Source organism: Eublepharis macularius, chromosome 1 (assembly GCF_028583425.1).
Source record: "Eublepharis macularius isolate TG4126 chromosome 1, MPM_Emac_v1.0, whole genome shotgun sequence".
In the NCBI taxonomy this organism is placed as follows: Eukaryota; Metazoa; Chordata; class Lepidosauria; order Squamata; family Eublepharidae; genus Eublepharis; species Eublepharis macularius.
The window spans coordinates 46763264-47051621 of NC_072790.1; the positions used below are offsets into that span (position 1 = coordinate 46763264).

Below are 288358 nucleotides of genomic sequence, written 5' to 3' on the forward strand. Positions count from 1 at the left end.
CACCAGTAGCCAGCGACAGGTGGGAAAGCAATCAAGTAGACAGTAGTGAGGGAAAGCAGAGGGGGCTGCCACCAGCTGTCTTGGTCTGCCTTCTCCATCTGTGCAGCCCTACGGATTGGGCCCATTGTTTCCTATCTACTCAAGCAGATGAGAATGCAAGTGTGTGGTAGCAGTGTGTCCAACAACAGGCTCCCCAGAAGCACAATGGGCACTTCCAGGGTCTTGTGGCCTCAGCATCTGCCCAAGGATGCTGTCCTTCTGAACCAGCCCTGGATGTACACGTTGAAGAAGCATGGGAAGTGAGTTGCATATCCTCTTTTACATAACTGACGTATTCCTTTGCACATTAACCCAAGTGTGATGAACACCAACTTTTGTGTTGCACTTCAGCTGCATGGTTCTGTGATTCCCTTATTTCGTAGTTAATTCCTGCCTGTCACTTTCATCCTTCCAACTTGGTTGCTCCAAAGCCTCTTTCTCCCTTAAACTGTTCTGCCCTTTCCCCTGAACTTGACTCCTTCATGCTTCCCCTGCATAACGTTTCCCTTTTCCTCAAAACTCATAGAAGCCTTTGCTTATCTTCTCTTGCTAAGTAAACCCAAGCCTAATTAATAACATTTGCATTCCCTGCTACTTTTTGACCCTCTTCTCTTGCCTTATCTCCTTCACTACCAAATTTTTAGAATGTGAGCACCTTGGGGCTGGAGCCTGTCTGCCTTTCTGCTGACGTTGCTCTATTATGTTATCATAGATACTGTCAGCAGTGAATGAACAAATGAATCATAATGTGAACTCTGGCCCTTCTTCTCCCTGTATAACTCTAGGTAAGCTTAAGTGGAATAATAAGGTCATTTATTTCAGAGCGTGTGCATTTGAAAACTGATAGAGAATAATTCAAAAATATGGAATAGAGTCACTGTTTTTAAAAATGACAATTTCGGATTGATTCATGCAGTCCCTTTCTCTGGGCTAAAGCAGGTTGAATCCGATAACAATATGCATAATCTGTTCCTTATGTGTGCGCGCACACAGATACACACATATGGCTCAAAAGAAATCAAAATATAGATAATCCCAACCTCGCTCTGTAATACATGAAGATGATGCCTCCTTTCTTCTGACAGTTTCATCATTTATAGTGCCTTGTCTGCTCGGTTCATAAAGTTCTAAACTTTCAAGCACCCTTTAGGAAATCTTGGCTAACACCCCCGTAGCTGACCCAAGCAGTATGCATCGAAGGGATAACAATAATAATACATTAATCTTCTGCAATGAATTGCTGAAACTTAATAGCTTGTGGTAAGGGATAGCTCATAAATGAGAGCCTTGTGTATGTGAATCCCCCCCCCCTCAAATTGCTGGAAAGTCTATTTGAGAACGCAGTTGGCAGAGCTGTGATCTGTAAAACTGGTGTTATGGATCGAGAGAGAAAAGGCACTTTTGAAATTCTATTTATAGCCAGTATTGAGAATTAACACTACATTTTCACATTTATCTTATTCTGCATTAGCCATAGCAGATCGGAATGTGTTTCTGCTGCATTTTAAAAAGAATATTACATATTAAGGCACACAGTTCTCTTTAATCTAATCCCTGCAGTTATAAAATACTAAGTGTTGTCTATTTTGGTCTTCTGGAATTTGCAGCCATTTTGCAATGCAAATTGCGAGAAGCAATCATAAATTGTGAAGTTTTTTGTTGGACTGTTAATGTCTTTAAATATATCTATAATCATTTGCATGTTTTAAGCAAGTTATGGCACTATTGTATTTTTAGACAACTAGTAAAAAAATGGATGTACTGTTTTAAGCTTAAAGTACAAAATGCTGTTTTATAATATTTGATATTGTTCTCTAAAATCCTCGCTAACAATTGTAGCTTTTGGTACTAGGCTACTAGCACATGTTTTAATACTAAGACAATTCACTCATAAAGACTGGCTGCACATGGCTTTTTAAAAATTTGCTTTGGAAGCTGGGAGTGGGACATACATTTATTCCAATTGTCCCTGTTTGATAGGGACAGCCCTTACTGTCTAGTTACACATCCCTAGTAAATCACTGTTGCTTTTTTTATCCTGATTTTCTTGATTTCAGGGGAATGTTTTGTTAAACTTAAGTGAGTTGCTAGATGTTTGCTCTTGGGGACAACTCTTGACGGAATAACCGCCTGTAATTAGTGCTGCCAAGTGACCCGCTTTGCCCAACAACAAAAACACTGGAGCCAAGACGTTGTGATGAAGTGCAGATGGTGTATTATACAAGTCCATATATTACAGGTGCAAAAGTGCTCAGCATACATACATACAGAGAGAGCAAAACCAGAGTCCAGTCCTTAGGTCAGTTACCAGAGTTATCCAAGATTGTTCTGAGCGACAAAGGTTTGCACCAGGCACCAAGCTGAGCAGATCAGCGATGCACAAACCTTTGGCTGGACTTTTAAGTGTCCACTAGCCTATAGGGTGAGTTGGAGTCAGCCAACCAGCACACGGCTGATGCAATCTTGCCGCAATCCCAGCTTAATTGATCAGGTGTGAACTGTCAGAGAAATTGCTGACTCACCCTATGCTCTATGTTAAAGGGCACAACAGCCTTTACACATGTGCAAGTGAGTTTATATTCTGACACTCCTGCTAAACTCCTTGCCACATGTCACATATTATTTATATATATTATACACAGCTGACCTTACATATTTACACCATCAAACAACCGTTCAGTGAATATGTTATGTTTTATCACATCCAACCCTTTGGTAAACATGTCAGCTATGTTTTGTTCAGTGTTGCTGTATTGCAGGTCCACCAACCCTTTTTCAACAGCTGCTTTTACGTTTTGATACCTGATCCCTATGTGCTTGGAGCGACTTTTAAAGTTCTGCTCCCTAGCTAACTGAATAGCAGCCGTGTTGTCACAGTGTATAATAACCTTGTTTTGGGCTATACCAAAATCATGGCATAGCGAAGTAAACCACTCCACTTCTGTGACACAGGAACTTAAAGCACCAAATTCTGCTTCCGCAGAACTTAGGGATATAAACGTTTGTTTTACTGCCTTCCACTGAACCAGGGCACCACCCAAATAAATAGCTATACCAGTGGTGGATTTCCTTTGCTCCCTGTCCCCCCAACTGGAGTCTGAAAAAGCGAACAGGTTTGTATGGCTGGCTGCCAGAGTTAGTTTCCTGTTGCTAGTGCCCTTGAGAAACCTCAAGACTCGTTTGGCTGCCACCCAGTCAGATTGCCTAGGACTGGCATTCTTCTGACAAAGACGGTGTACAGCGTACGCGATATCAGGCCGAACCCAGGAGGACAGATACAGGAGAGATCCCACCAGTGATTGATATAATGTTGTGTGAGGAAAAAGCTCACCTTCTTCATCACAGCTATTTGTAATTATGGGAGTGTTAACTGGCTTGGCTTCTGCCATGCCAAATTTGTCCAGGAGCTGCAGGATTTTTCCCTCTTGGGACAAAACATAGGTTCCATTTGAGTGCCTGGTCACTTCCACCCCTAGGTAGTGTCTTAAGGGGCCCAGGTACTTTAGTTGGAACCTTTCCTGCAGCTTGCACTGGAACCATGTTAGGTGCTTCTCATGCTCTGTTATGAGACATAGATCATCTACATAAACCAGTAAATGCACCCATTTACCTGCCCTTTGTAAGGTATACAGACATGAGTCAGCGTTGCTCTGCTTGAAACCCAGAGCTTTTAGTGCCTGATCCAGGCATTGGTTCCATTGCCGGGCACTCTGTTTCAGCCCATACAAAGCCTTGTGCAGTTTTAAATGCATACCTTTTTCTCCCATGGGAAAACCTGGAATTTGATCCAGGTATAGACTTTCTTCAAGATCTGCATTGAGGTAGGCAGTTTTTACATCAAAGTGGAAAGCTTTCCACCCTTTGAAACCTGCTACAGCCAATGCAGTTCTGAAAGTCTCGGTTTTTACTGTTGGGGAAAAGACTTGGTCATAGTGTATCTGATTTACTTGTGAGAATCCCCTAGCGACCAGTCTTGCTTTGTATTTGACAGAACCATCCTCCAGTGGTTTCTTTTTGAAAATCCACCGGCACCCAATTACCTTTTCACCCTTGGGTAGCCACATTGGTGACACAACCTTATGGGTAATGAGGGACTGGTATTCTTCTTGCATAGCAGCCTTCCAGCCCTCTTGCTCTTTTTGTGGCAGTTGTTGAACCTGCCAAAAATCCTCTGGCTCAGAGGTGTAAACATAATTTATGGCCTGTGAATAGCCCAGCCGGTCTGGCGGCACACCTTTGTTTTCCCTCTGTGACCTCCTCGGCACAGCCTGCATTTGAGCAGGGCTGGAGGAGGGAGAGGAACTGTTTGTTTCTGCAGGAGGGGGAGATCGGCTGACAGCCGACTCACCCTCCTCTTGCTTCACAGAAGCATGCCGTTTCTTCGGGCTGAGAGTTTTTGGAGTGATAACTTCCTCCTCCTGCTGTGGAGGGGCCAGAGGCAATAGCAATTGTGAGTGGTTGCTATCACCTAGCCTCTCCCAGCGAGAATTTTCCTTAAACCCCGCGGACCGGCTGAAGATCACCTCATTTCTATCACCCAGGAACCTGTAGGCTTTTGAACCTGACTGATAGCCAAGAAAAACCAGCTCCCTGGCTTTCTTGGACAGGGTCCGTCTCTTACCCAAAGGGACGTTTACAAAGGCTTTACTCCCAAAGACCCTGAGGTGATTTATGTTAGGGTACTTCTTATACAGGGCATGATATGGAATGTCCTGTATTGAAGAAGTCCAAGTCCTGTTGGCCAAATAGCAGGCAACCTTCATAGCTTCAGCCCAGAAGTGTTTCTTCAGACCACTATCAGCCAAAAGGGCTTGCATTTTAGTTTTGAGAGTCTGTATCCACCTCTCAGCCACACCATTCTCCTGAGGAGACATAGTGTTGGCAAGCCTCTGTTCAACCCCTTGCTTTTGCAACCATGCCTTTAATTGGTTTGAACAGAACTCGCCCCCCCTATCTGACTGGATAGATACCACAGCAGTGTCCAGCTGTCTCTGAACTCTGCTCATCCAGTACTTGAGTGTACTAAAAACCTCGGATTTATGTTTCATGGGATACACCCAACAAAACCTTGTACAGTCATCTACTATTACAAGCACATATTGGTTCTTAGACACACTTTGAGGAAAGGGGCCAGCCACATCCATATGAACCAGCTGAAGAGGCTTGGCTGACTGCCTCTGGCTGTGTTTGGCTACTGGGGCTGCCTTGCTTTTTACTTCCTTGCAGATATTGCAGTCTAGGAAAGCATTGCAAGGCTTCACCTTTACCCCTAGCAGTCCCAAAGTTTTCTCCAAAGCCCCAAAAGAAGCATGCCCAAACCTGCGATGGAGAAAGTGTATACACCCATCGTGGTAAGGGCGGTTACTCACATGGCTAATGGTAGGAGAGTTCTTAACCATGTAAACATTGTTAGTTCGTGGTCCAGACAGCAGCTCCACTCCGTCCCTGGAAATTGTACACTCTCCGTTAGCAAAGCAAACAGCAAAGCCTGCTTTGTCAAGGTCAGCTACAGAGAGTAAGTTATTTTGCAGGGATGGGACACAAAGCACCCCCTCCAGGGAGTGCTTCAATGCAGGAAAACAAATCTCCCCCTGACAGACCGTTGAAGCAGCTTTGCCGTCTGCAAGGGAGACATGGCTGAGCCTGGGCTCTGTTTCAGTGACCAACAAGTCACGCTCACAACAAAAAGATTGTGTAGCGCCCGAATCGACTAGCCAGATACTCCCACCAGACACAGAGGGTCCAGCAGACACGAGTGCTGTTTGAGTACGCTGGGTCACACCACTGCTTGCGACTCCTGCTGACTTCTGCTGCTTTTTCTTCCTCCGGCTGGATGGGCAGGCATTCCTTAGATGCTGTGTAGAACCGCAGGCAAAGCAATGACGGACACGCAGTGCAGTTTCCTCGCTGGAAGTTTTCTCCGGCAGGTGCTGGGACACTCCTCCGCATTGTTTGTTGATTGCAGAGCTCTTGAAGGTCGTAGCAGTCTTCGCTTCTTGCTGCCTTGATTCCTCCTCAAGCAGCAACCCAGAGACGAGGCCCATCGTTAAACTGTCCACGTCTCTTGCCTCCAAGGCTGTAATGAGGCTATCAAACCTGGCATCCAGAGAGCTGAGCAGGGCGAAGACTTTGTCCTGTTCAGGCAGGATTTTTCCTCTCTGAGCCAGCTGTTGGAAAAAGCCCTCCATCCGAGTCAAGTGAAAAGACATCGACTCCCCCGGCTGTAGATAGCACCGGTAAAGCCTTCTTGTCAGAGTAATGAGTGAGCCCGCTCCTTGCCTCACATGTAGCCTTCTCAAAGCGTCCCATGCAGCTTTGGCAGAAGCAGCACCCATCACATGGACAAGCTGAGTCTTATCCACACTCAAAACGATGGTGGCCAGGGCTTTTTCAATGTTAGTCTGATCTGCAGGTGTGGGAGCAGCGGGAGGGTTGCTTACAGCAGTCCACAGCCCTTCCCTTTTTAGATAATGTTCCATCCATACTGCCCACGTAAAATAGTTATCGGCTCCCAGCCTTTCAGCCGGCATGAGAGCCATTTGTGCCATGGTTGTTATCTTGCACTCTGCAGGACTCCCACGCACTCACCGCACTCACAGCTGCCTTAACGGGTCCAGGCACCGGCTTGTAACCAGTCAGCGTCTGTTCCAACTCTTGAGCTGCCACACAACGATCCAGACGACGCTCCAGCAAACCAACAGGTTCAGTTGCAGGCGGCAGGTACACTGGCGCAGCGGAAGCGTGCTGGGCCCATAACCCTGACGGAATAACCACCTGTAATTAGTGCTGCCAAGTGACCCGCTTTGCCCAACAACAAAAACACTGGAGCCAAGACGTTGTGATGAAGTGCAGATGGTGTATTATACAAGTCCATATATTACAGGTGCAAAAGTGCTCAGCATACATACATACAGAGAGAGCAAAACCAGAGTCCAGTCCTTAGGTCAGTTACCAGAGTTATCCAAGATTGTTCTGAGCGACAAAGGTTTGCACCAGGCACCAAGCTGAGCAGATCAGCGATGCACAAACCTTTGGCTGGACTTTTAAGTGTCCACTAGCCTATAGGGTGAGTTGGAGTCAGCCAACCAGCACACGGCTGATGCAATCTTGCCGCAATCCCAGCTTAATTGATCAGGTGTGAACTGTCAGAGAAATTGCTGACTCACCCTATGCTCTATGTTAAAGGGCACAACAGCCTTTACACATGTGCAAGTGAGTTTATATTCTGACAACTCTCTCCTTCAGTCTGCTAGAATTTAAATCTGGAGTGGTCCAAGTGGGGAATGTTCACTATGGAGGTATGTGAATATAAATGCACTGTGTGTACTGCCCGTGATCTGCCCCTTCACATACTGCAGCTGCTGAGGTATATCCTGAAACATTGGTAATGTACGGTAGGACAATTAATGTGTGCTAATACAATGGTCTTCAGCCCATGACGTGGGGTTGCTGAGCCCCTCTGGTTGTGTTATAACCCCCTCTAGAATCATTTTTGCTGCTTTTTAGAAGGACCTGTTGCTAGTTCAGAAGTATATGAGCAAGGGTATTACTCTTCCTGCTTTTCTTTTGCACATACACAGAGGAGCAGCAGGAAGATGAGACCAGCAGTGCCATCTTAAGCAGAGTTGTACCTTCTAAATCCACTGGTGTTACAGAGTTCAAAGGGAGGGGAGGCTGCAATTTCAGCATGAGTCTTCTTAATTCTCTTAATTCTCTAGCATGAGTCGTCTTAATTTCTCCATATATGGTGTCAAATTTGAATCAGGAGCACAGTGTGTCTGGAGAAGGCACTTCAGCCTCCTCCCCATGCTATTTTCATGACTTGATACAGTCCAGGGGACACTATTTGGCCCATTGGGGAAACTGATATGTTCTTTGGGATACAGGTGGGTTTCTGCAGTGGACTGTATAGAGCCCCTTGGGGCTGTTTCAGATCAGGGAAATGGCATGCATGGTTCTGATCTTCACCACTGAGGTCATAACAATGTCCCACCATGTTTTAATCATGTGACCATACTTGAGGTCATAACCATGCCTCATCCCCTTTCTGTCATGTGGCCATAATGTCACATGTTTCCAGATTGGTGGGTTTCATTTTTTTTAAAGATTTTTTATTTTTTTTATTACCTACATTGACTAACAATACAGAGGGAAAGAAGGGGGGCAGGGGAAGGAAAGAAGAAAAAAACAGCAACATATAACAACACTACACTACACATAATGCTTTCCCTTCATACTGCCATTATTAAAAAATTAAAACTTTGGATGATATTGATGGAGTGGTTGACCTTGCAAAATCCAAATTACAATTCAAATTAAGTCTTCCTCCCCCATCCTGGGCCTCGGACGCAATTCTCTCTGAGCAACTGCAGCCGCAGTGCTCGTTCCCTCCCCCACCCCTTCAGACTTCGCCTTTTCTTCTTGCTTGGTGTCTTGCTGAAATTCTTGATTTTTTTCCTCAAAATCCCTTAGTTGATCTTCTGATGTTATCTTGTAAGCTTGATCTTTGTAACTGAACCAGATACCTTCCGGAAATAGCCATTTGTACTTTATTCCACGTTCCCTCAGAAGAGCTGCGAGCTTTTTATACTTAAATCTTCTTTTCCGAACTAAAAATGGGACGTCCTTCAGTATCTTGACTTTATTACCCAGAAAGTCCAGATCCGCATTGTACGAGTTGTATAGGATAGTGTCTCGGATCCTTTTAGATGAAAAATCGATGATGATCTCGCGAGGCAGCTGACGCTTCGTTGCATATTTTGAAGAAGCCCGACGGACTTCCAAAATGGCGCTTTTTACCTCTTCTTTAGTTGCCCTCGTGGGTGTCGCCAATAGTTCTGAGGCCAGACCCCATAAATCCTCACTTTCCTCCTCTTTCACGTTCTGGAGGCGCAAAATTGTCTGTGTTCATTCCACTTGTAGCCCGATCAGCTGGTTCTCCACCAGCTTTAACTCTTTATTCGTTGCCCTCATGAGTGACGCATTTTCCCGAGCAGACTTCTCTGCCCCCCCGCTGCTTCCTTAATGGTTTTCACTTCGCTCTCAATTAAGCCCACCCTTTGATCTGTTTCATTCAGCTTGTCAACAAAGGGCTTTATGGCTTCGATAACCAACCTCTTCACCAAGTCCTCGAGCGACTCTCCTTTCCCCTGCAGGGCAGCCGAAATTGACTTGCCCAAAGCAGGACTCTGCTTTTTCGCTGCCATTTTAGGGGGGGGGGACTGCCAACCACCACTCCTTCGCGTGCGCTTGTAATAACAGAAGGGATTCGCTTACTTACAGGCTTCCGCCTAGTTCTGCTCTTTGCCGTTTTCCATGGCCCGGCAGCACTCAAGGTGCCGCGCACGTCTGCCGGCCTCCATAGGGACAAACGGGCAATTTACCCCCCGCATCGATTTCAGGGGGCTCTTCCCGCCGCGTCCCGGACACTGCCTCCCTCACTGGGAGTCCTGGGGGCTAATCTTCGCAGATCAGCCGCCCGGTCAGGCTGCTTGGGCGCTTCCTCCCGGACCTGCGGAGAGGAGCGTCCGACATGGCCGAGAAAACGAAACCGAATCCAGATTGGTGGGTTTCATGATGCAACTTGGGGGTTCAAGCTGTTTCTCGGGTCTGGAAAGGTTGAAGACCACCATTCTCGTATCCTCAACGCAAAGAACAAACACCGCCTTGGCTTTTGAAGCAGGCCATGCAGAGTTGAGCTGCTATTGATGCGTAATGATGGTGGATGTAGATCTTAAGGTGGATGGACTTTAGGCCTCTGTTGCTTTCTTCACCACTAGTGGTGCTGGCTGGGACTTAGGAGGAACAATGAAGCTCCCTTTGGATCCAGGTGGTGGGACAGCTTTGGGATGTGATGATGAGCACAAGCCACTCCTGTTGCCTCCTCCCGACTGCCACCCCCCTCAAATTGCATTGCCTCAAGTGACCACTTGGGTTATGTGAGTGGCAAGCTGCCCTGTGTCTGTCAGCATCTATCACAGGCCAATCACTTGATTGCTTGGGTTCCTACAGATTTTTACTCTCCTTATAGGAATTCCTGGTGGGAACTGAGACTAGTGTTTTTCTTTCCTGCAGTTTCATTCTCACAATTGCTGCAAGCAGTTGACATTGAGCAGGGACTTGCTGGCAAGGTAAATGAATGGAGGTGGGGCATGAACCGCAAAGGTAGAGTCCTTAAGAGTTTTTATACTGCATGCTCAAACTGCTTCCAGCTATACGGTGGTTTTGATGGCAAATTGAGTTGCTTCTTAGCAGAGCTGTCACTGCTGGTAGGCAGAGAATTACATAAATGCAAATACTAACCAAAGGTGTTTAGTACCCTATATAATATAAAGTAGAGCTAAGACAAATTTGTGCCCATAAATTAACTTTAAATTATGTATTGAATATTCAGTTCTAGAAATCAGTACTTAACACTTTATCTTTGAATGTAATAGTTGATATGTCTTTGATGTTTGACTTCAATATTTGGTTTTTGACAGTGTTCGAGAGATGATACTTTATGATACGGTATTTGATGCTTGATGAAACCTGAACAGACAAGGCTAAAAATCTGCCTTTTGAACATATAGAGCTGCCTTCTGCTATCAAGCCACACCTTGGCTCTCTTGGTTCTACAGCATGGAAAGATCTTTTGCCTTGCCTGCTACCTGTGATTCTTTAACTGAAGAAGCCAAGAACTGAACCTTGGAGCTTCTTGTTTTGTGCACAAGGTACATGCTCTCTTTCTGAGATATAGGCAGCAAACATGGTAATGGTTGGTGCGGCGGAAGGTCTCCCATTGTAGCAGGAGACCTCTTGGCATTGATACCCTATTCTTATGAGGATGATGCCCTATTCTGTGTCTTCACAGGCCAGTGGGAGAAAATGGGAGAGACTTACCAGTGTTGTGTCAACATGTGATGCCACTTCCAGCACAAAACTGAAAGTGACATCATCACTTCATTTTTTTTATTTGTGCCTATGTCTACTCACAAGTGCAGCCCTAATAGATCATCAAGTTCCTAGCTGTCTACCATCTCACATTTGATGTTGTAGCTTGATTTTAAGAAAGCAGGGAAAATGCAGGGTTTCTCAGAAAGCCAGACAAATTCTATTTTTGACCTGAAAAGGATCATATATTTGTTTCTCTTTATGTACTTAACATGTCTGTGGTGGGAGAATGGCCAGAGTGACCCCAACCAGGTGAAGGGGGCACTGGAGCCTGTCCAAAAGCATCCCTGGGGAGGATCCAGCAGCCCCACAGGAAAAGCCTAGGACTACAGTAGGAGCAGAGGTACAGAGTGCTAAAGCCAGATGGTGGGGGAATGAGGAGGCAGGGGGCTGGCTGGCTTTGGGAACAATGGGAAGAGGTGGACAGCCTGCCCTGTGAAGGGTGTGCAGTTGCTTGGTGGGGTGAGCTTTAAAAGCAGGAGTGAAAAGGAGCTTGGTGTTGGAACTGGACAGGACAGAAGGCCCAGAGAGCAGAGTGTGTATGCAGAGTGATAAAACTACCCTGGTGAGTGTAGTTACTCTGTAATGAGAGAAGTGTGGGGAAGTAAACATTTCCCCCTCAAACCAGTCACTTTGACATGGTTCCTGCAGTTGCAGTCTCTCCCTCATGGACAATCAGCCTCCCATGAGCTTGTTTTATTTTTGTTGTATTTAGTGTGGCATTGTTCAAGGTCTGTTGGCCAAATAAGCAGTATCGCAGTTAAAGTTCTGGCCCTCCCCACTCACAGTGTATCTTCCTTACTGTAATTTCATTTCTTTTTATAAATACAGTATTTAATGTACTACGATATTTGTGTATTAACAATAAAAACATGCAGTGTGTAAGAGAGCATAAAGAAATGTCCAAACTGCTGTTTACTATGAAAATAAAAGATTCCATTTTTATGATGGGATGTGAAGCATATGTTTACTGTGGGCCAAGCTACACATGGCGAATGACACTTGAATGGCAAGTGGATTGAGTGGAGGGCAAGTGAACAGGGAGAAATACACTTGCCGTTCAAGTGTCATTCGTCATGTGTAGCTTGGCCCTGAGAAGCAATTAAATGTTTAATAATTCACTGGATTTCTTTCTCAGCTGAAAAGGGAGCTACTTCTTTCAGTTTCATAATATGTGGCATTTGCCTAGCAAAGAAATGAAAGTCCTGCCACATCGTCTCAGGAAACCCCAGAGAGATGTGTATGGGAGTTTGCTTTATATCTTATTCATAAGCCAGTAGGTGGCACTCACTGGTCACCAAAAGTAATGTATAGTCTCACAGTCCCCTAAAATCCCTTATTTAGGATGGGAAGATGATAGTCATGTGATTCCCCCCACCCCTTTAGGGCAGGAAAGTTTTCCTGGAAAAGAGGAGACTGTAATTCAGGATGCTGCTCAACAGAAGTAAAAAGCAGGAGTTCACAAAGATTTGCAAGTATAGACAATGTGATGGAGGCAAGCTATTATGTGCTCGTAGGATCTATTAATTAAGAGAATTCAGAAACACAAGGAGTGCAATAAGAAGACTATTATAGAATGGTCACGGGACAAAAAGTATCAGTAGGTGCTGTAGCACAGTGGTTAAGTGGTTCAGCTGTGAATCAGCACTCACTGGTTCGAATCCCACTACTGCCATGAGCTCAGTAGGTGACTTTGGGTAAGCCCTTCCTCTCAGCCCCAGCTCCCCAGCTGTATTGTGGGGCTAATAATAGCACTAAGTTCTTCACCACTCTGGGTGAGGCACTAATCTGTCTAGAAGAGCGGTATATAAGTGCTGTTGTTGTTGTTGTTGTTGTTGTTGTTATTGCCTTAAGGTGATAGTGGTGGTTATAGAGCTCCATATGTGACCTTGGTTCATGACTAGCTTTGCCAGAGGCCTATAGACAAGAGGGCCTGTGGCTGAGTGACAAAACACCTTCTTTGTATGTAGAAGGTCAACTTCTGCAGGGCTGGCGCGTCCATTGAGGAGGTGGGGGCAGCCATCTCGAGTGCTGAACTTAGAAGGAGGCACTGTCCCCATTTGCCTCTCCATCCCTTCACTGCTGCTGCTTGGGTTCCAGTGAGCCGGGTGCCCTGGCGGCACGGCAGTGAGCGGGGAGGCGAGTGGGGAAGTGGGCCACATCCCCCCTTGCCTCTCTGCCCCTTTGCCACTACCGCCCACCTCAGGAGAGGGGGACACTCCTGTATGATGATGTCACAATTGACATCATCGCACAGGGCTGGAGGGCACGCGCACAGAGCAGGTATCTCGCCTCAGGCACCAGAAACGCTGGTGCCGGCACTGAACCTCTGGCATTTCCAGTAAAGGAATCAGATAGCAGGTTATGTGAAAGACCTCTGTTCAAGACCCTAGCAAGCCACTGCCAGTCAGAGAAGACAACTGTTACTGACCTTGATAGATCAATGGTCTGACTCAGTATAATAAGGTAGCATCTTAGTGACAAGGAATGGTGCTATCTCCTGGCCCCTTAAAAACTATGCTGCTAACTGTCACCTCCTTTGTCTCCTGAGTCATTAATGGGAAGCTTTGGGAATACACAGAATAAAAACTGGCTCCTGCTCACCTAGCTGTCACCCCTCCTAATTTTAAGAATTTCTTCATTACATTCCTGTGTTATACTCTGTCATGTCTTGGTGACAAGGTTCCTAGATGGTTCTTCAAGCTTCTCCTAAATATTTGATGGGAGTGGATATTCATCTTCACTTTAGGAATAGGAACTTGCACAAGATATTTTCAGGGTCATCATGGGTTCAGCAGAAGCACGAAGCAAACTTGTGGCAGCTGTTTACTTTTTGGAAAAAAAACCTGACTAAAATTATGTAATGAACAACCTTTTTTTCTAAAAAAAATCCTTTTGTGCACAGTCCTTTCATACTCTCCTCAAAACACATTTTTATAATCACCATAAAATGATGGGTTGGAATGAAACCAACTAAAACAGCTGCTACTATTATAAACCTTCACCAGGACAATGCCCTCTGATAAATACAGGAGTTATTTATCTCATGTGCTGCATATTTCTTGCTGTGTGTCACTCTTGGGGGGTCAAAAATACACTGAAATTTTGTGCAACAGAGGGACACCAAGGACAAGGGATGCCAAGGGGCCAGGAGATAGCACCATTCCTTGTCCTGCTCAGCTTTCCTTTTCTCACATGACAAGAAACCATCCCATTTGATGAAGTAGTTCTGCCAGAAGTAAAAGCAGAAGCCAGTTTTATTCTAGTTAAATATTGTTCATTCAAACTGACTACAAAAAAAGTAGCTATGTATGAATAGTCACAAGATACTCTGTAAAAATAGCTTTACCTCCCACATATACGTGTCTAGCTCCTGCCATCCTTCATATGGCAAATAATTCTCATCACTGGGCAATATTCACAAGGAAAGGAACCATGTAATTAGCCTCCCCAGGTAGTTTTTCATATCTGTATTACCAGAGCAGTGTGGGAAACAGCCATAGGGAACTGCTTCCAAGCCATTTGTGGTGACCTCAAATTGGTCCCAGTCCATAGTAGTGTTAGCTGTGGTGGCTAATGTCTGCAGCATCACCATCATCCTGAAAGGGCAATAGTCTCAGAAACAATTCTGACATCCTGATCAAGGAATCTGACAAGGGAGGGGCAGTTGTAATCATGAACAAGTTGGACTAGATACAGGATGCTGAAAGTCAACCCTAACACACCACTTTTTACAAACCACTCCTGTCAGACCCAACAAAGGAATACCAGAAAGGATTAAGTAGAATTATGAATTAGCCACCCATGTAAAGAAACAAATCTATAGGGAAGATCCAGGAACCTTGGCCAGGTGCCTTCTATGTAGAATCTACAATACACAAGCTCAGTAACCCATGACTAGAGATGGACATGAACAGCATTACGAGCATCAAAACCCCACGAAAATGGCGATCGCGCGATCGTGACCCGGCAGATCGTGATCATCCACGGCCAACGATCCAGTGGTCGGGAGAGGCCTGGATCATGGCATTTGGGCTCAGTTCGGGAATCCAGACACTCAGGTGCCAGCAATCTATTCCCCTGGCAACGGAGCCAGGGGAATGCCTGAGCTCTGTCTGCTCTCCTTCTGTCACCCTGGAAACCCAAATGGAACCCCAGCTTTCCTTGATCAGCAGGGCTTCCTTCCAACCACGGAGCTGCAAAGCAGTTACAAGTTGGGAGAAGACACCCAGGGGAGGGAGGGGGAAGGGGGTGTTCTGTAGCCATGGGCACTCCAATCTCATCCCTGCAAACCCTGATAGGCAGCTCTGACTGTCAAACACAGACCTCCTGTGTTGCTGAATGGGACCCATGCTTATAAATAGCCATGGGCTGGGAACAGCGGAGCGCCCCACTGCGTTTTCCACAATCCGGGTTCGGTTCGAGGATGGGAGATGGTCATTGCTGATCAGGAATTCGGGATCGTGGTCTGCACCAAACCACGATCCGCTGGTTCGATAATTTTTTTTTGGTTCGTGCCCATGTCTACCCATGACACCCCATTGTCTCAGGCACTGGCCAAAGCACTGCAGGGGTATATGGTTACATGGACTCCATTCTCAGGCCCAGTGCTGTCAGTGCTCCCCAATAACTTGCATGGCACTACTGACTTCCTGGGGAAACTACGTTAAACGGACACTGTCTCTTGGGAAACCCCATCTTGGCCACATAGATGTTGGGTCTCTGTTTACCAATGTCCCTCACAAGAATGTCATTACCACAGCTACTTCCAATTTGGCACCAGCTTGTGCAGTCAGATTAATGGCACAACCATTAATATCCAATGTAGTGTAGTGGTTAGAGTTTCAGATTAGGATCTGGGACACCCAGGTTCGAATTCCCACGCTGTCATGGAAGTTTGCTGGGTGATCTCAGACCAGCACACACGGTCCGCCTAACTTACCTCACTGGGTTGTGGTGAGGATAATGGAGGAGAAAAGAATGATGTAAGTTTCTTTGGGTCCCCATTGGACAGAAAGACAGGGTATAAATGAAGTAAATAAATAATTAAAAGGCACCACAGTATGCTAACATTTTCATGGCTGATGTAGAAAGACTGTAGAGTCTTTCATTGCTTACAGAAGCCCCCCAACTTAAAACAGCTTCTCACTAACAACAATGGGTAACTCAGGAACAAAACCTGGAACCAAACCCTGCAACCCTGTAGATGCCAACTTTGTCCAAACATATATTTTGACAATATTATTGTGGGACCTAAATAACATTAGGCATGCCATCTTGGGCTCACCAACTTGATCATCCTAATATGTGGCATCCTATGTCAGCAGTGCCTGTCTGCTGACTACATTGGACCAAGAGGACAATCCCTACACAGAAGAATTAAATAGAAAAAAATCTTAGAAATTGGTGAGGGAACGTTTTAATCTCCTAGGTCATATTGTTGCTGACCTTAAGGTTACTAAAGTATTCCAATGGGAGAATTCAACATGAATGTGCCAAATTATTAAGTTTCATTAGGAGATGAACACTGTCTGCACCAGACTTGAAGAGGGACTAGGGTTCCTTACACCCTATAGGGACTAATATCTCAACATGACCCCTCCTCTCCATGGACAGCACCTTCCTTTATTAGATATGATTCTATGTTTATGCTACTCTTAGTGTAAGGAATGATCCCCTCTTAATCAGGATCTATCAAGAACATAAGAAGAACCCTGCTGGATCAGACCAGTGGTCCATCTACTTCAACATCCTGGATCAAACCAGTGGTCCATCTAGGAAGCTGTTTCACATAGCAGCCAACCGGTTGCTGGGGGAAGGGGCAACAAACATGGCATAGAAAGTACAAATTGAATTATCTTTGGATCATTATTGTTTCTTATGAGTCTTTCTTTGTAACGTCTCCCCACTCCCACCTTTTTGTTGGTTATAACTTTGGGTATAACTATAAATATAACCTGTGGATATACTCTCGATGCTCCTGATGAAATGAGCTCCAACTCATGAAAGCTCATGCTGAAATATTTTTTTTTAGCCTTTAAGGTCCCAGTGGATTTCTGTTTATTTTTGTACAACAGACTAACATGGCTACCCCTCTTGATTTATTGTGGTAGCTAGTTTTATATACAAGTTTGTTGTGTTACAGGGTGACCAAAATCTCTGAGTATAGAGAGCATGAGTGATAGGCAACTTTTTGTATTTGTTTGTCAAGTGCTACTAAATCAGGGATCCCCAACCCCCGGGCTGCGGACTGGTACTGGTCCGTGGCCTGTTAGCAACCAGGCCGCCCAGGATGTGAGTGGCAGGTGGGCGTAGAGCCAACTCCAGGGATCAGGCGAGGTAGGGACCATTTAGTTGCAGGGAAACAAGCTCAGGGCTCCCACTGATTCTGCATTGTGGTGAGTTGTATAATTATTTCATTATATATTATAATGTAATAATAGAAATAAAGTGCACAATTGTATCATCCCAAAGCTATCCCCCCCCCCCATCCATGGAAAAATTGTCTTCCATGAAACCGGTCCCTGGTGCCCAAAAGGTTGGGGACCTCTGTACTAAATGACTAAAGCATTTGCGCAGGATTTTATGGCCTCCATAACAACCATGGACTTGTCTTTGTCATGGATTGATCACTATCTGCTTGGGTTTAGATTTACAAAGATTTGCTTGGGTTTATATTTGCTTGGGTTTAGATTTACCAAGGCTCTGCAGGGTGCAGGATCTATTAAAATGATCCGCCCCCAGAGTTAAATGGATCCAAATGGCTTTCTGATAGCTCTAGGAGATTTTCCTGTTGATATGGCCGATGCTTTTGCTCTGGCTGACCTCTGGAATGAGGAAAAGACTAGGGCAGTTGACACAATAGCTGCCAGATTCCCTCTCCCAAGCGATAGAGCCCATTTAGTTCTTTGGGTTGTTGAGGGGCTGCGGACAATGAAAAGACAAGGGAGATGGCTAGAGTAACAGTAGAGGAAGACTCAGGACAAATCTGAGAAGATGTTGGTGAAAGCCTCTGTGGTGGTGAGGGTAGCAAATAAGCAGCACTTTCCTACCACCATTTTGTCTGCACAGTGTAGGCCAACAGAGTTGTTCCAAGTGGTTGGAGGCTTGTTGAGATCTGGCCTGTAGGTGGAGGTGGAATGCTCAGTGGCCCACTGTGGCTGTTTTGCTCAGACTGTGGGCAGGATCTTTGGAGGTTTAAGGCTTATCACCTGGCATGACCCTTGCCCTTCCAGGCCAATTAAATCTGCTAGGGGGGTGGGTTGGCTGACAGGGTCTGAGTTGCGCTTAATGCCTCCTTGAGAGATGGAGTGGTTGCCTCAGCCTTGAAACAGGCTGCGGTATGTCCATTCTAAAGAAGCCTACCCTGGGCCCAGGAGATCTCAGAGATTATTGACCAGTCTCAAATGTTCCATTCTTGAGCGAGATGATTGAACAGTTGGTGGCTGGCTCCCAATCTGTTTCCAGGCACAATTCAAGGTTCTGGTGTTGATCTTTAAAGCTCTATATGGTTTGGGACCAACTTACTTGTAGGACTGTCTACTCCCTTATGAATCCATTCGACCACTATGGTAATCTTTGGAGGACCTGCTTCAGGTGACCCCACTTTCTGAGATTAGATGGGTGGCAAACCAGGAGACAGCCTTCTTGGGCAAGGCACTAAAACTCTGGAACTTTCTCCCCAGGGAGATTTATCAGCCAGTTTTGTTGCCATCTTTTGCCTGCAGATGAAGACTTTTTTGTTTTGTTTGGCATAACCCCAGTGATCTCTCCTTCATGCCCAACATTTTGATGGTTTTAAACGTTTTAATAATTGTTTGTATGTTTTTAAGCTCTGCTTTTAACTGTTTTAATTATGTGTTTTGGTTGAGTTTGGTGGTTTTATAATGTGGTTTGAGTATGCATGTTTTAATTTGTTAGCTGCCTTGGTGGCCCTTATGAGGGCAGAAAGGCGGGATATAAATTTTGTTAAAGAAAAATAAATAAATAATAAAATGAATTAGGTCAGGATGTACAAAGGCTAGGAGTTAATGCTGGACAGACAAAGAAGTGGAAACCCATTCCATACCCTGCAGGCCACTCAAAATAAAATATAAAGATATACTTGAAATTGAGTTAAGACTGAATCTGAATACACCTTGTTTGTTAATCTCAGAGGTGTTACTAATCTCAATGAAATTACTTTTTGACATTTGACGCATCTGGGACATTCTGAAATAGCAGATAGAACAGTGTTCAATATGAGTGGTATGGGGAGAAAGAGGTTAGCAGATGCGTGTCTGACAGGCATGACACACCATCCAATCAGAAGGGTTACTCTGTGTTCTTGCCAAAAAGTGTCACCCCTGGCTACTGTTTCTGTGTTCACCAGTTCTTTCTTGGGACTTCGTTACATACAACTTACATGTAAAGTGGGAGCAGATTTTTAAAAACAAAAGTGGAGCATACTGGCTAAAGAGTCTAAAGCCTGGGTTTTCCCCACATTAGCTGAATGCTGTCCACAATTCAAAGCATTTAATTTTCTTCAAGCAAGCCCAATACTAGGAATTAAGTCAAATAAGGCACTGGCTGGAAGAAAAATACTTGAATAAATAAATATAGCTCAGGGTTCATGTGTATTTAATTAATTAACTGTGGTATATTTCTATACTCTTTTTATTTTAAAAAGCTCAAAGCAGTTTCCAGACATAAAAATTCCATATTCAATAAATAATTAAACATCACTCAGTTCTGAACAAAATCACTAATGCCCAATTGACACAAATCTGTACGTGAATACAATTTTTGTTTAGATCCTTAAAGGACACTAGTCATTTTACTGACGTGGGGATGTGTACATTAAGACCCATGTTCATGACGAGACAGATATAATAAGAAATGTCTGGAAACATATTATTACATTATTTCTTTATTTTCTGCAAATCAAGAGATTTGGAAAACACGGTCTGTCTGTGTGAAAAGCGCATCAGTCAGCTTTAATTTAAACTCTCTGTTCATGATGATTCATAGCCTCATCATTATCATATCCTAATAGCATTACTGAAAAGACCAGTATAATTAAGATTGCTATCTTAGGGGATATTTCCAAGGAAAATGTGCAGAAGGGAAAGAAGAACATTGAGAAAACAGTCATGTATTTTCTCTCATTTGTGTTTATATTCGTGGCAGGGGACCATCTAAAGGACACATACCTTGACTCAGCATGAGTAATCTATGTACGCAAACAAGCTTTCTCGTATAGGTTGCCCTTTGGGATCTGCCTCTGTGAACACTGTAATTCAATATAGAATGGGAAATGGAAATCTTTGCCTAGATCAGCAGCTGGGGTTTTCATACCTTTGCCCTGTAACAGATGTCTGGTATTATCAGATGTGATAGCTCTTGCCTCTAGGATTACCAACAACCAGGACAAAAAAAAATGTGCTATCCCTTTAATACAGGTTAGCATGGCAATGAGCAGTTGAAGCTTTTCTTGTCACTGAGCTAAATAATACCCCCTGGTAAATAACATCCTAAGAAGCCTCTCTTAAAGGGGCAGGGCACCTTTTCTTCAGGTTGTTAGCAAACCTACTCAACATCCATTTTGGGATGATTAACCCAGTCACCCCTTACCCTTCTTTCCTGATCCTGGTCACCTATGTTCAGGGGTGGAGAGTAGGTGAGAAGAGAGGATCTCGTGCACCAATCACTGTGACAGAGAATGGCTGGACCAAGGGCAGAGAGTGCTATCCTAAGGACACTTTCCAGGGAGAAGGCTCCGTTGAGTGGATGTGAGTTGAATTTTGAGTAGATCAGTTTAGGATTTCTGTCAAAGACTGCAATCCTAACTCTTTCAAGGGACTAAGAGTCTAAGACCCGTTAAATAAAAGGGTCTTAGTTCTGAGTAGACCGGTTTAGGATTGCCCCTAACATGTCTGTGATGCTAACAAGTGTGCTAGTTGCTGAATTAGCTTTGATTCTGCAGAATTTCCCTTCAGATTTCTTCCCTCTTATTTCAGCATTTGTGTTTAATAACTAGAGATAGACAGACCTGTCTATTTTAAGGTGTTTTTTTTAGCGCATTAATGTTTCATAATCCCTGCTTTCTCCCTTCCTTGGTTCTTTGTTTCCTTCAAAACCTGAATTTGGAACATTTCCTTATGGCAATATTAGGTTTATTTTATGCTTTTTTCATGTATATTTATCTTGTATTTTTAACCAATTGAAATGGGTTGTATTTTGTGATCATGCTCCCCCCCCCGCCCTGTTTAAAGAGTGTCTCTTAGCTGAGAACAGGTAGGAGGGGGAAGGAAAAGCCAGATATTTTCCAAGCCTCACCCAGCCTTGGGCTTTAATTATGCAGCCAGAAGGCTTTCTGCTAGGCTTCACACTTCCAGATGTGTGGCAAGGGGGTGGACACAGAGACTTGGAGGACTGGAATGACAGAAAGGTTTCTTCTTGGAACTTCCAAGAAAAGTCTCCCTGACCTGCACTTTGACCTGCCCAGGAGGTAGGCAGAGAATAAAATCTCCTCCTGACACAAGAAAGAAGCTCTCTTTGGCTAAGACAAAACTGAAGGAAATCACCTGCCACTGTAAAGAAAAAAGAAAAAAAAAGGAATAGCCCAAAAATTAACATTGGAAAGAGTGAAACAGACATTATAAGAAATATAAATGATGACTGTTTTCCTCTTAAAATTCAGAAGTAAATCAAATATATCCAATGGATGGAGCTCTATCCCTCAGCCTAAAAGAACACCTTGTTAGCCAAACTGCTCTAAAGATGGGGAGTTAATAAGCAGTAGGCTAGTATTAAGGGATCAAGACCAGTGGATACCAGTGACAGTAATCCTGGTGGCCGCCCAATGAAGAGGAGACTAAAACTTCAATGAATCAAAGAGTTTACTTTAAAAGTACATGAGAATCACACACACATTCATTACAAGATTAGGAAATAAAAGATGGGAAGTATAGAGACTGTTGCATTAGCAGGAAGATCGTTCTTTGGGTGATACTCACTTATCCATGGAGAAGCAGAGACTCTAGCAGCGAGGGTGCTTGGTGTAGTGGCCAGCACTACACTAGGTTAAGCATAGTAGGAGTGAGGCAGAGGCAGAGATGGGGGTAGGGGAGGAGAGGGGTCTGAGCATCTCCCTTATATAGTCAATTTCAGCCCCTAGGCTAGACCTGGGGTGGGCTTATGCCCTGTCAAATGGGCCTCAGGAAATTTAACAAAAGTAAATAAAAGAGATCCAGGCTGGGTACTTGGAGCCTAATATTTGTGTTTGTGACACCTTAAGAATAACAAAGGGACAGGAGGAAGAGAGGATGAGGGGTGATTGGGTTTTTTTATGATGGTTCATGGCGACATTTCCAGAGGGAAGAAGGGACAGAGGGGAAGAACGGATGAAAAGTGATCTGCATTTTATGATCGTCCATTGCTTGATGGGTGGAAGCGATTATCTTGATTGTGGGATTACCAGGAGATCCTGAAGCGCCTTTTGTTCCTGGCATCTCCCTATCAAGAGGCCCGTCTGGAAAACAGTTCATGTTGAGACACTGACATATCATGGCTTCCACAGGAAAAATAGTTGTCGTTTTAAAACTATCTCTGGGAAGATGGCTTCTCTCTCTTTCACTGCTAGTCTTGGTTCCTGCAGGCACCTCAGCAGTGGCTGGCATCTTGGCAAGCAGGCATGTTTCTCTGGGTGCAGGGTGGCCATTTCAGCACTTTTGCAGAGGGGGGCCGCTTGTGGACGCCGGCTCAGGAGCTGCTCTGCCACTTCCTTGGCTCTCCCTTCTTCATGCATTGCATTGGCCTCACCACCCAGTTATTCACTGTTCCCACATAAAGTCTATGCCCAAATTATAATGGAGGGGGACTCTGGGCAACAACCTTTGACATATTAGGAAGGATTCAAGCTAAACTGATGAACCAGACAATTTTTTTTCTATGCCTATTCTGTCCTGAACTATTGAAATATCAATCCTTGAAAAAAACAAAAACAAATTAGAGCTCTGTGTGACAGGAACATTCTAAGCATAAAGATACAGATCATAATACAAAGAACCATTGAAGCAGTTCCTTGATGCCAACAGAGCTTAGATGTTGGCCATTTCCACACACATTGAATAATGCACTTTCAATGCACTTTAGTTATCCTTTAGAAGTGGATTTTTTGTTCCACACATGGAAAATCAGTTATAAATGTTCACTAAAGCGTATTGAAAGTGGATTATCCAACGTGTGTGGAAGCAGCCGTTGTCTCAAACAGCAGTTCCTCCTATGCTGCATGGTGAACTATTAAATTGGTGAGAGTTTCAAAAGCAATTTGTGCCAGATGAGTCATTGCATGGAGCATCAAGGGTTGGATCCAACTGACTTATCCACTGCTGAAAAAGGAAGGAGGGCCTTCCTTTTGACCACAAAAATGGTTATCCTGGAAATCTTGAAAATTGCATGGGCAAAAGCCATGTGGGACAGGAATAGACATGGGCATGAATGGAAAAAAACCCTGAACAAGCTGTTCATTGTTCATTGCTATCTACGAACAATGAACAGTAACTAACATGACCCTGTTCACAAACATGTTAGTTGTCCGTTGTTTGTGGCCCCTTAAAGATCCCTTTAAACTATCAGCTGGCAGGTGGCAGAGGGAATGCCTCACAAACTGACCTTCCCAATGTCCAATACCCACCAAATTTGCAGGGGATATAGTCCTCACTGTCCTCCGAAGACCCCCAAGTTTCAGAGAGATTGCACCCCAGGAAAGGCATGATCCATGTGTCCGTCCCCCCTTTGCTGTCATTTTCTCTTCACAGTGGCAAAAATGGGACTCTCTGCTGGAAGTACTTTGAAGGGTGAAAGCCAGAAGGAGTTCAGACACAGTTTAGTCCCTGCCGTTGCCAGGGGAATGGATTGAAAGGCCCCAGACTGTCTGGCTTGACGAAAGGCTGACGAAGGCAACGAACGAGGCTTGCAACAACCACTTATTTGTTTAGAATGGAGCCTCACGAATGGCTTGTTCACTAACAGACAAACGGGCTGTTCGTGGTTTTTCTCTGTTCGTAATGCTGTTCGTGCCCATGTCTGGACAGGAAGTGTAGAAAGGCTGGGAATAAGGTGAGACATTGAAAAAACTGGCTGGATCCAACCCTATGAGTTCCATGATAAAAAATAAATGTGATTTATAAATGTAGAACTTTATCCAAAATACTGAGAGCAGAACCTTAGTCACACATTAGAAATTTCCCATCTTGTCCATGCTGCTTAATCCAGGTCTCCCCAAACATAGCCCAACACTAATAACTCTCACACTTCTCTGATCTATTGTAGCATCCTAATACAAACGCTCTCCCTTTTAAAAAAATGGAAATGTTTTTCTGGAACCCGATTCCCTCATTCATATCTCCACAAAATACTATATTCTTGCATTAGCTCTAGGCATCATTGTTGTCCTGCTCTATAAGGCTATTCTCAGGATAATACAGTAGCCTGTTTCCAATTATGCATTTCCTCTGACTGAATAGCACTTCTGTTTATGGAAGAGGGAGCTGCAATTATCCACTGATTCTCCTTTCTGCTTCAGACCCCTGTCCTCCATCCCCCAGGGTCCATTGACATCCCCCCAGGAACAAAAGGGGGGGGGCTGCAGCAGGAGGGAGATGTGAGAAAGCCTCTGGATGGTTGGATATATGTACCACTGGCATCAGGTCACCTTACAAAGAGGATACGCAAGGCTGGACTAGCATGGTTGTATGAAATATTATCTGCCAAGCCACACGGAGAAGTTTGCTACAAGTTCCCTGCAGATGTCATTCCAGTGCAGAATGGATAGGAACAATTTACCTTTAAAAAGTGCTAATCAGTCTTCAGCATTACCATTTGAACTGCAAAGTACTCCGATTCATCACGTTTCCAACACCGTCCTTGCAGGACGATGTCACCATAAACCGCTCAAATAGATGTTTATTGGATATCTGAAATGTCAAATTTTGAAATTGGGATTTTGTACATTGTGGCTTATTGCAGCTTAAAACATTTTAAATCATGTGCTTTGTATAGGGAGCCAGATTCAGTCCCTGCATCAGATTTTGCTCCCAAGTGGTACTTTAAATTCCAGTGCAGATTTTTTTTGATAAAAAGGAATATAGTTAACTAAATCCCCGGAGGATTTTATAGTACCATGCTAGCTTTCTTTGCTGAGTCTTCCAACATCTAACAAAACCCTTTTGTTATATAGTTCTGTTAATTTGCATACCCCTAAGTAAGGTCATAAGAAAACAAAAGACCTAGAAATTCTTGTGCCCATTTTCTGCTCTTCATTGTTCACCACACATTGTCATCACACATTAACAATTCAGTAATAACCACAATTCAGTAATACCCAGGGCTTTTTTTTCTGGGAAAAGAAGTGGTGGAACTCACTGGGTTGCCCTCAGAGAAAATGGTCACATGGCTGGTGGCCCTGCCCCCTGATCTCCAGACAGAGGGGAGTTTAGATTGTCCTCCGCACTGCATTCCAGCTGAAAAAAAGCCCTGGTAATACCACATTTTGGCTCTATATTCACAGCCAAAGCACCCGTGCAGTCTCCTTTCATAGCAGGAGTTTCGAATGCCTGGACTTCTCAGGTGATCAAGAATGAGAATATTGTAGAGGAAAGGTCTGCATATATCTTTCTATTACAACTGCAGCTACCTCAGACATTACACCCAAGTAAGTAATATAAATTTTCATCTGATAATTGCATGCTAGTTTTCAGCACCCTGCATGGAATAAATGGATATACTTGAGTAAAAACCAAAGTGGCTCGCTTTGATGGTGCTGAATTTCATAATTGGTAGTGCAAATTTGGCCACAACATAATTTTTCCCGGAACCAAACTGGGTGTCCATTCCTTCTAATGTGCTTCTCTAGCTTAGAATGGTGAATGAGCTTTTGCATCTGCCAACTTCTTTGTAGGTACATGCACAATAGTTTATTTTAGATTTTTACTCCACTTATCTTGCTGGTTGCAACCCAAAGCTGCTTACAAAATACAAAAATGCAAGCAAAAATTACATACAGAAAAAAACCCAAGCAGAATAATAATAACCACATCCCAGGGTAGTCCTGGACCTGTGGGTCCTGTTAACTCAGGGCCTCAGGCAACAAGCCAAGCGCCATGTGCCTTTTAGCTCTTGCCCTTCAAGCTCTTGCCTTTTAGCTCATGCCTCTGGTCATGCTCAGGCTCAATAAATGAAACAGAAGAGGAGCAGGAGATTTCATTCATCTGGCAAAGTGAACCTTCCTTGAAGTTCTCGACGACCATCTCAATGAGCCTCTTTCTGACCATTGTGATATGCAAGTGGACTGTTTAAAATGGACAGGTAACTTACAAAATAATACTCTGTCGTGTGAATAAATAATACGAGCATTGCCTGTGTACGAACTTTATCAACCTGGAAAGAATTTTCAGGGTCTGATCAGATGATACGTTAAATGTGCATTTTAATGGGTGACTCAGCACTCACCTTCCAAATAGTATGTTGGGGGCAGATTGGGCCCTGAGCATGCACAGACATGGTGGCACAAGAGGCATCCTTGTACCACCCTGGTTCCATGTGTCTGCCCAAGAACTGGCAGAAAAACAAACATCCCACTAACCATGGCCCTTTTCTGATAACAAAGGCACTTGGGGTGGATGGGAGGGAATGAAGAAGCCTCTCGTCCCTCCATGTGCATGCTTGGGAGCTGATTCCCTGCCCCTCTCATTTTTAAGATGACGGTTGAGTCACATGTTAAATGTGAATTGGGTTGGATTTCCCTTTAGCCCAAGTTGCCTTTGACTTACTGTCTAATCAGACCCTTATAACTAAAGCTGACCTTTCTCCAAGTGCTTACTAAGGGAATGACTAGCCCTTTACGAATCGAGCTGGGGAAGCTTGCCCATCACTCCTTTCCTGTCACTATTCTCACTGATGTTAATGGGAATGCTTGTCAGTAACTGATTTTCAGGGTTGCAACCTTTTTGGTACAAATGAGGAAACTTCCTTCAATATGCCCAGAAGTATTACGACAGGGACATTATGGCAGATTGACTCTTTTGCTTACTCTTGGGATGCTGCCAGCTATGCTGATCTGAGGACACAGATGGATTTGTAAACGGCATTTAATGGGATATCAACATGTTTCATTTACTTGACAGCAGCTTTTGTGTGTCTTAAGATGCTTGCAATTTATTCTGTTTACGTCCTGTTTTTCTTTTGTGGCTCATGAGCCATTCAAATTCTCTTGGCAAGCATCTCGATAAAGTTGACATTGCTAAAACAGCAAAACATAGGAGGTTATTGAGCTGTACGGGGATCACTTTGATTTGTTGTTTCCTCACAGTTTGCAAGCAAGTCCAGCCACCCCCTCCTTTCGTTTTCAGAAGCATTTTACCTCTCTGAAATACTGTCATCGATAGTTACAAAATAAATGTGAATTGATTGGATCCACTTAGCAGACTTCAGTCTTTAGTACACTTCCTTTTGTGCTTTTTCTGTAGGAGATGAATTTATTTTTCATTCATCCCCATGTTAAAAAAAAAGATGACTATAATATTAAACATACTTCAAAACTATGGGAATCCAAGAATTTCCCCCCCACAATTTCAGGCATCTAAAGTAGCTCAAATGACTTGCCTGATTTAATTGGCTTTGATATACCCTCAAAACTAGTCAGATTTTTTCCCTGTGTTTAAAAAAAATCTTGTGAATGCCTAATTTGGAGAAAAATCATTACTATTTTTGACTCGTTTGAAAGATGGATGAGTTTGGACACCACAGTCAGAATATGGTCACCACATTGCTGACAGAAATGCTTTCAAAATTCCTGCATTGTTATGCAATGGTGGACCAAGGAATATGGCGTTTCATTTTCTGATCTACCTGTTCTTCCCCACCTCGTAGGAAACAGTACCTGAGAGTTTGCTACAATCCAAAGCGCATTAAGCCCTTGCGGGAAGATGGTGTTGAGAGCGCAAGGGTAAGCACATAGGCAGGTTGTATTGGAATTAAGTCATCTCATTTTTAGGAAATAAATGTTTGTTAGGATTCAGTGAAGGATTGTTTATTATTATATTTGAGACTTGCCTGCAGGTTATTGATTTTAGATGTAAATTGCAGAATTTGCATTGTTGAGGCTCCCAAGTTATCAACAAGTCAAATTGATTGCTGCTTGTTATAGAAAGTGTTGTGCAGCTTTTTTCACAGGAATTCATTTTTATTCAGTCAATGAATTCCAGAAGAGAAGGCATTTAATACCATGTATCAACATCTAAGCTCTTTCTTTTTAAAAGAGTGGAAAAACAACGCCAGAGGAAACATGATGTGTGGAGGTCCATCTCTCCCCCCACCCCCCCGGTTGGATTATATTTCATACATTCTATGTCTGGTTTCATTCGGTTAAAATTACAGGAAATATAATTCCCGAGGTCCTGGTGAAAAACTTCATAAGGGGAACAATTCAGAGACTCTTTAAAGAAACCATTTCTTCATTCTAGAAGGATAACATAAACAACGATACAAATAAAACCATTTAAGTAGAAAACTGATACATTTTAAATTAACTCGAGCTAAAAATAGAACACGTCTCCACCGCCATAAATAGTTACTCAACTGTGTTTTATAATCATTAGGCATAAAGAGGATGTCCATTTGAGACAAGTGGGTTTAGCGTTTTAAAAATGCCTCTATTATAGTCCACGTTACAAAGTCCATGTGTCTCTCACATGGAATGTCTATAGACAAGTTCCGGAAGTTCTCTACTGGAAACTTTATTCCCAGGTGCACATGGGCTCGATTGGGATCAGAGTACACATGGAAAGAGGGTTTCATCACACACACACCCTCCATGTTTTACTGAGCTCCCAGCCAACATTTCAGGTTGGTTAAATGCCATGTGGAGAAAGCTAAAGCTCAGAGAAAGAAACCCCTTCTGTACCCACTACTAGCCTCCCCTTCTTGTCCTCCCACCCACACGTCAGTGAATCCTTCCTTTGTCCACTTGCAAGTTCTCCCACCACCTACAGTCACAGCTGCCCACACTGCATGGTCACCACCACTCTCCCGGTGACACTCTGGGTGGTAGGTGCCAGTTCTCGCAGTGTTTAGCACAATCGTATCTTAAGTCTTTCACATCAAAGAACTGTGTGGGAAGCCTCTCCCCAACTGCATGTGGACCGCAAAGAGCAACATCTTGATTTGATCAAAGCTGTTGGTTTCCTGTCATGATGTAAGATGCATTTGGGCTCATTATTGGGGCTAATTAAAAAAAATATAAGAAACTTGCCAGAGCTTCAGGGCACTTTGCCATTCCTTCTGGCTTGCTGAAAACAGAAGAGCTTGTTGAAAATATCATGAAATATTTCTTGGTGTTATCCATGGTTTGGATTTCATTTGATATCCTGTTGAACAAGTTTTTGACAGGGTGTGTATCTGCATGTAAAAACATGCTCAATTATGTTATATAAGCATATTCTATTATGTCATTTTGGCTAATAGCTTTAGTCTACACACACACAGACACACACACACAGACACACACACACAGTCTGTCTGTCTGTCTGTCTGTCTGTCTGTCTGTCTGTCTGTCTGTCTGTCTTTCTTTCTTTCTGTCTGTCTGTCTGTCTGTCTGTCTGTCTTTCTTTCTTTCTTTCTTTCTTTCTTTCTTTCTTTCTTTCTTTCTTTCTTTCTTTCTTTCTTTCTTTCTTTCTTTCTTCCTACCCGTACTTTCCCACTGGCTCACTCTCCCCTACTTCCATGCCCTTTCTTTGCTTTCTGTGTTGGTTTCCTTTGACAGGGAGCAGGGTTTTTTTTAACATTACATATGCCAGACGTGCAGTCTGATATGGTGCAACCGTTTCTATCACTTCAGCTTTTTACTACATTGCCACCTCATTCTATTGGATGTGTAAATCTGGTCAATATTAGGGTTTTAGAGAAGGAGCCAATCTGTTCCAGAAATGGGAGTGTTGCAGTAGGATGTGTTGAGGTAGGATGTGATGAGAATTGGATATTTTCCATCAATACAGACCTATACTGTCTTTAGAGATGCTTAAAACTGGAAGTTTTTCACTGGCTGTGCAAAATCATGCAAAACTCTTGGAATGATGGCATCTTCCTGGCGCGATTTCCCCTCATGACTCCAGTTTGTGGCGTGATTGCTGCTGATTCGTGCCACAATCTGGAGTCATGAGGGGAAATCGCGCCAGGAAGATGCCATCATTCCGGGAGTTTTGCGCAATTTTGCACAGCTGGTAAGATGTGTGAAAACAGCCGTTGTTGATATTTGTTCTTTTTAGGTTTGTCTATCTAGGCTCATGAAATAATTTTTCAGTTCTTTCAAGGTTCACCTTTGTTCAAGAAGGCCAAATTCCTCCTGCCTAAATTCTTTTTTCAAATAATTGGCTGTTTTGCAGTTATTTTAGTTGATTACATCTATTTTATGCCTTTTTAACATATCTTTTATGTCTGTCACATTTAACATTTAGAGCATTTCCAGTTGTAAAGCTTCCTGAAGAGTCAATTGCAGCAGCGATGTTTGTGGATGTCCACAAACTTCAAAATACTTTCCTACATATTGCACATAAACTGGACATTTTCAAATTGTTGATTACCTTAGCCAGGAGCTTTTATCTCCTAATTCTGAGTCAGTGGCATAACAAAACAGCCAGTAAAGGTATAGGTTAGAAAAAATCTACTTAATCACCAGAACTTACACAACAGAGATCAGCTCTGTAGTCTGTTTTTCTGTCAAACTTTTCTGTTGGCAGCCACAAATTCATCTCTCAGAGCCAAACTACAAGTGACGTCTTACACAGGTTGGACACTAGTCGGCTTCCCTCAAGTTTTGATGGGAAATGTAGGCATCCTGGTCTTGCAGCTGTAATGGAGAGCCAAGCTGTAAAACCAGGACGCCTACATTTCCCATCAAAACTTGAGGGAAGCCGACTAGTGTCCAACCTGTGTAAGACGTCACTTGTAGTTTGGCTCTCAGTTAACCCAATGAGACCATCAGAGTAACTTGAAGCAGTTTCTCTGGTTACCAATATGGTTAATCGATGTGCATCTCCTTAGAACTTTGGTGGTGCTTTCATTCGGGCTCATTTGTCTAACCGTTTCTTGTAGTTGGTTTCCGATAGTGATCATCATCATTAGAATTTTATTGGCTTACAAAATCAATGTTTTTCTCAGAACAGGCCAAGGGCTAGAAAACTTTCACTAATGCTGCTGAGCTATCCCATAGCTGTATTTATTAAAATATTTATATCTTACCCTTTTTGTGGTTCAAAGTAGTTTACATATCACAATGAAACCCCAAATAATCCCTCCCAAGATATACATCTACACAGAGTTGCCAACCTCTGGGTGGGGCCTGGCAATCTGCCCACTGCAGAGATCAGTTCCACTGGAGAAGATGGATGCTTTGGTGTATTGAATCCATGGCATTATACCCCACTGAGGTCTCCCCTCCCCAGGATCCACCCCCAAATTTCAAAGGGATTTCTCAACCCAGGGGTGGCAGCCTTAGATCTATACCCCATTAAAAGCTCTGGCAAATGAAATGGCTTTGTAGCACCTCCTAGTGATTTCTCTCCTCTTTTAGGAGCTACAATGGAAAAGGCATAGGCTCTAGTTGATTCCAGCTGGGCTACCAGCCAGCAGCTCATCTGAACAGGATCTCCTGTAGGTGCCAACCTGCATGTGTGCGAAATCAACAGCAGCCCGTACACAGGCTTTCTCTGTGGTGGCCCCCTACCCTGTGGAATGGCCTGCCTGAGGAGATCAGGAGAACCCCCACTCTCCTAACTTTCTGCAAATTATGCAAAACTGAATTATTCAAAAAGGCTTTTGTATTGTATTGTACGTCTCAGATGCTAGGGACCATAGACTTCACCACTCTGTTGTTTTAAATATGTGCTCTTATGAGCCACTTGTGTTTCATGTTGTCAACCCTAGAATTGCTTATGTTCTCTTTCAGCATTTTTTTTCCAACTCTGTATTGGATTCTTGCTAATGATCTGTCTTTGTAAACTTGTGTTTATTTATCCCTTGGCATTGTTTATGGAAATATCCTTGATATCGACTATACTGATCTCCCACTGTGTAAGCTGCCTTGAGTCTCAGTGAGAAAGGTGGACTATAGATGACATACATAAAAAATAAATGGGCAACCTGAGGACCTCAGCTGGCACATGGGGATATGTGAGAAGAAAAGACCATTTAGGTATGTGAATCCTGAGCCATGTGCTGTACGAAGCAAGTATTCTATGAGATAACAAGATCCAACATTTTTCTGTCAGCCATTTATATGAGTGTGGTTGGGGGGAAAATATACCTTTGAGTTTGCAAGAATCCTTGAGTCCTTTGAGTCTTTTAACTCAAGCTGTGCTACACATGAGGGATTTTTATGTGTCCATGTTGGCAACCAATCCAGTCTTGACACATGCAATCTGGTTTTCACACATTAACTTTTTCGCAAGTATTCCATTTTACAAATTTCTGCTGCTAATACCTGCTACTTAACATAAAATAATTGGATATTAATATCACATAATTTACTTCATTACCAAGTGTGGTTTCCAGTAATTGATAGTCAGGAAACCATGTACTGTATAGGTCAACCCTGAATTTTTGGCAAATCATTTCATTAACATTCAATCTATATTGGATGAAATTCACATTCAGAATTAATACTGTTCCAATTTAAAACTGTGAAGAGAGTTTCATCTTCCTTATTATGAAATTGCTAAAATAAGTCATAACAGTTTATTCTTCTACCTATTTCTTCATCTAATTATGATGGGTCAGTTTCTGCCACTGCTACAGAAAAAAATTGCTGTGGGGATTCTTCTTGTGGTAATAAGTGTGTGGGTGTGTGTTATGTGCCGTCAAGTCGTCTCTGACCTATGGTGACCCTATGAATGAAAGACCTCCAAAATGTTCTATCTTTAACAGAGTATATAGAATATATTATATCTGGACTTATCTGAGTATACAGATAGATATAAAAATGCAAGGAACATGGGTATGTATGAATATATTCATTGGCTAAGAAGTGAGATCTTTATTTTAACTACTGGGCTGTTCAACAATTCATTTACGTGTTTGCAAGATGCTGGGGTTCCCCGGACGTGCTCGGGATCTTGGCTGGCACAACCTCCAGTACAGTACTCTAGGGCTAGGCCTTTAATTGGCAGCAGAGTGGGATTTAGCATTCACTGTGTTGACCACTTCCTCCTTCTCTCCAGGCTCTGCCTCTGACAGCCGAGAGCTTAGCCTTCTCTCCTCCTCCCTCATCGCCTGCTGGCCATTTATAGAGCTGATACTTGAGCCACACTTGCCCAGTAGGAACTGCTTAATCTCTTACAACAGGAAGCGCTTCCCACTAGAGGCCAAATGTGGGTATGCCACACCTGCTTCTACCCCTGAGCAACTGCAGGTGGAGGCACCCAGCTTCCAACAGGCATGGGAGCTGAACTCAGAGCCAAGCCAGAAGTGACGCCTGACACAGGTTGGACACTTGTCAGCTTCCCTCAAGTTTTGATGGGAAATGTAGGCGTCCTGGTCTTGCAGCTTGGCTCTCTGACTGCTGTCCAATGGACTTTTCAACTGTCACTTGTCCAACATTCTGCCAAGCTGCCTACATTTCCCATCAAAACTTGAGGGAAGCCGACAAGTGTCCAACCTGGGTCAGGCGTCACTTCTGGCTTGGCTCTCAGTTCCTTAAAGGGCCATACCAACACTGGCAGTCCAGTCTCTGGTGCAACTGTCCTCTTGCTTTGATATCCCATAGCCTCTGTTACTCCCAGTGCATGTAGAAGTGAGCAAGGGCAGACAGCCACAATGACTGCTACTGCGAGGTCCAGCCTGTTATTTTCCCCCTCTGTGCCTGCTGCTAAGTCAGGGGGCACTTTAGTCCTCCCAGTACAAAGTATGTCTCTTGGGTTGTAATTAAAGATGGGCACGAACTGAAATACAAACCAAAGTTCATCACGAGCTAGGCTGGTTTTTGGTTCATGAGCCGGCGGTTTGTCAGAGCTCATTTCTGATGAACTGCGACAAACTGCTATGATTTTTATAGTTGTTCATATGGCTCGTTTTTCAGTTTATCACTGCAGACAGCCTGGCATGGACCAATCTGTTACCTAGGCAATAGGGGGATGGGCCTTCTGCAGACCTTCTGCAGTTACGGAAATGACAAACCGATGAACCAAATGAACTGGATTGAACTGGGCAAGTTCAAGATGGTTCATGGTTCATGGTTTGTGAAACACGATGAACCACAAACCGTGATGAGCTGCCATTTTCCCAGTTCGTGGCCACCTCTAGTTGAAATAAAATAACTCTGTTGCACGTTATGATATCAAAATGAAGTTTAGTACATATATTCAAGGAACAATTCTTTGTTTCATGCTTAAATAACAGCTTAATCCCTGCAGTATTTCCAAAGAAGAATGCAAGCTACAAGTTAATTTGATGTTTACTTTTTGCATGGTGATACCGAAATAGAAGTTGGTATACATGTTGAGGGTGATGTTCTGCTCTTGGCAAGTGAATTCCACCTTGACCTAGGCAATAAAAAGGCAATGTAATGTGATCTCTCACTTAAGACCGAGACTTTGGAATGAAAATCAGTGAAGACCATGCTGATTTCAGGTATGGATTTCTGCTTGAATAACAACAACAACAACAACAACTGCGCTTATATATCACTCTTCTAGACAGATTTGTGGCTCACCCAGAGCAGTGAACAAGTTAGTGTTATTATTATCCCTACAATATGAGCTGGGGAGCTGGGACTGAGAGGAGTGGCTTACCCAAGGCCACCTACTGAGCTCATGGCAGTAATGGGAGTTGAACAAGTAGAGTGCTGATTCACAGCCGAACCACTTAACCACTGAGCTACAGCATTTTCAAAGCCCCCCCCCAAAGATATAAAAGACAACATAATGCAATGTCTCTCTTGAACACCAAAATGTCAGAATGAGCCTTGTTATTCCTATTCAGGAAAACATGTTGCATAAAAGGACACACTCCCCTTGACCACCACACCTGTTTTCAAGAGAGCAAGGAATGTATAGGTTTCTCAAACACCCAGCCACCCATTGTGCTCTGCAGACTTTGCACAGCAATTCCTCCTAATACCTAATTCCTCCTTTCACTGTGATCCACTGATATTTTGTTCCTTGTGGGAATCAAGCTCAAGCAAGCCTTTATTGGCATATAAGATTTTAAATACAGAAATGAGTCCATACAGAATGAGATTAAAATTACAGATAGGAACAGGGCAGCAGTACAGCAAAATCAGAATATAGAATATTACTTGTCAGGGCGTATAGCCATGGCACTGTAGAGAAACTTTGCTACTATTTCAGTTATTTCCCCATCTGGGTTGTCAAGCAGAAACTGAACCTTAAAATCATCAGAAAACTCTGAAAGTTGGGCTAATATAGGATGTAGAAGATCCTGGCGTAGCGCCAGATAAAAAGAGCACTGGAGAAGAACATGGGAAACAGTTTCAACACAGTCCATCAAACAAGGACAAAACCTGCTATAATAAGGAATCCAATGAAATCTACAAGATAAAATGGCTGAAGGAAGAACAACAACAACAGCAGCATTGGGTGGGGCTGAGAGAGCTCCTAGAAACTGTGACTGACCCAAGGTCACCCAGCTGGCTTCAAGTGGAGGAATGGGGAATCAAACCCAGTTCTCCAGATTAGAATACCACACTCTTAACCGCTACACCAAACTGGCTCCCAGTTGGTGAACATTAAATCTGGCCAGAGAAAAGGCTCTACGTAAATTGGGAGCCAGGAGTTGGTAAAGGTATACTGCTGGGAGACTTACATTAAGGACAATCCTCAAGTTTAGGGGAGAACAAGTTCTATTAGCAGAACTATAGAGAGTTTGTAACTCTAATCCCAAAAGACTGGATTTTATTTTTGAGGCCTTGTGGGAATCCCTGGGAACAACATTTCGGGAGAAGCTGGGGTGCGCAGTAGGAGGAAGAACTCAGTAGAAATTGCGGTCCCCTCTTCCAAAGCATTTAGCCCTTCATGGCTTTGATTCTTCACATCCAAAGGATTGCCTCTCTCCTTATACTCTACCAAGGCAGCTTCGCTCATCTGGAAAGGACCTTTTACAGGTGCCACCCTGCAAATGGGCAAAATCAACAACTGTCCGTACACATGCAGTATCTGTTTTGGAATGGCCTGCCAAATGAGGTTGGGAAGCCCCCCACTCTCCTGGCTTTCTGCAAACTATGCAAGACTGAATTATTCATGAGGGCTTTTTTATACAGGCAAGAAGGCTGTACTGTAAGGAAACAGTGCAGAGATACTTAATAAAGGGATGGGGACTGTGGACTGTGCAACTGTGTGCATAGAACCAACGGGCTCTAGAAAGGTGAGGGTGGGCAGACGAGCATTCCCTCCTCCTCCATCACTGATTCCAGCTGGATGAAGGCAGGGGGGGGCGGGTATTGCCTCCTGCTCTGCACATGATCCCAGCTGGGTGAAGGGGGGTGGGCATTGCCACCTGCTCCACTCCTGATCCTGGCTGGGTGAAGGGGCAGGCCTTGCTGCCTGATCCACACCTGATCCCAGCCAGGTGAAGTGGGGGTGTGCATTGCCACCTGCTCTGCTCCTGATCCCAGCTGGGTGAAGAAGGGAACAGGCATTGCCTCCTACTCTGTCTGACTCCTGCTGGTTGAAGGGGGAGGGCGGGCATTGCTACTTGCTCTGCTCCTGATCCCAGCTGGGTGAATGTGGGGGGTGGGCATTGCTATCTGCTCTGCTCCTGATCCCAGCTGGATGAAGGTGGGGGCCGGGCATAGCTGCCTGTTCCATGCCTGATCCTGGCCTGGGCTTCCTGCCATGGGATGTTCTCTGGAGGACTGGCTGTCTCATTTGGGCTTCCCTCCACAGCAGCACCCTCTGGAGGTGCACCCGGGTAGGAAATTAGTTGTCTTGAATATGCTTAGCCTTTTATATAGTAGGATTGCTTATACTTTGTGGCATTCTGTAGCATAGAGGTTAAGTGGATGGGATACAAATCAGCATTATGCTGGTTTGAATCCCACTACTGCAATTACCTAAGCAGTTGGCCTTGGTCAAGACACTCCTCTCAACACAGCTCCCCAGCTGTGGTGGTGATGAAGAATGCTCTCAATTCAGAGTTGACTCATGGCAACCCCTAGTAGAGTTTTCATGGCTAGAGACTAACAGAGGTGGTTTGTCATTGCCTGTCTCTGCAACTCTGGTCTTTGTTGGAGGTCTCTCATCCAATTACTAACTATCCTGCTTAGCTTCTGAGATCTGACGAGATTGGGCTCACCTGGGCTATCCAGGTTAGGGCTCCCCAGCTGTATTATTGGGATAATAATCACACAGACATTGAGTGAGGATAATAATAACACAGACTTGTGTGAGGCACTAAGCTGTCTAGAAGAGTGGTAGATAAGTGCAGTTATTATTATTCTAAATCATTTAATCTGTCATGTTAAAATACTTTTGCTTAGTTTCAGCATTGTTTTTCGGTTTTATATTGGATTTGTCTTGTATTGTTTTTGCATTGGCTTACATTGTTTTTGAATGTTTGATTGTATTGACCTAAACTGTGTAATATACCTTGAGCTTCAGTGAGAAAAGGAGACTATAAATGCATACATGTAGCATACATACATAAAGTCTTTGAAAATGCATGTTTTATACATGCCCCTGTGCTTGACAAAGATGGTCATTTTTGTCAGTATTATAATTTGTCATGTCTCTAGTTAATTTTTATTTTTCAGCTGGCTTTACCACATTCATCTTCGCAGCCCTCTTGTAAGATATTTGATCACTGGCCATTTTCACATGCACCTGTAAGCATCCAGAAGATGGTGCAAAACTCATGGCATAAAGCGTCTTCCTAGCATAATTTTCCAGCATGATCCCCTTTAATGGTGCAATGACATCAGAAATCGACATGAGCCCAGATACATCTCCCTCTGCACAACTGCAGTCATATATATATAACTAGGGACAGGAGTAAAATGGGGAAAAGTTTGGCACAAAAGCCTGTGCTCTTCCACCCGTCTGTGTCAGCTGCATGATTACATCATAGGTGGCATGATTAAAGCCTTACACAATGCACTTAGCCCCTTTGAAGCAATTAGTCTCTCCTCCCACCTCTCGATGACATCCCTTGTTCTCCCACAGGTGGGAGGAAGGAGTCTAAGAATCTACTCAAATCTGGGTAACAAAGCACAAAGGATTTGCTCGCATTATTGTCTGAAGGTGGTGATTACCTCTCGGTGCACCCTGTATTTTACATGCCATTGCCCCAGCTGCATTGTAATTTTCTCAGCTGCAGCAGTCTTTGCCCATACTGCTCATTTTCATGCAATTGAGCAATATCAATCGTGTGCCTGACAATGGCTAGTGATCAACTTGGTGGCCTTTTCTGAGATTTTTCTGGTATTGTCAGCTGCAGCTAGCCTACCCAGGCTGAGCTGGTCCTGCTGTGTAGCTGACCCTGAGTCTAATTATCCCGTCCATCAGAACAGTTCATAAAGCCGTAAGTAGTTTTTAGTAGAGCTGACAAATATGAACCCCCTCTCTGTGTGTGGGAGGCTGGTATTTAGAGTTGACATGGAAGATTAGGACCACCACAAGAAAGACCAGAAGATCAGTACGATTGTCTTTAGGATCATCTAGGGCGGGCACCACACCTCTGTATTGTGTGTGATTCTGTGTTTATTGTGTATTGTGTGTGATTCTGTGTTTATCAGGTCCTCACTAGCAAACAAATTTGAACAAAAATTTATCAGAATAAATTAACTTATTTCAATGTAGTCCTTAGCGACTGTCTCAGTTCACATCATTCCCTCTCAGCCTTTTATGATTGTCAGTTAGAGCCCTGCCACCAGTAGGTGAATTTTGGACACTACTGATGGTGGTAAAAAGTATTAACATTATAATAACTGTATAATAAAGAGTTAATGTTTGAAGGTGAGGCCATCTGCCTCTTGCTGGAGTCTGAGAAGAAGAACCAGGAATTCGTTTTTGTAAAGCTTCTGGGCTCAAGTTGTAAATATTTGAGTTGGGTTGAATTCTTTGGGGGGGCCTAGAGAATCATTCTGATAACTCATGACACGTGCAAGGAACAGGGCCTTTACTCTTGTAAGTTGGAGGTTGTTGAATAATGTTCTAAAAGGGCAGTAATGCAAGTGCAAAACTTACTTATTTTAGAGGGTATTTCCTTAGTGAACTAAGGTTATGCATTTACCTTTTGTGACTTAGCATTGTTTTGGATTTTGATTGAACTATTGCACATTAGTGGGGCTGTTTTATTCTTTGTACTGTTTTGATGATATGATTTAAATATTTAGCAGTGTTGTCATTCAACTTGGGCCTGTAGAAAAGTTGTGTGTGTGCATGTGTGCGTGTAATCAGAATATTTATTGTATGTGGCCAAAGGCCATCACAATCAAGTGAATAAAACTAAGTAAACCACATAAGCAAAACGTAAGTACCAAACAATAAAACTATGTTAAAAACATATAACAATTACTTAACACACATATACAACTTTGTTATACGTGGGTGAAGGAGTATCATCCATTAAGCACTGCTCAAGCCCTGATTTTCTTAGCTGCCAGGGAAAAAAGAAGAGGGTTAATTTTTTCACCACAGGAGAAGAATCAGTGTTTTTTAAGATTTCCCCAAGAAATTTATTTCTGGGCTCACAATAGTACAGTGGAGAGGTCCTAAGTTGCCATGATGGCTGGGTTTTCATATCATTCAGGTTGGTTTAGTCCTTTATTTTATCCTCTTTGGGCCATACTAGACATGCTATTTATTAAAGAGTTGGGTCTGGATTTCCTGGAGCAACTCTGTTTCCCTACAGTCACACAGCAGCTGTGGGGAATGGCTTTTAAAAAATAAAGCAGAGCCCAAACAGACTCAGAATGCTACTGCAGGGGGAGGAAGAGCACCTGCCTCCCCCCCTGAGCTGTTTTCTCATGCCAAAGAAGTGCTGAGGGAGGTATTCTCCCATTTTTTGGTTGCTCCACATACATAGAATACACTACTTTGAAGAGCAAAAAATGGGAATATAACACCTACCCAGTGTAGGAAAACAGCTGGGGGTAACAATGGGATCCTTTTTCACCAATAATTTATGGGGTCCATTCCCAAGGAGACACACGAAGCCAGTGTCCTTAATTAAAAGGTTGTTTTATTCAAGGGGCAAAATCCATACACGCTCCAGAAGATTGCACACAAACACATGAGGCCTAGGAAAAGCAGTGGTGAAGGTGGAATAGATTTGAGGGTTTGCAAGGTAATAATTACCTATCTTAAGAGCAGGGAAGTTCATGGAGGGAGAGCTTCAAATGCCAGCATTCTCAGCCATAAGAGCAAGAGGGTTAGAGTAACTTCAAGGGAGCAGCACTTCGGATCCAATAAGTGTGCACTACTTGATTTGAATGGGGCAAGGACACTACTCTTATAGGGTAAAACGTGCCCTGAGGTGGGAGAATCCTTGCAGCCATTGGGACAAAGACTCCAATGGTCAGTCCCTGGGAATGACAAAGGTTTGATTACATTGATTGCTAGCTGCCAGAGTGTGTAAAAGAGAATGCAAAGTCTCTCCTGAAATTGCACAAACGGGGCAGTTTGTTAATGGAGTCCACCGGAGCTAAGTTGATGAATTTCGTTGTGGAATGCACCTTTCCCAGGAACGAATTATAAGAGCTTATGAATGCGAATTGATTTTCTCCTCAATCATGGACAGGAGATCTCATCACGTAAGGAGGGAAAGGAATGTGCTAAGTGAGAAGACACTGCAAGACCTTTGTTGCTCTGGATTCCATTCAGAAACTACCAAAGATCCCCCTTCAATAAATGTAGATCCACAATAAATATTCAATACTATTTATTTACAGTATTTACTAGAAGTGCAGTCAGTGAAAAAAGTGCAATGTGCTATTATTAAATACTAACAATAAATACAACTTCATAAGTACAATGGCATAAATAGTAATAAAATAGTCAATACACTTCAATAACATCCATCCAATTCATAATCATATTCCAATTCATGTAAATAGTCCATATTCCAATTCCTGTAAATAATCAAAGTTCCATGTCCTATGATACAGAAGGCAATATCAATCCAGAGTACAATCCGTGTGTTCCATATATCAAAAGTCAAGCTGTAAAACAGTCTCATTCAAGCAACAGCGTCTCTGGTGAGGAATATAAGCTCCCTGTTGCAGTGTAATTGCCTGGATTCCATTCAGAGCTGGGAAGACTGTAAACTAATCACCGCTGGTCACTCTGCATTTACATTTGGTATTCCATTCATGCCTGGGTCTCCTGGGCTGGACTCAGCAACTACTAGCTGGAATTCCCCTGTTTGCAAGCCGAACTGCATTTAATTCAGGGGCCTTGTGATTTTATATCACAGATAGCTATATTAAATAGGTATTAAAGCTTCTACAGCAGGAGTTCTTCCTCCCCTAGTGGCAGTGTTCTAAGCTCAAGCAGGCTCACCTTAGAGTTGCTGTAGCATAGTGATTGGGCTGCAAATCAGCACTCTGCCGGTACGAATCCCACTACTGCCATGAGCTGCGTAGATGGCCTTGGGTAAGCCACTCCTCTCAGCTGCAGCTCCCCAGCTGTATTGTGTGGATAATAATAATACTGACTTTGTTAACCACTCTGAGTGGGGCACTAATCTGTCTGGAAAAGAGGTATATAAACACAGTTATTATTATTCCCTGCAGTTGATATGTGGCTGCTGGGAACCCAAGCTGGGCCCAGAACCCAGACCCAACTCATTAAAAACAAGCAAATCTGGTTTAGCCTTTAGATATGTGTTTGAGGCATTGAAAGAAAGATCATGTAAAGATATGGAGTTGTGTCAACTTGGTGGTCTGCAATTACATTGCTTCTGTGTTCATTGCTTATGGTTTTAAGGTGGGACCACATCACAAATAATTTTTTCAGATGTCTGTATATCCTACTTCTATACTTGCAAGGGGACTGTAAGTCCCATTGGAGGACCTGCTCTGATGCAAATCTGGGTTTGTGTTTGTATAATATAGAAAAGTATGCCAAGTATAAACATGATGATGGTAGAAGAAAGTGTTTATGAGCCATACCCATTTTCATAAATGGAATTATTTTTCCCTAGGGTTGGTTTTTACTCTTTGTAAGTATTGAGTAGGCAGCAAGATATGGTATGTGCATTCCTCTACCAGCGGTCAAGATATGGTATGTGCATTCCTCTACCAGCAGTCAATTATCACAAGAGAAGAGATAGACTGATTTCTCCCCACACTGCAGTCTGGAATCTTGAGGCTCTGTACAGCAGCTGTGGGTAAAAGTTTAAAACTGTCATGCCTAGCTTGGTCTTCAGTGGCAGTCTCAGGTCTGAATTGGCCCTTTGTGTTTAACTTTGGAGTGTCTTTGGATGCTGGTGAGGAAATTCTGCCTCAGCATCAACCACAAGAGGTCTTTGGTAACTCTGACCTATGTGGATTGCAAGACTTCACACTGGAATATTGGAACATCAGGGTCTACTAGGGTTGTCAGTCCCCCTCTCCTACCCTCCACCACCTGCCCCTGCTTACTTGCCTGGCAGTGGGAGAGCGTACTTCCCTGGGCACACTTCTGGTTGGCACGGCACGCTCCCAGGCAGCATGATGTACTCCCAAGAACCTCAGCTGCCTGATTCGGGCCAGAATCAGGTCTGATTCAGGCCAAATCAGCTGGTATTGGGTTGCTGCAGAGCACAGGAGTGCTCTCAGGGTGGCATATGACTTGCACGATAACATAACACTTCCCAGAAGTGACATCATCACACAGGAAGGGAAAGCTAAAAGATAGGAGCTGGGCCTTGGACCTCCTGCCCTGGGGGGGCGGGGTTGGGGGACCTGGCATCCCCAGTCTACATTGGTTGCCCAGTCATTTGTCTACAGCATACAAATTTGGTGTAGAGTGGTTACAGGGAATACAGTGAGCGCCAATTTGACGTAGTGGTTAAGAGTGGTGGGACTCTAATCTGGAGAACCAGGTTTGATTTCCCACTTCTCCGCTTGAAGCCAGCTGGGTGACCTTGGGTTAGTCACAGCTTCCTAGAGCTCTCTCAGCCCCACCCACCTTACAGAGTTTGTTGTGGGGATAATAATAACATACTTTGTAACCACTCTGAGTGGGTGCTAAGTTGCCCTGAAGGGTGCTATATAAATCTAATGTTGTTGTTGTTATTAAGTTCTGTAGTATAGATCTAAACAGAGGTTTCCTATCTTCACAATGAGCAAGAATCAACTGGAACATACAATAAAATGACCCTAAGGTGCCTGTGGAATGTTTCTCTCTCAAGAATTATGTGTTTGGTTCTTCAGAAGTGTTATCATTGTCCTATCGATCAAAGTATTTCAAAGTATAAAGGCAACATCTGACCTCTTGCAAGAATGATTTAATCACATTTGAAAGTCCGAACTGTGGAGTGAAGGGAAACTCTCATTCGCCCAAATGTTTTCTTTTGCAATTCCAAAATGCTTGAGGCTATGGCTTGAAGCAAATTTGCCTTCTGGAAAACACTGCAAATTAAACGGGGTAATGAATTTAGAAGACTGAACAGGCATAAACCTTCAGTAGGTGTATTACAACTATTTTTTCTTTCATTCTAAAAACTCTTGTCATGAGTTATTATATAACAGGAGTTCATAACTGGTTGCTGTTTTTAAAGTACTTTCAAAAGGCGAGGTAAAATATACCTGGTAGAATATAGAAATCCACAGCTTGTGGTGTAACCTCTCAAACACGGACCAACTGGGGTACAGCTGCACGGGTGACTGGCTGCTCATAGGACTTCTACAGGTCTGAGGTGTGGAGCTCTGGGGCCAGAATTGGGCTCTTCTTCATGAGGGAAAGTACCAAATCATTTCTCACGAACTGAATTGTGTGTTGTATGGATTCAAACAAAAAGCAAGTGAAAAGCCTTATTTTTAATGGGTGGGATCAGGATTTTTTTTCTGGGAAAAGAGGTGGTGGAACTCAGTGGTGGAACTCAGGACCGCACAATGACATCACTTTGGGTCAGCTGGAACAAAGGGGGAGTTTTTAAAAGTTTAAATCGCCCTCAGCGAAAATGGCCACATGGCCGCTGGCGCAGAGGGCAATCTCAACTCCCCTCTGTCTGGAGATCAGGGGGCGGGGCCACTGGCCATGTGACCATTTTCAAGAGGTGCTGGAACTCTGTTCCCCTACGTTTCAGCTGAAAAAAAGCCCTGGGTGGGATTCAAAAGCAATCTTGAAACTTAAATAGCATTGCTTAGCACTTCCCTCTCCATCTGCCAAAAGCAGCATTTCCATGTACCGTGGCTTTGGGGCCAAGGAGCACAGCTTCAGTCCTTGGTCTCCAGCTTTGTTCCACTGCTTCTGAGGTTCCTGAAGACATTTTCCGCTACAAACTGTGCAGCCCGCTTGCCTTGAAAAATCTTGCTCAGTGTTCGACAGTGATACCATAAAAGCCTATGACAAAGCTCAAACAGAACAACCATTTATAGAGATTAACTAGTTTGGTGGATTGCCCTGCAAGCTGCAATTTAATGAGCTGGAAAGTCTCATTTTAACAAATGCTAACATTTAAAAGGACTAAAGGGACAGAAGACTATATTTTATTGATGTTTTCCTGAATAAAAATCATATATCTCATTGACAGCTGGGGTTAGCCTCCCAATTTATAACATGCCTGCACACCAAATAGCCACTTAATTTGAACATCAGTCAAAGTTGTAATGTCAGGGCAGATTTTTCTGCTTCCTTGTATTGTACTCAAAATGTTAAAATTAATCTTCCAGGCATACATACATGAAAATGTTTTTGCATCATTTCGATCGAGCATAATGTTTTATCAGGTTAGAAAAAAGGAGGGGGGGTCTCATTCTGATATTGGATGTGGTGTAAATCACCAATTATATCACGAAGGGTGATTGCATTTGCTCTGATTTAAATATGTGTTACTTTCCACAGTAGCTTGGGGATACTAATTAGGAGACAGATTGTTCATATATTCTAATGATTTGGCCTATGCTTGGAATCAGCATTGGTGAGCTTCCCTCAAACAGCCTAAGTGGGAGATAGATACCAAGTCAATGTATTGCAGTCTCCACTACACTTTCCACTTCCTTTTGGGGAATGAATATATAATGTCATGAGTGTGGGAGACACGCTTAGGCTGGCGGAAATGTTTGGGTGGAACAGAGCAATGTTACAATGAGCAGGGATATTTCAAATTTCAGTGGAATGGGACTCAGATTCAGACTAAAGTTCAAAGCCTTGCTCTTCTATGATAGATGTGCATGGTGTGCAAGTGCATGCATGCATGCACACACACAGTGTCTAAGGAGTATAAGTCTTGAGTATGCACCCTCCCCAAATCTTGAGTATGCACCCCCCCAAATCTGGGAAATCCAGATCTGGGTTTCAGGGCTTCCCCCAAAAATTTTGGATTCCTGAAATCTGGGAAAGATTCTCTGATCTGATTAAGACAGATCAGGGAATCCCAGATATATTATTTCATTATTCCTTATGGGGAAAATTATCTAGGGGCTGTCTGGGGACTGGAGGGTGGGATTTTTTTAAAAAAACATCAAATTTGCTTGTTACCTACTACTGACTATCCTCTAAAGATCTCCCAAGTTTCATGAAAATTGGACCCCATGGTCAAATTCTATGAGCCCCTGAATAAGATGCCCCTAGCCACTCTTCATTATTTCCTATGGGAAAAATATTTCCAAGCAGGCTCCCAGACAGAAACACACAGGGGCAAGATTGCCAGTGGCCAAAGACACAATTCCAAATGCAACCTCAACCCAGAGAAAACCCAACAGAACCAAAGTGAAGTCCCCCGAAACCCAAGTGCCCCCTGGGCAAACTGCCCAGTCACTCTCAGTTGTTTCCTATAGAAGAAACATTTCTAAGTAGGCTACTAGGCAGAAACACACAGGAGCAAGGTTGCCAGTGGCCAAATGGAAGAGGAAGCCCAACAGAGCCAAATGGAAACAAGGGAATGGATGGAATCCCTCCTAAACCAAAGTGAATGAAAGGGACCTATATCAAACCAGAGAATCATGTCAAAACACAGAATTCCACCCAAACCAAACTGAAGCTAGGGACACTGTTGCAACTTAGCCCAACTGAATCAGTGTCACTCACAAAAAATAAGCAGACAAAGAGAGCTCCTGCACAGATTGGCTACTCGCTCCCCCTCCCACCTGCCCCTGCCTCACTCCCCTTTTCTCTTCCCCCTCTCCTGTTGGAAAAAAGTTGGAAGAGCCCAGGATGGAGCCAGTCAGAGGCAGAATCTGTGTCTCCTAGATTTCCCCAGATTTCCCAAGATTTATCTAGGGGTCTGGACCCAGATTCCCGGTTCAGATCAGAGATTTTCTGATTTGATTTGGGAAAGCCAGATTTATCCAGATCAACAAGAGGTTAGAAGGGGAGAGAAGGAGCAAGATCTCCACTGGAGGATCATAAGTGCTTGACTGGAGCTATTGACTAGCACCAGCATTTAAAGTGATGAGGGCACCTGGTCCTCCTGACTAGTATGAGACAGTCAAGTAATTGGACATCTCAGCTGGGGGAAAAAGACTGAAAGATAACGTTGAGAAATGGGTATGTGAAATGGTTACTGTGTTTCCAGTATCAACAATGTGATATGTTGTTGGAAGATTCAAATACTGAATCAGAGTGATGGAAATTGCCTGGCAACTAGAGGCGTCACATTTGTAACTGGGAACATGATATGAAGAGCTAATCCCCCTACACAGCCTGTGCAGTGGTTCCAATCAGAAACAGCACTTCCTACTGGTAATATTTATCGATAAAATAGTGCTAGAGACAACAGCTTGAATGCTGAACATGTGTTCTACTGGCAGAGGTCCTTTCTTCTGATAGAAGCAGCTTCCTATTCAAGAAGCTCTTCTGTTGGAGGAGAGCACTTTCACTAGCAGAATGGATCTGTGGGAGCCAACTTCAAAGCCTTCTGCTGCCTTATTTGATCCAATAACAAGTCTGGACACATCCGTATTACTCTTACAGTGTAATATGCAACGTTATATCCTTCTAAGTCCATCAGAGTCAATAGACTTAGAAGAGTGAAACTCTGTTTAGGGATTGCACTGTCAAAAATCAATTGCTGCTTCAAATCCCTAATCTAAGATTTTGCAAGTTTATACCTGTAAACTGTAAGGATGATGATAACAACAACAACAACAACAATAACACCAATGACATTGTATTTATATACCACCCTTCAGGACAACTTAATGCCCACTCAGAGCAGTTTACAAAGTATGCTACTATTATCCCCACAACAATCACCCTGTGAGGTGAGTGGGGTTGAGAGAGCTCCAGAGAGCCCTGACTGTCCCAAGGTCACCCAGCTGGCTTCAGGTGGAGGAGTGGGGTTCAAACCCGGCTCTCCAGATTAGAGTCCCGTGCTCTTAACCACTACACCAAACTGGTTCTCTGATTAATTGGTTTGCTTTCGTATGGGCCAGTTATTATTTGTATTACTATTTGGATGATATACTTAGTTGACAACCAGCTTTTTGTCTGGTTGTGTTTTTGGTATTTTTCCATCTTTAGCAGTACAGTAAAACTTGACTGATGGAATAACTGGTGACCTCATTTATCACTTTGCCCTCAGTCTCAGCCAAGGCCAACTACAGGATTTCTTCAGATTTCATCTGGAGACTTTAGCTGAACTTGGGTGTAGTCAAAAATAGCCTTTTCATTTTCCCCTTATTGTTGCTGTTCATGATGTCATCACTTATGAGAGTGATGTCATCATGCAGGCCCCAGGGACACTCCCAGGAACTGCGTGATACGTCACTCCTGGGATGGACATCATCACACTGCGCCAGGAGGGTGCCCAGGAGGCCCGTTCCCCCACCATTGGCTCCTGCCAGCCAGGTGAGTGATGGTGGGGGCAGAGGGTGGGGGATCCCCTGCCCCCACCGAGGGACCTGGCAGCCCTACTTGGGGCCAATAATAGACTCTCCACTTAACCTACTGCACAGGGTTATTGAGAGGATAAATGGAGGCATGGAGAACAATGTAAACTGCTTTGGATTCCCACTGGGGAAAAAGGCAAGATAAAAGAGAAGTAAAATTAAATAAATAAATATTAGGGTGCAACTGCTTCCACGAGACAGCTGCACATAAATTTTTTTCATAGGTGTCTCTGAGGGATAGAACATACTTTCTGAAATGGATGTGGAAGGGAGCCACATGAACAAGGATGAATGCACAGTGCAGCATCAGGCATCCAAGCGGTAACCCTGTAGTGCCTTGTTATTTCAGTGAGAAAAAAGCAGTGCAATGGAGATGGTTACACCTCTGAAAGATAGACATTATTTATTTGTTTTATTTATTTATTTAAATCATTTATATGCCACTTTCCAATTATAATCCCCAAGATAGCAAAAATCGGACATCAAAACATTTAAAACATTAAAAAAACATTTAAAATGTATCCTACTGTACAAAAAGCTAAGCGTATTCAAGAAAACTCACTTCTTACCCTGGTTCACCACCAGAGGGTGCTGCTGTGGAAAGAAGCCCAGATGAGGCAGCCAGACCTCCAGAGAGTGTGCCACAGTGGGAAGCCCAGGCTGGGATCAGTCCTGAAGCAGGTGGCAATGCCTGCCCCTCCTTGACCCAGCTGGGATCAGGAGCAGAGCAGAGCAGGTGACAGTGCCCGCCCCCTGCCTTCACCCAGCTGGGATCAGGAGGGGAGAAGGTGGCAATGCCCGCTCCCCACCTTTACCCACCCGGAATCAGGTGCAGAGCAGGAGGCAATGCCTGCCCCCCATTCACCCGGCCGTGAACAGGCAGAGAGTAGGTGTCAATGCCTGCTCCCTTCACTCAGCCAGCATCAGGTGCAGAGGAGGTGGCCATGCCTGCCCCCCCCCCGCCTTCATCCAGCCGGGATCAGTGACAGAGGAGAGGGAATGCCCACCTGCCTGCCCTCCCCTTTCTAAAGCTCGTTGTATTTTCCCCCCACAACAGGCTTTGTTGCTAGTTCTTTCATAATAAATAAAAGTGCATGAATGTTCTTAAAATATAATTTTGTGCAGTTCTGTCCTAGGGTTGCCACCCCTCAAGGATTGGCATGAAGTCACACTGGAATCAGCATTAATCTCCAGGAGATTATTGAAAGCAATCATGGATTTTAAAAATAGTTTTCTATAGTGTAAAAAAATGTGGGTTTTGGGGGGGGGGGCGGGTGTAGAAGGATTTCTCCAAGAATAACTTCAGAGTTGGCTTCCCTATTCTGTGCTGGGACCTGAGAGGGTGGTGTTTTGTATTACTCTTTGTATTTCCCTAGTAAAAAATCTAAAGGACATATTTACCGAGACAAAACTCTTGAAAATTATAACTTGTCCAATGACTACTGCAGAATCAGAAAAGTGCTTCTCTACTTTATCCTTTAAAGAGGATAAAAAATCCTTTCCCAGAAGTACAATGACCCACAACTGACTTAATGCCTTGGCAATGTAGTCAGTGGAAAAAGGAAAGATATGTTTCTTAGAAAATTTTAATTAAAGTTTATACAGAAAAAACACCCAGGAAGATTTCTGTATAAATAAAGACTGGCCTGCTGCTGTGAGGTTTATGGATGTTGGAGGCTGCATAGTTACTGAGGCTGACAGCCCTCTTACTTTCCATGCATGTGCACTCTGGAAGCCCCAGTGATGACACTTATGGTTGAAAACTGGAGGCTATGGGGTTTCATCAGTCCCAAACATTGTATTTTCGCCATGTTTGGGGCTGATTTGACCCCACTGAGACCCAATAGCTTCTGCTTTTTAACTGGAAGTATGTCATCCGGTCCTCTAGAGCACTCATGCAATTTTGCCTTGTGCTTTGGTGGCTCCTGGTCTGCTTCCCCTCCTTTCCCCCCAGTAGGACAAGTGAGTGGGACCAGGGTGAAAAGTGGGGGCAGGGGATCCCCCACCCCCATTGGGGGGCTGGCATTCCTAATTTTTACATCTTCAAGAAATGTCTGCAAAAAGATCAAGGCACGTGAAAATCAGAGGTGGTTTGCCAGTGACTTCCTCTGCAAAGTCATCCTTGATGGTTGTCCATCCAAGTACTAACCCTGTTCAGCTTCTGAGATCTGCTGAGATTGGGCTATACCATGCTGTCTTCCCTCCTAGCTGGCCCCAGTAAGTACTCTCTCAAAGACCAAAACAGCCCAGGAAAGGGCCCCGCCCCCTCCCTCTGCCTTTTCCTGAAAGAAACCAAGAATGGAATACTGGCTAAACTGTTAATGGTTGTCTAGCAACAGATACTGAGGTCATCTGATTAAATCTATCAGCATTCCTTTTACCATTTTTTCTTTATAATTTTTTTTTTAGTTTTCATATTTTTCTGCAAACCTGGGGCATTTTTCTAATGTGTAGGAAGATCTGTCTTGTCCATTCATGGCGTCAGTCTCTGGATTTAAGTACCCTAAGATCAGGGCCACTTGGCCATTAGTATGTAAGATAACAGCTAGATCATTTTGTGGTTAACATAACAAGGCCATGTTTTCATCTTTTTTGTAATAGCGCTACTATAATGCCCAAATAACAAGAGATTTATTCAGAGAATAATGTATTTTCATTCCCCTCCCCCACTTTCTGTAACTTTTAAATGAAGCAGTACAATGGATATAATAACACAGACACACAAACTCAGTGGCATTATGATTCCGTATGGGAAAATAAAGCTTTGTGCTGCTATTCAGGTTCTTTTGTGAAAGACTAATTCTAGGAAGAAGAGTGGTTTGAAAATAATGTCCATTTTTAAAAAATAAAGATTGGTTATTGTTACAATGTGAAAGCATAAACGTTGCTTCTGCATCAACAAAAAGCAATTACCTATGCAATTATTTGTTTAGTAAGAACAATGTGTTATATTTAAAGAGCAATCCATGAACAGAAGCAAGCTTCTTCATACAGTTTAATTTATTAGATGTGGCCCAGAGGTGGAAAAGGCTGAACATGGCCACCCACCCCCATCCAGTATCTGAAGCTATAGAAATGGTAAATCCTTGGGGGATCTGATCCTTGCTTGCATCTCCTAACTGTGTTGGCATAGGGTTGAGCTGCTTCCTGAGAATTTGTATTCAGGATTTTATATAAACAGGACAAAGATTTGCAAGGACTCACAGGGAAAGGGAAATCTCATCCACCCACTATCCCCCACTACCCTAATGTATGGGTTTGCTAGGAAACCCCATAATGCTGATCTCACATTTCTTTCTTTCTTTCTTTCTTTCTTTCTTTCTTTCTTTCTTTCTTTCTTTCTTTCTTTCTTTCTTTCTTTCTTTCTTTCTTTCTTTCTTTCTTTCTTTTGTTCGTTCGTTCGTTCGTTCGTTCGTTCGTTCGAGCCAGTTTGGTGTTGTGGTTAAGAGCAGCAGGACTGTAATCTGGAGAACAATGTTTGATTTCCCCACTCCTCCATTTGAAGGCAGCTGAGTGACCTTGGGTCAGTCACAGCTTCTTGGCGCTCTCTCAGCCCCACCCACCTCACAGGGTGATTTTGAGGATAATAATGACACACTTTGTAAATTGCTCTGAGTGGGTGTTAAGTTGTCCTTAAGGGTGGTGTATAAATCAAATGTTGTTGTTATTTTCCTTCCTTCTATCCTTCCTTCGAGTTGCAATGTATGGTCCTGTGTGCATATTTCTTCTTCGTGTTTTAATTTTGGGATTTTATTGCAATTTTGTGTACTATGCCTGGCAACAAACTTAAGATGGTATTTGTGGTACCTCTTGCCAGGAGTTAAATAATTCGTTATAGGAAAGCTAACTAGATGCTTGGGGTGTCAGATCTTGCCAGGTATTTTCCCCAAGCACTTCACTGCATCACTCAGGTGTATGAATTAAAGTTACTTTATTAAAGAAGAATACCAGTATCAAGATGGCCAGATAGGATCATTGGCTGAAGTGATGCAAAGTAAGGTTAATTATAGGGCAAGGTCTTCACCCCCAATGGGAAAGAAAGACCATTAGGATTTTGGCACATTGTGCCAGGGAGCCAGGAGAGAAGGGAGGAGGGAAAGGATGAGCTCTGCTCAGTCTCTTAGGAGGTTGGTGCGGTCTCGGCTGGAACTTCAAGGCCATGTTCACAGGCCGGCCAGGAAATGGTAACCAAAACACCTGCAAGATAAGCAGCTAGCAACCAGTCAGCAAAACAGGTTCCCTCTGCATGTTCTCAGAGGTACACTACACACTGCAGCAAGAAATCCATAACACATAGCAGATATGCTGGAGGTGTATCTGACATAGGGCTTCTTACGTGCCCACCAATATCTGAATTAGGCCTGGACAGAGTCACTTAGAACACTCCACTCTACCGTGGAAGCTTGCTGAGTGATTTTGGGCCAAGTGAACATTCTCAGCCTAACATCTCATTACCTTATTGTGAGAATAAAATGGAGGGGAGGAGAATTATGTAAGCTGCTTTGGGTCCTCACTGGGAAAAAGGTGAGATATAAATAAAGGAAGCAAGCAAGCAAGAAAGCAAACAGGGAGAATGGATGGATGGACAGACAGACAGTCAGATAGATGTGGATAACACCCAGCTTTATTTAATAGGTGCCCGGAGAAGGTAATGGAATGGATGAGGGTCAATAAACTGAAGCACAATCCAGATAAGACTGATGTGCTGGTGGTCAATGAACTTGGAGTCAGCCTGCCCCCCTGAAGAAGCAGGTTCATAGTTTGGGGGTGCTACTGGATCCTGGCCTATGATTGGAGGCTTGAAGCCTCACGTCTCCTCTGTGACATATAGTGCCTTTTATTAGTGTCGGCTAGTTCACCAGCTACAACCGTTCCTCAAAAAGTGTCATCTGGCCACAGCGATCCATGCTCTTATCACATCCAAGTTACATTCCTGGAATGCACTCTCCATTGGGCCACATTATAGCACTATAGCAATTTAGCAATTGCAGAGTTTTAAAAGGCCAGGAAAGGCCCTCTGGTGGTGAGAAAGAAATGGATACCTGAGGGGGAAACTGGAACAAGGAAGGTGTGGTGGAAAACAATCACGTGGACGCTCTTGTTGCTACAAGGGCCTCTGCACCTGCCATGACAAGAAGAGCTACATGGAGGATTGTTCCACGTGAAAGCAGTTTATGGAACAATCACAGTATTGCTTCCTGGGGATTCCATTGAACATTTAAGGATTTATATGACTATGGAGCAGGTGAGCCTTATCTTATTGTATTGGGAGAGACCGATCTCCGAATATGATTGCCACATGCAATGATTATGCAGCAAAACATCAATTTTAACTGGATTCTTTACAATATTTAAACTAGCAACTCTCTTACCTTCAATCTCAGTTTTAAAAGAAAGCTTAATTAGCAGACAGAAGGTAAAGCGATAATCAGCAATAACAATGAGTGGAAAATGAAACATTGCAAGGTCTTTATGAAGCATATGGATTTTTTTCAACGCATTTACATTACTCAAAATTGCTGCTGTAATCTATTCCATGGTTTTAAAATTATGCTTTAGAAGCCACAGCTAACAAACATTTAAGTAGCATTGTCATTACTATGGAGACTAGCTGGAATTAATCTTTATGAAACACATAACCAGGGTGCTGTAGAGCATTACAGCAGCATTTCCTCCGACCTGAAAAAGGGTTGCAAAGTCTTTGAAAGTGAGTCCCAACATTCTGTACTTTTATTATTTTTGCAGGCTTTTTAAAGAAGTGGGTCACCACCATACCAAGTAAATTTGGACTTGTGGGTCACCACACAAAAAAGCTGGGAACCACTGGATTACATTACTGGACCAGGAAGCCCTGAGTTAAAATCTCTGTTCAAACATCATGTTTATTGTGTGGTCTGGAATCAATCACATCTTTCAGCCTAACCTGTCTCATAGGTTAAACATTAAACCACTGGGGAAGAAGGAGGGATCACTGAGGGAGTGCCAAATGAAGCAAAAAAAATCTTTCCCTACTAGTAGAGGATGGCAACAAAAAGGAAGAAATGAATCATGGGAGAGCGTGCTAGAGTTCTGGTACCATAACCAAGAAGGTCCTCTCCTGAGTTGCCACCCGCCTAATCGCAGAAGGCAGGGGCACCCTAAGGAGGCCTCTGAAGATTACTCAAGTGGATGGGTAGGCTAGGCTCATATGGGATAGGTGGTCCTTCAGGTACGCTGGCCCCAAGACATCGAGGGCTTTAAATGCCAACACCATCACTTTGAATTGTGCCTGGGAACAAGTTGGGAGGGTAGATAGGCTGAGACTGGAGAGACATGGTCCCTATGATGGTCAACAGCTGGGCTGAAGAATTCTGCACCAAGTTTCTGTATACTCCTCAAGGGCAGACCTAAGTAGAATGCATTGCAGTAGTCTAATCCAAATGTAATTAGGGCTTGCACCACAGTGGCCAGATCTTTTCTGCCCAAGCTAACCAGTCAAAGCTAGTCAAAGGCACTCCTGGTCACAGCTGCCACCTGCTTATCTAGCAATAGGCCTGGTACAAGAGCATTCCCAGACTACAGACCTGGTCCTTCAAGAGGCGTGCAACAACATTCAGATAGATAGCACCTTAAATCCCAGATCTGACCTTCCACTCACTACTAGTAGCACTTCCACCTTCTCCATGTTATGCTTTGGTTTATTATCTCACATCCACTCAAAAACTGCCTGCAGGTACTGGTTCACGGTTTCTACAGCCTCCCTAGAAGCAGCTGGAAGAGCAAGGTAAAGCTGAGTGTCATCTGCATATTAGTGGCAACCAACCTAAGTCCCTGGATGACATCACCCAATGGTTTCATGTCAATGTTAAACAGCATAGGGGATAAGATGGAACTTTGCAGGTTCCATATGAAAGGGTTGCTGATGAGGTGAGATGTTGTGGAGCAAATGAGGAAGTAAGTCAGTCCTGTGGTACACTTTAAATCATCACCACTATAATATCCATTGTACCTGTATAGACAGTTTCAGCACTGTTGCTATGGGGATGCCAACGTTCTCTTAGCAACAGTGTTCTCCACCTTTGCAGTTCTCCAGGTTTGTCCAACATGGTTGTATTTATTCTTGTTCTTGCAGACACATCTGCATCTAATCACAGAAGAAAAAGCACAGTGAAGGGCAGATTGAGAAATCTGCAAGGACTTTGAAACAAATTACATAGAGGAAAATATCATTCGAATCTGGGAAATGATAAAATGAAATTGCTTTTGTTGTATTATAGAAAGCAGTCAATTCAAAAACACATCTGAGGTCCCATTGATCTGGTTAAATGGATAGGAAATCAGCACAATATCTTTATTTAAAAGAATATGAAATGAAACATTTGGTCTATTTCTTTTTTTTTTATCAGTACGTCAAATTCTCAACGTGGCCATCTATGGATATTAGAATCCAGCGATTGCAGTCATGGACACACAAGGCGGATCTTTCTAGAAACCTGATAAACACCCCATATTTGAAGAAAAAGCTGAAATATGCACACACCCACACACCCACACACACACTCACACACACATGATGGTTAGCCCCCTCCCATATAATAGAAGCAGCACAGGTACCTTTAAGAAAGGGATCTCAGTGGCCATTTATGGGGTCGCTAGGCAACAGCAATATTGCTAGTCTTCAATCCTTGGTTTCTATCAGTAAAAGGCAGGGGGAGGGCCATTTCCAGGATTATTTTTGCCTCCTAGTCCATCCCTGCTCCCTTTCTTCCTGTCATAGAGTGAGGAGGACTCTTTGGGGCCAAGGCCAGCAGTAACTAGGCGACTTACTACTGTGAAATTGGTGCAACTGACCCAGGTGCTGTGGTGGCTACAGAATGACTTTATGCCATACAATTTGTCCAGGCCCAGCGGTAGCCTCTACACAACTTGTGTAACTTGCCCAAGCCTAGCACTGGCCATCACTCAACTCACCTGAGGGACTTGCTACTGCATGATTTTTTGCAACGTGGCCAAACTTTTCCTAGGGAGAGGCTTCCAGGGAGACAGAAGGATAGAAAGATGAGATCCAGTTTGGTGTAGTGAACAGAGAGTCAGACTAGGATCTGGGAAAACCAGGTTTGAATCACCATTCTGCCATGGAAGGTTGCGGGGTGACCTTAGGCCAGAGACTTGCTCTCCACCTAATGTAACTCATGGGGTTGTTGTGCAGATAAAATGGAGGAGAGAAGAATGATTTAAATTGCATTGAGTCCTCATTGGAAGAAAAGCTGGAGTATAAATGAAGGAAATAAAATAATAAAGGAAGAAGATTGTGGGAGCAGATAGGGAGAGAAGGAAGGAGGGAAATGGGAGATGCCAATAAGAGAGAAAGAGGAAATAATATGGAGTAGGGATTACATGAGGTGACCTTGCAGGTTCCTTGCTTGTTTAGCCTTCTTCTAGGCTACATTCTCAATCTGAAGACTCCTGAGGTATATTACCCCCAAAATTATTAAAAACAAAAGCATAAAAATGTAAGAAGTTATAAAAAGCAGCAGCAATTAAAGCAAACACTCAAAAAGCTTTAGCAGCAGCTAAATAGTATTAAACAGCCCAGGGTCGTTTCACACGTCTTGGCATAGTGCTAAACTCATGGAACGAGGGCGTCTTCATGGTGCGATTTCTGACATCATCGTCACGAAAACGGAATCATGGCGCAATGATATCAGAAATCGTGACGTGAAGACGCCCTCATTCTGTGAGTTTAGTGCTATGCCAAGACATGAAAACAACCCAGTTCTCTACAGAGATACTCTAGTCTGGAGAGTTTTTTGTTTTCTGGGATTGGACTGGAATAGCTCTGCATAGGTTCGCAAATGAAAATAATTTTGTAAAACAATAACAAACCAAAAATGATAGGGCTGTAAGAAACACTTTATAATATGCACCGGCAGCTGTTCCCTTCCTTCACCATTGGTTCTAATTCTATGCTTTCCTGTCTGTGCTGAATCACCATCGTCCTCTGTCTTCACTTGGATCTAGTTCTTTGCAACCACATGTCTTTACATTTCGAGCATATCCATCACTGTTTTTTTCGCATCGGTGCCAAACAGTGAAAGCCCAACCTTGCAAAAACTAAAATAAAAACTTGGAAGCATTCTCATGGTGGCACATCGGTATCCTTATAAAGTCTCTTTCTGGCATCAAAATACCTGCCACTTCCTCATTGTAATCTTGGTGGTCCAATAAATATTTTGTTATTCCATTTTCTTACAAACACTACATTATGTTCCTCCCCAACCATAAAGGGACTCCTTGACATAAAGTAAGTTTTCTTAAAGGGAAATCAGTGTGTACCAGAGCAGCTTTCTAAATCCTTTACAGCATAACTTTATATTTTATAACAGGAAAATCACCCCTAAAAACTACTTTTTATCATTAGTATTCATTTAGACGTTAAGCATCTTCGTTCCCTTGTGAGGCCACTTGGAGAATTCCCTTCTCTAATATTTCTCAGCAAAGCCATAATCTTATTGCTGCCTTGTTCACCCGTTTTTACTCTTGGAGGTTTTTCATAACCACTCTAAATGATTTGGAGGCAGTTTCTCACACATTAATATTAATACTTGACTGTGTGAACATCAAACTCTTTAATTGCTTTCATAGTGCATGCTTGATGTGCTCGAGTAAACATTCCTTACTTAGAATTGCCATAGTTCCATCAGTAGCAATAATTATAGTACATTCTACAAATAAATTCCTCAATTTAATAACATTTAAACGTCTAGAGAGATGCATAACAAAAACCTTTATAGAGACACAGGAAAATACAGCGAATCATGAGGAAAATTAAAGTATGCAAATGAGACAAGTGAAAACTAAAAGTATACATCGCACAGAGGATATGGACTTTAGCTATACAAATTCGATAGAATATATGCTTTTTAGCTTTCATTTCACACTGCATCTTCTCTGCTTTTGATCCTGTCAACAATATATCTAGAATAAACCTAGAATGTATAAATTTAGCTATGACAGTATTGGGAGACACTGTGGGAAGTTACAACTCTTCCCACACATTCTCTATGGCATTAAAAACAAAGCCTGTAGTTTCAGTTGTGAATTGTGTGGAACAGTTTCTATAAACAGCAGCACTGCTTGCCAAATGTTAATTGTTTTATTTATATAACCACTGCTTGATTAAAAATCACTTGAGATGGTTTCCAGCATGAATTAAATGCAACATAATCCAATAAAGCCCATAGTATTATATTAAAAAAACAACCACTAGAACAAAAGCAATCAGTATCATAAACCATACAGCATTAAAACTGAAATAAAAAGCACTGTCAAGACATCTGTATAAAACAGCAACAAAAAAATCAACATAACAATGTCAGCATCAAATTTAAATTTACAAGGAGTTTGTTAAAAACCCCTAGTGAAATAGTCTTCATCAAACATGGTACCAAGTGAAATTATAAGGGAAGTATATTTCACACAACTGAAAAGGCCTTGTCCTTCATGACTACCTACTTTACCTCAGCAGGGTCTGAGATGATGAATGTAATTTGGAGGCAAGCTGATAGGGGAACAGGTGATCCTAAAGGTACCATGGTCTCGGGCTATTTCAATTCAGTTCTTTAATGGTCACCAATACTGTGAGTTAGGCTTAGACACCCAAGTGAAATTTTGCCAACATTTTAGAAATATGCTGCCTGTTGAACTAATTGAAACTTTCCATACTTTGGAATTCAGAAAACCAAAAATGCAAAAATACCAGCTTTCAAATATTTAGAACTGTTGCATTCTGATTCTGTGTATTGGCAGGCCACATAACCATTGTGAGAGCAGGGTCATTTCCACCCCCAAATAATGTTATAGTCAGATATTGTTTAAATTGATTACTATTCCATATGAACTGTCAAATATGATTCGCGATTGCGTTTTAATTGATGAAAACAGTCCAGTACTAAATATAATTAAATATTTGCTATTGGATATTTTCTGCTGCGAATTTATGTCCAATAGTTAAACCAGCTTTTAAATATACTTCTTAAATGTGGAATTCAACAATGTCCTACATAAACATTTTTACTCTATCCTTAATACATATTCCATGTTTGTTACCAGCTAACAGCTCAGAGCAAATTCATTTGTCTACAGAAGCAGACAGAAAATACTCCTCCATTTTCAAATGGACACCAGGCCTTTCTGATCCATGACATTTGTCATAGCCCTAATACTAGTTGTTTCATTGTTCTTGTAAAGGAAAGAAACTTTCTAAATCTCTGAGAAACCCTTACCTTTATTGTTTCAGGCTATGGCCCAGCATTGAAAACAGGTTTCAGGGCTAAATACATATGTATTTAGTGATAAGGTTGCTAAGTAGGTTTACTAGATCTCCCATTATAGAGCTCCAGCTCCAAGCCACCAACTCCTGTCACTGCTCAGTAGTCTGGCAGGAGTAGAAATAATTTTAAAATTGCCATTGCAACAATGAAGTGATGTCATTTCCAGGCCAAACCCAGAAGTGACATCACATCGCTCTAAGATTCAATAGAAACGCTTACAGTAATTCTGTTGAATTCTAGAACGGCATGGCATAACATCCACGTTCAGCCCAGAAATGGTCTCATGATGTCATTGCAACAGTGAGACAGTGCCTCTCAGTCTCCCACCGACTGTCTGCCAATGAGTGGCAACTATATAGCTAAGGCAGAACAAGGTGAAGCTGAATCTAGCCAAGACAGAGGTAATGCTTGTTGGGAAGGCTGATGTTCCAGAGGAGTTGGATCCACTTTTCCTGGATGTATTTAAGTCAAATGATGCATGTTTTTATAACTTTGCATCAGTCCTGGCCCCATATAGCTTCAATTTATTTCCTAGTTTCTGCTTGCATTTTTGCCTATAATTTTTGCTTTGGGTTTTGTGTGCCCCCTCCCCCCCCTCCCCTGGTCTTTTGAGACCACTTTTACTCCCATCTTTTTTCTGGAAACTGATTTTGAGTAAATTTTCCCCCTTGTGTGTAATGTTTCTTCCTTTTTTTTTTGTCCCACCCACCTCCCACCCACTTTTCAATAATTGAACGTTCATCATCATTGAACTACTCCTCACCCTACTTCCTTCCCCCCCACTCTCGGCTTTGTTTTCTGACATGTTTAAAATCACCATTTTCATAGCATTATCTTGATCTATCATTGTAACAATACATAGAGCAGATTCTCTGAGTTTCTAGCTTTAATTTTTTTTTAAGTAAGTATCTAGCCCATTCCATTGTGGAAATATAAGGAGAAAGACATATCTTCACAATGGAAGGAGCTAGAGACTTCCTTTTTTAAAAAATGAAAGCTGCCAGTTCAGAGAATTTGCTTCATGTATTGTTACAATGGTAAGTTGATATAACACTATGAAAATGATATTTTTGTATTGCCAAAAAGAAGCAAATATTTTTTAAAATACATTGCTGGGGGATAGAATTTAATCATGAATGTGCAAACTGGTACATCTGGCTGGAATCAACTCCAACTTCAAAGCAAGGTACTTCAGGAGGGAGAGAATGAGGAAGGAAAGACTTCTCTCCACTTACAACTTTTTATGAAGCTCTCGTCATCTTTTCCCCTGTTCCAAATGCACATGCCTCTTTATGGCTTGCAAGAAACACCTGCATGTTGATCATGTGTGACCTGCTAAGTCTCATGGGGGAGGGCAGTCAAGAAAAAGCATTCCCTTTCTTCCTTTTCTCTCACAGGACTACACTGTCTGTCATTTTTGCTACATGTTGAAAATCCGATAAAATAAAAACAGGTGGGGCGTAACAGACAGGAGTCTGTTCTGTCCCTGAGAGGTAAAGCAGTCAGTCGGCTGTTTAATCCCTGACCCTCTGGGAGTGTAGCTCCATCACCCAACCCCCTTTCAGAAGTGGGAAACGCAGTGGCAGTGAGTGGGTGCCTGCCTCAGCAAAAGAGCAGGCAGTATCAAGGGTTGCTCTCTCTGATAGTGTGGCAGAGTGGTTTAGCACTACTGCTGAGAGCCAAGCTACAAGTGATGCCTGACACAGGTTGGACACTTGTCAGCTTCCCTCAAGTTTTGATGGGAAATGTAGGCATCCTGGTCTTGCAGCTGTAATGGAAAGCCAAGCTGTAAAACCAGGACGCCTATGAGCGGAACTACAAGTGACAAAAGGCACAGGTTGGACACTTGTCAGCTTCCCTCAAGTTTTGATGGGAAATGTAGGCATCCTAATCTTGCAGCTTGGCTCTCTGACTGCTGTCCAATGGACTTTTCAACTGTCACTTGTCCAACATCCTGCCAAGCTGCCTACATTTCCCATCAAAACTTGAGGGAAGCTGACAAGTGTCCAACCTGTGTCTTTTGTCACTTGTAGCTTGGCTCTGAGAGAGGACAGAGTACTCAGTTGTGAAGACTATCTCTGGTGATGACAGATGAGCAGCCCTTGTATCCTTTAGTTAAAGGCAGGCTGGTGTGAGTGGAATCCTGTGTGTGAGAGGATCCAACCTAAGAGTTAGGCAGTGAAAGCCCATTTGTAACTGCAAGTGTAAAAAGGAACCTGAAGCCATGACTCGCTTAAGTTTAAGAGCTTCGGCCAGGCTTCTCCTGTGACTGGACTGCTGCTCTGTTCTTTTAAAAAAGACTTCGACATAAACAAATCTTCTTTGTTGTTTTGTTGAACCTCCTGCTTCAGTGTTATTCTTTCTTTATTACAGTCAGCGACCAGAGAAGAATGAGATAAAAAGCGACCAGAATTTAGCATATATAAAATACAGCAAGAGTGTAACAAATCTAGATGTGGATACATAATTCCGTAACAAACACTAACTTGCAAAATGAAAAGAAGTCCATTAGGACCAATCAAAAACTAAAACATACTAGTGCAATACTACTAAAAGGCCAGTATAGGCCAACTAACATCTAACAATTTAAATCAGGACTTACTGCAAGTGCAGATAAGGGTTTGCACAACTCCAGACAAAGTATGGCTAAGATGACGTGTTAGATATTACAATCGATTCTTCAGCAACATTGCCAGGCAAGATGTGAAAAGATCCAAGTTTAATTGCTTGGGAGCAAAACTTGGCTACCTGCCAAGTAATCTCCCTACTTTTGTCAGACAGAAACCTATTTATGTTGACCAAATCAGAAGTGTCTGTAGAATGCTCCAATAGTGGAAGGATATGCGCAGCGCGGATCACATTGTAGAAAGGGCAGCCAAAAAACATATGGGCCGTCGTCCCTGTCTCACCACTATTGCATGGGCATAGTCTCTCTGCCCAAGGGATCTTACGGTATCTGCCCTCGATGATTGCAGATGGCAGAGCGGAAAATCTAGACAGAGTGAAAGCTCTTCTTTGGTTGTTATTTTCCAGCATGTATAAATAAGGAGCTGGGGTAGAAAGGTGGGATATAGGTGGGAGATCTTGAGATATCAGATTGCCATTCAGTGTCTTCGACTCTCTGCCTCAAAGCTTGTCTGGCTAAGTCTCCACCCATCTGAAGGAGAACTGATCCTGCTTCAGTGATTTCTGTACAAATCAGGCGCAACACAAAAATCACCTCACAACAGAGAACCCAAAGTCTTTACATCCCTACCATAAGACTGAAAATGCAATGAGAAAATCATGGAGGCAAGCATATGAGATCCTCAACTCAAAACAGATATGCCCTGTTTTCAAATACCAGTTTTGCAAAACAATGAATGATCTCTTTGCCAACCAGCCCAAAGCTGTTCTTCTAATTCTGTTGGGCAGTTCTAGTCTTCGTTGGAATATTTGCTCACTTGAGCAATTATCATGTGTAACCCAGGTGATCATGGAGATAATCACCTATGAGTCCTTCTGAGATAAAAGGTGAGTGGGGAAATCATTCTGCCATGATTACAGAAATTGCATCTGACCAAATGTGATCACAGGTCATATGTTCTATTTGCCCATGTAAGTATGCATTTAGGGAAAGTAGCAGCACATGTACCCATAAATAAATGTACTATGTGAGTAAACCTTTACAGAATTTGAAGTTGTTATTGTCAAGACAAAACAGATGAAGTGAGGGAGGAGATCTTGGGAACATATCTGTCAGGTAATAAGACCTGAGCTGAGCTGAGCTTCCTGTATGCATGCAAGACACAAGCCTTGGGGAGTGAGTTGAAGGGCCAGTGCCAAAAGTCTCTTGGCTCTTACTCCATAGTTTGTGGCCTGTGGCCTTGAATGAGTCAGCCCAGTGGACCTAGGACTAGTCCAGGATGTAATGAATTATCTTTTTTGCTTTCTCTGTTTGTTTATTTAAATCAAACTTTTATAAGCCCTTTTAGGTCCCCAGTGGGAAGAAAAAGGGTAACCCCCACAAAAAAACCCCAGACAACTGAGAATTCAAAAGGATGAGAGCCTTAGTACAAAATATTATTCATTTGCAGAGAACAGCAGAGCTGAGGCAATCCTGCAACATGCCCTGAGGTGTACCGATGATGGCAAATAAGCTATTTAAAGCATACAGACTCCATAAGCTCACTCTTTTCACAGTCAATAATCAGAACAAGCCCAGGGCTTATTAGTTCGGACAGACATGTTTTTCCACAGAACTTATTGTCTCTCCTCAGTTCTGACTCAGGAGCTTCTTCAGTTATCATTGCACATCATTTGTCACTGTTCCTCCACATCTGAGGAGTTTGCCTGTGGCACTAGAGAGATGATTGCGTTGAAATACAAAAGGTGTTGAATTAATTTTAGGATGTGTGAATTATTCAAGTCTTTTTGCCCTCCCCCTTTTTTCTCTACTTACCTGGAAAGTAAGAAGAAAGGGAAAACTGTTTTCATCTGGTAAAAACTCTCAAGTTTGTTTTTAAACATTTCAGCTGGTGGCAGCCACCATACGCCAGGTCCTCATGCTGCTTTCGCACACACTGCTGTGATGTGTGGAATTTTACTCTGTCTGGATTTTTGCATACCACTGACTGTAAACATAGTGCTTGGGATGATGCGCTGAGTAAATGAGCGGACTTTAGCATGGTCAAGACTTCCTCAGCCTGTAACTACATGAGTTGGGTGCTACTTTTGTAACTTCTCTTTTCATGGGTTCTATGGGGCTTAGGAAGTAACTTTCACACAATTTTAAGAAAGAATTTTTTCTTTTTTTCTTTTTAAACTTTTTAACAATTAATGAAATACAGCTTTTTTTAAAAAAACTAACTCATAAGTGTAACCATACAGAAAACTTTAAATCAACAATGTTTTTGAAAAGGTACAACAGTTCAACATTTCACAAAGTGGTGATTCCTTTACGTTAATTCGGAGCGACTGTAGCCCAGGCTTCTGTCCTCTTGTTGGGGAATTACAGCCCTGCAAAAATAATACAATCCCAGTAACACCAAACAAACACAATACACAAACACCACTTTAAGTCATATTGTTTACATACATTTGATGACCTTATTCAAGGTGGTAAGAGCATATAAATTATTCAGCTCCCCAGCCACCAGCCTCCTCCTCAGCAGCCTGCCTCTAGCTACTGACTCCACCCCACTGGGCTAAACCAATTACCTCATAGGGGTTACATCTGCATGAACTTAAAACCAAAACCAAAACCACATGACTGTCATGGGTTGAGATATTACTAAGATGTTACCAGGTTCTCTATTGATAGGTTCTTGCTTAGGGTCAGCTCCCTACCGGGGCCTGGGCAGGAATTTAATCCATTTAATCCAAGTAATATTTGCAATGCATTTATTACATCTGACTAAGTGGGCCATGTTCATTTCTTTGTCAACCAATGTGTGCCTATTCAGCAGGTTGCTTCACCATATTCCTTCCTAAAAAGTGCAGTAAAGCATCATTGGCTTTTTGTCCATGTGTGTTCTCACAAAGCCCAATGGAGTTCTGCTTCCTCCCCACCTCCTTGCTTTGTTGCTCTTTTCCTTGGCAGGCAATTGTTTCAACAAATAGTTAAATCAGTCATTTTTTAAAAAATCTGTGCTTTTGAGAATATGCAGGTTGGGTAGAAAATAGTGAAGACTTGAAATGACTACTGATGAAGGTTAAGGGGGAAAGAGCCAAAGAGGGTTACAGCTGAACATCAAGAAGACAAAAGTAATGACTACCGAGGAATGATACAACTCTAAAGTTGACAATGAAGAAATTGAAATTGCTTAAGATTTTCTATTCCTTGGCTCAGCCATCAACCAAAAGGGAGACTGCAATGAGGAAATCAGAAGAAGACTGAGACTTGAAAGGGCAGCCATGAAGGAATTAGAAAAGATCCTTAGAGATAAGGAAGCGTCACCGAGGACCAAGGTCAAGATAGTTCATACTATGGTATTCCCCATTACGATGTATGGATGTGAAAGTTGGACATTCAAGAAAGCTGACAGGAAGAAAGTTGATGAATTTGAAATGTTGTGCTGCATGAGAGTTTTATGGATACCTTGGATGGCCAAAAAGACAATTAAATGAGTTCTAGATGAAATCAAGCCTGAATTCTCCCTAGAAGCTACGATGATGAAACCATTGTACTTTGGTCACATCCTGAGAAGACAAGACTCACTGGAAAAGACAATAATGCTAGGAAAGATGGAAGGCAGTAGGAAAAGGGAAAAACCCAACATAAGATGGATGGAAGGAATAAAGGAAGCCACAGCCTTCAGTTTGCAAAACCTGAGCAAGGCTGTCAATGATAGGATATATTGGAGAGCATTCATTCATAGGGTCACCACTCAACAGGTCACCATAAATTGTAATCGACTTGACAGCACATAACACACACAAATTTGGTATTAGACAAAATAGTCCTTAGAGACATTTATGGCTGTAGATCTCTTTGGATTAACAACAGTTTTTCACATGCGCAGTTTTGAAAAGAACCCAGTGCAAAGCTATTTGTGGCCATGTGATTTGATCAATGCTGAATGGAACAGACCCAGAGATAGGCTCACATCTGATCATCACAGTCAAACAAGATACATACCACTGCTGAACATGTCTGACATGAAATATGGTGCATTACTAACAGCTACGCTTCTTGCATCATAAGTTATCTTAGACTGATTATTATTTGCTGTATTATTTAGGCACTCTGCAGTTTGCAAGGGCTGACTCATGTGTGTTTTCAGTCTATCAATTACGAGCAGAAAATGCATAATCTGCTTCCTGTGAAAAAATTGTCATATGTACTAGTAACAAAGCCCGTTGTAGGAAAAAATACAATGGGCTCTATAAAGGGGATGATGGTTAGGCAGGTATTGCCTCCTCCTCCTTGACTGATTCCAGCCAGGTGAAGGCAGGGGACAGACATTGCCACTTGCTCTGCTCCTCATACCGGCCGGGTGAAGGGGAGGCTGGCATTGCCTCCTGCTCTGTGCCTCATCCCAGCCGGGTGAAGGCAGGGAGTGGGCATTGCTGCCTGCTCCACTCCTGATCCCAGCTGGGTGAAGAGGGGTACGTTGCCTCCTGCTCCATGCCTGATCCCAGCCAGATGAAGGCAGGGGGCAGGCATCGCCACCAGCTTCATGCCTGGTCCCAGCTGGGGGAAGGGCTGTGTGCATTGCTTCCTGCTCTGTGCCTGATTCCATCAGGGTAAAGGGGGGGGGTAGGCATTGTTGCCTGCTCTGCATATGATCCTTGCTGAGTGAATGGTGGTCGGCATTTCTGCCTGCCGTATGCCTGATTCTGGCAGGTTGAAGGGGGAGCAGGCATAGCTACCTGCTCCACTCCTGATTTCAGCTGGGTGAAAAGGGGAGCAGGCATTGCCTCCTGCTCCATACCTGATCCCAGCCAGGTGAGGGGGGGCATTTCCACCTGCTCTGCTCCTGATCCCAGCTGGATGAAGGTGGTGAATGGGCATTACCACCTGCTCTGCTCCTGATCCCAGCTGGGTGAAGACAGATGATCGGCGTTGCTGCCTGCTCCGCGCCTGATCCCGGCCTGGGCTTCCCACCACGGCATGCTTTCTAGAGGATGAGTTGCCTCTTCTGGGCTTCCCTCCATGGCAGTGCTCTCGGGTGGCACACCAGGTTAGGAAGTGAGTTGTCTGGAACACAGTTAGCCTTTTACATATGGATGGTACTGGGCTAATATTAGTAGGAGAGAATGGGTGTGAGTGTGCTGTTCCTACTGCATCCTCCTACACGGCTGGGAATGTTAGCTTCATTCTTCCCCATTTGATTCACCTGAGAACAACTAGGCTTGCCATTTGCCCACCTGAAGCAGGGAAACCTTAATTCTTGTCCTCAACCCCTGCCTTTGGGAAATTGAGGAGCAGGAGAAAAAGTAGCTTCCATAGTGACATTGGGGATTTCTCCCTATCTCTATGGTCTTTACCATAATAGGGATAATACCTAGTGCATCTGCCCTCCACTGGCACTGCCTTCAGAAGCTCCTTGCATTTGTCGAGGCAGTGTTGGCAACCCTAAGAACAGCACCTACAGGCATAGGGTCAACCCCTGTGATTTGCAATGCTATAACATTCTAGATTACAGGGGTGAAGTTTACAGATATGCAGCTTGAAGGTGCTGTACTTGTGTAAGGTCAATGCACATAGGTGGTACCAACTGCATGCTTATTTCCAATAGGTGCCCAGACCTATGGTTGTTTGCAATGGAAAATATAGCACTGAACATTTCGCCTGCAATGTTCAATCCTTGATGGCTGCTTCATGCATTCAAGTCATCATTTGCAGCAAGTGGGTTACGAACAATTATCTTTGACTCATCAGAAAGAGGGGGAAATGGAAAACAGACGATAATTCAACCTTGCAGTGATAGGCTGTACTAGATGGCCTTTTTGTCCTTTCCAACTCTATGAATAAAACACTCTGTAGCTATAAAAACTCATAAAATTCCGATAAGGCTCATAGCTGCATTGAAATTGATATCGCTCCATCAAAGAGAAGGCGTAGATCAAAATTCAGAAAAATGGGTGTGGGGAAACACAGACTTTATGGACGGCCAAGTCAAAAAACTGTATCGTAACCTCTAGTTCTTGGCGATAGTTGTGAATCTACTCCTTGGAGATGACAATGTGTAAAAGTTAAAAGTTGAAAGCAATTTATCTCCCTTTGCACTCATTTGAGCTAATATCTTGTTCTTGCAAAGTTAGGTGGTTGGAAAAATAGAACAGAGCTTAATGGCCTGATACACTTTCCACACTTTTTCTTAATATAGATAATTTCTCCCTTCTATCATAGGTTAGAAAATATAAATTGGAGTGAACCAAACATGGAACAAAAGTTGCCTTCCTGCTTCAAGCTAAAGATGGTAGGCATGTTGGAGCTGTTCTGTTTGTGCCCTTAGAGGCTGTACAACTTCTCCATTGTGCTTTCTTGTTAAGAGAACTTTCAGAAAAATGAAAACCTTATTCTTTAAAAGTATCAAATTTGACAAATTTGCTTGGATGAGTTTTGGCATTTTATTGCAACATTAATTTGGGAGGGAATCAAATACTTTACGTATGTTTTCTATTCTTCTTCTGATCTCTCCCTTAGCATGCTTCACCCTGGTGAAGGAGACAGGAGACAGAAAAAACAATGGTTATAATAATCTTTCCGAAGGTAAGCACATACTTAATTTTTTCCTCCTTGCACCCAGTGTGACTTAATTTTTAGTTACATTATGCCAAGTTTTCCGCACCAGTTTTAAAATAAATCAGTGATAAAATAATTTAATCAGTTGGGTTTTTGTTTCTGGGATCAATTTAAGATGTTGGATCTTACCTTTAAAATGGAACAGAAGACCAGTGGTGCCTTGAAGGCTGACAAAAGGTATTCCAGGATAAGCGTTCCAGAGTCAAGGCTCATTTCATCAGATGTATGATGAACATCAGAGATGGTTGGCCTTCATGATCTAGAACATGAGTACCTGAAGGAGCGGATCTCCTTATGCACAAGTTTCAAACAATGCTTTAGTTTCTGCTAACAGACCCCATTAAAAACAGCATGGGAAACCTCCTATGCCAGAACACAAACTCTTATGAAACCAGTTGCATGGTACAGAAACTTGACCAGTTTCTGTATCAGGCATCTGACGAAGAGAACTTGATTCTCGAAAGCTTATGCTACAATAAAATTGGTTAGTCTTAAAGGTGCTACTGGACTCTTTTTGACTTACGAAACTCATTCTTCTCACAGGAGGTCAGCCCTTACTATGGGATGACTGCTGGCAGGTAAACAAAAGTAGTAGCTAAACTTTTAGTGACAAAAATAATCTTGCAGGAGTCTATGAAGCCTGATAAGGCATTCATGGTTTGCTGCATTATTTGCAGCAAGGAGATTTATTTTCTTTGGCTCTCTGGTTGGAGGTGGCAAAGGAAATATGGCTCACTGACTGCCACTGCTGCCTCAGATAGCAAAGTTTCTTGATCCACCAATGACACTTTGGAGACTACTGACATGAGAAATTCATTCGTTCATTCATTCGTTTGTTCATTCGTTCATGCGTTCGTTTGTTCATTCGTTCATTCGTTCGTTTGTTCATTCGTTCATGCGTTTGTTCGTTCAGGATATTTGTATGGGACCTTTTCAGAGTTGTGCTGGAGATGATGTACAATTAAAATAATAAATTATCAATATAAAAATAACAAACCATTAAAATAAGCCCAGGGGCATAAAAACAGAATAAAACTATCTATAAAACAGACCTCAGAGCAGAAGCAGATCATAAATAGCTGGAAAGATAAACACTTAATTAAAGCCTAGGTAAAAAAATAGCCTGGTGCCTAAAAGACAGTAAAGTAGGGGGCAGGTGGGCTTCAAGGGGAAGGGCATTTCAAAGGTGATCACCTCAAAAAATGTCCAGTCTTTAGCCACCACCCACCTCATCTCTGAAAGCTCAGGTTCGATATCTCCAGGCAGTCCCTACTCATTTTCCCTATTGAGAGTCAGTAGCTTGAGCTACAGTTGACTCCTTTGCATTTCAAAAATTTTAGACACTAAATTGAGATACGGGACACAGACCTAGCAGGTCAGGGGCTGAGCCTTGTTCATCACATGTAGGTCAAGATAAGCTAGTTCCTTTTCGAAGGATGTTTGACATTATGGAATTGATTAGAAACAGCCTCCAAATTCCTACAAAAGAGGGAAAGAAATAGATTGCTGGATTTCAGGAAGAAATTGGGTAAGGAGGAATTCAGACAATTTCTCTTAACAATATGACTTTTGTTGAGATAAGACTTTTACAGTTGTCTCCCTGGAATGACTCTTCAGCTTCAGTTGAACAGGGTTGGGTCTGCTTTCTACTTATGATGGCCAAAGTCTTGTTCATATGCTCTAATGCAAAACGTGAAGGCAAGCCAATTTCAGCAACAAGATGGGGAGTGAGGGGTGGTGGAGGGAGAGGGTCAACATGAAGGCAATGCAACAATGGGAATGATGAGTCCCACAATTTGCTCCATTTTCTTTGTTTTGAGCGTTGCCTTTCTTCTCATAAGATATGCACGAGCACTTACTGTCAAATAACAATAACAGCAGCTGCTGCTTAACAGCAATAGAATGGTTCCTTTTCTACCCAGGTGTTTTAGTGATACATCAAGATTCATTTCTGAATCTTTTCCAATGAAGCTTTTGATATAAAAGATCGCTGCAAAAGAAGTTTACATGTATTTTAGAGATCACTCTTGAAGCTTGTGGAGGGGGAACGAATTTATGCTATGTGATAAGTATGTGGTGACTTTTCTTACTTATTCCCTCAGGGCTCAATCTTTACTTTTGAATCTGGAAAGGGTGTTTGGAGCTGAGTTCCCAAACCCATTGCAGAGCAATTATCCTTGCTGCTCCAACTCCTTTGCTGTTCTTTTCATGAGAATGACACTCTACCTATGAATCAAGTAGGGTTCACCTTGAAGCCAGCCATTCATCTATTTAGACGAGTTAGAAAAATCAGCTTTGGAGAACATTGTGGGATGCATGTGGCACATTTGGGAACAAACAAGTCCTATTTTTGGTCAACGGAAATTGAATAAGCAGCATTGTCAGAACCCAACCCAAACCTGATTCTTTGTATCCCAGATGACAACACTTCCCAGAATAATAAAAATTAGAATTGCTAGAACTAAATGCCCGCAGTAAGTGTTACAAGGTTGATACAACTTCAGGGACAGCCCTTTGATGGAGAGGACAAAGATAAATTGTGCACAGTCTGGTCAGCACCCTTGAAATCTCTGAGACTTTACCTCTCTTTTAAAAGCTGTAAAGCACATAAATATCAATGCTGAATCCACATCAGACTAACAGTCTTTGTTATATGAATTCCAGAAGAATAGGTAAGGGTAGCACAGAAACTAGTGAATCAGCTTTGGGGAGCACAATGGATTTGTTGTTGTTGTCATTGCAGGTGTCTTCTGATGCCTTGGGATCCCTCGGCTTTGGGGTTTATTTCTGGGGGCACTGGTGCGCAGACTGCTGGCCAGCTCATTGGGCCAGAAAAGGTCTGACCAAGGATCTTACTTTTTTGGAGCTGTTTACGATCCTGTTGTTGGAAGCCTGCTCTCTTTGCTGCTGCTGCTTTTGCTGCCACTGCTGTCACCTCCGACATGCCGCCGATGCTTCGCCTCGCCACCAACACTTCGCCAGTTGGCAGCAACTGCCACCTCCCCACACTCTTCTGAGAGGAGTACTACAAAGCGCTCCTCTCAGCCTGAGTACGCTGCAACAACTGAAAGCCAGAGGGGCAGAGCTGGCTTATAAGCTCTTGGGTCCACCCCCCAGCCGATGCCTGAATGTGTGGGAAGAGGCCGGCTGCCTTTTCCTCATCCAGATTGGCAAACACGGCCCCCGGCCTGAACAGCCTGGCCTGCCGGCTGGGAAGACCACCTTCTCCTCAGAAGATATAACCCCTCTTCTTTTTGGATTGAAAGGGAGTCTCAACCTACCCAATCACTCTCACCCAAAACACACTCTTAGTTCTTGGGTGTCTTTGTAAAGCATACTTCAGCTTATGCTGATGCTTTAGACTTTGAATTCTTAGACAGAATTCTTCCTCAGGACAGTAATACTACAGTTAAGGCAAAAGAGCCTTCAACTTTCACTCTAAAGGAGACCCAGTCTGACTTTTCTTGTTGGACTCCCTCCAAAATCCTGTCAGAAACCAACTAACTGCCTTCAGACTCGTCCTAATTGACAGAAACTCTGATATAGAATAAAAATAACTCTGACCAATCGGAAAAGAGGGAGCAGCCTGTCACTCAAGCTCACCACTCTAGGGAATAGTTAACCCTTCCCCTACCAGGTCTCTGATTTTAGTGCACTGAGGAAACCTGCTGTTAAGTGCAGTCCGTCGCACAGGCATTCATGGCTGCTTGATATGAACTGAACACACCAAGTAATCAGCCCATATATGAGCATTGTCTTTGAACATAGTAAGTTCAACAGTCAAATGTGTCCATGGTGAAACTTGCAGCTTCCGTAGTCACATATATATTGCATGGATAGCTATGAATCTACTGGATTACTTTATCTTCTATTATTTGATATTCACCTGGTACCTATTTGACTAGTCTTTAGTAAATAGGCCAAAGCATTTTTCTTTACCGGGTTTTCAGCTGAGTTCCAGTTCTTTTGCTGTTTTTATAGTCTGTTTCTACTCTGAGGATTGTTTTATGGATGTTATTTTAGGCTGCTGAATGTTGTTTTATGATGGGTTAATGTACCTGGCTTGGTTTTTAGGGTTTTTTTGGCTTGTTTTATGGCTTTTTATTGAACATCTGTAATATTGATAATCCTTATGTTGTTTTAATGATTGTATTGTATTGTGTTTACATTGTATGCTGCCATGAGCAGATCTCTGGAGAGGTGAAAAATAAATTTTCTAAATAAATAAATTTTAAAAATGTTATTAATCAGGCTACTAATAATAATTATGCACTAGGCAGGGTTGTTACCAAATTTCACAGGTACCATTTTTTTAACTTGAAAAATCTCAGTTTTGACTTTGTTTCTGTCTTGTATGAACCAATGACCAACAAATATTTACTTTTTTGTACTGTGTTGCATTGTGGTAATTTTTTCCATACAATTTATATATTTTAAGCAATGAATTTTTGGCATATGAATTATATATATCACACATACTGCCAATAGCATCAAAATATGTAAAACGGTGCAAAATATTATAAAAATGCTACAGAAGAAACAGAGAACATCATTGACAAAACGAAAAGGTCACAGCAATAGTGTAAAAAAAGAAATAAATGCAAAAGAACGTATCTGTATGCCGCATCTCTGCATGATGTAGTACTGTGACCTTGTATCTTTCAAATCAGCCTAGGATGCCTTGAATAAGTAAGGGAGGAAACATAGGAAGGTCTGCTCCCTAGGTTTCCTTCCTTACACAAGGATAGGTAATTCTTATTTTTGTAAGCTCCAAGTACGAACCTTTAGGGGATAAAATTGGAATGTGGAATATGCCTCTAATTTTAACACAGGAAAGAAACATGCCCCAGGTATCAGAAATCTGGAAAACTCTACATTTAGTCAAATGCTTGCAGTCTGCATGACATTCTGACATAAAAGATACATTTACACATTAATTATATATAATTAAGCAGCAGCATGACTAAATAATATTGTTAAATTTTTTTCCAAGCAAAATAGCAATAATGGAGCTACAGAGACTACCAAGTTTATAGTGAAATAGAGTTATTGTGAGGTTTTTCATTTAAAAATCTCTGATACCAAATAAGTGTCTTTGCTGAACATCTGCATACAATAGTGGTTATAAGTGGAACTATGGAAATAGCTCAGTCCTATCTATAGAAACAGGCCTTCATCTATAGAATAGGAAAGTCCCCCAGAAGTCATCACTATAAATATTTTAATTTGTATGTCTGAAGCAGTAGACAACCATATTTCTTGCTAGTAGTCCCAGATATCATGTTCTGCAATAGAAATGCATAGATTGCACATTGTTACGCCATGCTTCATATGCTCGGCCAGTATTGCTTTTGAATTAAATTACTAGCAATAATATCAGTCTGAGTGATCTTACACTGAACTCCCAGGAAGCAGTCAATCTGAACGGCCTAGAAATGAACTGGATATAAAATGGCAAGACCTTGGGCAGGTGAAAATATACAGAAAATGTAAGATAAGACTTTTTTCCCATTTAACCTTTCAAGGAGTCACTTTGTGTTCCTAGGATTCGAGAATGGAGCAAACTGTACCGGAGGATGGGGGCAGGGAGACTAGTGGTATCGCAAAAACAAAGCATGGAATGCCCCCTTTCTTAAATGATGTCACACGACTTGGACAGAAAGGCAATCCCTCCACAGCACAGAAATCTTTGCAAACTCCCTAACTGCAGCTAACAATCAAAATTTGAGTCCAGTAGCACCTTAGAGATGAAGAAAATTCTCCAGGTGAGTGGTTTTTGTGAGTTACCGCTCACTTCATCTGATACAGAGCAAATGTTTTTTATCAAGCCACAGTAAATTTGCAAAATGTTTTCTTGTTTCACTTTTGGGTTGTCCTGATAAGTGTGTGATGACTGGTTCATGTTGAGACCATGGCACATGTGAAGAAGAGGTTCCAGTGTTCTTCCCTTGCCATCTTCCCAACCTGAAACAGATTGGGGGGAAGGGGAGACTATGCGTCCCCGGCCTGGCTACCGTGCAGCGACTTTAGCCAGTGGCCAAAAATTGCCTCCTCAGAAGGAGGCAGACAACAGACCTTGGCATCTGGGCTTTAGGACAGGGGCAGAGACACGTGCTGTTAGAAGGCATCTCTCCCCCCCCCCCCGCTCCTTCAGTTGCTCTGTGAGATTGGCCCACCCTCCTCATCCTGTTTCAGTGCAGGATTAGCCGGCTGCTGTTTTAGAGCCAGGTAGGATTTTTTTTCCAAACCCCTAATTGGGTAAGAGGGGACTGGGTTTTTTGCCTACCTTGAGTTGCAGCAGGGGTTTGAGGTCTTTTGTTGTGTGGTGCCTAGTAGGTTGTCCTGGCAGGAGAAAGTTGGGGGATAGGGAGCGGGACGGTGAGCACTCCTTTGGCAATTCCCGATTGGTGGGGAAATGGGGTCTGTCAGGAGGGATGGTATGCTTCATGGCTGCCACCACCTGTGCAGACTGCCTACAGGTAACCCCAGGTGCAAGTCCTTCCCTCATGCTGTACGGCTGAGGCTTTAGGAACTTGATGGGGGGAACCCTTTGCCTGACCGGCCGGGTCCAAGCCATTCCAAGAATGGCTCATGCCCAGGGCAGTGGGGCTCGTCCAGACAGGTCAAGGCAGAGGTCCCAGAGTTACCCCATGGCTTGACCTGTACCACAAGTTTGCCTTGCTGCAATTTAGTGTTGATGTTGTACTTAATAAAGTGGCCCTTATTTCCAGTCCTTTGTGTCTGTCTTGTCCTTCTGACTGGGGGAGGGGCGGCGGCAATAGATCTGTGTCTTTGTTTCAGCCATATTTGTGGCTGGTGAACCCAATTCGTTAATTTTTACATTCCCATATGCTCTGCAATAGGCCATATAAATTGTGCACATTTACTAGGAAAAATTCAGTATGAGAAAACAGAAAATGACACAAAAATAAAGACTCAGATTCCAAAACTGATGCAGAGATTTTTGAGCCAAAATGACAGAGATGAGAAATTTGAAATTATCTCTGATTGTTGTCTATAGAATGATAAAGGTCCATGCATATTCCATGCAAGTGAAAATTCTTACTGTTTCATAGCTAACAGTGAAAACTATAAGCTCACAGTTCTGCTGAACCACTGTGAATTGCTTCCAATATTTCTTCTTCAAGGTGTAATAGGTAATTTAGAACACTGCATTGATTTCCGTGACTGTATCAAATGACCTGTTAAGGTGAGTGGCTGTTACTTAGCAAACAGCTCTGACTAATTAAGTCATGTACATGTCTTTGGGAAATCTGTGTTAGTGTTACCAAACCCACTTTATGAAATCATACTGAGCAATGCAATTTTGTAAAAAATCATCAGATATACATTCTTATACCTCCTTCCATAGTATTTGGTTACATATTACAGTGAACGCACATACATCTCCACGTACATGCATACATTATTTGTAAGAAAGAACCATCTATTTGCAATTGAAATCAGGGGGAAATACCTGGTTAAATGGGGGGGGGGTATCACATGTTCAGCTGCAGGAGAATTCCTCAATGCAGATATATACTTTATATGGATTGTACATGTGTTCATGGCATATGACGCTGTTTTTTTTGACACACTGAAATATGGCAGTGCATGGAGCTATTCAGTGCATGGGCAGAAGACTTCCTGAGAATTGCATGTAACCTGCTGTAAACTGTGAGATATATTTTAAAAATTAAAAATAGGTCCCTCATGGGTTGGATATTGGCTTGAATGGTGGGTCCTAATCTAAAAAGGTTTATAGATTGAGTCTGTACTACAAGGATTAAGTCCAGAATTGCATACCAAAGCAAAGTCAGAGGGGAACAGTTCAGAATTCTGAAATCCACTTGACATTTTCATGTCTTTGTTTAGTGCCTTTCCTATCTTAGAGTCTTTGTATTGCCATCCATGGCTCTGGTGTTCTATAGTTTTATTCCCTCTTCCTACTCTCACAGAAGTAGAGGTATTTCAGCCCCTTCAGCTCAAAAGGTTTATTGGAATAGACAGCAGTCTATTTTGGCAGTAGGCCAATGTGGAACAGAGTAAAGGGCAAATCCTTCTTCTCCTTCCTTTCTATCTAGTCAAGTAAACAAGCTTTTCATATACACACCAGCCACAGGATGCAAGGAACAGGACAAGGCCAACCAACTTTCATGCCTCTCACTCAGGGGAACTGCTACCATTTTACCACATATGGATATCCACGGTCTGGAAAGACATTTGTCTGACACACAGAGACTGGAAGTTTATTTTATTTTGTAGACTTTTACCTCATCCTTTCTCCAAGGAGCCCGGGGCAGTATACGGCATTCTGTCCTCCTTCAATATATCCTCCCTACAGTCCTGTGAGGTAGGTTAGGCTGAGAGAGAGTGGCCTAGTGAGCTTCCTATGGCAGAGTGAGGCTTCAGACTGGCCTCTCTCAGATCCTAGTCTGACACTCCAACCACTATTCAAAATAATGCAATTTAAAGAGAGATTTCCACAGTGCAGCACTCAAAGGGTTAGAGGGGGAGGAGTTGGCAGTGGCCTGGAATAAGAACTTGATTGACAGGCTTCCCCCTTCCCTCTGATTGGCTAATCAGAACTAGAGATGGGCACGAACAGCAATACGAACAAAAAAAAAGCCACAAACAGCCCAATCTGCTGTTTGTGAACAAGCTGTTCATGAGGCCCCATTCTAAATTAACAGGTGATTGTTGCAAGCCTCGTTCATTGCTGTTCATTGCTGTTCTTCAAGCCAGACAGTCTGGCACCTGCAATCAATTCCTTTGGCAACTTAGGCAAAGATTGTCTGAACTCTGTCTGAACTCCTGCTGTTGCCCTGGAAACCCCAATCTAAGCCCAATTTAGCTTGATAGGCAGGTCTTCCTTTCAAGTGTGGAGCTCCAAATTTGTTACAACAAGGGAGCAAAGAGCAGGGGGGAGGGGGGCTCCCAGCTCTGGCTTAGTTTGCAGATAGTGGAGAGGGAGAGACAGCTGCTGTTGACATTTTGATAGAGAGAAAGTGAATTGGAGCTTTAATTTTCTTTGTGTGTGGTGGGATAGGGATCTACCCCTTCAAGTTCCAGGGCTGCTGCCATGCTCTGGGGCCAAGCTATTATTTATTATTGGTACCTTTCTTGGTGCCTGCTCAGGTCAGATTTCTGGGAGTGGTGCAGTAGGGATCTTGACCAAACTTGGATGATGGCTGGAGGAAAGCCTGCTGGCCTCCACGACCAGTCAACCATGAACATGTTTGTGAACAGAGCCATGTTCATCATTGTTCACGAGTCCCTGTTCATGGATGGAAATGAACAACGAACATTATGTTCTTTTTTTCCTGTTCGTGCCCATCTCTAATCAGAACCCATCTTCAGGATGAGAAGGTTGCTGACAGGATTTTGAGTTCAGTCAGGAGTTGGGAGTTGAAGAGAATATGTTTAAGCATCTGAGAGGGAAGGTCAGACAGGTTCCTCGTGTGAGGGAAAGAGATCTGTTGCCCTAACTGTAACACCAGTGTTTTGAGAGAGCAGAATTCTAAGTATTAAAGCCAACACAAGCTGAAACCTGTTTAAACAGCCATGATAGAATGGGGGGGGGGGCGTTAATTTCCAAAGAGGGTTTGGATAATGTGGAAACTCCCATTCCAGCAAAGTGAAGAATTGGCTCTGAGGAGGACCGTGGATCTGTTGTAAAAAGAAAACCGTAGTGAACTAATGTCTGGAAACATAAGTTGAAAAGGGGAACTCTGTAAATAAACATTGTTACAGAAACCAAAGTAATAAACCAACCACCTCTCACTATTAAGAATTAAGAACATACAAACTAAGCTTAAAGGAAACTGTTTTGCCTAAAACTTAAAGAGTATTCTGTTCTACCAACAAATTTAAATTCAGTAATTTAATTCCCTGATTGTCCTTATTCTTTCCCTGCCTGTTCAACACAGCTGTTGTTTATTTTTGAACTTTACACTGTCTCCAGTGCCATTTCCCACACAGAAGAAGAGGGCTTACACACACACCGCATCAAGTTTCTGAACTGGGCTAAAAAGACTAAAATATAACCACTTAGCAGGGTGGGACAAAAGGAACTTTACAACTTTAAAATCATTAATAGAGACATGCTACTTGGGGCTGCTCAGCCAAAGCAGGCAACTTCAGAGTTGGGCAGGAAAATCTAACAAAGAGTAGGGGAGTGAAGGGGGGATCTGTCATATGCTACACCATGCTGATGTCAAGCATATGCTTCTCACATAGGAATATAGTGGAAACTGAGCTTGACATTGATTGCCAAGGTCACATATATGTACTCCCCAGGGCCCAGTTAACACAGTTCCTAGGGTCAAGATGAGATGCAGGCATATTGGTATAATTGCCATCCTGTAGCCTCACAACTTGCTTGGTGGAGCTGAACAATATAGTCTTGGACCTGATGTTGGAAATCTGTTTCCCATTCAGGCAGAGCATCCATAATTAGGACCTCCTCCTGAGGTGGGTGAGGTTGCTAAGGCAACCAAGGGACAGATCCAGTGTAATACAGGTCTAACACACATAATCAGGGCACATGCCAGGCTTGCTTTTCTACACTGGCCAGAATCAAGGGAGTTTGAAAATGAGGTGGACATTTAGAATGCAGCCATGAGAAATGTTTTCAGTTCCATGGCCCTATGTCCTGGAATACATTACATAATACAGTGTTTCTGATCACGGGCAGAAGGCATTATCCTCACCAATGAATTACTGCCGCCTGTCTCTATAGATGTAGGATCATTCAGCAATACGTCTCGGACAGGTGGTATGGCTCCCAGGCAGTTTTAAGCTCTGGTATCATTTTTTTTGTTACCAGTGATTATATGTAGTAAATTATTTGTGTCTGAATAGCTGACTGGAGTAAGACCGTGTAGGATTATGCTGTAAGTACCATGTTCAGGCATCACTACTGTTGCACTAATTATGGCACCTGTAGTCTTCTGTAGAGTGGTTGGAGGCATCAGGAGGTTCCATTTTTGGAGATTCTTAAATCCAAGTAATTTTTTACTTTCTCTGAAGAGTTTAGCAACGAATGTTATATGTTGTTGTCAACTTACTTTCTTGCTAAATATGAAGAAGGGTTTATTTTATTTGTTTATTTCAAAATGTATACCCCATACCTCTGTTTTCACTCAAAGCAACTTACAATAAAAAACAAAAAATACAATTGTAAAAATACAGCAACAATAACTAGGGAAAAACCCATTAAAGTTACCATCAACAAAACAAAATCAGTGCCATAATGCTAGTCAGAGACTTGTGAACTCAATTGTAATATTTGCCAAAGAATCAGAACCAAAACAGCTCAGAAACTCGGCCTAAATTGTTCTGAAATAACATGATCTTGCGGAAGTCACAAAATCAGACCAGGGTTGGTGCTCTTCTTCTCGTATCTGGGCAACTGTTCCATACTGTATGTGCTGATAAAAACATGCTGAAGATCTTGCAGAGGCCAAATGTATCTGCTGAAAAGTTTTGGGCAGATGTAAAATGGTAGTTTCTCCTCAGCAATCAACATAACCATTTTCTGGAGTTTTTGCCTTGGCCTTGTATGGAAATGTCTGGAACTAATGGGCAAGAGTAAGTCTCATGCCTCTCAAGAAACTCTTACGTATTTTTTTTCCATTGGGGTTTGTAGAGGAGAACAGACTAGAATATTGTGTCTGGATGTCTGATATTAATTTATGTCATTTATAGTCCACCTTTTTCACTGAGACTCAAGGCAGATTACATAGTACAAGCTTAGTATAATCAACATTTCCGTACAGTGTCAAGAACATTTCCATAAACAATGCCATAGGGTAAATAGATACAGGTTTTAAAAGACATAGTGTTAGCAAGAATCCAATACAAAGTAGAAGAAAATACTGGAACAGAACATAATCACTTCTAGGATTGACATTAGACAACATAAAGCACAGGTAGTACATACTTAAAGTGACAGATAGTATGTAAGGCAACATAGTGGTGAAGTTATGGTCCCTAACTCATTAGCAAAGCATCTGAGACCCCATCCCTACAACACAGCCCTCCCATTCAAGTAAAAAGCCTTTCTGAATAATTCAGTTTTGCATCGTTTGCGGAAAACCAGGAGAGTGGGGGTTCTCCCGACCTCCTCAGGCAGGCCGTCCCACAGAGTAGGGGCCACCACAGAGAAAGCCCGTGTATGGGCTGCTGTTGATTTCGCCCATGTGCAGACTAGTACCTGCAGGAGACCCTGTTCAGATAAGCAAAGCTGCCGTAGAGGAACATTGGAAGGGAGGCGGTCCCGCAGGTATGCCAGACCAAGGCCATGAAGAGCTTTGTATGTAATATACCCAATACCTTGAACTGAGCACGGTAACTGATAGGTAGCCAATGGAGTGACTGTAGGATGGGAGTGATACTCATGCTCCTGCTCACTCCTGATAACAGTCGAGCTGCAGCATTTTGTGCTAATTGGAGCCTCCTAGTTAGCTTAGATGGGAGATCTATATATAATGCATTACAATAGTCAAACCTTGATATTACCATAGCATGGATCCAGGTGGCCATGTCAGCCGTGTCGAGATAAGAAGCCATCTTCCAGGCAAGAGTGAGGTTGTAAAAAGCATTTTTTTGCCACTGCCTTAACTTGTTTTTCTAGTAGTAGCGCTGGATCCAGTATAACTCCTAGGCTCTTAACCGAGTCAGTGAGGGTCAAACAAACTCCATTGCAAGTGGGGAGTACAGTATCCTTCAAGATCTCTGACTTCTCAACAAGCATCACTTCAGTCTTGTCTGGGTTCAATTTCAGTTTGTTGTTTTTCAACCATTTCACCACAGCCGTCAGGCAGCAATCTAAGATTTCTAATGCATCCTGTGGGGACCTAGATAGCGAGATATAGAGTTGGGTGTCATCAGCATATTGGTGACAACCAACTCCATAGCTGTGAATGAGTTCCCCTAAAGGCTTTACGTAGAGGTTGAATAACATGGGAGATAAGATTGTGCCCTGCAGAGCCCCACAAGATAATTCCCATTCTGGAGATAGCTGATCTCCAACAGTCACCCTTTGAGTCTGTTCCATGAGAAACGATTTAAACCAATCCAGGGCACATCCTCTGATGCCCACTTCTGTTTCTAAACACCTCAACAGGATGGCATGGTCTACTGTGTCAAAGGCTACAGATAGATCCTGGAGGAGAAATAAGGAGGCGTGGCCTTTGTCTATATTCAGACAGAAATCATCCACTAATGCTACTAGTGCTGTTTCTGTCCCATGTCCTGGTCTGAATCCTAACTGGAAAGGGTCCAGAGCGCTAAAGTTATCCAAGAAGGTCTGGAGTTGGTCAGCTACTGATCTCTCAATCACTTTTCCCAGAAAGGGCAGATTAGAGATGGGGCGATAATTGGCCACATCAAGGACAAGGAGTATTTGGTTAACCAAGGAATCCTTAGTGGTTGGTAATGATGTGAAAAACATTTGTTGTGGCACAAGAGATTAAAATGCACTTCAGGAAAGGAAGAAAACAGCATATAAAACAATCCCTCCCATCCTTAGGGATTAGTTCAAAAGCACATAAGCAGGGAGCTCTCAGGAATGATTCAAATCTATTCTTGACAGCCCATTTAATGTTGCTCAGGAGAAAATGTCCCCGTTACCTTTGAAGTACAAGGAGAGGGAGAAAAATGCATATGCAAGAAGATACAGAAAACATGATGTTTAGTAGCTTGCCCATCAGCCCACATTATTTTGCAACAGGAGCTGCTGAATCAAGGGAATGTTGATTGCAAAAAATGGTTAAGGAAAGTGTGAACCTCATTTGGACTGCTATTTGGATCAACCATGTATCAGACTTTGATCCAAATAGTAGTTTGCGAATGAAGGATTAAGATCAATTGCAAAATGTAGCCTCTCTACAGCATAGTAGCAACCTGACAAGCCCAGCGTATCCTGAGCTCATCAGAACTTGGCAGCTAAGCAGGGTTAACCACGGTTAGTACTTGAATCAGAGATCACCAAGGAAAACTGGGCTTGCTGTGCAGAGGAAGGCAATGGCAAGCCACCTCTGCTCATCTCTTGTGTTGAACTACCTGTGGATGGGGTTGTGTTGGCGATTGCACAGCAATTAGACACAAGTTTGCAGAGTTGCAGAGTTTGATAATAGCGCAATGGAAATAAGTAGACAGACTTCTGTGATTCTAGTTCTATAAAAATACTTTACTACATAATAGGGTAAAAAGGGTACATTTGGCGGGAAAAACAACAAACAGTTTCTGACTACATCTTGATCACAGTTAGGTACTAGAGAGAGAAAAGCTTAGACTGCATGGTCTAGTGAAGTAGTAGAAGTGGACTGTAGTAGCAGACAACTGAACAAAGAACAATAAAACCTTAGTGTATGTTGCTAGCTAACTGCCCCCCCCCCCAATAAACTGGCTCATCCAATAGACAATCCTGGATTCTCTCATTAAGACTAAAGACACCCACTTTCTCTGGCGGGAACTTCTCTCAAAGCCTAAGTGGTCCTATGCTAACTAGCTATCTGACTAAACAAACAGAATAACAATTTAACTCTTTCATGACTGAGTGTAGGACCCTTGCACAAATTCCAACAGGTTGCCATGACTCAGTTGCAAATCAATGGCATATTCTTCTTCTATAGCATAGTAATTACTTGGGCTGTGTCTACGCATTGTTGGATATTGAGCTATTGTTGATATTACTCCAATTTAGAGTAACATTATCGATAGCTGCATGGGATTTGGGCTAGGCTGTATCTTGTACAGTGCATTAAAAAGAACTTTGCTGGATTAGACCAATGATCCATTTGGTTCAGTATCATGTTTTCTATAATAGGCAATCAGATGCTGTGCAGCAGGGGCAATGATCAGGTCAAAGTCTTCTCATGTTGTTATGAAGTATTTTAAAGGCACCCACTGATGTGCAGATGTTGAAAGGGAGATGTATGCAAGGGCCGAGTGCAGCCCTATGGTATGTGTTGCAGCTGAGCTGTAGATTGGGCCTCAAATTCTTTCCACAACAAGGTCAATGGAAGCCATCTAATTTGGATTTATTGAGACTAGAATGATAATACATTTTTATAAAGTGGTTTGAGACATAGAGTTGGATCCAGGCTAATTTTTACACTGACAGAAGGCACATTAGACATTGGAACAGAACTTTCCTGACTCCCCCTTCTCAATGCAGTCCATTGATTTCCCTGAAATGCTGTTCCAGGGAGGCAAGAGAACTGCACGAGTCATGACTGGCATGAGGAGAAAATCAGGGGATTACAGCGAGAAGGGAGATCTGACAGCAATAACATCTCCCCTTCCATTAGTGGAAAATTTACTCTGGATCCAACTCATAATTTCCTATGGTGTGTGCACATGTTATTTTTTTGTCTCTCTGTTGGTTTTTGTCAAACAAACTTGGCAGGGTATAGAGACAATCCTGAAACCTTTTGTACCAAAGAAAAATGTGAAATGAATGTACCCACTATGAATCCATTATTTTTTTAAAAAACCCTCAGCTGCCTGCTTTATGTTTGCCTTTTGAGTGCTGAAAATGTGGGATCCATTACCGCAATGGGTTTCTCTACAACTCTGAACATTAGAAATGTTTTTATGTTTTTTGATTCTTACAGTGAAATCCTAAGCAGAGTTACCCTAGTCTGAGCCCACTGAAATCAGTGAGTTAATTCAGCACTGTAGCGTGAGTTGCCAGCACCTGGGGCAACTCTAGTCAAGTGGCGCCCCTGTCACCATGTGCACGCATGCTCTCAGGATCGCGCAGGGCTCCCATCTGCTAGCCTGGGTGGGAAGAGAAGGCTGCTAATCGCAACTCAGGCAGGAGGCTGGGGCGCTGCCCAGCGAGATGCTTGCTCCTCCTTCGCTGGTGAGGTGAGCCGAGGGGATGGGGTAAGCTCACCCGCTGCTCGGCAAAGTTCTTGGGGTGGCGAAGGTGAGAGAAGCACGGTGGGAATGGGGCTGTGGGCAGAAGGTGGACCGCCCCTGCCTGGCCCACACTTGCACATAAGGTGCTCCCTGCCTGGCTCTGCTGGCACCTGTGCTGGGCACGCAGTGGGCAAATCGGGAAAAGGGCATGAGGCAAGGGGCAGGGAGGGCTGGGAAGCACCACCTCCCACCTGGCCCAGCCTCCACGCTGAGCGTCGTCATGCCTGGTGGCTGCCTGTGCCGCTGCTGCCAGCTCCGCATGCTCCCAGCCAGCAGCCATGCCCGGCGCCCTCTCTTTGGTGGTGCCTGATGCAAGCAACCCCCCTGCCCCCCCTAAATCTGGCCCTGGCTTGGATTGGAGAAACTCTGCTTAGGATTTCACTGTTAGCATCCTCAAGAAGTATTTACATGGTACACATATGTGTCTCTTTATGTGGTTTCTCATGCTCTGATTTAAGATGTCTTCACCCAGTGTTAAAAGCATATTTTCTTTTCCCAGGTCTGTAATGTCCTTATTGGCCCTTGCCTAGCATATAAACTGAATTTTCCAAAAGTCTCTTTTCTGCACTCTGTCCCTCATTAACAGCAAATTCAGGTCTAGACATCAGTATAGACATCAAGAGCATATTTATGTTGCCACATTACCTAGTGTTCATCTAGAACACTTACTGGGTGCATTTGGCATCTTGACTTAGGGCCAAGCTACAAGTGACGAATGACACTTGAACAGCAAGTGTATTTCTCCCTGTTCACTTGCCCTCCACTCAATCCACTTGCCATTCAAGTGTCATTCGCCACTTGTAGCTTCACCCACAGTTCCTTGCTACCTCAGGAATCCAACTCAACAATTCCTTGATCATTTTATGTGATCTTTTTGGCCCAAGGCATTCTGAATATTTGCATTAAACTCCCATGGAAAGAGGCTTTCGGTATCAGCTAGCCACAGAGTTCTAAGTACAAACTGTTTGAACAAACGAGGACTTCTCATGTCTATGTTTCTCCTTTCAAAGTACTGATGTCTACAACTGCCTTTTGGGAAGACTGCAATGACTTATGGGATAAGAAACCTCCAGCACTCCGAGGAAATTAAAAAACAAACAAACTTTACACCATGTAATGCACATTAACATTTGGAACAATCAAAGGTTGTGAAATACATTACAATCAAGAATGTAGTAAGTATATTGTTTAGCCCAAGTTTCACACAAAAACAGAACTGGAAAAGTTAAATCAAAGTACAACGAACAGTGATCTGTGGTTGGATCTCCCAATCTGTTTTTTAACCTTAAAAAGCAGCCACGGTGAACCTACACTGCACTGGCACAGGAGAAATGTGAAGTTAAGACTTCCCCTACTAACAGGTGTGGGGGGACCTGGAAAAGTTGGATACCTGTCTTTTTTCCCTACAGGGGCAATAGCAACTCATGGCATGGCGGAGGATCTATTAGGAAAATGGTACAAGGAAAAGATTAACCTCCCTAGCCCTCTTCCATGCCTATAAATTCCTTTCTCCTGTAGATGTATGTTAAGGTTAACAAGCACATGGGTTAATCCAATCATGGATCTCTTTACTAAAGCCCCATCATGCATGGCTTTTGTCTGTGCAGATCCTATAGTCCCCAGCACAGTCTTTTTCTTTTGAAAGGGTGGGGGTGGGATGGGGGGTCAAAGAGAACCCCTGCTTAATTTTTCATTATCAGAAAAGGTGGTTAGATCCAACACAATGTATAGTTTGACTCTCAAAGCTAAATGTCCTGTGAGAAAAAACATCATTATGTCCTTTTTGAAAAACAAAACTTGCCTGTCTATTCATCTACCTGTCCTACCTTTCTTCAAAGGAGCTCAGAGAAAATAATCAACAGATGTTACCTCACTCCACAAAAGCTAGCAAGAATATCATCCACAAAATTCCCAACATGCTGGAAAAAATGTGCGGATATTGGTACCTATGGACGCACCTGGTGGACATGTAAATATATCAAAGAATTTTGGAAGAACGTTTTGGACCATACTAAACATATAACTGGCTACGATGTTCCAATGAAACTGGAAATCCTTTTTCTAAATCAATGGCATCCTTAAGCTCTTCCTCCAATCAGGCAAGAAATAATTGAAACGCTTTTTGTGGCAGCGAAAACAGCAATAGCAACTAAATGGAAATCCCCAATTCCCCCAAATTTAACTACTTGGTACACCAAAATATGGGATCAATTCATAATGGAGAAAATAACGGACATACTCCAGATGGAGGAAACTTACCCCAAAAGAACTGACTTGAAAAATGGTTCCCATTCCTTGTTTTTCTCTCAAACAGCGATACACTCCCAACGAAACCATCATTTTTGTTAACTCTCTAGCTTGAAAACTAGGTCAACTCACTAAAAACAGATCATTCAATTTGCCCTCCTATTCGCAATGCCAAATAATTACCTCATTACCAAACTATAGCACGTTTATTAAACTGTAAGATTAATAGTTTGTTAAATAATCAAACCCTTGTTAGCAATGTTAAAATGTTTAAAATTTTATTTGTTCTTTGTAATGTATACCAACACTTTGGGATAAAATATTAAATATCTTTGGGGGGGGGGGGAAGGCGCTCAGAGCAGCTCACCTCATTTCCCTTCCTCATGTTATCAATACAGCAACACTATGAGGTTCATGGCAGGAGTAGAGATTTGAACTGGGTAGTTCCAGATCCCAACCCAGCACTCAAGCAACTATACAGTACTACAATGATAGAAAAATAACAACAACAACAACAATAACATGCAATTTATATACTGCCCTCCAGAACAACTTAACACCCACTCAGAAAACAATCACCCTGTGAGGTGGGCGGGGCTGAGAGAGCTCTGAGAGAGCTGTGACTGACCCAAGGTCACCCAGCTGGCTTCTAACAGAGGAGTGGGGAATCAAAACCGGTTCTCCAGATTAGAGTCCCACCACTCTTAACCACTACATAACTGAAGTAGTTCTTTAAATTTTTAAGCAATTTGAGGATTTTTTTAAAAAATGTGTAGCCTTTGCAATTTTGAATAACTTCCTGAAAGAGTTTATTATTTTAATCATCTCACTTTTGACTTCTTGGAGCAGTCTGAGTTTGAATAGCAGTTTACGTATGACAAAATGAAAATTAAAATATCTAGCATTCAGTGGATGGAATAAACATCCCCTCTGCACATGTATGGCCTCCTCTGGGTGTTCAAACATGAAAGATTAACTTCATACATAAATTAACTGAGCCATTTGACATTTCAAATAATTCCCAATTGTCTTGCCTTGTCACTCCCCAGGGTGTCTGTTATAATAAAAAATACATAATATTAAGCTGTTAGCTGAATTAATTGAAATGTTAAATGTTTGTTTTTTTTAACAAAGTTCTTTCTAGTGGCTGTGAGAATCTCTATGAATCTGACTACACTTTGAATTATTCATGAGAAAAATTGTAAACTTGATGAAGGAAAAGAAAATGCCCATTTCCATCTTTGTTATAGTCTTTCTTACATGGGTATAAGTGACGATAAAGAGAAGTAGTTATTCATAAGAAAAACTGTAAGAGAGCTGCATTTAAACCTCAAAAAACCATTTTTAAAAATGGGAACATGGAAATCTTTTAGCCATTAAAATGCATTAATCTAGATTTATGAAAGTGCTTGTCACTTACTAATTGGCTAAAATTTCAATCAGAGTACAGCATTCAGAAGCTCCTAGTGAGGGCTGATTTACTTAGCCATTTGTGTCCATTCCTTGAAACTTGGGGGAACAAAACATGACAATGCTTGAAAGACTGAGAGGATCTATGATGAGTAGTATTAAAATAATATTTTAAAAGTTTTTGTATAACCACAATGCACAAGGGGTTGTGGTCTTTAATTTTATTGGGTGGGCTAACATTTTCTAACTTTCTTCTATAAGATTACTGATGATACTTATTTTTTGATTTAGAATATTTGTATGCTGCCTCTTCACAGACCTGCTTGAGGTCTGTGTATATTAGAGGTGTGCAGTTTGCACTAAATAAAATCAATATTTTTCAGATACAGGCATCAGAAATCTGATAAAGATCAGTATTCCTGATATTTGGATATATAAAAAAAAACCCACCAGTATAGTACTCGAATTTGGCTTTTTTGGGAACCCAAATATATTTGGCCCCCAGAGGCCAAATTGTAGCCTGGGGCAGAAATCTCTAGGACAAAGAAGGCTTACCCAAACACAGAAGACAACCACTGACCCAAAGCCTCCCCAGAAGAACTAACACAGCCCATCTTTCTGTTTTGCCAGCTTAGCATATTGCTGAGTGGTGGATCAACCAGACGTTGAAATGTCAAGCAACAATTTATTCCCTGAGATATGGTCACTGCTGCTAACAGTGTGAAGGTCAGGATGAGTTACTGCAATTATTACTTTGTGCTGTGCTTTGTTTTACGATAACGGAGTTTCCCAACATGGCCTCAAGATTGAATACTGTTGCTTAATAGGAAATTGACAACCACAGTGTGAGCAGCAGGTTCTGATTCGGAGAACTGGCCATCCATGAAGTGATAAGTGAAATCTACAACATCCCAACAACGAATGCAAGTGAGTTCTGCTACGGTTCACCAGGCTTCTGGTCCAGTGGGCGATTATTTTTCAAATGTATATTGATGGGGAAACACATAGGGCAAGGAATGGTTCAGTGATCTGTTTATGGAATGTAGGACGTATCACTTGGCTCTCAATTCAAATACAGATCTGGTTCAGAGATTTGGTGTCTGCTATTATCTGTAGCACTGTACAAAGAGAAAAAGCACTTTGTGGTGTGCTGTAATTAACTCTACAAAACAGCAGTGTTTAGCCAAGAGCCAAATATCTTGTAGCTCAAAAGTACCCCAAATCCATCGAAATCTCAGGGGTACATTGAGAGAGAGGAAAAGCCATCATGCCCCTCCTTCAGTCTTTTAGACCACACACAGTGCAATCCTCTGCAGAGTTAATCCAGTCTAAACCCATTGAAATCAATGAGACTAGACTGGAGTAACTCTTTTTAGGATTATTCCTCAGGAGTGCCTGTATTCCTGGTAAATTCTAGCAGGGATAAAGTGAGGTAATGGCTCACAGAGATGCCTAGGAATACGGAAATGTGGACTATACTAATTGGGCATGTCTGTTGACGCAGGTGTGTTCTTGCTGGGTTATTTCTATGTTGTTTAATGTGATCAAATTGCTTACGGTCTGCTTCGGCTTTGTTTCAGCTCTGTACTGGATTTATGCTTGTTTTGAAATTTCTGCAATTCCATATTCTATAGTCTTGCTTTATTGAATATCTCAACTGTTGATCATGTAGTCTCACACTGTGTAATATGCCTTGAGTCTCAGTGAGAAAAGCAGAATATAAATAAAATAAATGCATTTATAATAAGTGATGATCCTCAGCAGATATTTTAATACATACTTGTCTTCATTAAGCATGCGAATGAACACTAAGGCCTAGCAAAATGCAGTAGGAATGAGGTGACAGAGTGCTAGGGTTGCCAGGCCCAGGTTGGGAAATTTCTGGAGATTTGGGGGCGGAGCCTGAAGAGGGTGGGGTTTGGGAGGGGAGGGGCCTCAGTGGGGTATAATTCCATAGAGTTCACCCTTCAAAGCAGCCATTTTCTCCAGAGAAACTGATCTGGAGATCAGTTGCAATTCTTGGAGATCTCCAGCTACCTACCACCTGGAGGCTGGCAAGCATAGAGAGTGCTGATCTTTTTGAAAAGACTGTACCACTTCAGACTGCAGGAGAGAGATTGCATAGTTCCGCATTCTATTACATTAAGAATTCCCTGCCAGTGGAAAAGTATCTCAGAAAGTGAAGGGTTGACCTATAACCTTTCTCCCTAACATCATGTTTGCAGGAAATTTTTACATGGGGGAAACGTTAAAGATGTGTCTCTTCCCACCTGCCATCTGACACAAAACAGCTCATTTTGCCACCTGAGAATCTACCATCTTGTTATGCAGCATATGTGTGTAGACTAGGCCTGCGAAGAGAGATAATCAATGGCTTGAATAAATGGCTTCCTATTTTGTAATGTGCATATTGTAAATACTAGCAGAGATGTGTGGAATCTCCCTGATACTTTGTAGAGTTGTAGTGTTTTATGTAGAATGAGGGTATCTTTTCAAGTCACTCATTTTCAAATACTGTATGTACTTGTGGAGGATTTGACTCCTCACAGTCCACAGTTAGGCTTCAGAGTGCACATTTTGTGGCCAGTGAATGTAGAGTACTCCACATGGTAAGTTTCCTGCTGTTACCGTAGGGCACCTGTATATTTTCCACAACAAGAGAAATAGCACTGTAACAGGGCAAATTTAATTGTGGAAATAGCATGGGTTGATGAATTAACACCCCCTCCCCAATCTTGCCAATGCTATAGTCCTGATCCAATTTGCCACCTCTGCCCTGCAGCTGTTTTTAAAATAGAGTGGGCTACAGTTCTCTAATATCTGTTCTAGTTTGGTCCTCAAGAGAAAAAGTATCAGCCTTGAGCAGAGACACTTCATTGGCTCTTAGTTATGTATGACAACACTCAACTAAGTGTGCCTTGCACATGTGCCCCAAGTCTCAGGAAGCTCAGTATTCAAATAAATGAGACACTGGTGATCTCTAGAATGGGAAGATAGTGGGGGGGAGGGGGGAGAACATCAGTTTTAAATTCTGAAGGTTCCATGTTCAGTCCTCAGCATCTCTAGTTAAAAATGACCAGGAGTAAGGGATGTAAAAGACCTCCATCTGTTACCTTAGAGAATCAATGCCACTTACACTAGAGACAATACTGGTCTTAATAGACTAAAGGTGTGACTGATCTCTTACATTTTAATTGCAGAGGAGTTAGCCGTGTTAGTCTGTGGTAGCAAAATCAAAAAGAGTCCAGTAGCACCTTTAAGACTAACCAATTTTATTGTAGCATAAGCTTTCGAGAATCAAGTTCTCTTTGTCAGATGCCTGATACAGAGACTAGTCAAATACAGAAGAGGAGGAGAGAGAAGAGGCAATTAGGGGAAGGAAGGGGGAGGGAGCAATCAAAACATTCCTTTGCTAGTATATGTAAACATCTCCTTTTAGTGTGTGTATCAGTTGGCTTCAAAGGAGTTTGCCCTGTTAGTTTGTAGCAGCCAAACAGCTAGACCATCCAATTCCAATGCAGTATGGGCCTTCGATAACCACAGCTCTCCCTGCCAGATGCATCTGACAAAGAGATCTGTGGTTCCCGAAAGCCCACGCCAGGTGCCACTGAGCTCCCCCAGACCCACCTCTGTAAAGGAAATCTGTTACCTGTGGTAATGTGATAACCATTCATAGTCCCTATTCAGTCCCAGCTTGACAGAGTCAAATTTGCATATGAATTCCAGTTCAGCAACCTCCCGTTGGATTTTGTTTTTGAAAGGTTTCTGTTGAACTACAGCAACCTTTAAGTCTTTGATGGAATGTCCTGGTAGATTGAAGTGTTCTCCCACTGGTTTTTGGACGTTTCCATTTTTAATGTCAGATTTGTGTCCATTTATTCTTTTGCGTAGAGGTTGGCTGGTTTGTCCAATGTACAGAGCAGAAGGACATTGTTGGCACATGAGGGCATATATCAGATTGGAGGATGAGCAGCTGTAAGAGCCAGAGACAGTGTAGTTGATGCCATTGGGTCCTGTAATTGTATTCCCTGGGTAGATATAGGGGCAGAGCTGGCATCTGGGTCTGTTGCAGGGCCTGGTACCTGCGCTGGTGACTCTGCTGGCCGATTCATGGTTGTGAGTGAGAAGTCGTTTAAGGTTGTTGGGCTGTCTGTAGGCAAGGAAAGGTCTTCCACCCAGGGCTTCTGAAAGAGAGGTATCATTTTCCAGGATGGGTTGCAGCTCACTGATGATACGTTGGATGGGTTTGAGCTGGGAGCTATAGGTGACAACCAGTGGTGTTCTGTTGTTAGTTCCTTTAGGTTTGTCCTGGAGCAGACTGTTTCTGGGTACTAGTCTGGCCCTGTTGATTTGTTTCTTCACTTCATTTGGTGGGTACTGTAGTCCCAAAAATGCTTGTTGTAAATCTCTTAAGTGTGAGTCTCGGTCGAGAGCATTGGAGCAGATACGGTTGTAATGTAAGCCTTGGCTGTAGATAATAGACCGAGTGGTATGTTTAGGGTGGTAGCTGGAGGCATGTAGATATGAGTATCGGTCTGTTGGTTTCCGGTATAAGGTGGTATTTATTCATCCATTATGTAGTTGTACAGTGGTGTCCAGGAAGTGTACCTGTTGTGTAGAGTGGTCCAGGCTTAGGTTGATAGTAGGGTGAAAGTTATTGAAGTCCTGATGAAATCACTCAAGAGCTTCCTTCCCATGGGTCCAAATGATGAAGATGTCATCCAGGAATCTTAAGTATAGTAGTGGCTCCAGTGGATGGGAGCTGAGGAAGCATTGTTCCAAGTCCGCCATGAATATGTTAGCATATTGTGGTGCCATGCATGTGCCCATGGCTGTGCCATTAATCTATAGATATAAGTGGTTACCAAATTCGAAGTAATTGTGAGTGAGTACGAAGTGACAAAGTTCAGTGGCGAGGTGTGCTGTGGTTTTGTCCGGGATAGTATTCCCTATGGCTAGTAGTCCATCTGCATGTGGGATATTGGTGTATAAAGCCTCCACATCCATGGTTGCTAGGATGGTGTCATCAGGTAGGTTGTCAATGGACTGTATTTTCCTGAGGAAGTCAGTGGTGTCCCATAAATAGCTAGGTGTGCTGGTGGCATAGGGCCTGAGAATAGAGTCCATGTATCCTGAGACCCCTACTGTGGTAGTGTCTCTTCCTGAGACAATGGGGCATCCTGGGTTACCCGGTTTATGGATTTTGGGTAGTAGGTAGAATTTTCCTGGCCGTGGTTCCTGGGGTGTGTCCGTATGGATGCATTCTTGTATGTCCACGGGAAGAGTCTTTAATATTTTATTGAGTTCTCTTTTATATTGCTCCGTAGGATCAGCAGGTAGTATTTTATAGAATGTTGTGTTGGAGAGTTGTCTTTTTGCTTCCTGTATATAATTCTGTTTGTCCATGATGACCACTGCTTCGCCTTTGTCGGCTTCCTTGATTACGATGCCAGAATTGTTTTGGAGGCTGTTTATGGCATCTCTTTCTGCATGGCTGAGGTTCTGCTTTAGGTGTTGTTGTTTGTCAATTATTTCAGCCTGGGTGCGTCTATGGAAGCATTCAATGTAAAAGTCCAATGAGGAGTTCCGGCCCTCAGGGGGTGTCCATGCGGAATTCTTTTTTCTGGAGTTTTGTAACGATGATTGTGTATTGCTGGGTTGGGAGGGTGATGGTTGCTGTGATGGTGTCTGTTCAGTGCTTTGTTCCTCATTTTGTTCAGCAGAGTAGTTGAAGAATTCTTTCAGTCTTAGGCGTCTGAAATAGGCCTCCAGGTATCCACAAAGTTGTATGGTTTGTGTGGGTCTGGCTGGGCAAAAAGATAGTCCACGTGAGAGGACAGATTCCTCTGCTGGGCTCAGTTTATGGCTGGATAGATTGATGATGTTGCTGGGTGGATCCAAAGTGTTCTTGTTCTCTGTTGCATGCAGGATTTTTGAGAATTTCTTCTCCTTTTTGTTCTGTAGTTCAGTAAATAGTGTGCAATAATATATCTACCCAGGGAATACAATTATAGGACCCAATGGCATCAACTACACTGTCTCTGGCTCTTACAGCTGCTCATCCTCCAATCTGATATATGCCCTCATGTGCCAACAATGTCCTTCTGCTCTGTACATTGGACAAACCAGCCAACCTCTACGCAAAAGAATAAATGGACACAAATCTGACATTAGAAATGGACACGTCCAGAAACCAGTGGGAGAACACTTCAATCTACCAGGACATTCCATCAAAGACTTAAAGGTTGCTGTAGTTCAACAGAAACCTTTCAAAAACAAAATCCAGTGGGAGGCTGCTGAACTGGAATTCATATACAAATTTGACTCTGTCAAGCTGGGACTGAATAGGGACTATGAATGGTTATCACATTACCACAGGTAACAGATTTCCTTTACACAGGTGGGTCTGGGGGAGCTCAGTGGCACCTGGCGTGGGCTTTCAGGAACCACAGATCTCTTTGTCAGATGCATCTGGCAGGGAGAGCTGTGGTTATCGAAGGCTCAGACTGCATTGGAATTGGATGGTCTAGCTGTTTGGCTGCTACAAACTAACAGGGCAAACTCCTTTGAAGCCAACTGATACACACACTAAAAGGAGATGTTTATATATACTAGCAAAGGAATGTTTTGATTGCTCCCTCCCCCTTCCTCCCCCTAATTGCCTCTTCTCTCTCCTCCTCTTCTGTATTTGACCAGTCTCTGTATCAGGCATCTGACAAAGAGAACTTAATTCTCGAAAGCTTATGCTACAATAAAATTGGTTAGTCTTAAAGGTGCTACTGGACTCTTTTTGATTTTACATTTTAATTGATAACAAGCAGAAAAGGGGGCTGAGTTGAATTATGGTGGAGGAAAATATCCTCCCAGAGGGAACCAGTTTAGTATAGTGGTTAAGAGCAGCAGGACTCTAATCTGGAGAACTGGGTTTGATTCCCCACTCCTCCACTTGAAGCCATCTGAGTGACCTTGGCTCAGTCACAGCTCTCTCAGAGATCTCTCAGCCCCACCCACCTCACAGGTTGATTGTTGTGGGGATAATAATAACATACTTTGTAAACTGCTCTGAGTGGGTGTTAAGTTGTCCTGAAGGCAGTATATAAATAAAATATTATTGTTATTATTATTTATTCATGAAATTATTTGCCCTGACTAGGGGTGTGCATTTGGGTATACCCAAGAAGAAATTGGCAGTTTTGGGTTGGTTCAGGAACACTCAAAATGATGCAAAACACTCACAAAATTCTGGGAATAATGAAAATTGATCCCCTGGAATTTCTGGAGTGTCACGAGGGTTGGAGAGGCATAAGAATGAAGAGGGGAAAAGAGTAAGCTGGCCTGGGAAAGAGCTGTTAGTTGGTGCCTAGTTTCTCTTTAATTCAAAGGGAAGAGAGATGGTCTACATGCTGAGGGCTAGATAGCCCTAGCAGTAAACTTCTGAATACCAGTACCACGAGGCAACCTACAGGGAAGGCCTTGACCTCGGTGCTCTCTTGTGGGCCCTTCATTGTAACTGATTGGCCACTGTGTGAGTCAGGAGGATGCTGGACTAAATGGACCACTCATCTGATCTAGCAGGACTCAATGATACTCAATTTCTGATTTTTTTAACAAATTAAAAGCCCCCGGTAGCATGGGAAGAAATGGCCAATATTATACACTGAGCTTGGTGCTCAGAATGATTTCAGCCCAGAGTGATATCAGCTCAACACAACACGCTTTATTGCAAGCCAGAACAGACAGGCGACAGCAGACAGACTCAGAAGCTCAATGTGAGCCAATACATACATACAAACCCCGCCCTGATAATAAACAGTATCCAATAGAAATGTGTTCTCTACAATCCTATCATTTGCATGAACTATATACAATGTATTAGATTGGCAGGCCAGTGATTGGTTTTTATTAGAGAGGACCGATTGGCTGCTGCCTACAGAATGTAACCAATGAGAGTAAGAACATTAGGAACCTTGACTCAAATTAAAGCTCAACACAATGCATAACACTCAATACTTTCAGAGGTTTTGCTAAGCCCTATTTTAACCCAATACATAACACTCCTCCCCACTTAGCTTGGAACAACCTGTTGTCAACATAGTCCTGTAGATAGGTTGGGGGAAGGTGAGCTGGAACCTGCATGGTGCTGTCGCGCCAGAGACCCTTGAGGCCGATGGCCCAGTGTCTCTTGCTGACTCCGCTCTGGAGGTACAATCTCTTGTGGGAGCTTCCGAGCCACTTGAGGTTGTGAGCAGGCTGCTGCTGCTCCCAATTGGTGAGTCTCTGCCGGCCTTGGCTGCCTTGGCTGGTTCAGTCTCTGAGGCCGTAGCTTGAGGGGAAAAGTCCCTGTCTTCCTTCTGCTTCCGTGGCGGCCAGTGCAGTTGAAGCTTGTTGGGTTGAGTGTGGCGTGGACCCGATGCGCCTTCCGATGGCTTGGTTTCTTTGCTGGATTGCAGATAGATGGCCGTTTGTGCCACCCTGACAAGTCCTTGCACTTGGCGGGGAACTTGACGTGTACAGCTTTGCTTGAGGATGGGCTGACCTGCTGGAGCCCAGTGACGTAAATGCCCAATGCCTTGAACCAATCAAATCCCTATAAAGACATGCGGGGCCCTTCAACAACAGCGAGCCAAAGGGAGCCGTGAAAGTCCTTGTAGGTGACCGCGACTCGGCCAACTCCTGCCACCAGAACCCGATGACCTTGGAAGTCGGTCAGGACGATGTCTCAGGTCTCTAGCTGCCAGTTCTTGCGCTTGGAGCACAGGTGGTCGTAGGTGTCTCTGGAGACAATAGAGAGCGCTGACCTGGAGTCATCCCCCATCTCGCACAGCATTCCCTCCACATGCACTGTGACATGGATTTTTCTTTGTTGCCTGCTTGGGTGTGCATGATGACAGTTCTGCCAGAATACTCAGTCGTGGCATGGCATTTTTCAGGCAGAAAACGATCTCTCCCTGCTGGCCTTCAGTGGCACGGGGAGAGGCACGGAGACTGCTGTGGAGAGCCTCTTTTGTTGGCAGATCTGCAGGCCCGAGCGATGTGGCCCTTCTTTCCGCATGCTCGACACCCAGCATCACGGAATCTGCACTTTCGGCACTCATGGTCTCCCCCCACAGCTGGCACATGGGTCTCCGCCAAATAACTGCTGCTCGGAGTGCTTGGTTCATGCCACTTGAGACCAGTACACCACGACATCTTCCACGGAGCCACTCTCAAAGTCCTCATGGTGGACCGGCTCCTCTTTCATGAGTGAATCTGGACTCCATGATTGTCGCACCTCTCTGGTGGACTGGTCTGCTGCTTCTACTGTGAGTGCCTCCTTGAACGCTGCTTTAAAATTGTGGTTTTTTTGGTGAACAGGTGCCGCTGCAGCTTCTCATCTCTTAGGCCGCATACTAGCTGATCACACAGGGCGTCTTCCAGGTTGGGGAACACACACAGCTGGGCCAGCTTCCTCAAGGCCGCATCAAAGGTAGTGATTGTTTCACCCGGCGCCTGGTCCTGCTTCTAAAAGGTGTGGCGGCTGGCGATCTTTGAAGGTTGCGGAGAGAAACACTCTTTTGATTTCTCTTGGACCGTGCTGAGTGGCACCGCTCCAAGTGTTTGTGGTGTGACAAGAGTGTGGGCAATTTCAAATGTGTGACAGCCTCAGGCACTGAGGAAAGCTGCTTTTTCCCATGCAGCACAGATGACTCCGTTGGCTGTGAGGTAGAACTGGAAATGTGAGACGTAGGGGTCCCAGTCCTCAGCATCATCGTCAAATGACTCGAACTGGCCTTTGGCAGCCATACTGTCTGTCATTCTGGTGTGAGAACAGTGGAGGTGACAATTCCTCACCAGTAAGTGCCTTAGCTGGTGCCGCGGGGCTGCCTACCCGCCAGACATGATTCATCTCTCGGCTGTGGGGCTGCCTATCTGCCTGAGGTGATTCACCTCTGGGTGCTGTGTGGCTGCCTATCCACCTAGAATCCCATCCTCATCACCAGTATTATGTACTGAGCTTGGTGTGATGGTACCAGTGTGATGGTATAAATGTAAGTGCTACTTGCTTGTTGACATGGACCCTGTTATAATAGTGTATGTATCAGACTTATTTGAGAACTTCTCATAATAAACCCTTTTTTCCTTCTAAGATCACCAGTTTTGAAGCTCTGATTTACTATTCAGACAAGGAGAGAAGGGGAATCTTCTCTCCTTTTCTGAAAGTTTTCCCCAACAGATAGCAATACTGCTATCTGTTAAATATTCCAGTTCTCCCAATCTAGGTCTATTTTCTTTAGTTATCTTAAAGAATTAACCAATCTGTTCTTCCTGAATCAGTCTTCCAGACCCACTGATCCCTTCAGTGGTCAGACCCTTTACAGCCCGGAAAACCCACAACAACCATGGTCAGACCCTTTCTCTCCCTGGATAGTAACTGTTGGAGTTGGCAGTTCCCAGTGCCCCTAGCTCAAGCATTCTAACATTCTCTCCCTTCTTATTGGTGTTACAAAGTCTCTGCTCAGCTAAGTCAGTGCTAGATGGAAGCCTGAATAATCATGTGATGTTTGAATTAAACCCATATTTGTGTTCGTAGTCACTGTTGGTGGCTTGCAGAAAAATGTAACATTTGCACTTCTCCTCCAGAAATGTTTTATACCAATAAACTTTCTTAGACTGAAAAGAGGAGGAGGAAAAGTGAACCATAATTTCAAGAGATAGATTGCTGTTGTAAAAGCAGGACAGGATGAGGAGTTAATTATCACATACAAAAGGGCACAAGGCAACCTGTAATTAAAAAGGAGGAGAAAGAGGGCAGCTGCCGTGTCTACATAGGCAAAAGGCGGAAGAACCTTTGTGTCAAAATGAGAAATTGGTTTTCTCATACAAAAAAAAAATCTCCCGTTTTAAAAGATCTTTTGTAGTCAAAAAATATGAATTGATTTACACGGATCGTATAATGTGACCACCATAATTTCTTTGATCTCAAAGGCACCCATTAAAACCAAATCTGGTAAAATACAAATCATGAGTTAGATTAGAGGAGGAATGTAATTTTTCTTCACACATTAAAATGCTCTGTTTCTCCCCTCAGTCTTCAACTACTATGTCCAAGACTTGCTCAGGTTCATGTACAGATGGTGTCACAATTCGGCCCACCTGGACGGCAGCACCACAGCTTGGACAGGGGCCACCTTTGCAGCCCAGGAAGAAGGAAAGGCAGCTGGGCATTTCCTAGGCATCCGAGGGCTTTGCTGGATGGGTGGAGCCAAAGGCATATTTGTCTGCTCTGCCCCTCCGCAGCACACAGTCGTCTTTGTTACTCGGCCTGAGCAGAGCACGCTTCAAGCGGAGCTCCTCTGAAGCTGGTTTTATTGAAGGCTCTCAGGTCAAGGCAGCAGTAGCTGCCTTGGAGAAGCTGTGCTATTCCCCTGCTTGCTACCTTCAACTCCAGCTTGCTACCTTCAAACTCCAGGATGAGAGCCAGGGCCCAGCGCCAGGCTCAGTGGTTCGGCAGAGACTTTTTTAAATTTACGTTTGGGGCTTGTAGTCTATCAGTTAGGAAGGTTAGCAGGGTCAGGCCCAGCCCCTGTAGGCCTCTGGCCTACCTATCCTCCACCCCCCTTTTTCTCACTTTGTTGGGAGTTCTTCCAGCAGCTGCAGCAATAGGCTTTGCTGTAGGCCACAGGGGTGAATTGCAGCCAACTGAGGGGTGAATTGCTTCATATACTATTGCCAGGGGCTTAACAGGGTGGATGCTGGTGTCCCCCCTCCCTGTCTGGGCTTTTCCCTCCCCCCACCCCCATTTACACTTTGGGGGCTTGGGGTAGGCTCATGCAGATAGGATGGCAGGCCTTCCGGCCTTAGCAGGCCTTGTTACTGGAGAGAGGCTAGAACTGGTGGTGTGTGGTGGTGGCCATCTTTTATTAGGGCAACTACAGAGGTGTGGTTATCAATGACCATTATGTGATGCTGGGGCAGCCATCTTTGTTTAGGGTATCTTATTAGGCAGCAGACATTTTGTGTGGTGGGCAGCCATTTTGTGGGTCATCCCATAGGTGGCCATTTCACTTCTGTACCCAGTTTAACCATACTGCCCCAAAAAGGCCAAAGAAAGCCCAAAGGCAAATGGCCAGCAAAGAGGAAAGCCCCTGAAAGTGCTGTGCCAGTGCTGTCCTCCTCTGATAGGAGGAGCCGTTTAGTAGTAGAGTTGCCAACTCCAGGTGGTGGCTGCAGATCTCCCGAAATTACAACTGATCTCCAGGCTGCTGGGCTCACTTCCTATGGGGAGAATGGCTGCTTTGGAGGGTGAACTCTGTGGCATTGTACCCTGCTGAGGTCTCTCCCCACCTAGGGCCACACCCTCTCCAGCCTTCCCCCCCAAAGTCTCCAGGAATTTCACAGTTTGAAGCTGGCAACCCAGACGTGATATACTGGATTGCATTGCAGCCCATGTACAGTCCAAAGGGGTCTCAAGGCCAGGATCAGGTCAGACCAAGAGGCTGGAGTCAGCTCTGCCCTCTGTGGGAAGTGTTAACAAGATTTTCTACTCTAGAAGGATGTTCTGCCATAGGCGAGCATGAGGAAGGGGACATGCCGGCAGTAGAAGGTGCAACGATGGATTCTTGCTGTGGAGCCAGCAGAAGGAGGGTGTATGCTGGATGAGTTGCAGAAGTGAGGGCAGTGGAGGCATAGCCCCGGTGACAGATGGTGCTGACGCGTACGTGGCTTCAGATCATCCATGCTGGCTTGAAGAGGCCTGCCCTATAGCGTGATGGTAAGCACACTAAAACACAGCGGGCATATGCATGGCTGTGGTAGCCCTGGGTTCAGCCTCTGTTCCTACACCTTTGGTGCTTTACACTCAGGCAGAACCCAGCTTAGCACATCTCAGGGTCTGAGCTAGTTGGGACAGTGGCCTTCGTGGCCGCAGCCACAAAGCAGACAGGTTTCTAGTCCGCACACACGGTCGGCTTTAATCACTGTCACATGGCAATGAGTCAAGGGTTAGGCCTTAATGGGCTCGATGGCTCCCTTGCTGCCCCTCCCCTTTTTGTTCGGAACCTGGATATAATATAAAGGGCATAATGACTTAGCTAGCATTGCATGGTTGCAGTGTGATGAGAAATTCAGTGCGTGGGGTCCGACCTCAACCCTGGCTTACCCTGGGATAGAATGTACTAGTAGCTTGGGCTGCAGGTGATGTCTCCTGCAATACCAACACTGGGGATCACTTTGACAGTGGTCACCTTGTTCATAGGGCTGCTGTTGATCTTAGTATCTGTGTCCCCGGTGGTGCACTCCATTCAACCCTGGATGCTCTGTTGGGAGTTCACCTCACAAGAGGTAGTGCTAGTAAATTCTGTAGATCTGGCCAGGAACGCCCAATCTGAGGTGCCCCCCCCACACACACACACCTTCATGGCTTGCAAACATCAGGGGCATGGAGGTAGGCCTGGTGGGAATCTGAGCGGTGGTCCCAACAACAACAAACTGGAGAGGGGACTGTCCCATAAATCTAAAGGTTCTTAGTGATTGCTGGCTGCATATTCCAGGCACCAGGATCCCCCTTTATTTACTAGTGGATGTTGGATCCCTGTTCAGGGTCCTGGTACAAAATAGCAAGGGAGTGTGCTGAGGGCAGGGTGCTGCCCCTGCCCCTTTTGGATGTCCCTTCTTTTTCTGCATATAGGCCCTTTGACCAGCAGTCAAGGTGGCTCGGTGATGTGGGGTCTGCAATTAAATGACAAAATGTGACATTGAGCCTGCCTTTCACTCACCACCTCAAAGATTTTGTGTTATTGGGTTTCCCTTCATAGGCCAATATAATAAGGGCAATCTTACAGTCAGGGCTCTTCTAAGGGAGTGCTCTGACTTATAGCGGCCTTTGAGCACTTCAGCTCTTTCTGCAAGTGAGGGCTCTGCAGGTTCTGGCCATTGCAAGGGTTAATTTTGCCTATAGAGTGATGGCACCTGATAGTGAGTTTCTTGGGATCCCTACTTGAAGCCATAGGTTCTTCATCACAGGCTTAAGTCTTGTAGGGGTATCAGGGAGGATTTGGCAGTGTAGGATGAGATAAGCTTCCTAACCGCTTTAATGGGTTTGCCTTTTGGAAGGAGGACCTGCTCTTAGAGGCAGAATTTTCAGGTTAGCTCTGATGCTTCTTGGTTTTCAGATCTTGGTGGTAGTGTTTTGTGGTAAGGGAGTTTGCCACATTGTTCACTTTTGGTGTGATAATTCAAGGGGCAGTCCATGTTCTCAAGTCACCCCTCCTCCCCAAAAAGAGTTATGCAAACCATTTATGCTCCTGTGCTGCAGTTTAGGTGGCAAGAGGGGAGGGTCACCTGGGTGACCTCAGGTTCATGGCATGCCCATTTCCTATAGGCTTACATGGACTTGCTGCACTCCGGCCAGTAGTGGGCTTAATGGCTCAAGGGGAGTTGTGGTCCTCCGCCTCACATCGTCTTACAGGGCATGCCCCCTTTCCCTACAGGCTCATGCAGGCTTGCAGCACCCAGGCAAGAAGTGGCCTGATGCCTCGAGGGTAGGTGTGAACCTTCGCCTCACATCCTGGTCATTCACCTGGGGGGGTTATGACCTTGACTCACTTTCCTTACAGGGTCATGGAGGCTTGCATCATCTAGGCAAGTAGTGGCCTGATGTTCCGAGGGGAGGTGCGGACCTCTGCCTCACATCCCGCCTGATGCTTTGAGGGGAGGTGCGGACTTCTGCCTCACATACTGGTCATTTGCCTGGAGGGTGTTGACCTTGAATTACAGGGCACGACCCTTTCTTTACAGACTCACACAGGCTTGCAGTGCCTAGGCAAGTAGTGGCCTGATGGTTCTAGGGGAGGTGCAGTCCTCCGCCTCCTGTTTTGGTCATTCACCTGGATGGTAGTGACTTTGGCTTTTGGGGAGGGCTGGGGCATTATTGGTTGCTCCCCAGCCAACCTCTACAGAGGTGATGGGGGCTACCTATCTGTTGCTGGCTGTGACATACTCCTGGATGATTTAAGGCAAGGGCTTAGGTTGGCCATAAGCCACCTGTGGGGCGCAAGGGCCTAAGCAGAGGCTTGGCCCTAGCGGTGGCAGGTTAGGATGGGAAAATGAGCAGGACAGTGACCCCCTTGGCACATCCCCATTGGTGGGGAATTGGGGTCTGTCAGGAGTGACTGGTGGGCTGCCATGTGGCTCCCCTGTACAAGTAAGACCCTTCTGCTGTACAGCAAGGTGCTGCAGGCTTGGAGGGGAAACCATTTGCCTGGCCGGTCGGGTCCCAGCCATGCCTTGTATGACCCACCCCCGTAGCAGTGGGGGCTTGCCCAGACAGGTCAAGGCAGAGGTCATGGCTTGATCTGTACCGCTAGTTAGTTAGATCCCTTGCCGTATTGAAAGTTTATGTTGAAAATAATAAAGTGGCTCAATTTTATACCCAAGCTTTGTGTCTGCCTTTTATTTCGACTGGGGGGGGGGGGCGCAAAATAGTACTCTGAAAAAAATGTTTAGAAAATGCAAATGGAAACCAACAAATTTGACAAACGTTGGGCAGAAGATCAATGCTGATGGCTCTTTTGAGGCATGGAGGCTTGTGCAACAAGCCCACTCCTCTTTTCAAATGCAGTTTGAGGCACCATTGACAGAGCTCGGCTGAAGTTTAGCCAACAGGGAGATAAACTGCTGAAGCTTTATCAGCGAGGACCACATTCTCCACACAGGCATTTGCCAAGTGCTTCTAGCCTGCCCACTTACCCCCTTTTTGAGGTTAGCTCTGTAGAAAGAAATTCACTGCATATTCATCTAAGCCATGATGTCATTTTTGCAGCAAACTTTTTATGATTCTTCAGAATGACCACTAGGCCTCAGTATAAGACTATTCAATCTTCTCTGTTGAGTCAGATGTGGGGGAAGTGGAATCACTGTGGTGGAAGATGGATTCACTTCCATCACTGATTGTGACACAGCGATGGCATTGGCAATTTTGACAATAACTGTTCAGTGCCTTGGCTGTCTTGCATCAAAATGCATAGAAAGAAATTGGTGTGAATTAAAAGAAAACACAACAGAAAAACACCTGCAGCTACAACTGAAGAAATTTGTAGACATTGAAAAGAACCCTGTCCACTAAAGAAAATAGAAGGAAAGCTGCTGTATAGGCAATCTTCCTGGAGGATTTTATTGGACAATAAAACCAATGTAGGATGCACACAGGAACTTGGATACCTTTATAGTATCCATTTAACCTTACAGGGTAGGCTTAAATTTCTACTAAATTCTCAGGGTACCCCAATGCCTGCCTTCACAATTTATTAGAGTCCTATTTAAATGATAAATTACTGTTTGGAGGGGGGTCTTCAAAAACTGCACCCATGGCAAAAATGAATAAAGACACAAGAAATTATACTTTAAACACTCAAGTTTCTTTTCACATTGAACTTTTGATCCTAGCTCACTGAGAATCAAAATATAATCCCATCTCTTTGACTCTCCCAGAGAACTGGTGAAAAGGACTAGGTGGACGACTAGCCTTTTCCACTGAGCCATAGCACTAGATATATGCAGTGTTGGTTGTTGTGGGTTTTCCGGGCTGTATTGCCGTGGTCTTGGCATTGTAGTTCCTGACGTTTCGCCAGCAGCTGTGGCTGGCATCTTCAGAGGCGTACACGCGAAACGTCAGGAACTACAGTGCCCAGACCATGGCTATACAGCCCGGAAAATCCACAACAACCATCGTTCTCTGGCCGTGAAAGCCTTTGACGATATATGCAGTATTGTTTCTATTCAATATTATTTCACGGTATGTTTAATCTAAAACTCTCCGGAACTGCAAAATTGCCATCAGTGTCAAGGGATCTAACTTTCCACCATCTTGTTATTTCAAATGGCACTTCAGTTACATTCTCTCCGAATTTTGGGAAGCAAATGATTTTGTTAGACTTTGGTTTGCAGGTGCAAAAATACGGGGATCCATTTGTACATGAGATGTGTCACATGCGGATTCCTAGCTGGAAGTGACGTCATGGTTGCTTTTCCAGCAACCACAAAATCGCCATTGGCTTGAATGGCTTGAAATCACCATTCTTAAACAGCTGTTCATGTGTTAATTTAAAATATTTCCACCCTGACTTTTATAGTGAAACTCTCTGCTTAGGATTTCACTGTTAATATTATCAACCTCCAAGCGGAGCCTGGCGTTCTCCTGAAATTGCAACTGATCTCCAGACTACAGCAATTTGTTTCTCTGGAAGAAATGGGCAGCTTTGGGGCAACCTTGTACATCTTCATGTAAATAGTTTCAAGGTAGCTCTCTTTTACCAGAGCAGCAGAGACCATAACCTGACAGACAGTCACAGTGATAGGTTTAAACTTCTCCTCCCTTAACTTGGACGCATAGCCTACCTAGGCTGATTTTGTTTTTAAAATAGAAAGGAGAAAAAATTACAGAACTTTATTATGCACTTGAATCTCACAATCCGACTTTGCAACAGTACCTTGCTTTCAGCCTCAGATCTCTGTTGACAAAACTCCATCTTTTCAGTGCTAAAAACTGCCAGGAAAAACAGGGTCATGTTGGGTCAGGCAGAGCGTGAGGCAATCAAGGAGAAGCATGGAAGGTACAAATAAATGGCTGATAATTTCAGCACCATTTCCCCTCACCCGCTCCCTGTTTTGTTAGTTTGATGCACACTCAAGAGTCATAAAACCAATGAACTGTCCACTTGTGGACATTAAAGCTTCCCCTAAGCAATACTAACGTCCAGCTGATGGTCAAATGTATTTAATAACCCCCTTTGATTTTAAATTAGGTTTTTCTGCTTTGAGCACTTTATTACAAGGGTACCGTACTGCAGCCTGAGAAAGAGCTACGATTTTTCAGCACTTAAATGGCTGTTCTTAATTAATTAAGAAAATTGTTTATACTGAGATGATGTGTAATGAAAGAGCCAACCTTTGTAGGTATTGATACTTGATTAGATTCCCTACGGCGTTTGTTATATCACACAGTGCTCCGATTTCTCGCTTCTCCTGGAATTTGACAGAAGAGCATCAGGGAAATTGAGAAATTTTTCATGTGTAGCTCAGCTGAGCTCACTTTTGCATTCGGTACAGGGGAAATAATTAAGTTCTAAAATGTGAAAGGCTGAGGGCAAACCAGCCTGGAAACCAGGCCCTTCAATCTTGAATTTCTATCACTCAATTTCAGATGTGCTACTTTTACTCAATGGTCAAGGAACAGGTCCATGCAATGTTCAGTCACACTGAACCCTCTTTATTAGTACTTCAGGGCTTTAAAACAGGACCGGGGAGCTCAGCTTTATCTTATGAGACCCAGTCAAGGTAACTGCATTCCATCCGTTTTGTTACACTTTACCACTCAAAGGCTTTAAGCCTCTTATGAGAAGCAAAGACGGGAAGTATCAATATTTTAATTCATTCAATATAATAAAGGTCTGTCATTTCTTGAGGCCAAGCTAGATATTTGAGTTCAATATATAGAGCTCCAAGCATTTTTCCCATTTAAATATCTGGTGCACAAGATTCTAATTTGTATTGGGGCCATAGTACAAAGAAGTATTTTTTTTAAAAAAATGCTTTCTTCCCCATGCTATTTCCTTGCTTGAAATGGTCCTATAGAATAGCAATTTGCCCCATTAGATAAACATAAGGTTCCAGTTCCTAACGTGAATTCAGTGGTTGCCTGGAAACTTCAGCTTGTACAGAACATAGCCTTTGACTGGCCTGAGGGAAGACCGCATATAACACCAATGTCGTGACCTTTGTACTGGCTGACTAGATAAAGTTTCTAGATACAAGGCCCTTAGACCCACATATTTGAAGAACCACCTATCTATAAGTTGATTTGCACACCCTTTTCTTAAAATGATCCCTGCACCTTAATTTGAACATAAGCTGCCAGCTAGTGAATTTTCCATTGGTGTGAACAGTTTCCTCCTTGTATTGTCGAAGGCTTTCACGGCCGGAGAAAGATGGTTGTTGTGGATTTTCCGGGCTGTATAGCCGTGGTCTTGGTGTTGTAGTTCCATCAGTTTCCCCCTTTTCTGCTGGTTGCCAGATGAAGGGTCTTTCCCCCCTTCATATAATTGAGGGAATAAGAAACAGGTCAGTTTTTAACCGTTTGATGCATTTTAAGTGACTTGATGAATTAGTATTTTGTGTTGGATCTGCCTGTTGACCCATTTGATCTCTCAGCTTTGTCTGTGGGCACATGGACTCTGCCCCTTCACCATTGAACTCCACCCTTTGATGCCACGTGTCCTGACTTTGGGTGTGTGGGCCAGATTTGTGCTTTCCAAGAGCTGGCCACCCTCAGTACATGGAGCCAGTTTGGTGTAGTGGTTAAGGGTGGCTGGACTCTAATCTGGAGAACTGGGTCTGATTCCCCCCTCCTCCGCTTGAAGCTAGCTGGGTGACCTTGGGTCAGTCACAGCTCTCTTGGAGCTCTCTCAGACCCACCCACCTCACAGGGGGGATAATAATGTTGTGGGGATGATAATGACATGCTTTGTAAACCGCTCTGAGTGGGCATTAAGTTATCCTGAAGGGTGGTTTATAAATCGAATGTTACATTATGTTATTATAATTGGCCCCTGTAAGATCTTCATCCTTTTACATGGTATTCTCTATGGAACAGTCTTGCGGAGGAAGCATGAAAAGTACCCTCCTTGGCCATATTTGGCCAAGTTAGGCAAGGCCATATTTCAGCAATTTTGGGGTTTGGCTTCTGAGCTCCTTTGGTTTGTTTGTGATCCTATGGCATTCTGTCATGGGGTACAAATTAACTGGTCCAGTGGATGAATCTGTCGTTGCTGTTTGGATCATGGCTGTGGAAATATTTATTATAGCATTTGCTGTTTTGCTAGTGCTGTTGTGTTTTTATCATTGTATTTTACATTTCTGAGGGCAAGTTGCTGCAAGCAAAACCAGAGCTGAGATGAGTTTTATAAGTAACTAGGTATGGAGGGGCCACACCCCCAATCTCCTACAACAGAAGTTGCAGTATCAACTGTCTGATTCTTAGCAAATGTATTTGGAAGATACTGAAGTTGAAGTTCCTGTGTACGGTTCCTTTTAACAGATACATGAAGGCAGAAAAACAACAGATCAAATGTTTGCACTCCGCTTATCTCAGTGCAACAAAAACCTTCACCTATTGATTTTCTTCCTTGTGTTCAAGGCACAACCTATCCCTAAAAATGTGGCAGTTCTTTACACTCTGGCATTATGGGAACAATAACATATAATTTCAAAAGTGGGATAATATCTATGTGTTCTATATTAACACTATGCTGTTTTGTGCACTTAGTTGAAAGACTTTTGTGTAGCTATGCTCTCATCAGAACCCAGCCTCGTCTTTATTAATTTCCCCCCTGCTAATTGTATAGCAAAATGGAAAAATGTTATAAAAGCTCGAAATAAGGTCACTCAACTTTCTTAATGGCGTAAAAAATATCCACTTTTCCTTGGAGAAAAATGACCTGTTTTTGCTAGAGCTACACTTTTCTCTTTTAGCTAACTACTATAGGTACTAATTCAAGTGTGGCAACTCTTTTTTATGATCATCTGATATTCAAATGAAGCAGCCAGAAGGAAACAATGGGCCAGATTTTTTTGGTATATGTCACAAGAAAGCATGCAATTGCTTACCTGAATGTATGCTTTATGAACACCAAGGGACTCACTTCTGAGTAAATGTGCATTGATTTGGATTGCAAATGATCTTGAATTACATACAGTACCACTCTAAGCAGAGTTACACCTGTTGATCTCAGAAGTGTAAGCCTGTTTAGGATGGCACATACTGTGGGTGGTATGTTTCTGGTAGCTCTCAATGGGCTCATGATAAGTAAAGTTGCTAGGTCTAAAGTTTGAAAATCTGCAGTCTGGAAAGTTGTACCTGCTCAGCTTTTCTTTCACAACTCATAAAGGTACAGGGACCCAATATTCCCTTTGCAACTGGAGCTGTCTGAAGATCTGGGGCTAGGTTCATATTTGGAGCAGGGGCTATGGTCTAAGTGCACCATCCTTTCTTCATTCAGACAGAGGCAAAGATCAAATGGTTTTTGCTATTGCTTGCCATTTTGATGCCCCCCCTATAGCTTGCCCTGTAAAAAAACAGCAATGGCTGCCAGAAGCAGCAGTAGCCACTGTTGTGCAGAAAGAGAAAGGGAGGTGGGTATGACACTGTTTCTTGTCCCAACTATGAAAGTTTGTGATCTGTAGCTACTTAAATTTGCCAGGTTGCCCATTGCAGTGGGTTCTCACTGGCTCTCCGCTGCTCTGCCAACACAGTAATCTTTACCATAGAGTTTAGGGGAATTCCTAGAGCATTGGGTGACACAGTGACAACATTTCTGGGTCATCACCCAGAAGTGACATCACTGCATTGTGTAATGCTCTGCCTTGCCATCCCCCATCTCCCACATACTCCTGGGATTGCCTGGTGCAGATCTTGCAACCTACAGCTGTTTCTAGCAGAATAGACATCAGGCAGAGCCTAAAATGCACAAAAGAATTAAATAATTGGCTGCACTTCCTGATGCATTTAGAAATATTTTCCAAGGGAGTCTATTCAGTAAACAGCCGGTGCTGTAGAGTGGTTTGAGTGTTGGACTAGGACTCGAGAGATCCAAGTTCAAATACTCTCTTGGCCTTGAAGGTTGGTCTCTGCCTTGAAGGTCCTTGGATATCCCTGGGAAAGTTTCAATGGGCTTAGATTGGAGTAACTCTGTTTAGGATTGCACTGAATATTTACCAAACAGGGCTGTTGCATGGACCAAATGGAGATGGAAAGAATCACATAAGTGACCATGAGATCCTTGGCAGAAGGATGAAATTAAAAGTGCAATAGAAATCTTGGGGCGGGGGGCAGCCTTAAAATGATTACATTAAAATCCTTTTTTTTAAATAAAAAGGATCAACTCCAAATAGAAATCTGAATTGAACACAAGTTTTAAAACAATATATGTAGAAATCACAGCCAGTTTGGTATAGTGGTTAAGAGCGTGCGACTCTAATCTGGAGAACCGGGTTTGATTCCCCACTCCTCCACTTGAAGCCAGCTGGGTGACCTTGGGCTAGTCACGGCTCTCTGGAGCTCTCTCAGCCCCACCCACCTCACAGGGTGTTTTGTTGTGGGGATAATAATGACATACTTTGTAAACCACTCTGAAATGGTGTTGTTGTCCTGAAGGGCAGTACATAAATCACATGTTGTTGTTGTTATTACTTCTACTACTACTACAGGAAAACTTACATTCCAAATAGATACACAAATAAAACAATAACAAGAGAGAACACCTGAGAAACCCCTACAAAGACAAGAACTGGTACAACTGTTATTCTCAAACAGAAATCTCTCTAGCCCCTCTTGAAATAGATTAATGGTGAGGAAAAAATAGCAAAGCCCACACAGAACACTCACATGGAGGTTAGTAGTATGTTTTTCTCTTTTTCCTTCCCTTTCTCCTGCCTCATCCCCTCAGGAAAAGGCAACCATTTCTTAGGACAGATTCAGAGTCGGGGTTGTTTGGAGTTGTAGTCTCTAATCTCAAAATCCCCATTACATCGTTTTTCTTTGTTTGGGTTTGTCTCACCTGCCCTTTCCCCCTCAGTTATTCCTAGCAGTCATTGACATTTACTTAAATTTCTTCCTCAGCAGGCATGGAATTAATCAGCAGCAGTAACCAGCGTGCATCGCTTAGCATCATTTTCTTCTTTCTAGATGAGGAAGGGGTCAACAAGGAATTGCCGCTACCATGTGCAGAGCTGTACCGTGGTGCAAAGCATGGGGAGGGCATAGTCGAGACGGCATTTCTCCCATAGAGATTCAGTCCTATTGACTGCAAAAGGTACTGCTCTTTCTTTCCCAGTAGCCGTCAGCTCTTGCTCAGTCACCTGGACAAGCATGTGGTGATAGCCAAAGCAGTAGCCTAGATGGAAAATTAGAGTTGGTCTCTGCCTCCTTGATCACAAGAAGGAAGGGAAGGGAATTACTCCTGCCTCAGGCAGCAGCACAGCATGACATGATGGATGGTCTAGAGAGGTTCCAGGATTTGAGGTGTCCTCTGCAGATTGTGCCAAGGCTTCCCTTCTGCCCGCCAACATCCCTCCTCATTGTTTGCTTTACACTCACCCACCTACATGTCCCCTAACCTGATTGCGGATTAGAGATGCCAGGCAGAGCTTGGCAGTAAAGCTGTGGGTGGGGATTTGGGTGGAAGGATGTAATTTCTGGTTAATAAAACCAGAAATGACATAGGGTAGCTCTAGGACTCACCAGAAACTCTGCTATGAAACCACAGAGTTTCTTTTTTTCTTTTCTTTTTTTCCACCTTTAAGACTAACCAAACCACAGAGTTTCTGATGATTCCTAGAGCTACTTTATGTCATTCTGCTTTTTTTACTGGAAGAGACGTGACACTGCATGCAAAGCTGCCAGGATATTTTCTTTTCTTCTGATACCACATTGAATGGCGGCAGGCAACAGCAGTGGAGGATGGACTATTCCCTTCCCCCATAGGGAAATGAGACTGGTTCTGTGGATCTTTTCTCCATTTTCTCTTCTACTGCCTACACTCACAGCAGCCTGCACCACATTCATGCTGTTTCCATGACAATACTGGTTGTTGTGTTCGGCTAGTTGTGTTGCTGCTGTGTCCCCAGATGCGCTGCCATTCTGCACCATCTGTGTGCACTTCCCCATCAATGTTGGGAAGTAAGAGTATGGGTGGTAGAACGCTTCCAAACAAATGGGCAGGGGAAGGCACACAGATAAGGTGGTAGGGAAAGTGCATGAGGTGGGGTCTGGCACAGTTAATCCTGACTGAAGCTTTTGGACCTGGTAGCTGTCCCACTCAGGGTAGACTGACACTGGTCCTGGGGCCCTACTCTGTTGCTATCACCTCCCAGAGAAACAGGGCAGGCAATGAAGTTAGGACCTCCTAGTGTTGGAATGAGGAATTCTCTTAATTCTTCTCTACCCAGTTTCTCCCTGAAATGCAACTTTCTGTTTCTTTTCCTATTTTTAGGAATTAATCAATTCCATTTAGATCAACATTCAAAGAAAAGTGGGGGGAAGGGAGGGTCTACAAAAATTTACAATTTTGTTCTGCTCAGAAGTAGCCAAGGTCTTCCCAGACCTTCCTATTCTCCTTCTAGAGCACTCTAAGGTGAGTAGCATTTTTAAAAACCCTGCAAGGACTGAAGTTACAACAGTGCATAGAGGTGAAACAGAAAATTACAAAAAGAAATTAAAGAGAAATTCTTCTTTTGAAACAGAAAAAGAGGACTCAATGGCTATATATATCTTTAAAAAGGTAAATTTTGGAAAATGAAAACCCATTCCCATAACAATTCTAGGCTGTTCTGGGACATTTGCGCCTGCCAATGTCAGTCTGAGAGTCTCTCTCTACATAAGACATCTTACACGGGGACACTCAAGTGACTTACTTTCTGAGTAGTCTCATATTCAAGTGTACTCTGTCTCCCTAGCAGTGCACCTGTATCCACAATGGAAAAAACAAGTGTAAGATCTTTCACTTGATCCTACTCATGTAAGATGTCTTGTGTAGAGAGACTCTCAGGCACTGATCTTTATGGAAATCCTAATTGCAGTATTTGCTGCTGGAAACTTTATAAAATGATGCAAAATGTGGAATAAAAGAACCTCTTAAAATTCTGCAACAATTTAACAATTAACATTTTATGTTCCCCTTATAAACGTTTTTAATAGATGAAAAATTGTCTTGAGGAGCTGGTGTTCAACTCTTCATTAAAAAGGCGATCTGCCTCAAAATGGAAAGAAAAGAGAGAGAACCCAGTTTTTTTTTTTGCAGCTTCACTGCTAAGAAATTACAGGGACCACAAACAGTCCTATCAATCACTCCAATACTTGTGAAAAATGTAACAGCATCAAGGTTTTTAGGCACTGCTTTATGGTCAGTCTCACAGCAGTGTTGCAAAAGGGTAATTTGTCTTGGCTAGCAAACCAAAACTCTTCAGAGATGCAAGGCTGAGAAAGAGAAAATAAGGGAGGGAAACAAAGTATGTACTGTAAAAGGTAGGGCAAGGCCCCTTTTTTGATCTAAGATAAGAACTGCCACTCTTAAACTAGTCAAGATGATACATTCAGAATATATAGGCACAATAGAATTGAAAATATTACTCAAAAATTATTTTTGTCTAACTATGCTTGCAGAAAAATTGAAGATTTTATTCTTAATATTTTCTTTTGCAGCAGACACAATTATGGATTTTTTTTCAAAAAGATGATGTACAAGTGCTGATTTTGTAACAATAATTTTATCGATATATTGTCAAAGGCTTTCACGGCCGGAGAACGTTAGTTGTGGATTTTCCGGGCTGTATGGCCGTGGTCTTGGCATTGTTGTTCCGGACATTTCGCCGGCAGCTGTGACTGGCATCCTCAGAGGTGTAGCACTGAAAGAGAGATCCCCACACTGAGAGATCTCTATCTTTCGATGCTACACCTCTGAAGATGCCAGTCACAGCTGCCGGCGAAATGTCAGGAACTACAATGCCAAGACCACAGCTATACAGCCCGGAAAATCCACAACAACTAATAATTTTATCCCTGAAAACTAACTCTCAGGACTCTTCACATTTGAATTTTGAAATATGGAAGGAGAAAGATGGAGAGAGGAGAAAGAGGAGGGCTGTAGATTAATTGCTAATATTGAGCAACAATTTTAGCATGTTAGACCTTCTTAGAGAATAATCGTTGTCTGGTGCAAGGTACAGAACTCCTCATCTGGAATGGAAAAGAGTTTAAAGTTCATACAAAAGGTTAAATGAAGACTGCCAGATATACTCATTCTTCTTAGTTTAGGATTGTGTATGGTAGTAAAATAGTTGATTTGCATTATGTACTAAGTGTTTTCTCAGGTTGGTTTATTGAAGAGGGGCCGTGTCTCAGTACTGGAGCATCTACTATGCATGCCAGGGTGGTATAGTGGTTAGAGTGCTGGACTAGAATCAGAGAGACCCAGGTTTGAATCCCTGCTCTGCCATAGGCATTTGCTGACCTTGGGCCACTCACACATTCTTAGACAAATCTACCTCACAGGGTTGTTGTAATGATGAAATAGAGGTGAGAACTTTCATTGGAGAGAACGAGCAAATAAATATGTTGAAGATCTCATTTTGAATTCCCACAAGTTCACAAGTTTTACAAATTGAGATAGTAGATGATGAGTAAGACCTCTGCTTGAGACTAGAGAACCCTTGTCAGTCAACCTAGGCAATGCTAACCTCGAGAGACCCATTGTCTAAGGGAGTTTCATGTGTTCGTGGCCATTGAAAGGCAAAGTTGTAATCTGTTTGTATATTCAATAGCATGATTTCAGTGGCACACTTGTTCTGTACAGGATTTCACGTGACTGAACTCTGACTTGCATCAGCTCGCTAACATTTTGTGTTGCATGTTTCCTGCAAAAGAATAACAAGGCCATTGGAAGACCTGCTGAAGACATTGGCTTGGCTTTATTGATATGGGCTACCTCAGGGAACTATTTTTGTTTCTCTTTGACATGCTCACCTTGTGAGGCCTGGAACAAACTAAAGTTCTAATTAAGGGCCAAGCTACAAGTGACAAATGACACTTGAATGGCAAGTGTATTTCTCCCTGTTCACTTGCCCTCCACTCAATCCACTTGCCAGGCAAGTGTCTTTCGTCATGTGTAGCTTGGCCCTAAGTCTATCCTAAAGTCATTTGACAGTATTTATTGAGAGTATAAATGACACTAAAAATGTCTGGGAACTGATACTTAAATAAAAATCTCCAAAATCAAAAAGTCAGCAGTCTAGCGATTATCCTGTCAGGAAAAAGGTGGGACAGAACTTTGGGCATGAAATGTCCCTTTTGAAAGCAAGAAGATGGTGCTGCTGGGAGATTAATCATGGATCAGGCCATGGTAAGGACAGTCATATCTCTTACTTGGGGTTGTAAATATTGGACTGTTTGACACAAATTCTTAAATTATAATTTATCCCCTTCCCTTGAAGGAGCTTAGAAGTGTAAAGGACTGGTCCAGTAAATGGTGTTTGCAGTCTAAAGATTATAGGGTTAGATAAGGCATCCTTTTTGACTCAAGTGTCAAAACCTCACAACATCTGTATGTGAAGGTGTTGGTGTACTAGTAAGCAAATTCATAGAGGAGGGAGATTGGGTTGTGCTTGCCCATACACTAGAGTTACAAGCTGAGGGCTAGCACCTGGTGGGAGATTTGCGGGCCAGGGACACCGTACCACATTACTTCTGCTGCAAACCTGGAAGTGACATCATCATGCCATAGAGTTTTGATGAAATCCTGGAGCGTCACCCCAACACAATGACCTTGCTTCTGAATTCACATCAGAAGTAACATTGTGGCATTGGAGTGACACTGATTCCCCCTGCATTTCCCCCCTACTGAATGGCAGTGGGGGATCAGGGATGTGGAGCAGGAGGTCTCCAGTCAAAGTAGGAGACCAAACACACCAAGGAACAAGCTGATTTCCAGTGGAACTGCCAGAACCTCAGAAACTCACCTGCATCTGACAAAGAGAGCAGTGATTCTCGAAAGCTTATGCTACAATAAAGTTGGTTAGTCTTAAAGGTGCTACTGGACTGTTGGGTGGAGAACTGGCTCTCTGTGCCAAACAAAATGGTCTACTGTGTCGCTGTTCAAACTGTGTATCATGTGTTTCCCCTGCTATAGGTCTTTAAGTCATGATTTTAAAACATTTTGTACAGTATTATCACCAAAGAATGCTTTGAATCATAGAAGTGAAACTGACTCAAAGGATATGATCTATCCTCGCTCCTCATTTGTCATGGCAAGGAAGGCCCAAACACTCACAGCCCTCTCCCCCAAATCGGTATACACCACAGTATGCCACTCAATTTATAAAATTCATATCCCTTCGCTTCCTCCAAGAAACTCAAGGCAGCCATAGTTTCCACATTTTATCATCATAACAACACTGCCAGCTAGGTTAGGCGGAGATATGCAGTGCAATCCATGTTTTCTGAGAAGTAAGTTCCCTTGAGTTAAAATAAGTGTGTTTAGGACTACAGACATAGTGATTTAGGATGTGGACTCGGTTCTCTGTGATCTGAATCCAAACACTCTGGTCACTGTACCAAATTGGAACATGAAGAATAGGGGTACTGCAGAAGATGATCACATAGCACACAACTCCAATGACCCAGCAAGAAGGTCAAACTAAAGAGTTCAGGGAGGGATTTATTCATTCTCATTTGCAAATAATTTGACTTTGAGTAAATTCCTTCCTGATCCCAAATATGACATGTTTTGCAAATGTGCATGGAAACAATTTTATTAGTAATCTTGTAATAACTAACAGCGGAGTGGACTCACACCACTTATCCAGTTATTCAGTATCAAGACTAAGGAGGAATATGTGTGTGTCTGTTTCTGCTTTAGTTACAGTAAATGAAGTGCTTGGTTGAGAAGATCATTTTTGTCCAGTCTATTGTCTTTGGCAAACTGCCCATTTCCTTTTGTTTCAGTCAATGCAAAAACAGAAGTCCATTTTAACAGCTGTATTCCTTTCAAAACTCAATAATGCGGATGAGGAAAAGGAAAACCACAGTTTCCTCCTGAATGTAGGAGAAACTATAAAAGAAACCTGAACTTTCAGATCAAACCAGAATGGTCTCAAAAATTGGTAACATCCCTAATCAAGACATGGCACTGAGAACTGCTCTTGTCTTGTCCCTGCTTTTTAAGCTTATTTCCTAATTTCATTCTTATTTAATACCAAGCTGAGCTGACAGCAGCCAAATATTGTATAATAAAAGAAATTTGAACAATAATGAAATTTGGTATGGTGTCGTGATTACAGCGCCAGACCAGGATCCGGTTGACCCAGGCTTGAATCTCCTTCCTGCTGTGGAAGCTTGCTGGGGACGGGGAGAAAAATATTGTAAGCTCATCTAAGTTCCTATATGGGAGAAAAGTGGAGTAAAAATATCTAAATAAATACACATGCCCTTTTAAATTAACCCTCAGATATTAGATTTTCTAGGAAAGGATGATGCACTCTGTACAAAGAAAGAAAGGCCCTTGACTGGTCCATTGCTGACATCAACAACTCTAGTTAACACCTGTTGTTGGATGGCTGCATGAGTCCCATAAAAGTTACTTTGAGATGTGTCAAGATGAAGAAACTGGCCTCTATTAGTCTCTTCCTTGGGTATTCAAATCTTTAGTTCAGGCTTGTGGGCCTAGTGAAGCTACTGAAGGCCCATCTCTGGAATATTAAAGTCACGATGACTTTTGCAGTTCCCAGGGAAGAACTGCAGTCCAGGACTCTCATCTCTGGGTTTAGGAGTTCGGCTTGGACTTTTGTGCTTCTAGCCTGACAAGGTAACATCTGTGTCAGAGGACCAAAGCAGGCACAGTATTTTAGAGTAGTTATTTAGTATTATTTTCTTTCCTCTCTTGTGCAGTTTTGTTACCTTTTGCACACTTCCTAATAAACATGATTAATTATAGTTTTGTAGCAGTTTTTTGGATTTTGGGGCTTCCATCTAAATCCAGTACTTTGGCCTATTGGCTACAGCTACCAAATAATTGTTTCTGTGGAACTCAGCCAGTAGGCATCCTACTGTCATGTATGCCTGCATGCAGTACATGCCATGTGTATGTTATACTATTCGGCCCCTTCCTGGCAAGCAGCTACGCTGCTCAGCCAGGGGCCGTTTATTGCCACTCCTGAGGGATGGACGGCACCACCCCCTCCATTCCTTATAAGGAGTGGCTGGGAGGGCAGAGCGAGCCTTGTGACGCAGCTCTGCCCTTCCCAGCTCATTGCAGCTCAGTCGCTCGGGTGGGGGAGCTGGTAGCTTCGTCTTGTAAGGATACCTCTGGCCGCGCTCTTATGGCTAGCGACCTAACCTTTAAGGGGGATTCGGTTTCTCTGACAATACGTTGGTCTAAAACAGACCAGATGCGTAAGGGGGCTTGCATTCGGTTGGGATCTTGCTCCGAAGCGGAGCTGTGCCCAGTCCGTGCATTGAAGAGGTATTGGCAAGTGAGGGGCAGTGGGCAGGGATGCCTTTTTCGGCACCTAGATGGCTTCCCCTTAACTCGTTACCAGTTCTGGGCAGTGACTAAGCGAGCTCTGGCGGCGCTTGGACTGCAGGGGGTGAGTTTTGGAACTCATTCCTTTAGAATTGGAGCGGCTTCGACAGCTGCTGCTATGGGGTATTCTGGTCAGGTTATCCAGAAGGTTGGTAGGTGGCGGTCTGCGGCTTACCGCTCTTATGTGCGTCCTTTAAAGCATGTTTAAACGTTACTAATTGTTGTTTTTCTTAGGTCCTGCGTCGCGGGTTGGACGTCAGCGCATCTTGATATGTGGGCACAGTTTTGTATTCTGGGCTGCCCATCAAGCACGCAGGACGCCGGTTGGGTCCCAGCTGGGGCTTAGCGACCGGGCTACGGTTGAATGGCGTGGCCGGCGGGGCCTTCGGTGGCCGGGCCTGTTGCCATTGTTGTTTGGAGTTGGGTGTGACACGCCACCCCACATCCTTGTGATACATTTAGGGGGAAACGATTTGGGATTACTGCAGGGTAAGGCATTATCTTCCCAGGCGCTATCTGATATGCGTCTTATTGCGGCGCGTTGGCCGGGGGTGCTGATCATGTGGTCAGCTATGGTCCCCCGGCGAGTCTGGAGGGAGGCTGAAAATCGCCAGGCCATCGAGCGGGCCAGGATGAAAGCCAATCGGGCTATCCAAAAGGGTTTAGGGAGGGGGTTAGGCGTTTATTTGCCTCACCCCAGGATCAGGGCCGAATTCCCCAACCTCTACAGGGGTGATGGGGTGCACTTGTCTCAGACAGGCAACCAGATATTTCTTGATGATCTGCGGCAAGGACTTCAGTTGGCCTTAGGCCATCAGTGGGGCGCCTGGGCCTAAGCAGAGTAGGGTTTGTAGGAGTAGGGTGCGGGACGGTGAGCACCCTTGGCGCTTCCCTGTGTGGGAAGAGGGGCCTGCCTAAAGGGCTGGTACTGCTGTGACGGCTGCCAGGCCCACAGGCAGGCTGCCTTCGGGAACCCCTGCCTGCGAGTCCTTTCCCTCACTGCTATACGGCTGAGGTGTCAGGAGCTTAAAGGGGGGGGTGACCAAATTTGCCTGGCCGGCTGGGTCCGCCCCATCCACCGGATGGGTCCCACCTGGGGCTTCGGGGCTCGCCCAGACAGGTCAAGGCGGTGGTCCAGGTGGGACACCGTGGCTTGACCTGTACCGCTTTAGGTCCTTGCCGCTGTTTGGCTTGTTTTGTCTGTATTAAGTTAATAAAGTGGCCCTTAGATCCAACTTGGTGTCCGTCTCTTTTCTGAATGGGGTGGCAATTCGGCCCCTTCCTGGCAAGCAGCTACGCTGCTCAGCCAGGGGCCGTTTATTGCCACTCCTGAGGGATGGACGGCACCACCCCCTCCATTCCTTATAAGGAGTGGCTGGGAGGGCAGAGCGAGCCTTGTGACGCAGCTCTGCCCTTCCCAGCTCATTGCAGCTCAGTCGCTCGGCCCACCCGCCTCTCCCTAAGTTATTGGTGCAGGAGTAGCCGGCTGCCGTTTCGGAGCCAGGTAGGAATTTTCCCCCCCCTTTCCGTATTGGCTTGGGTAAAGGGGGGTTTTTCGCCTACCTTGCATCGATGTATGGGGATTGAGAAATTTGGTGCGAGGTGGTGCCTGTTAGGTGAGTCATGGCTGGTTTGTAGGAGTAGGGTGCGGGACGGTGAGCACCCTTGGCGCTTCCCTGTGTGGGAAGAGGGGCCTGCCTAAAGGGCTGGTACTGCTGTGACGGCTGCCAGGCCCACAGGCAGGCTGCCTTCGGGAACCCCTGCCTGCGAGTCCTTTCCCTCACTGCTATACGGCTGAGGTGTCAGGAGCTTAAAGGGGGGGTGACCAAATTTGCCTGGCTGGCTGGGTCCGCCCCATCCACCGGATGGGTCCCACCTGGGGCTTCGGGGCTCGCCCAGACAGGTCAAGGCGGTGGTCCAGGTGGGACACCGTGGCTTGACCTGTACCGCTTTAGGTCCTTGCCGCTGTTTGGCTTGTTTTGTCTGTATTAAGTTAATAAAGTGGCCCTTAGATCCAACTTGGTGTCCGTCTCTTTTCTGAATGGGGTGGCAATACAGAGTTCTGAGTACCATTCAATGCCTGTTATTTGGAAGTTCAAGGTATTATCTCTGTTTTGAAACTGAACACTTTTTCACTTATGCCGCCAACGGCCAGATGCAGCCAGTCTGAAATGTATCTTCCCTGAGAACATGGGTGATTTCATTCCCCATTTGCTATTGTTGCTTATCGTAGTCTAAACTCTGATACTTTTTGTCTCCAGCATTCGCGCCAGAATTCCAACAGGCTACTAACCTGGGGGCGGGACATTAACCTATAACTATAACTAACCATGCTTTCCCTTAATACATCACTTCTGCTAATTCCACTGTCTGAGCACTTTGAACCTGATAGATCTCTAATAAAAGTTACTTCAACCAACTTCACCTGTGTGATTGCTGTGGAGAACTTGGGGATTTACTTGCCAAGGACTGACATCTACCTTGCAGGGCTAACTTCTTGATTAACACCCTGTAGGGCTGGAGACTTTCCCCCTTGTTCTCCTAGCTGTTTAGTTGAGAGGGACTGGTGGTGACTCCCAGTACCAGGAGACATAGCGTTGCCAGATGGGGTCTAGAATAATACTGGACCCTGGGGAGAGAGGGCAGCAATTACATTTTTTTCTATTCATGCATGTGTGCTGCCACCCAAGTATGATGACATCAATGAAGGTAGTGATGTCATTGCGCCAACCTCACTTCTGAGTGGCCAGGCTGGCTGGCCAGTCACAGGTGGTGCCATGCAGCTGCAGCAGGACAGGTGGGTAGGATTGGTGGGCTTGCCACTCCGGCCAGCACTGTGCAGGAGATGAGATGCCTGGGCTGGCTGGTTACTCCTGGGGGGAGCTGTCGAGCTACAACAGGCTGGCTGGGTGGGCAGACTTGTCACTTCCCTGGGCCTGTGGTTGCGCTCCAGAGACTGGGAGGCAGGGCTGGGCAGGCAAGTGCCTGGAAGCAGGGGGAGAGGGAATGGGAGGCAGCAATGCCAGGTGTCTGGTATTTGAGAATGGTTCCCCTGGACAGTCCATATAAATACCAGTCTGTCCAGGTGAAAACTGGACACCTGGCTACCCTAATGGGAGGTAAGGATTCACCCTCTAGTAGAGTGTTTTGCTCTTGACCTCTACTCTGGCCTTCTTGTGGATACAAGGGGCTGCGACAAGATGTATACATCTTCTGCCTCAGATTTTATGTTCCTCCATAGCAGTGAATTTCATTAAAATGTGTTTGTTGATTGTTTCTAGATGAGCTGCCAGATTTTTTTTATTTTTTTTTTTGCGCAGAGGAGGTGTCATGACCCTCTCTGGCCAGCCTTCTGACCAGGCCAGTGATTCAGACCAGGAGGGCTTAGAGCAAGACCCTGGGGGCCAGCAGGGTCAGGATGGGCCTGGTGCTGCAGAGGCACCGGCTGACCTTACGCCAGCAGCTCCAGAAACCTCTTTGCCAGAGCCTGCAAGTGATTCCCTGCTGCTGTATCAGAGATCCCCACTGGGCCCCCACCACACAGGACATGAACCAGGCCCTCTGGATCACCTCCCATACTGCAGGAATGGCAACAAAGGGGCCAGGCAGAGGAGACACAAAGGAAGTGAAGTGCAAGGCTGTGTCAGCACGCCACTTCCTTGCAGACTCAGAACAGAACACTGAGTGGGATACTTGCTTGGAGGATGCTGGCCAGAGTGAAACATAGCCTCCTGAGCTCCATCACCTGCCAGCAAATGCCGCTGAGCCAGATCACCCCTCAGCCTATTTAGGCTGTGGTTCGATAGGGCTTCATTGCTGGAGCAAGCAGTCCACTAGGCGCCGACCCTATGCCCCAGCCCTTCTTGCCTCAGAGGCCAGACAGTGAGGGAACTGCCCAATTCCTGAGGAGTCCAGCTGACCAGGTGCAGGACAGGAAGGGTTATTTAGTAATTTAGGTGGTAGTTGGACCACAGATACCATTACATATTTTGGTGGAAGTGCATGATTCACCAAGAAAGTTGAAAAGACTTTTCCTGAATGTATCCAAAATTAAATTGTGAAAAAGCTGCATGTTTGTTGTGGTTGCTTTTTATACTTCATAGCAACCAGAGATATACTTGGACCTGATTAATAATCACATGGTGTCTAAAACAAGGGATGGGGGGTGGGGTGGGAGGTTGTCTCCTGTCCTCCCAAAATACTGCTCTGCTCTTACATCAGATGAAGCTGTTTAAATGCCACAGGCACCAGCAGGGCTTAAGCAGCAGTACTGCTTAGAATTGTAACCTCTCTGTGTCTGGATATATTTCATGTTTCTAGATCTGCCAATTCTGGCTCAGGAAATTCTTGAGGGCATTGGGGTGGTGCTGTGGGCAGATTTTGAAGAATGGAGGGAGCTCAGTGGGGCTATGATGCCATCCTCCGGGGGGCTGCTCTCTGTAGTCTGGAGATTAGTTGTAATTCCAGGAGACTCCAGGTCCCACCTTGAGGATGGTAACCCTACATGTTTCTACTTGGCCATACTGATTGGTTAATTCATTTGGATTTAAAAAAAGAAAAGGAAGAAGTAATATGAGAGGGTCTGTGTTGGATATGGGTTGGATTCTATGGAACATGGCATTGAATGCAGCAGCAGCTTCAAGGGGCATTAACTAACACATGCTTTGAGAATAATGACTCAGGGTGGAAATACCTGTTGTACCTAGGGACGCTCAAGTGAATCTCATTTCATGTGGCCCCCCTCCAACTTTCCATGCACTCAATTGCACAGTCACACTTCAATTTCCTCCATGTGAATGCATTCACATGTTCAATTTCAGTTCCACCTCAGCTGGTAATGTAGGTCTTGACACTGTTTCACATCTTAAAGAAATGCAAATTGGCAAGTCAAAGCAGGCTGCAGTACTTGTTCTTGCAGCGAAGGACTCAGTTGCAGATGCAATCGCACAAAGGGAGCTTCCGTGAAAGCGGCATTCACGTGCGCGGAGCAAGAAGAGTCTGCACATGAATTGAGGACCGCACATAAAATCCTGCACTTGAACATCTCCAGGTATTTTCACTTTCAGTCATAGAGCATCAAGTTTGCATGCAAAAGTCCCCAGGTTCGATCCTTGGCATCTCCATTTAAAAAGATCAGGTAGTAGGCTGTGTGAAGACCTCTACCTTAGACTCTTGAGAGCCACTGCTGGTCTGACCTCAGTATATCAGTAATCTGACTCAGTATTTGGCAGCTTCATGTGTTAATAATTTTGATATCTACTGGATGAGCAATAGGTCTATAACACAGTGAAATATTTTTACTGGGAACAGGAATATAATACAGAAAAGCAATAGGAGTGCAGTTAAGTGCTGGAGAATCTCATTTGTTGAAGATTCTCATCTAGTGGTAAAGCTTTTCTCTCAACCTTAGCAGCTAATGTAACATCAGAAATAGAATGAATAAATACAGAACCATCGGGAATGTTGGTAAAGCAATTTCGCACATTTATCTGATTTGCTAATGTACATTTGAATGTAGAAATAAGTTACTATCACTTTGGAAAACTTTCTGTTCCTTAACAGGTGTACATATTAGAGGGTTTCTCAAAAGGGGCTTTGGGGAAGTCATTTTAACATTTGGAAATTTTCAAGCTCTGGCTGTATCGCTCTGAAACTGGAATGATTCTATACTTCAAACATGCCCCCCCCCTCCACAAAGGCAGTAGACAGCACAAATTTATTGTAACAATGTAGAGCCTACTTCTGCTATGAATTAGTGGCTTCCAAAGCAATGTTAAACACAACAGTCAAAAACACAATTTAAAATAACCGTACTAAAACATCACAATGAAGTAATAAACATAGACCAACAACATGTCACCTCAAGTACATGCCTATGCCACAAAGCAGCAGAAGAGAAATTAAATTAACAGGAACACAATCCATTAGCAAACAGCTATAGGATCCAGGAGCAATAGTGCTCAACCGTGGTGAAACTGAGTCAGGAACAGCTCTCTAGAGCAATGTTGCCATGCACTGTTTCCAAAACTTGACCACGGTTTGTGCCCAACAGACTGTCAGACTGTGGCTTGCTAAAAGTTGTAATCCAGACTACTTCTTGCAATTAGACATGAGTCCATTGGTTTCAAAAGATTTACTGAATATAAACAACCATTATAGTCCACAATCCAAGATACTAGGATCTTGGCTGATACAGAAGTATTGTTACGAACGACAGGCAAAAGCAAAGGTACAGAATAGCAATCCTCTGTAGGCCCCATCCTCCCCCACAGTTCTCAAAACAAACGGCCCGAGGGTGAGAAAGTGAAAGCTTCCCAAGGCCGGAAAGGTTGTAGACATAACATTCTTCTTCTCTCTGTGATGTTCCAGTAAACTGCTTGCCACCTGCAACAGAAGCACTTAAAATACTGACAAGATTAAAATGGAGTCTCTTTGGTTTGAAAATACATAAAACATAGTCAGAACCTGACACAGACCACCTCTATCAGGTGGGAGCTGGCCCCCAACAATCTTGTTTGTACCCCAAGGCCCAATCCACTGGCCCTATCACCCTCATTCCCATCTACTCTGCTACATGCTTTAGCAGGGCTCATTTTGAGGGGGAACGCGCCAGAATGCAGTTTCGGCAGTTCCCTAAAGAAGTAACATGTCAGGTGGCCCCACCCATCTGACTCTTGCCCATTTTGGCCTGTATTGGGGCCCAAACTGCCCAGATTGGGCCTCTGATGGGTGGTGGATCACTCTCCCACTCAGCAGCGGCCTTATCCTGACCATTTTGGGCCCCTTTTCAGCCATTTTCGCTTTTTGCCATTTGGGGCCCAATTTTAGCACTGAATGGCCAGGATTGGGTCCAAAACAGCCAGGATAGGTGATGTCAGGGGGTGTGGCATATGCAAATCAGTTATGTTAATGACACACTTCTGGTGATGGCAAGGGGCATGACATATGCTAATGAGTTATGCTAATGAGTCCCTCCAGCTCTTTTTCTACGAAATGACCCCTATGCTTTAGTATTGTTGTCATCTTTCTTGGGGTATAGAGGAGGTTAAGTACATGGGGTAAACCTACCAGAGCCTGACAGGCTGCTGACCCTGTGAGTCTGCATCTAGATTATACTAAGCTGAGGCCCTACCTGGTGGGAGGAGAGGGAGTTCGTGCACATGCCACTTTTAGAGCTTCAGCCCCATGTGCAATAGCTTGCCCTTTCTCACTCCTCCTCCCTGCTGCTGGTGGGCTCCATTTCCCCCAAAAGCTTACTCAGAGGCCATTTCTGAAGAGTGAATACTGCTATAGACTACTGATCTTATGGAGGGAAGATGCACCAGCAATGGAACCTCTGAGTCTCCAGATTTGTAGGGCTGAGCCAAACTCAGTACAGGAGTTCTATGGAAAATGTTACACGGTGCCAATGCTGCTCTGCTTTTTGGAAATCTTTCGCGGCAGTTTCTAAGTGGTAAAGAATGATGTATTTAGGAGAGACTGGCCAATGGATACCCAGTGAACTTCATGATTTGAACCAGTCTGACATTCCAACCAAGGAATCCCCAATGTGGCACCCACCAACACCTTTCCTGGTGCCCACCAAGTGTTTCTAGAAAGTGAGTGGGGCTTTTGCCCAGGAGAGTTTCTGACTAGCCACTGGCGATCTAATTGGTTGTACATATTAAAAAACATCCTGTTAAACAGAACTTCTGCCTGAAATGTTGAAGAGGTATGAAAGTTGTCCATAACCTCACTCTGACTTTTTGTGGTTGGTTTTGTCTCCTGTGGTACTCATTTTGTGGTTATGCCCACTACCCTGTGACAGAATTCGAAAGGTGCCCACAGGCTCAACAAGATTGGGGACCCCTGCTCTAACTACTACACAATACTGGCTGTTTGGAAGGGGAAGATAATTCCCAGAAGTACCCTTTTAACTGGTGATCCCAGGGTTTTAATCTCAATACGCTATCTTGAAAGAATGTTCTCTTTCACTTACCCACCACCACCTCTAAACTGTATAGGGACCGAAGAAACCTCTCTCTTGATGGCATATCACTGTTCTCTGTACACAGCTAATTCTCAGTGCAAATACATAAAAGGTTGCAGAGAAGCAAAGAATCTTATGACACCCGCTTCTTGGAAAGTAAGCGCCTCATACCCTCATTGGCACAGTTTTTGAAGCTTTGTGACTGTGATCTGGCTTTCGTAAACTAGCTAGAGATGTTGCTTGTCTGCCTTCTTTTTGGCCAACTTCCTTTGAAGCTTTGCCTTTGTGAGTGTGTCCAAATCCAGGCTGACTGACACCCTGTAAGACTGCAGGCTGCCTCTGGCTGCTTCCTTCTTCACATCCAACTTGAGTCTGCTCCTTGGAGAGTGGCTGCAATCACCTATTAACTTGGAGGCAGGAAATCTGCTGCACTGCAAATATGCAAATATAAAAGCAACCCCCCCCCCTTGCTTTGCATTATTAATATTCGCTAGGCTGCAGTTTAAGAGAGTAATTAACTGCTAATTAATAAGCAGATTTTTCAGGGGCATTCAACTCCCATCAAAATCAATGAGCTCTCTCTGTTGACTTAATTGACAGCTGGACGGATTGTTTATGTCTGGTTTATATTTATAATTTCCTTTCCCTCATGTCCCTGACTTCTGCATGGCCAACAGGAACTTCTGATCCTTTTGCTAATGTACAGTACACAGCTGCCTATAATTGAGGTGTGTGTGAGAGGGACTCTTAACTAGAAAAACATGAAATTATCATATGACAGAGGAAGAGTTTCAAGAAACAAGGAAAAGATATATTTGTAGAGCCTTGGGGTCCTATAAAATATGCACCTGTTCAGTTCCTTTTAAAGATTTGCAGACATTTCTTTACCAATAAATGCTTTGCCTAGAGAACATCCAAATGCTTTTCCTACAAAATATCCATATTTGTCTTTACAGAGCTGGTGAGAACAGAGGTACAAGCATAAGTACACCATGAGAAAAATGTGTAGAGAAGCACATGTTGAGGTGACCCTCTTCAGATGCCAGTTAAATTATACACCGAGTCACTGATTCACCCCTTCCCTTCCCTTCCCTTCCCTTCCCTTCCCTTCCCTTCCCTTCCCTTCCCTTCCCTTCCCTTCCCTTCCAAAATTGTGAAAAGTAGAGAATGAGGCACCAGAATAACATTTTTCAGAGTATAGGCTACCACATACATTCATTTATTAGCAGTTGTAGTCCTTACTTGTTCCCAGTTAGTTTTTTTGGAATACGCATCCCAGTAAATGGAAACATTTGTTTAATGTTCTATGTATCTTTCTCCTTGAATTATTGCTGAAATGTCACATTGAAGAATCCTGGTCAATCAGACAGAACTATTTTATTTTTCAAGGAATGATTCTTACTTTGTAGGAGACAACTCGATCCAGAGTTGTCCTACTTGTAAAACATGTATCAGTAAAATCAACTAAATCAAGGGCAGGGTTCTTGTGAAGCAGAATCCTTCTTGAAGATGTAGGGGTTCCCTTTACCTAGTGGTTACTGCATGTATAGTTGCTCTATAGACTTACACTACTACGATAGGCAGGGGAAAGGCACATCACAGAGAGAAGTACTAATGCACGAGTACTGTAACTGATGCTTCAGATCTGTCATCTATGTGAACTGTATTAGTCTGCCATTTAAAAATCAAAGTCATTATTGTTCTCCTATTAAATAACTTGAAATGGAGAATCCATCATGGAATTACCATTCATTAAGAGATTCAAAAAATATATCTCCCCCAGATTTAACAAGGACTTGCATTTCTAGATTCACTGTAGCTGCCGAAAGCTCAGCAGATTTTAATTAGTTCTACTCATTATTTCTCTCGTTGCAACATCCTTGATCAGATCTGCGTTCATGTTAATTATACTTTGCCCATCTATCAACAGTTGTAATTGGCTCTCACCCACTCTAAATGCAATCTGTTTGATAAGTAGTTTGAACTGGCCTGTCATTGTAACATCCACTGTACATACACACGTTTCTGTTGTTTTTAACTTAAGTCTAAATCTATCTGCTATGGATGTACTCTTTGTGCATCTGATGAAGTGAGCTGTGACTCAGGAAAGCTTACTGTAGAATACATTTGGTAAGTCTTGATGATAGCCCTGGACTTCTGGTTAATGGTGCCAAAGCCAAGAAACAAATTGTCGAGGAATCGTCTTGTGTAGTGACTTTGTTTTAAACCTTGCCTTTGGACCTTTATTACAGCTCCTTCCCACATAACCTCAGACTTTTATCTCAGAAGGCTCTGATCACAATCAACATTTTTTTTCCTCCACACAAACAGCGCTTCTACTTTTCCCCAGGCTTATACCTCAAAAAGACGTTCCTTTTGGAGTTTGAATCTCGCTGCTAACACCATTTGTGGCATTTTGCCCGGTTTGTGTGCCCTATATAGTTCTGCCTCCATGACTCCCTCAAAAGGTTTTCACTGCCACTAAAGGCTTTTTTTACCTTAGACCTCCTCTGTTTAACTGGTATTATAGGAAGGCTTTGTAAGAGATGGTAGTTTGATAGAATGATCAGTGTGTAGGCGTGGGTGTGAGGTAACAAAGGGATCATTTTTGATTCAGAAGTAGACTTTATTTATAAGTATATATGTAGAGGTGGGCAGAGAACAGAAAATTGACCAAAATTTGACACGGCCCAGCCCGGTTCAGTGTTCACAAACTGGAGGGTCGTGGGACATATGTTTTCATTGACCCGATGACTTTTGGGCTGATCCATTGGTCTGTGCCTTTAAAGCCCCTCGCTTGCAAGCAGCACGGAACTGGGCACTCCCTGCAGGGCTGGCTTCAGCTGATAGGTGGGGACTTCCCCGCCTGCCACCTGAAGCAAGGTGCGGGGTTTAAAGCACCCATTTTTGTGCCTCTTGCTTGCAAGCAGCATGGAAATGGACACTCCCCCGTGAGGCTGGCTTCAGCTGATGGGCAAGGGAGATTCCTCCCCAGCTGGCTAGCTGAAGCAAGTTGCGCCAGGTTGCAAAGCACCCCATTCTGCTCAGCTTGCAAGCCACAGGGAAAGGAATGCTTTAACATTTAAACTCCTTCGGCTTGCTCCAGCTGACCTGTGGGGACTCCCCCATGGGTCAGCTGGAGCAATCTGAGTGGGGTTGCAAAGTGTCCCTTTCCCCATGGCTTGAGAGCTGCAGGGAAAGGGGCATTTTAACTTTTAAATGTGACAGACCATGGACTGCAAACTGGGGCGGGTCCTTGAAAAGTTCATGGTTTATGGCCCGTGAAACACAATGGACCATGGCCCGACAGTCCATGGTTTTTTCCTAGTCTGTGGCCACCTCTCTATGTAAGCATTACTGCTGCACAGTCTCAATAAACAAATTGGTTTCAGAATAGGTTCATAACATCGGTGGTTCCAAAAATAGTTATATATTCTTAAATGTATATTCATGAACCCAGTCACAAATACTAATTTTCCACATGGATCTTCACTAACAGAATAAACACTCTTATCATCAACAAAGACTCAGGGCCAAACTACAAGTGACGTCTGACACTAGTTGGACACTTGTCAGCTTCCCTCAAGTTTTGATGGGAAATGTAGGCAGCTTGGCGGAATGTTGGACAAGTGACAGTTGAAAAGTCCGTTAGACAGCAGTTGGAGAGCCAAGCTGAAAGACCAGGATGCCTACATTTCCCATCAAAACTTGAGGGAATCTGACAAATGTCCAACTAGTGTCAGGTGTCACTTGTAGTTTGGCCCATAGATTCCCTCATATTTTTCCACACAGCTAGCCTGACTCAGATAGAAGAACCTCTCTCTGAGATAGACACAGACTGACCCAGGCACACACACATTTTGCCTGACTTAGACAGAATTTCTATGAAATCCATACAGATTCACTGAACTTGACAGAATTAAACCCCTTTCAGGCTTCCACACAGCCAGAATGAACACTTTTTCTTAGTACACTGACTAAAAACTGCAGTTCTCTCCACCCATCCGCCCCTCCTTACTTCAGAGGCCTGCATTTAAACCCACAGGAAACAATAGTCACATTAAAACACCCAGATTTATTTCCATGTAAAATGTTACAGTCTGTCTGCTAAATCAACTTGCTTGCACCTCAAAGAAAACCTCCATTTGGAAGTAATACCAGTCTACCAACTGCAGCTTTCTATCCTGGAAAACTTGATATTATCTCTAATATTATCTCTTGGTTTTCAAATGGACTTATCTAGAGTAGGGTTTGCCAGGTCTTGGCTGGAAAAATTCCTGGAGATTTTGGGGGTGGAGGCTGGAGAGGGTGGGATTTGGGGAGGGGAGGGGCTTCAGTGGGGTATAAAGCCTTCACCCATTCAGAGCAGCCATTTTCTCCAGGGGAACTGGTCTCTGTTGCCTGGAGATCAGTTGTAATTCCGGGAGATCTCCAGCTATCACCTGGAGGCTGGCAACCTTAATCTAGAGACACCATTTTGTGGAATGTAGCCATAACAACTTTCTATCCAGGCTGGGGGGGGGGGGGATTAGCAGTAATTAAGAACCATTGCAATGTGGGACTAAAGTGAATCCTGCCAAAAAAGCTGAACAGGATTTTCCAGAGGTGCTTTACATTTCATGAGCGTCATTTGCTGCTGAGCCATAATGTTTTATTATTTTTCACACCTGGGATGAGACCCTACTCTAAATAAACCACTGTAGCACTTCATTTAAATAGTAGTATGTGATGCTTTCTTGTATACATAAAAAAATAGTAAGGTAAGCATAATTACATTTTTATTTTCTCCCACTTGTGACATTTATCTGAAAAGCCTAGTGCTAATTCTGCTACCGAATTGGACATTTACAGTCTTCTGTTTTCAGACAATGTGTTCAGTGGTCGAGGAACGATAGCAGGCCATTGCTCCTTAATGAGCAAAACAAGATTTTTTGTTTGTGTTGTGGTGGCTGTTCAAGATTTGCTGGCTTGCCCTTTGTATTATCTTCATAGGAGTGAATTGTTCTATTGGCCTATATAAGATTCAAAATAGTTTACTGCTAGCAGACAAGGTTGAGTCCCTTATCACAGAACTAGCAAGATATACTGTGATTGCTGATAAAATTCACAAGAAATATTTTTCACAGTAATGTAATTGTTTGTGGAATAGAAAAGTTGAGATAAATGGGTTGGGTATGGCAATGGCATATAGATGTTTGCCTTTGTGGCCCTTTGGTAATAAAGATTATTGTTTTGTTGTGGTAACCCATCATCTGTTCAGAAATTAAGAAGAATTGCATCATGATCAACTTTTATTTATATATGTGTTGAGCAAGTCTCATGTTACATTAAATGCATGTACAGGTTAACATGTGATTTAAAACATGTTCTAAGCTAGAAGACTAATAAAAAATCTTCCCATCTCCTTGCTCAAGACTGCAATATAAATATATGGTTTCAAAACTGCCTGTAACTAAAAAAATACCCGTTGCCCCTATGGCTTCTGATTTACCTGTGCATGTAAAGCGTCATCAAACCACAACTGATTTATGATGACCCCACAAGGTTTTCAAGACAAGAGATGAACAGAGGTGGTTTTCCATTGCCAGCCCCTGCACAGCAATAATGGATTTCCTTGGTGGTCCTCCCCAACCCGAAGTACTAAACCAAGTCAGCCCTGCTTAGCTTCTGAGATCTGACATAATCAGGATAGCCTGGGCCATCCAGGTCAAGACATGATTTGACTAATGGCCAATATTACATATCTCTCATTTTTTAATTTTATTTATTGCCTGCCTTTCTTGTTGAAACTCAAAAGCAGTAAACACATCTATTATCTTATTGTCAGAAAAAGCACCTATTATTCTAGCTCTGCCGTGGTAGCCCAGACAGGGGCTAAGGGACTGTAGGCCCCGGTTGTGAACCAGGCTTAGCTGCTGCTGCTCTATGACAACTAAGATGGAACACAGCAGCTCCAATGGCAGGGAAGAAGTACTGCAGGTTGGGAATACTGTCACATGGCCAGTATGCTACTGTTCCAATTGGATAAAAGCTTACACTAATAAATACAAGAGCAGCAGGAAGCCAGATTCTGCAGCAGCAGCAGCCCCACTGGAACCTGGGGTAACAGCCCTACTTTGTTCAGTAAATGTACAGCCTTGTTTTAACTGGTTTAGCATGGCCTTTACCTTGTAATCACAGCAGCTAAAATGTAGTGGAAGTGATGCCCCCATTTGGGAATTGGAAAGCCCTCCAATGAATGTGTAGTCAGTACTGATTATCAGAGATAATAGAGTATGCTGGAAGATAAGTGACTTGACTGCACATGTGAAGCTGGAAGAGGCAATCGGATTGGAAGTCTGTGCATGATGGGAGAGTAAAGCCCTTCAAAGAAACTCTGCTCAAGCACCTGTGATGTATACAGAACCAAGACCACTTAGGGATGAGCTGACTTGCCAGGTAAGGACACAGAGAGTGAGAGAAAGCCACTGCAGAGTTCAAAGTCAATAAAATAAAAATCTTCTAATTGGCAAAGAGTTACGGGATTGTCATTCATTAGCACAAACAGGTTATTTAATTTTGAATTTCTGTTAAGGACTGAGCATGTTGCAGCTAGAGTTATGGTTTTTAAATCCCACTGACTTTTGTGGGACAGTGCTATTTGCACTCACACTGTCCTGGGAGAACTACTTCTGGGACCCCATGCAAAGTAACTCCAGTCTGCTCTACTTTCCTCTTCCCTACGGCACTCTCACTGAACAAGTTTATATTTTGTCACCACGTTTCGTATTTATCAGTATGTAGCTTTACCAATCAGCAAGTTGTATTTGTACTCCCTGGCCATTTCATGGAGGCCGATTTAAATCTGCCATTAAGCCTCACCTCCCAGCTCACCCTGCTCCTTCTCCTCCATCCAGGCCTCTTCGCCCACCTGTTAGAGAGTTGTGATCCACTTTGGGGCTCAGACCCAAAGTCTGAGAACACATCAAGTTGTCTTCTACTGATTTAGCCCATTGGCCTATCAGGGTCAGTAGTGATTCTTCTGATTGGCGGTGACTTCCTAGATTTTCAGAGTTCTTTCACATCACCTGCGACCTGATCTTTCTAAACAGAGATGCTAGAGACTGAACCTAGGACCTTAGCCACAGACCTGCTCTAATGTGTAATGCACAGATTGAAATGAATTCAGTGCCTTACTGCGGTGAGTTCCTACAACAAGCAAGAGGGTGTCCCTGATAGGGAGGAAATCAATGAGCACTTTCCACCAATGCCAAATATACTTTTTTGCAATCCCAGGTACAAGGCATTATCTTTTGAAGCTAGGCTGTTGTTTTTTATAACCCTGTATTATTTGTTCTCCTTCTAAGCAGAGATGTTTTTCCCGTCCTGCTGCTGAAGGTCTTTTAACTTACAGGTGCCAAGAATTGGATCTGGGGATCTTCATCAGTTTTGTACAACTTCTGAACTACGACCCCTGCCTTTGCCTGGAACACAAGGGAAACAACTGCCTAGAAATGCCCCTACAAGAAATCTGATTGGCCCTCCACTGCAGTGATCAAAGTGAGATTTTTCTTCCTCCGCTCCGTTTTCCTTTCAGAATGCACAGCTCTTCCCTTCAGCCCTGACCAGAAAACAGACATTCTCTCTGGGCTGTTCCCTTCAGCCGTGCACAGAAAGGATCTATGAAAGATTAATGAAGCTTTAGGTTTAAAAAACCCTCTGCGTAGTGGTATAGTTACCCGTTTTACGGTAGGATGTGTTACCAGGGAATGTACCTCTTGATGTTTCATTTGTCGGCTATACTGTGCTGTGAATAAACCTTTTTTTATTATTTCCATCCTTTCACTTGCACATCCCTATCAATGGAAAGTTATCCACTGAGCAGAAGTTTCCAGTAGAATTATACCACATGCACATTGAAGTCCCACACCACATGCATGTTAAAGAAAGGTGTCATTTTGCTTAGGATGGCCCAGTAAGTGGCTTTTCCTGGCAAATCATGTTCAACCTTTCCTCACTGAATGCTGAATTGTTTGTATGGGGAAGAGAAGGAGGGGGGGGGGAGAAGACTCAAAGAAATGGAAAGGAAGCCAGAGTCTGTGTTTATATCTTTTTAAAAAATGTCTTTTCTTCAAGTATGCCCAAATTTGCATAATTTACCACAGCAGCCTCTGCTTTATTAATAACCTCTTAGGAAAGACAGACACGGTCGTACTGGGTAGCTTAAATTTGGAAATCCCTTGTCATGATTGAGTTGTTGATGCTGAAAAGAAAGGATGAGTCATTGTGAAATGGAGAATGAAAAGTAATCCAGCAGGAGAAACAAATGGAAATGTGATGGGAGGATGAATAGAAATGTCAGTTTTCAATTTTTGAGGCAAGCCGTCTATCACATGCCTGATAGCATTGAAAAGGATAGATTATCTGTGACAATCTCTTCAGCCACTTTTTAAAAATTGAAGCCAAAGGTGTTGCTTGCTACCAGGCAGTTCTGAGGCTAGAGTTAAGAGTCAACTACTGCTACAAAGATAATTCATATTTTTCTTTTGCTTCTGACAGAACATTTAAAAAGTAAAATCAGGCCTTGTTAAATCAAGCCTGTTTCGTTCATGTGAACTAAGAATCTCAACCGGTGAATCCAAAGTGCTCATAATTTAGTTTTAGTTTTATGGTTTTAGGCTTTTATAACTGAACCAAACTCCACAGCTTAAAGTAAAAGGACAGGTGATATGGTCAAATATTCATATTGATAATGACCCTTGAAGTAGACATGATCTGCCAAGGAAGCTCACTGTGTCATCCTGGGACAGTCTCTTTCACCCCTCCAGCCTGATCTACCTCACGGGGTTGTTGAGAGAACAAGTGGAGGAAAGGAGAATGTTATAAGCAACTTGGCCTCCCCATTGGGGACAAAAGCAAAGTATAAATAGCTAAACATGGACAGAGCTGGTGGAAGGTGGAACGGTCATGTGATTCATTATCAGTCTCATTTGTATCCTACCCTTCCACTACAATCTTGAGTAAAGTTACACCCTTCTCAGTCCACTGAAGTTAATGGGTTTAGAAGGGTGTAACTCCACTTTCTCTTCTTATGTGGAGCTCAAGGGCAACATACATGGTCCTTCCTTTCGCCAATGTTCTCCTCACATCAAATCCTCTGAAGTAGGTTAGCTTGAAAGAGAGAGTGCTTGGCCCATGTTTATCCCCTTAGCTTCATGGTTGTGAGGATCTCAACCCAAGTTTCTCAATTTCAAGTGCAACACTTTGTCCACTGCACCACTGGGCATCCAGTTGTCAATTCAGGCTACTTCTTGTAAACATGGTAAGCATGATATGAATTTTAACCTGTGGTTGGTCATCCTGAAGCAATCATGCGACTGCCTTTAAGGTCGCACATTTTTGATTTTAAAAAGAATCAGAATCTCTTGTCAGAGCTACAGACTGGAACCAGAATAATATTGTTTGCGCTTTTCATACTGTAGGACCCTATGGTTGTTGTGGGTTTTCCGGGCTGTATTGCCGTGGTCTTGGCATTGTAGTTCCTGACGTTTCGCCAGCAGCTGTGGCTGGCATCTTCAGAGGTGTAGCACCAAAAGACAGAGATCTCTCAGTGTCACACGGCAATACATCCCGGAAAACCCACAACAACCATCGTTCTCCGGCCGTGAAAGCCTTCGACAATACATGTAGGACCCTATTTTGACATTTTTGTGCTTGCTGATTTGACACTTTTCAGCTCTGCTTTTATTTGTATTGACCACCAATACTGTCAGAGTAAAAACTCATGGGAGAAAAAATGATACATGCTTAACAAAATATCAAAATTGTTTTTAAAGTGCAACGTGCTACAAATATGTGACAAATTTACAACCAACTTAAATATATATACATTTTCACATATATATGGATTTGCACAAATGACCAAACCGGGAAAAGAACCGGGGTCCAAAAATAAAGTCTCTCTCACAGACGTGTAAACGGTTTTGTGTCTTCTTTCATCCTTTCACTCTCCTTATATGTGATAGCAGAACAGATAGAATTACAGTTCCACGCCCTATCTGGGGCCGGCTCGTAAACTCAGATTTCGTCTCTTACTTCCTCAGGGGCGTTGTTCTCTGCTATAACGTGAGGTCATAATATTCTTAGCATAACACAAATTACCGCATACAATATAATATAATTCAATCTTGACATAGCACCATGTACCACAAATAATGCATTACAGACCTGTAGTCCTTATGGAGATACCCATAGTTCATAAGACCCGGATTGTGGCAGCTGTGCATTCCCTTGTGCGCCACATTAGTCAATTACAGATTGCTTTTAACCCCCTCTCCACTATATGTTACATCCATCTTAAAGGGACAACGCTTATTTAAAGGAAACAACTTAAACATAGCTCATTGTTCAGACCCTCAGGTTTCATGGTCTGTAACAAATGAATCCACTGTGCCTCCTTACGTAGGAGTGCATTCTGGGTCAGTTTCTGATTGCCTTTACCTATTACACTGAGTATTGCTACCCGAAAATCATTCTCACAATGTTGTTTTTCTAGGAAATGTTGAGTTAGGGGTGCCTCAAAGACCCTATTTCTAGAAAAACAGCTCTTGTAAATAAGAAAATAAACTGAAGTCATGTTTATTATCTTTTGTGAAGTGCTTGAAGGAATATAGGCCAGTTTGACAGATTTCCTTCATAGGGGTGTGCACTTGAAAAAAAAAACCAGACACAGTATTTTTCAGGTTTGGATTTTAGGAAGGGCATAAATTCTGGTATTCAATGGTATTCAGGTCTTCTGATACAATTTTGGGATTAAAGTTCATTTTTTCCTGAGATTCCAGAATTATTCAGGGTTCATTATTCCCTGAGGGGGACGGGGGAGGGGAGTGGATAGAGTGGCTGTTTTTCAACTAAATGACACCAAAATTTCAGGGAAGGTAGTACTGTCCATCTGCTAAAGACCCCTCCCCCAAGTATCAAGTGATACCCCTTCCATCCTGCTTGCATAGCTGAGAAATGGGAGGAAAAGAATAGCCCTGCTCTTACAAAGGAGGGAGGGAAGGAGAAGGAGCCAGCCAGATGCATAGTTACTAGGCCCTGCGATTGGCTTGTGCCAGTGAGGAGCCACCCTCCCAGGGCTGGGCAACACTCATCCTATTGGATCCAATTGAAAAAGAGAAATGCCACTGCCTGGGAAATTTGGAGAAACAAATTTTAAAAAGACTCCAGCTGCCGCTAATGGTAAGCACCCAAACACGAAAAACTGCACTGATTTTTCATGGTGTTTTTTTTTTCATAATTCTGTAACCATTCTGGAAAATCACGGTAACAACCCAAATCTAGGGGTGTGCAAATCAAAAACAAACAAAAAATGAGGCAGAAATACAGCCAGAAATTGCTGTCTGGTTTTGTTAAAGCGGCTTCTGAAATGGTGAACCAAATCTGGGGAAACCAAGTTATATCCACCTGTTCCCACCCAAAAGTTTGTTTCCTTTTAGTTTGGACCTCACAGCAGCAGCACTAGGCACTGGGCTTGCACGACAGCATCTTGGTTTCCTGAACAGCATTCACCAGTTGGATCCAAAGGAAGGAGAGCTCTTACATTAATTAACTCAGGGCGAAGCTACAAGTGACGAATGACACCTGAATGGCAAGTGTATTTCTCCCTGTTCACTTGCACTCCACTCAATCCACTTGCTGTTCAAGTGTCATTCGTCACTTGTAGCTTGGCCCTCAGAGGAAGGGAGAATGAGTGCCATGTGCATGAGTGCATCTTTTTTCCCCCTGCTGCTACCTGGGCAATGGCATTGTCTCCCTGCCGATTGGGTCTTCACAAGGTCTTGTAAGATCCCTTCCCATCCATCAGCTTTGTAAACATTTGGAAGGGGGAGACTTCAATCATAAGCTGGAATTCGAAAGATACCTCCTGAGAGTAAGTATAAGAAAACATGGCACCCAAAGTAGTAATTTATTGGCTCTATAAAGAAAGAAAAATGTGAACATAAAGCAAGATTATTTTTAATGCCATCAGCTCTGTCCTGCTTTCCTTCAGCCAGCCAATTTCTCACCATAGTGTGCACCCACCAACACTCACCTTTTTCCGGGTCCATTGTTGTGTGTGTGTGTGTGTGTAGTATAACTGAAGAAAAACTCAGTGGGTTGATGGGAGGTTGTGTTCTGTGTGATTTTAATGCCATTAAGTGCAAAAACAGTTGCCTCAAAGAGCCTGGAAGTTTGCGTTGTAAAAAAATAGGACCGAAACTCATAATAACAACAACAACAAAAACCCAATGGATTAAATCCTAACTGGCAATGTTCCAGTCAGAAAAAAACACAATAACAGTTCGTAGTTGGTGTGGAACACCCATATCTGAAACGGAATCAGAAATGTTTTTTCAGGGCACACCTCTACTCCGAACAGTTTCTTTCACAAGTATTTTTGGCTTGGGAATTCTAGAATGCACGCCCCTAAAGCCTCTAGAGGTGAGGCAGTTACAGCACTATTGCTACACTTTTAAAAAGCACTTCTGAATATACAGCACATAAAAAGGAGAACTGAGCAAATATCAGTGAACACAGAAACCTTCTACACAAAAGATTACATACATTGAAATCAACAGGCATACAAAGAAGCACGCTGCCCCACTCCCACCTCTGCACAGTCATTGGCTTGCACGAATGGTGTTCATGCATGTATACTTGTCTCCCTGTGATCAGGCATGGTGTTTATCATATATTTTTGATCGTGAAGATGGGGCCTATGTGTGTATACTTCCTATGTACTTAGAGTGTGGGGTCATGGGCTGAGGATTGTGCCTAGACAGGATAGGGCCACTGTGTTCATACCTGCTCCTTCCCATCTGGTTTCATTTCAATATGCATAGTGTCATATACAGAGGGTTCAACTTTCTATCAGAGTTGCCATAGAGTGGCTGGCAACCCGCAGGAGACTGGGGTGGTGGGGTGCCATTGGTATGATGACATCATGCCTCTCTAAGAATCATCAGTAAATCTTAAGTTTTTTTTACATCAGCTTTCTTTGCTGGCCGCCAGATATTTCACTCCCCTCCTGTGGGTCCCTGGCAATTCTGTTCTCACTAATTACGGCCTGGAAGAGGCAACTATTTTTTGTGGTTTTATTTTGTATCTTTGAGTATTGTATACTTGAAGCTGGCCTGCTGGGTGAGCGCTGTATATTGTATAAACACTGTATAGACTTTTTCCCCCTTTTTTTTACCTTTACCTAGGTTCAATCTCAGCACCACAAGATGATCTCTGAATTTGTCCCATGACTATCAGCTCTTGGGAAAGATAGTTGACCTTGTTTGTACTCTCTTGGCAAACCATTTTATACCTACTCTTGGAAATGATTTGAAGATGGTTCGTAGAATTTTTTTTTTTTTACTCTCAAGCACACCTTAGAGCTTACAGAGTATATGAGGTATATGCTTTGTTCTTTCCTCCGATACAGAGCTCCTGCTGTGTGTATTGGAGGAGTGCCTTTCTTTACTAAGTTGCAAAAGAAAAATAAATTATATTCATTACCACAAACTCATGTGGACATATTGATTTTAGCAACTTAGGACAAAACTACATGTGATGCTGTATTTGTGTATTCTTTCTTTCTTTCTTTCTTTCTTTCTTTCTTTCTTTCTTTCTTTCTTTCTTTCTTTCTTTCTTTCTTTCTTTCTTTCTTTCTTTCTTTCTTTCTTTCTTTCTTTCTTTCTTTCTTTCTTTCTTTCTTTCTTTCTTTGCAATCAAAACCAGAAGATCAGCGATGATGTAGAAAAGCCCTCCCACCTTCCGCCTCCACCCAAACAGGTTTCTTCTAAACATTTGAGGAAGGGGGGAAAGTTCAATTTTTTCCCATGGAGAAAATTCACTTCTGTTATAATATTTAGCCGTAAGTCCATCTGGCCCTGGCGCCTTTCCTAGATTTGCAGATTGTATTGCCTTGCTTATTTCCTCGTCAGTTACTTCACTGTTCAACTTACTTCTCCAAGCTTCCGAGATTTCTGGAAGTTTGGTCTTCTCCAGATATGATGCTATTGATTCTTTGTTTACTTCTTTTTTATTATAAGACAATGGCCAATGAACTGGCACCATTCCTAAAAGAGGTGATGAATGGAGTTTTTAGGGATCAAAGGATTCCAGATACTTGGAGTGAAGCGAATATATCATTGATCCCAAAGGAGGGCCAAGACCTGACCAACGTGAAAAATTACAGACCTATATCACTACTTAATAATGACTATAAAATTTTTGCGAAGATATTGGCGGAGAGATTGAAGGGGTGGCTCTCGGAAGTCATAGAGGAGGAACAAGCAGGCTTTTTGCCAGACAGACAAATAAGAGACAACTTAAGGACAGTGATCAATGCTATTGAATACTACGACAAGCGTTGTGACAAAGAGGTTGGTTTCTTCTTTGTAGACGCTGAAAAAGCGTTTGACAATTTAAACTGGGACTTTATGTTTGCCACTATGGAAAAGCTACAACTGGGAGAAAGATTCGTCAGAGCAATCAAGGAAATCTATAGAGACCAGACTGCAGCAATTGTAGTGAATGATGAACTGACCAAGAAATTGACGATTAGTAAAGGAACAAGACAAGGTTGCCCGTTATCTCCATTGTTGTTCATTTTAGTATTGGAGATTCTGATGATACAAATCCGACAAGATGAGGAAATACGAGGAATAAAAATAAAGGACTATTCATATAAGGTCAGAGCATTTGCAGACGACATAATGTTAATTGTAGAAGACCCACTGGAGAACATGCCAAAAGTGATAGACAAGATCAAGGAGTTTGGAGACTTGGCAGGTTTCTTCATTAACAAAAAGAAGTCAAAGATATTATGCAAAAACACGACTAAGCAGAAACAACAATTGTTAATGGAAACAACGGATTGTGAAGTAACTAGTAAGGTGAAATACCTGGGAGTTGAGCTGACTGCAAAAAATATAGATTTGTTCAAGAATAATTATGAAAAATTATGGACTCAGATAGAGAGAGACTTGATCAAATGGAATAGATTGAACCTGTCATGGTTGGGCAGGATTGCAGCAGTTAAGATGAATGTGTTACCAAGAGTAATGTTTTTGTTACAGACAATACCAATCATCAGAGACTCTAAACAATTTGAAAAATGGCAGAGGAAAATATCAGATTTTGTTTGGGCAGGCAAGAAGCCTCGAGTGAAAGTAAAAGTTTTACAAGATGCAAAGGAGAGAGGCGGAATGCAACTGCCCAATCTGAGACTTTACCATGATGCAATCTGCCTAGTTTGGCTAAAAGAGTGGATGACATTAAAGAATAAGAAACTATTAGCCCTAGAGGGATATAAAAAATTTTTTGGATGGCACGCATACCTATGGCATGACAAAGTAAAGGTCAACTCGATGTTCCTGCATCATTTTGTAAGGAGAAGTCTATTTACAATCTGGAAGAAGTATAGAACCTACCTACAAGAAGGAACCCCCTTGTGGGTGGTTCCATATGAGGTGATAGATCCGAGAGCTGTGGATAATGAACAACAATGTTTAACGTACAAAGAAATAACTAAGATTGAAGTATCTAAACTTAGAATAAAGACGCAAGAGGAACTATCACCTAACTATGATTGGTTCCAGTATAGACAGATTAGAGACTTATACAACTCAGACTTTGCAAAAGGGGGCATACGAACAGAGAACTCGGAACTAGAGCAGACCCTTCTTAAAGAAGACAAGAAAAGAATATCCAAGGTATACCAAGTATTGCTGAAATGGTATACTGAGGATGAGATAGTTAAAACACAGATGGTGAAATGGGCTATAAATTTCAATAAAGAAATAACAATGGAGGCATGGGAATACTTGTGGAAAACTACAATGAAGACAACGACATGTATCAATATTAAAGAGAACATTTTCAAAATGATCTATCGTTGGTACATGACACCAAAGAAGATTGCGCTAGGGAACTTGAATACTTCTAATAAATGCTGGAAATGTAAGAAACATGAGGGCTCCCTCTATCATATGTGGTGGTCGTGTGAGGTAGCTAGGCAGTTCTGGGGGGAAATAATAAGAGAAATGAGTGAAATTTTACAGTTTCAAATAAATAAGAACCCAGAACTCCTGCTGCTAAACTTGGGAATGGAGGGAATTCCAGCCCATCATAGGACGTTGATTTTTTATATGACTGCAGCAGCTAGACTTTTGTATGCGCAGAAATGGAAAGTACAAGAAGTACCAACTATTGAAGATTGGATCTACAAATTGCTGTATATGGCTGAAATGGACAAGATGACAAGAAAACTGAGAGATCTGGACTCAGGGCAGTTCAACACAGACTGGGAGAAGCTGAAACAATACCTGGAGAAGAAATGGGAGGTGGGAGGAAAACTGTGGCAGTTTGAGAACTACTGAAATATAATAAAAGTATAAAAGAGAGGGGTGACTTTACCGGGGGAGGAAGAGAAATGTGAATTTATAAGCAGTTAGATTAATTGATTGAGATATATATAGATATGTATAGGTCAACTGATAGAGAATAATTAATGATAAGGTTTAAACATGAGGATTGACTAACTAACAATATTTTCTTTCTTTGACAAGATTGATATGCACCAAACTGAATGTATAGAAGAGTTAAATTGATTGAGTATCTGAGGAGTTATATAGAATTACCATAAAAAGTTGAAATGAGTAATATATAGAGAACAAATCAAATTCTTTGACTTAAATGTGGGAAATTTTTATGGTTTATGATATATAGGTTTATATAGAATTACTCAAAACTGGAAAATGGGATAAATTGTTTATCTAAAGACGTATAGTTTGGGTGTATAATAAGTAAAGGAGTTAAAGATGTACTGCTTAATATAATGGAGAATGTATATCTGTTTTAGACAGAGGAACTTAATAGAAGTAAGGGAAAAGGGACAGAGGGTGGGAAAGCTGTTGGAAGTCAACAAAAGGGGGGGAAAGGGAGGGGGTTAGAAACGAAAAATTAGGGGAAAATTGAATGTAATGTAAAAATAAAAATGTTCTAACCCAATAAAAATTTTTCAAAAAAAAAAAAGAGAAAATTCACTTCTGAAAAACGTGTCTCATTTTTATGGGGAAATGGTTGCATGGGGAGAGGGTCCCTTGCTCAGAGCTGGTCTTCAGGTTGTAGCCTCTGTACCTCCATTTTACAAAATAAAGAAAATATTTGGAGACTATTGCCTCTAGCTTTGCTCTCATTTCAGACAGAGATTTGTGACTTCCAGTTATGTATTTCACTAGACTGTGCGGTATGATCTAGGGCCCATAGATATCATGGGAAATAGTCCCTTGAAGAGTCTTCACAGCACTCACCCAGCAGGCCAGCTTCAAGTATACAGTACTTGAAGCTACAAAATAAAACAATCGATGGCAGCTTGCCCAAGGAACAAGGACAGCGATACATTTGTTGCTCAGTAAGTTCCAATTGTTTGGTCGAGGCCATATTTAAGAAAACCAAACATGCAAGCACTGGAGATCTACTAAGAAGCAAGTTGCCATCCTTTTCACTTCTTATAACAGAGAAAATGGTGAGTGTGTGTTTTCTACCTTATGCTCAAGTCACTCAAAAATAGCTGAACTGTTCTATTGAGCTTTCCAAATATCCTGCCCTCCCGCAGAGATCAAACATGGAACATCTCCAAGTGTTAAATAGAGAAAAAAGTAAGAAAAGTTGTGTGTGTGTGTGTGTGTGTGTGTGTGTGTGCGCGCGCGCGACTGATATGGAATGCAAAGAACAAAAAAAATTATGCCTCCGTAATGCAGTATTATAACGCATTTTACCTGTTTTCAGTCATTAACGAATGCAGTTGATTACTGCAACAGTGATTCCGCACACGTTGGATAATGCACTTCCAATCCTCTTTATAGATCATTTGTAACGGATTTTTTTGTGTGCGGAACAAAAAATCCGCCTCAAACAATTGATAAAGTGCATTATCCAACATGTGCAGAATCAGCAAGTGAGTGGTTAAGTGGCTGGACTGCTAATCATCACTTTGCTGGCTTTACTCCCACAACAGCCATGAGCTCAGCAAGTGGCCTTGGTTAAGCCTCTCCTCTTAGCCCCAGCGACCCAGCTGTATTGCAGGAATAATATCACTGGCTTGGTTCACTGCTCTGAGTGGGGCACTAATCTGACTAGAAGAGCAATATACAAGCACAGTTATTATTATTTCCCCCCAACAGGGGCGGGGGCTTTTTTGTTTTTTTAATCAGCAATTCGTTATTGTTATATCATTATAACAATGTACCTGTAAGGTTCTCTGAATTCCCAACTTTCTTTTCCCCCTCAAGCAAGTCTCTAGCACATTTTACTGTAGAGCTATGTCATTCCCTTTATTTCTGTGCAATAAATGGGGCAAGAAAATTACTTTTTAAGAAATTGAAAGCCAGGCATGCAGAGAACCTGATTCATATATCATTATAATATTATAACAATATAATGACACTCAACTGAGATTCAAACAAAAAACAAAAAGCCCCCTGGTAAGAGGGTGGTAGCCACTGCTAGGGGACTGGGGCAGGGAAAATGCAGACACCTGCCATAGCAGCAGCAGGGAAACCGCACAAACTTGTTCTCATGTGGAAAACACATGAGGACAAGATGAAAGAATGCATGGCCAGAACTTTTCTGTTCATTGAAGAGAATGCAAAAGTCATCTTGCCTTGGCAATTGGGTACATGGCTAATGCTGCTACCACAAAGCAGCGCGCAGACTTACTGGCAGGCTCCATTGAAGGTAGGATGAGCTGGGGTGAAGGACTGGCTACATGTCTGCAGTGGACGCGGCAGAAGCCAGTGGGGGCACAGTGGGGAGGAGCAGAGGAGAGGCTTGGCACCACACCAGCAACTCCTTGTGGTCTTTGCCGCCATGTGGTCTCCCTCGCTCAGTGCTAGCAGCATCTGGGGGATGCCTGTCACAACTGGTCTGGTAAATCTTTTTGGAAACAGCTCAGTCAAAGGACCTTGGTGCAGTGTGGATGAGAGGCTGCATATTTTTGAAGATCCCATTTCCCTTGCTTCAGCCCTTATGGTTGCTATTCCAAGCAGAAACACTAGATAGCTATAGTGCCTCCATCAACTATTGGTTAAAATTGGCATATAGTCCAAAAGGTTTGACAGTTTTAGCCTTACAAAACAATTTTCAATTCTCTTGGGAGAAGGCTATCTGTTCCAAATTGCATAATATGGGTTTCTCTTTTGAATCTGTCCTACGAATGGGCTATGACTAGACATGGGCATGAACGGGAAAAAAGCCTGAACACCCTGTTCGTTGTTTAGTGCCATACATGAAGAACGAACAACGAACATGGACGAACATGAACTGTTCCCAGACATGTTCGTTGTTCGTTGTTTGTGGGGGCCAGAACCCCCCCCCCCACCCTCCAACCCCTCCACTTAGCCCCCCCTCCCCTCAAACCCACTTACCTGGCCCTTTAAATATCCCTTTAAACGATCAGCTGGCAGGCAGCAGGGGGGATTCCCTCCTGCTGCCTGCCAGCTGATTGTTTAAAGGGCCCTTTCCTGCCACGTGCAAGGGTAGGGCCCTTTAAACACCCCACAAACTGACCTTCCCAATATCCAATACCCACCAAATTTGCAAGGGACATAGACCTCACTGTCTTTTCAAGACCCTCCAAGTTTCAGAGAGATTGCACCCCAGGAAAGGGTCTTCCCATTGGCTGTCATTTTCTCTTCACAGTGGCAAAAACGGGACTGTCTGCTGGAAGTACTTTGAAGGGTTAAAGCCAGAAGGCAAGCCAGAAGGCGTTCAGACAGAGTTCAGTACCTCCCTGCCTCTGGTTGCCAAGGGGATTGATTGCAGCAGGTGCCAGACTGTCTGGCTTGACGAACGGCTGCCAAAGGCAACGAACGAGGCTTGCAATGACCACCTGTTCATTTAGGATGGGGCCTCACGAACAGCTTGTTTGAGAACAGCAGATTAGGCTGTCTGTTGGTTTTTTTCTGTTCGTAATGCTGTTCGTGCCCATGTCTAGCTATGACTGAGCAAAACTAATGATCAAACAAAAGTTGCTCGATATAGAGCACCAAGGAGATATTATTAATGTTCCAAACTTCCGGTCTCCAACTTAAGCTAAATATGTTGTTGCCCCAGCATCCTATCTCTCTGTTCTGGGGATACCCAGTCAATGGAGAGCTTTCACTTTGGTGAGATGGTGAGTCCTCCCCTCTGCAGTCTTAGAGGGGAGATATAAAAAGATTCCTGTGAAAGAGAGAACCTGTTCACGTGGAATCGAAGAGGTGGAATCAGTTGAACAGGTACTGTTTTACTGCTGTTTTTATCAGGTAGTTCTGTCAAATACAGTTTTCCCCTCTATTTAAGAATTATCGTGGATGTTCTTTAAAATATCTTTAAAATATCGTGGATGTTTTAAAGATGCTTTTAATGGGAGTTAACCAACAGGTTACTATTAGCTGTGCTAAATTTCTTTCAGCAGCCTGTAGAATTCATTGAGAAATTCTGTGTATGGATTTTAAATTTTAAGTATCCGTCATCGGTTGGACCAATTTTTGACTTTATCATTATTATATAGCTTGCTTCTGATTTGCACTGGTTGAAGGCCAAAATAAGTTAATAGGGTTATAACAATCTATTGCAATGATCTACTCATTCCTTTGGTGTTCCAGTTTTCATTTTTTTATAAAGAAAAGTATATCCATTTTTGTTGCAATAGATCATTTTAACATTATTGTACTATGTTGATCTAGCAATGGTAAGTTTTTTTAGGGGGGTGGGAACCTTCTCAATCCAAAATAGTCCTCCAGCCATGGGGGGGGGGAATGGCATCCAGGGGATGCTGAGGCAAGGGCAATGTGGGAGAAATTGTTGCGTGGACTACCTGTGCAGCTACAGCAGTAGCTACAAGAGCTATGTGGAGAATTGTCTTCATGAGAAAGAATGGTGAGAGCAATGGGTTTCAGACAGGAGTAATTCTGCATAGGCTGATCAGCAGTTTTAAAATACTGCCATGTCAATACAACGTAGTAATGTTCCTGTGTGGATAAGATCTGAGGCAAGTGCTGAAGGCGCTTCATGGCGAACACTTTTACGTCAACCTTGGTGGGACCCAACAACTGTAGAGGCATGTAGTTAACGAGGGAAGAAAACCGGGAAGCATCCGTTAAAAAGCAGCTGGAAACTACTATGGTACAGGGCAGTCTGGAGAAGGTCTTGAATCTCAAAGGAATGGCTGAATATGCAGTAGAAGATGTCTAACAGCAAGATTTGAGAGGGCCTGTGATGCTTTCCTCTTGGGAGAGATCACGTCAAAGGTGATGGTGCTTCAGGGCAATTAAAGTCAATCTGGGGGGATGAATCCGAGCGGCAGCTTTTAGAAAGCTTCTGAGTAGACACGTCAAGAGGGAGTCTAGGGTTCGCAATAGAACGTGAAAAAATATTACAGGTTTATGTTTAAGTGTCTAGATTAGCAATCATTACCTCCGCTTTTAGAAGTCCTTTCTGTTTCCCACTGCCACTCTTCATTTTCCTTTAATCAACAAAACCAGGGGACCAGAGGAAACCTTCCTTCTGCAACCATTTGGCAAAGTTCCATCTCTTCTGCTGAATTTTGAAACAACCTGTCAAAAGAACAATTAACAAGCATATTGCAGTATATAAGCTTGCACGAGTCTGCTTCATCGGATGTCTGAAACACACAAGCACAATGGTAGAAATAGAAGGAAGGGAAGAAGTTATTACACAGGAGGATGGGGGTGGCAGCAGAAAGCCCAGTGCAGTCAAAAACACAGGCGTGTTATATTACGTAGCAGAGCACAGATGAAAACAAGATCTCATCATAATAGTAACAGTGCAATCCTAAACACAGTTATACCCTTCCAAGACCATTGTATTCAAGGGGATTAAACGGATGTAACTTGGTTTAAAACAGCACTCTAAATGATATAATGGATGAGTTATAGACCTCTCTGGAATAGTGAAGAACTGGTAGCAAAGATGAATAGTGGGCAGTGTCCTACCACTCCATGTGTGAAACAGCTTGTTTCCCCCACATTTATCTCTTTTTGCAGCCCCTTCTGACCCCTGGAAACGTCATTCCCAGGATCAGCCATGTCTGCTGGAGAGTGCTGGAGAGAGGAGGACAAGAGGAGGAAATGGTTCTTCTTTCTGCCAGCAAAGCCCCAGTGAGGAAAGGGGTCAATTTCATGCCCCCACTCTAGCCTACTGACCTTCATGGCTTTTCTTCTCATTAATTCTGCAACTCCAGGCCCATAGCCAGCAATTTTTGTTACAGGAGCAAATGAGTATATTAGTGGGTGACCCACCATTATTTATTTATTCGCATTGCAATCCTAAGCAAAGTTACTCCAGTCTAAGCCCATTGAAGTCAATGACCTAACTCTGCCTAGGATTGCAGTATTAACGACCCACCTTTCCCACTGAGACCAAATTCCTTGGTGTAAAACAATGCAATCAAATGGCATGGGAGATCTAATAATAATGCAATAGGACTAGGATTACAAAAATTAGAAAAGTGCAAAGGAGTATCAGATGTGATACATCAAGCTATTTTTACTTATTTTTTATTTACTTCATTTATACCCTACCTTCTACCCAATGGGGAACCAAAGAGGTTTACATCATTCTCCTCTCTGCATTTTTATCCTAATAACAATCCTGCGATGTAGGTCAGGTTGAGAGTGTGAGACTGGCCCAAGGTGAGCTTACATGACAGAATGGATATTTGAGTCCCCCAGATCCTAGTCTGGCGCTTCAATGGCTACACCTCACTGGCTCTCAGAACTCAGCAATGCAGAAAATGGAATCACAGAAGTAGGAAGCAAAGCTGCAAGAGCATGAAAGCACGTTCAACAAAAAGATAATTTATATCATTCACAGGGGCACAGACTACAGTACTGTTCTCTGTTGCTCTGTTACCTTTTTTTTAAAAAAAGGTCCTCCCAAGCACCTCTGTTTTCAGTAGTTTGCAGAATTAGAGAAATGTGGGAGTATTCTTCCAGTTATAGAAAAAAAATGGAAACTGCAAATGCAACCTCATTTTCTCTGTCCTTTGTAAATCTGCTACACGGGAAAAAGAAAGCTGTGTCCCTGGAAACAGAGTATTCCAACCAAGAACGCCCGTCATATCATCTGTAGCGAAAACTCTGCTCAGTATATCCAGATGTTGTGTTGCGGTAATTTGGAAGCCAGGGTTATGAAGGGTTTTCTGGACCTAGTTCTGGAGGACCTGCTTCACTTCTCTGCAAACTCTACTGCAGTTCTACACTTGAAATCAAGCAACGCTTGGTGTCCGGTTCTGGTTAGGAACCTGTCCATTTTTGGACAAGAGAATACAGAAGTTATTAAACTGATGGCAAGTGAGCCACCAATTGTACACAGAACTGAAGTCACTAACTGGGTAAGATCAACAACTGCCTGCACAGATGCATTTTCTGTCGCAGCCCCCACCTTGTGAAAGGGCCTGCTGAAAGAACTCAGAAAGGCCCCTACACTTCTGTCATTCAGCAAACTATGTAGAACAGAATTATTCAGGAGCGCATTTCTGTACAGGAAGGGCCACACTATAATACAATGGTTCAGAAAGGAACTTTTATAAAGGGAGCAGGACTGTGGACTGGATCATTATGTGTGATGTATTATCTATTTGCTGTGTGCATCATCCTGCTCTTATTGCATTACTTTCTACCTTTGTAATGTCATTTTCTGCATGTCTAATAGTTTTGTTCTATTTCACATTTTTGTAATCTTATTGCATTATTACTAAATGGCTCATCCTATTGTGTGCATTGACTTACACTGAATAATCCAACTGGAGTCTCAGTGAGAAAGGCAGACTACAAGCAAGCAAGCAAGCAAACATTGCATAGATACAGAGGCTGTGTGAGTACTAGTATATTTTCCAGGCAAACAGGCAACTGTCAGCCAACAGTGGCATGGTTCTTGAGCTGCCCACAGATTCCTTTGAGGTAGCATAGATTAGCAAAAGAAGCCTTGTGGCCGCTTGCCTCTGGGCCTAAGCCTTTTATTATTTGTCTCCTATCCTGTCAAAAAAACTTCTTTAGCAATAAGAAGTCTGCAGGACTAGCTTGGAACATTGTCCTTTTCTTTTCCTGTCTCTGTTACTTTGCTTTGCTTTGAGTCTGCCACAATACAATTTTTACCCCTCCATTCCTCAGTCTCTCTCTCTCTGTTTTACTCCAGCATATATTTCACACACACACACACACACTTCAGGCTTTTAAAAACAGGACTCTCCAGCACTATTAATACTGTTGCAGTGACAGAGAAAATTCGCGGTCAGAAGATTCATACCTTTCTAACTCCACTCCTTTCTTTTTTCTTTATATGGAACATTTACACTTGAAAGACTCATGACACCAACTCCGAATGCTGATTGGAGGGGTGTGACAAATATTTGATGGGGGCACCTCCTCTTTTTGCCCCGCCATGGCTACGGGCCTGCAAGGAATGATCATTCAGTGGCTGAGAAAGAACATCAGGAAAGCAGGACTACTTTCTGCACGTAAACCTGTCAGAAGGGACAGATGTTTTTCGCAGTGAGCCAGCCATTCCCAGTCCTTATTGAAGGAAGATGGTAATATCCAATATGCATGTGATCACTGACTCTTTTGACCAGGTCTTGTTTTCATATGATTGTGCTCTGCAAAATATTGCTTCGGCAGCACGTATACTAAAATTGGAATGATACAGAAAAGATTAGCATAATGTCAGACAATATAAAAATGGGTCTTCTGGCCTCATTTTATAACAACTCTTCCCACTCTCACATCTGCCATTTGAATGTAAGACTTCTTGAGTGTGATACAAGTGGACTTGAGCTCAAGACAAAAAACATCACCAGAGAGCTCTCAGCCTTTAAGGAATCACAAGATTCTCTGTTGTTTCTGCTGTAACAAACTAATCCTCTACACAACTTGTGTTTTTCATCTATCGGCCAATCCTCTTACTGTTGTTAGTCGGGGTGCAGACTAAAAATCACCTCTTTCTCAAATTTCGTTCATTTGTCCTCAAGCAATTTTCTGCCTTTGGGATAGTAAGTTGCAGGTACTGTATGCACAACATCTTCTTTCAGCCTCTGTCCTTTAAGGAATGTGACCCTATTTTGTCAAAGCTAATTCTTCTTCCAATTCCAGCTTCTTCGAAGGCATTCCTCCACCCAGATTCTGGATGCTGAGATTTTGCCAGCTAGGAAAAAAATAGATGCAGCTTTTGTATTCTTCTGATCCATATGAGTGCAAATATAACCCTTGTACCAGCACCCAGCAGCAGAAACAGCAGCTCTGCTGACCCGGAAGTGATGATTTTCTGACCTGGATGTGATGTTTACACAAACCAAATGAACTGGTTCGCGAACCAGGGGCAGGTTCGTGAAAGTTTGTGGTTCATGAAATTTGACGAACCACGAACTGCATGGCTCTGTGCCTCATGGTTTCAGTTTCAGCTGAGAAGGAGAGGAGGGCTTGCTGGATCTTGGCTTTTTGAGAGAGATTGGGATCTTTGGCCTGCACTTCTTGCTGGAAAAGGGACTGAAAAGTCTCTTTTCTCTTTTCTTGCCTTTTCTTACTGGGGAGGTGTTTGGGAAAGGGTGCTTTTTTCCTCTCTCCCCCCAAGCCTAGTCTTAGTTTTTTACCTTCCCCCCAGCCTAGTCTTAGGCCTTTTTGTTGAACTGGGGTCTTGCTTGACTGAGTGACGCCTATTTGCTTTTCTTTTTTTCTTTCTCTGCTTTTTGGAGGGCATCTCTTCTGGTTTGTTTTCTGGGGGTTTGTGGGTTTCTCCCCCCCAGGGAGCCTCACTTTTATTTGCTTTTCTTTTTTTCTTTCTCTGCTTTTTGGAGGGCATCTCTTCTGGTTTGGTTTGTGGGGGTTTGTGGTTCCCCGCCCCCAGGAAGCCTCACTTTTCTGTTTACTTTCTGTGTGAACTTGTGTAGTGCAGTGCTGTTTGCCCTTTTTCTGCACACTCTTTCAGTGCCCTTTACTTTTATTTTGAGTGCCTCTACAGCTAGTGCCAGTGACTGAGTGACGGTGGTTTGGGGGGCTCAGGCCTCTCACCAACGCTGAATCACACTCGCACGGGGTTGCTCTACTATCTCCACTGCACACATCATCAGTGCCCACACTGTGCATGAAGGGGACCATCCTGGGCCCCCACGAACCCCAACCCACGAACCAGTTCACAAACTGGCTCAAGTTTGGCAAAGTTCGTGGTTCGTGAAACTGACCGAACCACAAACCACACTGTTCATTTTTTTCCCCGGTTCATGCCCATGTCTACTTGTGACAATATGGAGGAAAGTCAGGTTTGAGTGACTCATAAAACCCCTACAACCCCCCACTCCAATCTAATAACCTCTAAAAAGTTCTTAAGTATGGAACAGAGTTTCAAAACTATTCTTGAAGAATTTTATTTTAATTTCATTTTGCTTATTTTTTTTATTTATTTAAAATATTTATTAGCTATCTTTCTACCTTGCAGAAACTCAAGGCAGCTTACAATATAAATGAAATAACAGTCATAATTGTAGTGTGGATTTAAAAGAGATTTAAATGGATTTAAGCTGAAGTTACTACATGGAATTGCACTGTTATTGGTATTTAATGTTTCCCCCATGGTTATGGTTGGAAGGTTCATGATGCAATTGCCGTGCTATGAAGCTAAGCAAGTATGTATCTGATCAGTACCTGGATGGGAGACCTCCTGTAAATTCCACATGTATCTTGCATTCCACTGAAGAAAGGTAGGATTACATATACAACCAATAATTTGGGAGGGGTTTAGAAACAGCCAGAAGAGCACTGCATTAGGATCATAAGGGATAAATGTTTTAAATAAACAGCCCAAAATCAGTTGGCAGGATGTATTTCGGCACACCCAATCTCTGTATCATATAGTAGGGGTGTGCACCAAGAATTTTTTCATTATAATTTCTGATCAGGGGGTGGGGGTGGATTTTTCGTACTTCTTATTTGCTTATTTCTGGAAAGGATATTACCAGATCAGGAGTCAAATTTGTGTGATTTTTCTTCAGGACCATCATTTTCAATTGGGAATCTATTCAAAAGTCTAGGGCAGCTGTTTATCAAGATAACAGCACCAAATTTGCACAGAACATAGCCCCCTCTACAGAGCCCCAGAGTTTCAACCACATTAAACAAAGGTGTCAATTGTACAGAATTCCAAATAGGTTCCTCTTTGTACAGCTGCACTTCTCTCGCTACTGATTCCTAAAATGGCAGTAGCCTAGCAGGAAAGCTCTGGATGGGCATTGGCATTAGAAAAAAAAAGTCTGCATTCACTTAATTTTCTTACTTTTATAGTGACTGAGAAGAGAACTAAATGTGACAAGTTACTTGAGTTCAAGACATATCTGCTTACCTCAAGGTTTGATGGGAAGTATAGGAAGTGTAGGCGTCCTTGAAGCTTTAAATTTAACATTTACAGAGCAGCAGGGAGGGGAGTGCAGGCATCGGACTCTTGCCAGGCACCTCCTTCACTTCTGCTGTTTGGGGGGGGTCAGGGCCCCTCTCCTGCCCCCCTTCCCCTCTCCTTCCAGGAGGAAGGGGATATCGGAAACGGGACTCCTCACTAGCAAACCCATTGCAGTTACTACTTATTCATTTGAAACTTCCTATGTATTTATGAACAAGCTCATTACTGTTTCTGGTATTTGTTTATACTGCTGTATTCTGTTTTGTTACCCACATATTTCTGGTTTGTACTCTGTGGTTATAGGAGGTGTGGTTCATTGAAGCTAGCCATTGCACTTTAGGATATGAAACTTAAAAACACTGCTGCACTTTGAATTTTTGACTGTACGTAGCTGTTAGCAACTTCATGTGCTGTATCCTCCACTTATTGTCTGTTGCCAGCAATATAACCAATTTAGAGTTTCTTTGTGATTGATATTTATTGGACGTTATAAAAGACTTACTTGTATATTTTGTTATACTGTATCTTTAATTGGATCAGTAAGTAGGTCACGGTTTGCTTTTGTATTTGGTACATTCTCCGTGACTCTCTCTGTATTGGCTTTTCTCCTCCCTTGCAAGGATCTAATTGGAAGGGGGAAATGACATTGTTCAGGAAATCAGTGGAATCAAAGAAAAATGTGATCATGCTGCATGGCTAGTAGGCACCAGAACTTGAAAAAAACATGATTTTTTTAAAAAGGAAGTGGAGTTTCACAATTCCCAAGCATCTTGAATCTGATTTACTGTTATGGAAAATCAAGGTAATGATTCAAAACAGTGATTGTTTTTTATTGGGAATTTTTATTTTTATTGGGAATTTCATTATATACACCCCTAGTGTGACGGATCCCCCAGCCTTATCTGGCTAACGCCCCTCGATGCCACCCCTTGTGAATGGTTCTGCTAGCTTAGGACAGTTCTGATTTGGGACTTCACAGCTCCTGTCACCACTTATGAAGTATTCACTGGTTGAGGGACCTTTCTGACAGGGAATAGATATATGGACCACTTACACTCCGGCTCAGTAGGTGTGTTGTAGACCTCTTCTCATGAGGCTAGAACTCAGGCTGGAAGTGGGTTCACTCTCTGGACAGAATGGAATCCTCCTCAGCTCTCACAGACACAAACTGGAGCTAGAATGTCACCTCGTTGCACCAGCACCTCCTCAAACTCTGCCACTTAGTCTGACAGGCTGAAAGCTGGTTCCCCTCAGGGTGTATAAGATAGGCAGGAATTATCAAACCGGACTCAGATGGTTAACAGAACAAATTAACTTTACTGAAGCACATTTTATCTTCCTCCTGCACAGCCTTAAACGGTTAAACGTTCCAGATACCTCATTAACTAGTCCTCCTCAGAGAACTCTCTAAACACACCTCCCTTCTCTGGTTGCTAGCCCTCCCCTTTCTTTTCCAGAGTCTCCCTTAACTGCCAAAACTCCCAACTAACTCTTCTAAATGGTCTTAACTGCCCTTTACTGCCACTCTCTCTCAACATTCTATTCAGGACCTGTCACTCAAACAGGGACTGTCCGTCACACCTAGTATAAAACATCATTGATAGTAGTAAACTGGAAGCAAGATGCATTTATTAAGGTACTGCTACTGCAGTACCAGGGTGGTTGCGTTATGTGCCATCAAGTCATCTTCAACCTATGGCGACCCTATGAATGAATGACCTCCAAAATGTCCTATCATTAACAGACTTGTTCAGATCCTGCAGACTGGAAGACTTTGTTTCTTTTATTGAGTCAAGTCATCTCATTTTAGGTCTTCCTCTTTTCCTACTGCCTTCCACTTTCCCTAGAATTATTAACTTTTCCAGAGAATCTTGTTCTCTCATGATGTGACCAAAGTATTTATTTATTTATTTATTTTATTCTATTTATACCCCGCCCTCCCCACAGATGGGCTCAGGGCGGCTAACAACATTAAAAATACATTAAAATCACAAAAACATAAAAATCAATAATAATTTTTAAAACTGATAGCCTCAGTTTTGTCATTTTAGCTTCTAGGAAGAATACAGGCTTGGTTTGATTTAGAACCCACTTATTTGTCTTTTTGGCTGTCCGTGGTATCCGTGGCAGAACTCTCCTCCAGAACCACATTTCAAATGAATCAATTTTCTTCCTGTCAGCTTTCTTCATTGTCCAACTTTCACATCCATACATAGTAATAGGGAATACTATAGTTTGGATTATCTTGATCTTGATTCCCAGAGAGACATCTTTATCTTTACGGATCTAGCTCCCTCACAACTGCTCTTCCAAGTCTCGATCTTTTGATTTCTTCATTGCAGTCTCCCTTTTGGTTGATGATTGAGCCAAGGGATAGAAAATCTTGAACAATTTCAATTTCCTTGTTAATTTCAAAATGGTTTAATTCCTCAGTAGTCATTACTTTTGTCTTCTTGATATTCAGGGTGGTTGTATTGTCAAAATTTGAAGTTGTCTGGTTCTGGATACATTGTTAGGTAGTTAGTGGTATTACAAATTAAGTGCCATTTTCTCAGATGTTATTCTGCAGCTCAGAATATTTTAAAAAATGTCAGTGGGGAAACCATATGTTAGCAGTTGTTACACTATTGTAATCATTCACCTCCTGGATTTTCCTGTCCTGACAGGAAATCTGGGAGGTGAACAGTTACAGTATAGTACCGTATCCAATGATGTGTGGATCCTCAGCCAGAGAGGGTTTTTTTTTCGTTCAGACATGGTCATCATTCAGTAACCCAGGTGTCCTAAACCAAATGTACAAATATTCTTTAATAGGTAAATCCTGTGTTTTGAAACTCTCATTAACTTTGGTAAGGTGTAAGAGCAGAAGTCCTGACAAGTTCAGAAGTCTCTCTGTTAGGCCAGTTCTCTTGAGACAATTCTCTTGATGGATTGCTTCTCAAATAAACACACATACAGTTACAGTTATTATCCACTTCTATATGTAAAAGCTGTTGTTGTTTTTGGTGTGTGTGTGTGTGCGGGGAGGGTAAATTTCGAAGTGGCTGTTTCCATAGCTGGTGCTGAGAGTCACCATTCCCTTGGCTTGGGCAGTACAATACTCTGCATACTTACCACCCTGTCCATGAATGCACGCTAATATTATAAACCAGAGAGAAGAACTTTGGGAAAGCAGGTGACCTCCCCTACCCCTAAACTCTCTGAAGAATGCTTGTAATTACCAAGTCAATTCAAAACTGAGCCAAGGGTACTTCACCTATAAGATTAAGATAACGAAGAAGCACTATCAGTACACACATGGTAACATTATGAACCAAAGAGAAGAATTCTTGGAAACTAGATAACCTTTTTTCTTCACTCCTTCAATAACACTTGTAATTACTGAGTCCATTCCAAATTCTGCTGGAGGGTGGGCGATTGTCACCCAACATATTATGGTAATCAATGAAACATGAATGGCTGGCTTCTTGCAATGAATGTGGGGGTATCCCAGGGCAAATCTACTTCTCTTTCCCTATAGCACTTCTTATGTTCTCTGTTACACACTCAGTACAGGAAGCTGACTTCTAGCCATGCCTAGAGGAAAATGCACTTAGGCTAAAAACCATAAATATCGGGGCTAGGAACATTTTTTTTTCTTAAGAGCAAAAATAAAATGCAAATTGTTACTTAAAAGCAAGCTGTTATTAACTCCAAGATTTGAAAGCTGAAAAAGTTTAAAGTGCTGATAGTGCAGTCTGTACATTTACTCTTAATTAAAAGGCTTCAACCCTTTTGTAATTTAACAAAATGGATGATGCTTGTAGAAGAAAGATTATAGTAAGGTTCAGCAATTTATACCTCCATAGGCACCATACCAATATTAATGAATACAGCACACTGGGGTATGAAGTATTATGCTTCCCGTTTACAATATGTGTTAGCTGAACAACTGAGATGTTGTTTTATTACCCTTAAGGCACGAAGCAAATTATTGTAGTTGTGAACAACAGTAAAAGATCACAGACAGTGTCACTTTTTTCAAACAATGAATAAGCAAAAACAAGGAGGCTACATTTATCCTTTTAGTGAGAGGTCTCTCAAACTTTGATTTGCTCAGCAAAGAGGTTTAGCTAGTCAGTAAGTATATAGTCATTTCTACTTTTCCTATAAGAGTGCAGTCCTAAGTAGAGTTACACTCATCTAAGCCCATTGACTTCAGTGGATTTCGAAGGGTGTAACAATGTATTACATTGTTACCTTAGATGCATGGAGAGACACCCTACAGCAGATGCCCCCCCCCTTGTAATTCTGAGAAAATGTAATGCACATCACCGCGGAATGGCTGCCATGGGAAGGAGGGCGGGGGCAAGTCAAAATGTTGAATGGTTCCACAAAATGTCATGAAGTTCCAAGCTGAGCTTCCACCTACACTGAAATGCAAGTTACTAAGTACCTAGGGACACTAAAGTGAACCTCATTTCATATGTCCCCCTTCCAACTTTCCATGCACTCGCTCCCACAGTCACACTTCAATTTGTTCCATATGAATACATTCACACATTCGGTATCAGTTTCTCCTCAATTGCTAAATGTATTCCAGATTCCCCTACCTCCCACCTCCATTCATTGAAATGCAGGTATTGACACTTTCTCACACCTTAAAGAAATGCAAATTGGCAAGTCAAAGGAGCCCACAGTCCTTGTTCTTGCAGCGAAGGACTCACTTGCAGATGCAATCACACAAAGGGAACTCCCATGAAAGTGGCATTCACGTGCGCCAAGCAAGAACAGCCTGCATGTGAATTAAGGACCACACATAAAATCCTGCACTTGAACATCCTCAGGTAATTCGCAACATGCATTTTAACTCTGAAAGAGTGCTTCCTGCAGGAGCAAAGGCGATACATCCTGGGTTCTTTTGAAGCACCTTCCAATCTAGTGAAGTTAAAAACAGCTAAAGTTAGGACTTTGCTTTGGGGAAGAGATGTTTTGGGTAAGAAGCAAGATGGTGCTAGAAAGCACATCGTTGGCTCTATGGTGTCCTTGGGCAGTATGTTGAGGATCATTGTCCTACAAGAAAGCATTGTAGAAGTGCTACATGGTACATTACAGATGAGATACACCCCGTTATAAGGAAATGTGTAAAGAAACATGGCCCTGGCTGTGTATTCAAGCTGAATCTATGAAGAAGTGCCATCTTTCTGGAATGCACCTTTGCATATATGCTAATGCTTGGACAGTTATGTCATGCTGAAGATTCATATTCTTTGGAATGTGAAGCACATTCATTCAATTAGTTCACCATATGGCTAAGGTTTTGCTAACTAATTGGTTCACCATATGGCTCTCTCAGTGTACCAGCAGAAAGGTTCAGATATTGGACTTTGTCTACATGTGATGATCAGACATTGTGACTAGACATGAGCATGAGCAGCATTACGAACAGAAAAAAACCCCATGAACAGCCCGTTCGTCTGTTCACAAACAAGCCGTTCATGAGGCTCCATTCTAAACGAACAAGTGGTCGTTGCAAGCCTCGTTCATTGCCTTCGTCAGCTGTTCATCAAGCCAGACAGGCTGGGGCCTTTCAATCAAATCCCCTGGCAACAGCAGGGACTGAACTCTATCTGAACTCCTGGCTTTCCTTCTGGCTTTAACCCTTCAAAGTACTTCCAGCAGAGAGTCCCATTTTTGCCACTGTGAAAAGAAAATAACAATGAAGGGAAGGACCCATGGATCATGCCTTTGCCCCCTCAGTTGGAAGAATGAGACAGACACAATTTCTTGGAATAAATGGCCGCTTTATTAAACATAACATAAACACTAAACTGCGGCAAGGGCAAACTATGCGGTACAGGTCAGGCCACGGGGTCCCTCAGACCACCGCCCTGACCTGTCTGGGCGAGCCCCACTGCCCCGGGCGTAATCCATTCATGGAATGGCCTCAGCCCGGCCGGCCAGGCAAAGGGTTCCCCCTCAAGCTCCTAAAGCCTCAGCCATACAGCATGAGGGAAGGACTTGCACCTGGGGTTCCCTGGTGGCAGTCTGCACAGGTGGTGGTAGCCATGAAGCATTACCCTCCGTCCTGAGAGACCCCATTTCCCCACCGTTGGGGAATTGCCAAAGGGGTGCTCACCAGCCCGCTCCCTATTTCCCCACTTTCTCCTGCCAGGGGAAGCCTACTAGGCACCACCCGTAAAATACCACCATCCTCTGCTGCAGTACAAGGTAGGCGAAAAACCTACCCCCCCCCCAACAAGGCCAATCAGGGGGAGCAGGAAAAAATTCCTACCTGGCTCAAATGCAACCGGCTAATCCTGCACTGAAACAGGGAGAGGAGGGTGGGCCGATCGCTTGGAGCAACTGCGTGCAAGGGAGGGCGGAGATAGAAACGGCTCTATCTCCGCCCGCCCCCTGAAAGCCCCGGATGGGTGGGAAAGTCCCATCCTCCATCCGAGGCTGCAAACCCGGCCCCCCGGCCATAGCCACTCGTGGCAGCCGGGAGTGGCCGAATTGCCCCCTCAGTTGGAAGAATGAGACAGACACAATTTCTTGGAATAAATGGCCGCTTTATTAAACATAACATAAACACTAAACTGCGGCAAGGGCAAACTATGCGGTACAGGTCAGGCCACGGGGTCCCTCAGACCACCGCCCTGACCTGTCTGGGCGAGCCCCACTGCCCCGGGCGTAATCCATTCATGGAATGGCCTCAGCCTGGCCGGCCAGGCAAAGGGTTCCCCCTCAAGCTCCTAAAGCCTCAGCCATACAGCATGAGGGAAGGACTTGCACCTGGGGTTCCCTGGTGGCAGTCTGCACAGGTGGTGGTAGCCATGAAGCATTACCCTCCGTCCTGAGAGACCCCATTTCCCCACCGTTGGGGAATTGCCAAAGGGGTGCTCACCAGCCCGCTCCCTATTTCCCCACTTTCTCCTGCCAACGCGAAAGGCCAAGCCTCTGCTTAGGCCCTCGCGCCCCACAGGTGGCCTAGTGCCAACCCAAGCCCTAGCCGCAGGTCGTCTAGAAAGATGTCATTGCCGGATGGGGACAAATGGACCCCATCAGCCCTATAAAGGGTGGCATTAGCGGCCTTAATGCGAGGGTGAGGGAGGTAAATGCCGAGGCCCGTAGCCAAGGCTTTCTGAATTGCCCTGTTGGCCCTGCGCCTCGCTCGAGCCATACCCCGGGGGTCTAACGACTCCCGCCATCTGCGGCGGGGGAGCATCTCAGACCAGAATATATATACACTGGGCCAGCGGTTCTTAATTACCCGAAGGTCAGCAATCACCTGCAAGGACAGGGCTCTGCCTTTCAACAAACCGAGGTCATTACCACCCACGTGTAAGACCAAAATATGGGGAGGAGGACCGTTCCTTCCTCCAAACAAGAGAGGCAGCAACCCAGACCACCGAAGGCCTCGCCTTCCCAGCCATTCAATTGAAGCGTCTTCGCTCAGCCCGAGCTGAGCTCCAATCGGCGTCCGTCTGGCTTGCACCGCAGCCCAGAACACCATACTGTGGCCCGCGATAAGAATCCACTTCCTCTCAAAGATGCTCCCAGCACCTGGAACAAAATTCAAACTGCGTGAGATGAAAACAATGGGAGGGGACGAATGTATGACCGAAAAGCAGCCGACCTCCATCTGCCCACCTTCTGAATGGTCTTATCAGCATAGCCCATGGCCGCCGCAGTAGATGCAGCCCCAATTCGGAAAGAATGAGTGCCAAATTTGACACCCACTAGACCCAGCCGCCGCAGCGCTCTATCCGTGACTGCCCAGAATTGATAGCGGGTTAAGGGAGAGCGATCCTGGTGCCTAAACAACAGACCCTCATCCTCGCCCCGAACTGCCAGGTAAGAACGAAGAGCCCGTACCGGGCACAAGGCCTCGTCCTCACAGGGTCCTAAGGTCAACACAGACCCCACCCTCTTCTGATCGGTCTTAGACCGCTTAATACATATCAAAACTTTATCGCCCTCAAACTGGATGTCGCGGGATGATAAAGCCCGCCCAGAGGCATCCTTCTGCGACTGAGCCACCAACTCGCTCACCCTTAATGCGCCAAAGAAAGCAGTGAGAGAGGTGGCATGAAACAACCGGCATTCAAAACCCGACTTGCAAATCTCCCCCCATAGAGTTCCCAGACCTCTAAGGATCGCAGGGGAAATCGGCTGCCTCAAATCCTTAACGCCCCCGGACTCTCTGGACCAACCCTCGAACATCTTTCTGAGTCTAAAATCCCCCGTATGCTCCAGCAAGCCACGTGCCTTGCTAGCAAACGCTAACGCAGCCATCTGGCCACGAATGGTCTTGACTGCAAGACCACGAGCCCGCTGGGCCACACAAAATTGCAGCAGGTGCTCCACAGGAATGGGCCACACCTGACTCAGCCCGACCCCTTTTCTAAAGTCCTGAAGCAGTCCTACCGCCCTTTCATAAGACCGCTGAGTGCTGGGAGCAATGGCCATCTGAATAGCTCTGTTCACCTCGACCTGCCAATCCGCCACAGCTCCGGTGGCATCCTGGAGGGAAGGCTGTCGGCACCGGGAGCGAGACGCCAGAAGCGATCCATCTGTTGGCGAGACAAAGCGTCCGCCACACCATTGTCGACTCCTGGCACGTGCCTAGCCCGAAACAGTATGTTAAGCTGAAGGCACTTCAAAGTGAAGGCCCGCACCAAGGACATCACCCTGGGAGACTTAGATGTCAGGGTATTAACCACTTGCACAACTGCCATGTTGTCGCACCAAAAGTGCACAACATGGTTAGCCAACTCGTGGCCCCAAAGGAAAACTGCCACCAGAATTGGGAACAGCTCCAAGAAGGTCAAGTCCCTAACCATCTCCCCAGCCGACCAATCAGCAGGCCATTGCTCGGCACACCAATGCCCACGGAAGAATACCCCAAAACCTATGGAACCAGACGCATCCGAGGCAACCTGAAACTGCGCGCCAACTAGTAACTCCTCGCGCCAGAAAGTAACCCCATTGAAGGAACCCAAAAATTCCTCCCAAACCTCTATGTCAGCGCGCATCCCCTTATCGATACGGACTTTATGGTGCGGGGCGCGAAGAGCAGACATGGCATCACACAGCCTACGCAAGAACGGCCTGCCGGGAGCGACAGCCTTGCACGCAAAATTTAAAGAGCCTACTAGCTGCTGCAATTCCAGAAGGGATACCTTCTGCTTGCCCTGAAACGCAGCCAGCATCTCCCTAAGCTTACTAATTTTATCAGCCGGAAGACGCAAAGACTGACGCACCGAATCAAGCTCGATGCCCAAAAATGTCATAACCTGGGATGGGCCCTCAGTCTTCTCATGAGCCAGGGGAACGCCCAGCTCCCCCGACAGGGACACAAAGCCGGCCAATAGGTTGGCACACTGCCTGGAGCCAACAGGCCCAACGAACATAAAGTCATCGAGGTAATGACAGGTGTCCCCGCATTTATACCGCCGCCTAAGTTCCCACTCCAAAAAAGAGCTGAAACGTTCGAAGGCTGCACACGATATCGAACACCCCATTGGAAGGGCTCTATCCATGTAATACTGACCCTCAAAAAGAAGCCTAGGAGATCTATGTCATCCGGGTGTACAGGGAGCCGGCGAAAGGCTGACTTAATGTCGCACTTAGCCATCCAAGCCCCAATACCACATCTGCGCACCACTTTGACCGCCTGGTCAAAGGAAGTATAACGCACAGAACAGAGTTCGTCCGGGATGGCGTCGTTAACCGACGCCCCCTTCGGAAAAGAAAGGTGGTGAATCAACCTATATTCACCTGGGGCCTTCTTAGGGACCACCCCCAAGGGCGAAACACGGAGATATGGCACCGGAGGCGTAGAAAAGGGGCCTAAAACCCTACCCTCTGCGCATTCCTTCAAAACCTTGGACCGCACAACAGCTTCCATGCCAATAACAGAACGTAAATTTTTGGACATGAAAGAAACCCGCCGGCCCTGAAATGGAATCCTGAAACCATATGTAAAACCGTTCAACAGGAACTCAGCGTCACCCTTCTTAGGATAACGAGACAGCAAGCGCTCAAGCGCTCTCAGACTTACTGGGCTGGGACCCTTTTCCAGAAGAATGCTGGCCCCTGCCTCCACCGGAACGCCTACCCCCCCCTCCCGACTTGGCTCTGGGGCAGGAGGAATAAGCGTGCTGACCGGAACATGCTGGACATTCGTGCCTGTATTTACAGGCCCTCCTGTTGCAGCTACCCTTTGAGGTGAAGTCCCAACAGAGCAGCCGGGGTTGAACCTGCTGCCCCGCCTGGGAGCGGGTAGAACTAGCAGACTGTGGGCGGTGGATCAAGTGACCACTATCAGCCCTATCACCAGAATTCGGTTTAGAGGGGGACATCACCTGCAGCCACAGCTGCTGATGGATCTGGTCCCAGGGAAGCAGGGGGTTCAAAGCTGCCCTCATCCTGAACTCTTCATCGTACTGCAACCATGCAGCACCAACGAAGTCCGTATACCCTCTGTAAATAATATTGAGATATTGAAAGAGGGACACTGCACGAAGAGGCTGAGCCCTCCCAACAACGCCTGCGTATATCAAAAACCCAGGAAGCCAGTTGTGCCACGTGCGATCCACCTTACGGCGCCTAATTTTCTCTTTATCACGTTCATCCAGGTCCTCCTTGTCCTTCTTTTCCAATTCACGGAAAAGAAGGGTAAACACATCTACATACTCCCCCTTTACTATCTTATCCCTAGTGGCCTGGGTAAGATGATCCCCCAAAGGGAGAGCTGTATCCCCAAATGGGAGTGCTCTATACGGAACCTGGCCATAAGCTCCATAAGGTGATATGCCCCAAGGTGGAAAGCTTCCGTATTGCCAGCCACCAAAGGAACCAGCCAAAGCCTGGTTCTCAGAAGCTGCACCAGGATATGGAGAGGGTCCAGCGGCAGGAAGCACGCTAGCTACCCCAGAAGCTGAGCCAGGCAATGTGAACTGCCCGGGTAACTGCCATGCAGAAGGGAATGAAGTGGATGGTGTGGTGGGGCCTGGAGACCCGGAGGCAGCGGCCTGACCCCAGGGTCCCCACGGCCAGGTGCATGCCTGCTGTGGCAAGGCAGACTTACCTTCAGAACCACTAGGATCCACAGCCACCGCCACTTGGCAAGCTTCAGTTTGTCCATCTGGTTCCACGTCACCAGCCAGAACTTCCTCCACCCCGGGAGCCTCATTACTAGAAGACGGTCCAGCTTCTGACGCACCTGTGGCAGACTCCAAAGCAGACAAACGGGTTAGAATAGCCCGCCGGAATGCAGCTTTTGATGAGGTCCTAACCGGCCTAGCGCTTTCATTAACCCCACCTGCCGGCGCAGACATCCCCTTTCCCTTTTCAAGAGCATCCAAACGTCTCAGGATTTCTAAATTAAAACTGTTCTCTCCCTCATCATCTGAAGAAGAAATAGCCAGAAGAGGCCTCTTGGCCGGTTGTCTTTTGGCAGGTTGTTTGCCTTTGGCCTGCCCTTTGCCTTTCCTTGAAGCCATCCTACCCACGCAGAGCCCAGCGAAAGCAAAAAACCTAACTGTGCGCACTCAAATGGCGGCCAAATACAGTACCCAAAAATGGCACCCACCGGTCAACACGTGGGCCCAGCCACCCTAGGGCAGGCGATTGCGGTCCGACTAATCCCCGCCAACCACTTCTCTATGAGAAGGAGAAGGGAATGGAGGGAGGGGGGGGCGCTCAACCCAGCAGCAACCCCCGGGCAAGGCAAACCGGCTCCTTCTTCCCCCACACCTTTCAACTTCAAGGAAAAATGGCGCAAGCGCCCAAACCGTTACGGCAGCTCCAGCCGCACAGCAACGCTGCCCGCCTCTTCCCAGTCCCGCCGACTCCAGGCCCGGTAGAAGAGACCGCAGTCTCGGCCGCGCTGCCGATCCGCTCGTCTCTGCAGCCCCTCTAAGCCGAGCAGAAGCGGCGAAACAAGCACCCGACACCGGGCTGCGCAGCCGCTCGCCTAAGCCCCGCGGCCTCCCGACCCGGCTCGCTGCCCTAGTGTCGCTGCAGGGGAAGGAACACCTCCGCGTGACCCTCTCTCCCTGCAGTCACGTTCCTCCAAGCGTGGGCAGAGCAGGAACAAACACGTCCTGCTCCACCGATCGCTTGGAGCAACTGCGTGCAAGGGAGGGCGGAGATAGAAACGGCTCTATCTCCGCCCGCCCCCTGAAAGCCCCGGATGGGCGGGAAAGTCCCATCCTCCATTCGAGGCTGCAAACCCGGCCCCCCGGCCATAGCCACTCGTGGCAGCCGGGAGTGGCCGAATTCCTGGGGTGCAATCTCTCTGAAACTTGGGGGCTCTTCGGAGGACAGTGAGGACTATGTCCCCTGCAAATTTGGTGGGTATTGGACATTGTGAAGGTCATTTTGTGGGGTGTTTAAAGGGCCCTGCCCCTTGCAGATGGCAGGAAAAGGCCCTTTAAACTATCAGCTGGCAAGCGGCAAGGGGGAATTCTCCCTGCCACCTGCCAGCTGATAGTTTAAAGGGATCTTTAAGGGTCCAGGAACAATGAACATTTTTGTAACTGGGTCATGTTCGTTACTGTTCGTTGTTCATGGATGGCAACGAACAACGAACAGCTTGTTGGTTTTTTTCCATTTGTGCTCATGTCTAACTGTGACATATAATAAGATGGAGAATCCATTTCTATGTATGTTTACTTACAAGTAAACCTCATAGAGTTAAGTAAGAACATAAGAAGTGGCTTTCTGGATCAGACCAGTGGTTCACGTAGTTCAGCATCTTGTCTCATGCAGTGGCCAACCAGTTCCTCTGGAGAGCCAACAATAGGGCATAGAGGCTTAGGCCCTCCCCTGATGTTGCCTCCTGGCACTGGTATTCAGATTTACTGCCTTTGAATGTGGAGGTTACCTTTAGTAGCCGTGACTAGTAGCTACTCATAGATCTATCTTCCACAAATCTGTCTAATACCTTTTAAAGCTGTGTATGCCTGCAGCTATCACCACATCATCTGACAACAAATTTTAATCACTCATTGAGTAAAGAAGTGTTTCTTTTTGTCCATCCTGAATCTTCTGCCTATGAACTGCATTAGATGCCTTGAGTTCCAGTATTTGGGGAGAAGCAGAAAAAGACCTCTCAGTCTATTCTTTCTGCCTTGTGCATAATTTTAGAAGCCTCTATCATGTCCCACCCTCTTAGTTATCTCTTTTGTAAACTGAAAAGTCCCAGACTCTTCAGCCTTTCCTCATAATCAGCTTGCTTGCCCTTTTCTGTACCTTTTCCAGCTCTGCAATGTTCTTTTTGAAATACAGTGATCAGAATTACACATACTATTCCAAATAGGTCACACCATAGATCTATAAGGGGCATTATATTGGCTGTTTTATTTTCAGTCCCTTTCTTAATAATCCCCGGCATAGAATTTGCCTTTTTCACTGCTGTGGCACATGGGTTGACACTTTGACCCTAAGGTCTCTTTCTTTCTCTGTCTCAGCAAGTTCAGACCCCATTAGTGTGCCCCCCCCCATATCTCTCTCCTGTGTGGAGAGCATTCCTTTAAAAATAAATGTAAGAAAACTAATAGGGCAATCCTAAGAAGAGTTACTCCAGTCTAAGCCCATTGATTTCAACAGACTATCTTTCTGTTTCAAAGTCATGTTCTAACCACTAAGCCAGAGGGCTTTATTGAAAAGGCTGTTCTCTTCCTCAGCCTCTTTCTTACAAGCTGAAAGCTTTCTGACTGAAGAGAAATCAGAAGTTTGTTTCTAGGTATCATGTGAAAACCATGTATCATAGCCAATAATTAATGTTAAGACTTTTATTTATCTAATCAACCTTGAAATAGTCAAATATACAAGGATGACAGAGACACCAAAAAAGTTCCGTATATCAATGAAATCAGAAGCAGTTAAGTATACCCGTCATCATCCTTTATCTGATTTAAATCTAAAAGATAAAGTATAATTTTAAAAATCTCATGAAAACATTTCAGAAAAATTAGGTAGTCTCACTCAACCCAACTCAGAGAGATTCAGCGGTCTTTGGGCGCAGTTATGTGAAACCCACATAACCATACCAAAACCCTCGAATTTGCCCCTTCCAATGGCATGTCATGAGTTCCTTTCTGAGCTACAGAAGACCTTTCTCATGTAATAAATGTAACAAATGATATTCTTGTTCAGACCAAGTTGTTGAGATTATTCTGGGCATCCATCTGACATTTTAACTTGTCTCTCTCCAAGGATGGAATAGCAAGAATTTAAGAGAGCAATTAACTTGTACATGTTTTGCAGATATGAACACTAAAGCAAATAAGTGCTTTTTTGGTTCAAACAATACTTGTTTCACACTAGGTTCTGCAACAAGCATGTTTTTAAAGTTGTTTTTTTTTGTTCCACTTTATTGCCCACTGACCCGATTTGTGGACATCATCTGGGTGCTCTTCACAGACAGCCTTGTTTTTCACCATTCTGAATAATTTTGTGTCATCTGCAATCTTGGCCACTACACTGTTCACCCTCTATTCCAGATCATTTATGAACAAATTAAATAGAACTGGCCTCAATACGAGTCCTTGTGAGACTCCACTGCTTACTTCCCTCCATTTAGAGAACCGCCATTGATTCCTCTTTATCTTTCATTTAGCTGATGTTTAATCCATAAGGAGAGCGGTCCTCTTATCTCACAACTGTTAAGCTTACTCAGGAGTCTTTCATAAGGAACCTTGTCAAAAGCCTTTTGAAAGTCCAAGCATATAATGTATACATTGTCACTGTTATCTACATGCTTGTTTACTTTCTCAAAGAGCTCCAAAAATTTTGTGAGGCAGGACTTCCCTTTTCAGAAGCCATGCTGATTTTCCCTCAGCAAGTTTTGTTCTTCCATGTGCCTAATCATTCTATCCTTGATTACACTTTCTACTAATTTGCTTGGGACAGACATTAGGTTAACTGGTCTGTAATTTCCCAGTTCTCCTCTGTGGAACTCTTTTTTAAAAAATATATGCAATTTGGACAGCTCTTCCACATTTTAAAAGTAGCATTTTTTTCTTCCTTGACTTAGGTAATTAACAATTTAGGCATTCTTTTAGACTAAACAGTACTTTTCCTAACCCAGGGGATGCATTCTGCCTGGGCTTCAATTAGTGTCAGTTTTAAATAGCTTCCAAGCATTCTTTAAGGATTTGACTCTCTTGAGTCTCCCTTTCAGCTTCCTTCTAACTAGTCTCATCATTTTTGTAAAGTTCCCTCTTCTGAAATCAAATGTTACTGTTAACTTTCCATTGACAAGAATGCTGAGCTTAACAGCGTTGTGGTCTCTGTTTCCAATTGATGCAATTATATCTAACTCTTGCACTAGGTCTCAAGCCTATTCAGAGCCAAATCCAAGATCCCTACTCCTCTAGTTGGCCCTATGACTGACTGTTCCAATGTACAAACATTTATGATGTCTCATTTCTACAGCATGATTCTAGCACATGCTTACTCAGTCAGTGTGAGATAGTTGAAGTCACTTAGTGCAATCTTAAGAAGAGTAACTCCAGTCTAAGCCCATTGAAATCAGTTGGCTTAAACTGGAGTAACTCTTCTTAGGATTGCACTGCCAATATCACAACATTATTTGTTTCATCACCTCCCTTATTTCCTTCTCCATCTCAAGATCTTCCCCAAGAGTTTGATCAAACAAGCGATAGTATGCCCCCAGTTTTAAGTAACACATAGGACCTAGTATTTTCACTCATAATGATTAAGTTGGGAAGTTCATTCCTCTGACATTTTCTAGGTCAGGTTCTAAGTGAGATCCAGGGCTTTCCTGCACACTCAGTTTATTTCTGATTTTCTTAGCATTTGGTCCCCAAGCATTGGAATAGGTTTGGATACAGTTCTTCCACCTATCTCTCCTTTCTTTGAATTTTTATAGTTGTGGAATCAAGCAATATGAAAAAAGATCAAAACAAAACCAGGCAGAAAGGGAAGGAAGCGGGGGGAGAGGAGGAGTGGTTCTACAATGATGAACATTCAGTCATCAGAAAATGGGTTGGAGATGGGTGGAAATGGACAGGGCAAACAAAACCAAAAGAAACATTACATACAAGGGAAAAAATCTACTTGGTAAAAGTGTTATCAAAAGAACCAGAAAAAAAACACAGGAGGTAACCAAAAAAATCCAAGTGAAAACTAAAGGCAAAAAAAACATGCAGAAATTAGGGAGTAAAGCAAAGTGTGGGGCCAGAACCAATGGGGGGAAACCAGTGCAGAAAACACCTCAGTTCCCAGTAAATATGAATGGAATTACAGCCTTATTTGTTCATTCAAGCCCTTGGTCACAAAGGTGAGGAACTAGATATGTGGGTCAATCTGAGCACTGTTCTGTGAGTACAGTTTTGGCACTCCATCCTGAGAGCCAGTTTGGTGTAGTGATTAAGAGCAGCTGGACTGTAATCTGGAGAACCGGGTTTGATTCTTCACTCCTCTGTTGAAGCCAGGTGAGTGACCTTCGGTCAGTCACAGCTCTCTCAGAGCTCTCTCAGCCCCACACAATTCCAATCACACAGGGTGATTGACTTGTGAGGATAATAATAACACAATTTGTAAACTGCTCTGAGTGTGACATTAAGTTGTCCTGAAGGGCAGTATATAAATCAAATGTTATTAAGTTATTATAATGTTATTATTTAATGGAAGACCATACTACTACTTTATGATCCTCCTGATGTATCCAGTCTCCATTTTCCATATAGCACAAGGCACATATTTTCTAACTTCAGTATGTGAAAACATCTGCCCTCATAAATCTGTGTTTCTGATTGCACAAAAAGGCACTCTCATGTAACAAAAGGACTGTGTGTAGAGTGATTGCTTTCTACACACAGATGGATTGCCAAAATGGTGACAACTGAACAGGGCTCTTGTCTGATAGGATCTTCCATGTTTACATGGAAGGAAGAACAACCTGGGAACATCTGAACATGCTAGAACAGTCAGTGGATTTCTTATACTTTCTCACAAGTCTGTAAAGCCTTTGGTTCAGACATTCTCCTGGTGTAAATCGCAGCACTGTTTGGGTCAGCTGAGGAACTCAGTTGCCTTCTGATTTATTTTACGCTAAGCTAGAATTATAGCCATGATTAACCATCCGTGATGATTGTTGCAGCATTCTCAGACACGTTAAGCTTCTGCTGCTAATACTTGGTTGGCATTGGTCCATTCCACTGATGAACCTCTCTAGCAATGACCTTCCTCATTTAGGAGCCAGTCCAATTCCCATTAAAGTCAATGAAAAGGCTGTAAATGACTCTAATAAGAGTTGGATTGGATCCTAAACTATGACCCTTTGTTCTGGGCTCCTGTCGCCTCATTCTTTTTTTGATCCGTTGTGCTCGAGCTCTGTCTCTGAGTTTGCCTAAGTGTTAACCACAATACACAATAGGGGGAAAAGACCCATCATTGTTTTCAAAAAATGTTTACTGCATAGGGCTTCCATTTGGCATGCCCTTCTGTTTCTCTCTGCGTGAATCTATCTAACAAGCTCCTGGACAAACACTGTCCACTCAACCCTCACTGAAAGAAAAGACAGAAATTACAGGTAGCTATATTGGTTTATGGGGATCGAAATAAAACCGCACAGCAGGATAACATTTTATTACAATGAATGAGAATATCATAATGAGGTAGCTTTCAAGTTCAGCAGAATGCTTCTCCAGGCCGGAAATGTCCTGGAGGACTCAAAAGCTTACTCAAGAATTTGTGGTGTTTTAGCTGATCCTAATTAGCAGTGAAATCCTTGCTAGAAGTGAACATTGTGCTATGTTGTTCCTTTGTACATAGTACACATGTATTTGGGGAGCAGTAGAGCTAACAAGGTTAGATAGCTTAATCTTTATTTACCCAGAATGCTATTCTTGGGTTTTTCCCCCATCCATATCATTCCTTCTCTTCCTGCTTGTATAACTACCATGAGAGTAAGATGTACTTTCTAAGTGTCTAAATAAACCAGCAGGTTTTTAAAGAGTTGGGTCCGGGTTCCCCAGATCCAACTTGGGATTCCCTGCAGCCACACAGCAGCTGTGGGGAATGACGTTTAAAAATAAAAAGATCCCAAATGGCCTCAGAACGCCATCATGGAGGGGAGGGGTTCCTCCCTCCCTCCCTCCCGCAAGCCATTTCCTCTTATCACAATAGCCCAGAAAGGAGTTTTTCTCCCTATTTTTATTGTTCCACGTCGAATATACTGTGCATGTGAAGCTGTAAAAATGAGAGAAAAACTCCCTCCCCCATGCTATTTTCACATGAAAATGGTTTGAGGGGGAAAGGAGGAGCTCCTCCTCCCCCAAGGAGGCATTCTGAGGCCATTTGGCCTTTTATTTTTTAACAGCCATTCCCTAAAATTGCTGCGTAGCTGCAGGGAATCCAAGTTGGGTCAAGGGAACCCAGACCCAACTCTTTTAAAACCTGCATGTCAAGCTTTCCATCCCAAGTTAGACAGATAATGAGAATTCTTTTCCTTACCTTTCCTATCTATTGTGGAGTGCCTTGTATTTCTTTTCTAAAACAAGAAGCCTTATGTGAACATTATTCCTAAAGCAATATCCCCCTCCTATTGGGCGAGCCAAGCTTTACATTCCAACAAACCTATGAACACTTTCCTGGAAGTAAAAACCATTGAGTAGAATTTGAAGTAGACCATCTTAAGATTGCTGTCTCGTAGCGTTAACGTAAGCAGAGTTACATCCTTCTAAGTGCATTGCTTACGATGAAACCGTAATGGTATTACTTTACTGTTGCGTTTGGGGCAGAAAGGGTACATGTGGAGAAATCAGTAGGTACTGATGGATAAGCTGTGGATCTAAATAAGAAGATGAGAAAAGCTTAAGCTTGGGATGCTTATCAGTTCTAAAGAGCTTGTTTGATGCTATGTGCAAACACCAGTTGCCTTAAATCTTCAACTCCGATCTCTTTTTGGAAAAAAAACATGGCAATACATTTTTAGGGAATGCCCCATGATGTGACAAAGCTCCTTGTGTAGAACTGAGATAACAGTTTAGGAGTGTCTCCGCCATCGTCTGCTTTCCAAGCAGTGACTTATTAGGGCAGAATAACCGTGCCGCACAGGGTCACCTTATGACATGCTGGTTGATGTTCCAATTTATGGATCCAAGAAGACTTGCATTCCTATGCCTGTCAGATCAATTGAGCATCCTTGATCTCTTATATAACTTGTGGGATGTTAAGATTGAAATTCTCATTGCTCACGGTGGTTTGTCTGCCAGAGAGCCCAGAGGAAAAGGCCTATCTCATATAGGTTTATTATTTAAAACTAGAGTTGCCAACAGGCCTAGAGAAAAATATTCGGCCGCTTTAACAGATGCTTAATGTGCAGAAATGGTCAGTTGAATCTTTTCAAGGCATGGAGGTAAATAATATCACCTGGAAAATAACATCCAATTAAGCCTCTATTAAAGGGACAGGACATTTTTCTCCAGGTCTGCTGGCCTAGTTAAAAGTAAGTGTGGTGGCACAGTTTGCCTGCAAGATTTTTGTAATTCTGCTACTCTGACCTGAGGCAGAAAGTCTGGAAATTGCAAAGCTACTTAGCTGATCTAACTGTCATGTATGCATGCTTGCATATCTGTCATTAATGGTAAAGTTGTATTGTTCATCATTGTATTGTTCATCTGAGAGTGTGTAAACTGCTAACAAACTGCTAATTGTATTCTACCAGATGTCTGTTATCTGCCAGAGATATTTACTTTCACTTTTCAGTGAGTGTCCTTGAATGTGTGCTGCAGGCAGCACAAACAAATCTTTTCCCAGAGACTGTGATGATTTCATGTTGTACCAAGTCTAGCCTAAACGAACCAGTTCCCATGTAACTAACTCTTTGGGGTTTCATGCCAGAATGTCAACAGACCCAAAGGGTGGGAAGTTTCCCTATAATTAGAAGTGCCCATTTCAAATAATCACTTCTGCCAATTGCTACCTTTGTGTGAACACCTTGAACTATATGGATCTCTAATAAAGTTACTCCAACCAATGCACCTGAGTGTTTGCTGTGAGGGACTTGGGGATCTAACTGCCAAGGGCTGACACTAACATATCATCCTCTTCTTAGCTGGATTATCTCTAAGATTGCAGCCAAAATGATATTCTTATTTTTTAGTATATATGTTTATCCTGCCTACTCCCAAAGGAATGATAGGGATAATTTTCCTGCCCTCCATGCTATCCTTACAACAACTCTGGGAGGTAGATTAGGTTGAGAGAGTGTGGCTGATTCCACACATGTTGGATAATGCACTTCCAATCCTCTTTATAGATCATTTGGAACGGATTTTTTCATGTGCGGAACAAAAAATCCACCTCAAACGATTGATAAAGTGCATTGAAAGTGCATTATCCAACGTGTGCGGAATTAGCCTGTGACTGGTCCAAGGTCACCCAATAAGATTCTGAGCTTTATGGAGATTTAACATGGGTCTCCCAGAGCCAGCCCTCCCCACAGATGGTCTAACCAGTGTTCAGGACACTGGTTCTCTATAAGACTGAGAATATAAAATAGAGCTGTAAAACTAGCTATGAGCAGTGGTGTCATTGCAATTTTGACATAGCTGAAGATCTGCTCCATTACCCATTGTTATGTTCCCGGTAGGCTATAACTAGACCAAAAGTTAAAAGGACGATTCTGAAGTATCTTTGATTTAGGCTTATAATCCAAACCATGCCATGTTCATGAGGTGATATTGATTCAGGTAGAACCTTGAGGGCTTTGTTGCAGCCAAAAAAAAATAACGCATGCACTTTTAGGTAGGATTGAATGAATAATTAGTAAAAAAAAACTTTTCTGAGTGGATGGTTATTGTTTGATGTATTGTTTAAAGTAGCAGTAGTTTAATATTTCCATGCCTTTTAGCAATGGCAGGGAGAGGGGGGTAATCACCCCTACTCCATTTCTGACTGCCCCCTCAGCTAGATATTGCATCCTAACAATTCTTTTCGACTAGAACTTGGCTTGTCCGCACAGAGAAATCCAGTTGTGAGTTATTGCTATAGTGCAACAAAAGTGAAGCATTCAGAGATGTGTGTATACAGCCTCCAGCCTCATGTGCTAATTCTTCAAGAGCACAGATCACTTTAATTATTTTGTAGAATGAAGCCACAATAGCCAACAAAAAAATGCTTTTCAACGAATATATCCAAGAGCCACCCAGCTGTGAATCTTACTATTTACCCAACTGAAAGATCTTTCTCCTCCCAACTAAAATCAGACTCTGTTTATAATCTATAGAAAAATATTACTGTTGCCACTATTGTTAATTGCCTTGACTGTTTGGATTCCATGGTAGGGGATTAAGATCTATACTTGAGCAGTATAGAACAGGTGGTAGAGGTGGAAAGTGCCATCAAGTTGCCAATGGCTTGTGGCGGCCCTTTAGCATTTTCAAGGCAACAGATGTTCAATAGCCTGTCTCTGTGTAATAACCCTGAAATTTTTGGGTGGTCTTCTAACCAAGTACTAACCAGGACTAACCATGCTTAGCTTCTGATATCTGACAAGATCAGGCTAGCCTTTGCCATCCAGGTATTAGAACAGGAGGGGAGTTACGATGTTCCCTTGTCCTTAGACAGCAGAAATGGCACCAGAGGTATTTTTAAAATTCAAAAATAACTAGTTTATTTTACAAGGGAAAGGTCAGTTGAAATCTGGGGTTGAAAATTTATGAGGTAATTCAACATTTATATCTCTCTCTCAGGTAAAATCAGAACATTCACAGACTTCAGTTCTTTGGTTCTTTACAGGTACTTAAAGGCTTATGGGTTGAGGCTTTGGTTCCCTTGTATTTCCCCAAGCACTCTAGTATACTTTCAGTATCCTCTTTCTCTTTTGGGGTTAAGAATGCTGGTACCCATTTTCTAGTACCCCAGTTCCTTTCTCTACAAACTCTAGTGCTTTCCTTTAGTCGTTAACTGAATCTGAAGGTCTGCACAGGCCATTTCTAACCACACCCAACCAGGGATCTCTTCACTCTCCAGAGTTACCAGAGTTTGATTGGGTAGGTAAAATCTCTTCTCCTTAGATCTATCCCCTTCTTTTGCTGGTTTGGCAGTCTGCACCTTCTTCCCAAACCTCCTTGCCAACTTCCCCCAGTTCTCCTGTTGGTGTTAAAACCACTCTCTCTTGTTAGGACTCCGTCTCCCAACTCTTCACATTGGATTCCACTCTCTGCTAGGACTGAAAAAAGACCCTCCTCTTTACAGCTCGTGCTACCCAATCACATGCCTTGGAGTAGCCTGTCACTCACAGCTCTCTGATTCTGTGAGGGATTAACCCTTAATGGTTGTGCAGTCTGTCACAGGAGTCTTTTTATCTCTCCTAAACTGGGCTGTTTGGGAGTGGAGGGGAAACTGGGAGTGGGGAACACATGCATAATGGCTTGTAATTTCCTAACCCAATTTTCAACTCCATTTGCAGGTTATTATAGGTCAGATCCTTGGGCTTGCTTCTAAGTTAAACTCTATGACACCCATGAAGTCTTCTTCCAACAGAGAGGTTTCCTTCAACAAAGAAAGATTTTTCTGTCCTTCTCAATTGAAAGAAGTCATTCTGTGTTGGAGGAAAACTTAGTGGAAAATAGTCATAGGATCCCGCACTCATGGGATATGTTGTCAGTGTTTCTGTCCCTTCTATAAGTTAAGAATTCTTGGAGGAACAGAAGAGCAATTTTTAAGCTTCAAATTTGTTGAAACCCTCAAAAACAAACAGCATCTTAATTGGCAGGTGGGCTAGAATGGCAGGATCAGAATACTGGGATCAGGATGCTACATTAGGGTTTGAGCAGACCACTTTCTGCACCCACCTCTGTTTTCTTCACTCTTCCCCATAACTGATGCTCACCTGCAATCAACCTTCTGAGGCTCTTGAAGGACAGTGAGCACCCAGTGCTTATCGAATCATTTTGCATTTTAAAATCCCCAAATATTTTCTGCATACCTAGGAGGTCCCCCTGAGAGTGCCCAATCCCCTGTCTTGCCTATGGATGTCCCTATTTCCTTGCCCTACTGATAAAGCCTGTGACCATCATGCTTGCTATTAGAAGGAAGGATAATGTTGACTTAGTGAAATACCACTAGCGTAGTCGTGGCATTTCAAGATTTCCAAACAGAAAATGGAGAAAATTTGTCTCCCATAATTGCGCAGCCATTCCTGCAAAATCAGCAGAGGCAAAGATGGCAAATGGCCTCTTTTAAGGGCCCATGCATAATGCATAATGATGAAAGCAGGGCACAGGAAGGTTCATTTTCATACTCACTGCTAGAAGGCTGGTTCCCTCATTACACTTTCCAAAGACACTGCTGGATCAGCTTCCATACTTCTCCTGCCTTCTAACTTTTGATTATACATGTGCGTTGTTTAGTCCAGAGGAAGAGGAGTACTGAGAACTTCACAGTGAACATGCATGCCAGGAAAATGAACTCTCTCAATTACACACGATTAGTTGTGCCTGGCAAAGTTCTTCTTGAGCACATAACCACGCTAAGCAGCTTTTTTCATTTCTGCAAAAGCTGCCAGGTCACTGCAGCTTGCGGCTGTCTTTGCTCAGTAGCAAAATGGATTCATCTCATTCACTAGAGAAGAGCCATGTATCCCATGCGGTCATGGTTGTTTGGGTAATTAAATGAACAGACTTGTATAAAGCATGGAATTGCTTGTCTTCATCCCCTTTTTTCTCCTGCACTGTCAGATGCATCGTTTCCGGCACTGACAGTGGACCAGATGCACAGCCTGGCTTTTGCGTCTCTCCTTTTTGTGCCTGCACACCATCAGTGGTGTCTATTCAAGAAGTAATCACAAGAATTGGTTGCAAAATTATCTGGGTTCATGAGCAGATATTCAAGACACATTGACAGTGCCATCCTAAGCAGAATTACACAGTTCTAAGACCACTGTATTAGATGGATTCAGAAGGGTCTACAGTAGCTTAGGAGAGACACCTAAGCAGTGAGACACCTAAGTAGTAAACCTCAACTCAAAAATTTCAATCTTGATTTTATTTTTTACTATGTGCCTTTAAAAATGTAGATGGTAGCAGCAGACAAGTAGTCCAAGGAGAGCTGCAAAGAAGTAATCTAATCCTGTGAGAAAACAATGCAAGTGTGCAAAATAGGTTACGTTAGGTTAGGTTAGGTTAGGTTAGGTTAGGTTAGGTTAGGTTAGGTTAGGTTGAGAGTGAGTGACTTCCCCTTAGTTACCCAGTGAGCTTGAAGGCAGGGTAGGGTTTTGAACCTGGAACACCCATATCCTAGTTCAATACTATAAACATCTACCACATGTCATGCTGGAATGTGTGAATCAGCTGCTTCATGCTACTTAGAGCCAGACTACAAGTGACGCCTGACACAGGTTGGACACTTGTCAGCTTCCCTCAAGTTTTGATGGGAAATGTAGGCAGCTTGGTGGAATGTTGGACAAGTGACAGTTGAAAAGTCCATTGGACAGCAGTCGGAGAGTCAAGCTGCAAGACCAGGACGCCTACATTTCCCATCAAAACCTGAGGGAAGCTGACAAGTGTCCAACCTGTGTCAGGTGTCACTTGTAGCTTGGCTCTTACAGGATCAAAGCCCCCCTTCTGAACTTACTTCATGTTTATAATTTAACAAAACATCCCAAATGTCTCTATAGTATCAACAAAGACATTGGGTCCCTGACACAATCTCAGCTGAGTAGCCTTACTCATGGCAAACAACCCAAAATGAGACCATTTCTATCTGTAAACTAATTGGCACACCAGGAAATCTTTTGTATGCTTACTCAAAAGTAAATGGATCTTAGTCCCAAGTAAATCTGTAAAATTTAATCTATAATTCAGCAATGGTTTTCAAGAAGATTTTTAAAAACCCTGTCAATATAACAAAAATGTGAAAATGGAGTAAATGCAAATTTGGTACAGGCTGACTGGTTCTTTTCCATGTTCCGAAGGTGAATTTTGCCAATGACGTTGAGGTGATCCAGTCAGTACAATGTAATACTACTCTGTCCAGTTCATAGTACCAATGTGTGCATTTCCAACTAAGCCTCAGGAGTTCAAAGCTAAAATAGATGGCAGGACTACTGTGATATTCTGTAGTCAAGCAAGATGATCTCCTATAGGGGTACTAGAATGGCATGCATGGATACTAGGTATCATTATGACTCATTCCAGCCCATCAGTTCCTGGAATTGGTAAGTCAAAGCTAATGTAAATGTTGCATTTAACTATCTATCCCATTTTAAATCCATCCTTCCTCTTAGGAAATGTAAGTAGCATATATGGGTTTATTCTCCTCTTTTTTATCTTTACAACAACCTTGTGAGGCAGGTTGGACTGAGAGATGACTAACCCAAGGTTACACAATGAGATTCATAGCTGAGTGGAGATTTGAATCAGGTTCTCCCCAGTGCTAGTTTGAGGCTGTGGACTGAGTTAGGTGGAGAGGTATATTCCAAAGTTTCATGTTTCCTAGGTATACTCTGGCCCAATTCAGATTAGAACTGGAGCCAACAGAGAAAGGGGGTTTAGATTTTCCCAAACACCATTTTCCAGTCTGAAATGACCTTGGAAGTGCTATTTGCCCTGATGGACATGCATACCGATAAGCTACATGTTAAGTTTCTGCAGTGGGGCAAACAGTGCCCTGGTGCCATTTCAGGCCAGGGAAATGAAGGACATGGGAATCTAAGCCCTCTTTCCATGTTCTGTAGTCTTGATCAAAATTGGACCACACATGCCCGGGAAGCATGGAATTTCAAAACATGCCTTTCTACCCAACTCTGGGACATCCCTGGGAACAACTTAACACAAAGTTAAGACAATCTACTCTGTCATAGGAGTAAAACATTTTACTTGTTTTTCTTCTACGTATATGATGCAGGTTGACAACACGCAACAGCACTGTGTGTATGTGCATGTGGAGTGTTATTCAAACCTTTCAAAAACTTTTATTTTCACAGTCTCTTCCTCTCAAAGTTGCTGTTGTCTCTACACAGCATTTATGCCTATATATAGTCCCTGCACAGGATTAACAGCAGTTGGGTGGGATTTTGATTTGGAAAACCAGATGGGTTAACCCTCTTCCTCTCACCTCAGAAAATGACTGTATTTGAGAAAATAAAAAGATGCACAGTTCATCATAGATATCTTGTGCCACATGCAAACTCCATGGTGTTACTTTCTGGGAGTCTCAGAGACAGGAGATAGCCATCAGCATATATTGCTCCTAAAAGGGAATTAGACATTCACCGAAGAGAGGTCCATCAATAATAATATCAACAACAACAACAACATTCGATTTATATACTGCCCTTCAGGACAACTTAATGCCCACTCAGAGCGGTTTACAAAGTATGTCATTATCCCCACAACAAAACACCCTGTGAGGTGGGTGAGGCTGAGAGAGCTCCAGAGAACTGTGACTAGCCAAAGGTCACCCAGCTGGCTTCAAGTGGAGGAATGGGGAATCAAACTTGGCTCTCCAGATTAGAGTCCCGTGCTCTTAACCACTACGCCAAACTGGCTCTCAATGGTTACTAGCCATGATGACTAAAGGGAATCACTATATTCAGAAGCAATTGAACATGAGTAATAGAAGGCAACAACAGGGGCTATTGCTTGGCCTCTATGCCCTGTTTGTTGGCACTCCAGGACCACAGGTAAGGACCAGCAGGGATCTTCTTGCGGTCTTATGGAATTTTAGATAAAGGGTCCCAGGATGTGGTTCGAAACCTTGGTGAAGGTAAGCAAATCTGGGAGATGGGATGGGAGAGCTCCCGGGAGCCTTAAGTATGTTACCCTGGGTTCCATGGTGGAAGAAAGGCAGGATATTAGTAAATAAATAAAGAATTCATTCTGAATTGCCATAATGGCTTATTTTCATAAGCTTGTAAGCCAGCTGCTATCCCATCCTTGTTCTGAGTCACAGCTTGTATTTGAGATGCTCGTCAGGCAGTAGGAAGATTAAACAATGCTTTACTTTGCATTTCCTGACTCATTTGCTCAATGACTAATCCTTCTGAGAATCCTAAATCTATAATTTTGTATAATGTATGCTCTCTTTATTTCACATGACACCTGCACCCTCTAGACCCTGAAGTTCATTGCCAGAATCCTGTATGACTACTTTAAATAATAAAAACCCACACAAAGTTTTCCATAGGTTTCCTTTTCTTTACTTGGTAGGGTTAGCAAAGTTGTCATCCTAAAATTGGGCCTGTCTGTTGCCTAGTAGCTGAGCAATATTCAACAGAGATCATATTAGCTATCATTTCTAGCCAAGATGGGCCATTTTCACACTTCTTACCGGCCACGGAACATCGCACTGAGCTCCCGGAACAACAGCGTCTTTCTGGTGCAAAATCGTAAAATTGCACCAGGAAGACGCTGTCATCCCAGGAGCTCAGTGCGATGTTCCGTGGCCAGTAAGCAGTGTGAAAACGGCCATGGGCTCTGTTATGAATTGTGGAGGCTGGCTGCCTTCCTGATATTACATCACAAATAGCTACATTGCTGCTATTTGCACGTATGAGTTGGGCCTGTCATCCCTCAGTTAAGATTAGAAAAAAAATCCAAGCAACGTTATGGAAAGCCGGACAGAAGATACAAATTCTGAGAGAGAACTTGTGAGGAAAAATAGAGGAGGGATTCTGTCAGTGTGTCTGTTGTCACCTATGTGCTATGTCAGACTGCGTACCGGCTAATAATCACACCAGACACTTGCTTGGGTTAGAAATGGCCACAACTTTATCGATTACAGCTGGATGGAGCATTGGCCTGGCATCTGAGCACGGATCCCCATTGGCATTGTAGGCCTGGCTGCCAACCGATGCATCACCCGCCAGCCTCCTGCTGGCACCTCAGCACACATTGTTCCATCGCCGGCCCTGCCTGGTGACCCTTGCCTCCAGATCCATCGAGGTGAGCAGACCCGAAGGCCCACTCCCCTATTGGGATCCGGCCCAATGCCTCAAAAACCGCCAACCCATAAAGTTGTGACAGTACCCCCCGATAGTCCTGAATCAGTGGAGGGTGGGAGGGTGACCAGCTTCTCTTTCAGATGCTCAGGTGTAATGGCGCTGACCATGCTGCTGGGCCAGCACAAGATGGACTCTCCTCCTCCTTCTGATCCTGCCTCTACTCCATCTTGCACCCTGCCTCTACTCCATCTTGCACCCTGCTTGCCGGTAAGTCATCGGCGTCCTTTCTGGAAAGACGTTTCAGGGTCTGAGGCAGAAGATGATTAGAAACTGTTTAAATCAGATATGGCCAACATTAATTGCCCATGCGGGAATCGAGGGTCTAGAAGAACATTCACCATATAATCAATAAGCAATTTAGGGGAGAAGGCTCAGTTGTTCTTAAATCAAAACAAACAAAGCTCAAAGAGGGACAATACTTAAATGAAGAATCTCTGTCCCTTTCTTTGACACAGATTGAGAGAGACATTTGATCAAAAGTGAGGTTTGATTTTTGTAAGTGTTGAAATCTGCATGGGGGGAAATCTTAGCAAATCTCACAAAATGAACAAAAACATTTCTCTGCTTTTTATCCAAGTCCTTGAAACTAATTGTAGCTCTACGGGCCAAGGCCAAGCTACAAGTGACGAATGACACTTCAACGGCAAGTGAACAGACTCACATGTATTCCTCCCTGTTCACTTGTGCTCCACTTGCACTCCACTTGATGTAAGAGCACCCAAAGGTGGCTTCATGAAGTGTCAGGAATGGTGAATCTCCCAAGCTCTGGAAGCCAAAAAAAAAAGCTGCACAATCCTGGCGCTTGCTTGACTAAGGTTGTAGGCAGGTTTATAGTCTTGGACAGAGCTGCTAGTGGTCACATGGGCTGAGGGTGGGACATACAGAGGAGATATAAATCAGTTTGGCAGTTAGAGCATGCGATGATTTCAATGAGTTTAGAATGGTACAACTCCGCTTAGCATTACACTGTAAGTCAGATAAGCTCAGGAGTAAAGTTCTTTTGCTTCCAAGGCTGGGGCAGGTTCTCTGAATAGTGCCCCATGAACTAGTTGAGAGTCTGTTCTGTTCCCCAAGAGTCTTACAAAGTAATCTTTAATTTATTGATTGATTTTGCACTCTTAGTTTACAGTATTTAGGAGCTGAATGACACATCGACAATCTTTTAAAAAGGAGAGTTAAAAATAGGGGTACTTTTAATTAATAACAAAACTGGAAAAAATGGTTTGGGCTCAGGTCTTTTTCTCTCTCTGTCTCTTACATACAGGCCTTTAAAAAACAGTTTACTTTCCCTTACCAGTAGACTTGTCACCTCTTGGAAAGCAGAAATCTGGCAAGGAGAAGGGCTTACTTGCCATGTTGTTGCTGCAAAGCTGATGGGGAAGAGGTGAGGAAAGAGGCTGGGAAAGGCTGAAGCAATCATACTGTTCAGCCAATTGTACCAATCAAAATGGCCCAATGTTATCATGATCAAAATAACTAAGAAATAAATAAAGAATTGAAATCGGTCTTTCTCTTATTGCCTCAGTAAAATGGAAAAAAATATTATTATTATTATTATTATTATTATTATTATTATTATTATTATTATTATTATTATTATTATTATTATTATTATTATTTATTGCATTTCTATACCACCCTCCCCGTCAGACGGGCTCAGGGCAGTGTAACAGCATACAACTTGCAAAACACAGTCTAAAAACAATAAAAACATTATAAATAAACATTAAAACCCTATTCCTTATACAATAAAATTCCATATACAATGAAATTGGCTGATATAAATATTAAAATACAGCATTTTAGGTGCAGGGTAGGGATGTGCATTTCGGCTTTCTGAAAGCCGAAAGAAAGCCGAAACAAAAGTGTTTCGGCTTCTTTCAGGTTAGCCGAAACGTTTCGGGCTAAGCCGAAACGTTTCGGCTAGCCAAAAGAAAAAAAGCCGAAACGTTTCGGCTTTAGGCTTTTTCAATGGGAAAATGCCTCCGGCGTCTTCCCGGACGTCTGGGGGAGGCATTTTCCCACCGAATCAGCCCAAAATTGGTGGGGACCTTCCTCTACCCCTCTCTACAAACCCCCCAAGTTTCAGACCGATTGGACTTTGGGGGGCCATGTTATGGCCCCCCAAAGCAGGTCCCCCTATCCTCCCATAAGAAAGCGAAGGAGCAGCATATTGTTAGCATGCTGCTGCTCATCTTCTTCATTATTTCCTATGGGGAAAAATGAAGAAGCAGGCTTCCTTTGCCAGGGGTGGCATTTTGCATGCAAAATGCCCCCCAGCCCTCTGGGACCCTTCTCCCACCCTTCCTCCCACCCCCCACCAAGGCTCAGCCTGCTCCCACTTGGGGGGGCATTTCATGGCCTCCCCAAGTAGGTGCTCTAATCTCTACCACTGACAGCTGGGGGAGGCTTGTCTTGTCAGGGGTGGCATTTTGCATGCAAAATGCCCCCCAGCCCTCAGGGGCCCTTCTCCCACCCCCCACCAAGGCTCAGCCTGCTCCCACTTGGGGGGGCCATTTCATGGCCTCCCCAAGTAGGTGCTCTCATCTCTACCACTGACAGCTGGGGGAGGCTTGTCTTGCCAGGGGTGGCATTTTGCATGCAAAATGCCCCCCCAGCCCTCTGGGGCCCTTCTCCCACCCTTCCTCCCACCTAAAGCTTGGAAGGGAGAAAATAATTTTTTAAAAACTTTATTTTGTGTTGTTCTTGTTTTATTCTTTGTTGTGCAGTTGGTTCCCATCATAGGGAACAATGGGGCTGGCTGGCCAGCCATCTCTGTAGGTGGTGGGGGAATTTGAGGGAGGGTGTCTGTGGTTCAGGTGCTCTTTCACAGGGACCAGCTGGCACTCAGAAGTGTGCCCACCATTGTGGCACCCCTGGGCTGTGCAGAATTGCCCAGGGAAAGAGAGTTTAGAAGTTCCCAGCATAGGGAACAAAGGGAGAGGGCTGGCCTTTGCCAGCCTGTTCCTGGGGTTATGGGTGTGGGGCAGGTGGGGGTGGATTTGGGTCTGTGAGGGGCTAATGTGGGGATTTGGGTCTGTGTGTGGCAGCTGGGGGGGAATTGGGTTTGTGTGGGGCTGTAAGGGGTGGACTTTAGGGGCTGAGAGGACCTACTTGGGGAGGCCATGAAATGCCCCCCCAAGTGGGAGCAGGCTGAGCCTTAGTGGGGGGTGGGAGGAAGGGTGGGAGAAGGGCCCCAGTGGGCTGGGGGGCATTTTGCATGCAAAATGCCACCCCTGGCAAAGGAAGCCTGCTTCTTCATTTTTCCCCATAGGAAATAATGAAGAAGATGAGCAGCAGCATGCTAACAATATGCTGCTCCTTCGCTTTCTTATGGGAGGATAGGGGGACCTGCTTTGGGGGGCCATAACATGGCCCCCCAAAGTCCAATCGGTCTGAAACTTGGGGGGTTTGTAGAGAGGGGTTAGAGGAAGGTCCCCACCAATTTTCGGCTGATTCGGTGGGAAAATGCCTCCCCCAGTCGTCCGGGAAGACGCCGGAGGCATTTTCCCATTGAAAAAGCCGAAAGCCGAAAGCCGAAAGTAAGCCGAAAGCCGAAAGCCGAAACGGCTGGTCATTTCGGCTTTCGGCTTAAATGAAAGAGAATCCTCTTTCGGCTTTCTGCTTTCGGCTTTAGCCGAAAATTTTTGGCTTGCACACCCCTAGTGCAGGGCTTGGTTCTTACATCATGCCCTGTGCCACACTTAAGAGGACCTGCGTGGTTGCTGGACGGTCTTCAGTGGTATGGCTGGCAAGAGGACAGCCTAGCCCCCACCAAATGCCTGGCGGAACATCTCCGTCTTGCAGACCCGGCAGAAAGATAAATCCCGCTGAGCCCTAGTTTCCTCAGACAGAGAGTTCCACCAGGTCGGAGCCAGGACCAAAAAGGCCCTGGATCTGGTAGAGGCCAGACCGACCTCCCTGGGTCCCCAAATCCTCATCTGGAATCAGACCAGAAGGGGAAAAATGGTTACACCAGTGAAAAACTGTCTTGGAAGGGGAGGTGAAACTGACAGAGCCATCAGGAGGCAAAGAGAAAACTAACAAACCCTCTGATTTCCCTCGCTCAGTAGAGAGGGGAAATTAACAAAGCCTTCCGATCTCTTTTAAAAAACAGCTTCCTGGTTAACATTGCGACTCCCTTCACGTGCTCCTCCTCATGTAATTTGTCTCTTGTAGTTTGGCTCTCAAAGGGCTACAGGTGGCCAGATAAATGCAAACCAAAGCCAACGTACATTCTTCATGGGATAAAGAAGAAATTCTAGGAACTTCAAATTTATGGGTGTGGAAGGGAAGATAGAAACAAATGTTTGACAAAAGGAAATAGGCAAGTCAGGTATCTGTGCAGATGATGGATTGTGGTTCAAAACATCTGGGAATGTTTCAGTGCTGCTTTGGACTGCATCTTTCTAAAAAGGTCCAGATGGCTGTGTGTAAATTGATTGTACTGTCTACTCCATGATGGGGAATAATCTGAAGGAATGTGCTCTGCAACTAAAGGAAAGGCAGTGCATGAATATTGTATTATGTGGGCTTTACTCTGCACACACAGAATTATAGTTGCCACAGCAGGCTTCTGAGCTTCAACACCAATGGAGGGGTCCCAGTTTGCCCACATGATTTCCCTTGCTGTGCATTGGTGAAAAGACAATAAGCACTTTTAAGTCGTTGGCAATGCCACAACTGATAAAAGCATAGCTAGCTTGACACTTCTCAGTTTTTCTCTCTTACAACTTATCTGTCAAGGGTGAACCTGCCAAATTTCAGAAGTCTTGAAAGAATTCATATAAACTAGGCATGACTGAAAATGTCAGCTGTGTCTGTGTTTTGCATCAAAATTGAGATTATCCTGAGAAGACTGAGATTTGATTGTAGCATAGTGGCTAGCAGGGTGAGGAATGATCCAAAAAGTCACCTCAACAAAAGATTTTAGTAAAAATTGCACTTATGTTGGATCAGAACAAAGGTACCCAGGAAAGCCACAAGCAGAGCTCAGTCCTCATCTGCTGACTTTCCCCCAGCATCAGACAATCTGATCTTGGAAGTCTCATTGGCAGAGACTTCCTCTGGTGCAAGGAGCTTCTGATGGGACGAGTTTCGTTCACTAGAGAAAGGCTCAACTGGTTGTGAACAGATTCATGGATCTAACCCAGTGTCTATGAAGTAGAGATGGGCACAGACAGAAAAAAAAATCCGAACATGATGTTCGTTGTTCGTTGCCATCCATGAACAGGGACTCACGAAGAACCACGAACATTGCCCTGTTCACAACATGTTCGTAATTGTCTGTTTGTGGGAGCCAGCAAGCTCTCCTCCAGCCTGTCCAGGGTCTGTTTGTATGATGCCTGACAGGAAGCAACCGACTAACGCCATGTTTAATTCTTTAGTTGTTTAGTCTTCTTTTCCCTCTAGGCTCCACCTGCGAGGAGCCGGTTCCATGGGAGAAGACACTGTCTTATCTTTTCTGCAAGCCGAGTCGACCTTGAATAGTGTTCCCACAGAGAACTCTCCTGCTATGTGAACTCTGGGGGGAGGCTGGGCTCTGAGAGTGTGAAAGGTAACAACTTCTATTCTGTATCTCATTCCTAACAATCCCTTGTTCAGCAAGGATCTCAAATCCTGGAATATGGATGTCTGGGCCTGAATGCTGTCTTTCAAAATAAAACCTTTTGAAATCAAAAGACCTTGTCTTCTTGCAGAAGGGAGTAAGACAGACTCTTGTGTCTGGAATGCTATAGTCTGACACAGCCATCATCCAAGTCAAAACCCCTACTGCACCATTTCCAGAAACCTGACCTGAGCAGACACCAGGAAAGGTACCAATAATAAATAATAGCTTGGCCCCAGAGCCTGGCAGCAGCCCTGGAATTTGAAGGGGTAGATCCCTATCCCACCACACACAAAGAAAATTCAAGCTCCAATGCACTCTCTCTATCAAAATGCCAACAGCAACTGTCTCTTTCCCTCTCCACTGTCTGCATATCAGAGATGGGAGCACCCCTCCGCTCTTTGATCCCTTGTTGTAACAAATTTGAAGCTCCATACTTGAAAGGAAGACCTGCCTATCAAGCTAAATTGAGCTTAGATTGGGGTTTCCAGGGCAACAGCAGGAGTTCAGACAGAGTTCAGGCAGTCCCTGCCTCCGGTTGCCAACGGAATTGATTGCAGGTGCCAGACTGTCTGGCTTGATGAACAGCAACAAACAAGTCTTGCAATGACCACCTGTTCATTTAGAATGAGGCTTCACGAACAACTTGTTTGCGAACAGCAGATTGGGCTGTTCGTGGCTTTTTTTTTGTTCGTATTGCTGTTCGTGCCCATCTCTACTATTAAGTGCATTGAAAATTTCAAAGTTTCACATTCCAAATGCTAAGAATTATATCTGTGGGTGACAAATTAAACATTAGAACTTTTTGAAGGCCACTTCTACCTAGGTCGTGGAATGAGGAGATAATGCCAATGGACAGTTGTACTTTTAAATGCTTCCCTATTTTTTTTAAAAAAGTGTCCTGCAAAGGAAGAATTGGCACAATAGGGAATTAATGTACTGAAACTTTCCTTCCCATTGTGTCAGGTCTTGTTTTGTTTATGTGCCTTACAGTGTATATATTATGAAGTGTTCAAAAATGGAACCCACCTCATTTGCTCTCTGCAATGGTATAGTCTGTTTTTTTCTACCTCAGGAGTCTATTCTCTCTTTTTGTTGTAGGTGGATATCCAGACTCCATCTTACCTGATGTGACAAGGAGCATAGAAAAATTCCATTGGTGTTATAACAGTTTAATTACACAAAAAATCCTGGAGGTTGTAGCTTTAGGGTGATGCCTGAAAATTCTTAATTAGAAAACCCTATCCAGGGCCAGGTTAAGTCTGGCTGAAGCTCTAAGTTATGTCAAGAATTACTAAAAAAATAAAGTAACCTAATAAATTTTTTTTAAAAAAAATTATCATCATCTGAGGTCCTAAACTGAGTTTGTGCATAAATCCAGCTCTGATCTCACCTCACAAAATGGAACCAATCTTACCTAAATAGAGCCAGATATTATTACAACTGTAGACAGTAATGTACAAATATCCCCTGAACCTGTAAGGGCCAAACTCTTACATAGATCCTTTATTTGTACACTGATCAGTTTCACCAGATGCATATTTTTCTTCCCTTATGACATTTTTGAGACACAGGTAGAAAATGTGTTGTTTCCACACACACACACACACACACACACACACACACAAAAGAGAAGACCCCCTATGAGCACAATCAAGCCCAAGTAATGCATTTCTAATTGGAGAGTTGATTTTGTTGATTTCATTGGGAATGTTAAGAGACCTGTGTATCTGTCTTTCCCGCTTCAAGGTCCTTAAAATTGGCTCAAAGGTCCACTAAGTTTCTTTGGATCTTTGGATTGATTGGCTTGCTTTCTGCAGTTCCAACATATTCAGAAATGATGAAATAACGGTGTCTGCAATCAAGCTGCCACAGAGTGAAACCATTTTTTTTTTTAAAAGGGTGCAAATATGAATCAGCTTATTTAATAAAACTTGCATCTTGTCCTTGGTTTGTGAGTCTGAAAGCTCATTCTTCTTCCTGCCAGCTGCAGATTTTGGCTGCAGCTTGAATCCGTTCAAACATGTTCGCATTACAAGCTCTTCAGTCTTCGCACAATGGAAGCCTTCCTCCCTTGCCCCCCCCATTTGTTGTAGAGCTCTCAAAGTGCCTGACTTTAGGCTCTGTGAAGAATTTGGCTCTTCATCTGTATATTTTCCTAATGACCATATGCTGTCCCATTCTTCTGGGTTTTTTTTCAAGATCTGGCCTTTTGTCAGGGAATTAAGATAGTCTGCCACTTGGAAGTTGAGGATAAGCATATGTTAGATGCTGCAAATGGACATAAAGCATATATTTCATTTTGAACCAGAATGAGGGAGAGAGATATAAAGAGCAAGCTTCAGACACTCTTATAAGCCACTTGTCTCCTCATACCAGCTGTTTGACACTGGCTCTTTCTTTGAAATCATTCTGCTTTATGTACTCAATTGCACTGTGCTTCTGAAATGCAAATGATTTCTTGCCTAAGAGTGTCTTGGGATGTAGCATCAGTATAGGGTGAAGGTGGGCTTTGAAAAGAGCTGCAGAAATGGTAATCCAACTCTAGCTCTGGATGAGTTCATGTTGCCAGGGGACTGGGAACAGGAAGTTCAAGTGCCTCACTTCCTGTTCCTCATTTCTCTGAGTCATGCAAAATGGAATGTTCATGTTGCCCCACGGGATGCGTAAATGATTGATTGGATCAAGCCAGCTTTTTTTGCTCATTTTTGACCAATTCTTTTCCTTATTACAGCTTCCATTACACATGGCTTTTGCCCATGTGGTTGTCCATGTGGTGGTCCATATGGTGGTCATAGGGGACTCTCTCCTCCCTTTCTCACCAGCATAAAAGCTGGTTGGCCCACTCATTGAAGGAGAGATGCTATTTTATGAGTAGGGATTTCAGCCTAGGACATCCAATTAATGTTTTATGAAGTCCCTAAAAAAAGAATTTTGAGCATGTGCTGTATTTGTCATGATAGGAGCTAAAAGAACTACAACTGGTTTGTTGCTTTGTTTAGCTTTCTCAACATGTAAGCTGCAATTGGCATATTAATATTTTTTCCCACTAGAGCTTAAAATGTCTCTATAAACATCGTATCCCATGTGGGGTTTCCTGAGAGCCAGTTTGGTGAAGTGGTTAAGAGTGGCAGGACTCTAATCTGGAGAGCCAGGTTTGATTCCCCACTCCTCCAGTTGAAGCCAGCTGGGTGACCTTGGGTCATTAACAGCTTCTTGGAGCTCTCTCAGACCCACCCACCTCACAGGATGATTGTTGTGTGGATAATAATAACATACTTTTTAAACTGCTCTGAGGGGACATTAAGTTGTCCTGAAGGGCGGTATATAAATCAAAAGTTGTTGTTATAACTACGCTGTTGGACACAGTAACAAAATCCATTCATAGGTTGCTTTATATGCTGACATGTAGATGAACTTTACATTACAGATGGAAAGTATAGTAAGCTTGTGACATCCCTGTGGACTTTTGGAGAAACTTATCCTACCTTTAAACCCATTTTACCAATACATTCACTCCAGTGTGTCAGTTGGAAGGTGCTGCGAAGAAATTCACCCAAAATGTACACAAAATAAGTAGGTGCAGTAAGCCACCAACAACTTGACAATAAGACTTGTGGATTAAGGGGTGAAAACTGACAGAGGTGCTGAGTAACGTAACTCTGCCAGATTCCTGCCTCAAACCACCCACTACAGTAAAAGACTTGGTTAAAGCACAACATATTAGTCAATCCAAAGGGAACGTTGCGTTTTTTAAAAAATATATGTTTCACTTGTTTAGAAACAAAAGATGAGTTTATGACAAATAAAAGGTCGATTAAAACTGCCCGGTCTAATGTAAAATATAAAAATGTAATGCAAATTGTTATCTATAAACATCCCATATTATGGTGTTTTTGTTTTTTCATCGACAAATTTTTATGCAGTATTTTTGTTGAAACTATCTGGCAACCCTATCCTGAGCTCGTTGAAGGAAAAGCAAGGTTAGAGTTGCCAGCTCCAGTATGGGAAATGCCTGGAGATTTGCCGGGGTGTGTGTGCCCGAGGACAGTGGAGTTTGGAGAAGGGAGGGAGCTTAGCAGAGATGTGGTACTGTAGTGCCTGCTCTCCAAAGTTGCCATCTCCTCTAGGGAACTGATCACTGTAGTGGGGGGATCCGTTGTAACTCCCAGAGAATTCCAGAGTCCACCATGAGGCTGATGATCCTAGATGAAATTGAAATCTTATAGAACAGTTCAGGAGGGCATGGAAGCAAGAGACACCGGCATTTGATGCCCCCCACTGTAACATCGTCACATTCAAAGCTGATGGTTAGTTGGATTATCAGTTCTAGCTTTCTTTAACAACTCTGAGCCTTCATCTTTGTTATTGCTAGCAATGTTTTTGGAACCCTGCAGCTGAGAGGGTAAAAAAAAAATCACATATAATACCTTCCTTCTCACTTACATGGAATAAATGCCTCTTTTGACTCATATGTTTAATGCTGACTCATCTTTAATGGTGCTCCCCGCCCCCCAAGAGTTCAGAATGAAATACTTTTTTGCAAGAATTCTATGGAGGACAAAAACTGAAAAGGCTGCTTATTTGTCTTCTACCCTATGATAGCTTCTTTTAGAAGCAATCATAGCCACCTTCCCTGCTGATTTTTTAAAATAAGCCTGCAATTCAGAGGCTACGTCAAGCAGCACATTTTGCCAACGAATTTCAAATTTAGGACATTTGAATTATTTATTGATTTGAATGTATGTAATTACTGTTCGTATTTCACAATATGTATATAGATTATCTCCCAGAAACAACAAATTTAACGTTTTCTGCAGTAGTATACTATGCACCCCACCCCTCATACACATAAGCAGATGAATCAGATTCCTCTGTCAGATTTATTATGGTGTCCCATCACACAATAAAAAGACAATGTGTAGTTTACAGAGTTTTCAAAGCAAATAAATCATGTATCTATACGAATTACATGAATAACACCATGTTCAAAAACGCACAGAGATCCATCAGTGGCTATTAGTCATTGCAACCAAAGGGAATCTCTATGGTTGTTGTGGGTTTTCCGGGCTGTATTGCCGTGGTCTTGGCATTGTAGTTCCTGACGTTTCGCCAGCAGCTGTGGCTGGCATCTTCAGAGGTGTAGCACCAAAAGACAGAGGTCTCTCAGTGTCACCAAAGGGAATTGCAACTAAAGGGAATCTCTATATTTAGAGCCAGTAAGGCTACAGTCCTAATAATGAACTGGAATTAATTTTATTCCAGTGAATAAAATGGGACTTACTTCTGAGTAGATCTGATTAGGATTGCTCTCTGACTACCAGTCCTAAGAGGCAACATCAAGGGAAGGGCTCATCCTGTTTCTTGGCCCTCCGGTGCAACTGTTGACCCCATGGGAAACAGGATCCTGGATCAATGGGCTAATGTTCTGATAGATCAGGGCTTTTTCTTATGTTCAAAGGCTCCTTTTATTACAACGTGCCCTGCAGTCTGTTTCTGGACTCCAAGGTAACAACCTGGTCATTCAGACTGCTGAGATGTTGAGATCCATGGATGGTGTTCTTCTGTGTGAACCAATGGGAGGGCTTCTCCATTCATAATCCCTAGAATGCCTTCCCACTGGATAGGGTTGCCCGGTCTCCCACTATGGCAGGAGACCTCCTGCTAGACACCACTGCTGCCTGCCACCACTCTGTCAGCCAGCAAGAGAAAAATTCATTTAAAAATCACAGTTGGTGTTGACCTCTGACCAGCCCTTGGATTAGGCCAGAACTAGGGCTAGGGATCCAGGAGGACCAGTGGGTTCAAAGATGGCCTGATGCTCCAGAGGCATCAACTGACCCTTCCCCAGCAGCACCAGAGACCACCCTACCACAGCTGCAACTGAGACTTTGGCTGACCATGCTCCAGACATGCCAGAGACCCCCTTGCCAGAGTCTGCAAGTGAGTCCTTGCCAGCTGCCTTAGAGATCACCACTAGGGCCCTAACAGGCATGAATTTGGGCCCATAATCCCTTAGAACCCTCTCCCATGCTTCAGAAATGGCAATGGCAAAAGGCCCAGGCAAAGAGGGTACAAAGGAGAAAAACTGCAAGGCCGGCAGTGCATTTCCGTGCAGACTGAGAACAAAGCACTGGGTGTGATACTTCCTCACAGGATCCTGGACAGAGCACAACACAGCCTCCTGAGTCCCAACACAGCTGAGCCTGAGTAGCCTGAATCTGTGTGTTAAGAAAAAGTTTCTTAAAGATACTCTGCATTCAGATTATGTTTCTCAATAGCCATCACCCACGAGTAATCAAGACACCAAAAATTGTGATCCATAAAGAATGAGTTTTATTGACATAAAACCCAGATGCAGTGCCATGTTCTGACACATGCATAAATAGCCATAGCAGAGAATCTTATATACTTTCCAACGTTAATTGTTTACAGAAAAGAGATAAAATTGTTATAATAATAATAATAATAATAATAATAATAATAATAATATGTATTATTATTGCCATGTAAAGAGTGGGCAAACCCTCTGGGCAAACCCTCTGGGCCTGGTTCTGATGCTGATAACAGCCACACAGTACCCCAGAAGCTCTCCCAGAGTAGTATGCCCCACCTGTTTATACCAGACTCACCGGTTTCAGGGTTCTTAGCTGGTTTCAGGGTTCTTAGCTGGAAGCCCTTGTGCACAGCAGGCAGACACTCAAGACACAGGAAGGATAATTATTTATTAGCTCAAGAGAACTGTTGCCAAGTAGGCCCCCTCCCCTGCTTTAAAGCCTGCCATGAACTGTGCTAAAGTTTCCTGCATTGCTGTTTCACTGCTGCACCAAAGACTGCTTTGCACGTGTGTGTTCTGGTACACGTGTCAGTTTCCTGCCTGCGTGTCAATTACCCTGCTGCAATAGACTGTGTAGTTTACTGACTCCATGTTTGGGTAACTGCACAAAAGGACTCTCTTTCTGGGCAGCCCTGCCCTGACCTGTATCTGGACTTCCCAGTGTGTGTTTGGACTTTGCTACAAGTGCGCCCCGTGCCTGCTTTGCCATCTGCCACGGACCGTGCCTGTTCCCTGCTTTGGACTGTGTTTTAAAGTGTTGTTCCCGCTGCCTCCATGGAAGCCTGCCTCATATGGGCCCAAGCCGCTGCTAGCAGCCGGGCGCCTGCAGGGGAAACCTCCAGCGAGCCTGGCTAGGCGCTCCCTGGTCAGTTCCCGCCTGGAGCCTCCCGCGGGCCGGTCGCCGAGCCTGCCCTCGCTACCGGGCAGCCTGCTATCCAGCCCTAGCTATGCCCAGCCGGCATCCATGTTCTCAGGCACCCAGAAGACCCAGAGGAAGAGACTGCTTTGAGAAGCCATTTCGGCGAAGCGGGCACACCACGTCCGCAGCGAGAGCCCCTCGCCCCGCTCTGCATATCTTAGGAGCCGCCCCGGAGAAGGAACTAAGTGCCGACCATCCCAAGCACTTAGAGAATGCATCTCAAAGAAACCTCCGCATTCCAAAGCTGATGACATCAGGACAAGCCCTGTCCGGTGGAACATCCTTTCAGCCCACTTGGATTTCCCCCTCCCTCTTTTGTCCCCTCTTCCTGAGGTGTCACTTATCACGATCTGATTACCAAAGTGGCCCATCCAAGCCATTCAGTAGCCCATTAGACCCTTTGTTTTAATCTGTGAGAACCACCAAGTACAGCACCAGCCCCAGGGTACGTTTTGGGGTATTTAAGCTGGTCTCTCAGACCACTCGGTGCTTAGGCCATTCCTATCCAGACTTCCTTGCTGTCCGTCTGTGGTCCCAGTGCTGGCATTGGGCCACCTCGCTGTTGTGTCTCTGCTTCGCTTCAGGATAAGTGAGTATTCCCCCTATCATCGTTGGGAACCAGCTAATGCGAACGTCTCTGTATTTCCTACTCTGTATTTCTTAGACCTTGTATGTTCTTTGTATGATTGTGCAAGCTAAGCTTACGCTACACTCAATACACGTGTTTGGACCTTACTCCTTGTCTGCCTCTTTTTCACTAGAGTGTCTGGGATCGGGACCTCCGTAAACATAGGTTATGATCCTCGCTTAATATTAATAGTTACAGACTGCTGCAGCTAATTCCCCATTATAATAAAGAGCAGTTCTGGTAACAGTTTACTGGTGGAGGATGCGGGCATAACCCGGTTCGTGTGAATACACGTGAGTCGACACGCGTGTTTTCAGCGAACTGACTTAGAGGAAAATTTTCCAGACCTCTGTGTAAAGAGTGCAATTTAGTTCAGGGAATTAAAAGTGTGAATGTGTGTGGCTCTAGCGAACATTTCTATCTTGTGGGTTGGCTTTTCCCCCATTTCCTCCTTCAGCCAGCTTTGGACTACTTGCCTTTTGTGGTGCACCGCGAGGCCCTCCAGCCGTTATAACCGGTGTACTGTGGGTGAGGACCTCTGAACTGGTGAAGTTCCTGGCCACCTTCCGGGCCGCCTAAATGCGTCTATGTGGGTAGGATCCCAGAAGTAGGCTCTCTATAGATTTATATACATCCTGAAGCAGCACATATAAAATTCTTTTCCGCCCTCCCCCGTCTCTCCTAAGTCCGTCCAAACCCCGCTCCTGCCAGCACTTAGGCTTCAATCCCCGCTCCGGAGGAAACGTGAAGGGATCGATAGTCCGTTCAGTCAGTTTAGCTTTGGGAATCTGAAGCCAGGTTCCTGAAGCCCCGCGGCAGCTGGCCGCACCGTGCTTAAGAGTTTTAAGTTAGACTCTTGGGCGCCTTTCCGCTTGCGAGTTTTAAGTCAGACTCGTGGGCGCACCTCGCTTGGGAGTCAGTGGGACTCTTGGGCACACTTTTGCTTGGGAGTTGTTAGAACTCTTGAGCGCACCTCGCTTGGGAGTACAGTAAGCTTTACTCCTGGGTACTTTTGCTTGGGGACTTGCAGAGGCAGTCCTTGAGCGCTTTCAGTCTTTTGGTCGAGGCTTGGAGACTGTTTAACCGTTTGTCTCTGAGCACGAGGCCTGGGGACACTTTGAGTATAGTTCTTGGGCAGAGAGCTTGAGAGCATTGTTGGCTTCTGAGCAGAGGCTTGGAAGCACTGAGCGTTTTTGGTTCTTGGGCTTAGAGAGCTTGAGAGCACCCTCTGAGCCAGTAAACTTTTCCTGGTCCCGTGGCTTGTAGGCAAGCTTGAAACGGGAATAGGAATTTTTCCTTCTCCCCCGGTGGAGAAGAACCGAGTGTAGAACCCTTAAAAATACCCTTTAACCCTAAAAGTAGGACCTTAAAACCCCCCCGGTAAAAACCCTTGAGGACCTGAGGGAAGGATAAACCTCCCAAAAGGGACATAGAGAGGAAGAAGTTGTTAAAACCCTTGAGCAGCTTTACTTGCCCCACCCCTGGTGTCGCTGATCCACTCTTTAACCTCCCCCGAGATCAGCCTTAAACTAAAAAGTAAAATGTACCGGGCAAACCCCACCGTGCCCCGCCTGGAGAAGTGGCTAGTTAAGAAGGGAGATTGCCCTTGGGAAGCCGGTTCCTTCAAGGGACCCGACCCACTCCAGATAGTTAGAAGCGCCTTCCAGGACTTCTGTGACAAGGAGAAACCTAGGTCTAGCAAAAAGGACAGATATGGAGCCTGGGCACTTTTCACCGCCCTGCAGGACAGTGTGTCCCTAATTAGCAAGTTGCAAACAGCACAGGAGGAGTTAGAGGAGAGGTCAAAACGAGAGCAGGACGCCTTGCGCCTAGAAATCCAGACTCTCAGGACCAAGCTAACCGACCAGGAGAGAGAACATGAGGAGAAAGCAGTTGAGTGGCGCGCTGAACGCGTCAATTTCATACTAGAAAAGCAAGGATTAACTACCGCCCTCCAGGACGCCCAGCACAAGGCTGAAGCGGCCACCGCTCGTGCCGATATGGCTGAGCACGCATTAACGGAGGGACAAGAGGAGATTACTAAGCTCACCCATGCCGCCCGGTTCATGGCGGACCACAACCAGTCTAAAACCGCAGCCGCGGACCACTCAGCTTGTAAGAGGGAGCTAGAGGCTCTAAAGCGACACTTGGGGATGCAACAGGCCGTAATTTCCGCCGTGCACCCCTCAGCCCTCTTGGCCCTCCCAGAAGATAGTAAGGATAGCTGGGCATCTCAATCGCCCCAACCCGAGGAAGCCCCACAGCCCCTCCACCCAATAGCCACCAAGGAAATAGTATCCATGGACGAGGATGGCAGGAAGACAGACCGGGTCGTTAAAGAAACCCGCAATTGGAGACCCGATGAGCTCCAAGCCATAGCCGACCGTATGGGACCCCTAAACCGAGACACAGCCATCCAGTGGTTCACCCATGTGACCACCTCTCAGCCTTCCGCTAGTGGTTCCGATGTAGCCCAACTGGCTCGCCAATGCGCCGCCCCTGAGATAGTTTCGGCCCTCAATGCCTATATTTCTAACCGACGGCTAGCCACACGCAGCCAGTATGGAGCAATTAAAGAAATCTGTGCATTCCTGTGGCCCACCAAAAGCTTGAAAGCCCTGTATATTGCAGAGTCTCAAAAACCCGGAGAGGATCCAGAGGCATATTTAGCTAGGAAACAGCTTCTTGCAGAGCTAGCAGATGAAGTAGATTTAGATGCAAGCGATGTACCCGACTTTGACGAGTTAGAATTCAGGAGAGCAGTCTTAGATGGACTCAATAGTACCACCCGCCTAGCACTGGCAGGAGTGGAGCCCGGGAGCATCTCATGGGGAGACCTGGAGGCTCGCATCCGAAGCATTGCTGGCCTGTTGCGAGAAACCGGCGCCATCCGCCATGTGAAGCCCCCGGCCTCTCGTAGGAAGGAGAGCGAGCCGATAAGTGCAGTCACCTATGCCAATCATGGCCCCCACTCTCAATACCGACCACAGGGACGCAGCCCGTATCCGGAGGCAAGGGGAGGAATCCTAAGGGGAAGGAGCGGTAGCTTTAACCGGGGTAGGGGACCAAGGGACTACCGCCCGGGAGTCTCCTTTGCGCCCACCCCGAGTTACAGTTCCTCCTCCCAGCAAGGACCCCACGAGCCCCGACTACAGGATGCACCCATAGCCCCTTCCCACTCGCGAGCATCGCACCCGTACCACCATCAGGTCTACCCGCCTCCAGATCAGTCTAACGCTTGGGGAGCATCGCAGGGCGACCACGAGGGCTACCGGGACCGAGGCAGCACACCCCAGTCCAGGGACTCCCTCCGTTGGGAACTATGGATGCGCCTCAAAAACATTGGAGCGAACATGGAGCTCTTCGACGGAAAGCCCACGTCCGTTCTAATGAAGGCGATCATGGAGTGGGAAGACCAGCAGCAGCCCCCAGTACCCCCATCGGCGCCCCCTTTACCGCCAGACCCTCCCTTCTCGGGTCCCCCGATAGCCGCAGTCCGGGAACGCCCGAGCCCCAACAACCCCTTTAGAGGAAGCGCCGCTTCCACCGATCAGGGTGCAGGATCAGAATAGGGTTGCCCCGAGTCCCAGTCTCCCTCCGTGGGCATAGTTGCCAAACTAAAGCCGGACACATGGGGGAGACCGACAGTGAAGGCAGGGATCGGGACTCCCGGGGAAAAGAAGCCTGCCACCCTCCTCATAGATACCGGAGCTTCACTTAATATACTCCGGCCCACCTTAGTCACAAAGGGAACTCAGACCCCCACAACCATGCAGCTCGCCGGTTTTGGAGGCGGCATGCAGGAATCCCAGGTCTGGCAGGATATCCCCCTCTCTGTTGGGAACCTGGCCACCCGGATTTCGGCATGCGCAAACCGGGGAGAAGATGATGGACTTTTGGGCATGCCATTTTTCCGTGCCGAGGGACTGACCATTGACTTAGCGAACGGGCTCCTGTGGCGCATCCCAGGAGGCCCAGACTTTGTTAATGCAGTCCATCGATGCGCAGCCCTCAAGGCCCCCCTTCCTCTCGCCCCCATCACAGGAGACCCCTGGGTTCAGGACTTTCCCGAAGTGTGGGTGACAGACAAGGCCGAGTGTGGGATAGTGAAGGGCGCCTGCGTCCTGATTGAAGGAAAGGACCCCCCTCCCCAACGACAGTACAAGTACCCAGCAGAAGCTGAGGCAGGGATAGCCAAGACCATAGAAGGACTCCTTGAGTGGGACGTCATACTCCCGATGCAGTCCATCTGCAACGCCCCATTGTGGCCAGTTCTGAAGGCAGATGGAGTGACTTGGAGAATGACGGTCGACTTCCGTGCCCTGAATGCCACCACCCCTCCAGTTGCCCTGGTTGTGGCCAAGTATAATGAGATCCTAACGGCCATTGCCGCTGGGTCCCGGTTCTACTCGGTCATAGACCTGGCCAATGCTTTCCACTCCATCCGGCTGCATGAGTCTTGCTGGTACAAGTTCGCGTTCACTTTCCGCGGCCAGCAATACGCATTCAAGCGGACACCCCAGGGATTCCACTCCAGCCCCAGCATTTGTCATGCCCATGTAGTTCAGATGTGGGAACGCCTCCAACCCTCCTCGAGGCCCCACGTACTGAGCTACGTGGATGACATTTTAGTCCATGCCCCCACGGAAGAATTAGCCCGCCAAATCACCAGGGAAGTCCTGGAACTCCTCCGCGAGACTGGGTTCAAGGCTAGCAGGGAAAAGGCCCAATTGGTTCAGACCAGTGTCAAGTACCTGGGTCTGACCCTGGGACCCGAGGGTCGCACCCCAGACGCCCAGCAAATGGAGGTCATTTCCAAGCTGCCTGCACCCACCGATGTCCCCTCCCTCAGAGCTCTTCTAGGAACTTTTAACTTTTCCCGAGACTTCATCGAGTCCTTTGCAGACAAAGCTCGCCCCCTTTATGCTCTCCTCAAGAAGAACACTCCCTGGGAGTGGGGACCGGAGCAACAGACAGCCTTAGCCGAGCTAAAGCGCAGCCTGGTTGCAGCCCCGGCCCTAGCCCATCCAGATGTCACCCAGCCATTCTTTATCCAGTTGGCAGTATCAGACAAGAGCATAGGAGCCACGCTCACCCAGCAGGAAGCGGGAACCGCTAGAGTAGTAGCCTATGCCTCTCGCAACCTAACCGCAGTAGAAACTAAGTTCAGCCCATGCGAAAAGACTTGCCTTGCTCTAGTTTGGAGTCTGACCCATTGGGAATTTATCATAGGAGGGTCACGTACAATAGTTCAAACCACTCACACGCCTCTCAAATATATCCTGTCGGGAAAAATACAAGACGGACAAGTCTCAAACGCCCGCATAGCACAGTGGACCCTGGCCCTGGTCAACCGCAGAGTAGAATTTAAAAAGGAGACCACCGAGCCTCCGGCCCCCTATGGCCTATTGGTAACCGGGACCGAGCACGAGTGCCCCCTGGACCCGCCACCGCAGGTTGTCTGGCCAGTCACCTGGGGGGTCCCGCTAGAGGAAGCCCGACAGAACGGCTTCACATGCTGGTTCTGTGACGGCTCCTCCTTTCACGTTGGAGGCTCCCCTCGGACAGGCTACGGCGCCGTGCGAGTGAGCGACGCCCATACTCTCAAAGGTCCAGCCCGCCCCCATTCCAGCCAAGTGGCTGAGGTGCAAGCGCTTCTGGCAGTGCTTGAGTTTGAGCCCCCAGAAAGCCCACTTGCCATTTACACAGACTCGGATTGGACGGCCAAAGCCGCCACGGTCTGGCTCCCGGTGTGGCAGAATCAGGGGTGGAGAGCTAGCGATGGGAAACCCGTAGCCCACCAACAGCTATGGCAGCAAGTAGCAGCACTCCTTCAGTCCCGCTCAGGCCCAACGCAGGTGACCCATGTCAAGGGACACCAGAAGACAAATTCAGAGACCGCTTATTGGAATGACCAGGCAGACCTTGCAGCCAAGGCAGCCGCCACTGAAACTGCTCCCCTACCGGAACCAGCCACCGATTGTCCCCTCCGCCCTGTCACCACTCGGGCACATGCCCGCAGCCAAGTCCAGGGAACCGCAGGAACACTAGACCTAGCACAACTGCAGCAATCTGACCCAGAAATAACTGACCTCCTAGCCGCAGGAAGGGATCAGACAGGGAGACTCATGATCAGAGAAGAGGAAGGCATAGTTTGGGCAGTAGATGCAGCCGGCGAACGCCATTGGGTAGTGCCATTGGAAGTTAGGGCTGACTTAATTCAGTTTGTCCACGAGCAGGGACACCGAGGCAAGGATCTGACTCTGGAAAGGGTAAAAGAGGTTGGTTGGTGGCCTGGCATGCGCACCGAAGTAGCGCAATGGGTAGACAACTGTCTGTCCTGCGCTATGGTCAATGCAGACCCCACCGGACCTAAAGCCCCCCTCCAGCATCAGAGAATTGATGGACCCTGGGCTCGCATACAGATTGACTTTATCGGCCCCCTTCCCCCCACTGCTCGCGGCAATCGCTACTGCCTCACTGTCATAGACCCCTTTAGCAAATGGGTCGAAGCGTTTCCGTGCAAGCGCAACAATGCAGCCACCACAGCCAAACTACTATTCAACAATGTCTTTTCAAGATGGGGCATTGTGCGAGTCATGGACTCCGATTTAGGCTCACACTTTATCGGAGAAGTTACACAGGAGCTTTGTAAAGCACTGGGCATCCAGCAACGGTTCCACATAGCCGGCCACCCTCAGGCTTCAGGCGCCATAGAAAGAACCAACCGGACCCTCAAGGAGGCTCTCCGCAAGATGGTTCGCTCCTCCGGGAGAGACTGGGATGAAAAACTCCCCATAATCCTAATGGCCATTAGAGGCACTACCGCAGTTCACGGGCTCACACCCCATATGGTAATGACAGGGCGAAGAATGCAGCTCCCGGAAGCCTTCTGGCTAGATACGCAGCTCCCTTCCGATATGCAGCCTGTAGTGATTAATGACGCCTGGGTCCAAGACCTGCTCTCATCCATACACGCCGTCCACATGCAAGTGGCCCAGAAGTTGGGCACAGCTCAGAAAGATATGTACCGCAAATTAGTATGGGTCAGGAACCCCAGGCAGTGGGAAGAAGGACAGCTCGTTCTGTACAGGAAGTTTTCGCAAAAGGCGCACTCACTAGCAGCCAAATGGCAAGGCCCAGTCCCTATCACAAAAAGAGTCTCCCCAGCTGTCTATCAGGTAGCCATCCAGAGAAAGACAGGAGGAACGTGGCTAAAATACTTTCACGCCTCTCAATTAAAAGAATGGAAAGGGAAGCCGCTGCAAACCGCCCCTCCTGTGTATGACCCTGGGGGAACCGCCACCAACCCAGCCCCCCTCTGCCCAGTGATTCGCCAGATATCCCTTCACCCTGGGCCAGAGATACCCTGTGTCCCCTTAGACCAGACCTTTGTAGCTTTAGTATAAAAGAAACAGTAGAATATGTAGATGTAAGTGTGAGTGTCAAGAGTTTTTCCAATTCTATTCTTTAACTTCATTAGGCGGGCCCCACAGTTGGGACCCTTGGGGAAGACACGGCAACCAAAGCCAAATAGGACCACCACCGAAAGTGATTCTTAATTGGATTTTTAGCCGCATGTTCGGAAAAAAATTGCACAGGCAAAAGAGATTTGCTGTGTGTGAAAGTGGTTGGAGAGGCGTTAGCCCAAGGGTGCATGCATTCTTTCGAACATGGTGGAACCACCAAATAAGGTGATCCCTGTATTCGAAAATATATCACCCGCCGTGCTGGTGAAGATCCCGCATCTACGTAGATTCGGGGTCTCACCTGCCAGACCCACGCTTTCGCATGATGGTCGGCTTTGGCTTTGAGGGCCGTGCCTCCCCTGGAAAAGGTCCCCCAGATAGCCCAACATCCCTCTTTTATTAATGCTCATATTCGTCATGGTGAGTTGCTATACGGCGCCACCAGCCAGTACGCTTTAGTGCAAAGGTAAAAGACCCGCCAGTATTTTGTAAATATGTGACCCCTGGAATGTGTTATTGAGGTGCGTTCGCCACGCACAAGGGGCAGCGTACCTCATTTACATAGCCAGGATCCCCCACGCCAAGATGACCCCCAAATAACCCAGACCCAGTGGCGCCGGCAGATCTCGGCCGCCTCCGCCGCTTTTCGATAAACGCCGCCGAGCGCCCTCGGCTCCACTTCGGCCCTTTCCGCCAGCAGCCGCCCGCCCCACGTAATCTTTTCCCTTGCCCGTGCCGTACAAGGGAAAAGAAGGGGGGGAGACATATTGAAGTTTTAATGAAGCCCTGCCAGGCCTTCCAAGTGAGGGCAACCCAAAAGTACCCCACACCCGTATGCCTCTTGCTCCGTGTATTTTTCTTTTTGCTCAGTGCATTTTTCTTTTGCTCAGTGTATTTTTCCTTTTTTGCCCGGTGTATCGTTTTGTCCTTAACTAGAAGATGGGGCCTCCCGAGGGAGTCCCCCCCAAAAATTGGTTGTCCTGCAAACATATGACGAAGGCCTATTTTTGAAAAATTAAAACGAGGGCCCCCGTCTGCAGCAACCCTTATAGTTGCTGGAAACCGCTCTCTAGTTCTCTTTTCTTTTTAAAACGGCAAGGCCAGGCCAAGCCGGACCGATAGCTCTCAGCCCACAAAATAAAAGCAGCCCACCACCGAGCAAGGGGCACCTGAAGGCCACATGGTCTAGGCACCCAGGGACCCCTGGGGCGAGTTTGCATAATCCCGCCTAACGTATAGCCGACCCTTGCCCGATGCAAAGACGTCCCCCCTGAAATATACACGCTTTAGAAAGAAACCTTCGCACAGGAGTTCCCCAGAGCAACAAGCTGGAAGGCTCGCTTAGTGCTCTGGGACTTCTCGTTCGAGCCCCGCCTAACAGACAGTGCTGGCAGAAAAACCCCCTCTCTGTTTCCCTACTTCACTTTATTTTATTTTGCTGCAATAAACTCAGGGAACCTGTACTTATATCCGCAGGTCTCCCCAGGATATTTTCACTACAGAAAGGAAAAGGAAGGCCAGGAGATGAGGCACCTGGCTACTCTGTGTTTGCTCGTGCTGGCAGGCACCCTAATAGAGGGACGCCCGTCCAAATTAATGCCCTACCCCCATTGGAGATGCATCAATACCCTGGCAGGGAACGAAATGATGGTCTGCAAGGTTGTGCAGCAGAGCAATATGACCACCCCTACGGATCGCACAAACTTCCGCAGTTGTGAAGAGCAGTGGATCCGACCCCCTGAGCTTGTTATTTTATGTGTGGGAGTCAAAACCATGTCCCAAGAATTAGTATGTTACTCGCCTACTGACACAGTGTCACCTCTCGCTCTGATCCCATGTATGTTTCTCCCCCGCATCAGGCCAGCCCCCACCGCAGTCCCGGTGGTAGACAAATATACCACCCCTGCCAACTTCGAAACCTCGCCATTTGTCACTGAGGCTTTCGGACCATACTGTGAAGTTATTTTAGTGTCGGCCGCAGTATGGAAGGCAGGAGACCCCTTGAGAATGACCATCCTACTAGGCACCACCACCACTGAGTCTGCATCAGTCACTATCACGCCCCCATCAGGTGCAGTTCTCTCCTTTGCTATAGAGCGCTGGGAGAACCTGACCTGGATTGTAAAAGAGGAAGACCTAGCCAAACACGGCCCACCTGATTGGATACTGGTTCAACAGACGCCCGAATGCCAAACCAAGCCCCTAGTAGAGAAATTTCACCGACTTGGGCTGCTCTTTGTAAATTTGACTCACGAACCAGGCAATTACTCCCTGCTGATCCGGACCCAGGAGACCCACACCATCCAAATTGACCCTTTGATTGCTAGCAATGAACAATTAAGCCAAGGCAGCACGCATATAGTGGGCTCCCATGTTTTGAAAACTGACATTCGAGAGAGAGTTCTAGTCCGCCCGCAAATGTCTTTAAAAGAGATCCGCATAGACTTAGCTGAACTAAATGCAACCCAGAGGCTGCCGCAGTGCGCTCCCTATCTGGAGGCCGGTAGCAAGGGTTGGAATGCATGGCTACAACTGTGGATCGATCCCTCCCCTTCTCTCTCGCGTGCCAGACGAAGCATCGCCGACTGGACTGCTCCTGCAGCCGGAGGCTTAGCAATCATGGATTCGGTCAACATAGAGACTCTCGCTAATAAGTTTGCCCATGTTACAACTAGCATCTCTGACTTAGGTAAACCGGTGGTGCAGTCCCTAAATTCCATTTCAAATGGGCAACACGAGATCAGCTCCATTTTAGTTAACTGGGAGAGTCAAATTGAAAGAGATTTTTCTCTGCTGCTCAAAGGGACACAGTCTTTGGAACGCAACATGTCAATAGCCATGGCATGTATGCAAGCCCAACAATTAAATCAGGCTGTGGCCATGGGGCTAATTCGGCAAGCCACGGACGGGCATTTGCCCCTGGAAATTAAAAGATTGATTATGCCCAAATTGTCACCCATAGAACTGGAGCTTGAATCCTGGTGGTCTCTCGTAAATTCCTCATTCTCACCGACCACCCAGGAGCTTAAATTATTTTTATTAACGGCCAGTGCGCACGAGTCATTCCACGTGTATCCAGTCGTGCCTCTGGGACTCCAAGTCAGCGATACCGAAGTCCTCTACGCCCGCCACCCCGACCATTGGGCCAGCTTCACCCCGACCGGATGGCAGCTCGTCAGCCTCCAAGGGTGCCAGCATCGAGACCAGACCGGCTTCATTTGCCAAGACCAAGCCTTTGCACCGCATCACCCCTGTGTAGCCCCGCAAGTCGACGCCCTAAATGAGTGCTCTTTCGAGGTCGTCCGGGAGAACAGCTCCGCTGTCGTCTACATTGGAAAAGGATGTGCCTGCGTGCGAACAGCCTGCGATTTTGTGATCCTGAACTCGTTCCAGCTCAAGCCCGTGATCCCGGGAGTCAATCGCTGCTTTTGCAACCTGTCTTCAGTGGCAGCCTGCGACTTCACCTACACGGTACCGGTCTGGACCCAAGAAGAGATCCTGGTGGCCCCCTCCATCTATCGACATGTGAAGCCCATCTCCCTTGGCATCGGTCTGGAGCTAATCCACGAGCTCCTGGCCCACCCGCAGCTCCACCGCACCCTCCAGAGCATCCAGAGGGACGGGGACACCACTGCTTTGGTTGTGTCCCACAACGGAAAGGAGATTTTGGATCTGGTCCAGCGGATTAAGACCACCAGCGAGCATTCGTGGTGGGAAACCCTCTTTGGCTGGAGCCCCACTGCCACTGGAATTTACAATTTGGCCCTGCACCCGATCATTGTGATTTTGGCCTTTCAAGTTTTATTATGTGCCTCATTACTTTATTTGGGCTGTTGGAGCCGCCGACAGCTCCAGCAACTCCAGCTGTCTTACCGCTTGGATCACTATAACCCCGACCTTCTCTTGCCCTAATGGTTATTCTTGGCGCCCTCCTTTAACCCTTGTTTGTTTTATTGCTTGTGCTGGTATGAACTATGCTTGTATTTTACTATGTGTACGGATCCTGCACCGGCCCCATGGACGCTCTGCTGCCGGATACCGCTCCGAAGGCCCTCTTGTGGACTAGGGGGGGACGTGTTTCTCTGCCTCCCAGCCCACGGCCTGCCTACGAACGACCGCCAGCAGCGCCACTTCCATGAGGACTAGAGCTGTGTGCCTGAAGCCCTTCTCGCCGCCTGCCGACCCTGCTCTGCGGATTGACGCAGACAGCAAGGGGGGGTGGAAGTGTGTTTTGGAGCACATGGACTAAGCTTGCTTGTTCTTGTATATATGCAACCCAGTCCAGCAGCTGTACTGCGGACTGAGCCGTCTGTGATCTTTGTAGCTCTATTGTTTTATGAATTTCTTTACATTGCTTTCATGAATTTCACTCCCATGAATTTAGCCCCGAACTAGTCCCTCCCTCTATCTACCGCAAGTGCGCCCATGAACTCTATCCCGATGAATTTGATTTTAACCTTATGGATTGCCTTTTTAACCCGACTCCCTCCGCCGAGGCAGTTCTAGTCTATGAATTTGATTTTAATCCAGCCATATTGATTTGGTTTTTAATTGCAGAGTGTATTTTTCTGGCCCCCATGAACCCTTCCGCCGCTTACCCCCCCTCATGAATTGTTTCCACGCACTTGCTTTTATTCTTGCTGCTTTTGACTTCATGAACTATTGCTTTTAATCACATATATGTATTTATGATTTTAACCATTTATGAATTAGCCTACCCTCAATGAATTATGCCATGCTTGCACATTTCACTTTACCCTGTATGAATTGCTTTTAATTGTCCCTGCTTTTAATCCTATGTATCTATTTATGGTTTTAACTATCCATGAGTTGATCCATGTATATTAATTGCTCCTGGTTTTTAGTGCTTTTAACCCATCATGAATTCCGTATGAATTACCTTCAATCATGAATTAATCAATGTACACAATTATGAATTATTGCTATTTATATGCATGAATTGGTCATTGCTGCCTATTACTATGAATTACTATTGCTATGAATTATTACTATTTATTCTGACGGTCGCACTTAGCACACCCCCTGGTGTGAACCCAGAGACCTGCAGCCCATTGGCTGATCTAAATTGCACTTATTCGGTTAGGTGGTTCTCCAAACTAATTTTTTTGAGTGACGCCTCCCCCTCCTTCCCTTCCCACTCCTCTTCCGCTCGAAGCTCGACCACCGGACATTGCTGACCACCTCGCCTTTGAAGTCAAGTTCGGAGACCCGCGCGCCTGACGTCCCGGGGTCTCCGAGGGGGGGAATTGTTGCCAAGTAGGCCCCCTCCCCTGCTTTAAAGCCTGCCATGAACTGTGCTAAAGTTTCCTGCATTGCTGTTTCACTGCTGCACCAAAGACTGCTTTGCACGTGTGTGTTCTGGTACACGTGTCAGTTTCCTGCCTGCGTGTCAATTACCCTGCTGCAATAGACTGTGTAGTTTACTGACTCCATGTTTGGGTAACTGCACAAAAGGACTCTCTTTCTGGGCAGCCCTGCCCTGACCTGTATCTGGACTTCCCAGTGTGTGTTTGGACTTTGCTACAAGTGCGCCCCGTGCCTGCTTTGCCATCTGCCACGGACCGTGCCTGTTCCCTGCTTTGGACTGTGTTTTAAAGTGTTGTTCCCGCTGCCTCCATGGAAGCCTGCCTCATATGGGCCCAAGCCGCTGCTAGCAGCCGGGCGCCTGCAGGGGAAACCTCCAGCGAGCCTGGCTAGGCGCTCCCTGGTCAGTTCCCGCCTGGAGCCTCCCGCGGGCCGGTCGCCGAGCCTGCCCTCGCTACCGGGCAGCCTGCTATCCAGCCCTAGCTATGCCCAGCCGGCATCCATGTTCTCAGGCACCCAGAAGACCCAGAGGAAGAGACTGCTTTGAGAAGCCATTTCGGCGAAGCGGGCACACCACGTCCGCAGCGAGAGCCCCTCGCCCCGCTCTGCATATCTTAGGAGCCGCCCCGGAGAAGGAACTAAGTGCCGACCATCCCAAGCACTTAGAGAATGCATCTCAAAGAAACCTCCGCATTCCAAAGCTGATGACATCAGGACAAGCCCTGTCCGCTGGAACATCCTTTCAGCCCACTTGGATTTCCCCCTCCCTCTTTTGTCCCCTCTTCCTGAGGTGTCACTTATCACGATCTGATTACCAAAGTGGCCCATCCAAGCCATTCAGTAGCCCATTAGACCCTTTGTTTTAATCTGTGAGAACCACCAAGTACAGCACCAGCCCCAGGGTACGTTTTGGGGTATTTAAGCTGGTCTCTCAGACCACTCGGTGCTTAGGCCATTCCTATCCAGACTTCCTTGCTGTCCGTCTGTGGTCCCAGTGCTGGCATTGGGCCACCTCGCTGTTGTGTCTCTGCTTCGCTTCAGGATAAGTGAGTATTCCCCCTATCATCGTTGGGAACCAGCTAATGCGAACGTCTCTGTATTTCCTACTCTGTATTTCTTAGACCTTGTATGTTCTTTGTATGATTGTGCAAGCTAGGCTTACGCTACACTCAATACACGTGTTTGGACCTTACTCCTTGTCTGCCTCTTTTTCACTAGAGTGTCTGGGATCGGGACCTCCGTAAACATAGGTTATGATCCTCGCTTAATATTAATAGTTACAGACTGCTACAGCTAATTCCCCATTATAATAAAGAGCAGTTCTGGTAACAGAACAGTCAAATTAACAATACTCACTCTTGAGGCAAAGCAATGGCAATAAAAAAAAGAGCTTGACCTAATCTTAGCTAAAACAAAGCCCACTAGACAAATAGGTACCCAACCTCCATGCTCCTGTGATTCAGCCTCTTCCTTCTTTCTTTTCGATCCACCTAGTTTTTGTTTTTATCGATTTTTACTGTTCACTGCCCAGAGCCCCTGGGGATGGGCGGTATATAAATTGAATAAATAAATAATAATAATAATAATAATAATATGTTTATTGCTTTTCCGGCCGAAGCCATAAGCCATACAACACCAACAAAATATGAACTGTACACTTGAACATACCCAATTCACATAGACATAACTCGTCACTATCACTTCAAACTATCTAAACTCATGAAAATCTTGTTTCTTTATCACCATGGCTAAAAAGGAAGCCACTATAGCAGAGGTTTGATTGTTAGGAAAGTTATCAGACAATAACACTGAGATTGCCCAAGGAAGGAAGGGAAGCTTTTCTTTTAACATAATAGGAATAATAAATCTCTCTCTTTCCTTACTCCACTTAGGGCAAAAAACTATTATATGATCCAAGGTCTCTAACTTTCCTTGTCCACAGTCACAAACTCATTCAGAATAAGGGAGTCCAGAGAAACGACCAGAAAGCACTTTAGAGGGAAAGGAGTTAAGTCTAGCCAATGTGAAGGCTGGGGGTGAAAGTCCCAGGGATAAGCCCGAACATGTACGTCTGGCTCTCTGGAGAGTACTGCTGTAATCGAGATCCTTTAGTTTTAATTTTATAACTCTTAGGGCCTCATTTGTCTGTAAAGATGTTATATCAATATCCAGAATTTTGAGTTTCTGGTTAATTAAATTAGTTCGGCTACTCTTATAGGTATCCTGCAAGATCAAATGTGCAAAACCTACTTTCCCTGAATTCTCCTTGTAAATTTCCTTGTTCAAGAACAACTTAAAGGCTGTAATCCATGCTCTCTTCTCAATTGAGGGTTGGGTGAATTCCAGCCTAAGTGCAGTACCTGCTACGCATCTCGGGACTGCCGCTATCTCCCTCAAAAATGTGTGTAGAGGGGTGTCAAGGTTGTCGGATACACCTTCAATCCACACTCCACACCCATAAAGTATCTGTGGGATAACCTTAGCATTAAAAATCCTAATGGCTGCTGGTATATGGTTTGCTCCTTTGGAGTAAAAGAATTTTTTAATTGCCATTGATGAAATGTTTGTGGCCTTCAGAGCAGCCTGAATATGTGATTTCCATGATAGATTGTAATTAAAAGTGATACCAAGATAACTAAAGGAGGGGACTCTCTCCAAAGCCCCACCCAGTACTCTTATCAATTTGGAGCCGTTATGGAAGGACCTGGAAAATCTCAGGACTTTTGATTTAGCATAATTAACTTTAAGTTCCTCATTATTACAATATGTAATAAATGCGTTAATTAGTGATTTTAAACCTAATTCTGTTTTGGAGATAAGGAGAGCATCGTCTGTGTATAAAAGAATCGAAATTGGAGTATTTGCTAGATAAGGGGGGTGTCTGGTATGTGATTTCACAAATGGAATCATATCATTAATGAATAGATTAAATAAGGATGGAGCCAACAAACAACCTTGTTTCACACCTTTATCGGTTTGAAAACTTGGAGTTAATTAACCCTGCCAGTTGTACCTAATTTGGGCAGAAGTGTCAGTATATAAGTTCATAATTAAATATAAAAGTCTTTTATCTATTGTAGATTCTGACAATTTACTCCACAATCTACAACGATTAATAGAATCAAATGCGGTCTTCAAATCCACGAAGGCCGCATAGAGTTTACCGCCGGGGGGTGCCAAATATTTGCTTGCCATAGTCCATAGTCGAGGCCCCTGTACGGAAGCCTGTTTGTTCAGGGTAGAGTACTGCTTCTTGATCAATCCAATCCATTAACCTATCAAGAAGTTGTGCTGCAAAGATTTTCCCTGGAATAGAAAGTAGACTTATAGGACGATAGTTATGAGGGTCGGACCTATTACCTTTCTTATAAATTGGGATTATAATTGAACGCTTCCAGTCAGACGGCATGGAACCTGAACTATTTATTGATGAAAAGATGGGAGCTAAACAAGCCCCCCACAAAATTGTTATACAAAACCAGATACAAACAATTCATCAGAATCAAATTCTTCAGGAGACATGGCACCAATATAGGCCTGATTGACAAGATAGTAAACTCTCTCTGTAATATAAACATGCTCCATGTCTGGTGCCACAAAGGAATTTTAGGTGTCATCCTGAGAGAATGTGTATCCAAGCTAAATCTTTAAGTACAAAGTCAAAACAAGAGAGATACTATTCTTGCAATAGGGCGCTCTAACCACAGTCTCATAAGGAATCTGCTTACATAGGAATAACTTTTGCCTTCTGTGCGAACGGTCAGCTCCAATAAATGCTCATACATAGGTCTTTTAGCATTGGGGTCATAGAAATTCCCTAACACTGTGCCTGAACCTGAGACATCTATGTTGTTGGATCAACTGGTCCACTTAGTGCAAGCCCTGTGTTCTAGCTCTAAGCTCCCTCCCTCCAAGCTCCTAAGCCTCACCAGTCAAGCCAGCAGCCCTACTTCCAAGGAACCCTGACCAGGTGAGGCTGCAGACTGTAGGACAGTTGGTGTGATGGTGTTACATCGCTTCCATGGAAAATGTGGATGTGATGTCACACCGCTCTAGGAATTACCAGAAACTCCATGGTTTTACCATAAAGTTTCCAGCAATTCCAAGAGCAGTGTGATGCCACATCTGAGTTTTCCCTAAAAGTGAATTGCCATTCTCACACTGATGGCAATTTTTAAATCATTTTTCTTTCACTGGCTGCTGAACTGGTGGCAGGCAATGAGAGCTGGTGGGGGAGGGGGGATCCTCCTACTACCAGAGGGTAAATGGTGTTCTTCAGCCACAGTTAGGGAAAGAGATTTGTCTCTTTATTGGGGAGAAAAGTGGGTTATAAATGAGTGAGTAAATAAATGTGAAAAGAACATGCAGCACATCTGGAGAATGTTAGGGAAGGGAGGGTATACCTTTTTCTAAGAGCGAAGCTAGAAGTAACGAATTACCCTTGAATGGCAAGTGAACAGACTCACATGTATTCCTCCCTGTTCATTTGCGCTCCACTTGCGCTCCACACAATCACGTGGCGCACAAGTGAACAGGGAGGAATACACGTGAGTCTGTTCACTTGCCATTCAAGTGTAATTCATCACTTCTAGCTGGGCCCGTAGTCTCTCAGAATCCAGAGCCAGTAGGACTTCTCTGGATTAGTCTGTTTTTGTATTAGTGCTGTTCTCATCATGGAGAAGGTCAGACAAATACTCAGTGACCATTACAGAGTAATAACTCTTCACAGTTAAATTCTCTTATACCTACATGGAATCTGTTATTTCTGCTTCCAGAAGGAGCTAGAGACTGTAGCAGCTTTTCTCTCACCCCTTTTATCTTTAGAATATGTATAACAATTAAACAGAAACTTTATCAGGGGAACTTTTATGAATTTGTGTGCTTCATCTTGCTCTGTTAATTTGCTTTTTAGAAGGAAGATGCCACTGTTGACATTTGATGTGTCCAATGGGAGATCAGAGATAACAGTCTAGTTTCAGGAGATGAAAGCGATATTAAAACAATGCTTTATGTTGGTGACTGATTTTTTTTCTACAGCCTGGTTGTAGAACTGTTTCTTGAGAGAGTTTATAAGCATATAAACAAAATGCTGATGTCACTATAGGACACTACATACAGACTGTGACTTTTGGGAAAATAACAGGTTTTCCTAAATGATACTAGAGATCTCAAAATGATCTCTGATGCAAGCAAATAGGGGGGCAGAGGTACTTTCCTTCCCCTTTCCCCTTGCCATCCTCTTGGTCAATGAGATCAGCCCACAAGTACTATGCTGTGACCTATGGCACAGTGTCAATAAACACATCCTGAAGCTTGTTCCTTTGCCCATGAGGGACAGAATCTTGAACCATGGGATTAGATTCTGCTAGATCACACTGGTTTTCAGGTTATGTATATGATCTAGTTCACATAAACAGGGACAGCCTTAGTGGATCTGTGGCTCTCATGAGTCACCATCCCCAACCCCCCTTCCAAGGGAAGGAGGGAAAAAGTGCCAGCCCCGCGGTCTAGCCAGTCTTGTGGGGCTTCGTCATGCAGGGTACCTCCTTGTTCTGTTCACAAGCTTGTCTGGCCAGTTGGGTGTCTCTCCTTACCCCACACAGCTGAGAGCATCTCCAGATGGCTTGGCACTTGCTCCCTATGATGCATGGCTGAGGTGCTTATCTGGCCAGCTGGACACGTGCTTGTTTTACGATGTGCGACCCCCCGCCCCCGTATAGGGCCTGGGGAAGCTGCCCTGGATGACCCAGTCCTAAGTGTGCCCCTTAAAGTTGCCAAGTCTGAGTAAGAAAAGTCCTGGAGATTTGGAGGTGGAGCCAGGGGAGGGTGAAACATTATATCTCAGCTGGGTATAATGCCATATAGTCTACTTTCCAAGGCAGCCATTTTTTCCATGGAAACTGACCTCTGTCATCTGGAGGTCAGTTGTGTTTCCAGGAGACCGCCAGCTACCACTGCACATAAACTGCTGCTGCACATAAACAGCAAATGAGGTGGCAAAACTGTTTCTGAACTGTCCTGCCTCATACTACAAGAACTCATGTACCAGCTGCACTCCTCTCACCGGTTTCTACTGGCTGCCACTTCCTAAAGTAGAAAGATTTTCTCTGGGCAGAACTGGGGCCTTCTCAGTTGTGGCCCCAATGGCTTACGTGAGGATGTAAGGATGGTAACCATACATAAGAAGAAATTATGTTTAGAAAGAAATGTAAAGCATTCAAGTCTGATATCATGAAATTGTTGTTAAATATGCAATATATGATGAGTATATAATGAGTGGCCAGGGTTTTTTATTATTTGGTGTGATTTTTTTAATGTGTTTTATTTGTTTTTCCTGATGCTCCTGCATCTTGTTGTGATCTGGGGAAAGGAGAAAGGCAGGAGATAAATATTTTAAATAAATATATATATAAATACAATTGCAGGTACAAGAATCACAGGATCGAATCTTTCCCCATGAGAAAGATTTCTCTGTGACAAGGTTTCTAAGGGAGAAACTATTTTTTTAATATATAGGAGCGTTGTCATGAAATGTCCCATTTAAGAGAATAAGCATGCATATATGTGCATGTGTATGTGCGAATGAAAAATAGCGAGAAAGCTTAAAATTTTAGTTTAAGAATCATTTTAAAAATATATCATGGCAAAGTTTATTTTTCTATATTTTTTTCTGAATATGGATGGGACACATTTGGAAGAACAAATTGACTTTGGTGAATGATATGGAAAAAATCAGATAATAAGGTTCTTTTCTACCCTATCAAAAAAGGAAAAAGAAAAAAAAATCATTTTATGGTGAGTCAAAGATAATTGGCACTAGTCCCCCCAAACCAAGCAGCCTATGTTAGTTAACATTGACTGAAAGCCTAATGGATCGCCTCTCCATCCTTTTTTTAATGTGTACTTTGAATGTCTCAAATCTTCTGCAAAGCTGCCACCCTAAAGGTTAATTTCTTCAGTTTTTAGGAACAATAGCTCTGGGTCAGTAATCGGCATGCCTATTTTGAAAATGATTAGCTCAATTAAAAAAAAACTAATTGCTTTGGCTATAAATGAACTCACTACAGTTTTCCTTCTTTCTCAACATCCAGTGAACCAGAGAGAATTGGGAAAAGAGCAAAAAGGCTAATGAAGAGGAATAATTCCTATATGATATTTTAATTGTGAATGATTATGATCACAGCCATAACATACTTTCCTTGTGTGCAATCATGAACCTGTTGCTGAGTACGTCGGATGCTGTTCTTATAACTGCAATCTGTTGAATAACATCTAATACTGAAAATGGACCCAGAGTGCAAATTAAAAAATAGGTACAATGGGGATGGGTACAGAAAGGGGATACATTTCTGTGAATCTGGGGGGAAGCCCAGGTTTGCAGAAAAATCTTAATTTGTTAAAAAAGAGGGGATAAAATTATTTGTTTTAAAAAAATGCTGAGATCTTATGAAATTATCTCACAAGATCCCAGCAGCTGTTTTGGATTTCTTAGGCATCTGGTAGACTGGATAATACAAAATGGGTCAGTGTTGCAGTTTCATGTTAAAAACTTGAGGTGAGATGGAAAGAAGAGGAGTGGAAGGCAAGAAAGACAAGAAGGAAAATAGGGGGAAGTGAAGCTAGAGTAGAGGAAGGAAGGAAAGAAAGATGGCAAAAGCAGAGGAGAAAGGCACTGGAGGGATAGAAGGAAGCAGAGGAAGCGAAGAAGCTGTGAGGTCTGCAAGCAGGAGAGAAGAACAGAAGGCAGAGAAAGCATGGAGAAGAGGTTTTGACAAAAAATAAGATTTCTCCCCCCTTATAATTCTTCATATGTTTTCCCTACTCTATGAATTGATAGAGTTCCTGTGTGCATTCAGAAATAATATAAGTAAAATATAAATCCCTGCCTGAAGAAGTTGACAGTATCAATACTCTCTCTGTGTGTATTGAGGGTAGGGTTGGCAGCTACTCGGGGGGAGGGGAGCCCTTTTCCTTTAACAGTGGCTTAATGGGATGTTATTTACCTGGTGATGTTATTTACTTTTTTTTTTTTTTGAAAAAATTTTATTGGGTTAGAATCCATTATTTTTACATTTACATTCAATTTTCCCCAAATTTTTCATTTCTAACCCCCTCCCTTTCCCCCCCTTTTGTTGACTTCCAACAGTTTTCCAACCCTTTGTCCCTTTTCCCTTACTTCTATTAAATTTCTCTATCTAAAACAAATATATATTCTCCATTATACTAAGCAGTACATCCTTAACTACTTTTCTTATTATATACCCAAACTGTAAGTCTTTGTTTCCATCTTAGATAAACAATTTATCCCTTTTTCCAATTTTGAATATTTCTGTATATCATAAACCTATATATCATAAACCACAAAAATCTTACACATTTAAATCAAACAATTTGACTTAATTCTCTATATATTACTCATTCTATCTTTTTATGGTAATTCTATATAACTCTCGTCACATAGTCAATCAATTTGACTCGTCTGTACATTCAGTTTGGTACATTATACAAATCTTATCAAAGAAAGAAAATATTGTTGGTTACTCAATCCTTATATTTAATCCTTATCATTAATTATTTTCTATCAATATTCTATTTATTAACCTATATATATCTATATATGTATCAATCTGTTAATCTAACTGCTTATAAATTCACATTTATCTCTTCCCCCCCCCCCGGTAAAGTCACCCCCCTCTACATTTTATTATACTTCAGTAGTTCTCAAACTGCCACAGTTTTCCTCCCACCTCCCATTTCTTCTCCAGATATTGTTTCAGCTTCTCCCAATCTGTGTTAAACTGCCCTGAGTCCAGATTTCTCAGTTTTCTTGTCATCTTGTCCATTTCTGCCATGTACAGCAATTTGTAGGTCCAATCTTCAATAGTTGGCACTTCTTGTACTTTCCATTTTTGCGCATACAAAAGTCTGGCTGCTGCTGTCATATAAAATATCAACGTCCTATGATGGGCTGGAATTCCCTCCATTCCCAAGTTTAGTAGCAGGAGTTCTGGGTTCTTATTTATTTGAAATTGTAAAATTTCACTCATTTCTCTTATTATTTCCCCCCAGTACTGCCTAGCTACCTCACACGACCACCACATATGATAGAGGGAGCCCTCATGCTTTCTACATTTCCAGCATTTATTAGAAGTGTTCAAATTCCCTAGCGCAATCTTCTTTGGTGTCATGTACCAACGATAGATCATTTTGTAGATATTCTCTTTAATATTTGTACATGTCGTTGTCTTCATTGTAGTCTTCCACAAGTATTCCCATGCCTCCATTGTTATCTCTTTGTTAAAATTTATAGCCCATTTTACCATTTGTGTTTTAACTGTCTCATCCTCAGTATACCATTTCAACAGTACTTGGTATACCTTGGATATTCTTTTCTTGTCCTCTTTAAGAAGGGTCTGCTCTAGTTCCGAATTCTCTATTCGTATACCTCCCTTTACAGAGTCCGAGTTATACAAATCTCTGATCTGTCTATACTGGAACCAATCGTAGTTCGGTGATAGTTCCTCTTGCGTCTTTATTCTAAGTTTAGATGCTTCTATTTTAGTTATTTCTTTGTAAGTCAAACATTGTCGTTCGTTATCAACAGCTCTCGGGTCTATCACCTCATATGGAACCACCCACCAAGGAGTTCCTTCTTGTAGGTAAATTCTGTACTTCTTCCAGATTGTGTATAGACTTCTCCGTACAAAATGGTGCAGGAACATCGAGTTGACCTTTACTTTGTCATGCCATAGGTATGCATGCCATCCAAATATTTTTTTATATCCCTCTAGGGCTAATAGTTTCTTGTTCTTTAATGTCATCCACTCTTTCAGCCAAACTAGGCAGATTGCATCGTGATAAAGTCTCAGGTTGGGCAGTTGCATTCCGCCTCTTTCCTTTGCATCTTGTAAAACTTTCATTTTCACTCGAGGCTTCTTGCCTGCCCATACAAAATCTGATATTTTCCTCTGCCATTTTTCAAATTGTTTAGAGTCTCTGATGATTGGTATTGTCTGTAGCAAAAACATCACTCTTGGTAACACATTCATTTTAACCGCTGCAATCCTACCCAACCATGACAGATTGAGCCTATTCCATTTAATCAAGTCTCTCTCAATCTGAGTCCATAGTTTTTCATAATTATTCTTGAACAAATCTATATTCTTTGCAGTCAGTTCAATTCCCAAATATTTCACCTTACTTGTTACTTCACAATCCGTTGTTTCCATTAACAATTGTTGTTTCTGCTTAGTCATATTTTGCATAGTATCTTTGACTTCTTTTTGTTAATAAAGAAACCTGCCAAGTCTCCAAACTCCTTAATCTTATCTATCACTTTTGGCATGTTCTCCAGTGGGTCCTCTACAATTAACATTATGTCATCCGCAAAAGCTCTGACCTTGTATGAATAGTCCTTTATTTTTATTCCTCGAATTTCCTCGTCTTGTCGTATTTGTATCATCAGAATCTCCAATACTAAAATGAACAACAGTGGAGACAACGGGCAACCTTGTCTTGTTCCTTTGCTTATAGTCAATTTCTTGGTCAATTCATCATTCACCACAATTGCTGCAGTCTGGTCTCTGTAGATTTCCTTAATTGCTCTGATGAATCTTTCTCCTAATTGTAGCTTTTCCATAGTGGCAAACATAAAGTCCCAGTTTAAATTGTCAAATGCCTTTTCAGCGTCAACAAAGAAGAAACCAACCTCTTTATCACAACGCTTATCATAATATTCAATAGCATCAATCACTGTCCTTAAATTGTCTCTTATTTGTCTGTCTGGCAGAAAGCCTGCTTGCTCCTCCTCTATAACTTCCGAAAGCCACCCCTTCAGTCTCTCCGCCAGTATCTTCGCAAAAATTTTATAGTCATTGTTGAGTAACGATATAGGTCTGTAATTTTTCACACTAGTCAAGTCTTGGCCCTCTTTTGGGATCAATGATATGTTCGCTTCAGACCAAGTGTCTGGAATCCTTTGATCCCTTAGAACTCCATTGATCACCTCCTTTAGGAATGGTGCCAGCTCGTTGGCCATAGTCTTATAAAATTTAGCTGTAAGTCCATCTGGCCCTGGCGCCTTTCCTAGATTTGCAGATTGTATTGCCTTACTTATTTCCTCATCCGTTACTTCACTGTTCAGTTTATTTCTCCAAGCGTCCGAGATTTCTGGAAGTGTCATTTTCTCCAAATATGACGCTATTGAATCTTTATTTACTTCTTTCTTATTATACAGTTTAGCGTAGAATTTATAAAAGGCTCTACTAATGGTATTCTGTTCCAAATACGTTTTGTCATCTTCACAAATTTTATTTATTGTTTTCTTTTCCCTTCTCTTCTTCAGTTGCCATGCCAGGTACTTCCCAGGTTTATTTGCACCCTCAAACACTTTCTGATTCAGCCTTTTGAGATTCCACTCCAATTCTTTATTACTCATTGCTGTTAGCTGTTCTTGCAGTATTTTAATTTCCTGGTATAATTTCTTTTTCCCTGGTCTCTTTTTTAACTGTATTTCCTTAGTTTTTATTTTCTCCTCAATCTCTTGTCTCTTCTCCTCTTTCTTCTTTCTTGCTCTACCATTTAAGTCCATTAGTATGCCCCTTATAACCGCCTTATAAGCATCCCAAACTTTATCAGTTGGTACTTCTTTATTCACGTTGTATTGTATGAAAAACTTTGTCTCTCTTCTCAATATTTCCATATTCTCTTTTTCCTGTAACAAATCCTCATTTATTCTCCATGCTTTCCTTTTTCTCCTTTTCCCTAGCTTCCACATAATTGGGTTGTGATCTGAGCCTACCATCGGCATTATTTCTACATCTTTAGTCCATAATGCCAAATCTTTTGAGGCCCAGATCATGTCAATTCTTGATAATGTGGAGTGCCTTGCAGAATAAAAAGTAAACTGTCTGCTTTTAGGATATTCTCTCCTCCATACATCTTCAAGAGTCTCTTGTTGAATCAACTCAAAAAAGAGCTTTGGTAATAGTCCTCTTTTCTTTTGTGCCATTGTAGTCTTTTATCCAGTTCCAAGTCTGTCACTCCATTGAAGTCTCCAGCAAGAATTATCTGATCATATGAAAGATCATCTAAATGCTTCCTCAAATCCTCAAAGAAGCTCTCTTTTGCACCGTTGGGTGCATAGATTCCGACTACCAACACTCTCTTTAAATTCCAAGTACATTCCACTGCTACAAATCTGGCTTCCACATCTTTCATTATGAATTTTGGTTGTAGCTCCTCTTTTACATACAACACCACTCCTCTTTTTTTCTTACTTGAGGCCGCTACAAAGTCTTTGCCCAATTTTCCCAGTTTTAAATATTTTACATCCTGTTTTCGAATATGAGTCTCTTGCAAACAAACAATATCACATTTTTGTTTTAGTAGCCAGTGAAAAATATTTTTTCTCTTGTTCGGTGAATTTAGTCCATTTACATTCCAAGATAATACTTTACACTCCATATTCATAATCTTGTTGGTAAGTCTTTTTCATTGTCCCTTATAAATCGCTCCATCTCCCGCTCAGATCTGATACGCTTTTTGGCACCTCCAAATTCAAAGGACAAACCCTCTGGGAGCTCCCATCTGTACCTGATTTTCATGTCCTTCAGCATCTGGATTAGCACTTTATATTTTTTCCGATCTAGTAACACTGATCTGGGTAGTTCCTTCATTATAATGATTGTCTTGCCATCGATCTCCAATGGATCTTGAAACTGTTTAGTCACAATCTTCTCTTTCATGTTTCTTGTTGTAAATTGTACAATCACGTCTCTTGGTACTTTTCTCTGGGTTGCAATTCTCGAGTTCACACGATATGCCACATCTAGGATAGCCACAACATCCTCCTCCTCCTTCCCCAGGTATTCAGCTAACACCTCCGTCATCTGCTCTTGCGCTGTCTTTCCTTCCATTTCCGGCAGGCCGCGAAATCTCAGCTGCTTCTCCATATGTCTACTTTCCGCAACCGCCATCCTTCCCCTCATCAGCCTCATCTCTGTTTGTTGCGTATCTGCTAAGTTCTCCATCGCTCCTTCTACTGTTTTAACTCTCTGCTGCGTCCCTTGTAATTCACTTTGTATTGTTTCCGTACCTTTCTTCACTTCTGACAGCTCCGATTTTACTTCTGACAGCTCCGATTTTACTGTCTGTTTAACCTCTTTGATCAGCTCCAATTTCATGTCTTTAAATTCTTTAATCACCTCCAAAAGTTTTTTATCCAGGTTTTCTATTGCCGATTGCCACTCTTTCTTCAACATCGTGGGGCTTGCTTTGGCTCGCTCCCACGAGTCCGCTCTCTTCCTTAGCTCCGTGGTGTTAAATTTAGTACCTTTTTTATTTCAAATGTCCCGGTCTTCTTGCATAAATTAATTTTAAAGGGTCCAAAATGTCGGGCGTCTTTTCTCTATGGTCTCTCTATGATTTTATAATCCAATATGGCCTACTTCCTTTTCCGCTGAAGCCGCGACCCTTCCCCTCTCAAAGATGGCGATTCCCTTCTTCCTGCCCTCCAGCAAGGGCCGCTTCTCTCCAGCCGCTCTATTGTTGTTACGCACTTCCTGTCTCCCGTCTTCCCACAGCAGGTCTCGCGATGGTGTCTTTTTCTCACAGCTCCAAAGCCACAGGTATTCAAAACAATAGTCCGATTTCTTTAATAACTTCTTTAAACTTAGTCTTTTTTCTAATACAACTCCTGCCGAAGCTTCCCCTCCTTTTCGCTAGTCTGTTGCAGTTTAAAAGTCTACTTTTTTTCCTCTCTGTTTTTATCAATCTGTCCCGTATCGGAAGATAGTGATCTTTACCTTCCCTTCACTTTCCTCGGGTTGTAATCGCTGTTTCGATTTCAAGTTCTCCTTTCCACTTCTTCCCCCAATTGAAGCTTGGGTATGTAGGTCTTATGCCAGCCGAATTGGCCCCAAAACTGCCGCAGAGATTGTAGCCGACCCGTCACAAGGTGGGACCTCAAGGATCGGGAGGGGACCCGTTATGTAGAGCCCCCCCTCGTCCGAGATCTAACTCACCCTAGGGTCTTGAGCGTTCTTTGCCTGCTCTCCGCCTGAGAGCAGTCGGCCGCGGGCTATTTTCACCCCGCCGGCCACTTAAAACGGCAGTCCGGTCAGCTCCACAAATGGAGCTGCGTTAGACCTCCATGAATCCCTAACCGGAAGTCTGGTGATGTTATTTACTTACATGGCATGAAAACCTTCAGCTGCCCACTTCCACAAATTAAGCCATTATTAAAAGAACAGGATGTATTTATCCAGGCCTGCTGGCCACACTAGTGTGAGGGGAGAGTGTGCTGTCAGATCAGAATGACTGAACATTGGCTGTTCCCGAATACAGTTCTGTGGAAAAAAGCGATGCAGAAAATGGACTTTTGATTGACAAGACAAGGACAGAGCACATATGCTGTAGAATGAATGATCCCACTAGTATCATAACACTCGGTGCAGTATCTTGATAATGCAGGTAGATTTGCAAAAAGTGCCTTGCGATAAGCAATGTCTGCTATGCCTGTTAGTAAGAGAAATAAACTTCAGAAATAGACTCTTGAGCATACAAAATGCATATAATAGCTGCAGACTTTATGAACACAGCCCCCTCCTTCGGTTTCCTTGCTTCTCTCCTCAGTCACAGCAAGTGTAACGGTTAAGGGTATCTGACTAAGATCTGGATGACCGGGTTCTAATTCCTGCTCTGCCACGGAAGCTTGCTGGTGATCTTGGGCTAACCTATCTCACAGGGTTGTTGCGAGGTCAAACAATGGACAGGAGAACAAAATAAGATGCTTTAGGTCCCCATTTGGGAGGAAAGGTGGGGTATAAATAAATAAATCAGCTAAACTTGTGTCATTGATCTACTGTGACTGGCTTCAAATGTTGCAAACTGAAACTCTGATTTTTTTTTTTTTAAGATCCCACATTATGAAATCTTTCCATGCCTTCTGTACAATATTATTTTATGCAATATAATCCACAGTCATTTCCATAGCAGTTTAAAGCTATTCTTGGGTTCAAACGTTGCTTCCAATGTCTTATTGAAATCTCCAGTCAGCTAAGATGATGCATGACCTCTCCTGCCAGCTGTGTTCCTTGTTGCAGTTATTCATTCCTTTTTAATCTAGCTCTGGGGTGAAAGGTAGACTCCACAGTGAATGGAGTGAAGCACCATTCCTCTTGGACAAATAACGACAACAACAAAATCAAATTATTAACTTAGTAGCTCTACATAGCTCAGAAATCCATAGTGGTCCAGGAAAATCTGAAATGCAGCTGTTTGACGAGACAGACAGAGCCGACAAACAGCTAGAAGGCAACAAAAGAAAATCCAACACTGGGGAGATTTTCTCAGATTTGCAAGGACTGTGACAAAAACTAGAACAACCTGATCCAGATCTCTATATAGTACATTTTAAACCCACCCCCCTTACAAGAAACTTCTGGACTATACACAGCCCTACTTGTTTTATCGTCACAACATGCCTGTGTGAGAGAGTATCTGGCCCAAAGTCCAACAGTGAGATTTGTGTTTGATTGGGGATTGGAACACTGGTCTTCCAGATTCTGATCGGATAGTCTAACCACTATACCACACTGTCTTAAATAGTCAATATGTTCATACAAAATGGATTTCCACATATGCATCTCCTTTCATATTTATTTATCGAACAAATTAATGTCAGCTTCATCCACAGCCCCCGAAGTGGCCAACTACAATGTTAAAACAATTTAAAAACAACACAACTACACAATAAAAACAACACAAGTACACAATAAACTCACAGTAAAAGAGAAATATGGTGTTGTCAATGGACACTGTAGATAAACTTGACCACTGCGTGCAAGATTCCTGAACACATCTTTCTTTCAGTGCTACATGCTTATCTATGGTCAGTGAATCAGCATCCATGTGGACAGTTCTGATGAAGATAGTTGATACCTCTCAGCTCTGACAATACTAGTCAGGTGATTAGTGGTGGTTATAAATACAAATCAGGCAGCCAGATATTGTAAGGATGTAAAAGAAAGGGAACAAAAAGAAGCTATAGGCATATAGTTGCCAACCTCCAGGTGGTAGCTGGAGATATCCTGGAATTGCCCTATGGCATTGTTTATGGAAATGATCTTGACACTGTATGGAAATACCTGCCCTTGTCCTTGCCACTATGTAATCTGCCTTGAGTCTCAGTGAGAATATAATATAAATATAAATAAATTAATATATATTGGAATGGAATATAAATGGAATGGAATGGAATATAAATAAATTAATTACAACTGAACTTGAGGCTACAGAGAGTCCCCCTAGAGAAACTGGCTGCTTTGGAGGGTGGACTCTTTGATATTATATCACACCGAGGCCACTCCTCCCCAAATCCTATGCTCCGCAGCTCTACCTCCAAAATTGAGGAATTTTTCCAACTTGGAGCTGACAACCCTAGGCACCAATCTATCCTCCACTTCTTCAAAACAGACAAGGACTTTGTGCAGTCGAGCAACAATACAGAAACTAGGGAAGCAGAGAAATAAAACAAAGATTACAATGATTTCAATATAGAAATGCAGTCTGTGGCAACCAATTTTCAATCAAGTTTGCATAGCTGTACAGACACTGCCAGTGACTGTGGAAAAAACTGAAAGAAGTTTCAGCTAGACATGGGCACGAACCAAAAAAAAATGAACCGGGAGGTTCGTACAGTTTCACAAACCACGAACTTTCACAAACTTATCCCAGTTCCCGAACTGGTTTGTGTGGTTCATGAAAACGTCACTTCTGGAGCAGCAGAAGGTGTGCAAAATAGGGGTGTAAGCTTCTGGTTTCCCCCTTTTAAACTCCAGCTGCTTTTCAGCTGATGGGAGGGGAATCCCCATCAGCTGAAAAAATTGCTGGCTGTTCTGCTTCCCATGTTTTCAGAAATTTGCTTATTCCCTGCTGGCTTTAAAAGCCAGGAAAGGGCTTTTTTCCCCAAAGGCAAGAAAGTGTAGCAACGTTGTCACATTGTAGCATTGCAACATTGTAACATTACTGCACTTTCCTCCTGGCTTTAAAAGCCAGGAAAGGGTTAAATAGCTGCTTTCCCCTCCCTCCAAGGCATGTTTCAGGCTTTGCAAAGAGAAAAAAACCAAGCGTTTTGCACAGCCCTTTGGAAACAAAGTGGCAGGGAAGCTGCTGCTGCAATCGCTTAGACTGGAATAATTTTTCTCAGGCTTGCACTATAAATGGGTTCTCAGGCCACTGTAATATATACAGTTGGGGCTCAATATAACCCTATGCACATTTAACAGCACTACATAAAAAATGTTTCTATGGGCTTCTGATACAGGACTGCACAGCCTATGAGAATGCTGGCCCAAGATTCTGTAAGGTAAATGTCCTTAAAACATCGGTATGGATTAAAGTTCTGCAAACTGCTGTGAGCCAGATTTTTCATCAGAATGACCCATTGTACCCTCCAGTGACCATGAGGGCATGTGCAGTAGTACTTTAATATGTATTTTTCAACCTATCTTAATCAGAGAATTTAACATTAAAAAATACAGTTTAAATGTTAATATGTAGGAAATGAATTGAAAATTGTTCTGACTTCCTAAGAATTTCTAAAAATATATGTCTTTACTCATTCTTGTCAGCTACTAAAATTTTGTCCCAATGAGAATATCCAACAGGTGCAGAAAATATGCTGGGTTTTGACATACCTGTAGAGAAAAAACATTGCACAGACAAAGGGCCTACCTAAATCACATCTTTCTATGTTCTTGTCATCTGAATTTCCCTGGAAATTTCTAGCATGCTGAATGTGTGTGGCTGAGCATGATATATTTTGAAAAGTGAGTGAGTGCTCAGGCAGGTGGAGAATCAATACATTAATGCTAGCTGATAAGTGGAATTCTCTTTTATCAATATATCCCATACATTGAAAAGGCTTGCTTTGTCTCTTAGAGCTTGTAGTCCGTCAAAGGTGAAGGAGAAGAGAAGGGATTGTGAAGCCATCTGGCAGGGCCTGTGCCAGCACATCCTGAGATAGGACAGGTTCTGAGGCACAGGGCTAATGGCAGGGTCCCTGGACGCCACCTCTGCCCTCCTTCCCCCACATATAGATTCCAGTACCATCAAGGATAGATGTGCATTCAGCTAGAAGCAGGGCTCATTTTGAGGGGGAATGCGCAGGAATGCAGTTCCGGCAGTTCCCCAAAGAGGTCACATGGCAGGTGGCCCCACCCACCTGACTCTCAAACATTTTCATCTGTTTCATCTGTTTCATCTTGGATTGGGTCTGAAACATCTTGGATCGGGCCTCTGATGGGTGGTGGATCACTCTGCTGCTCAGCAGTGGCCCGATCCTGACCATTTTGGACCCTTTTTGTCCATTTTCAGCCCCTTTTTGCCTTTTTGGGCCCAATTTTGTCCCTGAATGGCCAGGATTGGGTCCAAAACAGCCAGGATAGGTGATGTCAGGGGGTGTGGCATATGCAAATCAGTTGTGCTAATGATACATTTCTGGTGATGTCAAGAGGCATGACATATTCTAATGAGTTATGCTAATGAGTTCCTCCAGCTCTTTTTCTATGAAATGACCCCTGGCTAGAAGTATAGATGCTGGGAGGGTTTGCAATCAAGAGAACTGGTGGGGAGGGGCATGTGGGTGAGTGGGGAGATGGGCAAGAGCAGGAGGCATGGTGGAGGGAAAATGGCCCAAACACCCAGTGCCCAGCCCCCTCCCCCCAAAAATCCTGGAACCAGCAGCACTACAGTTAGTTTGGCTTTTGCTTAAATAAATGCACAAGGAAACCAAACACAGCAGTGCAAAGGTGCAAATTCAGAGGTGGGTGTAGTGCTACTTTAATAAAAGAGATGGTAAAGGCTAGAGTTGCCAATTGCAGCACAGAAAATTCCTGAAGATTTGGGATGGTGGTTGGAGGAGGTAGAATTTGAGGAGGGGGCTCAATGGGAATCTGATGGCATAGAATGCACCCTTCAAAGCTGCTGTTTCTTCCAGAGTAGCTGATCTCTGTAATCTGGGGATCAGTCATAGTTCCATAAGAACATAAGGCCCTGCTCTGAGGTTGGTAACCCTAGGTAAGGCTCAGTGGCAGGGAAAAGAACAGTGCAAAGCCTCCATTGAAGTTTGCTCACACATCATCCAAACAGCTCCAATTTTGGACTTACCCTAAGGACCTGATCCCACCGCTGGCCTTTTTTTTTTCCAAAGGGAAAACAAGATCTCTGTCTTCTGTGGAAACCTTCTGCTGCTGGTCTGGGTGGGTGCTCAGCTTCCACCTGCAAACAGCAGAACAATGACTGGGCCAGGGGTAGTGCCTCATAAGCAGAACAGATGGCTGAGAAGGTTCAAGGCTGTTCCTTGACACAGCAGACATTCCAAGCCTGGAGGCTGTCCTGGTGAAGGCCTGTACTACCTTTGATACTAGATGCTTTCCTCAGATGCAGCACTAGGGGTGGCTCCCACCAGTGCTTAGGACTGTGGACAGGGAGGGTTCCAACCTGCTTCCTGAAATGGAGGCTTCCCCAGCTAAAGGATTTGTATCCAATGCAAGAGAGAGAGGCTAGTTTACTCTCCTTCTTATGAGGAACGGCTGTGATGAATGGATCTTCTTCGTGCTGCTCTGCTGACTGTATAGGCATGACTGAATTTCTTCTCTAAAGTGACACTGGCTGCACAATCTATGGGTGTTCATTTTTTTTAAATGTTAATCTCAGATACAAATTTCAGGGAGGGCATTGGCTTCGTTATCCCAAGAACCCTTCCTCAGGCTGGATGTTACAAAGACATTTTAAAAGACGTTTTGAAAGAGAAAGGAAGGTTCCTCAGGACGTGAGTCCAGCTCAATCCTTCATTGTGTGTCAGATGATAAACCACATGAGACAAAATACACTTGAATTACACGGGTAATTCAAGTGTATTTTGTAATTTGAGTGTATTTGAGTGTAATTCGAGTGTAACTCGAGTGTATTTTGTCTCGTGTGGTTTCACCCAGAGCCACTTCAAGAGGTGTTGTTTACTACACCCAGATCTTTGGAGCAAGAGGCAATACATTGATTCACTCTAAAGGCATTAACCAAGGCACCGCCATGTCCTTAGAAATTTTCCTTTATTTTCTTAAACTTTTTTAGGGGATAACATTCAGGCTAAGAAAGAGTTCTGATAACCTCAAAAGCTTGTACTATGTTATGTGTCATTTGGTTGGTCCTAACAAAAGATATTGTGTGGGTTGCGTTGTGCTATTTTTTAAATTTTACTTTTGGATTGGTGTGGCTGCTAACTTTTTTTTTCTTAGTTTTTCAGGCAAGTTGCCAGATTAACCCATAATAGCAGAACAAAACTTGATTTCGATAGCACCTTAGAAACCACCTTAGATCTAACTGAACTTGTTTCTTAGGATTCTCCCTGAACTTTCCCACAGTCAAACCTGTGGGAACAAACCTACTCAGGAGAATAAACCAGTGGTTAGTGAACTGTGCCCATCTTCCCCAGGAAAATCACTGATGGGGAACCCACCCTGTGAAACTGGTTATGAACACTAAGCGTCTCACAGTCACTTTATAGTTACTTCTTTTACGAATTCTCCATGGAGCCAGCCCATACTCTGAGCAGACACACATCACCTCAGGGACTGGCTTCTATTTTAAAAAACAAACAAACCAGCATGCAAATTGGCTCAGAAAGCTTCCTCTGGGGGAGGGAAATCTGTCTTTCTCCCAAGCTTTTTTTCCCTGTGCAAAAACAGTCCGGAGGGAAGACATTTCCTCATTTCTGCTGCTCCTTGTGGAGGCATTGTATGCACATGCAACAGCAGAAAGGGGAAAACTTCTCCTTCCTTGCACTGTTTTTGCATGGGGAAAAAAGCTTGGGAGAAAGGCAAGAGCTTTCCTTCCCCCATCGCAGCTTTCTGAGCCTATTTGCATGCTGTTTTTTTACAAAATAGAAGCCAATCCCTGAGGTGATGTGTGTTTGCACAGAGCACGGGATAGCTCTGTGGAGAACTTGTAAAAGGAGTAACGTGTAGAGTCAGGAGTACAATTAAATTTTAGGGAGTCTGAGGGCCAAGCTACAGGTGACGCCTGACACAGGTTGGACACTTGTCAGCTTCCCTCAAGTTTTGATGGGAAACATAGGCATCCTGGTCTTACAGCTTGGCTCTCCATTTAATTGAAATTTACAGAACCCCCCCCCCCCCACACACACACAGCGGATGGGAAGGGGGGCACCTGGCGAGAGCCCAACGCCTGCTCTCCCCTCCCAACCTCATGTTCTCCCTCCCATAGACTGCTGCTCTGTAAACTTCAATTAAATGGAGAGCCAAGCTGCAAGACCAGAATGCCTACATTTCCCATCAAAACTCGAGGGAAGCTGACAAGTGTCCATCCTGTGTCAGGTGTCACTTGTAGCTTGGCTCCCAGAGCCAGGATACAAGTGACGAATGACACTTGAACGGCAAGTGAACAGACTCATGTGTATTCCTCCCTGTTCACTTGCCCTCCAATTGCCCTCCACTCGATCACTATGTTCACTTGCCATTCAAGTGTCATTCGTCACTTGTAGCTTGGCCCTGAGTCAGAGGATGTCCTTATGTTTTGGAGTGTCACCAACTTGGTGGAGTGCATCTTTGGCAGCTCACTGCCCATGGCAGAATGCTGTCTTGTTCCCTCAGCCATTCAGTAAACTAGCATGTCTGGATGTTGGTTCTTCATGAGGTGAATAAAGGCAGTTAGAGCACACTGAGGCATCCCAATGAGTGAGTTTGTTAATTAATATTTGTTTTGGATTTATTGGAAGGTGCCCAGATGTTTGAGAAGGCATTCTCAAGATGCCCTGAGAACAGTTCAGTGTGTTCTGTACACATGCTGGGGCGTTCTTTCTATGCAATTAGAATTTTGCAGACAAACAATGCATGATTTATTCAATGTGCCTTTAATTATTTGTGGATCAATGTACCATTTCCCAAGTGCAATTTTTTTTTGTACCAGACCATTTATACAAGCAAGTTACAGTTTCCTATTTACACCTTCTTTGATTATTGGGGACCTGTGAAACAAGTGATTGACAGTGTGACCCTCTGCAGAGATATTTCGGTAGAAGCCCTTTGGAATTACTGGGAATAAGTCTGCAAAGGATTGCACAGTGAGTCACATAGCTTAGCTCTTTTTGAAGAATTATTTTGCAGGCTTCGAAAGTGAGAAGCAAGGGGAAGCAGGCCAAAAATGCATCTGGGGATGTTTACTGTGATTTATTGATTATTGTTTATTTAAAACATTTATACTTTGCCTCTTCAAAGACCTGCTCTGATTTCATATCCAGCACCTTGGCTGCAGTCCAGCACCAAATTAGGTACACTAAGCAGAATTACACCTAAGCAGAGTTATACCTTTCTAAATCTACTGAAGTCAAGGGATCTTAAATGATGTGATCCTACATAAAATGACACTGTTAGAGACGGATATTACCCGGACCTGCTCAAAATCCTACTCAAGTAGGAGTACTTACTCTTAGGAAAGTATACTTAGGATGGTACTATTCAAATGGATTCAACATGCAGAACTGCTGGATTTTGGCCACAATGTGTATTATAGCAGTGGCCTTCCAGTGTCAATCTCTTTCCAAAACAGACAAAAGAAATTAAGCAGGGGTAGTCTTAGAGCCTCTCTACATGAGACATCTTACACGGGGATGCTCAAGTGTAGGGAGATGCAATATTAGTTGGGAAGCATAGTTTAAAAAGACAGAGCTGAAGGCGCTGTCAATTTCACCTCTCTGCAGGAGAGTAGTTTTAAAAGATAGAGCTGGCAGAGATAACTCCTCAGAGAGTTGGTTAATTTCATCTTTGCCTCCAGAAGGGGAAGTACAGATGAAATTAACAAACCCTTTGAGGAACAGGATTTTTTTTTCTCCTGTAGAACTTTCATGATGTTTCCTATCTCATCAGAGTTTCATCTTAGGCTGATTTTACTAAGAAGTAAGGACTACTTCATTCTCTATATTTTTAGCTATACACCTATGCATTTTTTAAAGTCACATATTATGTATGCATGAAACAGATATATTTTCAAATGGAGATATTCTCATGCACATATTCAGCATTCTCAGAAAACCGGGATTCTCGAAAGCTTATGCTACAGTAAAGTTGGTTAGTCTTAAAGGTGCTACTGGACTCTTTTCGATTTTGCTACTACAGACTAACACGGCTAACTCCTCTGGATCTATGACCTTAGTTTGCCTGACACTGCATTAAGTTAAGTTTTAGATGCCAGCTGCAACTGTACGTATTTGTTCAGCTATTTTGTTGATTTATTGTTTAGCGCAGTATAGATTATGGTTTAGCAGGTGAAGACTTTTGTTTCATTTGGCATTCCCGCCATTATACCTCCTTCCTACCTATGTTTTCATTGCTGTTTTTCTGTACTTTTTAATAAGTATTTTAATTTTGGTTTTAATTATTCTTATGATGTGTTTTTATAATGCTTGTTTTAATTATTAATCACCTTGATAGCCCTGAAGGGGGCAAAAGGCAGGATACACATTATGTAAACAAATAAGGTGTTGTGTCCCAATTTTTCTATTTCTGATCTGGAAAATATTTGCAGAAAATCAACAGGGAAAACCTCCACCGGAGACTGTAACAATTACTCAATATATAATTTATAAATTTTATATAAAATTTTATATAAAGTGTTGATTGTTGTTTACTTTTTTTTACAACAGCTGTTGTGTCAATAGTGCATTGCAGTGCTGTTGTTTTACCGAGTTTACAACATGCATCACCAGTTACAGCTGGCTCCACCCACCACATTTTGCCATTTTGCCATCATTTTGTTGTTGTTGATGCTGCTTATTTAGCCCTGCCAGCAGCCAAATCAGGTGGAGATCAGCAATTTTCCCAGTTCAAACTGGAAACCAAGGAGTTATTCTCTAATATTTCCATCCCCATGTTTGTTCCCATACTCAGCAAACCTCAAAATCCTGCCCCAGACCTCAAAGCTGGGTCTCACTTGCAGTAGCCAAGTCATAGGGTGTGGCCAGAAGCGCAATCCTCTTAAGAAACATTCCATGTTTTACTTTGAACCACAATGTCACACAAATTTTTCTGGTGCATCATCAACTGAAGTAGTCACCCTATGTCCATATTTGTATTGTTCCATGCCCTGTTGTTTATATTTTCACAGACTGTTGTGACCCGCCCAAAGCACTTTGAAGAGGAGAGTGAGACATAAAAATATATCAAATATTCAGCAGTTGCAATTTTCATAGTGTTGGAATGTCTGAGAAAATCCTCCTACTATCTTCCTGCTAAGCAGCCAAAAGACACTGTACCTTTTTGATCACTAATTGGAATCCTGACTAGTGATGTGTGTAAAAGAAAAAGAATGAGTTTCCTGAAGGAAAACATGACAGTAGTATCTGCATAGGAGGTTTAGGTATCCGAATCATGCAATGAAAGCAGCACAAGTAGCCATGAATTAATTACGTGTAAATAAGGGCCAAGCTACAAGTGAAATGTAGGCATCCTAGTTTTGCAGCTTGGCTTTCCAACTGCTGTCCAATGGACTTTTCAACTGTCACTTGTCCAACATTCCGCCCAGCTGCCTACATTTCCCATCAAAACTTGAGGAAAGCTGACAAGTGTCCAACCTGTGTCATTCGTCACTTGTAGTTTGGCCCTCAGTTTGCTTTCATCAGTTATCAAATCTACTTGAGCTTCTTTCAAAGCTGACCAAAGATCTCTTTATTTCTGTTACTATTAATATTTTGGTTACTATTAATATTAGCCTTTACTTCTATTACATTTGAAGCATTGCATTTGCGTCCTGTGTGGTCCCTTTCCCTGATGCAAAGGAAAGGAAGGATCTAGGCTATGTGAGTTTGGGTGATTGCTGCGACAACTCTTCCTCACAAAAAGGTTGCTCCAGTTTCCTGGAGGAGCAAGACTGGTATGGGTAGGAGCTGCAGTGCAAGAAATTATACTGCAGTGAATTTTGCACCATGACCATACTGTGAACATGGGGGCATGTGTGCCTTTGCAGTTTGGTTATTGAATATGGGCAGCTATAAGGGTTCTCAGTTATTCTGGCAAATAGGTTAGTTGGTGACTGAGAGCCAAACTAAAAGTGACGTCTTACACAGGTTGGACACTAGTCGGCTTCCCTCAAGTTTTGATGGGAAATGTAGGCATCCTGGTCTTGCAGCTGTAATGGAGAGCCAAGCTGTAAAACCAGGATGCCTACATTTCCCATCAAAACTTGAGGGAAGCCAACTAGTGTCCAACCTGTGTAAGATGTCACTTGTAGTTTGGCAAGGATTGTTTAATAGTAAAAAAAAATGTATCTTGCATATTTCAATTCATTCCACATACACCCTCCTGACAGGGCAACTAATGCCCCCCAGTCCATTCAGCTCAGGAAAATGGATAGTGAGGAAGGCAGGAGCCTCCTGCCTCCTCCTTCCACCCTGCATTCCCATCCAAAATCGGGCCCCTGCAAGGCTTCTAAACTAAGTTCCCACAGGGAACTGCTGCAAGTCCCCGTGGTGATCAAGTGGTAGCCGTCATGAGCAGTTTGGCCCTTACATGTCAGCACTGATGAATTCACTAGCCGGAGGAGGAAAGAGGCGGTTAAATAGGATTTCTTTTCCTAACTGTACAAGGCTGACAAGTTAAAATGTCTACTATCAATTTGTTTTCCAGAGAAGTTCAATTTCCCATCTCTATCACTGTCAGTTGCATCATGTAAAATCTGCCTTACATTAAAAATGTAAGTGAAATTTGTTATTTGTTACATCTACTTGTCTGAATTGGCATAGTAACAGAAGTTCTGCTCATCTATCAAGGATCAACTTTGAACAATTTCTGCTTTGACAATATGATTTTTCACTATATCCATTCTTGGACCCCCATAACACTAAAATACAGACCAAGCCATCCTAAGTGTAGTATGCATTACATTCTACACTTTATTACAATACTGAGCTGGTTTTATATGGTTAAAGCCTTTGCATATTATGTTATTGGCTAAAACTGCCTGATAGAGCTCAGTCTGGTAACACCTTGCCATACACGTTAGCTGAGTTAATGTTCCTGTGATGTCATTGAATGTTCATAAACATTCTAACTGCTCAAGGAATGAAATTCAGTGCAGCAAATATTGGCTAACATTCTGTGAGGGAAGTGAAAAATAAAAGGTTAGTTGAGCTGGGGGGGGGAAATCACTTGTGGCCTACGTGCAGGACTGGAAAACTGAGCCCTGTTAGCTAGCAGTAGCACTGGTCTGTGAACCTAAGGGCAAGAATGAAAGGGCTCCTGTCCTCCAACTCTTAGACTGAGTGTCATAGCTTTGAGCTGAGTAGAAGATCAGCTAGCAGACAAAGAAGGCCTGGTTTCCCCTGAGAAAGACATGAGAAGTAATCCCAAAAGGTTTAATAGCTAAAGAAAAGGAAGACAGAGGCAGAGATGGATTGGCTGAAAGGAAGTATCAAAGTAACAGTTAACTGAGAAACAAGAACATGAAGGTGAATATGGAAATGGCAAAAGGAAGGTTCAATGGAAGAAAGGGGGTCAGAGGAAAAGGTAGTGGAAAGATCATATAACAGGAAAGGGAGAGCCGGACACTCAATATGTGCTTGGATGGGACTTAATTCAAAGAGATCCTATAAGTGGCAGATCCCTATATTAAACCTCTACCCAAACATTCTGTTTCCAACAGCAGCCAGCCAGGGCCCCAGAGAACCTCACAACCAAGAAAGAACAATCCTTGTTTCCTCCAGCATCTGATAATCTGAAAAATCTAGTGACTGGACGTGGGCAGTAGAGTTCATCTAATCTGAGTCAACTGGATACAATAGTCTGAGATGGGACTTAAACGGCACTGCAAGATGTGCCTGAGGTTTGCATGCTTTGATTAATCTGAGACTATCATTCTTAAAGGGGGATAAGGCCTAGAAACTTAGTTTAAGCAGCACGTAGCTTGATGAGTCTCTCATCCAAACTCTTCAAATACTTCAAATTGCCGCATGTTGCAAATTGTGCCATTACCAAGACAAACAGCTTCACTATGACTTTCATCTGTTGCTATGGAATAATAGAAATTGTTACCATGCTACAAAGAGGAGACTAGAAATTACTGCTTTCTTCTCTTTAGTACATATTTGAATTTTAATAGCTTTTTATGTGTCTGTATGCAAATGCTTAGCCAGAATGAAAACGTTGCCATTTGAACTTCCCTGAAATCCCGCTTTACTCTCCCCGTGTTGACTTCACCTGCCCTCTCTTTGTTGTCATAGCCATATTTTCCTTTGTTGTATCTATACCTGGAAGCCTTACAAGCAGGGCACAGAAGCCAAGTTGTCTTCCTGTGATTGCCCACTTGTATTCTTCAGATCATGTTTTCTCATCAAGATTCTTTCCTGTTCAGTCACTGCCAGTTCCAGACCCATCTGTGTAATGCAAATTCAGAATTTTTTTTTACCCTAGATGAGAATGACTATACGCTTACTTACACTGAGCCTTAGTTGCTATGTTGTCATCAACTCATCCAGAGATTCTCCTGGAGCTCTTCACAACCCACTTTCATTGCTCCACCATTCTTGAATAAGTTGATGAAAGCAAGTTTAGGTGCTTCACTACTCATCTCTGTACACAAGACATCTGACATGTGAAGAACACAGGTCAGGAGATGCAATGTTAACCGGGAAGGGTAGTTTAAAAAGGCAGAGCTGGTGGTAGGGCAAAGGCTTTGCTATACACTGGAGCTGTGTGAAGGGGCTGTGAAATGCCAGAAGGGAAACTTCAGCCCATTATAACCTCCCCAGGTCCAAGCCCGGCTCGAGAAGGCTGCTCCAGCCTATTTCCATTCCTCTCTGCCCTCTGGTTACAATCCCACAAAGTTTTAGACTGGAGAGGTGAAATTGACAGAGGCTTCAAGAAGGCGAAGATGAAATTAACAGACCCTCTGAGGAGCGATCTCTACCGGCTCTGTCTTTTTAAAGTATGCTTCCCAGCTAACATTGCAACTCCCTACACTTGAACACGTGCCAAGGTATCTCATGTAGAAAGGCTCAATGTTTCTAGATCATCTCAGAACAACTTAAATAGCAGGGGTCCTAACATGGATTCCTGTGAAACCCCACTGCTTATTTCTTTTGGTTGAAAGAGTTGTCCATATAATCTTCAACTATGCTTCCTGTTTAACCCATTCCTAATCTGTGAGAGGAACTATCCTCTTATCCCATACAATTGCTGCAATGGCAATTTAATTAAAACCCATCAAAATATCTTCCTATGACTTACAACTTCAACAGATTCAGTAGTAAATTGTAATCCCCGTTGATTGGGCTCTGGGCTGATTTGACTATGCTAGACCAATAATGGTAACGAACGGAGATACACAGAGACAATTTGACCCTTCACACACATTCAACAGCGTTGGCTAAGGTATCACACCATTCCAAAGGGATGCCGAGCACAGAATTAATTTTGTCCTGGACACAGCTCCGTGATTCTCTGTCTCCAAACTGATGCCCCGTTTCATACTGACAACAGCGGAGATCATTTTAGATGTGCAAAAACAGCCCTTAGGTGACAATTGTTGCCAAAAGACTAAATACGCCCCCACTGAAACCCGGGCAGAGAACTTAGATTTGGCACAGCAAATTTAATAGCACAGAGTTGTAGCTTTTGGAATTCTCTGAGAAACATTTGGCTAGTGAGCCAAGCTCATCTACCTCTTTTTACTTTAAAAGAAAGGTATGTGTTTTAGGGTTAACGTGGCAGTGGTGGGGTAAGTTAGGGTGCTGGTAAGTGCATTCCTTTTCTTCAATTTGTATGAATGAACAGCCATGGTAAACTTTAAATTAAAAACAATTATGTTTTTTAGAAGCCTGGAAAGTCTTTAAACAAAGCTTAGGAAACGGGAGGAAGATGGGGGGGGGTGTTGTCTTTATGACAGCTGAAAAAATATTCATATACATTGGATAATGTACATTCAAAGCACTTCAGCAATTCTTTGTAACTTGCTTTTCCTGTGTGAAACAAGAAAATTCCGTTTGCAAATGATTGCGGAAGGGCATTGAAAATGTATTATCCAATGTGTGAAAGCAGCCAAATGGACTGAGCTTCTGTTTCTCATTTGCCTACATATATTTAGTATGGGTGCAGCCAGAGGCACCAGGCAAAGGGCTCTGAGCAATTAGGCATGTCTAGGAAGTGGGGGTAAGGATTTCCCTTACATTCCTTTAATTACTGTGTTTGTCCATAAATTATATTTTGTATGTATTTATTTGTTTATATTTAAGCCTTTCTCCCGAATGGGGCAAGTTTAAGGTACTGACTATGACGTTTAAAGCCCTCAACGGACTGGGACCTACATACCTGCAGAATTCCCTCTCGCCACATGTTCTCCAGAGGGCTCTTTGCTCAGCTTATCAATATCTTCTGGTGGTCCCTGGCCCCAAGGAGGTTTGCCTAGCCTCAACTACAGCCAGGGCCTTTTCGACCCTGGCACTGGCCTGGCGGAACTCTCTCTCCATCGAGACCAGGGCCCTGCAGGACTTATTACAGTTCCACTGAGCCTATAAGATGGAGATATTCCACCAGGCCTATGGTAGTGGTTGTGGTCTGGGCAGGCTACCTGGTCAGCCTCTCTGCTGTGGCCTTTGTCTGCTGTTTACTGAACCACCTATAATTCTATATTATATTTATTCTTATTGTTTCTAACGATGTTGTTACCTGCCCTGAGCCTGTTCACGGGGAAGGCAGGTTAGAAATTTGATAAATTAAAGTGGTCTACAACACCATTTTCCCCTCTACCACTTTATCCTCACCAACCTTATGAGGTAGATTAGATTGAAAGGGAGTGACTAACTAGACCAGGTCACCTAAAATCTGCACTGGGCCCAAAAGCATGATAAATAAGCGAATTATTGTCTATCCCTTTAACTTTTTCACATCGCCTGGGAAAAACGATCACATTTTGTCTTAATTATGCATTTATGAGTAATATTGCTTATGTGTACATATCTGCTAAAACTGTGGACTAAAATCTGTACCATTTTTTGCGGGGCTGATTCTAAAAATAAGTGAACAAAACAGACCATGTAGCAACTCTTGAACTCCAAAGATGAGGCAGGGATTTGTCACACAGTAATTGGAGCATTTTAATAAACTGGCATTATTACTCTTGTAATGTGAAACATTTCAAAGCTGCTGCTGTATTCCTTTAAAGTGGTTTGTTATTAAACAACAGCTGTTGCTAAGTAGGCAGTGTGAATGATAATAGTGCCTGCTGATTCTCTCTGCCATATTATGGAAAGACAGCTATCAGTTGCAGCTTCACATGCATGATAGCCACTTATTATTCTAAGTGACAGTTCACATGGCGCATTATAAAAGGGGACCATTGGCCACAATCTACATGGAAAAATGCTAATGAGGACGAAATTGCAGACACAGCTAGTAATTGAACTTAAAAATGAAGTGTCCACAGACACATTGATGTAACATTCACTGACCTGTCACCAAACATCCCTTCCCATTGGCATTTTGGAAATGTCCATTAAGATCAGCATAATGAGATGTATCAATATTGCCACCACTGATAGTGCTGCTTATCCCTTTTGACCAAGGCCCCTCGGTCAGCCAGGGCCAGTTTAAGGCATTTTGTCATCCCAAGCAAAGAGTATCCCTTGCCTCCTCCTGTGTTCCTATTGGTTGAATCTGAGCTGATCCCCTGCAGCAACACCTTAGAGGCATGGCTTGTTGCAGCCACTTAGCTGCAGGAAGTGAAGAGCATGTTGCTGCCCTTCCTTGTGTTTCTCCAAGAGATCGCTTGGCTGGATTGCCAAAAGAACTGGCTCTGCTGCCTTGGCAGCCTGGGACTTGCCATCAGGGCCTGGAGTTCTCCCCAAATTACAACTGATCTCCAATCTACAAAGATCAGTTGACCTGGAAGAAACGGCAGCTGGAGGGTGGATTTTATGGCATAGTATCCCAGATAAGCTCCTTCCCCTTCCTTAAATCTATCCTACCCAGGCACCTCCCTCCAAATTTCCAGGAATTTCCCAGGCTGAACTCAACCCATTCTCCATGTGCAATGGATGGCCTGCCAGGACAAATCTCCTGCTTTTGTTGCCTGACTGGAACTGCAAAAAAAAAAGAGGCCGTCAGGCACCTGGAGTGACTAGTGGGCTGCATTCAATTTGGGGCATCATGAAATGAATAGGAATAAATGACACTGAGGTATTTATCATTCAAAAATCTCAGGTTGGAAAGGTATGAAACACTGAAGAGAGGCTAGAATTCTTCCTCTCTCAACCATTGACAAGCTCAAAAGTTGACATCTCTGGAAGAGCAGCTCGTGTTACTGCATATCAAACAAATGCATGCTGACAATGTCCTAGTTCCCATTTACTGATTCTCTCTTCTTTTTTTAAAAAAAAGGGGGGGATGAGGCAACCTAACACATCCCAGTGGCTGAATCACATTAATGTTGGCTCAATATTCTAGATTGATGATCAGTGCCCGCTGATATGTTTCTTGGTGTCTGCTTCCTTCTTCTCCCAAAGTGTCTCTTCACCAATCTTGGCTTGGCGCCATATCACTGAAACTGGAAGTGTTTCTGCTTTAGATCAAGAGACATTACCTTTGTGTCATTGAGAAACAGCTATCTCCATTAGAGCATAGCTTGGAACCTTTGAGTATTTTGTGATTGGCTTCAGCCACTGTGGCAGCCATATTGTGGGCAGTTGCCTCCCCCCCACCAGCAGCTATTTCTTGTTAGTGCCCATACCACCTTCTAAAAATTTGAAAAGCTCCCAGGGGCTCTACAGGTCTCGGTATCTTCTCTGTTCAGGAGATAGTTCAGTCTTCTTCTAGTACAAAAAGGGGTACAGGAAGCCACTCTCCTTGGATAGTTCTTGGTCAACAACTTTCCTAGTTGGTGGTATGTCTGGTATGGACGACATACTTAAACACCATTCTAATGAAAATCCTTTCTCCATGCAGTTGGTGTCACCATTCTTCTTCATAACCATGTAATTTACACTAACCACATAAGCAGAATTTGTCATGAGATTGGCGTAGGGGAGCAACTACACTGTTCCAGGGGAAAGTGTAAATGGGACCTAAGTCACAGATATCAGATTATGGATAATGCAAAAACCATTTAAATGGCTGAAACCATGACTAGAGATGGGCACGAACAGCAATACGAACTAAAAAAGGCCACAAACAGCCCAATCAGCTGTTTGTGAACAAACTGTTCTAAACGAACAGGTGTTCATTGCAAGCCTCGTTCATTGCTGTTCATCAAGCAAGACAATCTGGCACCTGCAATCAATTCCCTTGGCAACCGGAGGCAGGGACTGTCTGGACTCTGTCTGAACTCCTGCTGTTGCCCTGGAAATCCCAATCTAAGCCCAATCTAGCTTGATAGGCAGGTCTTCCTTTCAAGTGTGGAGCTCCAAATTTGTTACAAGGAAGCAAAGAGCAGGGGGGAGGGGGGCTCCCAGCTCTGGTTTTGCAGACAGTGGAGAGGGAGAGAAATTTGTTGTTGGCATTTTGAGAGAGAGGGAGGGAGAGTGCATTGGAGCTTGAATTTTGTGTGTGGTGGGATAGGGATCTACCTCTTCAAGTTCCAGGGCTGCTGCCAGGCTCTGGGGCCAAGCTATTATTCATTATTGGTACATTCCCTGCTGCCTGCTCAGGTAGGGTTTCTGGGAGTGGTGCGGTAGGGATCTTGATGGCTGGAGGAGAGCCTGCTGGCCCCCATGGAAAACAAACATGTTCTTGAAGAGGTCATGTTCGTCAGTGTTTGTTGTTCATGGATGACAACGAACAATGAACACCATATTCATTTTTTTTCCATTCGTGCCCATGTCTAACCATGGCAGTTGCAGTAGACTGAAACATGTTGCACACTCATATATTTTTCTCATGCAGAAGCTCAGAGAAGCTGGAAACCATAGATTCTGAGGTATTAGCAATGAGGTAACTCTGTTGCCTGCAAAACAAATGCTTATTTTGCCACTGAAGAGAAGCAAGCTCAGGACTGAATAATTAAAATAAATGTTTTTGGTCTTTAAATGTAAACCATCTCACCAGTGTTACCTAGATACATAGATTGAATCAGAGCTCTCTGGAACATAGATCAATAGTAGAAGCGTAGCAGCATCTACCAACAGTGGATCTCAGGGCCAAGCTACAAGTGACAAATGACATTTGAATGGCAAGTGAACAGACTCACATGTATTCCTCCCTGTTTACTTGTGCTCCACTTGCACTCCACTCCACTCCACTCGATCGATCGAGAGGAGTGCAAGTGGAGCACAAGTGAACAAGGAGGAATACATGTGAGTCTGTTCACTTGCCATTCAAATGTCATTTGTCACTTGTAGCTTGGCCCTCAGTCTGAATGCCACCCTGCTGAAGACAGAAGTCTGTAATGAACCAATAAAGAAACACATTCCAACACAGGGAAGATCTCTTTTTAAGTATGTTGAGGAAAGGGATGAAAAGAGGTTTCATTAAACAGGAATTTTTGAGAGAAAAAAACATTAAAAATGCACATCAGCAGCAGCACCTTTCACTGCAAAAGATGTTTCATTGCAAGAGCATGCATGCCAACAGTTAGACTTCTAATTTTCATGAGTATTAGCCCAGTAGTACCCACTCCACAGCTTGCAGAGAAGCACATTTCCGATTACCAACAACCAAAAGACCCACCTTCCATCCCTAGCATGCACTTCAGGGAGGCTCACAGCTTACCTCTTTCTCTGTGGTTGACTGTTGCAAAGTGGGGACCAATTACCAACCGCCCCATTGGGCAAGGGTCTTGCCCACTTGCCTGAAATGTGGAGCAGGTGTCATATGGGGGAACAGTGCTCAGAAGAGCAACAGGAGGCATGAACGAGCCACATGTGGTTCCAGAGCCACAGAGTGAGCATCACTGGTTTAAAGTGCACGGAACACTGTCATGCATTGTGGTTCCAGGTATTTTGCCAGCAATCTGTTAAACAGCAATATGCTAGAGATCCCATATTTTAATTGCTTCATAAGCTCGCTTTATATCCTGAAGCACAAATATCAGGCTAAGCCATATTCCTGTCTTATTACAGGAATTGTTAAATGTCTGAGTGTTTTACATTGCAGCCTTATGCAGTTACTCCACTCTAACCTCTTTCATTTCAGCAGCCTTAGATCAGAATAACTCTGCATAGGATTGTACTGAGAGCCACAGAGGGGAGTTTATACAACAAAATCCTATTGGGAGTTGCAGGCGATAATGCATCTGCTTTAACACGTTTCAGCCAGTCCTTCCAACTTCCTGCAAAAGATCATTATTATAACCAAGACTTTTTGTGATGGTACTCAGTACCAGCATCTTTCTGGGGGGTTGTCCGAAGTCCTGATAAAATACTTCCTGAGCCTTTATTTCTGATGTTTTAATTTAAAAAAAATAGTGTATTTGCAAGTTCTTACCTGGGAGAGCAGCAGAGACCTGGCTTTCTACAACCACAGTATGAAGAGGTGCCAATCAGTCTACCACCTCATGAATCTATCACTTCATTCTGCTGTGTCTGTAGGTCAGGCCTCACTGACAAAAATTGGCATAAAGATTGCCAATACATTATGTGCAAATGAAGTGGAAAGTATTGGACTTGCTATGCTTCTACAATTATTATGTGGAGGAGATTGGAATCACACCTTACTTCTAATTAAGGAATACCACAAAATTAATCTACAAAGAAACCCACAGGTGTCTCCAGATAGCTGGTTACCACCACATAATTATATTTCAAATCTCTAAATCTATGTGCCCACCATTCCCTTCTAATCATTGTTTGATGATGTGGGCAGCAGGGAGGACTGGTATCATCAGAAATAAGGAAAGAAAGTGATAGAAAATGTTTGGTTTCTTATTTATTGGTAGACATTGATCAACAAATAACGGTCTCGGTGGCAAGATTTTTGGCAATTATAATTTCATTGAAACATCAAAATTAATTTTAAGCTAGTTTTTTTGGAGAGATTCTGTGTTGTCCTTTGCACTCAGATTTTCCTAAATGCTAAATCTTAACTATATGGGTTTATTTTTTATCTATTTTGTAAAGTACTATTACTTATCATTTACCTTTTACTCTGTAGATCTTGCATTTTTAATGTATCGCTATTTGGTGATTGTATTGTATTTGATTATAATCATGTTTAATTATCCTTAAGCCCTATGGTCATATAAGCAGAATGGATTGATGATGATGAGAATGTTAGGGAAAACTGCAACTTTTCACCCGGCAGAGAACTCTCCCAAAAAGAAGTGTAATGGGAAACAGCACTACCTTCTTCTGTTTTATGGATGGATACCTCAGTGCTTTTGGAACATTGGTATGTTTTATTCTTATACTCCACTCACATCTTAAATCTATTTGCATGTTTGTCAAGCAACAAATCTTGCTTCAAAGACATGGGGCATGTGTTCCCATATTTGATAGGCTTGGAAGCAAATGTAGGCATATATGGAGTTACTACTGCTTGGAAAACCAAATGCATAACTTTATAAATCAGGGATCCACAACCTTTTTGAGGATGTGGGCATCTTTGGAATTCTTACACAGGGTGGTCGGTGCAACCACAAAACAGCCACCACAGGACACAGAGCCAGCCAGAAAATGTCAAGAAGTGAAATCATGCATAACTCTAATGGTAACTTATCAACTCTTCAGCCAGAAGTTCTGTTTAGCAGGGTGTCTTTTTAAATGAACATATTGTTTAAAAATATTTTCTTACATACACAAAACTTACCTTCAGTCAGGAAATGAAGATCCTTGTGGTCTATTGTCAGTTACTTCCAAAGGAATATTTGTTTAAAAATATGCACTGCCAATTAGATCTCCAGTAGCCAATTGGAAGCCCTGCCGGGCAAAAGCCTACTTGGCCCTTCCCACTTTCTGAAAATACTCAGTGGATGTCAGGAAAGTTGTTAGTGGGTGTGGTGATGCCTATGGGCATTATGTTGGGGCCCCTTGTTATAGATCTTGGGTAAATAGAGCCAGAGGCAAGGAATGGATACCACATACCAAGAATTGAATGAAGCAGGGACCAAGGGAAAGAAAGAAGGGGCAAAGCCATCTTGAAAGGGAAGCTGGATGTGGCCACATTTCCAAACATTTTCACATCAGTTTGGATGTAATGAGAAAAACCCAAGGAACATCCACTTTCCTAATCTTAACAATTTAGCAATTTTGGAAGAGAAGGGAGGACGAGTTCATTAAAATATCTCTCAAAGTCAAGTAACTAGCTGGTAAAAACACACACACAGCGCATATAATAATCCAAAGGGCTTCAGGTTGGACTGTTGTACATCTGGGGAACCTTTTCCACTGCAACTTGTGTACCACACAAACTCAGTACATTACAGAAAACATTGGAATATATTCTAGAATTCACAGCCAATCCATATGAGATACTGTCATGGTCACTAAGCTTCACTGTTTCCCCACATGAACCATGAGAACACCGTGAAACAAACCCAACACTTAGTTGGGACTGTGCAAGGATTCAGTACAGTTGGACAAACTGAGTTGGATCCCAGCAGCTTCCCACTGGAAAAAGGGTGAAGAGGGATAAACTTGCCTGATTCCCTCCTTGCTCCTGTTTCACATGCCTTTTGTCCACATGGGTCTTCCAACCTCCAACATAGCCTCGGGGATATCAAAAGGGGCTGCCAGGGAGAAAGGAAGGCAAGGGCAGTTTTTTCCTCCATAAAAAGTTAGTAGACTCTAACTCGCTGTCCTTCAGAGAATCTCACAAGGCAGCTTGGCAGAATGTTGGACAAGTGACAGTTGAAAACTCCATTGGACAGCAGTCGGAGAGCCAAGCTGCAAGACCAGGACACCTACATTTCCCATCAAAACTTGAGGGAAGCTGACAAGTGGCCAACTAGTGTCAGGCATCACTTGTAGTTTGGCCCTAAGCCTTATGTTTTTACCAGGACCCCTAATAAGGTTCCAAGGAACTGCTCAGTCCTCCAGAACATTATCAGAAAGCCACTTTCAGAGTCCAAGGAAGGAAGTAAACTATAAAAATAGAAACAAGGAATCTTGGAGAAGTAAAGGCAGTTGGACTGCAGCAGACTTTACTAGGGACAATATACACACAGCAACTAAGAATATTCTAAACTACTGCAACCCAAATTTAGTACAGAATTCAATCAAGTAATCAGAAATACATACTCTCCAACTTATAGAATACTTAATATTTTAGAAGAAAATGTAGGTAAAGCCTAGTGATACACACATTGTTTGCACTCATAATAAACATTTACACAGCAGAAGATGTCCATAGAGTGACCTTATTTAGTGTCATGGGGGCAACCTTATCTGCAGACTTCTACAGAAGCTCATGAAAGATATATATTGTAGTCTTTTCTTGATTGGAAGGCTATGGATGCAGTCTTAAGAATACTTACTTAAGAACTGGCAAATCCCACTGATTAAAGTTGGACATATACACTGCTGAGTAGACTTGTTTAGGATTGTTCCATGTACTTCTGTCCTAAAATGCAATATGGCTGAGAGCCAAACTAGACATGGTGGCATCCACATATTCACTAATTCACACTCAGACGCACAGTCACATACTGCAGCTCTTGAAAGCAGTGCCTCAGCCCACCTCAATACAGGATGGATCAGGATCGGGCCCTTGTAGAATTTTCAAATCACTTTAAAATGGCAGTGGTGGCCCCGTAGTGAGCACAAGGATGCCGTTACGTCTAGTTTGGCCCGGAGGTGCGTTTTTAAAGATTCCTGTGCCCGCTGAAATGCTTCAAAATTATGCTGAAAATCTCTGAATGTATACATTTTGCATGGGCAACTATCAATATACTTAAATGCTATTTAAGTATAAGTGAAAGGCCAGTGTACAATTGGAAGGCACAGAATGCAGAAACCTTGCTGAAACGCAGTAGGTCTGGCTGGGAGACTGCCTCAATGGAAAACCTCCTGGTAAACCCATGTTGTGAGTTCCATGAGGACAGAATGGTAGGATATAAATATAATAACTGACTACAGCATAATCTGGTAAAACTGAAGCACTTTTAAGCTCCACTGATTTCAATGAGACAGAAAGTTCATACCAAAATGATCAAAACTTAAAAGTACTTTACACTGGCTAGGCCTCAGCTCATTGGTCTTTTCCAGTAACATTCTTTTCATACCAAAAAGCAGAAAGGCTTCTGTGAGAAACCTGTTGTGGTAGACGATTTTCCCTCATGCAGGCTGGCTGCACCCGTATACTACCTGGTTTTGAATTATTGTCGCATTATAGCAACCGTTCACTTCCTGGATGGTCTTGTCCAAATATCCTAGATTGTCCAACAATGTGTGAATGCAGCACTAGCTGCATTGAAGCCATGGTAAAGGGGCCAGAACCCTTCATCACCTTTGAAATCAATAGTAATACACTAAAAAAGATCTATATCAGGGCATGTGTTTACATTAGAGCTCTTTTAATTTTCAGACGCTATCTCTTTTACTACATTTTAAAAGCCGCTAACAGTCAAAATTGGCTAAAATTAAAGTGCCAGCAAAGGATTTGGAGTGGCCCATCATTCCTGAGGAATGTTCATTTGCGGCCCAGCCTGCCAATGTCTTCTTATGCCAAATACTTTTTGTGCAGTCTCCTTCTCTCCATCTAGAGTGATGAATCCTGTAAAGAGCAGCTTAACTATTGCTGTGATGGCAAGGAAACTTCCAGCTCTGGTTCAGTATAACGGAGCCACCATAGTAAATGTACCCATTTAAATCTAGCTCGAAGTGTTGTCAAACAAAGTGGGAACATGTACTTAGTTGTGTGAGAATGCATATGGGGGCATCCATTTCTAAACCCACATTAGAATGAATGTCGCATTCCAAGAAACACAGTGTGGATGCAATATGGGTTGGAATATAGCCTATATTTTCCTTAGAACTTCCTGCTTGCCAATCAAGTACAAGTCCTATAAGAAAACAGTCCAAGGTGCAAAGAGTATGCATTAAGAATTACTTACCCATTCAAGCACATCGAGGTGAGGGGGAGGACACAGACACAATGTGGCCCACTTTAGATAGAAGCAATCAAAAACTTGAGGGCTGTGTATTTGTTCAAGTTGTGCATCCCTGTTCTACAGAGTAGCTGTGCTCCTGGGATATGTAGATTATATTGGCAACATTTGCGTTTGTATTAGTTTTTATCATGTTAGTGCCTACCAAGCTTCCTGCACTATGGGTCTGTTTGTATACAGTGACAACTTTAGTTCTAGACAATTTAGTGGTCAATTGCAAAAGACAACCACTGCTGGAAGAACTGTTACAGTGGCCTGAGTTTTTATAAGCATCACAGGTAACTTTTCTCATGTCAATTTTGCAGGCAAATGTTTCAGCGAAATAGTTTAGATTGTCAAAGCAAACTTATGTAGTTACATGATGTAGTTACGTCATGTAGTTACATGATGGTGCTTTCAAAAGCAAATGGTATATGGTTAAAGATAACATGGAAGTCAGGCCAGAAATTAAGGCTGGTATGTATGTTAAGTTTTAGCTGCTTCTGATAAGGCATTCCATACTCTTATCCTACAAGGAGTTTAAATGTTGGCTGCAGATTTAGGTACAAGTCACATAATGTACTTTTTTCCTTCATGAATACTCATAAAAGGTTGGCTCACTGATCACTGAAATGGCTAGCAGTGATTGTGTAGCTGTACTTTTACATGATCACAGGAATTGCCACCAGCCAATTAATGATCACTTCATGCTTACAGTTTTTCTTGCAAATGTAAGGCTGGGCTCAGTGAGGATGTGAAGAAGAACACATACCATGTACACTGGTCATAATTGCAATGCTTATTTTCGTTGCCAATTGATCAAACTTGCAAAGCCGTGGTACACACTTATGGAAATATGTATATACTCTTAAGTAGAGGTGTGCAATGCTCTTAAGTAGAGGTGTGCACCAAAAAAAAAATCTGGAAAATCCAGATCTGGTTTTCAGAAATCCCCAAAGAATCTAGGATTCCTGAAATTTGGGAAAGATTCTCTGACCAGTTTATGACAGAGCAGAGAATCCCAGAATTAGTTGGCTATTATTCTTTATGGGGAAAACTATCTGGAGGCTATCTAGTGGGCTGGGAGGCATTTTTCAAGAATACACCAAATATGCAGGCAACCTACTACTGATTGTCCTCTAAAGATTGTCACCCCAATTTTCTGGAAGATTGGACCCAGGGTCCAATTCTATGGTTCCCTGAACAAGGTATCTCCAACCACTCTCCATAGCTTCCTACAGGGGAAATATTTCCAAGGAGGTTCTCAGGCAGAAACACAGAGGGGCAAGGCTGCCAGTTGCCAAAGGCACACTCTCAAATGCAAGAGGAAGCCCAACAGAACCAAACTGAAGCAGGGGGATTGATGGAATCCTCCCAGAACCAAAGTGATTCAAGGGGACCAATATCAAACCAAATAATCATTTCAAAATGGAGAATTCCACCCAAACCAAATTGAAGCAAAAAGAACCAAAGTGAACAATGGGACCAACATCAAACCAGAGAATCATGTCAAAACTTAGCCCAACTGAACCATTGTCACTCACAGAAGCCAAGCAGACAAGGAGAACTCTTGCATGGATTGGCCACTCACTTCCCCTCCCTCCTGTCTCAGGCTTGCTCCCTCTCCCTCCTTCCCATCCCCTTTTGGGAAAAAAGTGGGAGAAGCCAAGGCATGAGCCAGCCAGAGGCTGAAGCCATGTTTCCCAGATTTACTCAGATTTATTCGGGGGTCTGGATCTGGGTGCCTGGAATCTGATTTGATTCAGGAAAGCCAGATTTAGCTGAACTTGCAAAAATCCTTCTTTTTCCCTGAATCCCAGATGGAGATTTCACACCCAACTTATAAGAAAATACGAAATACAAATGAACAAAAGAACTGCCAATATACCATTCACACAGCACTAATGAAAGTAAAACAAATCCTTAAAAGCAATAATTAGAGGAAATAGAGTTGCCAACATTTGAGCCAGCCCGTAGCTGTTCCTCTAACAGCCATTTGACCTGCATTAAATACAAGGGAGTAACATGAAAAATAATGTGAAAAAATTCACATGCTCAGTATTGCAGCCCTGGTAAGTTAAAACAGCATGCCAGCTTGCTTTAGCAAATTTTACTTCATTTATACCCTACCTTTCTCCCCAATGGTGAACGAAAATAGTTGAGATTGTTCGCCTCTCCTCCATTTTAGCCTCACAACTACTGTATGAGGTAGATTGGGCGGAGAGGGTGTGACTGGCCCAGGGTCACCCATGGATTTCTCCATGGCAGAGCGGGGATTCGAATCTGGGATTCCCAGATCCTGATCTGACACTGTAACCACTAAACCACAGGGGATCTCTCTCTCTTCCTAGGAAAAGAAGACAGGCTTCTTACAAATCATGCTCCTAACTACAAACTAGGTTTGCTAACCTCTATGTGGGGGCTGGCATTCTCCTGGCATTGCAACTTATCACCAGACTACAGAGATCAGTTCTCCTGGAAGTCTGTCTCGGATGTATGGATCGTTAAATTTATTCTATATGTACATGTACATGAAGTATAGATTGTATGCGGAGGTAATGTAATGCATACATCAGTACAATAAAAAAAGGGGGGGAGTTCTCCTGGAAGCAAAGACATCTTTGGAGGGTGGACTCTTTGGCATCCTATCCCTGCTGAGCTCCATCCCCTTTCTAAATTCCACCTCCCCCAGGTACCACACCCAAATCTCCAGCAATTTCCCAAGCTGGAGTTGGTAACCCTACTGCAATCTTTATTTTCCCATCAACGAAGCACATTAGAGTTATCAGCTAACGCCTTGCAATAATTCAATCACAATCAAGAAATCAGAAACGTGAAAATCTAAGGAGGCACCAGTGGTCCATCTAGTCCACAGCATCCTGTATCACACCAGTTCCCCACAGGGCCAACAAACAGGGCTTAGGGGCTAAGACCATCCCCTTTTGTTGCTGTCCACTAGCACTGGTACCCAGAGGTCTGCAACCTCTGAGCATGGAGGTTCCATTTAGTCATCGTGGCTAGTACCCATTGAGGATCTCTCCTCCGTGAATTCATACTTACGGTCATCACCACATCCACTGGCAATGAATCCCACAATTCTATGACACATTGTGGGAAGAAACACTTCCTTTTACTTGTCCTGAGTCTACATCATTTGGTGTCCCTGAATTCTAGTATTATTGGAAAGTTCTTTCTATCCACTTTCTCCATTCCATCGGTAACTATGAACGTCAATACGAATGCTGTTCCAAAAGTCCTGGCATTCACACTCCAGGTGGGCTCTATTGCACTTCCCATTTCTGGCAGTGCACAGAAATTTGAGCATGGCCCTGACCATCGCTGGACTGGTTTTCACTTTTCTCGTGCAGCCCTCTAGTGCTCAATGTTAAATGGCCATTCTACAAGTCAGACATCATCCCAATATAGGAATGGACTATATCACTTCATTTATCCATGGAGATAAATACAAGAGAAACCAGAATTTGAGACAAACGGGGCTGCTTTTTCCCCAGACATCCTCACTGATATGCAGCATCTTATTGTTAGGAGGGTTTTTAATAAGGATGTGAATCCAACCATCCTCCAAGGAGGCTTCCTCTAACTTAAGTGCCGCTTCCTCCAACAGAAGGGCCACTTAAGCTGGAGGAAGACTCCCTAGGCTGGAATCTCCAACCCCAACTTGGGAAATTCCTGGAGCTTTGGGGGAGGGTGGAGTCCATTGAGTGCAGGGTCTGGGGAGGGACCTTAACAGAGTATAAAGCCCCAGATTCTACCCTCCGAAGCATCCAATTTCTCCAGGGAACTGAACGCTGTAGTCTGGAGATGAGTTGTAATTCCTGGGGCTCTCCAGGCTCTACCTGGAGATTGGGAAGCCTAGGTTGGAGAAAGCTTTCACGCTTTGCTGAATGGAGCAGTAGGATAGGGGTAGGATCTCCCCCAATATACATTTTCTATTTTCTATCATATATTGGCAAGAACTGCTGATCTGAGTCCTCTACTTGATAGTAAAAATATCAATTTTAATGTTTCTGGGCTGGATCAACAGTCTTTACAAAAGTGGAAGTTACTCCTCATTGCCTGCTTGTGCAAGTGGAAAGGTACTTGGTACATTTTCCTTTCCACTCGCTCAGTGCTGGATTCGAGCCTTTGGATCTTATCACCCTACTTCGGTAATCTTTAGTGGCCCCAGGACTCCAACTGGCATGTGCAGCAGAGCTCCCCCCACTCACACACCTGTTTCAATGGAGGGAGTAGCTACTAGCTATGTGTGCACAGAACACTACAGGATTGCCCCTTCCACTGAACTGGATGTCAGAGCCTAGGAATACAGGAGCCCCACATATGCACTGCTGCTTATATGAGGTTCTTGCCCGCTGCATTATCTGAAAAGTTCAAGCAATCTTGCTTTTCCCATCACAGCCCATGCAGGATAGTTTTTGGTTTCTTTTTAAATGTATGACATAATTTATCGGACAAGAAAGCACAGGATCATAAGCACATCCCTCGGGTTTAATTTGCCAATAACATTGTTGAAGGACTTGGAAGCCTTAAATCACTCCGGTCACGGATCCTGATGGATGAATATAATAATACATCATCTTTGTGTTTTAATCATCTGCCTCGCTTGCTTCGGGCCTCCAATCACTGTTTCAACACACTGCGGTTTGGCTCCGTGTTCAAAACTCTAACAAGAAAAGTGCTGGATTTCTAAGCCAGCAAGGTAATTGTGCTTTTCAACTGTGGAAAGCTTTTTTCGTAGATCAAGGAGTGGAGAAGGGGGCTGTCATGATTTAAGGAGAGGAAAAGGAGGCATTCTGCACATTGGTGTTACATTGTATTATTCCATATGAGCCAGGATTGATGCCTAGTATATACTAATTTATTTAAATAGTTATGGCCCAATTTTTTTCTCCCCAACGGGGACCCAAAGTAGCTGACAACATATTGTCCTCTCCTCCATTTTATCATCACAGCAACAATCCTTTGAGGTAGGTTAGGCTGAGTGACCAGACCAAAGGTAACCCCACAAAGTTCCACAGCATAGTGGGGATTTCCCCCAGATTCTAGTCTGACATTCTAATCTCTGTACTAAGCAGGCTCTCCAAATTTAAAATCTGGTATTGAAACCCGGTTCCGGGGCTCAATGTCACGGACATCTGGCTCAAATTAAGCCTTGGATTTTGCCAGGACTCTTCAGATTGACCCCATTTCTAAAGAAAACTGCATATCCAATTCCATTTGTTTTACTTTCTCATTATTAACCTAGACCAAAAAGAGGCAGCACAAAAAATGAAGAAACCTGCAAACCACAATTATGAGAAGATAGGTTATCCCTTTGTCTTTTCGAGTCAGAAATGCTCTTCTTCCAGCGATCTACTGTATTCCAGTATAAGATGACCTGCCTTTTCTATTGATCATTTCACGGCTTGTGCATTGGAAGCCGCTATGTTTCTTTTTAAAGATGTCAGGATTTTGGTAAGACAAGTTCACAACCCATTTTGACCCCAGGCATGTCATTGACTTGACCTCTGCCCTTCTCTCTACAAAATAGTCAACAGTAGTGGTCTCTCTCTTTATTCACTTGGCCAACCACCAGCCTAGGGGCATGGCTCAGCAGTAGAGTATCTGCTTTGCATGTCGAAGGTCCCTGGTTCAATCCCCAGCATCTCCAGTTGAAAGGAACAGGTAGTAGGTGATGGGAAAGAACTCAATCTGAAACCCCGGGGAGCCACCACCAGTTACAGTAGAAAACACTGATCATGATGTACTGAGGGTCTGACTGGATATAAGACAGCTTCATATCTGACCAAGAGCAGGCTTCCATATGCACAGCTCATTAGCTGCCTAAAGAATCCAATGAACCAACAAGCACACACCTTGGGCCCCTTGTGCAGAAAGGTGTAAGACAGAAATGTCTTAAACATGTCTTCCAAACGTTTTATCTGCCCCAACTTCAATGCTTTTGAGAAGTGTTCCCCCCCACACCCATTTCCCTCACGTGGTAAATTGGTGTGCTTCCAGGGGTTTCTCTGGCTTCCCCCCACTGTTTCTTAAACCTGCTTTGCTCTGAAGATTTGCAATAAAGCCTGGATGGCTGCTGTGTGGATGGGAAAAATTATTTTCTAGACTGCATGGCAGCCACTTTCCCTGCCCCTGTTCCCACAGTAGCTATTTCCCCCTGCTGCTTTGGGGGCGGGGGGGAGAAGACTTTTTAAAAAAAATTACCCCTAGAAATTGCATTGCTATACTATATATAGGTGTAGCAATATCTCTGAATTCCCAGCTTTCATTATTTTAAAAAAGAAAGTCTTTAGCTCCTTTCCTTGATATAAGGAAAATGGCTATCTCTACAAGGCAGGGGGCTAGAGTTTTACTTCTTTTTTTAAAAAAAAAATGAAAGCTGGAAATTCAGAGATATGGCTACATTAGAGCTGAGCATGAAGTGGGAAAATACCAAACCGTGCAGTTCGTGGTTTGTTGCGTTTCACAAACCATGAACCACAAACTTGCCCCAGTTGGTGAACCGGTTCGTTTGGTTCATGAAAATGTCACTTCTGGGGCAGCAGAAGGTCACTTCCAGGGCAGCAGAAAGCCCCTCCCCCATTGCCTCGGAATCTGATTGATCGGCGCTAGGCTGTTTGAATTGACAAACCGAAAAGTGAACCAAATGAATCAGCCTAAAGTGAATGCCGGTTCATCAGAAATGGGCTCCGATGAACTGCTGGTTCACGAACTACGAACCAACGCGGTTCGCGAACTATGAACCAATGTGGTTCTTGATGAATTTGGTTCATATTTTGGTTCATGCCTGCCTCTAGGCTACATCTATTGGTGCAAATGTGCATTGATATGGTATTCTAGTGCCAATTTTTTAAAAACTGCAAAAGCCCTTGTGGGCCATGGAAGGGAGGGGTCACTTCTGGGGAACTGGGACATGGAAATGTGGAAGCCCCATTGCTGCTTTGTTTTATCTACAGCCACACCAGCAATGAGGAAACTGTCCCTGTGTGGAAGTCACCAAATAAACTGCAAGTGCAGTTCCTACTCCTGAAAAGAAACAAAGTCCAGTATATGAGTCTGAACACAGGGAATACCAATAAGTTGTTGTCAGAGGAGCTGAATCTAGCCTCTTTTCTCTTCCCTGCTGAAAATCAGAATGGTGCTCCATGTGTGCCAAGCCTTGGTTTGGCATATGAAGGAAACGATCTCTTATTAGCTATGAGCCCACAGCTGAATTAATGTGCACTTGGGCTGGGAACAAAGGCCCCGATCCAATAAGTTGTTGGCTTGGATCTTATGGTATGTCAGCATGGCATCACCTTCTCCAACAGGGTGTCTTTTCTGTTTCTAAAGGACAGGAAAGACAGTTTTTGCTGACTCCCTCATCCTGTTCCAGACTCCTGGTTCCCCCCCCCCCATCTGAAGGAATACGAATTTGGTAGCGTAGATGACTATGGGGAGGGCATGGAGTGACCTTCTTCTAGAGCAACTCCCCTTGCACTGCTCAGAATCCGAACCATCATATATAAGGCTTTGATCCTATGTGCTTGGGGTGGGAGTCCTTTTGAATTCAGTAAATCATCCTTCTCACTGGGCATGCATATGACTGGCCAATATGTGCCTCTGCAACCACAGGAACTTAATTTGTTCCATTATGCTCATTGAGACTTAGTCACATATCTAATTTGGGCTGGATAAGGGCCAAAGACTCTCTAAAGCACTTTTCACATTGAAAGACTATAAGCAGTTAACATAATATATAACATAACTGAGTAGCTCAGTATTCTCCTTTCTCATCTGCCACCATCTGGCCAATAATTTCAAAAAGGTCCAGTAATGCAACATCAAATTTTCCCATGTCTATAAGAAGCGGAATATTAGAAATTAGGGTTCTGAGCTCTGACCTGAGAATTCCTGGAGTTTTGGGACTGGTGCTTGTGGAGGGGGGAATCTGGGGAGAGATTTCACCTAGAATCTATAGCATACCATAGAGTTTGCCCATTGAAGCTACCATTTTCTCAGGGGAACTGATTGCTATAGTCTGACGATAAATTGTAATTCTGGTAGAAATTCTGGAGGTTAGATACATTGGATTGCAGGTCCAATTGCATCTTAGAGAATAACTAGATTTCCAGGGTGTAAACTTTGGCTTTGACAAGGCTCCCTTCATCAGACAGGTGTCTCGTTGCTCTCTAAGGTGCTACTAGACCCATGTTTACCATATAAAGAGATATTGATTATGGAACAGAAAATGATAAGAATTAAATCGGAGGAAGAGTTATCTTCTTGTTACAGATGGTTCCAATATAGACAGATCAGAGACCTTTATAATTTGGATTGTTCAAAAGAAGGAATTAAATGGGAAAACTCAGAGCTGGAAGAGACTATACTACAAGAAAGCAAAAAGAAGATATCTAAGATTTATAAAATACTTTTGAAGTGGTATACAGAGGATGAGACGGTCAAAGTACAGATGGTGAAGTGGGCAATTAATTGTCATAAAGAAATAACAATAGAATCATGGGAATATTTATGGAAAACTACACTGAAGATTTCAACTTGTACTAGTATTAAAGAGAATGTTTATAAAATGATCTATAGATGGTATTTAACGCCAAAGAAGATTGTGCTTGGAAATGCTAACATGTCAGATAAATGCTGGAAATGTAAAAAGCATGAAGGATCATTGTATCATATGTGGTGGACATGTGAAATAGCCAGACAGTTCTGGGGAGATATTATAGAAGTAATAAATGAGATATTGCAGATTCAAATAAAGAAGAACCCAGAACTATTGCTATTGAACTTAAGCATGGAAGATGTTCCTACTCAATACCGAACATTATTTTATATGGCGACGGCAGCAAGACTTTTATATGTGCAAAAATGGAAGGTGCAAGAAATACCAACTATTGAAGATTGGATGCATAAATTGCTGTACATGGCGGAAATGGACAAAATGACAAGGAAGCTGAGAGATCAGAATCCAGCGGAATTTTTTACGGACTGGGGAAGATTAAAAACATATTTAGAAAAGAAGTGGGACGTAAAGGGGGAATTATGGCAATTTGAAAATTATTAGAATGGATTTGTTATTAGAAGAGATAGAGTCTTTACCATATGAAGTGAAGTATTAGCTAATTGTTAGCCCAAATGTAAGTGGACTTAGAGTTAATAGATATTGTTAGAATTACTAAAGTAGATATTTTATCCGACAGTTAGTTTAAATTTAAATATATGTGGAGCTAATATAAAGTAATAGATAATAGATTTTAAGTTTATAACAATATTTTTGAAGTTAATAGATAGGGCTTAGTTGAATAAAAAAGTAAATATGAGATAAGGGACCAAGCTACATATGACGAATGACACTTGAACGGCAAGTGGATTGAGTGGAGGGCAAGTGAACAGGGAGAAATACACTTGCCGTTCAAGTGTCATTCGTCATGTGTAGCTTGGCCCAAGGAGTTACAGAAAAAGGGGATAGATTGGGAATAGATTAGGCTATAGGGTTGGAAAGCTGTTGGAAGTCTTGGAAAAGGGGGGGAGGGAAAGGGGGGGGAAGGATAATGAGATGCTATTTGAAAGTTGTATATTAATATTCTCACCTAATAAAAAATTTCTAATAATAAGGTGCTACTAGACCTGAATTTTGCTCGTCTACTACAGACCAACACAACTATCCGCCTGAAAATATGTATTAAAACCATGCTTATTCCACAAATGGATTAACAATTTTCCCTTGAGAATTCTCCCAGGTAATCACTTTATATAATTTCATATTCATAACTGAAAGGAACCAAAAATTAATGCAAGAAACTCCTTCACATTTTGGAGCTGTGCATATGTCTATATACATCAAATGCAAAAGAACCCTAAACATTTTTTTTCCAAAATTAGTCATATTGAGATCCGTGGGGCTTACTCACTAACAACCATGCTTAGGGATGCAGCCTTAATGTGTCATTACTTGATGACATTAGTTACAACTGAATGTGTGAATGATTTCCACTGAAAAACATTGTGCATGAGATTATCTGAAAGCTCCATCTGTCTGTAATGATTTTCATAAAAACTGCAGTCCAGGAGCTGAATACAGGCAAGTATGAACAGGAGGCACTTTACTACTGTACAAAACATATGTATCAAGATGAAAAGGTTGGGGCTTGAGTTCCCGGGGATTTGCCCGTTTGTCTGCTGATCGCCCAATGATCAACAGGAGGTGGCAAGCTCCTGGAGGTTGCCTGTTACCAGCAGGAACCTCAGGAACGTGCACCATGCACACGTTCTTCCAGAAGTGACATCATTGTGCTGGCCACAGGTGCATTCCCATGCTTCGTGCTGGCTGCAGGAGCATTCCCGAATCAGCCCCATGTGGAGCACAGGAGCACTCACACAGCTGGCACGGTGACGCCACTTCCATGAGTGATGTCACCACATCAGTCCCGGGGCATGTGCATGCTTCACATGTGGAGGATCCTTGCGGACAGCACGAGGTTAAGTGCCAAGTGTCCCTACCCTCCTGGCGGGAGGTACGAGGGACATGGCAACCCTAGTTGAGGCAGACCTATCTCACACAGTCTTTTGGATCGAAAGGTTACATAACATTTTCTACTGGCTGTCAAACATACCAATTTTTTCATTTTCTCCAAATTTTCCATTTCAAAAAAAAAAAATCATGAAAAATTGCATATGCTTTAAGTATTTTGAAATTGTCTCCATCATTTCATATATTTAGTTTTTAAACTCAAAAGGCAAATTAAGCAACAACAAACATCCTTGTATGGGGAAAAACATTGTTGATGTGGTTGTTGTGGATTTTCCGGGCTGTATAGCCATGGTCTTGGCATTGTAGTTCCTGACGTTTCGCCAGCAGCTGTGGCTGGCATCTTCAGAGGTGTAGCACCAAAAGACAGAGATCTCTCAGTGTCACAGTTAGACTGAGTGTCACTGTGACACTGAGAGATCTCTGTCTTTCAGTGCTACACCTCTGAAGATGCCAGTCACAGCTGCTGGCGAAACATCAGGAACTACAATGCCAAGACCACGGCTATACAGCCCGGAAAATCCACAACAACCATTGTTCTCCAGCTGTGAAAGCCTTCGACAATATATTGCTGATGTGTTTGTAAATGTAATCTTGCTTGTGAGAAAAGTGATTCATAGAAATTATTCTTTTTTCAGCATTTCTAAATGTTCCCTTTCCAGGCCAAGAAGTGGGAAGAATGTTTTCTAAAAGCACAAGCTATTGCCTGAGACCCACCGATAATTTATTATTCAATTATATCTCAATTTCCTTCCAAGACGTTACCCCATGGGATTACCCAATACTTTTCTAATAATCCTGTAGTTGGGTAAGGCTGAGAGAAAATGATTGAGTCAATCTCATCAAGAAAGCATCACGAATGAACAAAGGTTTGAATCCAGGACTTTCTGATCCAGACCCAAAACAAGAATTACCCTGTTGAATCAGGACCATGGTTTATCTAGACCAGCATGGTGCTTCCCAGTGGCCAACCAAATACACCTAGGAATTCCACAAGCAGGGCAAACAACATTCTCCACATTTCCTCCTGGCAACTGGTATTTTGAACACAAAGGTTCTACTTAGCCATCCTGGCTCAATAGCCATGGATGGACCCATCCATCATGGATTTACTTAACCCCCTTCTGAATCTAAAATGCTGGCCACAACTACATTCTGTAGCAGCAAATTTCCTAAATTCAAAATGCATTGTACGAAGAGCTACTCTCTGTATCTATTACTACCCTGCATTATCGCCACATATCTTTTGCATTCGAAAAGCTTGAGATCATTACAGAGTCAGACTGGAGTAGCTCCTTGATTAGCTAAGGCGTTTTGGCCTGATTTTGCCATGTGTGAAAGTGCTTTCACTCCTTGGCCTGCAAAAACCCACAACCCAGAAGACTCCCAAATCCATCCTTGAACACCAATGAGCTTAGAGGTTACATAATGTCCATCCACTTGACGGGGAAGTTAAGCTAATGTTCCAAAGTGGCTTGGGTAAAGGATTAATGTCTTGGAGTACTCGTGGCGACTATTTCAGCAGTAGCATGTTTCAGCTTCAAACAGCGTCAGTTTAAAGGAAAGATTGTTGAAGCAGGGAAGAAAGAAGCCTGTGTTAGTTATTTGCTTTTTAAGTCGGCAGTAACCTTACTGATTTCTAAGAAGTGACAGACATTGCCATAGATATACTGAACGACGGCACTTGACAGACAATAGGCTGGCTGGTTTTGAGACTGCTTCAGCAAAGCAGCCTTTGTACAGCCAGAGTTAGGAGAACTATTTAAACAGGTTTAGAAAGGTGTGTGTCGGGGAAAGCACTTCATTGGCCGTTTCCACACGGCTGACTTTGTTCCGGACAACAGCGAAATCTCGTACAAAATGAGAAGACGCTGTTATCGCACGAGAAGACACGGTTATCGCACGAGAAGACACGGTTATCGCACGAGAAGACACTGTTATCGCGTGAGAAGACACAATAACAGCGTCTCCTTGCGCAATTTCGCATGAGAATTCACTGTTTTCCGGAACAAGGTAAGCTGTGTGGAAATGGCCATTGCTGGAAAACTTAATATTGTACTAAAGAGGCATGAAAACAATATACATTCCCATCATAAGGATCCTCCATAATCTTGCCGATTCACTTTAAATTGGGAGAAGAAAATTAAAGGAATTGCTTGACAACGAAGATTCTAATTTATGATTTGTTAAAATTAAAATGCTTGAACATCTTCCTTCCTCTTAAAATTTACTTTGTTGAGCTAAAGGGGGAAAAAATAAGACAATTTTTAAAAAGGGCATGATTCAGCCTAGGTTAAACAGGATCTTGTTGCTTCCCGTTAGCTAGATCGTAATTTTAACATTCGGTTCTTACTCTCCTGATTGTACATGTCTATATACAGAGGGTCTGAACAAAAAATTAAATGGTTTGGAAAATCCAGACTTCTGAACTATTAGATTTGTTACTGTTGGCCTGTAAATGTTAATGGGCAGGAGAAAAATTCCTTTCCTGCAATCCTGGAATTGTCTTCAGAACAGAAAGGAAGGACCTCTCTCCACACACACCCCTTTGGGTGTTCTATTCTGTACCACCAATGATCAGACTGATAGGTATACTTTGACCTTACTGCAGTGCCTCTCAAAAATTGATAGCTTGACTGACCTCTGTACAGTAACAAAACGTTATCATAGGAGAATGTTAAAGGGTGTAGTGGGTGATACAATTGGAGTAAGGAATAAACCACATAATAATCAAGCCCCCACCTATCAGCCTAGTTACATTTTGGATTCTGTTCCTTAGTCACACCAAAGTATATCAGAACACTGGATAGAATGTTGTGGACTGGCATGTTCTGTTCTTCCCCTTGTTCTACGATCCCCGACTAACTGCATTATTTTGTCTTAATACGAATCCTTGCTGTTAGATTCAAATGTTATCATATTTTGTAATTTGCTCACTGATTGCCTGATGTTATCATATTTTTGTAATCCACTTACTGATTTCTTTTTAAAAAAATCATACTTGTAATCTGCCTTGGATCCCAGTGAGAAAGATGGACTATAAATGAAAATAATAATGTATCTATTATTTTTTAAAAAAATTATGCTGCCTCACCAGGAACCTGCGCAAGGCAGCTTGCAAAATACAAATCATAAAAACAAAACACCGAATGATATTAAAATCAAGCATGGGGAGAGGGGAGGAGAGACCATCATAAAAACAAAGCCTATAAAAACAGATCAGAGACAGCTTAAAAGAAGTTTCCAAACTAAAACAGTGCTTTTTAAAAAAATCATCCTCTTAAACTTTTTGGCCTGGCACCTAAAAGAAAGCAATGTAGGTGCCAGGAGAGCCTCAAAGGACTGGGCATTCCACAAGCAAGGTGCCATTACTGAAAAAGCCAGCCTCTGGATGCCCCCTGCCTCATCTCCGAAGGCAAAGGCATAAAGAGCAAGGCTTTTGAGGCCGATCTTAACTGGCAGAATGGACAATGAGGGAGAAAACAGTCATTCAAGTATCCCAGCCCCAAGCCATTTAGGAGCATAGAGATAAGAACTACCACCCTGAATTGTTCCCAGCAACTAATAAAAAGGGGGTTGCTCAAATTGGTACAGCTTGCTACTCACCAAACTGAACGGACGTTTTGTGACCTGTCAGATTCTTGGCAGCAACCTGTTTTGTTTCCTGTAGTCCCAGGGCGCAATGCAAAAAAGGGTTAACGACCCAGGGTGGTTGCTCTACATTTGGCTTGATAAACCCTCAGTTGTGCAGACCTGCACTAAGTGAAGCAATATATTCCGATCTGGTATTAGGAGTTAGTGATAAAAGGGGGGCTTGGATTTTCCCAGTCACTTTATTAGTTTAAGTACAGAGATGAAATCAGACTGAAAGCATCAAAATATTCAACTACTTACTTAAATTATAAGAACATGTAAGTCTACGCCAAAACTCACTTAAACCTGAGAACTTGGATTTCAGCTGATATGCTCCAAAGTCAAAATGAAGTGCTGTTAAACTACGTTCATTTGACCAGGTTAACTGGAGAATGGATTAAACTGATGATTCGGTCTACTTGGATGCTATTTATGTGTTTAAAGATAAGCATCAGCAAAAAAGCTTCAATGGGCAAGTAATTCTCAGTAAGACCAGACTGGGAAAGCTTTCTATGTCAGGCCTGTAAATTGTGTGTGTGCTCTTGCAAGTTAGCCATTATACTGTAGCGACCAGAGTGTCAAGACTAGGATCTGGGAGACGCAGGTTCAAATCCTCACTCTACCATGGAAGCTGGCTGGGTGACCTTGGACCAGTTACTCTGTATCAGTCTAACCGACCTCACAGGATTGTCGCAGTGAGGATACATTATTATTATTATTATTGATGATGATTATGTCATTTATAGTCCGCCTTTCTTACGGAGACTCATGGTCGCAGTGAGGAAAAATTATTATTATTATTATTATTATTATTATTATTGATGATGATGATGATGATGATGATGATGTCATTTATAGTCCGCCTTTCTTACTGAGACTCAAGGCAGATTGCACAGTATGAGATTAGTACAATCAGTATCAAGGACATTTCAATATAGTAACAAGGACATTTCCATAAACCATACCATAGGGTAAATAGATACAAGTTTAAAAGACATAGTATTAGCAAGAATCCAATACAGAGTAGAAAAAAATAATGACGCAGAACATAATCAATTCTAGTCTAACATTAGACAACATGGAGCACTGGTGGTACATAGGAGTACATATTTAAAACAGCAGATAATTAAATAAATTATAATTGAACCCAGACAAGACTGAAGTGATGCTTGTTGGGAAGTCAGAGATCTGGAAAATACTGTACTCCTCACTTTCAATGGAGTTCATTTGACACTTGCAGCCTCAGTTAAGAGCCATGGGGTTATACTGGATCCAGAGCTACTACTAGAAAAACATCACTCCCATCCTACAGTCACTCTATTGGCTACCTATCAGTTACCATGCTCTGTTCAAGGTATTAGTTATTACATACAAAACTCTTCACGGCCTTGGTCCAGCATACCTATGGGACCGCCTCCTTCCCTATGTACTTCTATGGCAGCTTTGCTCATCTAAACAGGGTCTTTTGCAGGTGCCAGCCTGCTCATGGGCGAAATCAACAGCAGCCCATACATGGGCTTTCTCTGTGGTGGTACCTACTCTCTGGAACAGCCTGCCTGAGGAGATCAGGAGAGCCCCCACGCTCCCGGCTTTCCGCAAACAATGCAAAACCAAATTATTTTTTCTCAGCTAGGATGGTGGTATTGTAGGAAAGGGGTCCCAGATGTTTCGCTAATGAGTTAGGAACCATAGACTTCACCATTATGTTGCCTTACATATTATCTGTTGCTTTAAATATGTACTCCTATATACTACCTATGCTTCATGTTGTTCAACTTAGAACTATGTTCTGTTTCAGCAATTCTTCAACCCTATATCGGATCCTTGCTAATGCTACATCTTTGTAAACTTTTATTCGTTTACCCCATGACATTGTTTATGGAAATGTTGTTGATACTGTATGGAAGTGCCTGCCCTTGTCCTTGCTGATTGTACTAATCTCACACTATGTAATCCGCCTTGAGTCACAGGGCCAAGCCACACATGACGAATGACACTTGAACAGCAAGTGTATTTCTCCCTGTTCACTTGCCCTCCACTCAATCCACTTGCCGTTCAAGTGTCATTCGTCATGTGTAGCTTGGCCCTCAGTGAGAAAAGCAGGATATAAAAGACATAAATAATAAGGTAAAATGGTGGCAGGAGCTGCTCCCCTTGTGGATGTTGTAAGCTCCCCGTTAGGAGAAAGGAAATGGATCAATCACTAAACAAAAATAAACTAGTTCGTTCCCCAACAAAGACAAGGGTATGCGGATCTTTTTCAAAAGACATTTTATACCCATGACTGCCTTTATGCAGGGACGACACTTTCACACATAATGTTTTTCACCCTGGACTTCCAGAACATTCATAAATGGAAATCTTAGCATGGGCTCATTTAAGGTTCCAGAAAGAAAGTAATAAGCATTTGATTCTACAAAAGGCACTGTTCCTCCTTTTCATTTGAATGGTAAAATAGCTACCGAGATCCTGCTATAAATCAGAATGAGAAAATGACAGTGATCACTTCAGATGCAAGACCCTTCACCTCTTCGATCCTAAACACACTTGCAATGTGATCCTAAGGAAAGTTACATCCTTCTAAGTCCACTGAAGTCAATGGCCTGCGAAGGGTAAAACTCTGCTTAGGATTGGGCTGTTACTTACAGAGAAGTCCTTCCCATTCATTGCTAAGATTCTCATTCCACCTAGCTTGAGGAGGACTATTAAATTCCTTTCTGGCGCATTACAGCCATCACACTCGATTGAAAAACCAAACATCCTGAAACACTGGCACCTGCAGATTTCTGAAGTGGAGGGAGGCGCAAGATCCCGCTAAAGCTACAGCAGATCAGTTCCTCACAGCACACATGCTCCGTTCCCAGACTTCATAAGTGGCTAGAGAACTGAATGCATTCTGCACATCTTTATTAATAAGATCACTCCCTCCAACAACTGACTGCCATCAAATTGAATGGAGAAATACTTGGTATTGGAAAATATTCTAGTTATGAGGAAGCTGATCCGACCCTGGTACACAGTCCCATGTTTAAAAGAGTTTCATCCACTTGAAGAAACACCTTATGAGGCCCAGTATGCACATGCAGGAGAACAAGGTGGGAGAATTGTCTTCACTGTTTCAAGGCTTCGGGTGACGGATTCTGGATTTAACTTCTCCACAGAGAGACCATTTGTGCAAACAAACAACCCCCAACAACAAAAACCATTGCATAGCAACAAGTGTTCTACACCAGCTCTTTGTGCTGGTTTTTCTATCTGTAAGAAGTTTTTCTTTTTAAAGATAGTGACCCGTCTCCCCTTTAAAGATGTGACCCCTCTCCCCTGCGACCTGAACCGATACTGCCCATTCTACTGTTCCTCTACTTTGCATGCTTGTTCCATGTACAGACCAGGCCAGAATGAAGTGGCAGAATTCTGAGATTGCAGAACGGATGGAACAATTTTATAATGAAGACTGGGGAGAGGGATCACCTTTCCCTCCCTGGTCATTGTTTAAAAAGATCCAGTGAGAAAGACCAACACTGCACAGAGCCTTGGTTACATGAAAGAACATTAAAAAATGGCACCCCTGAACCGTTGGCTGGAGTGGCGTGGTCCATTTTATCACCTCAGGCATCTACCTCCTCATTTTGCAAGACGCGCTCACTTGGGAGAAAGGTCTGGTCCATACATGCTTGTTCTATCACTACATCATTGCAGCAACCACAGATCCCATGTTCATACCTGTGATTCACACTGCTAAGTGGGCAATGCATGTAGTATTTATCAAGAGATGCCCAGGAACCTATGAACCGGCCCATGCTCCATTCAATTCGGCAGGATTGATTTCTCAATAAACTTTCATAGGAACTGGTTTTGAAGCAGTGATCTTCAACCTTGCCAGACTTGAGACCCACCTTTAACACCAGGTGGCAGCATAAGACCTACTGAACTGCAAGTCACATGACAGGAAGCGAGGAACCAGAATTAAGACCTCACCAGGGTCAAGGCCAGGGCTGTGGGCAGTAGCCCAAGACAGCCAAGGGCTGGAAGTGCAAACTGAGCATCAGGAGGTATTACCATACTGAAGAAAAAGCTTATGGGCAGAGCCATGGAGGAATCCTCACCTCCACTGAATGACCTCGCCATATCATCCTGCAGCTCCTTTCAATGTGTGCCCAAAAGAAGAGGAAGTGCGATACCACTTGTCTCTATGCATGCACACTAACAGCAGATCCTTCCATGCCAAATAACAACTCGGGAGCCAGTAGGTGGGCACCTACAGCTCACCTAAGAGCTCCAACCCAAGCGATGAAGACCACTGGTTTCAAAGGAGGAATGCCTGCTTTTCACTGTCCGTAATAACTTTTGCATCAAACCAAACTATGAAAACAAATGAGCTAGCCAACATCCTAGGGCATGCTTTCCCATGCCCACATCGTCGTCACCTTTGTAATACACCCTTTGCGTATTACATAGCAACCATCAAAGGACTCAAGTCTTTCAATAACCTTCACTATATTGTTGCAACAAAGGCTCTTCTAATGCTTATGAATACAAACAGGAATTCAACAGCAGCAAAGGTACAGTATGTGCTCAGAGGAATTTCTATTTTTGCCTTTTTGCTATAGGCTGCTTTATGTTTTTAAAGGTAAAAAAAAAATCAAGTATTGGTATGTGGAAACTGCAAATTGGGGCAAGCTTGATATTCATACCGTTGAAATGCACGTGACTCTGTTGATATTCTGGGCTTTTTATCCATACTAGATTAACACTGAGCAAAGCAGACTGGAAAGCAAACCGTCTCCACTTACGTCTTTGGGGATCTATATCTGGCTTTATAAACTTACCCCAAATCGAGTTGGTAATCGATTGGATTTTCAAGCAAACTCAGCGGCAATCTATTTACAGCTTGGTCAAAGTGGAACTATAAATAATGAACAGCTCGTGTCTGGCAATATACTCGCCTCCCTCCGCTTCCCTGCAGAATGTAGTTGCGCAGGAATGGAAGGGAACCGAAAAGCACAGCGCTAGCTGTATCCTCACACACAGTCATTCAGTGCGCCAAAGATCCCCTCCAGCAGAGTAGGCCCATTGAAATCAGAGGACTGCCCTGCATTACTTCACAAAAAGGCTTTCAATTACGTTCTCTAGAAAAGCATGGGTGGGAATCCAAGTTGCAGCCCACCCAATCTCAGGGGCCTTTTCTCAGAATCGAGTCCCACTCCCACGCTCCATTCAATGGGATTTCTTGGCAAACAACTGGCCATGGGGGTGCAGCCTGAACGAGGCTTGAAAGGAATCTATGCACTTAGACTTCCGTTTTTCAAGAAAAACACATTTCAAGGAATTCACCAGCTCTATATCCCTTCCAACCCACTCCCAGAAAAGGGCAGCGCTAAGGTTTTACACAGGCAACCGGCACAAAGAACGCCACAGAAAGAAAGCACTAAGTATTTAAAACCTTGAACCCAGATCCCTTTCAACCAAAGGCATCAAAGACTTCCAACATATTTTAAAGTTGCCCTGTTGCTAGGAAATGTTTAAGGCTCTGTGTGCTTCATTTTATAATAAAATTTAATGAAATGGAATGTTTGCAGAAGTCATCATTTCCCCCATTACCCACAGGCTTGCACTACCCATTGGGCTACATTGCCTAACCCCCTCACCAAGTCTTACTCCATTTCTCTTCCTAGTATAAATTACTGAACGATGGGCTTCATCACTTTATGACAGCATCTTATCAACTGTGAATAATCTCCAGTTAGAAGCTGAACCTTCTTTGCAGACTCAAGTGCACTGAGGGCTCTTTCCGGCCCCAGGAAGTAATGGCACCAACGCTTCCACCGACAGACTGCCGAATCCTAAGCAAGCGCCTGCAGTTTCCTTATGAACCCAGAGCCCTTTCCTTCTCTTCGCCCTTCTTGCCTAATCATCAGACACAAGGTGACACCCTTGATATTCACATCAATTAACCCAGACTAAATCCTTTTCCTTGCTTTTGTATCTCTTAATGTATTTGAGACAAATTAAAATGACCCATGAGTATGCCCTAAAAGGGGGGGGGGGAGCCTGAAAGTTTTAAGGGTGCGTTAAACAGCAGTTGCATTTGAATTCTACGTGGAGAACGTTCCACTAAACTTGGTAGGGATCTCTTACTAGTAAACATGCATAGGTTCACACAGTAATCAAATATCCCTTAAAGAAAAAAAAAAAAGATTTGCTGGGCTTCTCAAATGGAGGCAGTACAATCCTATGCAGTTATTCCAGTCTAAACCCATTGATTTCTACAGCCACATAACAGTTCAATGGGTCAGGACTTCACATAGCATCCCAAGGGTCTTTAGTGAGCAAAACCTTGTGCCCTCATAAATCTTGAAGGTGCCTCTCCCTGCTGCTTCCTATGGTTGCCAGCCCCAGGCTAGGAAATTCCTGGAGATTTGGGGGAGCAGAGCCTAGAGAGGGTGGGGTTTTGAGGGGGGAAGGGCTCATTAGGATAAAATGCCATAAAGCCCACCCTCCAAAGCTGCCATTTTCTCCAGGGAAACTGATCTCTGCGCCCAGTCTAATTCCAGATCTCCAGCCACCACCTGGATGGCGGCAACCCCATCCCCTCTAGAAGCCTTCAAACCTCCAAAACCGCTAAAATATATAACCCCGCCCAACAAAACCAACCCAACCTCAAAAGCAGCCGCCGGGGATGAAAGCCATGAACGTTCCAAAGGGGGAGAAAAATCAATTCGATACTTTATTAAGCACGCTGGGGAGAGGGGTCGAGAGGGGCTGCCAGGAGGGGCTGGGCAGAACCTCGGCTGACGACACGGCGTCCACGCCCCCCTATTATTACTATGATTAGTCAAACGCGAACCAAACAGCGGCCAATGGGAAGGGGAGGGCTGACGCTGGTTTCGCTTGGAATGTTGCCATGGCGTTTTCCTGAATGGGGAGGCGGGTGGGGAGAGCGGGGCCGCCCGCCACGTGGGAAGCGAGTCCCAGAGGAGGGCTTCTTGGGCGCGCCGGCCGGGCCGGCTCCCCTCCTGCGTCCCTTTCTCGCTGGGCTCCGCTTTTTAAAAAGGGTTCTTTTATTTAACGCTCATTCTTTGTCATCCACGAGGGCCAGCTCCTGGATCACCCTCAGCTTGCTGCCGGCGTCGATGCGGCGCTTCTCCCGGATGAGGTCCTCCAGGCTGTGGAAGCGCACCGTGTGCACCTTGTCGTCGGCCAGGTGGATCTTGAGATAGTATTGCTGCGCGGGCTGCGAGCCCGAGGGCGGCTGGAGCTCGCCGCCGGCTTTGAACTCCCGTTTGCCGAAGCGGCACCAGGCGGCGAAGCTCTCCGAGTTCGTCCAACAGATCTCAGGGCTCTTTAGGCCCAGGTGGCCGCAGGCGTTCTGCACCACCAGCTCGGCCACCAGGGGGCGGTAGCGGTACCAGCTACTCACCACCCGGCCCACGTTGCCCGCCGCCGCCTCGTACAAGCTGTCCTGGCGAATCTGGCCCTGGTGCAAGTGGATGATCTGCCCGCTGCCCACGTAGACCGCCCAGTGCGGCGGCGGCGGCGGGTGGTCGGAGGGCCCCAGGTAGACGAGCTCCAGCAAGTCCCCCGGCTGGCACAGGGCAGGCAGGGCCGAGACCGGGTAGACGCTCAGGTCCCCCGCCTGCGGGTCGCCGCTGACTTTGGAGAAGATGCATTCCTGCCCGCGGAAGGCGGAGAACTGGGGCTCGCTGAGCACCAGCTGCGGCGGGTGGTGGTGGTGGGTGGGGGTCTCGTGGGCCGGGCTGCCGGAGCCCTTCACGCTGTACTTGTCGGCAGGCCCTCGCTCGTCCAGGTCCTCCTCCTCATCCGAGAAGAAGTACGCCACCCCGACGCGCAGCTCGTCCTTCTCGATCCCCGAAGGGTCCCCGGTTGGCAGCTCGCTGTAATTCAGGTGGGTGATGCGATCCAGTTGATTTCCCATCAATGACAGGGCGAGGCGAGAGCAGGGATCGCCGGATCTGGGGGAGGGCGAGAGAGAGAGAGAGAGAGAGCGGGGGAGGAGAAGGAAAAGTGCGGGGATTAAAGCCCGGGAAGAATTCACACACTCGCGCGCACACACACAACACACAACGAGGCGCACCCGATGGCAGCGAGGCGGGGCGGGGATTCTCCCCGCCTCATCTTTGCAAAGGCAGCGACGTCTCTTCCCCGGTTCTTGACTGATTTTCCCCAACCCCCAAACGCGCCGCGCACACACCCGCACGCCTCAGCCTGTCCACCTCGGAGGTTCTTCGCGGCGGGCAGCCAGATGTTGCAGCCGCCCCGCCGGCTTCGCGCTCCGGCCAGGGCTTTTCCTGGGGCCGGGGGCGCCCCGGGAGGGTCTCCGAGGTCACTCCGCGGGTCGCATCCGGACCCGAGCTCCCCACGGAGCGCAGGCGGGGAGGCGGAGAGTTTCTTCCCTTTGTTTCCAGCTGTCGCTCCTTTCCTTCCCCACAGCGGAGAGAGAGAGCGCGCTCGAGAAGCGTTGCGGGAGGCGAGCCGCAAAAGATCCGCTGGCGGCTTCTGCTCCGGCTCGGCGTCCCTGTCCCTGCCCCTTCCCCAACTCCTGCCCCGAGGCAGCCTCCCCGCCGCAGCCCAGCCTGCCCGGGCTATGACCTTCCTGGGCAACTGACAGCTCGCCCAGCCTGGGCGTTGTGGCGGAGGGAGGGAGAGATCAGACTGGCTCCCCTTCCGCGTACCCGGAATTGCCCAGATCCCGACAGAGCCCCCGAACTCCTCTAAAGTCGCCCGGTCGCCATGGGGTCTGGGTGGGGGAGGAGGTCAGCCGGTCCTCCGCGGCGGCAGCGAAGCCCCGCGCCGTGCGAGCGCTGGCCGGGCCGGCTGCGTCTGGCGCGCTCCTTCCCTTGGACGGTCCCGCTCGGCTCTGGGCTCCCCTCGCTCGCCCCGGCGAGGCTTCAAGTAGCAGCTGCTCCGGCTCGGGCAAGCCCCGCCCTCGCTCGCGCTCATTGGCTGCCCGCCTCTGCGCTGGCCTCCGGGCTGTCAATCACCGCCGCCGGGGCGGGATTCCAGACGGCCGCCGTCTGCCCGCCTGGCTTTTGCGGCGGCTCTGCCGAGGGACGGCGCGGAGCCCCTCGAGGCGGGGAAGCCTGAGCTGGCGCCTCACCTGCTCCGCCCAGGGAGGCGCATCGTGGCAGCACCAGGTGGGGAGTCTGCAGCAGCAGAGCGGATCGGGCCCAACAAGATGTCCAGGGCGGGAGCTTTCCGGAGTCAAAGCGCCCCTCTTCCGATACATGCCAGATTCCTGCAGTTTGCTGCCTCAGCCCTTTTGATTTTCAAGCCGTTTTATTCCTCCCAACCCTTAGTGAAGCGAGGCAGGCTCAAAAATCCTCCAGCTGTGTTGACCTGTCGGGATCCAGCACCCTCCTCAGCAACCCAAGTGGCTGGTTTACAGGGAGGCAGGGATGAGCATGGCTTGCATTTCTCTGGCCGCTGCCACCCGTGGCTGAAGATGGCTTGGAGGGCCACTGTCTCTGGAGCCTGCCCTGGTGTCTTTTTGCAAAGATCAGGTCACAGGAGGGCTGCGGAAGTGTTGCCACAGCCCCTGGGAGAGGGTCCCTGGCTCGGTGGCAGAGCATCTGCTTTTGTCACAGAAAGTTCCAGGTTCAGTCTCCAGGATTTCCACTTGAAAGGATTAATTTCCACTTGAAAGGAAAATTCAGTCCAGTATTCCTTAGACAACATCTGGGTCCCACAGCACCTTAAAGACCAACCCGATTTCCAGGGTATGAGCTTTCGAGAGTCAAAGCTTCCAACGTTTCCCCACTTTTGTGAGTCAAAGCTCGCTTTGTTAAAAGCATCAGGTTGTGGGTTATCTGAAAGACCTTGGAGAGCTGCTACCTGTGGAAGTTGCCATTACTGAACTTGATAGACCAGTGCTCTGACTTGATAGACCAATAGTTCATGTCCCTCTGTAGCCAGCCTTCGATCTAGTGTAAACAGCATGGGGAGAGCCCTGAGGCATGATGAGAGGTGGTGCATGGACAGCTGGTTAAAGGCATTTTGTCTCTGCAAGCGCTCCGATCCTCTCCTCCCTAGGCCAACGTTGAAGGTAGGCTGCAGAGGCAATGAGAGTAGAGCGCATCTCAAATCCTACGTGGGCGGCATGGGAGGAGGCTTGATCATTCAATTCAATGGCAGCATTTGGATCAGAATCTTGCTCTTCTACTGCAGTCCAACATGGCTACCCATCTGAAATTCAATTCAATGGAAAGTCTGTCCATCCATCCATCCACTCATGCTTATTTATGTGGAGCTGGCTGTTCCATTGAAGTGAATGTGCCAGTCATTCTGTCTTGGCCTAACCCGTGTCACAGGATTGTCGTGAGGATAAAATGGAAGCGGAGAGAACTGGGCACACTGTCCCATGTTCTAGACTGGTGAGACTTCAGTCAGGGTCTCCACAGCTATCCTGCCCAAGTTCCATAGAGGATGGGCAGGATATATGGGGGGACCCTGACTGAAGTCTTGCCTTGCTGGATCATACCAAAGATTTATCTAGTCCAGAATACGGTTTCCCACAGTCGCCACCCAGATGCTCCCTGGAAAACCCACAAGCAGGTCACAAAGACAATGGCCTTCATACTCTGCCCACCGCCCCCATCACTGATGGAAGATTTTGTTCAGATATCATGGCTTATAGCATTAATAGATGAGGGAACCAGTCCTGTGTAGTGGTGAGTAGAATCTGGGAGCCACAGGTTTGAATCCCCACTCTGCTATGGGAGCTTGCTGGGTGACATTGGACCAGTCACGCATTCATAGCCTAACCTTCCTGACAGGGTTGTTAGAATAAAATGAGGGAGAGGAGAATGATGTAAGCCACTTTGGGTGCCCGTGGGGGAGAAAGGTGGCTCATAAATGGTGTTTTGGGTCCCCACTGGGGAGAAAAAGGGATTATACACACATGTGGTGGAGCAAAGTGCCATCAAGTCATGGCTGACTTATGCCCACCCCTGCTCAAGTTTTGAAGGCAAGAGACTAACAGAGGAGGTTTGCCATATCCTGCCTCAGCAACCCTGGTCTTCGTTGGAGGTCTCCCATCCACTTACTAACCAAGGCCAACCCTGCTTAGCAGCCACAATCTAACCAGATCAGGCTTGCCAAGGCTATTCAGGTCAGTAGACACATGCATTAATAAATAATCATCTTCCATAAACTTGAAAGTCATCTTAGGTAGTAGCTATCATTATATCTTTTGGCAGTGAATTCTAAACATCAGTTGTGTGAAGAAGCGCTTTCTTTTGTCTCTCCTAAACCATCTGTCCAGCATTTTTACTGAGTGGAGACTGGTATTATGTGAGAAAAATAAGGTCTCTTTCTCCACCTTTTGCTTTCCCGCTGCTTGCAGCGTCCTTGTTTTGCCCTATCTGGTCAAAAACATAGCAAACACCTTGAGATTGGTCTATTTTGCTTTTGTTTTCTTCAAAATATCATGGGCGTGAACGCTGTAGAAATAGTATGAATGTCTACAAAGGATTGGTAGGAGGGAACCAAAGTTGGAACCAGCCAACCTTTTTCACCCAGTTTCTCTCAGTTCCCTTGCTTACTGCAACCCCAGTGTAGCCTTTTTTATGGTCAAATGATTTCCCTCCTTCCTTTACCACCAGCAAAAAAGCTGGTTGGATCTCACTCTTAGGCTTCACAGACTTCAGTGGAATCTCACTGAGGTGATTCCCACGTCAGTTTGGTCTACTGAGGTCTGAGAGACCCCAGTTCAAATCTGCACTCTGCCATGAAGCTTACAGGGTGGCCTTGGGCCACTAGTACCGTCTCAGCCTAACCTGCCTCAAAGGGGTGGTTATGAGGATAAAATGGAGGAGGAGAGAATAACATATGCCATCCTAACCTCTTTGGAGGAAGGGCAGGATTTAAAAAAAAATCACACACACACACACACCCCAGATAGATGCACGCAAGCATCCCTTGTTCTGGACTCAAAGTCACCATTGTTATCTCCGTAACAGGATTACCATGTCGATAGCCTGCACTTTCTCTGTGTTTGCAGTCCTCAGACCACTTTCTCAGTCATGTCTGCACTGAAATGGATTCTGGTCTTCTAGCCAGGTAAGTGGTTTGAGGATCAGAGCTTAAGCCGTGCATTTGCAATTTGCGCCGTGTGTCAATTGCTTTCTCTTGTGGTCTCGGTGGATAGAATGCCTTTGTATATGGCTGGCATCGCATCAGACGCTTGCTTCATTTAGATTACTCTTTAATTAACTTTAGAGCCACCCGCATCAGTTCATCCTCGGCGTCCGGACGATGCACGCAGCTGCCGGAGAAGCAAACTGCTTTTCAGGGTCAGCTTGTGGTTCAAGTCACATACCTATCAGCTTCTGAGACAAATGGGCTGCTTACTTGTTAAATTAGTCTTGTGTGTGCTTTGCGAGACCCCCGCTTCTCATCCCGCAGAGCGCATGTTTATTTGGCATTCCTGAGCGAGTAGCATTGCTGTGATATGGGCTCCTTGAGTTGCTAATTAAAAAAACAACACTTTTGTAACCCTGGAAATGAATGTCTGATTGCAGTAATAGGACTCATTCCTCTTGCCCGTTATCTGTCTGTTCGACTCAGACAGCAAATCAGAAATGGGAAAGGAGATAAATAGGATCACGTGATTCACTTGACCGGTTCCTTGCTACCTGATCAGTACCAAATCCGAAGCACCTTTACTAGGAAGAAAGTAGCATTGAAATGGACAGTGAACTTTAATATGGGCTAGGTACACCTGTTCACTTCAGCAAAGGATAATTCCAAATAAGTGGGGAAGGATTTCATTTACTTAGAATCCTATTCGAGTCTGTCTAGTGGGGCTTACTCTCTCGAAAGTGGGATGGTGCTACTAAATTGTGACAACCTGTCTTCTCAGCACTTCCTAATATTTTCCTAAAACAAAGGTCTGTTCATGGATACCCGGGGCTCTGATTTCAGGCAGTCATTATCAAAATATATGTAAGTTTTTTGAGGAAAGAGGGAGACCCCCCCCCTCAAATTCTATGGAAGCAGGAAAAGGATGCCCCAGCTTAACTAGCAAGTGTGAAATAAGAATCCCTGAGCATGTGCTGAGTTCTCTTCCCCCTCCCAACAGCATTTAATGACCTACAACATCTGGGTAAATGCTTTCAGGCAGGCAAGCCCCGGCACTTTCCTGCTTGGAAGTTAATAACTGAGTTTATCTATCAGGTCAATGGGGAACTGTCTCCACACCCACAAAACATGAAGCAAGCCAAGATGAATTGGATTTCTGCGGAAGGGAAGCAGGTAGGCAATTCGATACACACACAGACACACACCCTGGTTGCTCACTGGCTCTTTGGATTGCTACTGCCTTTTGTTCCTGTTCTATTGTTATATATATGGTGTTTTGATTTTCATGACAGTGTTGTCCGATGATTTTGCTACTTAGTTTTCAATAATTGCATCCTAAGCTGCAGAAGCTACGTAGCTTATGATTTGTATATATAAAGACAGTACTCTCGAGCCAGCGGTGCCATTTCGGAAGGACCAAAGGCATCATTTCCCTGGGTTTTGGACATATGACTGTGTATGCATGACATGGCCACATATCTGTGACCTGGATTGTTCATGCTGTTGCAGGCATTGAAAAGCAGCTGTAACAAATGAATATGCTGTTTTTGAAACATTTTGAATGTTGTATGTATTAGGCTTTGCTGAGAATGTTGGCCTTCCTCACTGTTGAAATCTGTAACACCATTCCCTTTTCTCATTCATATGTGTATGCATGTCTGTGCATGTGTCCATTAATCAATGGGAACACTTTATTGGCATATGATGGTATGGGGGGGGGGAGGTGGAGGTAGTACTGTATAAGGGGCTGAATCTGTGTGTCAGTCCCTGGCAGTTAGGTCCCCCAAGTTCTCCACAGTTAGCACACAGGTGTTCCAGTTGAAGTAACTTTATTAGAGATCCATTCAGTACAAGGTGCATAGACAATGAGAATCGGCAGAAGTGACAGATAGGGCTAGCAGTGTTAGTTATAGTGCATATACCTGCCTTAACCTGAACTGTTAACGGGGGGGGGGGGGGGTTGGAGTGAAACATTATTTAGAGCAAGCAGTGAGAAAGACGGACTTATCTTTGGTTCTCAGGAGGAGCACACCATGAGCCAGCTTTGGCTGGCTGTCAAGGACACTAGCTCAGTGGAGCGAGAAAGAGAAAGTAAACATTGCAAGATAACCCAACTGGCATAGAGCAATAAAAAACTTCCCACACTCTCAGGAGCCAGAGGCAGAACCCACATACATTTGTGGCAGATATGCAGGAGGCATATATGACAATATGACTTGTGTGTTAAAGAATAAGGTGTCAAAGACTGTCCAAATGCTGTGCTTCAAGGTTGCCTTTGGGAGACCCACCAACCTCTGTGCTTGAGAGCCAGTGTGGTGTGGTAGTTAGTGTCAGACTAGGATGGTGGGAGAGCCAAATAATGGCTAGCTCGATTGTATGAAGTAGTTCTGAAACTCCACTCTACTCTGCACAATGGCAGTATTTCCAGTAGGGATACTTCAGAATTCTTCCTCAACATGAATCCATCCAATATGGTCTAGTGATTAAAGTGTCAGACTAGAATCTAGAAGACTCGGCTTCCAATCCCTGCTCTGCCATGGAAGCTTGATGGGTGAACTTTGGCCAGTCACGTGCTCTCAGCCTAACCTCCCTTACAGGGTTGTTGTGAGGATAAAATGGAGGAAAAGAAAATGATGTAAGCTGCTTTGACTCCCCATTGGGGAGAAAAGCAAAGTATAACAGTACAATCCTAAACAGAGTTATTCCAACTTAAGCCCATTGAAATCAGTGGACTTAGACTGGAGTAACTGCGTAGGATTGCACTGCAAATGAAATAAATCTTGCATTTATGACAATCCTGGTTAAAACTAGACATGGGCACGAATTAAAAAAACCACGAACCATGACATTCGTGGTTCGTGGATTTTGACAAACCAAAAACCACGGACTGTCATGGAACTGGGCCCAATTATGAACCAGTCCATGGTTCATGGGGTTTAAATACCCCTTTCTGGCTGCATAGCAGTGGCAGGGAAAGGGGCATTTAACAGTTTAAAGGACCCTTTAAACTATCAGCTGGCAGGCAGCTGCGGCAGCAGGTCCCTTTAAACTATCAGCTGGCAGGCGGCTGGGGAGGGGATCCACGTGGGCAGCTATTTGAGGGGTGGCAAGACCATTTTCAGCTTCCTCTGTCCCTCTGCGGGCCTGTGCAGGGGTGGAGGAGGCCGAAAATGGCCTTGCCGTCCCTCACAGGAGGAGGGGGAGGACGCTGCAGGCTGCAGGAGTCCTCAAGGTAAGTGTGGGGCTGGGGGTGAGGTGGGGTGGCTGTGGGGGGGCTGAGGCTGGGGTTTGTGGTCCGTTTAAAGGGCCATGCTGCTTGCAAGCAGCAGGTCCCTTTAAACTATCAGGTGGCAAAGGGGGTGGATCCTGCCTGCTGATATTTTAAAGGGCCCTGCCACTTGCAAGCTGCAAGCTCCCAATAAGACCCAAACGAACCCGAACCAGTAACCAGTTCGTGGAAGTTCATAGAAAGGAGCTTCCACAATCCATGGTTCGCAAACCTCGAACTGGCCTGGTTTGTGTGGTTTTTTTGGGTCGTAATTAGATTCGTGCCCACCTCTAGTTAAAACCCATGTTATCTATTATAGATGCCATTTGAAATTTATGGGTACTAGAGCATAATGAAACGCAAAGCAAGCTGCCTAATAAAGGATTATCTTTAACTTCGTCTGGGTCTTTGTTCTTATTTTCTGATATCAGACACATTGGTGGGATTCCAATTATTTTTTGCTCTGTCAAACTGATCAAAGACTTTGGCCATCACTCCAATTACCACCCAACTGATACAGCCAGCATAATAATAGTTCTTTACATTAGAAAATGAGACACCACCTCTATACTTATCATCTATCATCAAGGCTTATATCTGAAGTCCTTTATTTTTTTTCAAACAAATTTTCTCATAAGACTTGGGCTTTATCATAGAATTTTATTGGCAAAAACTGAAAAAGAAATGTTTTTTTTAAATAAAATTACGGTTTTGAGTACTGACATTCTTCCAAAGAAGAAGAATACCAGCTTTTTCCATTGTTCTAATGATGGAAACAACCTCTCACAGTTATATTTATAAAGATCTTGAACATTTTTCTTACTAAACATATCTTCAGATATTGTACAGCTTTATCTCTTCAGTGATAAAGAAAATCACTTTATATTTCTTCTCTTGTAATCTTATTCAAATATAACCTCCACATTTCTGTTCTCTTTAATCACAATGCCAGACATCATTATCTTGTTGATCTTGAATGTTTGTGTTATAACCAACATGATATAATCAGCATATAAATTATTTTTTGTTGTGTAATCTGCAATATATATCCCCTTTATCATGTCTTTGTCTTTTTACCAGTACTGCCAAAATTTCCAAGGCTAGCACAGATGCAAGAATAACAAATATCCTTCCTAAGTCAAATTCTCTCTGGAACGTGGTGTTGCTATCCAAATTGTCCATGGAACTTTATGCATATTCCTTTGCCCATTTTGTTTGGTTTGTTCCCAGTAGAATGAGTCAGATAACCCACTGACCTGTTACGCTTGACTTTGGGTTGGGATTTATAGCACTAAACACACTATTTAAAAATCACCTAGTATAGAACAGTGTTAAATATTGAAACAGAAAAGCTTGCATCTATTTCAGAAAAACAATAACCAATGCATCTGAGTTAATGTGGGTGTGTTTTCAGGGGAGAAGATACAGCTGTTATGTCTGCAGTAGGGATATGTCAGAATTCCTTTCTAATATGAATTCTCCCTGAAATATGCCATTCTACTCTGAATTGTCCATACCATCAAATGCGCGTTTTTGTTGCTCTTTTTTATGATGTATCCCAGATTTTGTGTGTGTCTGTGTGTATAGAGGAAGCATTGTATGCGTATTTGGATGTGAACTGTCATTGTCCAGGGGACAATTATCCTTGGCAATACAGATCGCAGCATTCATGGAACATGTATAAAATGTGTAGCAAAATGTACATGCATAAAAAGCTCACAGAAATTCGCAGTGGATCATCAGAAGGATATGGAATGGAACACTTGATGCAGCAAACCTACAGAACGTTGCACAATGGAATGAGTGACATCTATCCAACCGTCATTTGTGTTTTAGATGGATGGATCACACAAAACAGTAGGGAACATTACAACATTTAGGACAATGTGATTTTTTAAAAAAAACCTGCAGACCTATAGCAGAATTTTTATTTTTGTGTTCCGGTCCTTGTATTAGAGCTCGATCCTGAATTAGCAATGTTTCAAAATACTACCTAAAAAGGTATGCAAATTATGATGATGACATCTTTGGCAAAAACTGAATTGAGTTTTATTTGGCCAGCTCTGCAAATCCTTAATCTGATTTTGTTTAAGACAAGTTGCACTCCTACTGTTTTTTTTCCCATTCTACACCCACATTTCACATGCACAGGTCATACTTTCCATGTTGGCTAATAACCGGAGTTGTGATTATATAATACTTCCCAGGAAGGCAAATAAGGGAGACAGCCAAGTCCAAAGGGGGAAAACTCCATGCAGGGAGAAGGAGATGCTTCGCCCTAAGCCACAGGTCTGTCTAGTACGTTTTTATTCTCACCTTTCCTCCCAAGAGCTCAGAGTGACATACATGGTTCAACAAAAACCCCGTGAGGCAGGTTTGGCTGAGAGGAGTTGAAGGGCCCAGGGGCCCTTGGCAAACTTCAGGATGGAGTGAGGAGGACTCATATACAGGCCTCTCAGATCCTACTATGACATTCTGGGTTGGGTCCAACCAGCTTTTCTGCTTGTGAAAAAGGGAAGAGGGAGTCTCCTTTGACACTAAAAAGGCAATGCTGGGGATCATGGGACCTTCATGGACAAAAGCCATGTGGGGTGGGGCCTGTAATAAGATATATCGGATGAGAGTTTGTAAAAAAAAATTCTGGCTGGACCTACTCCTCTGATTACTACACCACGCTGTCTTTTTGTTATGCACCAGCAGAGTTCCATTAATGGAATCGGACTTTCCTATCTCTATCTTTCGACTGTAACACCAATGCCTCTGAAATTCCACTGTTACGGAAAATGGAATGGCACAATAGTTTATTTTATAGTTGCTTTACCATATTAAAAAATAAGTGAGAAAAGTCTACTAGCAGTAGAGTTACTTAAGAAAAACAACCAAAGCAAGAGATTTTTTTTTTAAAAAAAGAGGGAAAGGATTTCTTTCTTTCTTGATTTGCATAATTAGAAAGGTTGCATAATTTGCTGTTGGTTGCTTATATCTCTGTTTTGTTTCAAATTTCTTCAAATAGGAAGCAGTTTTTTTTTCTTTTGTGGTTTTACTCATTTGTTGTACTTGTTCTGGAATATATATTGGTAAATGTTCCTGTAAAGTGTTTGACAATAGTCTGTAATCCATGAACTACAGTGGAAGAGAACAAGGCCGAGTGCTGGATCCGGCCACATTTCCACTGATGAAAAATGGAGACTGTTCTGTGGACAAAAGCCGTGGAAGACAGGGACTGTAGTAAGGAGAGGAATTAAGGTAGATCAAGTGAGAAAGCGGGCTGGATCAAACCCTCAATCCTTTTTAGAATTCATTTACATATACTTTAGAGATTCTACTCTCCATCATCCACTCTGTTTACAAAATAGTAGGATACATTTTTTCTCCCAGAAAAAAATCAGCATTGACCCTAGAGTAATAGACTTTGTTTAACCTTCGAAATCAGTTTTTTACTCAAAATAACTTCGTCTTGCTATTGATTACGGGGGATATTTTAGAGATCGGAATAATCAGCTAATGTAAGATAAGTGTAGTTTTGCCAGCTTTGCATCTGCAAATGTGGGAGGATTTGGGGTGCAGCGCCTGGAGACGGTGAAGTTTCTGGGGAGATGGGACATTACTCCGAGGTAATGCTGTAAGATGCTCCCTACTCTCTATGGTATTTACCATAGAGAATGGGGGAAATATCTAGAGAGTCTCCATCAAAGCCATTCCCTCATTTTATTTCCTGCTCTTCAAATGATCAAGGACGGAGAACAGAGAGGGGGTGAGAGATTGCCTGCTGCCGCTAGGACAATGGTAAGCCTAGGTAAGGAGTGTAATAGTTTTTTGCTGCTCTGAAGATTTAACTTTTTCTCATCTCTTCAAGTCACTATAATATAGGGGTCAGAGTATGATAATGTAGTTTTAGGAAACTTCACCAGTTGGGGACTTTGTCCTAAATCTCTTATTTATTGGCCGTCTTCAGTTTGGCTCCACATTTCCTGGGCAGATGTTCTGTGGTGTTTCAACGTAGCTACCTCATCTTTTTCAGTGGCAAGGAGAGCACGTTCATTTGGGTGTGCCCATGATACTGTTGTATAATCACTGTTTTCCAACTGCCAGGGATATTGGCCGTGCTGTCCATCCGTTCAGAATCTTCCTTGCCGTGTGGTTAGGCTTGGCCATGCCATTAGCATTTTGAATGCTCATTAATGGTAAGTCGAGACTGATTTAGCAAGCAGGTCACACCTGTCTGTCAGAGGAGGATGAAACTTGTGCTTGAAAGTGTAGGCCAGGAGATGAAACAAGTGGGAGATATTTTTTCCAAAAAAAAAAAAAAATGTGGGCGGTGAAGCAACCTCCCTATAAGATGGGCAAATAAGATTTCTGAGTGATGTCTAGCAGGTAAGAAAATGTTCATGATGGTGAAGAGATTACTTCAAGGATGTGCCAAGACCAGGATTTATGCACAAGGTAAGCATAGGGCCTTGGATTGTGAGGGATCTCTTAATACAAAAACATTACTGGTACTTATTACCATTTGGGGCTTCTTCAGCTTGACATACTGCAACGCTGATGTCCCCTGCAGCTATTTGGGAGCCAGATGGAAGGTTTTACGCTGCTCAGCATGGCTCAGAGGGAAGATGCAGTGGTGGCTACTGTGGGGGGGGGGGGAGGCAGGCTCCCCACACCCACAAACAGCGAAAGGGAAAGTCAGCTGGCCTTGCAGTGTTGGTACCCCAGTGACCCATCAGATCGGACGGGTTGTCACACCACACCCATCCCAGCATCATCCATGCCCCTTCTGCATGAACCAGCCTTCTGCCTGGCTTATCAGATACCAGCAGCACAGTTGGAGAATATGAGTCCCCCTCTCCCTGCCAGACACACAGGCAACACCCCCGCTCCCATAAGTGTATTTAAGGAGAGGAAGTGGGGAGGAAGCTGAGTGAGGCCACCCCATCCTTACCAGCCCAGAGCAGGAGACCATCCCCTAGGATGTGCGGAAGGGGAGGTCCTATGGAGATGTGGCGGGAGGGGCTACTGTCATCCACAGGCAAGAAAAGAGGGAGAGCATTGTTGTTTGACAGACTATTGAACCACCAAATGTGCAGAGGATGTCTGGACAACTCACCCCGTATGTGAACTGTGCCTGTGCATGCAGCAGTTGGAGCTGGGTGAGTAATTCCTCATGTTCACGTAATCCCTCCTCTTCGGCATGTGTGGGCCATGGGACCTCAGGAGAATGAGCCCCCCCCCAGCCAGACTCAACCATTGATGCCAGTGTTTGGGGGCAGGCACTGGCCCATGTGTGAGGGGAGAGTGGAGGTGGGCATGAACAGGTGAGCCAGGGCAGCCAGCTCCTCTGCTCCTTCTTATCTGTTGGTGCCCCCTCCCAAACTGAGAGTCAGGGAATGGATTACTTGAGAGAGAGTTGTTAGTTGGATATCTGAGACTTAGCTCTCCTCCCATGTGTGGGTGCACAGTATTCCCTGACGTTCACGAAGTTCCCCCCGCCTTGTGCTCTAAGTTCCCACAGCAGGACGCCCTGGTGCAGAGCCTCAGCCTGCAACCCTACTTACCTGGGCTCATGGGCACCCCGCCTTGGGGTTAAGCAGGGGCAGGGAGGCTGTGATTGGGTGCCAGCAAGTGGCCTCCAATGCTGCAGGGCTGTGAGTGGATTGCTTAGGGCTGTAGCTGTGCTCTTCCAGGGTATTTGGGCGAGGCTGAGCATGGAGGGGGAACAACCTTCCTTTGACAATGGCTGTCTATGAGGTTAGGGAGTTGACTTTCTGCCTGCTGGCACAAGAGTCTCCTCAGATCTGCCCATGCCACGCTGCAGTGGCTGAGCTCGGGTGAGCAGCCTGAGCCACAGCAGCACGCGGGAGCTGTACCGTCATAACTGAGTGTTACAATGGCATGGGTGCCAGATATGCTGGTGTAACTCCTACTCCGCTTCCTCGGCACTTCCCCCTGCCCCAGGATTGCGCTTTTAGAGACCTACACTCTTCAATCTAACAGATTTTGAGCAAAAATCTATCCCATGCTCCAAGAAAATGGATTGGAAAAGAAGAAAAGACATTCAAGTAAGTTTTGGCTATTATCATTCTACTTAGTCATCGTTTTCAAGCACTTACATGTCCCACTGTTTTGTGGGACATGCAGTTTGAACACCTGAGTATGAACACCTTATTACTGCCTTTTGACTAATGTGTTCAGACTACAACCATCATGTGAATGCAATTACTGACATTCTGGGGTATATACTTCTTTTCTGCAATTTGTTTATATTTTTGCATTTAATATAACATTCTATTGTCTAAAATCTGTGAGCTGTATAGGCACACCTGTTAATAAATAGAATAATATATTTTTAAGTGTTATACATTTATCCTAATCAACATTACAAATGAAAGCAGATGCCAAGAATTAAAAAAGCACCATGTAGTAAACGCAGACAGACATATCCTGTAGGAAATGTTTCACCCATTCAGAATCAAATGAAGTTAGTGGTTTGACACGTTTCGATGTGAAGAGATAGAAAAGCCAGCAAATATTGAAAAAGAGGGGGGGAACGTGTCTCATCACAGTTGTTAAAATTAAATTTCCTGTGGTGCATAACAATAATTAAATGCCATCAAGCTGAAACCAACTTATGTTGACCCCATGAAATCCCAAAAGATGCGCAGAAGTCGTCAATGCCTTCCTCTGGAGAGCAACCCATGTTTTCCTTGGAGGTCTCCAAGTACTAACCATAGCCAACTGTACTTTGCTTCCAAGCTCTGGTTCCTCTGGGCTATTTAGGCTGTTACCCTATAATACTTTTTAAAAAGGTAAAGGTAGTCCCCTGTGCAAGCACCGAGTCATTACTGACTCATGGGGGGACGTTGCATCAAAACGTTTTCTTGGCAGACTTTTTACAGGGTGGTTTGCCGTTGCCTTCCCCAGTCATCTACACTTTACCCCTAGGAAACTACATACTCATTTTACCGATCTTGGAAGGATGGAAGGCTGAGTCAATCTTGAGCTGGCTACCTGAACCCAGATTCTGCCAGGATCGAACTCAGGTCATGGGCAGAGCTTGGACTGCAGTACTGCAGCTTACCACTCTGTGCCACGGGGCTCCTCCTATAATACTTAGCAGTCTGATAATTTATACTGGGATCTTGTATAAGGGATCACTCTGAATTTTTGATCTGGAATTAGGTCTCTACGATACAGTAACATGGAAGTGGAATGATGGAGCAGCGGCTGCTCCCCTTTTCTCCTCATTTGCAGTGAACCCTGCTGCCTCTGGAAAGAGCGGTGCAGCTGGGATGGGCTCATCCACCTACATCCTCAGCTGCCACCACGGTGTGCTGGCGGGCTTCCGGGTTGTTCCCATGCTTTGCTCGGACACCAACAGGGCTGTGCGTAGGTGTGCCAGCTGTTCTTAGTTTGACTGAGCAGGATCTTGGGGCCCAGTCTGTTCCAGAAATAAAGACGTAATCAAGGATTACACCACTGAGATGAACTGCTTCAATTTGTCTGTGAAACGATCTTTATCAATCAATGCATCTTTTGGATTTCAGTATTCTTGAGCAATGCATTTTGCAATGGTGTTCAACTGGATAATAGTAGTTCCTTCATATAAGGTTCCAGTCTTGCAGTCCCTGTAATATTTTTCAGTAGGAGAATCTTTTGTGAAGCCTACTCCTCCCATCCATTCAATACATTTACTTGTTGTTACAGTTGTAGCCTCTGCTGCATAATATTTGGCCATGCTTGCCTCTTTGATAAATGGCTTTCCAGATTCTGCGAGTCAGGCTGCCTTGTAGGTAAGCAATCTTGCAGCTTCTAAATGAATGGCTACCTGAGCAATCTAACGTTGCGTTCCCTGAAAATCAAATACACTTTTTTTTGAGCTGGGCTTTATCATATATGCATCAGTACGATCAATGCATTCCTACGCATGAAGATAAGATGGTTTCAGGTGGGTAGCCGTGATGGACTGCAGTCAAAGAGCAAGATCCGGATCCAATAGCACCTTGAAGGCCAACTAGATTTCCAAGGGTATGAGCTTTTGAGAGTCAAAATTCCCTTCATCAGATAAAAAGAGCCGAAAAAAGGAAAGAATCTTTATAATCCAGGCAGAGGGTGGAAGACGTTTTGTAAATTAGAGTGTGTGCTGGTTTAGAGCATTTGTAGGATGCCTTCTCAAAACTGGACTCAGGGAGGCTAGTTAATAATGTAAATGTGATATTCTTTGATCAGCAGTAAGTGAACATCCTCTTTTTTTAAAAAAAAAGATAAGACCATACCATGTCGATTGAAGAGACCCCGGCCCAGATCCGTGCTGAAGGCATGAAGCTCTCTGGGTGGGCTTCAGCAAGTTGGTATCTGGCAGTCTGGCCCATCTCACACACCTGTTGTGAAGATAAAAGTGGGTAGCCTCAAATATGGATGAACAGTTGGATAAAAATGTAATAATGTAAAATTATTTAGCAGTTTCATATCTCGAAGCTGCAGTTGAATTCGTGGGTTCCCCCCTTTTTTTACTTTGTGCAAATTGAATGGAATCTCAGAATCTTCACAGTAGAATTACCATATTTTAAGAGGCATGCCTCTCTCGCGCGCTCTCTTTTTAAAGCATGCCATAGAACTGCACAGCACCTTGCAGACTGAATAGCTTCACAGAGTCACATCTTTTGAAATGTTGATATGGCATTCCGAGTTCAGATTTATTCTTCTCTATACATCTTTTTTGTAAACCAAGAGGAGTAGCGTTCTGAAGTATTCATTACTGTACTTTAATTCATATCAATGAGCTAAGCAAGTTATTGAAATGCTTACAGTTAAAGTTCTCTAATCCATTTCTGCAAACCAAGTAGAATATCTAAGTATTAAAAGTCAATGAAAAACTAGACATTAAGACTGCTCACAAGGCACTGGAAGTTTGGAATAGAGTAACCACTTTCTTTACTTTACTTAGCTGTATTTCTGTCAGACTTGAGTCCAGTCAAATCGATGGGGCTTTTGAATGCATTATGAAGAATGTTGGACTCAAACCATTGAGAGGATACTATTATATCTACCATGATATTTGGTTGATGATCATTGAAGTGAAGCTTCCGTGGCACCAATCCGTACTCTGATACAAGCATTTGCATATAGATCAGGCATAATGGGTTACAGGGTAGCGAAAGATGGACACATCCATCAACTACATGTGAGCATTCATCTCGGCTTCTAGGAAACATAGTTTCTGTTCTCCCAGTCTCTCAATGCCAAACTGTTATTGAATTGGCACAGCAAGGGGCAAATTGAAATTTTGCTAGATTATTTTTTTGTTTCACTCTAATCACTGGAAAAACTGACTTGTCACTCAAAACATTTTGTCTTTTTAGTGCAGAATTTCCCATAATGTACCTGGGAAACAATATGAGCATGACAAGATAAGTTCCCATGCTAGCTATTTCTTTGCTTATACTTTAACTAGTAAGTATTTTGGTGGGAGGTGAGAGGAAGAGCATCCAAATATTTGACACCTTTTGATACCACAAAGCCCAACAACAGGTGCATCACACAGTATTTGTTTATTTGGTGGTGGAGAGTGCCATCAAGTCATAACTGACTTATGGTGAACCTTGACGGGGTTTTCATGGCAAGAGACTAAAAGAGGTGGTTTACCATTGCCTGCCTCTGCAACCCTGGTTTTTGTTGGAGGGCTCCCATCCAATTACTAACCAAGGCCAACTCTGCTTAACTTCTGCGATCTGGTGAGATCAGGCTCACCTGGTGTATCCAAGTCAGGACATTTGTTTATTTATTCGCTACATTTTAAAGTCCTGCCCTTCCTTCAAGGAGCTCAGGACAACACACACAGTTCTCTCTTCCTCCATTTTAATATCCCTGTGAGGTAGGTTTAGGTGAGAATGTGTGACTGTCCCAAGGTCACCCTAAAAGCTTCCACAGCAGAGTGGGGTTTTGAATCTGGATCTTCCAGATCCTAGTTTGACACTCTAACCACTACACTATGCTAATTCTCATTTTAGTACTAACATGGCACCTGGTCAGGTGGTCTTGGTCCAAATGACATGTACAGGATGCAGTTCTAACATCAATAGCATTTTGTACTGTATGTACTAGAGTTGTGTGCTTCAGGTTTCTGATTCAGGTTTTTAACCCGAATCGACCCGATTTGGAAAGATTTGGGATTCCCAAATTGGCCCCTGCATTGCATTGCTGATTTGGGAATCTCAAAGCAAAGCTTTGGAAAGCTTTGGAAAGCTTTGAGCAGCTGCAGCACTTTTCTAGCTGTTCGCATTTGCAAACAGCAAGAAAAGTGCTGCTTGCTTTCAAGCTTCCCACTCTTTTTTACCCAATGGGAGTGGGGAGGAGAGAGTTGTAGTGACTCACTACAACCCCCTCCTCCCACCCCCTTTCGGGTGAAAAAAGCAGTGGAGCATTTAGCAACACTTTTCTGGCTGCTTGCAAGCAGCAAGAAACATGTTACTTACTACTTTCAAATGCCTGCTGCTTTTTTCACCCAATGGAGGGGGAGGCAGCGGGGCAGGAAGCTTGAAAGCAACACTTTTCTTGCCATTTGCAAATGGCAACAAAAGTGCTGCTTTGAGTGGCCGTGTGCTCTGTAAAGATTCCCGAATTCCCGAAGCTGTTTAAATACTCGAATCCCAAAGCAGGACTAGTGGGTATCTCTCTAACCTCTAATTAAATCAACACTATAGAAAAATGAGAACTGACTCCTCTCATTGTTCATGGAAACCAATTGCTTGAACTGACATACAAGGGATAGCAAATGAAGGGAGTCCTTTCCCTCCACCTTTCTTTGCAGTTGATGCTATTGCTATTGGCACCAGCAAGGATGGAAAATGGATGTTCTCTGTGATCTTTCCTGCTGCTACTGGCAATTGATTCTCTTAACCAACTGCTCTGGTGTAAGAGGACCGGATTTTATTGCAACAAGCAGTGTTTCAAGGAAGAGCTTTAGGTTCCTAGGAACTGGTTGATGTGCTCCTTCAATAAATATTCCTTAGGCTTATTCTTGAGTGCATGCATTTTGTAACCAAGCATCCATACAAATCAGGGTCTTGTAGTTTGAAAAGACTTCCAATCATATCAAGATGACCCTAAGCTAAAAGAAATTACTGGCACAATTCTCCATTTTCCATGGATGCATAGGGAACTCATGCTGTTGTTGTATTACTCAGCAATGTTCTGGGTATTCCCAATGACAAGAGATCCTACCATGCTGCATTAATTGCGACATCGATGCTGGTGGCAGGGTTGTGTCCCAGCACCAGAGCAAGTGGGGGAATTGCACTTGAAATCATTGGCTTGGATTTGAAGGTGCCATGCCATTTGCAGAGGAGGGGAGGTTGGTTTTTACCAACCCCCCACTACATATTTACATATGTGCTATCAAGTTACAACTGACTTATGGTGACCCCAGCAAAGGGCTTTCAAGGCAAGTGAAAAGCAGAGGTGATTTGCCATTGCCATCCTCTGCAGAGTCTTCCTTGGTGGTCCCCCATCCAAGTACTGATCCAGCTTAGCTTCTGAGATCTGATGAGAAGAGGTTATGCCATGCCACTTTCCCTCCTGTCCCACTTCCTATTGTAGACTCTTAATTTGCACCCCATGTTGTTCATTTGGATCTTCTAACCTAAGGAGCATGATTGAAGGGGACCCAAATGTTATGTCCAGGCAGGTGTATGGCAACTCTTGTTCCCAATATTACAGACCCCATCCCATGTGACCTATCCATTGATTCCTACCATAGCATTTTTTGGTGGTCAAAGAGCTCCATCCTTTTTCATCAGCAGAAATGCTGGTTGGGCAACCATT

At 43.9% G+C, this 288358-nt stretch overlaps 1 protein-coding gene across 1 annotated transcript; it reads right to left on the bottom strand.

Moving 5' to 3' along the window:
• Positions 1–267879: 267879 nt before the first annotated feature.
• Positions 267880–270056, bottom strand: LRATD1 (LRAT domain containing 1). The gene is made up of 2 exons (XM_054983827.1): positions 269868–270056; positions 267880–269147 (listed from the first exon to the last, which is right to left on the bottom strand). Exon 2 carries the CDS (start codon positions 269108–269110, stop codon positions 268247–268249), a length of 864 nt encoding a protein of 287 aa, XP_054839802.1. The 5' UTR covers positions 269111–269147; positions 269868–270056; the 3' UTR covers positions 267880–268246.
• Between the last annotated feature and the right edge of the window lie 18302 nt (positions 270057–288358).

Excerpts from the sequence above, each read along its gene's own strand:
- LRATD1 (XM_054983827.1), bottom strand. The coding sequence starts at position 269,110 with ATGGGAAATCAACTGGATCGCATCACCCACCTGAATTACAGCGAGCTG.